This window comes from Podarcis muralis, chromosome 7 (assembly GCF_964188315.1).
Source record: "Podarcis muralis chromosome 7, rPodMur119.hap1.1, whole genome shotgun sequence".
Classification (NCBI taxonomy): Eukaryota; Metazoa; Chordata; class Lepidosauria; order Squamata; family Lacertidae; genus Podarcis; species Podarcis muralis.
The window spans coordinates 16,213,928-16,502,285 of NC_135661.1; the positions used below are offsets into that span (position 1 = coordinate 16,213,928).

At 46.9% G+C, this 288,358-nt stretch overlaps 5 protein-coding genes across 19 annotated transcripts; all 5 read left to right on the forward strand.

Moving 5' to 3' along the window:
- The first annotated feature begins 51,257 nt into the window (after positions 1-51,257).
- C1QA (complement C1q A chain) lies at positions 51,258-58,732 on the forward strand. Its single transcript, XM_028741694.2, has 3 exons — positions 51,258-51,412; positions 53,401-53,570; positions 57,276-58,732. The coding sequence occupies exons 2-3, from the start codon at positions 53,408-53,410 to the stop codon at positions 57,842-57,844; spliced, it is 732 nt and encodes a 243-aa protein (XP_028597527.2). The 5' UTR covers positions 51,258-51,412; positions 53,401-53,407; the 3' UTR covers positions 57,845-58,732.
- A 5,128-nt stretch (positions 58,733-63,860) lies between these two features.
- Positions 63,861-67,629, forward strand: C1QC (complement C1q C chain). The gene is made up of 3 exons (XM_077931292.1): positions 63,861-64,019; positions 65,247-65,431; positions 66,647-67,629. Exons 1-3 carry the CDS (start codon positions 64,015-64,017, stop codon positions 67,201-67,203), a joined length of 747 nt encoding a protein of 248 aa, XP_077787418.1. The 5' UTR covers positions 63,861-64,014; the 3' UTR covers positions 67,204-67,629.
- A 3,703-nt stretch (positions 67,630-71,332) lies between these two features.
- C1QB (complement C1q B chain) lies at positions 71,333-75,576 on the forward strand. Its single transcript, XM_028740992.2, has 3 exons — positions 71,333-71,493; positions 72,888-73,060; positions 74,718-75,576. Exons 2-3 carry the CDS (start codon positions 72,889-72,891, stop codon positions 75,287-75,289), a joined length of 744 nt encoding a protein of 247 aa, XP_028596825.2. The 5' UTR covers positions 71,333-71,493; position 72,888; the 3' UTR covers positions 75,290-75,576.
- A 26,941-nt stretch (positions 75,577-102,517) lies between these two features.
- On the forward strand, positions 102,518-218,901 carry EPHB2 (EPH receptor B2). 15 transcript variants are annotated; one of them, XM_077931297.1, is made up of 16 exons: positions 102,520-102,909; positions 129,511-129,575; positions 140,146-140,830; positions 174,528-174,683; positions 175,386-175,721; positions 191,154-191,278; positions 196,415-196,577; positions 197,689-197,797; positions 198,519-198,583; positions 201,355-201,480; positions 202,284-202,531; positions 204,981-205,196; positions 209,009-209,230; positions 210,587-210,780; positions 211,761-211,916; positions 212,267-218,901. In XM_077931297.1, exons 1-16 carry the CDS (start codon positions 102,819-102,821, stop codon positions 212,373-212,375), a joined length of 3,066 nt encoding a protein of 1,021 aa, XP_077787423.1. In that variant the 5' UTR covers positions 102,520-102,818; the 3' UTR covers positions 212,376-218,901. The 15 variants fall into 15 exon arrangements, 13 of the variants coding, with proteins under 13 accessions (XP_077787431.1, XP_077787423.1, XP_077787427.1 ...); XM_077931301.1 differs by having other exon boundaries at positions 196,508-196,577; positions 198,477-198,583; XM_077931293.1 differs by having other exon boundaries at positions 102,521-102,909; positions 198,477-198,583.
- Positions 218,902-254,092: 35,191 nt separating this feature from the next.
- Positions 254,093-271,017, forward strand: LACTBL1 (lactamase beta like 1). Its single transcript, XM_028742109.2, has 6 exons — positions 254,093-254,232; positions 262,832-262,941; positions 264,175-264,332; positions 265,154-265,401; positions 266,044-266,149; positions 268,054-271,017. Exons 1-6 carry the CDS (start codon positions 254,127-254,129, stop codon positions 269,027-269,029), a joined length of 1,704 nt encoding a protein of 567 aa, XP_028597942.2. The 5' UTR covers positions 254,093-254,126; the 3' UTR covers positions 269,030-271,017.
- The last annotated feature ends 17,341 nt before the right edge of the window (positions 271,018-288,358 follow it).

A 288,358-nucleotide genomic window follows, 5' to 3' on the forward strand; every position in this document is an offset into this window, starting at 1 on the left:
CCAAGATCTTCAAAAAATAATATAAAATTGGAGTTTTTGAGCTATTTTTAAAGAAGTTCACCAGAAAAACACACAATACTTCCAATATGGGCAACCATATCCTGGACATCCCCCCCCCCCCCAGTTTTCAGAAATTCTGCCCAGATGAATCCCAGATATGTCTAGGAAATCCCAGACGTATGGCAGCCCTACATGACTGCATGTCTGGACTGTATCCTATGAAACAAAAGTAAGAGTTGCATCCTTTCTTCAGCTCATGTTTGCCTCTGGCCTCAAACACATTTGCCTCTGGACTGAACCTCTGGAGAGTGGCCTACAAGGTAATGTAGTCCTCTAAGCCAAAAGTGGTGAACCCTAGGCCTGGAGCCAAATGCAGCCCTCCCATAGACACGTCTGTATCTGGCCCTTGGGTCTCTCTCCCCAGTCCCTGGCTGAACTCTGACCATGCTTCTTGCCTGCTGGAATGGAGGATAGAGAGGGGTGTATGAGTGTTGAAATAAGTGCGCACACACATGGACACAAACTTCTCCACTGCCGCTCCTATGCCAGAACATGTAAAGAAATAATCCCTGCCTGTAGCTCAAGCAAAGATAAGCTTCCCTAGTCTGCAGGGCAACATCCAACCACATATTCAGCAAGTCAATGAATATGAGCTCTAATCTTAATAGCAGAAGATGTAAGCCGCAGAACCGAGTGCAAGTCTGAATTTACACCTCAGGGTGTATGACTACCACTTCAGGCTTAGGTCCAAGCTGTCGGAAAGACTAGTCCCTCATACAAGCCTTCCTGGGCTCTGAGAAAGGAGACCCTTCTCTCAGTCCCACCACCCTTACAGATATGCTAGGTGGGGACATAGGAGAGGGTCTTCTTGGTGGCTGTTTCCAGACTTTGGAACTCCCTAGACAAGCCAGACTTGCCCCTTCCTTCTTGTCCTTTTGCCGGAAGGTGAAGACTGTTTTATTCTGGCAGACCTTTTGGAACTGGCTGCTTTTTAAGGAAAGGGGTGATTTCTATGGCTGGAACTCACAGGAACTCAGTTCTGGCACCTCTCAGGTGGGCACCATTGCAACAACAATAGAACAACAACAATAGAAAGCCAGTGATACTTTGGGAGGTAGAAGCATGTAGAACACAAAGAAGAAAACTCCAGATGGCATTTTGCCACTGTGGGAAGTGGAACTGGGAGCACAGGACATGGAAAAGCCATCTGTAGTGCTCAGTCGAGATGTCTTTTTCAAATACCATACAAGTTGCAATGCTCAAAAGTCATTCTCTCTCTCTCTCTCTCTCTCTCTCTCTCTCTCTCTCTCTCTCTCTCTTTCTTTCACCCGCATTTCTCCCTCCTCTGTCTAGCCACTTGACTATTAGTCGACGGTGCTGTGGAGCCCTCTGGGATCTTCCCTCCCCCCCCTGAAGTGTTTCATGCCAGGCCATCCTGCTTTCTGCCTCGCCACCCACTGCTCTGGCATCAGCTGCGGCTGAGTCACGGCCATCCCAGCACGCTATCGCTGCTGCGTGAGCTTCAGCGGAGGTGACAAGGAGGGAATGGAATCCATCCACACACCAGCCAGGCACGAAAACCTTGGCACGGAAACATGCAAACAGATCAATGCCTCCTGCTGTGCAGGGCTTCCTCGCGCCCGCTTCCGTGCGGGCAGAACATTTCTCTTCCCTCCGCCCTGGCGCACAGCTCAGCCCAAGGAGGGGTCACCAGCAAAGCAGGCTGCTCCTCAGGAGCCCAGGCGGCAGGGCCTGCACGCTCTCCACCTGCTTGGACTCAAGGCTAGTCCTACTCAGAGTAGACCCACTGGAGTCAATGGACAAGGCTAGGAAGGAGGGCCCCATTTTGGTCCTCTCGGTGTTCCGGATTTAAATTCCGTTCTCTGTATCTCTGCAGCAATTTGCAATTTGTTCCCAAATGTTCGTGAAAATTCCCCTGTGTTTTATTGCGAATTTCTCCTAATGGATATTTGTGTGCAGATTTAGCTAACATGCATCCATCCCCCCCCCCCAAAAGATTCCTCCTAATATAATGCATGTTTATATGTTGTTCTTATGAATATATGCATTTAGATGCATGTTTCCCTATCATATGTGCAATTTTAAAATAACTTGGGTTGGCTGAAAATTGCATCTCAAGAGTAGGAAAAGTGGAACCCTCCACAAGAGTGGTAGAGACGCTGCACAGAGGAGTTCTAGAGATGGGTGGTGGCGAATAGCTTGGCACTCCAAAGATAAGCTCCATGCAAGGCAACCACAACTGCCACCACCTCCTTAAATTTCCCCATGTTGCCTCCAGGTCCTGTTAAGGTAGCATCAGCTACAACCACCTCATCTGGTGCTTCTCTAAATAGTGCTTAGTCATAAAAAAAGAATGTGAGGTCTTTTTTTTGGAGGGAGGGAGTAGGCCTTCTGGGGCCTGTTAATGTGGGTCCTACATCTGTTGTACTTAATGGAAGTAAAGCCTGCCATTATAAAACTAAAGATGCAGTCCAGTGCACCCAAGACTTGTAAAGAAATCATAGAATATTTGAGCTGGAAGGGACCAGCTCTAAGATCTAAGAGAAGGGAAGGGAAGGGAAGGGAAGGGAAGGGAAGAGAAGAGAAGAGAAGAGAAGAGAAGAGAAGAGAAGAGAAGAGAAGAAATTTGATTCCATTTGCATTAATTCATGCTTCCCAGAAACAATAGGTGAATCAAAATGCGGCTAAGTTTACAAATCCACACTCCTCTGAATTTTGCAATGATTTTTCAACCAATGTGTATAATAATAATAATAATAATAATAATAATAATAATAATAATAATAATAATAAATTTATTAGCGGAAATTGGGAATAAAAACAATGTGCAATAATGCACTGCATCAGGGTAAATTGCTTGTGAAAATGTGTAACTTGGACAAAACTGCATATGAAAAGTGTATGTATTCTGGGGAGAAATGCTCCATAAAATGCTGGCACATTTTCACAAGCTGATGCGGAAAACTGATCTTAAGAATGGGGGACAGGACGAGAAATTGAATGAAAGTGAAATCGAAAGATTCATGCGTACCTGGTTCAGAGACAGTGCTGCATGCTGACCATGAACATGTTCCTGCATGCAAAGTGGACAGACATCAACTCCTCCTGCTGGCCTCTGGGGGAAGAGGTTGCTGTACACAAAGTGTGGAAACTCTTCACTGCGAATTTCCAGTACTGTATGAGCTCATGGGGGACACGGGTGGCGCTGTGGGTTAAAGCCTCAGCACCTAGGACTTGCCGATCGAAAGGTCGGCGGTTCGAATCGAGCGGTGGGGTGCGCTCCTGTCGCTCGGTCCCAGCGCCTGCCAACCTAGCAGTTCGAAAGCACCCTCGGGTGCAAGTAGATAAATAGGGACCACTTACTAGCGGGAAGGTAAACAGCGTTCCGTGTGCTGCACTGGCTCGCCAGATGCAGCTTGTCACGCTGGCCACGTGACCTGGAAGTGTCTGCGGACAGCGCTGGCTCCCGGCCTATAGAGTGAGATGAGCGCACAACCCTAGAGTCTGTCAAGACTGGCCCATACGGGCAGGGGTACCTTTACCTTTACCTTTTATGAGCTCATGGGGTTTTTTTTGGGGGGGGGGAATGGGGTCCTTAGTAGGGTAACACCAGTGGACCCCTTTCACCTGGTTCAGCTGGTGCACACATGCCAACCAAAGCATCTTGCCCCAGGCAAAGGGAGGTTATGGTTGCAGAAGGTCAGTGCACTCCTGGGAAGTGTTGGACAGGAGTGGACTTTGGTAATCTTTTGTAATATAGTGCCCTGCTCAAGGGCAAAATTTGGCACCCCCAAATGGATCTTCTCAGTTATGGATATTCCCAATTTTGTACCCTCTTGGCTCAGTGCCCTGTGCATGGGACCTGCCTGCACCACCCTAAGTCTGACCCTAAGTCCTGAGGCCCCAATACAGTTACCACCTGCTGCCTCAATCCCCAGTTTTTCCACCTCTAGTCAAAGCTCTGGCAGATTGAGCAGACAAGACTAATAGCGGGTCCAAGGCCAAGAAGGCAGTTTCTGCATGTGCTGTAGAGGGAAGTGAGAGGCAGATGGTGCTCATCAACCTGGGAAGATAGCTGATCCTAAACTCTGATTCTCAGCCTCTGCTGCCTTGTGGGATATCTTTTGAAGAAGAAAAGTAAGGAGTAGACCCCACACAAGAGTCCCTAAGATGGTTGGATGGTGCCTTGTATGTCTCCTTCCAGCCAAGCTGGTGCCAAGTGTATTGCTCTGCCTTCCTTTGGGCCACATCAGTGAGGTCGAGAGGAAGGCAGATCTTGTCATCTGGGCAGCCCAGGACCTCCATATGCACCCCCTTGGGGGGAGGACACTTCAGTGCTGCTAACACAGTGATTTGACTTCATTCCCAGAGGTGTACTCCATTGTCTCTCGAGACAAGTGATGAGTGACCCCCACTTCCCAGTTCAGACGAGAGCTAAGAATAGAGGAAGGGCCCTGCTGGATCAGGCCCAAGGGGCCCCATGCAATTCAGCATCTTGTTCCCACACAGCCAACTGAAGGAGGACCCAAGCAGCGCGGCAACTCTCCCCTCCTGCTGTTTCCAACAGCTGGCATTCAGAGGTACTTGCTGCCCCTGATAGTGGATGGAGAGTCTAGTCCTTTCCTCCCTGCCCCCCTCCTCCTATTTTTTTTGACACTTTGGGCCCTCCTTCGCCTGTGAAGGGAGGGGGAAGGGAGTAACAGCCAAGCAGCCAACCCACCCCTCCCCTGGGGAGCACTTGACATGCTATGCCTCCTTACACGGATAGTCCTTAACACGCCAGTGCTGTCACAACACGGCAATTAGCCAGGGATTTCTCTTGACTGACACACACACACACACAGTTTCGAGACAGCCTCTCTCTCTCTCTCTCTGGCAGCAGTGCCTTAAAGACGCAAGACACCATTTCCAGGGGGAAAAGAGATAAATGCTTTCAAAAAGAGCTGCAAAGAGTATTCCGCGGGAGAAGAATCGCTTTCCTTGGCCTCTCCTTTCCCTTCTCCTCCCTTTCTTCTCTCCCTGTGACTTTGCACCCCCTCCTCCTGTCTCTGGCTGTCCCTTTCTTGTGCAGGATTGTCTCTCCTGGGAGTTCTCTTCATTTTACATTTCAGGCTCCGCAAAAAAAAATCATGTGGGGGAGGCCTTGCTGCCATCGAAGGTTAGGGAGGGAGGGAGGGAGAGGAGCAGGACACAGCTCACAGTCAACCTCCAAGTCACAGGGGTGGGGAAGCTTAAGCCAGAGAGCCAAATGCAGACCACCAGGATTCTCTGTCGGCCTCTGGGACAATCCCCAGGCTACACCCCTTTCCCAGGCCACACCCCTCACCAGCCTTGCTCCACACTTTCCTCCAGTTCTTCAGACCCTCCAAGTGTCCCTGTTTTCCAGGAACAGCCCTGGATTTACAGAGGCTATCTCGGTTTCTGATTTGATCCTGGAATGTCCCGCTTTTCCTTAGGACGTCCCTATTTTCATCGGAGAAATGTTGGAGGGTATGGAGTTATGTGACCCTCAAGCCGAGGAGATAAGTAACTATACAATCTTTAGAAGACATCTGAAGGCAGCCTTGTATAGGGAAGTTTTCTAATGTTGAGTGTATTATCATGTTTTTATATACAGTGGTACCTCAGGTTAAGAACTTAATTCGTTCTGGAGGTCTGTTCTTAACCTGAAACTGTTCTTAACCTGAAGCACCACTTTAGCTAATGGGGCCTCCCATTGCCGCTGTGTCACCACCACACGATTTCTGTTCTCATCCTGAAGCAAAGTTCTTAACCCGAGGTAATATTTCTGGGTTAGTGGAGTCTGTGACCTAAAGCGTCTGTAACCTGAAGCGTATGTAACCCGAGGTACCACTGTATGTTGGAAGCTGCCCAGAGTGGCTGGGGCAACCCAGTCAGATGGATGGGGTATGATAACAAGAACAACAACGACAACAGCAACAATGGAATAGCCCCCCCCCCCCATTTTCATTGGAAAACTATTGGAAGGTATGGTTCTTTCACTTGGCTGGAATGCGTCCTATTCAGGATTAGGGCTATATACTAGATCCAGCCAAATCCTGAATCAAATTGGCTGGGGCCACTGGCTCCAGTTAAGTCAGGTGGAAACAGCCCTGCACCGCAAACTAAGGCTGCAATGGGGTGGGGCACTGGGCAGGAAGAAGGAGCTTTGACTGTGTGTTCTCAGCAGGGGGACATATGCATGCAGTCCAAAATGAGCAGGATTGAATCCTCCATTGAATACTCTGGTCACCAGAAGATCCAGTCCTCCTGACTGCCAGGGTTTGCTTCATCAGTGTGTTCCCTGCAGGAACACTGCATTGTGGTTGGCAGAGGGAAGAGACAGGATCTCCTTCCTCTGGCCCTTCCTAACTGTATATTTTGTTCGGGTTAAAAAATCCAAATTAAAGATTATCCTCCTTCCGGCTGGATCCAGGTTGGGCTAGGTGTTGGCCCAGGTATGGTTGACCCAGGTAAGCCTCCCCTCCACCACGATATTAGGCTGAACATGTCAAGAGGTATGACAATGACTATTAGCTATGATAGCAAAATATAGCTTCTGGGTTGAGAGGCAGTATATGCGGGTTGGACTAGATGTCCCTCGGGGTCCCTTCCAACTTTACAATTCTATGATTAGGCTTCATGCCTCAATTTGCAGGATCCCTGGAAACATCTACCTGCCTGCTGTGGGAAGACAGATCCTGCACTAGAAAGGGCTTTGCTATTATCCAGTGGGTCTGTTCTTACGCCCTTAATGAAGTTGCTCTCAGGTGGCCCTTCTGCCATCTCTTAAACTCATTGAACTGAAGGAAGGATTAGGAAAAGGAACAATGGAAGGAGGAGGCAAATGTTGTGCAATGGCACCCAGGTACCTGAAAGGTTGTGCATGTCAGACCAATCTCACATCCGCTTTTGAGAAAGGTTTCCTGTTCCCTGCAAAACACACTTGAACTATTTAAGAGAAGAGCAGCATGTGAAAAAATGGCTTCTTAAATGGAAAATGATGAGTGTTGAAGGCAAAGAGTTATTCACAGCTGCTCCAGAAGAAAGGGCTCGGTCTCATGGGAAAACAACTTCAACAGTAAGAGTCATTAAGCAACATAGCAAATTGCCTAGAAGGTAGAACTTCCTCAACCTTGAGTCCCCCAGATGTCATTGGACTACAATGCCCATCATCCTTAATGGCTGGGGATGATGGGAGTTGTAGTCCAACAACATCCAAGGACCCAACTGGTCCAGAAGGTCATCTGCCACAGATGCTCTAGCTTTGGAGTTGTACTAAATGGCCCATAAGACCCATTCCAACTCTTTGATACAGCTGACTCAAGTGACAACCAGGTCCTGGGTCTACTGATAGCTCTGCCCTGTTTGGGGGTTTCCCAGAGGTATCTGGTTGGCCACTGTGAGAACAGGATGCTGGAGCAGATGAGCCACGGACCTGATCCAGCAGGCTCTTCTGTCTGTTTCTTCTGCTGAAGGGAAGGGCCTGGAACTGCAGCTGCAAGCCTATGCACACTTTACTAGGGAGTAAGTCCCATTGCGCTCAACAGGATACAGTCCGACATCACTAAATACTTAAATAAATTGGTTGTGTGGACTAATGTTTTGGTCAGTTTAACCCCAAGCAGAGTTGGTCATTGCACATCAGGTTAACATCTCCATACTTGCCTCCTTAGACAATGAAAAAAAGGAGAAGCTTTTGGAATCTTCCTCAAAAATCCTGGTCCCCATCTCCTTCACTGTATCTTGGGAAGTGGACACGGACAATGGATTCAAACTACAAGAAAGAAGATTCCACCTAAACATTAGGAAGAACTTCTTGACAGTAAGAGCTGTTCGACAGTGGAATTTGCTGCCAAGGAGTGTGGTGGAGTCTCCTTCTTTGGAGGTCTTTAAGCAGAGGCTTGACAACCATATGTCAGGAGTGCTCTGATGGTGTTTCCTGCTTGGCAGGGGGTTGGACTCGATGGCCCTTGTGGTCTCTTCCAACTCTATGATTCTATGATTCTAAGTAAACACCATGATATTTCTCACTATGCGTCCATAAAAAAAGTTAACCCTAAACTGATACCACCTCACCCCAGCTGGAGTTTTATGACTTTTATTATAAAAGCAAACAATGGCAAGTCTCCACACACAAACAAAACCCTTAAAAAGAGGGAAATGAACATTACTTTCTGCTTGCTTGACTTCTGTGCTTGGGAAATCTACAGTAGATAGGCTACTAGTGTGCAGTGAGCTTGAAAAATATTTAAAAGTGCAGTAAATAACAAAGCATATCAACTTACTGCAGGAGCACCCTAACTGTTTCACGGGGACTGAAGGACTTGGAATTCCTCATTTGGGAGGGTTTGGGGGTATGGCAGGAGATAGGATCTGCCCATGTGATGCCCACCTTGTGGAAACTCTAGCTCACATGGCCCTTAAATGTAAAATGTATGATAATCTCCACCAACAATTTTTAGACCATCTATGTATTCCAACATGGAAACCAGAGATGGAGGTTATACGCTTCTTATTACAGGGGAGAGACCAGGAGCTCACCAAGACAGTAGCTAAGTTCCTCTATTTGATTTTTTTGTCGCCGATGTATGTTACAGGATCCTGCCCTTGCTGGAGACCCACAGAGATGAAATAGATTGCTTGCCTCTTCTTCCCTTTGGCAAATGACTGTACGGTTGAAATGGCGACTAGATCGCACTGGCTTATTTATTCTGAATGTTTGTAAGTGATGCCAATAAAGGTTTGATGATGATGACTTGGAAATCTAAGAGGTTGCCTTGGGCACCACAAAATACCCATTTCACAGAAGTGAAAGTGGTGGTGCTTTAAATCGCTTCCCTTCTCCAAAGAGACATATTACGGAACTCAAAACACAGACAAAAAAAGCAGGACCCCTCACCCACCCCAAACGAAGAACAAAAAGCAACACTTCAGTTAAAGGGAATCATGGGGCAGAGTGTCTCAGTGGGCACTGAGGGGGGATTCTGAGGGTGCTGGGCACCACTTTGAGGACCCATTGCTTATGCCAATGGGGCTGAAAGAGTAGCAAGACAATGTCCTTTCAATAACAAAAAATAAAATAAAACAAAACAAAAATGTGAATTGGAAGCACCAGAATGTCAATAGAACAAATGGCATAAAAATAAAATAAAAGATCCAAATAGCAGGAAGGAGTGGGGAGGTGTTTCTTAACCTTTCAAAATGTCAGTTTTTCACATCAAAAACTGAACATCACACACACAAACAATTCCACCCGGACAAGGTGAAATTGCTGCAACTGTTCACCTCGTCTCCCAGCTGCCTCTGCCCCTCACATCTAGCCACCTCCCAGAAGACAGGTCGTCTTATTTCGAAAGCATCCTTCGTGGACGCCTGCCTAACCTTCCCTTGGAGCTCTCTAGAGAAAGTGAGTCCGCTGCCTTCCTAAGCAACCGGACCTCTCTGTCTGTCAGGCTTCCCTTAACAAACCTGCCCTGTCTCAGTGGCTGAACGATACCAGACTTTGTCACTGGTGCCACCTGGTGTCTAGCAACACATATTATCGCTCAGGAGGAGGCCAGGCACAGATGTTGCTGAAATTTCGCAGGAGATGATTTTCCAAAAACACTCCTGGGATTTTAATTTTACTTGCCAACACTCCAATGGCAGGATACTTAATGAGAACAGTGAACTTAGGTTCATTATTTACAATGGGTCTACTCTGATTAGGGTAAAGGTAAAAAAGGCAAAGGACCCCAGGATGGTTAAGTCCAATCAATGGTGACTATGGAGTTGTGGCGATCATCTTGCTTTCAGGCCGAGAGAGCTGGCGTTTGTCCACACACAACTTTCTGGATCATATGGCCAGCAGGACTAAACCCCTTCTGGTGCATGAAACACTGTGATGGAAACCAGACCGCATGGAAATGCCGTTTACCTTCCTGCCGCAGTGGTACGTATTTATCTACTTGCACTGGTGTGCTTTCGAGCCAATGTGGTATAGTGGTTAAGAGCAGTAGTCTCGTAATCTGGGGAACCGGGTTCGCGTCTCCGCTCCTCCACATGCAGCTGCTGGGTGACCTTGGGCCAGTCACACTTCTTTGAAGTCTCTCAGCCCCACTCACCTCACAGAGTGTTTGTTGTGGGGGAGGAAGGGAAAGGAGAATGTTAGCCGCTTTGAGACTCCTTAAAGGGAGTGAAAGGCGGGATACCAAATCCAAACTCCTCCTCCTCCTCTTCTTCTTCTTCTTCTTCTTCTTCGAACTGCTAGGTTGGCAGGAGCTTGGACAGAGCAACGGGAGCTCACCCCTTTGTGGGGATTAGAACCGCTGACCTTCTGATTGGCAAGCCCAAGAGGCTCAGTGGTTTAGACCACAGTGCCACCCACGTCCCATCGCTCTGATTAGGACTTAGGACATGACACTCACAAGTGAGCAACTTGCACCAGCAAGGTCTAGAGCTGAATGGAAGGGTATTTATCTGAGAAATAAAGCAAACATTATCTGAGAAATAAAGCCTTGTACAGAGTCAGACCATTGGGTCATCTAGCTCAGTGTTGTCTATGCTGAATGATCCCTTGCTTCAGATGGGGGGGGGGCATTTCCAGCTCTACCTGGGATGTACAAAAATTGGTGCCTGGAACAAAGGACAAGATTGCATCCACACCGTTTGCACCAAGACTTGGAGCTGCATTTTACAGCAATACAGTGGTACCTCGGGTTACAGACTCTTCAGGTTACAGACGCTTCAGCTTACAGACTCTGCTAACTCAGAAATAGTACCTCGGGTTAAGAACTTTGCTTCAGGATGAGAACAGAAATCATGCAGCTGCGGCATGGCGGCAGCAGGAGGCCCCATTAGCTAAAGTGGTGCTTCATGTTAGGAACAGTTTCAGGTTAAGAACGGACCTCCGGAATGAATTAAGTTCTTAAACCGAGGTACCACTGTACTGTCAACCAGAGAGTTTCCTCCAACACACACAATGGCAACAGATTAGCTTAGTGAGCTCTGAGCACATGCCTCACACAGTTCTGTCCTCTTAGCATTTTCCAGTCATTCTTCGTCCCCCGGAATCTGTCTCCTGAGGCAGCTACCTCACTCTGGCTAATGGCTGACAGCTCCGGATAAGCATATTGAGAAAAATTGCCGGCTTTCTTCACAGCCCACCTCAAAGGTTGGCAGTTCTCAGCAGCCCCATGACAGAGTCAAGCTGGTCTCTCTGAACAAGCGGGTGGCAAGCCCTCCCTGCCCACCAAAGGGAACAGCTGCAAAGAACGGAAACGTTTTCATCACCGCAAAGTGGTATTGAGATGTCCAGGCCATTTCCCGTTCCTGTCCAGGCTGCGTTCAGTTTTGTGTTGGCAACTCTGTTTGCGAGAAATTTACCCAACAGCCCACCCCTTCCACAAAGCAAATCCCTGCTGGCTGCCTCCAGCTGTCCGTCATTTCACACCAACACACCATCATGGCTGCTTAATCGCCTTCATTGACTAATTATGTACCCCAGCTTTATTGCTGTCCTTACATGTGTTTCCCTGCTGAGGACTGGCAGGAGGGGGGAACAGTATTTGTTGGCTTGACAGTTTCCCTTTGGTGGGGCCTCCGCCGGCTGAGATGGTAATTTGCCGAGGTGCACCCTCAAATTTGCCTCGTGGAGGCCTTCCTTAAGCTTGAGAAATTATTGCCACACCATTTGGGATTTTCTGCTCTATTAATTTCCTTCCAGGATATCATTCCCCTCATTTGGATCCCGGGAACCAACTAGATTAGCTCTTTGTTCCGCCACTGCAGTTCAATAGGCATTCCCTGGCTTCCCCAGTCCCTTGAGGGGTGGGGGCATTAGGTAGCACCCAACTCAAAGTAGACCCTTTGAAATGAATGAGCCCAAGCTAGTTATGCCCATAAACTTCAATGGGTCTATTCTGAGTAGGACTAGCACTGAGGAACCTAGGAATCAGCAAACTCATGTTGGAAGTGTTGATTTTTTGGTGAATTTCCTAAAAAAGTAGTTTGAAAACTTTGGGGGGCAAGGGCGATTTTGCAAAAAAGAAGAAGAAAACAACAACTTTGCCAAAAAAAGGCTCAATAGCTCAACAACTTTTGTGCCTGGACTTTTTGAAATACGGCAGCCCTACCTTATAATGAATCCGGTCCTAGCGCATTATTGTCTGAACTAACTGGCAGCTTCTCTCCAGGGTTCCTGGAAAGGATTTCCCCCCAGACCTTTCTGGAGATGCCATTGGAGACTGAACCTCAGGCCTTCTGCACACAAAGCACACAAAGGGAACACCCTCCCAAATATACCCTCCCCTTGTTACGCCCAGAGATCCCATCGCAGATCAACAACTAGGCTGGAGGGTGTTTCAGGGGTCGAGGAGCTGAGTTATCTGACTGTGGGGTATGTTTTCACCATGGTGCAATTAAACTGGATCCATCAAATATCATGGGCAGGAGCTCTGAAAACCTGGCCACCTCTTTACTAGGCATCCCATTAGGAGTTTGTCAGAGGTTTGGCCTCCTACTTTAGTGAGAAACCTTTATGCTGGAACTTGAGAGGCCCCATACAATGTAAGGTCTCAGATCTCCCAGAAGCTATAATGATTCTATGCTGCCAGAATGGCTCCTTGCAGAGTATACCTGAAGATAAGGCTCAATAGGACATCTTAGGATAAATGTGAAGTGGTTGGAGCTGAACAGCCACATCTGTATTTTGGTTTGAAGCAGAAGTTAGAACCTGCCTGTGGGATTTGGGGTCAGAGAGAGTTTTTATAGTTGCTGGGCTTTTGACATGGAAAGCTCCTGTCACTTAGGACTCGTATTCACTTATGGTTTTGCTGCAATAGTAAAAGAGCAAACAGGTAAAAGAACAAATGGTGGATGGAGGGCTGTAGCTCAGGGGTGCAGCATTTGGTTTGGATGCAGACGGTCACTGGTTCAATTCTCGGCATCTCCAGGTAGGGCTAAGAATGTCCTCATTCTGAAGCTTGGAGAACCGCTGCTGGTCAGTTAGACAATACTGAGTTAGGAGGACCATTGGTCTGACTCTGTATAAGACAGCATTCCTCGTGTTCTGCGTGAAGGACCACAAACTTGTGGTCCAACCTCCTGCAATGCAGCCATCTCAATACATGGTTCCCCATCCAATCTGAAACCATATTTGACCCTGCTTAGCTTTGCAAATGTGCTGGCATTTTTATTGCTGCGCCACCACTAGCAGGGGACACCACAAGTCTTATTTTGATCAGTTATGTTCTGCTGAGGTCAAACGACTTAGGGTAGGAAAGTTTCACACAACCAGGTGATGTGCTGCCCTAGTGTTGCAGATCAAGGCCCACAAATCCTCCTCCTGGGCTGGCTAAGGCAATAAGAGCAACCCACTTTAGCACATAGTAGGATAATTCACTCAGCCCTATAAACTAAGGGCCCAGCCACAATTTCTCATAAAGCCACATCTCTTTGCTCTTTTTTCAATTTGGCTGGGTGTTCCCACTTGTGATTTTGCCTTAGATTTTACCTGCAGAAAGCCCCTTGAAAACCTATGTTTTCATGTTCATTTGATCTAGTCTTCTTCTCTGGTTGTTTCCACCTCCACCCACTTGTAGCAGCCGTATTGAACATGTGCTTTCATCCCCCCCCCCCATTGGCAGAGGGGCATCTTTGTGCTAGACTCAAAGTTCCAGACCTGTGGACAAAGTACCAGCAACCATGATCTGCACCTTGGTTGCCTTTTCCATGCTGGAAACTCTTTCGCTGTCCCGCGGCAGCCAATGGAAGTTAACAGCATGCAAATCACGGAGCTGCACGGTAAAAGGCTAGAAAGGAGAACACTTGTCAATCATGCCTTTTGATTGCAGGGGAGGTGGCCACTTATCATGCAAAGCTTCTGGTGGCTCTGGAACCAGCAAGGAGGAATATGCTACAGATTTGGGGATTCAAAACTCTTTGATCAAGAGACTGAAATCACAGAAAGATGCATCTGCTGGTGGTGTGGCAAACTGACTGATATTTAGTCAATCAATTGATCAACTGAAACAGCCACTGGGGGGGGGGGAGGGGAGCTGGTTTGTTTGTTTTTTTCAGATCCCCTATTGACCCATATATAGGTTGCCCTCAAATGTAGGCCACGCTCAAATTTCCCACAAGCCAATTTGTGGGGGAAAGTGCAGCCCGTATTTAAGTCAATACGGTAATTGTTCCGTCCCACCCTTCTTCCAATAAAGATTCAGAGTGAGTATGCCAGCCAAATGGATCACTGTCACTCAATGGGCATGGGTGAATCTGTCAATTTCAATTTCTGTCAGTTTCTTGTTTTTGCTATCAAATTCAGTTCTCCACACCTACACATCAGCTTGCTGCTGTTTCCCCCCTTCAAAGTCTATGAAAATTCATCAGCATTTTAGTGCTGATTAATGCAAATTTGCCCAATATACACATTTTGACAAAGCAATTTCCCCCTCATCTAACACATTTTTTGGCATGCTGTTTTCAGCTAAGATATGCGTTTTTATGCACAACGTACCCCGGTCTATGTATATTTGTAGCTGGCTGAATAACTGCATTGCAGAATTTGGAGAAGAGCGGATTTTGAAGGGTGGCTGAGTTTCAGTTTGCATATTGTTTCAGGAAGTGCAAATTGGTCCGTAGGTTTGCCTTTAACTGCACCCTGTCTTGAAGTCCTGCCACTCAAAAATTGCCTTTCATTTTCTCAGCACCCAAGACCCTCTTCCTGATTCTTACCATTTTGCCTTGGGCTTGCTCGTGTTGCTTCATTCGCCCCCTCCCTAGCTAAGGGAGGGTTGATGGCCATTTCTTTCCTGCTTGCTCCCCCCCCCCAATTCCAGTTGCTCTGTCCTTTTCCAGCAGCTGCCAATCAAGTGGCTAAAGAATTGTGCATTCCACGAAGCAATGCTTCTTATTAAATCTCAACCGTTTTTTCAGGTTCTGCCATCGCTTGGCGCCTGCTGGACCTCTCGACAGAGAAAACCTAGGAAAGGGAGGAATAATCAAGCAAGGCCATCACGGTGCCTGACAACCAATGTCAGGCATGCCAGCACCCACTTCCATCTGCCACCTTTCCCCTGCCTAAATACACAAATTAATGGATCAGAGAGATCAGTCTCTGGGGCTGCAAAGCTGTTAGGAAGCTGCTTTAGACTTGAGTCAAATTATTGGCCCATCTACCTCAGTATTGTCTGTGCTGACTGGCAGCAGCTCTCAGGGGTTTCAGGCAAGGGTCTTTACCACCCCGACCTGGGTGTTCAACTACTGATCTAAGCCATGGGTCTTCCTGTATTTATGTATATAAAAAGGTAAAGGTACCCCTGCCCGTATGGGCCAGTGCACCCATCTCACTTAAGAGGCCGGGGGCCAGCGCTGTCCGGAGACACTTCCAGGTCACATGGCCAGCGTGACGAAGCTGCTCTGGCGAGCCGGCACCAGCACAGCACACGGAAACGCTGTTTACCTTCCCACTATAAAGTGGTACCTATTTATCTATTTGCACTTAGGGGTGCTTTCAAACTGCTAGGTGGGCAGGAGCTGGGACCGAAAGACAAGAGCTCACCCCACCGCGGGGATTCGAACTGCTGACCATGTGATTGGCAAGCCCTAGGCGCTGAGGTTTTACCCACAGCGCCACCCGTGTCCCTATTTATGTATATACAACCTTGCATTATACTTCATATGTGGATGGGTAAAAGGAAGATCATTAGGGGAATATAGGAAGCTGCCTAAACTGATAAAGAAAATTGGCCCATCTAGCTCCATATTGTCTACACTGACTGGTAGCAGCTCTCCAGGGTTTCAGGCAGGTTCTCTCCCAGTCATAGCTGGAGATGTCAGGGATTGAAAGGGGGCTTTCTGCATGCAAAGTAGGAGCTTGTCTACTGTCCCTCACTGAACCTCGAACCACCTGTATATAACACATGGACTCTTCCACTGAGCAGCAGCTTCTCTGTTAATACAAGAAGCCTCTTTTTGCAGATGGGCCCTTGTCTACTCCACGGATGGAGAACCTGTGGCCTTCCAAATGCTGTTGGACTCCAAGTCCCAGCAACCCCAGCAGGCATGGGCAGTGGCAGTGGCAGCTGGCACCCATTGGGGCTGCTGGGGCAGAAGTTAGGGAGGCCAACAGTAGGTGGAGCCCGAGCAAATAAGAGACAGAGCCAATGAGAGGCAGAATCAAGTAGTTCTGCTTTTGCGGTCATCCTCTTCCTCTTCTCTGCTGAGTTCTACAAGGGCAATACTGAGGCTAAGAAGGACCTGGAAGCTGGCAGTCCATGCCCTGGACTGGTTGTAAGTAGGAAGTCAGGCAAGGGGAGGCTGGATGAGCACAGATTGAGGTTGGTGGGCCACTGGCCTATTTGCCCTGACTGATCAGCCTCCTCTAGCCAGTGATCAGGGATAATGGGAGCTGGAGTCCAGCAACATCTGGAGGGCCAGAGGTTCCCCAGCTCTCATCCACCCTGACTGGGAGTGTTTCTCTGAGGAAACAGGAAGAATTATTTCTCCACTGGTGTGCTTTGAAGGGGCTGGAGACCTTCTGCTGCAGCTGCCCCTGAGTTGTGGCTTTCTCTTCTCAGGACTTGCCGTCTTTGCTGCACTTAAATTCTGAGGCATAACCTGCATGCATGCAACATTCTGTGCCACAGGGCTTGTTCCTCTGCTAAGCTTGTCCCTCATTTAACAGCATACCCAGGGGGACCCTCTCTAGGGAGGATGCCAGCCTGCTCTTCCCTTTGAGGGCTAGCCATTGGAGTTTGTGGGAGCCTTTCTCTCTCTCAACTCTATGACCTGCCAAGAAAAACAGAATCCCTGCTGTTCCTCACAGCCTGCAGCAGAAGCAAAATTGTGCAGTTGCTTTTCAATGTGCAAATGGCTGCTTGCATCAATAGCTGGGTGGGCAGTGGGGTGGTGGTAGTGGTGGTGGAATATAAATAGGAAAGGAGACAGCTTGCATTGTCTCTTCAGTGGAAAGCTACCTTCAGTGATGGGACGTGGGTGGGGTTGTGGGATAAACCACAGAGCCTAGGACTTGCTGATTAGAAGGTCGGCGGTTCAAATCCCCCCGCGACGGGGTGAGCTCCCATTGCTCGGTCCCTGCTCCTGCCAACCTAGCAGTTTGAAAGCACGTCAAAGTGCAAGTAGATAAATAGGTACCGCTCTGGCGGGAAGGTAAACGGTATTTCCATGAGCTGGTCTGGTTCACCAGAAGCGGCTTAGTCATGCTGCCCACATGACCCGGAAGCTGTATGCCGGCTCCCTCGGCCAATAAAGCGAGATGAGTGCTGCAACCCCAAAGTCGGCCACGACTGGACCTAATGGTCAGGGGTCCCTTTACCTTTACCTTTACCTTTACCTTACCTTCAGTTCAATGTCAGGGAACTTCTGGGACATGGAAACCACACCAGCCTGTAGATCTGTGTGATGCTGCCCCATGTGGTGAGCTGTGCGAACTACAGAAGAGAGGTGAAGCACATTATTTGTTGGGTGGGAGCAACTGAAGTCACCCACCCACATCTTGAAAGGTTGTGGAGCAGTGGGGGAGCTGGAGAGAGAAATTTTGTTTGTGGGGGTGGGGAGATCCTCACAACTCATATAAGAATATAAGAAGAGCCTGCTGAGTCAAGCCAATGGCCCATCTAGTCCAGTGTCTGTTCTCACAGTGGCCAACTGTAGATGCCTGTAAAAAACTGGCAAGCAGCACCCAAGTGCAAGAGCAGTCTTCTGACCTGCATTTTCCAACCACTGGTGTTAGAGGCATCAGTGCCTCCAACCATGAAAGCCACAGTACTGGCTCCTATCTGTTGTGCCACGACGGTGCAAGTTTCTCTCTGCAGGCTCCCACCAGCTGCACTTCCCGAACACCTTGGAAGTGATGCAATGTCACATCACATTGCATTGTGTCACTCCCGAGGCATTCCAGGAAGGGCAGCAGACAGGAAGTGGCTTGAGGCTCTCTTCACAGCTTCCTGCTGGCCTCACTTTCCAGAATGACTTAGAAGTGACATGATGCAACATGACAGAGCTTTGTTCTCACAGCATTCCAGGAAGGGGAGCAATTGGGAGAGTGTGACAAGGGATATCCCTGGTGCTATTGCAGGGATTGAACCTGGGACCTTCTGCAAGCAAAGCATGTGGTTTACCCCTGAGCCGTGAACCATCTCCTATTTATTTATGTATATACACACACTGCATCATGCATTACAAATTGATGGGTAAACGGATGTTCACTGGAGTGCGGGGAGAGACAAGAACATAGGGAGCTGCCTTAATGTAGCAAGTCAGACCATTGATCCAATTAGCTCAGTCTTTTCTACACAGACTAGCAGCAGGGTTCAGGCAGTGGTCTTCCTCAGCCCTACCTGGAGATGCCAGGGTTGAACCCGGGCCCCTTCTGCATGCAGAGTGAGTACTCTCCTACAGAGCTATGGCCCTTCCTTTAAGTCACAGGAACATTGGAAGGTGCCTTATACCAAGTCCTTTGGTCCACCAATATCAGCATTGTCTACACTGATTGGCTAGAGGCATTCCCAGCCCTACTTGGAGATACTGGGGGTTGAACCTGGGAGCTTCTGCATGCAGATTGGATACTCTATCACTGAGCTACATTCCTTTCCCCATTTACTGACTCCAGGTTCAGAATACCTGCTACTGAGGAAAGGCTGCAGAATGTGTCTACTGCCCTTATGTCTCACTTACGTTCTCATTGTGGAAAACAGGATTTTGGACAAGGTGGGTTTTTTTGCCCCAATCCAGAAGAGCTCTTCTTAATGTTCCTTAAGATCCCATTGGCCTCTGCTTCCACTCTTTCCTCGCCCGCCTGCATCCAATGCCAGGAGACTGTTATTGTGGTCTGAAGGGAGGGTGCCATTGTATCTGGGGAAGAATACCCAGCAGGCTTGGAGATGAACTCTTCACACTGTGGGTATCTTGTCAGCAGGGAGAACTTCAAAGCTAACATCCATTACCGCTTGCAGCAGCCAGACACTCAATTGGGAGAAATAATTAGCATATCATTGCAAAGGACGAGACAAAAGGCTGCTGGAACTGGCCCCACCTCACTGTGTCTCAGTTCCCAGCATGGGATTGGAGGACTAGAGTAGCTGTTCTTTCAGGGAAAATGTGCTTGTAGGTGGCTGTGAAGTTCAATCCCCAGCTCAGCTTTCTGTTGCAATCTTTAAGTCTGGGTCTGACTCGCCTTCCTTTTCCAAACCCACATGGATGACACAACAGCAGTGGAGTGGGGTGATGACCAGCACTGCAGGAGAACCTCTGGTAGGAATAACATTTTCCATGGCTGCTATCATGCTTTGGATAATGCTTGCTTTGTGACCGCAGTTATTTGTCCTGGTTTTTTTGAGGGGAGTTGTCACACAGAGCCAGTGGACATCCAGGGGGGACAGAAGAGCTAGCCACTAGTTGGAGAGGTTGGGCAGAATGAGGATCAAGAAGCTAAGTTGCTTGGAATGGTGAGCACAAAGCTAGAGGTCAAGACCTGCCATATACGGTATATAGATAACAAACACAGGCCCAGAACCTTGAGAATGATGACCAGAAAATAAGACTTCAGCACCACTGACAGCTCACTAGGAGATGTCCTCCAAGAGGCTCCCTGTTCCAAATGGCACCCATTGCTGAGGAGTAGAAATCCTTAAAGGAGAGACCCTTAGGTCTGAAGTTGGGGCCCCACACTGCATGGTTGACTCCTCTGCTCAGTCCTCCCTGCCTCTCCCACAGAAACATAGGAGACTGCTTTATACTGAGTCAGACCTATTCGTTCATCTTGCTAAGGTCTGTGTGCACTAACTGAGAGTGGTTCTTCAGCATTCCAGGCAAGGGATATTCCCAGCCCTACCTGGAAAAGCTGGGGATTGAATATGGGACCTTCTGCATGCAAAGCAGCTGCTTTCCCCACTAAACTGCAGCTCTCCCCTTATTGAATGGCACATTCAGGAAGTCAACAATGAGAGCCCACCCCCATCTCTTACCCCTAGCCCAGTTCAGCCATCTCTTCCAGGAGAAGCAGAATCCCTTAAGTTTCTCATAGCCTGCAACAGAAGCACATTGCTCTAATGGCCTTTGATGGGGAGGTGGTCACATGAATTATTCCAAGTGGACTTCTTGGGGGTTGGAAGATGGGGGTAGGAGCACACCAGGGGAAATGGTTGCCATCATATGGTGGCCACTGGGAGGAACACTGCCTCCACAGTTTCAAGTGGAAGTGGAAAATGTGGGGAGTGTGTGGCAGTTCCTTCCCCATTGTTGCCCCACAAATTTCAAAAATTCCAGCCCCCCCCCCAAAAAAATGTTTCCACCAGAAAATATTTGACCCAGTTTTACATAAAGCACAGCTTGTAGACACCACATAGTTCCTCTGTATGACTCTTTTCAAATCCCAGCCAACCAGGCATCACTTAGCAGGTGCATCAATTTCACAGCTCCACACAGCTACTCAGGTCTGGCTACCCGGCGATGTTAGTGGGTGTCTGGCTCCTGTTCCAAAACACAATGGCAGTGGCTCTTACTTGCAATTAAGGAAGCCTCACTTATTTGAGCTAATAGCAGTACCAGCTCAGTAGCAAGCACAGGGTCCAGAAGTCAAGACTCCAGGGTACATTAGCAAGGCATGAGGTTCATAACAGAATGGAAGCTTTGAAGATGTCCCAGCAGGTGACATACCCCTCCTGTCAATTTTCTTTTTAACCCTATGAGCCTACTCCATATGCAATGCCTTTCTGCCTCCAGTTCTAACGCCACCTCCTCCTGTTCTACTCCTTCTTCTGGCAGGTCAACCCCCCCCCCCCCATTCTACCCACTGGAGGGGCAGACCTGCTTCTTCCGCTATGACAGGCTTCCTCAATCTCGGCCCTCCATGTGTTTTTGGCCTACAACTCCCATGATCCCTAGCTAGCAGGACCAGTGACCAGGGATGATGGGAATTGTAGTCTCAAAACATCTGGAGGGCTGAGGTTGAGGAAGCCTGCTCTATGACATCTGGAGTCACAAGGGGAGGATCTCTCTTCTCCATCCCAGAGTGCTCTTGTCCCTGCCCCCATCAGCTAATCCTTATTCTGCATCTGGGGCTGCCAAATTATAACAATTCCTGGTGGATTTGAGGGGTTCCATGACAGTGAATGGAAATGAAATAAGTGGTTTTGTCTTAATTTGGAATTTCCCTGGAGCCAAAGGCAAACGGGCTAACAATAGGATTGAATAAGCCTAAGTCTATTCCATGTCAGTTTGTCTGGTACTCAGTCACACACCTGTCCTGTTTTTGGTGGACTTTCTGAAAGAACACACACACACACACACACACACACACACACCTTGCAAATGTTATGCATTTCGCACACACTCTTCCATAAAATACACATTTCTTGGCAATGCTTTGCAATGTGTTCCACACGCACACCATATCATGCATTTTTAACATAAAATATGGATTTACTGTGCACACACTTTGGAAACAAAACTGAACTGTCAAATCACAGGAAGTGTGTCATCTGAATTACAGTTGTATTCTGATCCACAAACACCTTTGGGAACATCAAATCAGGTTGGTCCACTGAAAAAAAGCAGACCAAACAGATTCCTCCCCATCCCCAGCCAAACATCCCTGCTTTGCAGTTCAGCATGGCAACACGAAAAACTTCAGTCCTTGTTGCCTTAGCAACTGGGAGGCTCTGTGCAGAACAGTCTGCTCACCTGGCCAGGTAGCCAGGCAGAAAGTGACTTGAATACCTACAGGAAAGAGCAGGCTGGCGCCCTGAAAGGAATCAGCTAGGGCACAGCCCAAATTTCTCAGAAAAGAAGATTGTGAGGAATTATCGGAGCTCCCTCCCCCTACAAACTGTTTGAGAATTCCAAGCCCCTGTGGAGAATATTTACCAGACTAGCCCTGCCAACTTATTCACTGGGGTTTAGGCTAGGGAATCTTGCTCTGAGATTTGGATACAACCAGAGCAGGCTCAGCCATTAGGCAGGGTGAAGCCTCTGCCTCGGGTGCAAGAAGCCTTTCAGATGACACACCCGTGGGTGCCCTGCTTACCCCACCATTTCCACCAGTGGCGGAGAAGCAGTGCTGATTTGCGGCAAGACCACATCCATTTTGAGCAAGATCTCACCCCAAATCAGCTTGATTTTGCTTGATTGGTGCCGTTGGCAGTGGTGCTTCTCCATCAATAGCAGAAGCAGCAGGTTACATAGGGGCAGTAGAGCAGTGGCAGCAGGAGCAGGAAGGAGCAGCAGCAGTGACATGGCAAGGCAGCACTTCCCTTTTAAATGGGATGGGCTGCCGCTGGATACAACTCAATATAATTTAACCCATTTGGAAGAAGCATAGGTGGTGGTCTCAACTCCTTCCAGTCCTCCTTTTTTAATGACTTCCTTCATCTCTAAGTCTAAACAGGCAATGATGCTTCTTTCAACAGTAAAAGGTAAAGGGACCCCTGACCATTAGGTCCAGTTGTGACCGACTCTGGGGTTGCGGCGCTCATCTCGCTTTATTGGCCGAGGGAGCCGGGTTACAGTTTCCAGGTCATGTGGCCAGCATGACTAAGCCGTTTTCTGGCAAACCATAGCAACGCACGGAAACGCCGTTTACCTTCCCACCAGACTGGTACCTATTTATCTACTTGCACTTTGATGTGCTTTCAAACTGCTAGGTTGGCAGGAGCTGGGACTGAGCAATGGGACCTCACCCCGTCGCGGGGATTCGAACCGCCAACCTTCTGATCGGCAAGCCCTAGGCTCTGTGGTTTAACCCACAGCGCCACCCGTGTCCCCTTCTTTCAACAGTAAGTGAGCTTAATTGCCCCAGGAAAGAGTTTCAAGAACAGGGGTTTTTTGTTTTCTCTTCCACTGCACCCAAACCACTGGAGAATGCCATGTTCTCCTACATATGAAGAGCCCTGATAAATCAGGTCATGCAACCCAGCTTCTCCTTCTCACAGATGCCTCTGGGAAGACGGCAAGCAGGACCTGAGGACAGCAGCATTCTCCCCTCCAATGGTTCCCCAAAACTGGCATTCAGAGACATACTTCCCCCAACGTTGGAGGGAGAACATAGACACCTTAGACACGGCTAGCCTTCTCCTCCAAGAAGTTGCTTGATTCTCTTTTAAAGCCATCCAAGTTGGTTTCCATCTCTAACTTTGGTGGAAGCATATTCCATAGCTTATCAATGTGTTGTGTGGAAAAGGTGCTTCCTTTCATCTGACCTGAATCATCATCATCGTCATCATCATCATCATCATCATTTATATCCCATCCATCTGGCTGGGTTTTCCCAGCCACTCTGGGCGGCTCCGAACAGAATATTAAAAACACCGTAAAACATCAAACATGAAAAACTTCCCTAAACTGCCTTCAGATGTCTTTTAAAGGTAAGATAGTTGCTTATTTCCTTGACATCTGATGGGAGGGTGTTCCAGAGGGCGGGTGCCACTACTGAGAAGGCCCTCTGCCTGGTTCCCTGTAACCTCACTTCTCACAGTGAGGGAACCACCAGAAGGCCCTCAAAACTGGACCTCAGTGTCCGGGCTGAATGATGGGGGAGGAGACACTCCTTCAGGTATACTGTGCCAAGGCCGATGAGGGCTTTAAAAGTCAGCCCCAACACTTTTGAATTGTGCTTGGAAACATACACAGCAAGAGACGTTAGCTATAGCAGAGTTCTGATATTGTGTGTGAGAGAAATGTTTCTCTATCCACTCTCTCCACCTTGTGCATAATCCTATACACCTTTGCAGTGTCCCGCATCAAATTACCCTTCTTCCCAGCTAAAAAGCCCCAAGTGTTGTAACCTAGGAGAAACTAGGGAAAGTTGCTCCAACGCCTTGATCTTTTCAGTTGCCCATTTCTTAATATCTCCCAACTATGCGAATTTCCTTTTTGAGGTGAGGCGACCAGAACAGTAAAGAAAACTGTGCCAGAACTGATGACCCTAGCTAAGTAATTAATAATGGAAAATATGAAATACACCAGTATGTAATGAAATCTTGTTTGACTCCAAGGAAACTGAGACCAGCAGTTCAACTCTCTCAAAGGTTGTCACATGAAACAGGGAACAAGTTTGTTTTCTCCTGCTCCGGAGGGTAGGACTTGAACCAATGGCTTCTAATTACAGCAAAGGAGATTCCAACTAAACATCAGGAAGAACTTGTAAGAGCTGTTTGACAGTAGAACGGTCTCCCTCAGGAGGTTGTGGACTCTCCTTCCTTGGAGGTTTTTTAAGCAGAGGTCAGATGGTCATCTGTCATGGATGCTTTAGCTGAGAAGCCTGCATTGCAGGGGTTGGACTAGATGACCCCATGAGGCCCCTTCCAACTCACAATCCTATGATTCTATGAAACGTAAACCCCTTCAAGTCCTTCTCTACAAAGATGGTCACAATGGTTTTTCAAACAAATCCAAATGATGCACCTTTCACTGCAATGAGCAAACTCCTGGGCACTTTATCCTATGAAGATTGTAATAATTTTACAGAGGGGGTGAAAAAACACAGGGAAGTATATGGATTGCAAGGCTAGAAGCCCCAGAAGAGCAAGACACTGTCTAATAGCTTTTTAAAGTGTGGGGGTTGCAGCCGGGCATTCAGCTTCAGAGCCAGCGCTGGAAAAAGAGAGCTAGGCAGCCAGGGACCATCTCCCTGATGCCGCATAAATAAGAAAGTTACTTCAGGCAGCATGAAAAATCAGAAGCAACTTCAAAGGCATTAGAGCTCCCTATCTGTGTCAAACTGAAGCTCTAAGCATTCAGCATTGCCCTCCTATTAAAGATGAACTTTTGTACTCTGCTCGACATCTTAAAAAGCATAAAACATACGTTCATTTGCTTTTCAAGATTTCCCTCGCTCCCTTTGCAAACGATGAGGCTGCCAGGCTATTTGTGACCAAACGAGAGCGCCGTGTTGCTGTGCAAACGAACCTCGGCTAGTCGTAGAATACAAGGAACGGAGGTGGCAGGTGATAAGGACATCGGGAAAGCCCTGCTGGGCCAGGACAAGGGCCCATTGACTCCAGGGATAGGGAAACTGTGGCCCTCCAGATGTTGATGGGATTCATCCCTGGGCATCTCCAGCCAGTATGGCCAAAAGCCGGGGATGATGAGAGTTGGAATCCAATAGCATCTGTAGATCCACCATTGCTGTAAGAGAAGGGCCACAGCTCTCACAAACTGTGCATACCGGAGGTTCAGAGAGACAGTGTTTCAAAGAGCTAGGACACCAAGTGACTGGTGGCATCACCCACATGACAAATTTGGCCCTCCAGGAGTGAGAAGGCATGGACCTGGCCTGCCAACCAGAAAAGATTTCCCTCTCCATATCTGCAGGGATCAACAACAGTAGATCCTCAGGATTTCAGATAGGAACTTTCCCCAGCCCCAGCTTTAAGGCACCAGGGATTGAACCATGGACCTTCTGCATTCAAAGCAGATGCTCCACCACTGAGCTAGGCTCTCCCCTGCCCCATTTCATCTATTTCCTTATGCCAGAAGAGGGATGACAGCTTTCACATTCCTCAGACTGGAGAGATGACAGCTGGAGGGGGGGGGGGGTTGGATAATAGAGGCATCATTTCCCCCTGGTGTAAAGTCCTACTTTCTTTTGTCCCCTGTCATCTCTGGTCAGACGGCTTGTGCAGATTTTTCAAGCATTACAAACAAAAAAAACTGCCAAACCTCTGAAGAGTGGCAATGCTGAGATGAGTGTGAACACCACGAGGAACTATGCCTTTGTCTTACCCCGTTCAACTCCTACCCTTCAGCGCTTCAGCTGATGGCAGGAGCAGATGGGTAGAAGAAATGGGATTCTTCCATGGCTCAGATAGTATTGCATGTCGGAGATGAACTGTGAATCACAAATTATCTGTGCGTGAAGAGAGTGGTAAATCAGGGGTGGGCCAGGAGGATTTTGCAACAGCCCTGGATATAGGAGGTTTGGATAATTAATAGGGGGAAGAGTGCCAGTGCCATTCATGTACGATTTGGGGCCCCTCCAGACTGGTGGTTTTATTCTGCAACATGTCATTGACACGATAGTGGTGGAATTATCCTGGGCCATCCACACCATTCTGCTTTGTTAGCTGTTCTGCAATTCTCCCCCAATGTTACTGCATTATTGTGCCAGTGAATACAGGACATGTACTTGCACACCTCACCAAGAACATTGATGGTATAAAAAGATTTCAGCAGGAAGCTACCAGACGCTTTGGAAATGGAGCCGTGTGACCACCCTGAAACTTTTGCAGGTACAAACAGCATTGAAAGCAAGGTCACATCTAACTGCCATCACAAGCTGCTCCCCAAATCCTGATTGTACAATAAAAGGGACAACTGGGGGGGGGGGGGTTGGGGTGGCTTGAAAACACCAAACCAATGTCGGTTGACCTGGGAATTTGGACAGTACAGAGTCCTATTAGCTGGATACAACCCAGTGTGTTTGGTCCTTGCCCAGACTCCTTCTGGACCTGCAAATTGAATCAGAATCTTGGAGAACCCACTTGAACCCAAGAGAGGTTGCCTGCTGTAATAATAAAGAAGGAGAGAGAAGGGGTGGGGGTGGGATTTTCTTGTGGGAGCAGATCACAGACTCTTGGAAGCTGGATTTGAAAAGGTGGAGAAAACGCTGGCACTTTTTCCAAGCGAGGCTGCTGAAGTTGCAGAAATGCAGGATGTGCAAGGAATAGCAATGGGGTGCTAGGCAGGTACCTGTCACATCCCTGCAAAGGAGAGAGCTCCATAAATGGACAAGATTTCCCCCCTCTTCCCCAGTACCTGGGACAGCTCTGTGTGAAAGCTTGGCATCCCCAGGATGCCCAGTGACGCCAGCCCTCCAGCCCTACCTCCTATAGGCAAGCCAAAAAGCATATGGGTATCCTCAGGGAAGTGAGAGGCAGCTGCTACCCGAGATCAGACATAATCCCCAGTTTCCATCTTTCATTTTAATTAAAGAGTAAGTTTCTAGCATTAGCAGAACCAGACATACTAGGCAAACTATACAGGCACTATTCTAATTTTATTTTATTTTAATGAAACTAGCCTGCTCCCCCTTATATAGCAGGACAGAGGAATCCCAGGCCCAAGGAACAAATGTGGCCCTCCAAGCTCCCCTATCTGGCCCTCAGGAGTCTTCCCACACAAGACTCCCTTGGCTTATTTGGACCCCTCCTTGAGTGTTTTTGCCTGGCTGGACTTTGCCCTTGAACTCTGACAATGCCACTTGCTTGCTTGCCTGGATGGAAGATATATTTGGCACTCTGCCTACGTTAGCCTCTGACCCCAACCACAACTGGCATGCGGCCCCCAGAACATTGTCTGGAAGGGAATAAGGCCCCCAGGCTGAAAAACATTCCCTCCCTGTAGTGTAAGATAGTGTGACAGGACTGGAGTTATCTGCACAGCATAAGGTGTTTTGAGGCAACTCGCAGCCCAATTTAAAAGTAATAAAACTGCAATGAATTAAAGGTTTTCTGGTTTGCTATGCCCTGTATTTCACTCTTCCTGGATTCTTGGTTTAACTGGAGTAGTAGTAGTAGTAGTAGTAGTAGTAGTAGTAGTAATAATAATAATAATAATAATAATAATAATAATAATAATAATATGGAGTTGGAGGCCATCCACTTTGCTTCTTCATTTTTTTAGTTCACTCGCATCAATTTTTCCTGCTCTGCTCTACCCCGGCTCATGTACACAATGATAAGGACAAAAGCAATCTTGATGTTTACATACATATAATTACTTTAAGATTCTTTTTCTTGCCCCAAGCATTTTTATTATTATTCAGGATGACAAACAAAATAATCCATTGTTTACCAAAAAAGAAAAAAGAGAACCCTTCCAGGCCTTATATTTCTGTAATTTACACTGCCGTAATTAACAAAGCAAGTCTATCTCTCTGCAAAATTAACCTTTCGAAGGCTGCAGCTTCTCTATGAATCAGTTTCAGTCCAATTTATGCATGAATTCCAGCTCTAAATCTTCATTCCCATATAGATGGGACTTGTCGGCATTTCCACCTGTCTGTCCGTGCAATCTTTGTAGCTGTTAACATGGCTGTTCTGTAGGATTACTAGAGATTCTCCTTGATCACATAGATGAACTCTATGCTTGCTATTATCGTGTATTTTATTTGCCTCCAAAAATCACAAGCTACCTGACACTCCCACATCATGTGAAGCAAATGACCATGCGTTAACTGAGCAATACCAATATTTTAAGCAATGGATACATATGAAATGTTTATATTGCTTCACACCAAAATGATGATGAATTTTCATGAGAATACTTTAAAAAAAAATATCACAAATGGATGAGGAAACATGGAGAACCGAATTTAAGACTGGAGAAACTGAGAGAAACCAAAATAGAGTCACCCATCCCTACTCCAAAATCAAGCTTGGTCGGTCTTTCTTTAGTTGCCTTCCAGTCCTACAAATCTATGATTGATGGCTAGCTATAATAGCACTTGTGTTTCTTGCTAGATTCTCAACATGTTACTGCTTTATAAAACATTGGGTGACGGCTGACCAAGGTGCATTTTCCTTCCTTGGGATTATTTGAATGCATCCTGCAGCAAATATTAAAGAGGCAGAAAACGGAAAGACAAATAAGTCATGGGTGGTGGTGAAGGGAGGCAGGGGAAATGGTGAGTGCGAAGCGGGTGGGGCCCCACAATCTTGCCGCTGTTCCTGCTCTCACCTGCTTGCTTCCATCAAGGCCTCATCAGCATGCAGTGCAACGCTCGGTTCCTTCCCTCTGATCAGCTTACAGCGAGCAGTTGTCAAACACTTCCCTAATCGCAGGTATAATAAACCTTTCCCATCTCCCTGATTCCTGTCTCCGCTGGACAAGCCTGCTGTGAGCTGGGGAAGCTTTGTGCATGCAGATGTCATTTACCTGTTCCAAACCAACACAAACCAAGAGGCATTTCCCATGGCTTCATGGATAAGTTGGTTTATTAGGAGGACATCAACATCTTGGGATCCCTGGGTTGTGTTCGACTAAGTTCATGGAATCATAGAGCTGTATAGTTGGAAGGGACCTCAAGAATAATCTAATCCAACCCTCAGCAGTCCAGGAATCACAGCTAAAGAATCCCTGATAGATGCTGTCAGGGGCTCAGGAGCAGAGGCGCAGGGGAGAGAGGAAATGGAGAACGAAGGGGAAGAATCTGAGGGCAGCGGAGGGCAGAATGACAGTGACCCGAGAGATTCCATAAGCCTCTCCAGTGAATCAGAAGATTCCCAGAAGGGGGCGCCGATGGCCAGGGCAAGGGGGGTCCCAGGGGGGACACACCAGAAGCAGGGGGCCAGCAGAGACTCCCAAAGCAGTAGCTGGAAATCAGGACCAGCTTCCCCACCAGAGCGTAGTGGGGGGGAAGAGCCCCATAGGTCAGAGTCAGCGTCTCCTCCGGCAAGCAGGGAGGAGGAGTCAGACCCAGCTAGCACCCCCGAAGAGGGAAGCAGCGACAGGAGCAGTGTAACGGTCAGAAGGAAGGTGGCAGGCTGGGCGCGCGCGCCAAGTTCAAATGTACAGGCGCGCGGGACAGCAGAAAACCCGGATTGGGAACCGGGTCCTAAAGCTCGCCGGAGGGAGGGGGAAGACTCAGGGGACTCAGCGTCAGAAGAGTCTAGGAAGGGCAGGACCTCGGCGGACAAGCGGACCCAGAGGAGGAGGGAGCAGAGGAAGAGGTGGAGCAAGGCTAGGGTCTTAAACTGGTGTCTGGGGGGAGGAGACTCAGACGGAGCTTCGGCGGTCTAGGGTTTAAGACGTAGGGCTGCGCGCCGTGGCTGTAAAAGAAAAACTGAACTTCAATAAAGACTATTTTATATAACAACGGACTGGCGTTGGTCCTCTGTGAGCTGGGACCTGAGGCAGCTCTGACAGATGCCCATCCAACCTCTCTTTAAGAACCTCATGAAGGAGGTCCCACCACCTTCTGAGGTAGTCTGTTCTGCCGTAAAACAGCTCCTACCATCAGAAAGTTCTTCCCAATGTTTAGTTGGAATCTTCTTTCTTGTTATTTGAATCCATTGGTTCAAGTCCTGCCCTCTGTAGCAGCAGGATACAAGCTTGCTCTGTCTTCCCTGGGATGCCCTTTCAAGTACAGTGGTACCTCTGGATGTGGATGGGATCCGTTCCGGAGCCCTGTTCGCATCCAGAAGCAAACGCAACCTGCGCCCGCGTGTCTGCACTTGCGCATGCCATGATTCGTTGCTTCTGCGCATCCACGTGACATCATTTTGACCGTCTGCGCATGTGCGAGCAGTGAAACCCAGAAGTAACGCACTCCGTTACTTCCGGGTTGCCGCAGCGCGCTACCCGAAAATACTTATCCTGAAGCTACTTCAACCCAAGGTATGACTGTATTTGAAGATGGCTGTCATATCACCTCTCAATCTTCTCTTCTCCAGGCTAAACATACCCAAATCTTTCAAGCATTCCTCATAAGTCTTGGCACTTGATCTTCTTGCTCTTCTTCCTCTGCACATGTTCTGTGACTCACTTAAGCCCAATAATTTCAGTGGGACTAAACTCTGCACAGAGTTTAGTTGCATACAACCCAAAGGCATTTCAAGAGGGTAGTCCCCCAACCCAGAAGTCCAGAGGCTAAAACTGCCTAACTTCACTGCTGCAAAAAGCAGCCATGTGACTTCTGTGACCAGTCACATGACAAGCTGGAATGGAATGGCCTGAGGAATTCCACGGCTGCCCTGCCTATACATTTCCACACATGGGGTGCTGAAACCTGGAAAAATTCCAGACAATAGAAAACATGCATGCATGGAAAACAAAGCTATCCACTTACCCATCCCGTATCCTAGATAACAAGTTTTGTTTTTTCCCATCTGCTCCCAATGTGGCTTTGACCTTCCCAGGGCTCCTTCTGTGGAGTTCTGCTCCTGGCCTGTGATCTTTTGTGGGCTGGTGGTCTTCCATTCTGTAGCTGAGCACAGGGCAAGGTCCCAGCTTCTGTCTGTGCCTTTTTCCCTCTGACTCAAGGAGCTGGGCTTTTAGTGGCAAAACCTGCCAATGCATCCTGGTAGGGGGCCTTTCCACTAAATTAGTTGCTGGCACAAACGGTCGGGTGGCTGCATTATCTGTTCATCTGGGCCAGCAGTGAGCACAATCTCACAGCACCCGAATTCTACAACAACACCTGAATGCACTCATGGGCTGGGCGGCGGGCGGGCAAGAAAGATTGCTGTGGCATGCAAGGCAAAGCAGGGGGAGTGAGGTCAACATTGTTCGGCTATGGGGGGAGTGGGCAGATTTTTGCTGGACCGGCCTGAATTGCATTGGCAAATGAAGGCCATTTGCACAGGCCAATGCAATTCTAGGGGGAGTTGTGGGCAGAGGCAAAGAGTTGTTTTGTCCAGAAAGCACATGAGATTGCACAGATCATACACTGCACACTTGTTTTCTTTTTCCATAGGAAGCTGCTTTAGTCTCATTAGACCATTGGTTCCTCTAACTCAGTGCTGCCTACACTGACTGGCAGCAGCTCTCCTGGGTTTCCGACAGGGAGCCTTACCACAACTCTCCCTAGAGATGCTAGGGATTCAACCTGGGACCTTCCACATGTGCATTTTTGTGGGAATATTTCCTTATATTTTGTGGGTGCCATAGGAGGTGCTAGTGGACCATTGTTTCCATCACCCTTGCTAGTTGAGGCTGATGGGAGATCCAACAACATATTGAGAGTCACAGATTCCCCATCCATCCCCTACGGGCTATTCCATTGAGCTCCAAGTTCTGGAACTCGTTTCTGATATCTCAGCTTTCTTTTTGTCCTCCTGGATCATCAGCTACCCTAGAGGAGTCTTGCCAGATATCAAAGCTACTCCTTTAGGTCAGTGGAAGTAGAGACATAGCCACAGCTCAGTGGCAGAGCATCTGCTTGGCATGCAGAAGGCCTCGGGTTCATTCCCTGGCACCTCCAGGTAGGGCTGGGAGAGACATTCCAGGGGGCGTTGTGGGCTCCTCAGTTTAATTACAAGAAATGGAACCATAGATACAGGGGTGGGGGTGACTCAGCAGAAGGTGACTTCATATGTTCCTACGGTGCCTTAGAGCAGGAGAAGAGAGGCCTTCCATCCCATGTTCCCAATGCTTTTTATCGTCCCCGTTACCAGGTGAGCCAGTGTGAACTTTTGAATCCAGCAACTGGGACACGTTGGCACATCAGGGAGTGAACATTTACATTCTCATCATGCATGGGAATTCCACACACAGTGTGTGCAAAGTGCCCGTCAGAAAGATTTCAAACCCCCTTATTAATCTGCGTCTTTGTAATTTGCTATTTTGATACTTAAGCAACTTGATGGGTTGCATATCCCACTGGGTCCGTAATACCGCAGCGGATGGGGTGGGTGGGGAGAGCCGAGGAGGAGGAGGAGGCGAGTGCAAAGGAAACTGCAGAAGAGAGAAGCGGGCATGAAAGGCAAGCGGCTCTCTCCTCTCCACCTCTGTGTGCTGCTTTGGTTCCCATCAGCCTGTCATGAGGCAGGCAAGCTGGCAGCGTGGAGTGTGAATGCTCAATGAGGATCCCCAGACAAGAGTGCCTCAGAAAAGCGATTTGCCCAGGAAGGGTAGCCCTGAGCCTGAAAGTCCTGGCAACTGCATACCCAGCAAGGTGGTCCCTAACCTGATAGAGCTCTTGGTGGCTACTACCCACAATGGCTACACTCTTCCATCACTTTCAAAACCAGTATGCCTCTGAATGTCAGTTTCTGGGCATTACAAATGGTGAGAGTGCTGTTGCACCCTGGCAGGAGTGCCAGCTTGGCCCTGCAACCGTGGGTACTCAGGGCCGTGGGTGTCGTGCAGCATGTATGGCCCTGGTACCAGAATTTGTGGGTGCCCAGCCCCTTAATAGGGAATTTTGTGGGTGCTCAGGCACCCAGGGCCCCAGGGGGTTGGCACCTAGGCACCCTGACTTTGTCTGGGGGCTTCTCATAAGTGTCTCATTGGCCGCTGTGAAAAGTGGATGAATTTTCTGGCAGAAGTGGATGATATTTGCAGGCATGGTAGCTCCTCCATAGTACTATAGCCTACCAAAAATACAGGCAAATAGGTCCTGCAGGTTTTGTGGTGTGTGTGTGTGTGTGTGTGTGTGTGTGTGTGTGTGTGTGTGTGTGTGACATCTAAAGCTGGGGGGGGGGGCATACCACCTCTTCTGATGGTATGAATCTTGGCAAATTTAAGGATAGCTCCTGAAAATTGTGGTTTTATTGCAAGGGCAAGAAAGGGAAAGGGCCGCAGCTCAGTGGTTGAGAGCCCCATCTGCTTTGCATGTAAGTCCCAAGTCCAATTCCTGATGACCTCTCCAAGTAAGGCTGGGAATATCCCCTACCTGAAACCCCAGAGAAATTTCAGCTCCGCTCTAGATGTAAACCAGTGGGTCTAACACCTCTACCAAACTGGGCCATGTCTAGTTTAGGAAATAGTTTTAGAAATCGTCTGATAGCAGAATTTAGAACAGGATTGAAGAAAGACCCAGAGGAACAGCGAAGCAGGCCTTCCCCAAGCTGATGTCGCCCAGATGCTTTGGACTCTGATCCCCATCAGTCCCAGCCAGCACTGCCAATTATCAAGGATGATGGGAGGTGTAGTCAAAAGCAACGGAAGGGCACTGTGTTTAGGCAAGGCATAGTGGAGGTGTGCATAATGATTGGACAGAGTCATGGCAATGGCAGAGGCTGGGGAGAGGCAAGGCAGGAAGTGTTGTCAAGTGTTGCCAGAGCCAGTGTGGTGTAGTGGTTAAGAGCGGTAGACTCGTAATCTGGGGAACCAGGTTCGCGTCTCCGCTCCTCCACATGCAGCTGCTGGGTGACCTTGGGCTAGTCACACTTCTTTGAAGTCTCTCAGCCCCACTCACCTCACAGAGTGTTTGTTGTGGGGGAGGAAGGGAAAGGAGAATGTTAGCCGCTTTGAGACTCCTTAAGGGGAGTGAAAGGCGGGATATCAAATCCAAACTCTTCTTCTTCTTCTTCTTCCCCCTGACTGCATATGCACTGAGAGCACACATCTAAAATAAACATTTATTACAGCACAGGACGCCTCGCCAATCATTACTAAGGGTGCTGGGAATGGTAGCTGTGCGGGAGTAAACTACAACTTCCAGGATCCTTTGGGGGAACAAATGTGTTTTAAAATGTATGGTGCACTGTCTACACAGCCTCAGAGTGATTCTATGCCAGAGGGCTGCTTTTCCTCTGAGCCAAGTTGCAAGCGAACGGCAGGATTTTCTCCCCTCCTTGCTTTTATTTCATTTCATGTTTTGCAACCTCAAGCTCCGGCAGTAACTGGGTCACAGGAGCAGTTGGAAGTCAGCCCTGGCTGGAGATGATAGTGGCCACGTGCTTCCCGACGGGTTTCCTCCTTCCCTCCAAGTGACCTTGGCAGCTTGATCGATACCAAGTTGCATCTCACTCCTCACGTCGGCTCAATTTGGAAGGCATCGCCTTGTCATTTAGGCAGCCCTGATTGACTTGGCGGCCGGCTGCTGGGTCCTTCAAAGGCACTGCTGACGCTCCTTTTTCTCCCCGATCCATTTAAGAGGAGGAACCGCGGGGATATAATTTGATAGGCTTGGATTGACCAGGTGGGATTCCGAGGGTGGGGATGTCTAAGCCATATGGGGAAATTTACTGGTCAGGCATGGGGTGCTGGGTGCTTTTACTAGGGTCTCTGGTGTGGGGGCAGTAACAAAATGCCATGGATACTAGAGGAAAATATATTCATTTCAGCCACAGAAGCCTTTGCCTTCTTGTTCAGGAATTCAAACGATGCCATCTTGTGCAAGTCTGAATCTTGCAAGACGGGATATGTAAACAGCCTGCCTGTCGCTGGAAGTATGCAAAGATGGGGCGGATTTATTCTTGGCTATAAGCTCAATTCAATCTTATGATTCTTCCTCCAACTCCATATATGCCCTTTTCACTTTGTTTTTTAGCTGTCAGTGCCAGAACTTTTTTAGTCTGTATACCCAGTGGAGGCTGCCCCATTGGGGTGAATAATAATAATAATAATAATAATAATAATAATAATAATAATAATAATAATTTATTTATACCCCACCCTCCCTGGCCAGAGACGGGCTCAGGGTGGCTAACACCAGTAAAATTACAATAAAAACATAATTGAGGTGGGGGAGAAAAGAAAAGAAAACCAATTTAAAATACGGGTTAAAATACAATTTAAAATGCAACCTCATTTTAATAGTAGCCCATAGATCAAAACCATAAGGGGAGTCCATACCAAAGGCCAGGTGGAACAGCTCTGTCTTGCAGGCCCTGCAGAAAGATGTCAAGTCCCGGGGAACTTCTGGGTTGGTGCCTCCGGCAATGGCGGAATTCCTCTGATCGGGAGGAATTTGCCCCGTGGGAATTTGGGTCTGTACCGCCACGGCGAAGGCAGAGACCCATAAAAATCACAGGCGGGAGAAACCTGTGAATGTGGGATTCGGCGGGCACCTTTTGCGCCTCCCCTACTCGCAGGGAAACCCGGTTTCGGGGATCCGGAGCGATGTGGGGTGAGTGGCGCGGTGCTTCAAATCGTCTGCTTCTTCCACGGAGCGAAGCCGCATAGCTGTTGTCGGAGAGCACTGACTTTTTCCTGCGGACAATTTGACTCTAAAGTAATTACCCGTGAGTAGAGCTGAACTGGGAAGAATTGGATTTTTAAACGTTTAATCTGGCATCGAAACGGGGAGGTTCAATACAGGAAGTCCGCCTCCCCCTTTTGTAGATAAACTGAAGCAAGAAGGCTGCAAGCTAAAGTCTTGGAAAGCCTTTTGTAAAAGACTAAATTTCCATTGGTAAAGAACTAACCCCCCCCCCCCTTTTTGGAGACAGGAGAAGAGGGAGGGGTGGACTGAATATGCCTGTAGGAGAGAGTTAAGAGAGTTAAAATACCGCCGCTCTGACCCTGGAAACGGGCTGCTAGCAGGATTGATGTTTTTTTGGAACGTCCATTGACAGCGTTTAGAACGTTCATTGACAGGTAGCTAAACAAGAGAATACATTGTTTCTACTGTCTCCAGTTGTTTTCAAAAAAAGGAGGAAAGTAACTGAAAATTGAAACTAACTTTGGATTATTGAAACTGTGTTTAAAAGAGGACATACTGACCGATACAAAAAGAAACTGTTTTCCCCTAGTGGAAGCTTTTGAAATTGGTTACTTTACAGGAGCTGGGCTAGGGGAATTTCCAGCTGCAAGATAGAAAAGTGTGAGACTTTGGAATTGACCTTGAATCTCTTAAGTGTTATCGCAAACGGAAAGGAAAAAACAGACGGGATGTCGACAGAAGAAGCCTTAGTGGCTGCATTATTGAAAATAAATGATTCGCTGGAACAACTTCACAAGAAAACAGACATGATAAATGTGAAAATGGATGCTGCAAATATTGAAATTGACTTAATCGTAGAAAGTTTAAATAACTTGGGACAAAAGGTGAATACCAATTCAGAAACCACCCAGAAACTGACACAGGAATCTACTCTAATACGGCAAACTGCAGATGAAGTCAGGGGAAAAACCCTTGTTGCTGATTCTAAAGCAATACAACTGGAGAGGAGAGTCTCATCCATACAAAGACAACCTGATGAACATAAGCTGACATTCGTTATGATTGAACTTAAAGAAGAACAGATGAATTTGAGGACCAGAGCCCTATATGAACTGGAAAAGGAAAGCTTGACAGAGTTTCAGGAGGCGACAGGACTAACATCGGTTGAGAAAGAGAGGTATTTGGGGGTTAGTATGACCGCCAAAAATGTGAATCTGTTTAAGGATAACTGTGAAGGATGTTGGATTGAAGAGAAGGGGGATTTGGAAATATGGACAAATCAGAAGTTGTTACTGTTGGGCCGAGTTACTGTGGTGGGGATGAGGGCTTCTGTGTTGCTGGGGATGTTGCTTTTGTTTCAAACATTGCAAGCTTTGGATGGGATGGATTGTTTAAGGAGGTAGCAGAGGGATGTTTTTAGAGTTGTTTGGCAGGGCAGGAAGCCTTGAGTAAAACTTAAGATATTGATGGATGCCAAAGGAGGAGGTGCCCTGCCAGACCTTTAAATTTCGTTGTGAACCATCTGCTTTTTGCTGGTTGAGAGAATGGCTGCTTCTTGAAAACACTGAAGTGTTGGATAATGGCAGATGAAGTTGGAATTGGCGGAAATGACTGGCAAGATCCGAGACCAGGGAGAAGAGTCGGTGAAAAAAGATTGGAAAAAGTTTAAAGACTATTTATAGAAATATTGTAAAATTAAGGAATGTTAGAAAAATGTTGGAATGAAGTTATATGGCTTTAGTAGAAATGTCATAAGGAATTAAGTATAAATAGATTAATAGAAAATTAAAGGAAAAATAAGGCAAGAATGTGTTAAGATAATTATAGGATAGAAAACAGAGTAAGATGGAAAGGAATTGCTGAAACAATTAATAGAAGTGGAATACAAAAAGGGAGGTGTGAGGAGGTCGCTGGAAATAAGTGAATGAAATATAAGATATTGAAAATGTTTGAGGTGTTTTTAAATTGTTTTTGTTGGTTTTTGCTTTGTTTTGTTAGTCCATGTAGCGTTTTTGTATTGTATTTGTATTGTTTTTTCTCTTTTCTTTTTTGTTTGTAGTGTTGTGTTGAAAATGTTGAAAAAGTAATAAATATCATTTTTTTTAAAAAAAAGAAAGATGTCAAGTCCCGCAGGACCCTAGTCTCTTGTGACAGAGCATTCCACCAAGTTGGGGACAGTACTGAAAAGGCCCTGGCCCTAGTTGAGACCAATCTAACCACCTTGTGACTTGGGACCTCCAAAATGTTGTCATTTGTGGACCTTAAGGTCCTCCGTGGGGCATACCAGGAGAGGCGGCCCCGTAGGTGTTGGGGTGCTAACCGAACAACTGCTATCTAACCCCGGACAGCCCCCTTCTTCCTGCCTTCTTGCATAAAACCAGTTAGCGGGTGCCTCTGCTGGTCATTTGTTCTGGCTTCACCTACTGTTGGTCTCCCTGCCTTCTTCCCTACCAGTCCCAATGGGCACCAATCACCACAGTGGTGGAGCGAGCTTCTGCACCCCATTGATTTTTTGTTGGGGGCGTGCAACCTCTTCTCCCTGAGAGAGAATTTTCTCTCCATTGACTTGCATAGGGGAAAGGAGTGGATTGGAAGGATAGCATAAATCTATGGGGAAGTCTGGGGTGGGTAAAATATCAGCCCCAAGCAAAGGCTCTGTTACCTCAAGAGTCATTCCACCCAAGGATTTCAGGGATACAGACTCTATTCCCCAGGAGATCTCTCTCCATTGATCTGCATAGGTGGGGATGGTGTTGGGAAAATAGCAGATATTCCCAGGAAAGACTGGAATGGGGAGGGGAGTGAATGTGACCACTCCAACTAAGACCTTGCTACCCCAAGGGGCCTTGGTGGAGGATGGGTTGCTGTCCCCAAGATGGATTTTTGGAATACAATGGAAATCTCTTACCCACAGGGAAAGTGCAGTTTCGAAACACTCCCTCAAATCACTCCGATTGGAGTACCCTGGCTTTTACTGCGGTTAAAAGCCAGGCCTGTCTGTCAAACTGGAAGACACCACCACCTCTAAAATCTCCCCATCCCTTCTTGAGCTCTGCACATTTCCCCAGTCAACTCAGTCTCATTTCCTGCAGGGTATGGGCACAGTTTTTCATAGCAATGGTCACAAAGCTACTTGAAAGTCGAGGAAGCCCCTGCATTGCTTCAAGGCACCTTTTGTAACAGCGCAGTGTAATTCAGGAAGATGAGGACCTCCCTTGAATGACCCAATTCTCCTTTGTAATTTTGGGTGCACACAGAACTGATGCACTTTGCCATTTATAGCCCATTCTTGGGCTCAGGAAAAGACAACACACTACATCACGGGAGGCAGAGATGGTCACCGACTTGGATGGCTTGAAAAGATGTAGCGATGTCTGCTGCCAATGCAACACGGGAAAAGGTACTATGATACATATATGGTGGAATTGTTTAAACATCAAACAATTTTGGGAAATAATATATAATGAAATGAAAAAAATGTTTAGATACTCATTTAGGAAAACACCAGAAGGTTTTCTATTGGGAATAGTACCAGGAAGCCTAAAGGAAGAAGATAAGACCTTATATTTATACGCAACAGTAGCAGCAAGGCTATTGATTGTGAAAAACTGGAAAAGTGGTATAATACTGACAAAAACAGAGTGGCTTGCCAAATTATTGGACTATTACAATATATCCAAAACAATGGAAGAAATTGGAAGGATTTCAAAAGAAAAGATAGATAGGGACTGGAAGGTGTTTAAAAGATACTTGCAAAATCATATCGAAAAATCAGAACTCCTATTAGAATAAACAAGTTCCGTTTCAAATACTGAAATATCAAATAAGATGGATAACAATGTGTAATAGAAAAAGAAGTAAGAAATTAGGCTAAAGGTGTGTGAAAGAAAGTAATAGAAGTGGAAAGAAATTGTAATTGAGTAGATTGGAAGTCAAACACAAAGGTGGGGTGAGGGGTGGTGGACGGTGATGGGGAAAGGAACTATTTGTGGGATTGAGTGTAAGTATGTTTGACTACTTTTAAGGATTGTATGAAATGTATGTTTGTATGCTTGTATATGTGTATTAATGATGAACTATTTTAACAATAAAAACTTTTTTTTTTAAAGGAATGCTGTGATCACCAAAAAAAAAAAAAAAAAAAAAAAAGAAAGAAAGAAAGAAAGAAAGAAAGAAAGAAAGAAAGAAAGAAAGAAAGAAAGAAAGAAAAGAGAGCTGGCCAAATGTATGTAGGACACGGCCATCGATGGCTACTAGCCACAATGGTTATGCTCTGCCTCCAGGGTCAGATTCAGTAATGCTTCTGAATAGCAATTGCTGCAAACCACAGAAAGGGGAGAGTGCTGTTGTGCTCGGATCCTGTTTTCTGGTTTCCCATAGGCTTATGGATGGCCTCTGTGAGAACAGGATGATTGGACTAGATGGGCCACTGCCCAGATGCAGCAAGGCTCCTCTTGTGTTCTTAGATAAGGAGTTTAGAGGAAATCTCTCTGATTAGTTGGTAAAGATAGTACTGTGAATATTTCAAATGGGATTCATTACTCACTGTGTATTCCAAATTATTTCAAAGCAATGTACAAAAGGTTTTCCAGGAAAGAACGATGCAAGGTACACATTTTTAAAAAACCTGAGAATTAGTAAGCAGCGTGTCTGAGATCATCCCTCTGGGAAGATTTATCTAAATAAGGTTTCCAGCAGGTGACAAAAATGAATGGAGATGAGATAGTATTTATAGGAGGAAACAACATTTAAAGTAGTTCATGGTTAGGCTGCACCAAAGACAATGGGGATCAAAGGAAGGGAACACAACTGTAATCTAAACAAGTTCAGTGTTTTGTTTTGGAATATCAAAATAAATCTGTTGCTTGGAAGCAGCTGGGAAATAAATATTATTTCCAGATCACAGCTGAGAATTTGGATAAAAATCAATAGTTTGTTAAGGGATGCTGATTGTATTTCACTGTTAGCCACGATACATAATTCCATCAGAAGTCTCTATAAATTCATTGAGTAAATTAGTTACCTTGACCACCACCTCCCTGGCATTCGGGCTAGGAAAGTTTAGACTTCTGCTCGCCTCTGTTGGGAGAGCTCAGGAAGTTCATTTGAGGGCAAGACCTTTCAGATGCTTAAGAAAGGTTTGGAAGTGTGTTTTTGCTTCCTACAAACATGTTTTTGTCTATGTTCTTTGTTCTCATACCATATCTTGTTAATGTGTAAGTAAAAAAGGTAAAGGTAAAGGTACCACTGCCCGTAGGGGCCAGTCTTGCCTGACTCTAGGGTTGTGCGCTCATCTCACTCTATTGGCCGGGAGCCAGCACTGTCCGCAGACACGTCCGGGTCACGTGGCCAGCGTGACAAGCTGCATCTGGCGAGCCAACGCAGCACATGGAACGCCGTTTACCTTCCCGCCAGTAAGCGGTCCCTATTTATCTACTTGCACCCGGGGGTGCTTTCGAACTGCTAGGTTGGCAGGCACTGGGACCGAACGACGGGAGCGCACCCCGCCGCGGGGATTCGAACCGCCGACCATGCGATCGGCAAGTCCTAGGCGCTGAGGCTTTTACCCACAACGCCACCTGCATCCCCTTTAATGTGTAAGTATTGCACATTAAAAAGATGACATTTCAAAGTAAATTAGGTTTTTATTTTCTGTTTATGAATGCCTTTTCTCAAGCCTTAAAAATTTTTGGTCAGTGTAAATCCTGTCAGAACAAATAGAAGAAGATGCCTTCACCCCGGTATGGTTCCGCTTTATCACATACACAGCCCAACAAGACAACAAGAAGAATCCACTGAAAGCATACAAATCAATTTGGCTAATATGATCCAAACACACAAGCACACACACACACACACACACACACAAAAAAAAAAAAAACTCACATACAAAAACTAATAATAATAATAATAATAATAATAATAATAATAATAATAATAATAATTTATTATTTGTACCCCGCTCATCTGGCTGAGTTTCCCCAGCCACTCTGGGCGGCTTCCAACAAAGATTAAAAAGACAACTAGCCACATCCTAGGCCACCAACCTCTCTCACCACCAAGGAAATCATGCTGACACAAAACCCCACACATACACTAAGTAGAAGAATAGAAGCATTGCCACCCGACCCCACCCCACCCCACCCCACTCACCACTCCCCCTCTTTTCTTCCTAACCTAACACTATATGCAACACTAATGTCTCACAGCAAATGAAACGAATCTGTAGAAAACACAACTTAAAAAAAGTGACAGGGTGCATATTTTTGTAAACTAAGAAATCTTTAATAAAAAAAAATATTTTTAAAAAATCAGCCTATGCATAGTGCATGCAAATCTATTCCTCCACTCCAGTAATGCTCATCCAATTCTTTGTCAATGCATACATTACCATGCTATGTACACTCAGTCCTCAGCATTTTCGGCAGGGCGGAGAGCGGACTGGGGGTGACAGGAAAGGGCCATTCTGACTATGGGATTCTGCTCACCTTTTGACGTAACCAGATCAGATCTCCATCTCTGGTTCTGCCTGCAGTTGTGAAAGCCCCCTCTTGCTCTTCAACCTTTCAAGCACTGCATGTTGAGATTCCTGCATTGCAGGTGGCTGGGCAAGATGACCCTCATTTCCCCTTCCAATTCTACAATTCTATGATTCTTAGAAAGTAGGGGATTACTGCAATCCTTCGGCAAATATGGCTTGGAAAAGGCAACGAGCAAATCGCCTAGAAAGGGAGCAAAGAAAAGGAACCAACTCAGACAAGGAAACCTTGTTTGCCTCTTTCTTTCCATTAAGAAGACTGCAAGTATTTCATCATATCATTAGTGTACTTAAGACACCAGCATAAATATTACATAATGTGGATTTTAAAGATTCCCTGCTTTGTGATTTCCCTGCTCTGGCCTGGAGACTTTGGGACAAGGGGAATTTCAGAAGCATCCATCCCTAGCCGTCACCCCACCATCAATTGTATCTGCTGGGATTGGGTGTCTGTGACTTTAGAAGCTCAGAAACTGGGGAGATTCTTTATCACACTGTGGAGCAAGGGAATGTCTTCTGGAAACAGTGAGGTTTGGGAGAACTCAAAGCTGGTTCTGTTTCTGAAGTGATGGCCTGAGCACCGTCAATTGTGCAGTGGTCAATTCTGAAATTTTGAAATCCAGGAACTGCTGGACCTCAGCCCTGGTGTAACTCATATCAAGTGAACTGGGTCTATGATCTGACTTTGTGTTGGACGCTTGCTATTAGTCTGTGCACAGTTCACCACCCCACTCTGGACCAACCTAGGGAGCAACCAACCTGACTTAGATATGGTCCCAAATTAGGGAGGGGAGGGCCTTAATTAAACATATGTTTGGGAGGGTGATGGGGGAGATGCAGTGTCAGAGAGATGCTCCGAAATCCTCTGTGAGCAGGAGGGTTCAATCCTGTGGGGTGCGTCTTTGCAAGTATCTTCCCTGCAGAAGGAGGCCCTTGTGGAAGAGCACCCTGCAGCCAGCAGGATTGCATCTTCCACTCACCATCTGGAATCACAGAATTGTAGAGTTGGAAGAGACATAAGAGTCATCTAGACCACCCCCCGTTGGGCTTGTCTGCTCCCCAGCATGTTCTCTGCAGAAAATACTCTGCAGCAGGGACTGCTTCTCCTTATTTCAACCTCATGTCCTGCCCCCTCACATCCCTGGATCACTCTAGGCAGCCTGACCCAATTCAGGGTTGTCTCCACTGGACTCACCCAAAGCCCAGATCTCCTCGAAGCCACATTCATGCTGCCGTTCATTACATTTCCCTAAATCTCTGTTATTTTTGAAATTTTGCATGACATAAAAGCCACTTCTGGAAATGTAATGGAATATGGTGCATGTTTAGCACTCATTTTCCATGTTATCTTCTTCCAACCAAAATCTGTTTGCAGCCCCCTTAGTTGCAGGACTAAAGTGACAAAATTTGAGGAGCTTTTCAGGTGCACAGTTATTTCCTAACATTTTCATGGGTGGATTGTGGGGGGTGACACAGAAGCGGGCATGTGCAGAAAGGGTGTGGGAGAAGTGACATTGTCCAATGACATTCATTGTCATGCCACATTGTGCCCACTGGTGTGAATGAAATTTAGCATGACGTGCCAATAGCTCTGACAGATCCATAATTCAACAGGTGCTGCAGTGTGAAAGGAATGTTAGGAAACAGGACGGAAGCCCTAGCATCATAAAAAAAAATCTAATGCAATATTCCTCATCTCTGAATACACCCTGAATGAGTCCAGTTTGGTTCAAGATTATGATTTCAGTTGAATCTCACCCACCGCTTGAGTTCCTATATATCAAGAATATTGCTCTAGCTATCTTAGTACTGACTACACCAGGTTTGGGGAAGTTGTGGCCCTTCAGATGTTGCTGAATGACAAATCCCATCTTCCCTGACCATGGGTCATATTGGCAAGGGCTGATGGTGTCAATTAGTCTAATATCTGGAGATCCACAGAGTAGCCACCTCTGGTCTACATGCATTGACTGGCATCTGCTTCCCAGGGCCTCTGATAATCAAAGCATATGCATGCTTCTGAAAAGACACCCTGCCACTCTCCCCCATATTTCTGAGGTGGCACAGCTCATCCTTTAGTTTGGGGGCAGGTTTTCTCATAATGAGGGGAAATGTCTGTCCTCCCCACCCCAGTTAAAAGCAAAGATGGGCCATGCCAATGCATACTAATGTAGAAAGAAACCTGCAGTTGCCTGAATGGCCAGACATCAATTGAATTTGCAAAGTCTCACCTGGAGAGAAGACCTGGGGGTTTTGCCTAAAGCAAAAGTCTTGCAGTTGTCTTCTCTCACGTTATTTGACATCCCAAGCTACCCGTCCTCCTATTTCTTTCTGTCTTTTCAATATCCTGGAAAGATTAGAAGGCTACTTTTATAACCTCATACTGACACCTTGCCAATGGCATAACTTTCTGCAGGACCACAAAAATTGGCGAAGCTCCTCTCAAAGTCAACCAGGTCTTTGGGAAGCCAAAGTCAGCTACAGGAAGCAATAGAAATAACTGCATACGGCAGGGGTGGGGAACCTGGAGCCCAGGGCCAAATGCATTCACCCCCACCCCCGCCCACCCCAAAAAGCATCTCTAGCTGGTCCTTGGGAATATCAGCCCTTAACCCCAAGCCTCAATGACCTTGCTTTGCACTCTCCTTGGATGCAATTTGCCTGCTTGGAAAATGCATCCTTGAACTCTGACAATGCCTTTTGCTTGCCTGGATGGAGGATAGAGAGTTCTCGAAAGCAGCTTGCAGGGCTCAGCCACTTCTCTTTGTTCCCCAGGGTGCCAGCACCCTCTGCTGTGGAGCAGACGTGTCCTGCCTCCCCGCTACAACCCAGCAAACTTTGCATTTAGCTGGGCAGGAATGCGGCTAATTATGAAAAGAGAACATGCTTTGCAAAGGAGGTCGGAGGCCAGGCTTTCTCTGCCTAATGCCCCTCTTTGAGGATATTTTAATTCTGAATCTAACGATTCCCCATTATGGAATCCTGCAGGGAATCCACAAGGAGAGGGGAGGGGAAACTCCCTAGAAACAGAACATTTTAAAAAATGGTTTGGAACTGTTCAGAATGCTTCAGCGCCAGCTAGATTGGGGAAATGGCTCCCTCTGTTTGTGGGAAAATGTAATGGGCTGAGGATGAGACAGAAGTTGAGACTGGGAATAAGAAGCGGGAGAATAGCAGGGTCAAACTACAGTGGTACTTCGGGTTACATATGCTTCAGGTTACAGACTCTGCTAACCCAGAAATAGTACCTCAGGTTAAGAACTTTGCTTCAGGATGAGAACAGAAATCGTGCTCCGGCAGCCCAGCAACAGCAGGAGGCCCCACTAGCTAAAGTGGTGCTTCAGGTTAAGAACAGTTTCAGGTTAAGAACGGACCTCCAGAACAAATTAAGTACTTAACCCGAGGTACCACTGTATATGTTGCACATTTCATTGGGGGAAGTAGAAATTCTCCAATGACTTCTCAGGGTTAGTAGCACAGTCAAAGTACAGAGCAACTGCCAACCCTTTTGCACCTTCTACAATGCGCTGGGATAGCTTCCTTGCAGAATAACCATAGATCAATGGAAGAAGAGCCATAGTTCATGGGTAGAGCATCAGCTTTGCAAGCAGAGGATCCCAGGTTCAATCCCTGGCATCTCCAGGTAGGGCTGGGAATGTCTCCTGACTGAAACCCTGCAGAGAAGCTGCCAATCAGAGTAAAGAATATTGCACTAGATGGACCAATAGTGCTTAAGGCAAATTCCTAATATTTTGGTGGGTGGGAAATTGCAAGGGTGTGTGTGCATAAAATTTCACAAAGTGCCTTTTTACCAGGGAAAGAGGAAGGAAGGAAGGAAGGAAGGAAGGAAGGAAGGAAGGAAGGAAGGAAGGAAGGAAGGAAGGAAGGAAGGAAGGAAGGAAGGAAGGGATCTCAAGAAACATTAGATTGTATCCAATGCTAGTCCTAATCAGAGTAGACCTCTTTTAAGTAATGGTAATGATTGATTTAAACACATTGATTCAGTGGGTCTATTAAGAGTGGAACTTAGTTGGCTATAAGCCAACATCTTTTGACAAATGTGGGCTCGATTTCAATTTGAATGGACCAGGATGCTCCCCCCTTTCCTTTTGCCCCTTTGTATTGCCATGTTATTTTTGTCTTCCTCCACACAAGCGAAGTGAGGAAGGAATAGGTGGAAGGAACCCCAGAAGAAAGGAAACAGTGTGACAGAGCAGTTTGAGTGTTGGACTAGGACCCCAGAGACCAGGTTTCGAATCTCAATTCAACCATGAAGCTCACTGGGTGTCAGGAGTGCAAGCTTGGCCCTGCTACCATGGGTGCCCAGGGCCATGGGTGTCACGCAGCCCTGGCACCAAAATTTGCCCGGCCCCTTCATGGGGAATTTCGTGGGTGCCTGGGCAAATTCATGGGGAATTTCGTGGGTGGCCTTGACCTCCAGAGGGTGTGGGGGGAGGGAGGAACATGGGATACAAATGCAATAATAAATACTGTAGGTGAGTGAGTTCTGGCTCTGTGACGGTGCAGACACCCAGTAAAGGGAGATGAAGAGACAAGAAGGAATCAAAGGGAGACAAACAGATCAAGAACCGAGAGATGAGGCTATTGTCAGCACAGAAGCTCTGAATGCAAGAAGGAATGCTATGGATGGAGAGAACGTGCTTGAAGGAGAAATGAGAGGCAGAGGAGACTTTATGACTTAAAAACAACAACAACACCTTTAATCTGTTCAGAAACAGGACACAAAACCTAGGAATTCCAAATCAGTCTGCATTTGCCGGCAGGGAAGATAAATTTTTAATAACCTGTATCTTAATGATTTGAACCACATTGTTTACAAGTCTGGAATAGCTAAATGACATGTGTTATCTTGTTGGATCACTACTAAAAAAAAGGGGGGGGGGACAAAAGCAGATGCTTCCCACCTCTAGACAGACAATTTGCACCCTGCAGTTTTCTAAAAGTGAGTTTTGCCGCAGTTGGACTTTGGCTGCTGCAGTTAAGGGCTTCCACTTTGGCTTGTAGGGGAGGAGCTCAAAATGCAAGAGAGAACAAATTAGGAGTGGGCAAGCAGTGGCTCCCCAGGTGATGCTGAACTTCAACTATCGCCATCTCTCATTCATTATCCATGGTGACTGGGGCTTATGGGAGCTGGAGTCTAACTGGAGAGCCAGTGTGGTGTAGTGGTTAAGAGCGGTAGACTTGTAATCTGGGGAACCGGGTTTGCATCTCCGCTCCTCCACATGCAGCTGCTGGGTGACCTTGGGCCAGTCACACTTCTTTGAAGTCTCTCAGCCCCACTCACCTCACAGAGTGTTCGTTGTGGGGGAGGAAGGGAAAGGAGAATGTTAGACTCCTTTGAGTAGTGGTAAAGTGGGATATCAAATCCAAACTCTTCTTCTTCTTCAAACAACTTCTGCAGGGCCACAGTCTCCTTGTTCCCACTCAGACCACAAAAACAGAGGTTCATCACTGAGAATAAGGAAGAGGTTTTTATTGAGGCAGAGTAAAGGGACAACAGGTAGTGAGTCACAGAAGCCTCAGCGCTCAGGTTAGGTGACAAGAAAGGACCGCAAGAGCAACTGGGTTAAAAACAGAACTGCGTGGAAGCAAGAGACCTGTCTCAATGGGTTGGCATGCCCACCCACCAAGCTTTTCAGTGCAGGGCAAAGGAAGCTTACTCAAGAGACTGTTGAGCATGTAAATGCACACTACATCAGGGAGAATGGGTCTTTTCCCAGTGACAGGAGCACCACCAAGTCCTGGGAGACCAGGTTGTGCCTTGCCCTTCTGACTCTGGTGCCTCCACTCCCAGTGATTGGTTGATGCCCTTCCTAGATTCCATGGATGCTCTCCTCTTCCCAGGAGGGAAGAAGGGAAGTGGCAGTCCTTCTTCTACATCCAGAGCAGCCATATCCTGGGAGGCAGAAGAACATGCCTCCTCCAGTCAATGTTCCCCACTCTCAGTTCCATCCTCTCCCTATTTTCTCCTCTTCCCCTCCTTCCCTGTCCATCTCCAGCAGACACTCCATGACTGAGCCTGCAATACTTTGGGACTCAGGACACACATCTCTTTTACATTAGCACCAGCACCAGCACCAGGTGTGTGTGTGTGTGTGTGTGTGTGTGTGTGTGTGTGTGTGTGTGTAACCAGTGGGTTGCATTCAACATTGGTACTACTCAGAGCAGACCCACTAAAACAAATGAACCTTAATTAGTTATGCCCATTCATTTCAATAATTCTGCTCTGAATGGAACTGATGCTGAATGCAGCTCAGAAAAAGTAAATAAAGGGAATGCAATTAATACAAGAACAATGTTAAGCAACACATCAGAGACTATGAAAACAGTCTCATATAATAGTAAAGGTAAAGGTAAAGGTACCCTTGCCCGTACGGGCCAGTCTTGACAGACTCTAGGGTTGTGCGCTCATCTCACTCTAGAGCAGTGTTTCCCAACCTTGTGCCTCCAGCTGTTTTTGGACTACAATTCCCATCATCCCTTGCCACTGGTCTTGCTAGTCAGGGATGATGGGAGTTGTAGTTCAAAAACAGCTGGAGGCACAAGGTTGGGAAACACTGCTCTAGAGGCCGGGAGCCAGCGCTGTCCGCAGACACTTCCGGGTCACGTGGCCAGCGTGACGAAGCTGCTCCGGCGAACCGGCACCAGAGCAGCACACGGAACGCCATTTACCTTCCCGCTAGAAAGCGGTACCTATTTATCTACTTGCACTTAATTGTGTTTTCGAACTGCTAGGTGGGCAGGAGCTGGGACTGAACGACGGGAGCTCGACGGGAGCTCGAACCACCGACCATGCGATCGGCAAGTCCTAGGTGCTGAGGTTTTACCCACAGCGCCACCCGCGTCCCTAGTCTCATATAATATTTCACACTAAAATGGAGCAGCAACCAATTAAGGCCAGTTAAAAGCTCCAAAGGACTTTTAATTGGCCTTTTGTCCAAGGTCCTAAATAAAGAGACCTAAATAAACAGACCTTTTGCCCGTTAACAGAAGGTCATCAATGAACTCAGATGGGTTTCCCTTGGGAGGAAACTCCTCTTCTGATCTGTCTGTAGATGGGACCCAGAAGGGACAGCGGAAAGAGTAGCTGTAGGTTTCAGCACTATGGACAGCTCCTAATGAGCTTCTTGCTCCAGCAATGACTGAAGATGAACTTAGACCTTGTGAGCGTCTGACCATGGCTGTGCAGAAGACTCAGGGGAAGGTACTCAAGAGGGTCCTGAATCCAGTTTTGTAGCTTCCTGTCTGCCAGCTCTGTTGGTTCCTGACACATGAACAGAACCACAGCTATGTTTGGCTGGACCTCAGAGACTACACTGGATCGTGAATCCATGCAACAGGAAACCATTTGTCCATTGTTCAATGTGAAAGGAAGGAGCATCTTTTGTGTGATGGTGCCATCTAGTGGCCAGTCCTTTTCTATGACCAGAGCACAGTCTGTGTGTGAGAGAGAGGGGGGGGGGGGAGATGTTGGAGGAATTACAGATCAATGAAGGAAAGAGAGGGAAGAAGGATGAAGGGAAGGAGAGTAAGATAAGCAATGGCTACTTATCTCTGGTGTCAGAGGCAGAGGGGTGGCAATCAAAAGTGGGGCGAGTTGCTATTGCACTAGACTTGCCTTGTGTCAGGGAAATTCCTGACATGTCTTGGTTCTGGGGTGTAAAAATGGTGTCTGGGGTAATTTTGCCTAATTGGCAAAATGTCATGGAAAACTGGGATGTATGGCAACGCACTGGGAAAAGCATCAAAAACAGCTCAGAAAGCTTAAAATCATTATTTGAGGGTTAGGTCTCCCCAAAAAAGCTTAACAATTTTGGTGAGTTTCTAATAAAGCTCAACAACTTTGTGGGTGTCAGGAATTATACTTTTTTGAAATATGGCACTAAGGTACTGCATACAGACTTCCCTTTGTGGCCACTGTGAGAAGGGGATTCTGATTTAGATGAGTCTGTGGTCTGATCCAGTAGGACCCTGAGAGAGAGGGAGGGCAGAATGAATGTGTGTTTATGTCCATGCTTTTTGGGCCCTATCACTTTTGTTTTTGGATCTGCCCACCATTCTTGCTGTGAAGCTCCTGACCAGTTTCCCACAAGGGAAGGTGGCCCTCGGGAGTGAAAAGGACACCCACCTTTATAGTGCAGGACAAGGAGAGCCAGTGTGGGGACCTCCAGATGTTGCTAGGCTCCAACTCACTTCATTTCAGAAGATTGTCTGGGGCTTCTGGGAACTGGAGGGTACTCCATTGGCTATCCCTGACGTAAGCCAATTGCACATCAGATGCAACTCAGCTGACTCCTGCATTCTGTGCTGCAAGTGAGCTCAGTTGTTGTGTCCGCATTTGCACTGTGTCATATTTATTTTATTTTATATATTTTATTTGTATATCACCCTTCACCTGAAGATCTCAGGGCACTTCATAGCATAACACGTGCAGGCTGCACTGGGCTGCCCTCCACCCACCCAAAGATTCTTCTTCTTTTGACAGCTGAATTGTGCCATAGGGCAGGTTCTCCATGCAGTCTGCATAATCAGAAGAAGAAGAAGAAGAAAAACAAATCATCTCAGCAAATACACAACCAGGCTGTGGTACTCTGACCATTAGGCAGGGCTGCTCAATTTCTCTCTCACTCGCTTTTCCCAAAACACAGAGAACTCTGAATCTACAGCATTCATATGTACCAGCGTGTGGTCAGCCTGGGGGAAATTAACCAATGCAAAACAGAAGGAGAGGGGCAGAAAAGGGGCAGCACCTGGCAGCTTGATCTCAGGCCCTCCAGCAGAAATCAGAGGAAAATGATGTACGGGATTAGTTTGGAGTGAACTTTAGGAATGAGCAACTCCCAGTTTCATTCCCCAAGATGTTTCTGACAGTAATGGCTGTTCGACAGTGGACTGGACAGTGGATATCTCCTTAACTGGAAGTTTTTAACAGGAGGTCAGATGGTCATTAGTCAGGGATTCTTTAGCTGTGATTCCTGCATTGCAGGGGGTTGGACTAGATGACCCTCAGGGTCCCTTCCAACCCTACAATTCTATGAAATAGTGGAAAAGATACTGAAGCTCTTTGGGCATCATGGCTTGTTCTGAGCTCAGAGAGCGGACAGAGCAAGAGGAAGCAATCAAAAGGAGGAAGGGAGGAAGGGAAACTACATTTTCTGTGACTCAGCCAAACCCAACCCCCTCCCCACCATCCCCATTCTTCCTCCTTTCTATGCGAAACCAAAAAGAGACATTCCACTTACCAAAGAAGCTGGTGGAGAGGGATCTCTTTCAAGGAGGTAAGAGACCCTCCCTGGGACATTTGTCTTATGACTAACTGCTTGATAATATTCCAATTTTATTCCTCTAAATTCATGAATTTTATTTATCTTTCATAATGACATAAACAAACAAAACATTAAATTGAACATCGACTTCCTCTCCTCCCTTCCATTTTTGCTTCCTTACTGCTGCATATTCTAGTTACTCCTCCCCCCCCCTTTCTCGTTTCTATCTCAATGTAATTATAACTGCTGAATTTACTCTCATCCTGCTAATGTTTCAACCTGTTTGCAATGTTTCGTCAGGTATTCTACAAGCATTTCCCATCTTCCTTAAATACCCCTTCTTCTTGATCTCTTGTTCTGCTGCTTAGATTTGCCAATTCTACATATCCCGTCATTTTCACCTGCCAATCCTCTTTCGTTGGTACTGCTCCCTCTCTCTGTTCGTCAGATATTCTGCAAACATTTTCCAATCTTCCTTAAGTACCTTTTCTTCTTGATTTTTTTTTATTCTGCCGTCTGCACGGTCCACAATGCAGCTTGATTATTCTGTGCATCATATAAAAACTGCGAGGCCCCTCTTCCTGCTGTTCAAAGCATCTCACAGGATGATGGGTTGGTTGGCTCCTTTCTGATATCAAATCAAGTTGAAGGGGGAAGAAAAAGCCAGTAGCTGGATGAAATGAATGAAATTTATTACGGTCCCAGACCAGATTCACATACTGTACTAAGTGAACATAAAACACAATAGAATTCAATTTGAATTAACAATCAAATATGACAGTAAGCAATACAAATATGACAGCCATTAGAAATGTGGTTTAGGTATTAGTCTCTAAAATATTATCTAGAGTTTGCATCTGAGGCCTTAGTCTTTGTAATAGCACAGCTTGTTCCCTGAGTTTTATGGCAGCGGTGCAAAATTTGGATGATAAAGCCAATTATTCTAGTTGCAATTCTCAATCTCCAGTTGGGAGGGAAATGCATGTAACTTTCAAAAAAACAACAACAAGGTCTTTTATCCACTAACTCCCCTAATGGAGATCAAGATTAGGACAAACCTGGATTCATTCTTTCAAGTGCCCAAGTCTCAGCTGCAAGAATACAGCTCGTTTCCCCCCTCTTAGTTGTGGATAACATTGCTGGGTTGTATCACTAGGCTTCAAGGGACCAAGGTAAAGGAGTTTGCAGGAGTGGGGTTGATGTAACCTGCATTTTGGGAGGAAGGGTTTTCTGATGCCCCCTTCCAGCTCTTCAGAAGATCATGTCATGGGATTCTGGCCTTATTGAGTGTTGTCCCCACCCTGTCGCCTGCCTCACAACTCTGTCCCAGCGTTATTCCTCAGGGGTGGCTACTGTCTACAAAGTTTGACCTGCAATCTGTTTGTACGTTTGGTAGGATTGTTGTTTCCTGCCTTAGAACACCATTCCCAATCTATTGTAGGTATTCTGTACATCAACAGGAACGCCAAGCCAAGCCAAGCCTTTTTGCATTTTAGTTGTTTTACTCTGCCTGAGGTTGGAATACCAGCTAAGCAAACTTGCACTTTTAGCTCTTGCCTGTGGAGTATTGAGTGTCTCTTTTTCAGGCCTGTCACGTGGCATTTAACCTACTCCAGGCTTCAGACAACCTGCCAACCCCCTCCCCCTCTATTCCCTGGCTGCTGGAAAGACTGGAGTTGTTGTGCAGCAACATCTCGAGGGAGACAGGGGTCCCCTAGCCCTGAATTAGATCAGTTCTCCATCTAGTACAGCATTGTCTACTCTGATTGGCGGCAGCTCTTTCAGGACCTTCTGGTCCCATGCTGCCTTATCCTTTAAAGTGGAGGTGCTGAGGAATGCATTTGCTCATCCACTGGGTGATAGTTCTTCCTTCAGAATGTGAGAAAAGCCTCAGAAAAGTCGGGGTTTGAGGGTCAGGTAAGTCCCATTGAGAAGTAAGAAGAGGATGAGGAGTGGGGTGGTAAAAGAATTATCATATGGTCCTGTGCTTATGTCCACAGAGGCAGAATGGCGAGCAGATTGTGGCTGGTGGCTTGTGCACTGGCTGTGATTCTGGATGTTGCGGCTCCTCAGGACACGGTGTGCCAAGCAGCCACTGGCAGAGATGGACACCCAGGGACTCCAGGCAGGGCTGGGCGCCCAGGACAGAAAGGAGATCTTGGCGAACCAGGTAAGATGTCGCTGGAAAGACTGGAGAAGGGAGTGGCTTCATAGGAAGAGAAGAAACGGCCTTCTAAGAAATTTCACTGTCAAATTGTTTCTAGGCTGGTCTTTAGTTTGCTTGTAACAACAACAACAACAACAACAACAACAACAACAACAACAACAACAACAACAACAACAGCAACAATAATACCCCGCCCATCTGGCTGGGCTTCCCCGGCCACTCTGGACAGCTTCCAACAAAATATTAAAATACAGTAATGCCTCAAACATTAAAAGCTTCCCTAAACAGGGCTGCCTTCAGATGTCTTCTAAAAGTCTGGTAGTTGTTCTTCTCTTTGACATCTGGTGGGAGGGTGTTCCACAGGGTGGGTGCCACTACGGAGAAGGCCCTCTGCCTGGTTCCCTGTAACTTGAATTGTTTCACCACAGTTGTGTTTTTCATTTTATTTTGTACTATCATTGTAGGCCATTTTGTTAAGGCAATTGATGAATGGAAATGATTAGTAGTAGTAGTAGTAGTAGTAGTAGATGTAGTAGTAGTAGTAGTAGTAATACCCTGAATGGGAGAGAGCAGAGCAGATATGGCTGCAAGACCTAAGTTTGTCTCTAACTAACTAACTAACTAACTAACTATCTAACTAACTAACTGTCAGGGACTGGGCAGCGGAGGAATGGTGGAGACTGCTTCCGCATCCTGACCCTTCCATTATTATTTTTTTTGAAATGATATTTATTAAAAGTTTAACAATTACAGAAGAAGAAAAAAAGAAAACAACAAAAAATTTAACAAGACATACATTGCAATACATAAAAAGAAAAACATAAAAAACAATACAACAAAAAAATAACACTAAAACACACATCCAATATTCCATATCTTTATCTTTCATTTACTTGTTTCATCGACCTCCTTTTTGTATTCTAGTTCAATTAATTGTTTCAGCAAATTCTTTCCATCTTTCTCAATTTTTGTTCTATAATTTATCTTAACGGTCTAACCTATTTATTAACTCCGCAAATCCTTTCCATCTTTAACTGTATTCTGTCATTAAATTACCTTAATTTATTTTAACCTTATCTTACCATAAAAAGCCTTAAAACTTAAAACTTATTTATACATAACTCCTTATATCATTTCTACTAAAGCCAAGTAGTTTCATTCCAACATTTTCCCTAACACTCATTAATTTTACACTGATTCTCAAAATGAATTTTTAAAAACATTCTTCCAATCTTCATCCATCGTCTCTTCTTCCTGATCTCGGGTTATGTCAGTCCTTTCTATCCATTCCCTCTAGTCCATCAACCTGGTGATCTTCTGTCCGAGGCTGTTAAGTCTTTTTCATGTCCCTTCTGCAGATCTTCTTGTTTATACCTGCACTTTACTTTGTCTTTTGCTGATCTTATTCTTAATTTCCTTCCTTTCTCATTGAGGAGTAGGTCTCGGGGAGACTCCAATCCAACCATGTCTCCACCCCCCCTCGGCAGGTCAGTCCATTCTCCACAGTCAGCACTGTAATCCAAAAAGTATTTGAAGGCATGTTTCAAAGTCCCTCCAAAGTTAAGAACCCCCACAACTCCAGACTCCCCCTGGCCCAAAACCATATCCCAAAAGCCGAGACATCCCTGCATAGGGGGGTCCATCCAACTTCCCATCTCCAAACCAAACAGTACTCCATCTCTCCAAATCTGACTTTCTCCAGATTCAGTCGTCAAAGACAGCAGCTTATGTTCCAGCAAGGCCTCGGGTCTCTCCATTTGTGTTACTTGAGGTTCAACAACAACCTCCTCCATTATCTTCTGCACTTGCCCTGTCAAGGCAGATTCCTGGGTTGGTTCCTGAGTGGTTTCTATATGAGTATTCACTGTTTGTCCAAAATTACTGACTGCAACAGTCATCAAATCCATCTTCTCATGCAGCTGCTCCAACAAAGCACTTGTCTTGCAAAAAGCAAGCACCAAAACTTCTTCTAAGCACATTCTTATCCAAGGTCAAAGTCTGGTCTCACGATCCTTAATCTCCACAGCTGTGGAATTCCCCAGATCAACTCCAGCAACAGTTTAACAAACTCCCTCTAGAGGAGGCAATTTCTATTTGTATCCATTTTTTGAAAGCAGGTCCAGCAAGAAAAAAAAAAAATTAGTTTCATTTTTCAAATATTTTGTTTCTTTTAAACGCAAAAGGCAACACTGGAATCAATATGTTTCTCTTTTTTTAACTATCTGTCAAAAGACGTTTCATTCACAGTCGATGAACTTCCCTAAAACGTCTGTCTCTGACACCCCGTTCCCAGGTTCGAGACGGTGGAAATTTATCTTTCTTTACTCTCTCTCCTGCAGGTTCAAACAATCTAAGATTTCCCCCCTCTTCTCCTGCTTCCAAGAGGGGTTTTGGTAATTTTAACTGAAGGAAATTTAGTCCTTTATATACGACTTTCCAGACTTTAGCTTGCAAAATTTTTGCTTCAATCTATTTACAAAAGCGGAAGGCAGACTTCCTGTTTAGAACCTTCCCGCTTCGGTGCCAAATTAAAATGTTTCGTAGTCCAATTTTCCGTTCTACTCGCGGGTAGCTGTTTAGAGTCCAATTGTCCACAGGAAAAAGTCAGCGCTCTCCGGCAATGGCTGTGCGGCTTCACTCCGTAAAAGTAGCAGTCGATTCAAAACACCGCGCCACTCACCCCACTTTGCTTTGGATCCCCTAAAAAGGGTTTTCCCGCTCTTGGTGTCAGCCAAATCCCACATTCCCAGGCTTCCTCCGCCTGGGATTTTTGAAGGGTCTCCGCCTTCGCTGCGGCGGCAAGACCCGATTTTCACGGCCGGGTTCCTCTCGGTCAGAGGAACTCCGCCATTGCCGATGGCGCTAACCCGGAAGTCTGACCCTTCCAGGGGAAGAGGAAGACAGTATAGATTTAGAACAGAGGTTTGAGGGAGGTGGCAGCTCAGAGGCAGATGAGGGGGAAAGTTGGGAAATCATGAGAAAGCCAGGACAACACCTGGCTGACACGTCATTAGAAAGCATTCCAGACCCTCCATTTCCCAGAACCCGGTGAGCCTTAAAAGTAGGAGAGCAAAGAGCTCAAAGACAGAGGGCGCTTAGTGGCACCTATAGAGCAGACGATGAATGAGGAAGTAGGAGAGATGGTGGTTGGAGATTCACTCAGGCCAACACCACTATCCAAGAGGCTGGATTCTATAGCCTCTCTCTGTAAAGGCTGAAGTTAAAAGGATGGTAAGAAACTTTTCCTTGTCTTTATAAACAGCCAGGAGTTGCTGACAGCATCCTGACACTAACTAACTAACTAAGTAACTAACTAACTAACTAATTAACTATATATCCCCACAATTTCACATAAAATTCCAATACATGATTTTTTTCTTTATTTTTATTGGCTTCCCAATGTTGCTCATAGTTCCAATCCTGCTCACAAATTCATATAATAATATTTATTTAAATGGTCTGAAAAAGGCTTCCATAAAACAGCCATCATCAATGTCTCTTGTTTTAGCTGTTACCTTTGCTCATCCAGCATAGTCCATTCTGTCCAACTAACATTTACCCAGAGTAGACCCATTGAAATTAACGAACCTCAGTTAGTTGTGCGTCTATTCTGAGTAACATTGGAGACAACCCTTGGCAATGCCGGGGCTGGTCTTCTTCCCTGGAGCTGTGACAGGAAACACACATGTTTTTCTGCTTCCCTTTCAGGGAGGGCATCAAGGAGCACAGGCATACAGGGACCCAAAGGTGACCCAGGGCAGCCAGGCCCACCAGGCACGCCAGGTAACCAGGGCTACCGAGGCCCCGATGGCCCCCCAGGCCCTCCTGGTGAAGAAGGAGACAAAGGCCAGAAGGGGCAAGTTGGTGACAGCATGAAGCAGCCCCGAGCTGCTTTCTCAGCCTCTCTGAAGAACCACAAGCCTATTGGCAACGTAGTGGTATTTGATAATGTCATCACCAACCAGGATGATGGTTATGACCTCCAGACGGGCAAATTTACCTGCAAGGATGCTGGGTACTACTACTTCTCCTTCCAGATGATTTCCAATGGCAACCTGTGCCTTCGCCTCATGGACCAAGGCAACCAAGTAGCCACCTTCTGTGACAACAACAAGCAAGGCCTCCTGCAGGTCAACTCAGGAGGGAGCGTCCTGTACCTGGCTAAGGGTGAGAGCGTATGGCTGGAGACTGACCCACAGGATGGGAACAACATCAACGTCAGCAGCGATGCAGACAGCGTGTTCAGTGGCTTCTTGCTTTTCCCGTCGGGCGCCTGAGGGACAGCGAGGAAGACAAAGCCACCCCTTCTTCCCCAAACCCACCTCCCTCTTGCTACAAAGCTACAACCACAAGGATGCTTTTTCATGATCAATGTAACTGCATATGTAGATATCTGCTTCCTGGGGATTGTGGGAGAAAGCCACAGAGTTTGAAATTTGAGGGAAAGCCACCCAATTCACACACACACACACACACACCAATACGGAAGCTCAGTTAGCCTCTGAAATTCGCACTCCAGCAGATTTTGCTTTGCCATTCCCTGAAAAGAAACAGAATAATGGGAACTCTGCACACAAGTGAAAATGATGTAGACAATAGTATTATAATGGGGAGACTTTGCTTGCGAAAAGGGGTATATTTAGCAAAGTTGAATGCAAAAAGGTGTATATTAGGAGAACTGAACACCATTAGTGGAAATTAGTGGAAGTAATGTACACAACTGCATTATATTAGGATACATGTGCTTGCAAAAATGGGCATATCCGAAGGAATGTACACCAAAATGTGTACAAACCTTCATGAGGACTTTTTGATGTTGAGTTTTAAAAGTTTGCAATCTGTGGGGAAAGGGGGTGAATGGAACGTACTTATGGAAAAATGAGAAAGTGAGGGAATTAAAACAGATTTATCCATTGCTAGCCTGCTTCTGCATTCTAGTACATTGAGATTCCCACCTTCCTTCCATCATGGAACCCAAAGTGGTCAAAGAGGTGGCTCCAAACAGGTCTCCCATCCCAACCCAACCTATCCCAGCACTGACCAGACCCAGACCTGCTCAGCTTCAGCAAAGTGATGACCTCATGTGTTCCCAGACCACGCAGCGCAGCCTGGGACATTCAGTCTTGTTCCTACTTGGCAATGAATAAATATTCAGAATTTTGAAACTGGGCTGTTCAGTGAGTTTCTTTGTGCTGAGACACTATTTTTTTTAAAAAAATGTAAGCAAAAATACTTTGCATAAACAACTCGAAAGGGGAAATGTCCTACATCTGGCTCGGATTGTCCCCTGACTGGAAAAACTAGAAAGCCACTACCATCACAGCAAATAATACTGAGCTATATTGATCAGTGGGTCAAGTATAAGACAGATTTCCATGTTCCTATGTCTTAGGGAAAGGGTGGGTTAAACCACAGAGCCTAGAACTTGCTAATCAGAAGGTCGGCGGTTCGAATCCCTGCGACGGGGTGAGCTCCCGTTGCTCAGTCACGGCTCCTGCCAACCTAGCAGTTTGAAAGCACGTCAAAGTGCAAGTAGATAAATAGGTACTGCTCCAGCGGGAAGGTAAACAGTGTTTCCGTGCGCTGCTCTGGGTCGCCAGAAGTGGCTTAGTCATGCTGGCCACATGACCCGGAATCTGTACGCCGGCTCCCTTGGCCAATAAAGTGAGATGAGCGCCGCAACCCCAGAGTCAGCCACGACTGGACCTAATGGTCAGGGGTCCCTTTACCTTTACCTTTATGTCTTAGGGAAGGACATGCAGGAGGTTCCAGGTTCAACTCCCAGCATTTCCAGGTAGGGCTTGGAGAGAGCCCTTACCTAAAAACCTGGAGAGCTGCTGTCAGCCAGTGTAGACACTAGTGAGCTTGCTGGACCAGTGATCAATGGTCTGGTTCAGTATACAGCTTCCTCTGTTTAGGAGAAGGGTCTTTCCCCAGCTATGACTCTTCCTCTTCCCTAGGAGAGAGCATGCACACAGACAAGCCAGGAGGGTCTGCTTTGCCCAGTGTTGCAATCTATATCAGTCGATTTTGTTGAAAGGAGAATTCCAAATAGGATTGGTCCACATGGGTTTTGTTTTTTTGTTACGGGTGGAATTTCCCCCCACGTTTTTCTTTGCTGTGTTCTGTGAATTAAAATTCCCCTCCTTGCATCTTCGCATGTGCCAAGCAGCATAGCAATCACACATTAGATGATCGTTTGCATTTTTAATGTTTTTGCCACTTGCTACCCTTTTACAACTCATGTTGGGTAGCCCCAGGCAGCGAAGAAAGATCAGAAGCCTCCCAGATCACAGTCCCTAGAATGTAGGACACACATTGCCCAGCCAATAAGCTGCTAAGCTACCTCCATGTGACGCACCCCCTTCCCTCCCAAAAATGCAGGTGGCAGAGCTCCTGCTCCAAGAGATTGACATCACTGTGGCAAGCCCGCCTTGCAACTTGGACATCCTTGGTGGTTGCCGAGATAACAGGTGAATTGAACTGGCTCATATCCTAAGCAGGAAGGATGGCCAATGGCCAAGGATGATGGAGGTTGTAGACCTGCATCAGCTGGATGGCTGAGGACATTGGGTTGTCTGCAACAAAGCCCTACCCAGAGTAAACCCACTGGAAATCAACAGCCCAAGTCAGCCATGAGTGTGACCTTCAGTTGGTCTATTCTGAGTAGGGCTAGGGTTGGAGACATCCCCCTGCAAGGAATGGATGGGGAAGCTCGGGACAGGGGTGCCAGATGTGGCCCTCCAGAACTTTCTACCAGGCCCTCAGGACTCTCCCCAGACCATGCTCCTCCCTGGCCCTACTTTGCATTCTCCTTGGGTGTTTTTATGTCTTGAACTCTGATAATGCCTGGATGGAGAATAAAGGTGTGTGTGATTGTATGCAGAAGCAAGTCTAATATACAAAGTGTGTATTCACTGTTCCATCTCCTTTCGATTCTGGCCAATGGCACGATGCTCCTGGGGTGTTGCCCAGAAATGGAAGGTGACCCTCAGGCTGCAAAGAATTTTCCAATCCCTGTTGAAAATATATGAATAGTGGACTGGGCACACCTTGTTCTGGCCTGTTTCAGCCACACATTTCTAGCATCCTTAAGCCAAGCTGCTTTTTCAGGGTCACTTAATATGGATGAGTTTTTTGCTTAATTGGTTGGACCTCTTGAGAATGCGTGTTCGCTTTGTAAATTTCGGAGTGCACTGGTGGACAATGGGACTTCCTAGGAATAATTATGACTTTTTAATTTGAATTGCTTCTGTTCTGCTTTTCAAACTGCTTGCAATAGCTGAACCACAAATAGAAACGACAAAACAACAATGAGTCTACTCTGAGTAGTTTTTTGTGTGTGAACTACAACTGAGTCAAAATTTCTCACAAGGCATTGTCGCTGTTGAAAATTCTGAGTTTGTTTGTTTTTCTTTATCTCATCCCTTAAAAACAGAAGAACACAAGAACATAAAACAAACCCTGCTGGATTCAGCCAGCGGCCCATCTAGTCCTGCATCTTCTTCTCATAGCAGTCCATCAAAAAAAAAGATCCACTTTGCAGAACTTCCTCTGGTTATTTTTGATCAATTTTTGAAGTAGTCACCACTTCCTGTCCCAGGCATACACACACACTGCTCCACTCAGTGCTAGGTTTGGGACATTGTGGAAGGTGCAACTTTGCAGCATCAGCCAAAAAAAGGGGGAGAGGAAAAAAAGGAAAGAGAAGCTGTGCTATTGCCAGTGCTTAATGGCAAGCCCAGGACTGGCCCACCCATGAGGCAAACTGAGGCAACCACCTCAGGCAGTAGGACCCACCGGGCAGCAGATCCTGATTTTAGATCTTCATTCTCCACTTGCTCCTAATGTAGATCTTCATACAGCCCTTGCAGGGAGGGTGGCTCCATTTGTGGTTTGCCTGAGGGACCAAAGCGTATTGGTCTGGCCCTGGGCAAGCCCCACCCCTGCAAAAATGGAGAAATTTAGTGATTGCCTAATTTCTTTGCCAACAGATAGAGTGGGGAATTGCAATGTGCCTCTTGAGCTCTAGGGTGAATGATAGCCCCCAACCCCCATTCCTAAGTTTGGAGGAAACAGAAGTAGATATGGAGAGATGTGGGGAATCTCCACATACCCCAATGTGGCCCTCAGAATTGTGTCCAGGCCACTCATCATCTCCCCACATCATGTCCCTCTGTGGTCCTACTCTGTAATCTATCTGAATATTTTTATCTGGCTGGAATGTGTCCATGAATTCTGATCATGCATCTGACTTGCCTGGGTAGATCACAGAGAGGGGCATATGAGTGCAGCGCAATTTTCATCTGTTGCTTCCACCACTGGAATGTGGCCTCTGGAAGGTTGACCAAAAGAGAATGTGGCCCTCGGGCTGAAAATGGTTCCCCACCTCTCCTGTTAAGGGCTGGAGGCAATTGAAGGTGCAGGATCCTCTCCCTGGTGGATCCGCTGCTTCTGCTTAATGCTTTGCTTGCATATTTGAAAACAAAGCAAAAATTACAAAGGCAGCATCAGTCTCCAACGCTCTCTCATCCAAGAGTAAGGCTGCCCCTGGCAGGGTCAGAAAATCTTCTCATGATTCATTGGGGAAACATCAAACAACCCATTTTACACGTTTGAAGTTAGATGGACCACAAACCTTTGTGCGGGCCTTTGAGAGATGCCCACAGAACTCGTCTTAAGGAGTGACAAGATGATAGAGATATATAGTCCATCAATGAATAATGGCATGTTGTTGGTGCGGGCTACCTGTGGCCCTGCAGATGTTGTAGGATTAAAACTCCCAACACCATCCCTGACTGCTGGCTCTGCTTGCCTGGGTCTAATGAGAGTCTAACATCTGGAGTTCAACATCTGGAGGGTCACAGCTTCCCCACCCACAATTCACTGCAAAGTTTTGTGGGGTGCTTTTAACCAGTTTATTCATGTCATGCACTGCATACCACAATTCCCAGCATTTCCAGGTATGGCCATGGGAGCTGCTTTCTGCTGAAACCTGTCCTTCAATTTCTCAGCAGTTTTCTTCTCCTGCAAAAGAGGCATCCATTTCTCTTCCTCTTTCTATCCTCTGCCCCTAAGAATGTCACTGACACTTCCTCTCTGTTTTCATGATTTCTGAATGCAACTTCTTAATGCAAAAATGGATGGAGAATGATTGCAGGAGAAAAGTGGGAGCAATTTTTGGCGGAGCGGGAGCTCCTGTCTGAAACCCTGGAGGGTTGCTACTAAGCTCAGTTTGTGGAGCATGGAACTCTTAATCTCGGTGTCATCGTTTCAAGCCCCCTGTTGGGCAAAAGATTCTTGCATTGCACAGGGCTGGACTAGATGACTCTTGTAATCCCTTCCAACTTTACAATTCCATGGTTCTGTTATTCAAATTTATATAAAGAGTATCCTTGCTCGTGTGCATGCGCACACACATACATTGTTAAGGCAGCTTCTTGTATTCATAGAAATCACAGAATTGTAGAATTGGATTGGAAGGGACCCTGAGGACATGCAGCTGTCCCTTGAGGGGATCAAACCCGCAGCCCTGGCATTATCAGCACCACAGTCTACCAAGCTGAGCTAGAGAAGACTATGTCTTCATGCACCAGTGGGGAACCCTTTTAAGCCCACGGGCGGGTTCCTTTCTGGGCAACCTTCTGGAGGCCACATGCCATTGGTGGGCAGGGCCAAAGGCAAATGTGAGCAGAACAAATGCACACACACACACACACACACACACGTTACTTTGCACTTTAGGCTAATTTGTTCACACACTCTCACACCCCGGCACTCATGCAAACAAGAGGCATTATCATTTATAGGATGAACCAAAGGACACTCTCAAGCACACCCTGACCACATTGCAAGCAGGGAAAACAATTAGGGTACAAAGCAGGGCAAGTGAGGGCTGAAGCATGGGGAGAGGGCTTGTTGCCTGGGAAGAATTCTGAGGATCAAGTAGAGAGACCTGGAAGGCTACCTTGGGTTCCTAGACCTGAGGTTCTCTCCCATATCTTAATGAAAGGGTTGTGGTAAAGCATGCACTTTGCAAACAGAATGACCCTGCATTATGCAGGGCTGGGGAGCCATCTGAAACTCTGGGAAGGCATTGACTGTCAGTGTAGACAACTCTGGGCTAACTGGACAAAAGGATCAAGTGGGCATAATGAAGATTCTTATGTTCCTCTCTAAAGGAAAATAGGACTCTTAGTAAGAAAAATTGCTGGATCTGTGTTTTGGGTTTTGTTTTTTTAAAAGAATTGTTGACCAGAGAGTTTGCAGATGAATGCCATGAAACCAGGAAAGGGGGTGGTCTACTTCCTAATTCTCCCAGGCCACCAACTTCCCTGTTGCGGGTGGTGATGTTGCAAACAGAGTGCTCTACTCCACACCGAGTTGGCCTGCAGCTCTCTGACACCTCCAAGTTGCCTTCAGGCTGCAAGAGTCCAGCTGGAACCCAATGAGGTAAGAATGGTCATCTCAGGGCTTCTCCACCAACAGCATTGACCCCCCTGGGATGTCCTTGGAGGGCTGGGGGAGTCCCAGAGGAAAGCATTGGGCTCTGGAAGGGCTAGGGAGGTCCAGACAGAGTAAGAGAACTGGATTTAGAATTGGGAAAATGAGAGACTGGGAGAAACAAAAATGGTCAGATCCACCCAGCCCTAACAGCAGGAGATGGGGAAGTTCTTGAATGAAGATCTTGGAGAGCAGCTGAAAAGACTTGAGGGGGAGAAGCAGCAGGCCTGGAAAGGGTTAAACATGCCTCCCCTTCTGCTTCTGCGCTCCAAGGTTAACCCTCCTGAAGCAGTAAGATAAAATAAAAACACAGCTAGCCAGCTAGCTAGCCAGCCAGCCTGCCTGCCTCCTTCCATCTTTTGGGGTGCAGAGGTGCCAGCTTCTGAGTTGGATAAAGTAGCTCTGTCTCCGAAAGCAGTTTGATATACAGGAGCAAACAGGCAAAACTCTTCTGTAGCATGATGGAAATAAACATCACTGTCCAGCACTTTTCTAAAGATCAGGCTGATGCTGAAAACACAAGAGCAGTCCAGGCTGGCTTTTTCCAGTCATTTGGCAACTTTATTTTGGATTCCGTGAGAGGAGGAAAAGGAGGGGGAGAGAGAGAGTGAAGCTCCTTCCACTAGCCTGCTTTGACCCATTTTTCCCCCCTGTAATTGTTTCTGTTGAAAATACAAGGCACAATAGATAATTAATTGGTATGATGAACAAGCTGCTTGCATCTTTTGCTGAGTGGCTGGGTAAGGCAGGAGTGGAGAGACTTTTTCAGTTTCTGGGTCACATTCTCTCAATGACATGTTTCTGGGGGCTGCACACCAGTGGTGGGTGTAGTCACACACACATACCATCCTCCATCCAGGAAAGCAAGAGGCATTATCACACTTCAATGATACATTCAGCCAGGTAGAGCCAACAGCCAGGGAAGGATGTGGCCTGAGAGGGATGCATGCCCTGGGCAGAGTATTAAGGGCCAGATAGAACTGTTTGAATGGCCACATTCCCCCACCTTCCTCCTGCCTAAACCTGATGTTCACTATCCCCTGGGTGAGGTCTGCTGGAGATAACAGGGACAGTGTTGCACTGCCAAGGGACCCCTTCTTTCCTTCTTATCCAGCCTAGTGAGGCATCTCTGACCCTAACCCTTGCTTTCTGCTGCTCCTTTGCTTGCCTCTGCAGAACAAAGATGGATGTGGGGAGGTTCTTCAGCTGGGGGTGCCTCCTCCTTTTCTTGATACTGATGGAATCGTCTACAGGAGCTGATCCTCCACACTTCTGCTATGGAGCACCAGGACTTCCTGGTGTGCCTGGCCCTCCGGGAAAGGATGGCAGAGATGGGCTGAAAGGATCTAAGGGAGAGCCAGGTAAGCATCTTCTTCCTTCTCCTCCCCATCCTCCTCCTCTTCCTCCTCCTCCCATGGCCTATGGGCCTAATTAAGGTAAGTCAGGGGTCTTGATTTGGACCACAAGGTCCTTTTCTCTAGAACACTTTCACTGGCTCCACACCCTGAGTCATATATATTGGCAGGTGTTTGGAAGGCAAAGACTCGGCTGAGAAGAAACAATCAGGTGCTTAATGTGTACTCCTGGTTGTTCCTTGGCAAGCATTGCTTGCTGACAGAGTTGATCAGCTGATTGGTGCTGACAACAAGTCGTGCAGAGTTCTGATTCAAATTGCACCTGCAAAGAAACTTATTTTCCTTTGCAGGCAGCCTTGCCAGTCTGTAGAGGGGAAGAAGCATCCATTTGCAGGGATGATTTGACTCCAAGTCACAACTGCAAAAGGACAAAGCAGGGCTCACTGTCAGCATGCAATCAGCTGATTGGCACTGACAGCAAGGCTCTTTTTTCTCCTCTTGCAAGTGTGACAACCAGAAGTTGTCACTAGACTTCATAACGTTGTCAGGCTGGATCTAGTTCCCCACCCTATTCCATGAGACTGCCATAGAGAGGAGAAATAGCTATTTAAAACAACATTCCATCACCTTAACTTCAAGTCAAGATGGGAGAGGGAGAGGATATTGCCCATAAGAGGGTGACATGGCAAGCTCCTTGGAGTACCAACTTCTGTAACAGTACGCCCAGTGAGCCAGTGAGAGCCAGTGTGGTGTAGTGGTTAGAGTGTTGGATTAGAACCAGGAGACCAGGGTTCAAATCCTCACTTGGCCAAGAAGCTCACTGGGTGTGATTTTGAGCCTCTCAGCCTAACCTACCTCACAGGGTTGTTGTGGGGATTAAATGAGGAACAGGGCCCTTGGAGAAAAAGGTGGGATATGAATGCAATTAAAAATAACAATAGCCCTCCACGAGGAATAGGCAGCCCATGATCAGATCAAACAGCCCATGCGTCCTCCTTTTATCCTCACTAGTTGCAACATCCCTGGGTAGTTCTCCAGCTAGGGAGCTTTGAAAGCACATTTTGCTCCATAAGAAGCTGAGTGTGTATGGCAGCCCCAGATTTGGCACAGACAGGAAGCAGTGTGGTGGAAGGGATAGTTGTGTCCTTCATCCCTATCCTCCTGATTCACCCTTTCTTTCCTTTCTCCAATCATGACCTTCACTCCCTTGGTCCTCTGCAGGCCCACCAGCCATTCCTGGAAGTCGAGGTCCCAAGGGAGAAGAAGGAGAACCTGGAGCTCCTGGTCATGTGGGGAAGAATGGGCCTCGAGGCGCTGCTGGACCTCCAGGGGAGCCCGGCCCCAAGGGGGACAGGGGTGAACCAGGGGAGCCGGGCGGCTACAAGCGGAACCACCAGTCAGCCTTCACGGTGATGCGTCAGACGGCCCAGTACCCTGCCAAGAACGCCCCCGTCGTCTTCAACAGGGCCATCACCAACATTAACCAGGACTACGACCTCAACAACGGCAAGTTCACATGTCGTATCCCTGGCCTCTACTACTTCACCTACCACACATCCCAGACGGCCAACCTCTGCGTCAACATGTACCTGAACCGGGACAAGGTGGCCAGCTTCTGTGACCACATGTCCAACGACAAGCAAGTCAGCTCGGGTGGCATCCTGCTTCAGATGCGACAGGGACACCAGGTGTGGCTGGCAGTCAATGACTACAATGGCATGGTGGGCATTGGGGGATCGGATAGTGTCTTCTCAGGCTTCCTGCTTTTTCCAGACTAGATTCTTGGTGGAGCAGATGAGCATAGTTTTCCTTCCATGCCTTCAAGCTTGGGATGGACATTTTTTTTTTAGTTTCTAGCTGTCTCATTTTTCCAGTCTTAAATTCAGCATGGGGAGGCAATGTGCTTAACCCTTTCTGGGCCAGCAGCTTTCCCCTCACCCAAATCATTTGAGTGCTTAACCCTTTCCAGGTCCTCCGCTTCTCTCCAGAATGTTTATCTGATAGCTTCCCCATCAGAAGCTACAACACATTGTAGAGGGACTAGGTGGGATATTTTCCAACTCTGCAATGCTATGAGTCTTCCCCCAAGCTTTGAGGTGCAGTGACTTTTATCATTCTTATTCTTCATCCTTGTTCCACCATGTCTTAGCTGTTGTGAAAGAAAGAAAAACATGCTCAATAAAACAATTCTTTTTTTGGCTTCATATTTATGAATGTGTGAATTTTTAAAACACTCTAAAACAGTCAGCAGGATTCAAAATGGATCTAAAAGGTTTGTGTCTGCTTTGGAAACAAAGGCTTATTAATTCAAAACGGGTCTCTATTACCTTCTGGCTGCTTTCCCCAAAGACTCAAAGCATGCCACTGAAACAAAAAAGAAATGAAAATAAAAATGAGAAATCAGCCACAACCAAATCACAGCTTTGCCTTTTCAGTTTGGGAGTTTCCAGAGGGAGTTAACACTGAACACAATGGGACTTGCTTCTAAATTGATAGGATTGTACTACTGGAAAAGTACCTTTCTAGTGCCCCCTAGGTCAAATATTGGTTTGTTTATTTATTGCATTTGCATCCCACCGTTTTCTCCAAGGAGCTCAGGGTAGTGCACAAAGCTCTCCCACACTCCTAAGTTAATCCCCACAACAACCCTGTGAGGTAGGTTAAGCTGAGAGGTAGCAACTGGCCCAATTTCTCTCCATGAGCTTCATGGCCAAGCGGGGGATTTGAACTCTGTCCTCCCAGCTCCTAGTCTGACACTCTAAACCTGACACCACACTAGAATTTGGAGAGGTGGGTTGAAACACCTCTCCAAAAAAATGTTGTTAAGAGAAAAGGTTTGAACCAGCCTTCCCCAACCTGACAGCCTGCAGATGCTTTTGGACTGTGACTCCCATCATCCCTGAGCACTGAGCCATGCCGGCTGGGGCTGATGGGAGTTTGGACCTGAAAGCAGCTGGAGGGCCACCGGTTGACTGTCACTGGTTTGAACCTGCTGCAAGTGTGATGCAGCTCTGATCTAGTTTGTGCTGCTAAGTGTCCTGGCATTCCAAAGGAGAGGGAAGCATGCTTTGGACTCTGCCAACAGCTAAAGGTGCAAGAGTCACTATAAGGTTGCATCTCCTGCCTCTTAGTAAGAGCACCATGGCAAGGAGAAGACCAGTCTGGCCCCATCTATCAACCAGAGAAGGAGCAGCTGCAGGGATCTTCCTTCCACCACCACCCTGTCCAGAAGGAGAACTTTGCTCTAAGTGCCAATTGCACTAGAACTTCAGAGCTGAAGCAAAGCCCACTGTGATCCCATCCACTAGCTAAGAGGGAAAGGGGCTACTGAGCTGTGTAGGTTTGGGAGTTGGGTATATTTAGAATGGAGAAGAGAAGATTGAGATGTGGCACAATGGAGATCTTCAAATATCTGAAGGAATGTCCCATGGAAGGTGGAGCCAGCTTGTTTTCTGCTGCTCCGGAGGGTAGGACCCGGACCAATGGATTCAAGTTACAAGAAAGGAGATTCCAACTAAACATTAAGGAGAACTTTCTGACAAAGCTATTTGTCATTAGAATAATGGTGGATGGTGGGCTCTCCTTCTCTGGAGGTTTTTAAACAGACATTGGATGGCTATCTGTCAGGGGTTCTTTAGCTGTGATTCCTTCATTGCAGGCAGTTGGACTTGGTGGTCCTTGAACTAGATGGTTCCAACTCTACAATACAAGGATTCTAGGATTTTACCCCTTCAAACCATACCGCCTCATTTTTCGTCATCAGAACAGTTAGCACATAGGAAGAGAGGAAGTTGCTTTATACAGAATCAGACCCTTAGTCCATCAAGCTTAGGTCGGATTCATGCTAAACATTAGGAAGAACTTTCAGATGGCAAGAGCTGTTTGACAGTGGAAGGTGGTAGACTCTCCTTCTGTTTTTTTAAACAGAGGTTGGGTTACCATCTGTTTGGGATCCTTTAGCTGTGACTTCTGCAGAAGCCCATCTAGGTCATAACAGAACAACAATATACACATAGCTTTATTTTATTTTATTTATTGCTCTATACCCGGGGATTTCAGGGTGGTTCGTAGAATAAAATCAAGATATAAAACCACAAAATACATAATAAAAATAAAAACAACAACCCAATAGCTCCACTCCACACACACACACAAAAACACATTTTAAAAGGGCATAGGATGTAAATCAGATCAACCAAAGGCCTGGTTAAAAAGGAACAAGGTGTATAATGAAGGTTCCAGGAAAACTTCCCTGGGGAGAGCATTCCACAGGTGGGGAGCCACTGCAAAGAAGGCCCCGTTCTCGTGTTGCCACCCTCCAGACCTCTCGAGGAGGAAGCACACAAACAAGGGCCTCAGAAAGTGATCTCAGGGTCCGGGTAGGTTCATATGGAAAGAGGTAGTCCTTGAGGTATTTATAGGTCAAAGCCAGCACTTTGAATTGGGCCCAGAAACTAAATAAATAGCTTTAGGGTGGTTTTCAATAAACAAACAAAATACAAAAGCAATTTCCCAGGCCTTTACAATACATTTGGCAACCTAACAATACTATGTTTATGGTACAACCCTATACACGTCTACTTAGAAGCAGGGAGAGGTGAGTCTATTTTGGTTTTGTTCCTCTCTTCCCCAATAAATCCTGTTCTCCACATTTACACATCACCTTTCAATCCTTTTTTCTTTTCTTTTCTTTAAAAAAAGTCCTCATAAGAATTCAACAGCATTTTAGAGTGAATTTCTCCTGGTATCTGATGGGTTCCAACATGGAAGGTGGAGCAAGCATGTTTTCTGCTGCTCCAGAGGGTACGACCCAAACCGTTGGAGGTTTTTAAGCAGAAGTTGGATGGTCACCTGTCAGGGATTATTCAGCTGTGGTTCCTGTATTGGGTTAGATGATCCTGGGTCCCCTTCCCATTCTACAATTCAATAATTCTACCTTGGGACTTGAGAACACCCAGTGAAGCCAAATGTTGGTTGATTCAGGTAAGACAAAATAATGTTCACACAGGGAGGGTGTGGTCTCCCACAAGAGGCAGTGATGGTTTCTAACTTGGATTAGTGGATAAAAACTCAGTTAAGAGGTATATAAAGTATTGGAGCTGAGGCTCCAATACTTTGGCCATCTCATGAAGAGAAGAGAAGAGAAGAGAAGAGAAGAGAAGAGAAGAGAAGAGAAGAGAAGAGAAAGAAGAGAAGACTCCCTGGAAAAGACCCTGATGTTGGGAAAGATGGAGGGCACAAGGAGAAGGGGACGACAGAGGACAAGATAGTTGGATAGTGTTCTTGAAGCTACCAGCATGAGTTTGACCAAACTGTGGGAGGCAGTGGAAGACAGGAGTGCCTGGCGTGCTCTGGTCCATGGGGTCACAAAGAGTCGGACACGACTAAACGACTAAACAACAACAAAGTGACTATGTTACCTCTCCACTGTCAGAAGCAGTAGGCCTCTGAGTACCCGTTGTTGGGAATCCCTGGTGGGGAGAGTTGCTGTTACACTCAGATCCTATTTGGTGTCTTCCCATTGAGGCATCTGGTTGGCCACTCTGAGCAGGTTAGTGTACAAGTTGGGGCTTTGGCCAAATCCAGCATGACTCTCCTTACGTTCTCATGGCTCAAAAGAGTGCTGACACCCAGGAGACCAGCACAGAGCATCCTCAAGCCCAGAAGCACCAGCTGTGCCCTTGTGGGTTTCTGCCAAACCGCAAGCCATTGGGAAAATGCCTTTGCTCGGAAAACGCCTGACCAGGCAAGGGAAGGTTCCCTATATTTCTTGCACAGCTTGCACAAAAGGCCCCCAGAAATAGCACCGCACTTCCCCGTGCTGTGTGGATGTGAAAGTACTGGTGTGTTTGTGGAAGGAGGAAGAAGGGGGGTAGCCAAATGGAAAAAAGGGAAGCAAACTCCAATTTCCCTTTTGTTGCAAACCCTGGGAGATAGGAGGAAGGCAGACACCACATAACTCATTGGGGGGGGGGTGTTTCTTCCTGTCTCTGCTGTGTGAGCGTCCTCAGTGTGGGCCTGGAGTGTGGCGAGTCTTGCTGTCCAGAGATTCTTTGAGACGCTGCAAGGTAAGAGAAAGGCATTCATTGAATTATTTCCCCTTGCATTCCAGACCAGCCTTTGGAAGGGTGAGGAATGGATGGCTGCTGGCCAGAACATCTCCAGAGGGAGATCCAAAGAGGGCACTGGTAGATAGGAAGCTGCCTCACCCCAAGTCAGACCACTAGTCCATCTAGCTCAGTATTGCCTACACTGATTGGCAGTGTCTCTCCAGGATTTCAGACCAGGAGTCTCTCCCAGCATGACCCAGCAATGCAGGAGATTGAACCCTGGACCTTCTGCATACAAAGCAGATTCTCTACCACCGATGACTACAACACTAATGCACACAGAGCAGCACCATGCTAGAATCTGTCTCGCTGTGTTATTCATACAGGAAAGGGGTTTTTATAAGGCATGGCTTTCTAAAATGGAAATGTCAGCACTCTGAATTTAGAAATTGGCAACCAGAAGGGTTCTCTTGGTGATGGATTGAGATGGTCCAAAAGGGTAGCACCAGTTTAGAAAGGAGAAAGCTAGTTCAGCAGAGGACAGATAGCTTGTGTGCAGATCCATGCTTCATTTCATCCAGCAGCGTCAATAACCCTTGGGATGTCACTGCTGTGGTCAAGGAAAGAGGATGAGACTCTGAAGAGGCTTATTTTGCAAAGCTGGGTTGACACCAGGGAATTGATGTGCCTGGGAAGAGATTTCCTCTACAGACCATGCCGGCTCCTAAATAATAGGAACACAGGAAGCTGCCTTAGACTGAGTCAGAGAGCATTAGTCCATCAAACCCATTAGTGTTCACACCAACTGGAAGCCACTCTCTAGGGTTTCAGGCACATGTCATTCCCAGCCCTTCCCAAAAATGCCAAGGATTGAACCTGGGACCTTCTGCATGCAAGGCAGATGCTCTGCCACCAAGCTGCAGCCTTTCCCAGTACTGAGCTAGTTGGAGGAAGCACATCTGTAGACCCTCCAAGCATCCCTATTTTCCAAGAACAGCCCCGGATTTACAGAAGCTGTCCCCATTTCTGATTTGATCCCAGAATGTCCCACTTTTTCTTATAACGTCCCTGTTTTAATCTGAGAAATGTTGGGCGGTATGTGAGGGTATTCTTCTTGATGTTAAGTTGGAATCTCCTTCCTTGTCGTTCAAAACCATTGGTTCAGCTCCTACCCCCTGGAGCCACAGAAAACAAGCTTGCTCCATCTTCCGTGTGAGAGATAGATATTTGAAGGTGACTATCTCCTCTCAGTCTCCTCTTTTCCAGGCTAACCCCAAGACCCCTAAGATTCCTTTTCATCACCATCAAGGCAGGTGTCCCCCATCCTCTATTTGTGCCTCTAGTTATTCTTGCCTTTGTGCGTTGCTGGTCTCCCAGCTGGGTGCTCCTGCTTTCTCCCTTTGCCTTTCCAGCATGCTGAGTCCCAAGAGGTTGGCATGGGCACTGCTGATGTGCCTGAATGCAGCCTGGCTGGTTGGTGCTGACACTTGCCGGGGGCCCCAGCTCATCCCAGGAACTCCAGGCATGCCAGGCGCGCCAGGTCCTGATGGCAGCGATGGAGTGCCAGGGAGTAAGGGTGAACGAGGTAAGGGGGCATTCATTTGGTGGAGGGCATGTTTTCTTTCTCACTATGGTTCTCGTCCACAGTGCAACGTGAGCATCTGAGCCGGAAATCTGTCCCAACCTATCAGGGAGCCAATCTATTGCGTGATGGAGAGGCAGGGAAGCAGCGAGGGAGGGAGGGAGTTTTGAGGAGGGGTCCTTACCAATAACCCTCTGTTGTGAAGGGCATGCTGATGGTGATTTCCCAGGACATGAGCCACATTCTCTCAACATCACATGAGCAGCTGGAGATAGAAAGAGAGAGTTATATCCAACCAAGTCCTTCTCAGAGACAGAGCAGACCCCATTGCAATTAAGAAACCTATGTGAGCCATACACATTAATTTCAGTGGGTTTAAAAGGTACCCCTGCCCGTACGGGCCAGTCTTGACAGACTCTAGGGTTGTGCGCCCATCTCACTCAAGAGGCCAGGGGCCAGCGCTGTCCGGAGACACTTCCGGGTCACGTGGCCAGCGTGACATCGCTGCTCTGGCGAGCCAGAGCCGCACACGGAAACGCCGTTTACCTTCCCGCTAGTAAGCGGTCCCTATTTATCTACTTGCACCCGGAGGTGCTTTCGAACTGCTAGGTTGGCAGGCGCTGGGACCGAGCAACGGGAGCGCACCCCGCCACGGGGATTCGAACCGCCGACCTTTCGATCGGCAAGCCCTAGGCGCTGAGGCTTTTACCCACAGCGCCACCCGCGTCCCACAGTGGGTTTACCCACTGGCTAAAATTACTTTTTGAGAGCTCTCGGCTCAGCTCTAATTTATCAATTAGTGGGGTTGGGAGTTCCACATACAAACAGTTCCCTTATTTATGACATTGATACCCCACCTTTCCCGCAAGGAGGCCAAGGCAGTGTGTACAATTTTCTCCTTTCCCATCTTATCCTCACAAAAAAAACCCATGAGACCGGTCAGGCTGAGGGTGCCCAGTAACAGGCCCAAGGTCACCCAGTGAGCTTCGTGGCTGAGTGGGGATTCAAATGCTGGGCCAGGCCTGACCAAGTTTATAACACAGGTTTCTCCACACACACCACACCTCTTATTGGGATGGTGAATATTGTGCACCTGGAAGCCGTTGGATGAATGAAAACACATTTCTTGTGTTGAAATAAAAAAAAAAATCCAGTCCAAAAATATGGTTCAAAAGCTTTTCTTTTCCAAACAATTTAAAATGATAAAAGTTACATTCATAATTTATTATACTGATCCCAGCAAAGGGCATAATGCCGTAGATTACAAATATCTTGAATTTTGAGCTTAAAATCAAAGCTCCATCTCTTCTCCATTGCAGCCTCCATTAGCCTCAGGCTGTTTGTGGGAGACAGAGATTCACATGTCCATTCTCTTCACTAGCTTGGAACAAACAGAGCACTCCACCCGAGACTGATGCCTACAGATTAGCATACGCATAGACCTGTAATTCTCTTTCCTGTGACTTTAACCACAAAAATACAGTTCCATGTTACAACTCCATTAATGATTAACCTGTCAGGCTCTTCTTCAGCTTCAATGTAAATTTCCAGCCAAGCTTCACAGTGCTATAGAGGCACATTATAGATTTGTTTTCCATTTCAACGTGCATTAAGCGATTCTACTTAACACCTCTGCCTTCTTCTTTCCTACTTCTCATAGGTCCTCCTGGGGGAGTTGAAGCAAACAGGGATTCTGGGGAACCAGGGGAACCAGGAGAGCCTGGTTACCCTGGCAAAGTCGGGCCCAGAGGACCAGCAGGGTTCAAAGGCCCCCCAGGATCTCCTGGCCCACAAGGAGCCAAAGGAGAATCTGGTGACTACAAGACCTCACTCAAATCTGCCTTCTCGGCCTCCCGGGGAATCTCCATGCTGCCACGGCGTGCACAGCCCATCCGCTTCGACCGCGTCCACACCAACGTCAATGGCCACTACGAGAGCCGCTATGGGCGTTTTGTCTCCAACATCACCGGGATTTACTACTTCACCTACCACGTAACCTCCCGGGGCAACCTGTGTGTCCAGATCAAGAAAGGGCAAGGCAGCCGGGGCGAGAGGGTCGTAGCCTTCTGTGACTACGTCTACAATGCCTTCCAGGTCACAACGGGTGGTGTGGTTCTCCGCGTGCAAAGGGGCGAGTCGGTCTGGTTAGAGCCTACAGAGAAGAACTCGCTCATCGGGGGCACGGAAGGGGCAGACAGCATCTTCTCCGGGTTCTTACTCTTCCCCATTTAGCTAGAGGAACCCGGGAACCTGCTTTCCTGCTTGCTCTCTCCACCAGACTCCACCCTCTGCTGCAGGTCTGGTCTTCAGAAACTGCCGGCCAGGGATGGAGCACAAGGTATGGGAACTGCAATGCCCTTGCCTCTCTGAAATGGTGCAGCCTTGATGGGTGATCATTGATAGGTTCTTTCAATAACCACTCAACCTTTTTCAAACCCCCTCCCCCCCAAAAAAAAACCTCCATCACAAGAGATCTCTGTGGTAACTTTGTAAACAAATAAACAATCACTTGTGCTTTGGTTTGGAGAGTTATTGTCGATTGCATCAGGAAGGATGAGAGACATTGCTTTTTTAGTCACCACGAGGTGGCAGCAGATACCTAGGGATAGCTGACCCCACTTGCTATCCAGCAAGCTTTGGCCAGGAAGATAGTTTCCAAGAAAAGGAATTTATATACTCTAGATCCTGACATAAACAGTACTATGGCTGGTGTGGGGGAAGCCTTTATTTCTTTTAGAGCTGTCACAAAACCCACTCCTCCCCCCTCCCCCCAAAACCCTGACCCCCCCCCCCCAATCTAGATTCACTGCCTCATTTTCAGTCAGTGAATTTCGTGGGAAGCACATTTTTGCAGTTCCTTTCTCTGAAGGGTCTAAATGCGATATTATTCTGGATAAGGACGTCCACAAAGTTCAATCAAGCGGGGCTTGGAAACCAACTTTCAGAAGGTTCGTTAAAATTGACCTCAGAACCAAGGTAAAGCTTAGACAAGTAACTAAGATCACCTCTGGCTTTGGTATTGATGGGCACCAGAGCAATTACCACCGCCAGCCCAACACACAAACCCCGTCTCCAAAGCTCCTGACCCAAACACACTCCCCTTCAGGGAAGAACTGTACCTCAGTGGTAGAACATCTACTTTGCATGCAGAAGGTTTGAACTTCGATCCCCAGCATCTCCAGGTAGAGAGAGAACTGTGCCTAAAAGCCCAGAGAACTGCTGCCAGTCAGTGTAGACAGTACTGAACTAGATGAATCAAAGGTGTCACTCCATATAATGCAGCTTCACATTTTCCTATTCTCCCTTTCCTTATAGTTCGGGGGTGGGCAATGTCTGGTTTGTTGGACAAACCTCCACACACACACACCCAGGTTTTTCAATTTGGCTTACTAGGCCATTTCTCTCAAACCACACCCACCGGCCCCATACCTGATGTCATATTATCTATTTATTTGTTTATTGCATTGCTATGCCAACTTTTTTCTCCAAGGAGCTCAAAGCAGTGTGCATGGTTTTTAAAATGCAAGCCCCATTGAATTCAGTAGAACTTCCTTCCTAGTAAAAATGTACAGGGTATATCAGCCTTCATTGAGAAGTTCAGCATGGTTCTCCTCATTCAACTTGGCCTAGAAATCCCATCACAGAGCCACAATTCCCAGAGTTCCCTGGGAAGAGGGATTGATAAACCACTCTGGGAATGGTAGCTCTCAGAGGGGAACAGAAATGCCCTAACAACTCTCAGAACCTTTAACAAACTACAGTTCCCAGGATGCTTTGGGGTAAGCATCCATGACTGTTAAAAGTGATCCAATACAGCTTTAAATGTATGGTGCAGATGGGACCATTGTCACCCTTGGGGTGTTGCTGGGGGTGGCATTTTCCTGGCTTAGGTCTCGCTTCATCTCCCTTCCTCTTTCTGCGCTACTGCCTGCAATGAATCCCTTTTCTCACATCATTGTTCTTCTGGCCACCAGGGCTAAAGAGCTGCTCCACTCTGGACCAGCAGGGAAGGGGGGGGAGAGAGAGAGGAATTGGGTTTGGTTCACATTTCCATGCAGCCCTGCCTGCTTTCCACTTCCTGATGCAGCATGCAAACCGAAACTCACCTCTCCTTCGAAATCCAAAGCTCTCCGAATTTTGTAATTTAGTTCATCGACCAAAGCATGGGGTGTGTGTATGTGGAAGTGTGCATAGGAAGGCATTCATTAATAAGAATAACATGCAAAAATGCATACAGTGGTACCTCGGGTTACAGACGCTTCAGGTTACAGACTCCACTAACCCAGAAATAGTACCTTGGGTTAAGAACTTTGCTTCAGGATGAGAACAGAAACCGTGCTCCGGCGGCGCGGCGGCAGCGGGAGGCCCCATTAGCTAAAGTGGTGTTTCAGGTTAAGAACAATTTCAGGTTAAGAACGGACCTCCAGAACGAATTAAGTTCTTAACCCGAGGTACCACTGTATATTAGTGGAAGTGCTAAAATTGTGCTAAAATCTGTTTATTGAAACTACCCACTAAGATTCATAAAGATTTTTAAAGAAAAAAATACGAAGTGTTGCAGAAATGTGGAAAATGTAAGTTGAGATGGGGGGGGGGGGGACAGAAGCAGAGAAACAGAAATTGACAGGTTTATCAACCCCTCACTGGGAGTGTCTTTCCAAATTTCACTTCTTGGGATGTAAGGCTGTTTGTTCCTGGGGGAGCCTTCCTTTCAAAAGGGCTGAATGAAAGAGGCTCTCTTGCAATGGGGTTCAGGGGGGTGTATTTCGGCCCAGTCTCATCCCTTGGTTCCAGGACGAGACAACAGGGTGGGAGGTTGCAGAGAGAGGGGCCACAGCCACTATCATCTCCCATTTTCCTGTGCATGCCGATTGCGAAGACGGATGTGGAGGGGTTAATCCAGGGACGACACACTCCCTTGCACACACACACACGCACACACACACACTCACCCGCCAAGCCGCTTCCTTATGAAAAGCAGGCTTTGTGGGTCTTAAGGAGCGTTGTCTCTCTGGGAATGAGCACGCCTGTGTGTTCCAGATATTAAATTACTCATAAAATATTTGTCCTGTCCCTGAGGCGGTTCGCCAGCCCTCGCCGGCCACCGCCGCTGACGTGCTGCTGCCTGTCACCTCCTGCCCCGAGGTCAATCCTGCCAAATTGAAAGCAACATCTTCGAAAAGGAAAGCCGGTCCTGGCCAAAAACAGCTTCCAGTGGGGGTATTTGGAGAAGGGGAGGGGAGGAATGCCAGACATCCTTCACGACTACGCCATCGGTTGCATGGATAGGCCTGCCCTGCCAGGCCACCGAACCTTTGCTTCTCTGTGTGTGGAGGAACAAGGGAAGGACCACCAGGAGAACTTCAGCATCAGGTTGCCCTTCAAGAGACACACAAACCGCCTGACGCTGCCCAGTTGCATCACTAACTGGCCAGAGCTTTGACCGCCAACTGGGAGGCTCTGAGGCCCATTGCTCCAGCAGAGGCCATCTGTGACCTAGAATCTGCCATGGCTGCCAAGGCAGGATAAAGGGTGGCTGCTCTCCCTAGGCCGAGGTTACCATGGGGACGGCCAGAGAGCAGCGTGCCTGGCCTGCGTTCAGCTCCAGGCATCCCTACCCAGCATGCCTTGCTGTCAGCCCCAACTCCTTCCGCTCTGTTTCCTTTGAGGCCTTCACATCACCACGCTGGATTTCCCTCTCTGTACAAATGGCCTCCTTTGTCCTTGCAGGAGGGGCTGGATGGGGCAGGATCCGTGTGGCCCCCCAAATGTGCCCTCCCCTCGGCCGGACTGGCTGCAGTGACGGGGATGGGTTTGCCAACAGTGAGAGTGAGAACAGGTGGGGAGTGAGGTTCGAAGCTTGTGACGCTGTTGAAATCTGAGCCTTGGTGCTGCGTTGACCAGACCACAGCTGCTGAGACTCCATCTGCACTATGAAGCAGCATTGTACCACTTTAAACAATCAAGGCAATCCCATGTAGGGTGCTGAGAGTTGTTGGGGGACATGGCTACATTTCCCAGTTCCATTTAACAACCAGTCACTCTTCCCAGCACCCTTAAACTATGAGGCTTCTGTCAGGAGTGAGTGCAGGAGCCAGGCCCTGTGACCAGTAGGGCTTCACAGGACTGGGCCTTCCTAAGTTTGTCCTGGAGAGGAAAGGTGCTGCCACACAGGTGAGGCCGCTTGGTTACTCACTGCACATGGTGGCAAGAGCCTAGAAGGGATATAAGGTCAACATTTCCCTTTGGCTCTTTGCCACAGCAACTCGTTTCCTGCCTTGCTGCATTTGGCTTCATGCTTCCTGATCCTCGGACCTTGGCTTCTTGACTCCTTGCTTCTCGATCCTCAGACCCTTGACTTCATGACTCCCTGCTTCCTGACCCTTGGACCCCTGGCTTCTGGTCTCTTGTTCCTGCTCCCAACCTGCCATCTTGCCTCCAGTCCTGATGTCCTCAGCCGGGACTTTGATCGCACATAGACTGGACTGTGACAGGTTCTTAGAGATGCAAGATGGAGCAAGCTTGTTTTCTACTGCTTCAGAGGGTAGGATCCGAATCGATAGATTCACAGCAGCCTACCCAATGCCTTGTAGGAAGACCAAAAGCAGGACCCCCCCCCCAGCCCACAAAAGTAATTCAGCCCAGCAGGGGTCTTAATCTGGCCTGCTCGGCTACTTTCACTGAACCCCACCCACCTGCCTCACTGACATCAGGTGTGAGGCAGGTGGAGGCGTGGCTGCCATTGCTTTGAAGCCTGTTCGCAAGTTGCTTGTCTTGAAACTGCTTGCAAACCGAAGAAACAGAGAATTGCAGCTGTAAATCATAAGTTTAAGGAAATTATAATGAAGATGAGTTAATTAATTAAATGGAGGGTTGCTGAGAAAAGGTAAAAATAAGGATGCAGAAAAAGGGAGGTATGGGGAAGTCCGGGAACTAAGGTGAAGGAAAATAAGTTTATGAAATTATACATGTTTATTTGTTTGTATGTTTTGTTTTGTTTTATTGTTTGATTTTAATACATGTTTGGAAAATTAATAAAAATTATTAAAAAAAAAAAAGAAACTGCTTGCAAACCAAATTTGGAAGCCAGCCCCCTCCAAGTTATCAGCTGACTGACCACTCTCACCCAGATGATGTTGAACTACAACTCCCATCACCCCTAGCTAGCAAGGCCAGAGTTCAGGGATGATGGGAGTTGTAGTCCAACAACATCTGGGGACCCACAGGTTGAGAACTTCTGGTGTACATGCTTACAAAGGAGCTGAGCCATGCAAACAAGTAAGTGTGCACACATTCGCACAATCACTTGCACATGTTTAGAGGTAGCTTGTACCTGTGTACAATGTGAATAGAATTAGAAGCTTTATCGGAGATACTGTAGCAGCAGATTTCCTGTATTTAAAGGGGGTCAGGTTAGATTATTTTTGATGTACCTTCCAATGTTATGATTCTGTTTTAATAGAAGGCCCCCAGAAATGCTGGTGGAGGCTTTTTTTTCTAGACAAAGACATTCATTTCCATTTATGGAAGCAATTTATAAGCTCCACTGACCTAGAGTGACGTATAACCACAACACTAAAACAAAGTGTTGTTTGTTTGTTTGTTTGTTTGTTTGTTTGTTTTTAAAAGCCCTGAATATCAATTATTCAATTTCAAAACAACTAACAGGAGGAAACAGTCAAGAAGAAGATGAATTGCCTGATCCCTGAATAATAAGCCTCAGAAGCATTGCTTAAAAACCTAAGTAAATATAAAAGTTTCTATCTGGCACCTACATATTGTTAATGAAGGAACTTCCTGAATCTGTAGCAGAGCTACCACTTCCTCTTCCTGGTCACTAGGGATGGGGCAGGAACTTGATTCACACTCGAAGGCAAACCTGGCAGCTAATTCACGCTTTTCAAAACAATACGCAAAACGAAACACAGCCATCCTTTGAAATTCACACTTCTCTGCATTTTTCAGTGCCTTTCTCCAGCCAAGTGTTGCGTGTACTAGGGAGAAGTTTGCATAAAAATGCATATATTTGTGAAAATTGCATTCTGTGGGGGGTGCGCGGAAGTGCTTTGCAAAGAAGTGCTCATTAGGCAAAACTGCATACAACAATACTGTATGCATGTCAGGAGAAATCTGCACTAAGATGCTGTTGATTGTTCACACCCACATTGTCCTTCTGACTGATTGGGGACCTGAGCGTCGTCCCCTTCACCTCTGAAGTTCCAGGTATCTGATACTTGGAGCAGGAAGGAAGGAGGAAGCAAACTCCCTGCAGAAACGCCAGTGGAGGAATGGTAGAGCATCTGCTTTGCATGGAAAGGGTTCCAGGTTCAATCCCTGGCATCTCCAGTTAGGACTGAAAATGTGCCCTGCCTGAAATCCTGCAGAGTTTCTGCTGGTTAGCGTTGATAATACTGAGCTAGATTGTCTGACTCAGTATAATGTAGTTTCCTTTGCTCCTATGTTGCAACTGTTCCTCTTGTAGCCCAAGGCCACCAGTCTGGTGCCTTCTAGATGTTGTTGAGCTCCAACTATCGTTTTTATAATATATAAAAATTCATTTATTTGGTTTTTCAGATTAAAAGTTTACAGTCACATATCGGACTTCCAGGTTAGCGCCTCCGTCAATGGCGGATTTCCTCTGATCGGGAGGAATCCGCTTCATGGGAATTAGGGTCTGGACCGCCACGGCGAGGCGGAGACCCACCAAAAACCACAGGCGGGAGAAGCCTGTGGACGTGGGATTCGGCTGGCACCTTTTGTGCCTCCCCTACTCGCGGGGAAACCCGGTTTCGGGGATCCGGAGCGACGTGGGGTGAGCGTGCGGTGCTTCGAATCGACCGCTCTTTTCACGGAGTGAAGCCGCATTGCTGTTGCCGGAGAGTGCTGACTTTTTCCTGTGGACAACTGGACTTTAAACAACTACCCGTGAGTAGAACGGAAAATTGGACTATGAAACATCTTAATTTGGTACCGAAGTGGGAAGGTCTAAACAGGATGTCCGCCTTCCGCTTTTGTAAATAGATTGAAGCAAAGACATTGCAAGCTAAAGTCTGGAAAGTCGTTTGTAAAAGACTAAATTTCCATCAGCTAAAACTACCAAACCCCCCTTGGAAGCAGGAGAAGAGGGGGGGAATCTAGACTGTTTAAACCTGCAGGAGAGAGAGTAAAGAAAGATAAATTTCCACCGTCTTGAACCTGGGAATGGGGTGTCAGAGACAGACGCTTTGGGGAAGTTCATTGACTGTGAATAAAACGTTTTTTGACAGATAGTTAAAAAAGAGAAACATATTGACTCCAATGTTTCCTTTTGCATTTAAAAGGAACAAAATATATGAAAAACGAAAGGAATTTTGTTGCTGGATCCGCTTTTAAAAAGACGGATACAAACAGAAATTGTTTCTTCTAGTGGGAGCTTGTGAAACTGTTGCTGGAGTCGATCTGGGGAATTTTACAGCTGTAGAGATTAAAGATCGTGAGAACCAGACATTGACCTTGAACAAGAATGTGCCCAGAAGAAGCTTTAGTGCTTGCTTTTTGCAAGACAAGCGCTTTTCTGGAACAGCTACATGAGAAGATGGATTTGATGACTGTTGCAGTTAGCAATTTTGGACAAACAGTGAATACCTATATAGAAACCACTCAGGAACCAACCCAGGAATCTGCCTTGACAGGGCAAGTTGTGCAGAAGACAAAGGAGGAGGTTGTTGCTGAACCTCAAGTAATAGAAATGGAGAGAGCCGCGGCCTTGCAGGAACATAAGTTGTTGTTTCTGACGACTGAACCTGGAGAAAGTCAGATTTGGAGAGATGGAGTACTGTTTGGTTTGGAGATGGGAAGTTGGATAGATTCCCCCTATGCAGGGATGTTTTGACTTTTGGGATCTGTTTTGGGCCAAGGGGAGTTTGGAGTTGTGGGGGCCCTTAACCTTGGAGGGACTTTGAAACATGCCTTCAAATACCTTTTGGATTTTAGTGCTGACTATGGAGAATGGGCTGACCTGTCGAGAAGGGATAAAGATACTGTCAAGTTGGAGTCTCCCCGAGATCTACCCCTCAGTGAGAAAGGAAGGAAATTAAGAATAAGATCAGCAGAAGACAAAGTAAAGTGCAGGTATAAACACGAAGAAGACCTGCAGAAGGGACATGGAAAAGACTTAAGAGCGTTGGATAGAAGGTCACCAGGTTGATGGACTAGATGGAAGGGATAGAAAGGACTGACAAAACCCGAGACCAGGAAGAAGAGACGATGGATGAAGATTGGAAGAAAGTTTAAAAATTCATTTAGAGAATTATTGTAAAATTAATGAGTGTTAGAAAAAATGTTGGAATGAAACTATTTGGCTTTAGTAGAAATGCTTTAAGGAATTATGTATAAATAAGTTTTACGTTTTAAGCTTTAGGGCTTTTTATGGTAAGATGAGGTTAAAATAAATTAAGGTAATTTAAGGACAGAATATAGTGAAAGATGGAAAGGATTTGCTGAGATAATTAATAACTAGAATACAAAAAAGGGAGGTGAGAGGAGGTCGATGAAACAAGTTAACGAAAGATAAAGATTTGGGAATATTGGATTTGTTTTTAAAATTTTTGTTTGCTTTTGTTTTTGGTTTTGATGTATTGTGTGTTTTGTTCTCTTTTTTCTTTTTATTGACTTGTATTGTTTAATTCCTTTTTTTGTCTATCTTTTTTCCTTGTCCTTTTTTTCCTCTGTAATTTTAAATTCTCAATAAATATCATTTTTTTTAAAAAAAAAAAGTTTACAGTCACATATCGAACATACAACATAAAAACAAGATTCCAAGGAATCTCCTGGACTTCCCTCCTCCCCTTTGTGAGTCCTATTGTTAATCATTTCCTCCTGCATCTTTCATGATCATCCAAATCTTTTCCATCTCCATTGTGTCCAAATTCACCATTAAGCTACAAGTGATATTCCAATCCTACTAATGATTTTAACTGTTTACAATGGTTTTTAAGATAGGTTATAATTTCCCCCCATTCCTTATTAAAATATTGGTCTCCCTGATTTCTGATTCTTCCGGTCATTTTAGCCATTTCAGCATAATCCATCAATTTGATCTGCCATTCTTGTCTGGTGGGGACTTTATCTTTTTTCCATCTCTGGGCCAATAACATCCGTGCAGCCGTAGTCACATGCATAAATAGTCTTTTCTGCTTCCTTGGGATTTTGAGTAAGGTTACCAGACGTCCCTGTTTCCTGGGGACAGTCCCCGGACTTACCAATCAGTCCCCATACAAAAGCCATTGAAGTGTCCCCAGATTCATTGAAAAAAAATCTGGTAACCTTAATTTTGAGCTCCAACTATCAACAGCCCTGTCCATTGTGGCCAATGCTCTGGAATAATAGGAGTCGAAGTTCAGCGAAATGTAGAGGGCTACCCCTGCTTTAGCCGATGGATGATCTCCTCCTTCCCATGATTTTCTCCCTAGGAGGTATGTAATGTATCATCCCACTGACTGTTGCTCTCCTCATTGATGAGAACACATAGGAGCCAACTCCTAGGGGCCATGGGGGCTAAGGCCCTGACAATAAAATATTTGAGGGGCTGAGTCCCACCCAAATAAAGTTGATGGGCACACACATTGAAATGGTGCGTGCACACTGTGTCATATGATCAATTATGTGAGGCGGAGCTTACCTGGGCCCCCACAATATGTGGCACACCCGTAAGAACATAATGAAAGCCTGCCTACAAGATCATGTAAAGGAGAACCATCGAGTCCAGCATCCTGTTCTCACAGTGGTTGAATAGAAGCAGCACCTGAGTGTAACATGTTCACCCAAACTGGGATTCAGTATTCAGATGCATCCTGCCTTTAATAGCAGAGGGAGAACATGGCTATCATTGTAAAGGTAAAAGTAAAGGGACCCCTGACCATTAGGTCCAGTCGTGACTGACTCTGGGGTTGCAGCGCTCATCTTGCTTTATTGGCCGAGGGAGCCGGCGTACAGCTTCTGGGTCATGTGGCCAGCATGACTAAGCCGCTTCTGGCAAACCAGAGCAGTGCACAGAAATGCCGTTTACCTTCCCGCCGGAGCGGTACCTATTTATCTACTTGCACTTTGACATGCTTTTGAATGTGCTAGGTTGGCAGGAGCAGGGACCGAGCAACGGGAGCTCACTCCGTTATGGGGATTCGAACTGCCACCCTTCTGATCAGCAAGTCCTAGGCTCTGTGGTTTAGACCACAGTGCCACTATCATTGTAAGTAGCTGCTAATAGCCTAATCTTCCTTGAATTTGTCAAATCCACTTTTGAAGTCAACCAAGTTGGTGGTCATCATTGTCTCCTGTGGGAGAGTATTCCACTGTGTGGAAAACCACTTTCTTTTATCTGTCTCGAATCTCCCAGCATCCATCTTCAATGGATGAGTTCCAGTATTGGTAAGAGCAAGGCCCAAGTGTGCTTCCCTTCAATTCTGGGCTAGAGAGAGGCAATTTTTGGTCTCTCTCAGTCTCTTGTTTTTCCAATTAAAAGTTCATGTCTCCACATTTCCACATCAGTTTGTACATTCTGTTCTTAAAAAGTCCATCCGAAGATACACCAGCGGTTTTGTGCAAACTTCTCTCAACATGTACATTTGTACGCCATTTCTTCTAATACCTTTTCCTGAAAAATCACCCCACCCGTCCCATAGAATTCATTTTTTGCACGCCATTTTCATGAGCATGTGCAACCTTCTTCACCCTTGCACATTTCTGTATGTGTTCCTTTGGCCTGAGACCTGAATTGCAAAATTCAGATAATTGCGAACACAGAAGGATGGCTGCGTTTCGGTGGAGTGTGGGAGGTTGGGGAATTTTTTGCAACTCCAACTGAATTGAACTTCTCGTCTACCATTGCACTGGGCTCCCAGCACATCACCCCTTAAGGGCCAGAGCTCACGAGTGTGTGTGTTTACTCAGAAGTAAGCCGAAGTGTCAATGTTTACCTGGCCTTACACACTTGGCAACCTCTGCTTACTGCGGCCCCTTCTCCCCTCTCCCAGGAGACCTCGAGCCCCCAGCCCACACTGCGAGGTTAGCATGCCGGGACAGTAGCTGGGATTCAGGGATCAGTGAGCATTGTAATGGCAACTGAAACCCTTTTCTTATTTCCCACAAGCTAGCTAAGCTGCTCGGCTCAGCCACAGACTCTCTCTCTCTCCCCCTCTCTCCCGGGAGGGCCCTCTCCATCTCCTTTCTCAAAAGGGGGCGATCCTGTCAAGCCTGGTCCCTCAGCCCAGCCATACAGCTCCCCTTAAACAAGCTGAACAAACACGGCCTTTATGGGAGCGTTCTTTTCTTCTCGGAGTGGAAGATGGGAGAGTGAAAAGCCCGCGGCTCCGGCGGCATCCCACGGCCGCCGAGAGCCTCACAAAAGGCCCCGTTTGGGCTCAAAAGGGGCCTGAAGCAAATCCTCTTAGGGGTCTGACTGTATGCGTATTCTTGTTGCGGCCCATCTGCTGGGAGAGGGAGAGGGAGAGTCCCGGGCGAGGGGGAAGCAGCGCAATGGAGCTCGCCGCCCCAGCCCACGGGAAACAAAAAAACAAGCCCAGGGCATTCAAAGAACTGAAGCGGGCTGGAAGGAGAAGAATGGGCACCCCACGTCACCCTGCTGATCCCAGGGGTAAATAATAAATACAGTTCTCCCAGGGGGTGGGGAAGGTGGGGGGAAGGAGGAGGGGTGTGTGGGGCATAATAGTCCCAGTTCCTTTGAGGGAAGCAGGGGGAGGGGGAAGAGATAGGTCCTGGGGTGTAAATTGCTTTTCACTGTTCTCTGCTCAGGGTATGGTGGGGGTCTCTTTGCACCTTTTGCTCACAAAGATGGCCAGGAACCCAGTAAATCTCTCATGCACAGAAATGCTCCTTCCAACAGACGCAGAAACTATATTTTATTTTATTTTATTTTTTACTTTACAGTGGTACCTCAGGTTACAGACGCTTCAGGTTACAGACTCCTCTAATTCAGAAATAGTATCTCGGGTTAAGAACTTTGCTTCAGAATGTGAACAGAAATCGTTCTCCGGCGGCATGGCAGCAGCTGGAGGCTCCATTAGCTAAAGTGGTGCTTCAGGTTAAGAGCAGTTTCAGGTTAAGAACGGACTTCCGGAATGAATTAAGTACTTAACCCGAGGTACCACCGTATTATTATTTTTATTTTTATTTTTATTTTATTATTTCTCAAAGCCCAAGCGGTGGACACTGCCAGACTGGGTTGGTCCTAGAGGACAGCTGAGGTGCTGCCTCAAAACACGTACCCCACAACTCGAGATCAAGTTAGCTAGTGCTTTTTTCTGAGGGTACTCAAGTGTAAGCAGTACCTGAACCTTCCCCCCCCCCCCTAGAACAGCCTTTCTCAACCTGTGGGTCCCCAGATGTTGTTGAACTACAACTCCCATCACTCCTAGCTAGCAAGGCCAGAGCTCAGGGATGATGGGAGTTCTAGTCCAACAATATTTGGGGACCCACAGGTTGAGAAACACTGCCCTAGAAGAAAAGCCCTGGTTAAAAAGGTGGCATTTAATAATGGAAAATGATTGCAATATAAGGTTAATTATAGGGAGCAGAATGTGAATTAGAAATAATTGGGAAAACCATGCAGCAACAAGATGAAATTATGGGCATGCCGAAAACAGAGGGTGGGAATAATAATAATAATAATAATAATAATAATAATAATAATAATAATTTATTATTTGTACCCCGCCCATCTGGCTGGGTTTCCCCAGCCACTCTGGGCGGCTTCCAACAAAGATAAAAAATACACTAAAATGTCACATATTAAAAACTTCCCTGAACAGGGCTGCCTTCAGATGTCTTCTGAAAGTCAGGTAGTTGTTTATCGCTTTGACATCTGATGGGAGGGCGTTCCACAGGACAGGCGCCACTACCGAGAAGGCCCTCTGCCTGGTTCCCTGTAACTTGGCCTCTCGCAGTGAGGGAACTGCCAGAAGGCCCTCGGAGCTGGACCTCAGTGTCCGGGCAGAACGATGGGGGTGGAGACGCTCCTTCAGATATACTGGACCAAGGCCGTTTAGGGCTTTAAAGGTCAGCACCAACACTTTGAATTGTGCTCGGAAACTTACTGGGAGCCAATGTAGGTCTTTCAAGACCGGTGTTATATGGTCTCGGCGGCCGCTCCCAGTCACCAGTCTAGCTGCCGCATTCTGGATTAGTTGTAGTTTCCGGGTCACCTTCAAAGGTAGCCCCACGTAGAGCGCATTGCAGTAGTCCAAGCGGGAGATAACCAGAGCATGCACCACTCTGGCGAGACAGTCTGCAGGCAGATAGGGTCTCAGCCTACGTACCAGATGGAGCTGGTAAACAGCTGCCCTGGATACAGATTTGACCTGTGCCTCCATGAACAGAAGTCATATTTATTAATTTTTTGGGGGAAATTGTATTAAATTTGTTTTAATTAGTGGCGGATTTGATAGAATTGGGGGGGGTAGGATTTGGCAAAAAAGTGTTTCATTTACTGTAGCAACTTCATGGTGAGTACTGGCACCTTTAGTTTTTTCTAGAAGAAAAGCACTGAAGGTAGCTAACAACCAGCTTAATACTCTGGTGGGCTACAGAAACAACAAGCGCTCCCAGAAACACGTCCCCAGCATTTCCACTCCTTCAAAGAAAACTAGTGAAATGCTTACACACACACCTCACCCCCAGCTCACAAACAAACAAATCAGGAAAGCAGCTACAAATTTGGAAGGCTCCAACACAAGTTTTTGAAATATTGCCAAGGATCCTGACTTGGCTGTTGCTTGGGTAGTTATCCTGCGACCCTCCGGAGGCTGTTTTGGACTGCGACTCCAGCCTACCTTAGATAGCGTTCCCTTGGAAGAGGGATGAAGCCACTCTGGAAGTGTAGCTCTGTGAGAGGGATTAGACAAATTTGTTCTTGTTGTTTAGTCGTTTAGTCGTGTCCGACTCTTTGTGACCCCATGGACCAGAGCACACCAGGCACGCCTGTCTTCCACTGCCTCCTGGTCAAACTCATGCTAGTAGCTTCGAGAACACTGTCCAACCATCTCGTCCTCTGTCGTCCCCTTCTCCTTGTGCCCTCCATCTTTCCCAACATCAGGGTCTTTTCCAGGGAGTCTTCTCTTCTCATGAGGTGGCCAAAGTATTGGAGCCTCAGCTTCATGATCTGTCCTTCCAGGGAGCACTCAGGGCTGATTTCCTTCAGAATGGATAGGTTTGATCTTCTTGCAGTCCATGGGACTCTCAAGAGTCTCCTCCAGCACCATAATTCAAAAGCATCAATTCTTCGGCGATCAGCCTTCTTGATGGTCCAGCTCTCACTTCCATACATCACTACTGGGAAAACCATAGCTTTAACTATATGGACCTTAGACAAATTAGTGGATGATAATTAATGGACCTTCTGCATGAAGTGCCATTTCACTGAGCCATGACCATTACCCTCCTTCATGGAGAATCAGGCTATCAGTGGCTACTTGCCATGCTTTCCTTCCAATGTCAGAGGCAGTATAGCCCTGAGGGAAAGCATGGCAAGTAACCACTGGTAGCCTGAAGGGGTATAATGGGGATAATGGCCATGGCTCAGTGAAATGGCACTTCATGCAGAAGGATTTACAAGTGGGCTGTTGGCCTCAGGTGCTGCTTGCAGGCTCCCCATGGGCATCTGCTTGGCCACTGAGATAACAAGATTCTGGACAAAATGGTCTGATCCATCAGCCAGGCTCTTCTGGTGTTCTTATCCTAAGGATGCTCAGTCCACCCCCTGCTTGGCAAGACTGGGCTGGGGAACACACCTTCTTGGTGACTCTGTAGCTTGTGGAGGATGTCCTGGATTGCTTGCCAGGAAGCAATCGAGTAATTTCAAGGCGACTCCGCAAGTGTGTGAGTTCCTGTGTCTCTGTTCAGTCGTGGCATTAGATAAGCAAACATTGCAGTAATGAAAGCCAGGCTGGGAGGAGGCCGAGCCATGGAGGGAAGTGGTTGTTTTAACAGGCAGAGAGAGCAGAGAGTTGGAGGAGAAGGAGGGGAAGCAGTGAAAGGCAGACTGGAAGCTGGCAGCCCATTGCAGTCCAGGGTAGATCATAAGAAGAGCCCTGTTGGGACCAGGAGTTGTTGGAGCTGTGGTTCAACAGCACCTGGAAGACCACGAGCTCCGCACTCCTGAGTTAGAATGGCGCACAGCTGTCAGAACTTGAGAGGACCCTAGTGTGGCTCATAGCTCCATGGCTCAGTTCCTGGTCTTTCTACTTTACAAGATCTCAACTCTTAACAGACCATGGAGCACGTTTTGGCCATAGATCTTGGAAAGTTGGGCATGACGTCTAACATGCCTCACCTTCAGGATGCTCATCTCTCTGGTCTTGGCCACATTCTCCCCCAGTTTGGCTGCTTGGTAGGCCAGGTTCTAATTCATTACTCCATTGTTAGGGGGGGGAAAATAACAACTCAGTTTTGGCACAGATGAAGAGTCATGCAGGATCCGGCCAGTGGCCCATCTAGTCCAGCATCCGGATCTCACAGGGACCAAGCAGATGCTCAACGGGAGGCAGCAAACAGGAGCTGAGTGAAACAGCAACTCTCCCCACCTGTGATTCCCAGAAACCAGTATTCAGAGGCATCCTTCCTCTAAAGACACAGCCACACTTCTGCTTGCCCTGCTGCATCTCCTTGGCCTGGGAAAACCTGCTACTTACTGCTGAATTGGAGCAAACATCAATTGGGTTTTCTCTGGATCGGTGTTTGCTCTGATTTAGCGCCAAAGAGTTGGTGTGGCAAAATCCACTCAGTTTCTCATTTTTCCCAGCCTTCACATTTTAACATCAATTAGCAAATTCTTCTTATTTAAAAAGGTCATTTTAGTGCTAAGTTCTCCTAATATACAAATTATTTTATGCAAAACAGTTTTCATTTATCTAATGAATTTCCATATGCCATTCCCAATAATGTATGCATTTTAGCTAGTGAATGCATTTTTGCATGGGTTACTTGCCTGGAGAACATCATTGCAAAATTGGGAGAGGTCTGAATTTTGAAGGACAACTACAATTCAGTTCACATACTGCTTCCGAAAGTGTGATTTGGGTAGATGCTCCATTAAGTGTGAACTGAATTGAATTTCTTCCCTCATCCCTCATCACAAATGGAGAAAGCATTCTTGGGAATCTCATAAAGAAGAGGTGGGTTTTTCAATATTGAGGGGTAGGGGAATCTCATCTTCCAAGGATTGCCCAGGAGATATTTAGATAAGGTAATGGCAGCAGGTGGAGTTATACCATAGATCAATGGAGATAGATAGATAGATGAGAGAGGGAGAGGGAGAGGGAGAGGGAGAGGGAGAGGGAGAGGGAGAGGGAGGAGAGAGAGAGAGAGAGAGAGAGAGAGAGAGAGAGAGAGAGAGACTGTATTGCCCTTTCCGTTCTCTTCCCCACCTCCCCCAGGAATAGGTTTTGGGCTAAAAGTCTGGAAAGGATTGCTGACAGGAATTATTTTGATGAGATCTGTTTTCCTTTAGCAGATCAAGATGAAACAAAACGTATAAAACGGCTTTTGAAAATGCAACATCAGCAAACACACACACACACACACACACACACACAAATACACAAACCCAGGCATAAATTTGCACAGCCCGGGGGTTGTATCTCCTTCTGGAGATCTTTTCATTTTGGAGATCTTTGTGCTGTTTATGTATGTTCAGGGAGCAAGGGACTTAAAAGAAGGATGTGCTCTGCTTTCATGACAGTGGTGATGATGACCAGTGGTTTTAAGCAGAGAAACTTCAATGAGAATAATTCTAATTCCACCCAACAGGTTCTGGAAGTACTAAGCCTGGCATGTCAAAGGAGGTGGGTCCAACACACCTGGATTTTCAAAAAAGATGCTGGAGGTGAGGGAGGCGGCGGCAGCTTTGATGTGGATTTTTCTTCCTTCCCTTCTTCCCAGACCACTGCAGGATCTGACATGTCGCCCCTCACCTTTCGGCCTGGCCACCTCTCCCTCCCGATTCAGCTTTGCAAATTGCTCCATGTCCACAGCCCTGCTGCTCTGCAGGTGAGCATAGGGATGGAGAGCTGGCATGCCATCCATCAGGCTGAATGGATGAGCAGCTCACCTGTCAGGCTGCATTCAGTCACCGTCCATCTGAAGTGAGGCAAGAGGGCAGAAGTGACAAACTGATGACCCGCAGAAGAGAGGGGCCTCCATCCCACATGAAACACTGCCAGCATTACCTGGACATGTGAAGATCCCAAGGTCCAGCACTCCTACTCCCATGGTCTAGAGGGAAACGTCACAGCAACCTTGGCAAAGCCAGGGGCAGAGACTGGATGGGACACAAATATAGGCCAGTTGAGGATGCATGATGGAAGAAAGACTGGATATTAAAAGGTTTCTCTGAGAACCAGCAGGGTGAGTGGAGTGTTTAGTGATCCAGGGCTCAAGATGGAGGATCTGGTTCACAATTTAAGGTGAACCAACCCAGCTTTGACTTCCCGAAACAATGCGAGAACAAGAATCTTAATAGCTCAAAACTGGAAGACCAGAGAAGTACCATCGAAAGCACAATGGCAAGAAAAGTGGATGAACTATGCAGAGTTAGCAAAGTTAATGCACAAACTGCATAAAAAAGGACAATAGCGACTTTGAAAAAAGAATGGGAACCCTTTACGATATATTTGCAGAAACAACAGAAAGAAGTGTTCTCGCTGGCAGGATTTCAATAAACATTTGCAATTTTATTTACAGAGAACAAGAAGTACAACAATGTGATAACATAATATTGTATATAAACAGCAGAATGTATCATCTGACGTAATAAACCAGAAATGGTAGTTGAGGGAAGTCAACGGGGGCGGGGGGGGGGATTGGAAAATATTTGTTTAGCAATGATGTTGGATATTTGTTTTGAGAAAATTAAAAGAAGTTATTTAAAAGATAAAGAAAAGAAACAGTGCAAGAACCGAAATACAGCTATTTTTTTAAATCCACGGTCCTCTGATTTTTGCAGTGCATTGCTCCAGCCAGATAAGGTGACCAAATTGCATATAATTAGGGGGAAGTGTGCACCCCAAAACATGCACCTAGCAGACAAAATAACTTGTCTGTTAACAGAAAAGCGCACTGAAATGCTGATGAATTTTTAAATTGCAAACATTTGCAGGCATGTGGTGAAGGGAACTTAAGACTGGGATGATGAGGAATTGGGAGAAACTGACAATGACAGTGTGGTGTTTGCCCACCTAGGTATGTGACATCATACTTTCAAAAGGAAAGGGTTAACTAATTGTAAAATGACTAACCAATGGGAACCCAAGGGGCAGAGTTAGGGTGGTTGAGAAGACAGTCTGGAGTTAGAAGAGACGGGGAAGATAAGTCTGTGGGTTGGGCTAGTCTGGAGTGAGAGAAATTGTTAAGAGGAGTCAGTCAAACTGTTGAGATAATCAGTCAGAAGGTATTAGGAAGGTATAGGCCAGTAAAGAAACTAAAGTTAAGATACTGAAAGGAATATTATCTGAGAAACCATAAAGTTGTTAATGTTTGTAAAATAAACTTGGGGGTTTTTTGGTTCACTTTTAACAACTGTCTGGACTCAGTGTTTTACCAGAGAGTAATGGGTTGGTGGCAGCGGGGAAGCGAGCACAGTGGTGGCACAGGGATCAACAGATCGTTAAACGTCCTGGGACCCTGTGTGATCGCCACCGACAGTTTCATCGGTCCTTACTCCAGGCACCAAGATAATTGATATCGAGAAGGTTAGGAATAAAATAAATATGGTGGTGTTGGTGTGTTGGATTGAGGCAACTTGGGTTCAAATCCCTGCTCTAGCTTAAAGTTCATAGGGTAAACTTGGTCCAGTCACTATTACCTCCCAGCCTAATCTCCCCTACAAGGTAGTTGTGAGGATACAGAGGGAGAGCCAGGTAGGTCATCCTGAAATCATTTGAGACCCAGGTATCCCAGCATTCCAGGGGATAAATAACCGTGACCACTAATGGAGCCAGGTGGGCTTCCCTGGGGCAGGCATTCCTTACAAAGGATGCCAATTACAAAAAGTCGTTGTCTCTCAAACTTCCCATGTTGAATATCAGAAGGGTGCAGGTTCTCTGATCTAAGTGAATTAAGTGTGTATTAGGTGGCGGCGGGGGAAGTAACAGAGCTCCCCCTTAACAAAGGAGGGTTGGAAGTTGCCTTTGTGAATCAAACCACTGGTCCCTCTACCTCAGTAATGTCTATGCCATGGGTAGGCAAACTACTCATGGATCCGGCCCAATCGCCTTTTAAATCTGGCCCACAGACAGACCAGGAATCAGTGTGTTTTTACATGAGTAGAATGTGTCCTTTTATTTAAAATGCATCTCTGGGTTATTTGTGAGGCGTAGGAATTCATTCATTTTATTTTATTTTTCAAAATACCGTCTGGCCCCCCCACAAGGTCTGAAGGAAAGTGGACCGACCCCCCGCTGAAAAAGTTTGCTGACCCCTGGTCTATGCTGACCTACTCCAGTGTTTTGGGCATTCCTAGCCCTACCAGTGAGCAAGTAACTCAGTAGTAGAGCATCTGCTTTGCGTGCAGAAGGTCCCCGGTTCAATCCCTGGCCATCTCCATTGGGGGCTGGGGATTTTCCTTGCCTGAATTGCTAATTTGGACGGATCAATGGATTTGCAGACTTGTAGGGTTGGAAAGAACTCCAAGGGCCATCTAGTCCAACCCCCTGCAATACAGGAATCTCAGCTACAGCATCCATGACAGATGGCCCAACAACCTCTGCTGAAAAACCTCCAAAGAAGGAGAGTCCACAACCTCCCATGGGAGGTTGTTCAATTCCCAACATCTTCATGCAGGACAGTGAATGTTGGAATGGTCTGACTCGGTGTCAGGCAGATTCCTCGTTTCCACACATTCTTAACAGCAGCTGAGAAGCAGCAGCTGCCGGTCACTGCCAAGTTGAGATCTGTCACCAAACACCGTTCCGCCACCCCCTTCCCTTTTCTCTCTCTCGGTGTGTATGTGTGCATGTCTCTGTGTAAGTTTCCTCTGGGCAGTTGAATGCAGGGAGGGGGGTGAGGCAGGAGGAATTCCTTAAGACAGTTCCCTCTGGCTGAAAAGATTTGCTGTGTGCACTCACTCAGAACTGGATCCAAGCTCCAGGCAAGTTTGCACCGTTCACAAGGGGGGGGGGTGAATGCAGGTGCCTAAAAGTTGTCAGCGCAGTAATTATTGATGGCCTCTGCGTGAAGAGGTGATTCTGTTCACTCCTTGAGGTTGCAGGGGGGAATGGGAGAAATGGCCCATGAAATCCTGTAGGATGGAGATACGGTACAAGCTGAATATATAGGATATTGCCTTAGATCAGGTCGGAATACTCCCGCCCAGGAGTAGGGAACCCCTTTCAGCCTGAGGGCTGGATTCCCTTCTGGGAAACCTCTCAAGAGCCACATGCCAATGATGGGCAGGATCAGAGGCAAAGGTGGGCGGGGCAATGAAAACAAATGTCACCTTTCCAGCCAAGCAAGAGTCTATCAGGGTTCAAGGACACATTCCAGCTAGGCAAAAATGCTCAGGGGTCATTGCAGAGCAGGGCAGGTGAGGAGTGTGGTCTGGGAAGAGTTCATTTTAAAAAGTGGGCTGGGGGGGGGGGGAAATTGGTAGGAAATTTTTAGTCTAAACTAAGCCAATCATAGGGACGCGGGTGGCGCTGTGGGTTAAACCACAGAGCCTAGGACTTGCCGATCAGAAGGTCGGCGGTTCAAATCCCCGCGACAGGGTGAGCTCCCATTGCCCGGTCCCTGCTCCTGCCCACCTAGCAGTTCAAAAGCATGCCAAGTGCAAGTAGATAAATAGGTACCGCTCCAGCGGGAAGGTAAACGGTGTTTCCGTGCGCTGCTCTGGTTTGCCAGAAGCAACTTAGTCATGCTGGTCACATGACCCGGAAGCTGTACGCCGGCTCCCTCAGCCCATAAAGCGAGATGAGCGCCGCAACCCCAGAGTCGGTCACGACTGGACCTAATGGTCAGGGGTCCCTTTACCTTTACCATTAAGCCAATTATAATTTTGGGAACCAAGTTTCTTCATATAGTCCTTATAAATTATATGAAGAAACTTAGTTCCCAAAATTATAAATGGCTTAGTTTAGACTAGAAACTCCACAGGTAAACAAATTGTCTCTCCATTAAGTGCAAAATGATTACAGGCAACTAAAGATATGAGATCATATAAACTGTATAGTGGTCGAAGGAAGTCAACTTTTTCTATTTTTCTTTGGACTTTTTTTTTCTAATTCTCTCCCCCCTTTCTTTTTCAATATGTATTTTTTCTTATTATTACTTGTTTTTTTTTTGGTATTCAGTAATTTGTATTATCTGTATAACTGTATTCTTTTTGGCATGTATGTAATAATAATAATAATAATAATAATAATAATGAAATGCAATGGAAAACGTGGGTTCAGAGAATGATTAACAAGAAGTAACCCCCCACAATCAAATTAGGATGGATGCTGATTGAAAACTGGACTTAGTATCTAACTGAACGAAGATTTAGTTGTATCTATGTTTTACTCACAGGTAGGGATGAAATCCAATTCAGGACTCAGTTAAAGCCTAATCTATCAAAGTCACACTTTTCAAAAGAATACGTAAACTGAAACACAGCTATAACGCAAAATTCGCACAGCAAAAATTCAAATTCTGCTATGCAGTTCACCAACCAAACAAATATTAAAGGCATAAATTCGGGAGAAATGTGCATAAAATTGAGTGTGTTGGTAAAAATAATAATGCACAAAAATGCATCACACATCAAAAGTGCATACAAATATGTGTTTAATAGGAGAAATTCACACAAAAACGCTAATGGGTTTTCATTGGGGGGGGTTATGCTGCAAAATGTGGATAACTGGATTTTATATCTATTGCTTTTTGTATTTTTACTGTTGCTACGATAACTGCTTTTGTTTCTGATGTTTTTGATCTGTTTTATGGTTCTCTTTTGTAGGCTACCTTGGAAATCTAGATTGATAAAATTATGTTTATTTATTTTATTTTTCAAAAAAGATAACTGAATTTAATATGGGGGTGTGTGAGAAATTGTGAGAGGGCCAAAATGGACAGATTCTTTCATTACTAAACAAGTTCATTTATTTCGTTGGATCTATTCTGAGTAAACCTTTGTTGAATACAATCCTATGCCCGGTCTTTAATGAGCATTCATTCTAATTTGCTTACTCAAAGCTTTCTTGGTTATTTGACCACAGGTCACAGAATCACTGAATTTTAGAGGTGAAAGCTGCAACAAGGGTTATCTAGTTCAACTCCCACAATGCACAAATCTGAGCCAAAAAATCCCTGATAGATGGCCTTCCAGCTTCTCTTTAGACACCTCCAGTGATGGAGAGTTTATCACCTTCTAAAGGAGCCCATTCCACTGCCCAACAGCCCTTGCCATCAGAAAGCTCTTCCCAGTATTAGGTCTGAATCTCCTTACTTGTAATTTGGATCCATTCATCTGGTTTCTACCCTCTGAACCTGCCGAAAACAAGCTTGAGCGTTCATCCCGATTTGCTTGCACAAAGCTTATGCGGTGCTTAGACCATGGGGGTTGTGGCCAATTTTAGCCTTACTCAGGGTAGACCCACTGAAACTTAATGACCATGACAAACTTAGGTTCATTCATTTCACAGCTCAGTTTGCTAAGAGCAAACTGTGTTTATGGAAGACAACCTTACTTGGCTATGAGTGATTGCCAAATGGGTGCTGATAACGCCAAGGTTGCAGATTCGATCTCCATATGGGTTGGCTGCCTATTCCTGTACTGACCACTGGTCTTGCTAGCTAGGGAGGATGGGAGTTGTAATCTAAAAGCAGCTGGAGACCCAAGTTTAGGAAATACTGAACTAGATGATCCTCAGGGTCATCTTTCCATCTCAACAGTTCTATAATCCTATGGTTCCATGATTTCAGTGGGTCTATCAAACTAGTCATAGTCATTAATTTCAGTGGGGCTTCCTTGAGTAGGACTGGTACTGGCTAGAACCCCATGGTCTAACCACCACGTACCGTATTTTCCTGTGTATAACATGCCCCCGTGTATAAGACACCTCTTATTTTTGAGGACTCCAAATCGAGGAAATGGGGGGATATTGTATCCGTGTATAAAAAAAATTCTAGTCTTTTTTTTTAAATCATTTTTATTGATTTTCCAATAAAAAACATCCAATTAAATATCCAATCATAATACTTCAATTAAAAACCAAAAACCAAAATAAAAAAGATCAAATTATAGTCCAATTTTATTTATTAATTTCTTGGGGCTCCCCATGGTCTGGATTTCTTATACATTCTAGTTTTATAAATGGAAAAGTATGGTAAGCAAATCAGGCTTAAGAACAGATAATCTGAAGGAGCATCCTCTCTCTCTCTCTGAAACACATCTTGTCTTTACCAAGATGCGCATAGAAATGCACAAGAATGAACACCCCCAGAGCTGGTGCGTTTCATTCTGAACTGTGAGAAACATATGCTGAGGCATATTATGTTTGTTTGTTTGGAATCAGACATGTTGTGCCTGTCTGCCTGTCTGTCTGCTTGTAGTATGTCTTTAACCCAGAGAAACAATTAGACTCTCTTGGCTCTCGATTTGCCAGAGGAGAGGAGATTGCAGAGCAAGTGGATAAAAGCAGGCAGAGCGGAGCCTTCAGCAGTGCGTAAGGATGCCATGGGGGAGCCTTGGGCACTCTTCCCTGACTGTGCAAGAAGGGGGCTACCCCTGCAAAGTCTTGGAGGGCGTGTGGCAGCAAAAGAGGTGAAACTCTGCCTTTGCAATGGACAAATGTCAACTGCTGTCGTCAGACGCTTAGCAGTTTGTTCACACTATCAGAGAATTATGCTTCTTTCAGTGGCCCAGCCAAAGATTGGTTTTGTGAACTAAGGTTGATTGAGCATGCTTAGACAACATAGGCCCATGAGAGAGCTCACACTACAATACTAATACTAATATTTTTATGCTGTCCATCTGACTGGGTTACCCCAGCCAGTCTGGGTGGCTTCCAACAAATCAAGAACATAAAGCACAGTAAAACTTCAAACATGTAAAACTTCCCTATACAGGGATGCCCTCAGATGTCTTTTAAAAGTTATATTAAATTTATTTCCTTGACATCTGACGGGAGGGTGTTCCACAGGGCAGGTGCCACTACCGAGAAGGCCCTCTGCCTCGTTCCTTGTAACTTCGCTTCTTGAAGTGAGGGAAACAGCAGGAGACCATCAGAGGAGGACCTCAGTGTTCAGGCTGAGAGATAGGGATGGAGACGCTCCTTCAGGTATACTGGGCTGAGGCCGTTTAGGGCTTGAAAGGTCAGCACCAACACTTTGAATTGTGCTCGGAAGCACACCCTGCTTGGTGTGCATAAGGTCCCAGCTTCAGCCCCCTGCATTTCCAGGCAAAGCTGGGACAAACTCCCTGCCAGAAATCTTGGAGAGCCCCTGCCAGTCGGTGCATACAGTACTGAGCTAAATGGCACTGGCAGAGGAAGGGCAGTGTGGTGGGTGCAGTCTGCCCCGGGTGTCATCCCTGAGGGGGGTGACATTGCCACCCCACCACCCTGGGATGCTCACCGCAGGTGGCACACCCCCCCCTGGGATGCTTGCCCCGCCCCTGTGGGTGGCTAGCCCTGCCCCTGGGTGCTGGACCAATGGCCTGACTCAGTACAAGGCAGCTTCCTGCTGATATATATATATATATATATATATATATATATATATACACACATATATACACACACACACACACACACACACACACACATACATGAGAAATTGTTTTAATTGTGTTTTTATACATTACACACACACACACGTCTGTTTATTATTAAATTGCTTTGATAAACTGAATCAAATTCATGGACAGTGTCAATATAACACTGGAAGACACCCACAATGAACCATTCATTTAATGCACACCAAAGATTTAACTGAGCAGAAAGCTCAGGTAAAAATACCACCCAATAACTTCTCAGCAAATGAAGCCCCAAAGTGGGTGTCATTAGCACCTAGTAACACCCCGCCCCTTTCAATATTTTATTCTCAACCCTCATAAGCCAGAAAACCCACTTTGGAATATATTTTGGAAGCAGTTCCCTTGTGAAGGGTTTTCAGGGCTGGAAGAAGGAAACTGCTGGCAAACACAGAGGGGGTGTACCCAGTGCTGCTCCTACTCAGAGTATACCCATTGAAATGAATGGCCATGGCTCACTTCTGTCTATTAACTGCAGTGGGTCTGCTCTGGGCAAAACGCTGTTGGGGGTAACCCAGACTCTTTTGCCTACTCACAGTTCTTCTGGAAACAACGCTCTAAACAAATGTTTGGAGGGTGCAAGAGGATGACAAGCAGTGAAGGGAGAGCCAATGGGGTGAATGGGGCAATGCCCCACTCATCTCCTACTGTCTTCTGTCAGATACAAACTATCTTCTTACTTATAACCAATCAGGGGGTGGTAATGCCTTTGTCCACTGTTGGGCTTCCTGCCTCCTTCTGCCTATTAGTCCCAAGGGGAACCAACCACCAAAGGTGTCCTTTCCTTTTCCAATACAAGTGGTACAACCAATTTCTATAAGAAGTTATCTTGTGAACTGCCCTGAGAGATTGTGATGAAGGGGAGCTATATTATTAACAACAACAACAATTCAGATCAAAACCCCGAGGAGCGACAAATCTCAAGGCAGCGAGTAATGAACCCCACCTCCTGTTCATGCCACAAGCCAACCAGACTGGGATGAAGATGCTACTACCCGGGCTATCAGAAGAGCCTGTTCTGGATCACATCAAAGGCACACCTAGACTCTCATCCTGGTAGCTGATTAGGTGCCTCTGAGAAGCCCACACAAAAGGGGCATGAAGGTGACAGCAGACTCACATCCTTGCTCTCCAGCAACTGGTATTCAGAGGTAGACTTTCCTTAATCTTGGAGGCTCTGTCAAAGCCATTGACAGACCTCTCCAACTCCAGGGAAGTGTCTGATGTCTTTGTAAAGCCATCTAACGCAGAGGCAACCATTTCCACCTCTTGCTGCAATGAGCAGTTATGCACTGCATGAAGAATAATACTTTCCGGTTACTCCTGGTCAACTGATTTCAATGGGCAGCCCTACATACTCAGTTTGGCTTGATTCGACAAAGTTAATCTAGCTTCCCAAAGAAAATGTTATTGCACGTTGTTTTCCTTTTATGTAAAAACCATTTAGTCTTTACATTAAGTGGTGGTAGTGGAGAATCTACAAATAAACACATACATGATTTTTGCATGTTGCTAGGTGTCTTTCCCTGGGACAAGTGTTGCTGGACTTCAACTCCCATCAGCCTCAGCCAGCATGGCCAATGGGCAGAGAGGATGGCAGTTGTAGTCCACAATGTCTGGAGGGACTTCCCTCCCCTAGAGTGAACCTTGGTGGCTGAAACTTATGTGTGGTCCAGCCTCCTCTTTCCACCTGACAGTGGTGCAGAGTAGCAACTAATATACTCTAGACTTAACAGCCCACTTCCCTTTAAGGTGGTCAGTTTCACTTATTTCACAATGCCTGAGTCAGCCCAGGATTTCATAGAATCATAGAATCGTTGAGTTGAAAGGGACCCAGTGGTCAGCTGGTCTAACCCCCTGCAATGCAGGAATCTCAGCTAAAGCATCAATGACAGGTGGCCATCCAACCTCTGGTTAAAAACATCCAAGAAGGAAAGTCAACAACCTCCAGAGGGAGACTTTTCCACGGTCGAACAGTCTGAAAGTTCTTCCTGGTGTTTAGTCGGAGTCTCCTTTCTTGGAACTTGAAACCATTGGTCCCAGTCCTACCCACCCAGAGTAGGAGATAACAAGCTTGCTTCCTCTTCCATGTGACAACCCTTGAGATATCACATATATATAACCGCAGCCCACCTTGGCCAGCCATAAAGCTTCTGAAAAAGCCGTACTCCCCATCATCTGGTAGACTGCTCCTGAACACGGAGGCTCCATTCTGCAACGGGGACTAGCAGCAGCCACTGAGGGCCAGAGAGCTAGCATATCCCCCTGGGGGATGCGGTGAGTGAGATGGCCGCAGGACGGATGCATCTCACACCCCTCGCAGCGGATCTCCATGTGCACAGAGGCTTCTGAGGCCACACGTCCAATTCTCCGCCCCGTCCCCCAAATATGCCGGATTAACCCTCTCTATCCTGGAAAGCTCTAGGGAAGCGCTGGGCAAGCCCTTTCCCCGGCGACAGCGGAATCCACAAGAGCGCGCAGGCAGGGCGCAAAGGCCGGCGACGTGCCCAAGTCCTCGCGCTCGCTGGTCTCCTGGCGCGGCCCTGGCGAGGCAAGCGGGCGGAGCGGCGGCGGCGGCAGCAGCAGCAGCCCCTCGCTCGCCGCCCCCTCCCCCCGCCAGTCTCCTCCCCGCGCCCCCTCCCCTCTGCTCCCCTCCCCTCGCCGCGCCTGCCTTTGCAGCATCCCGAGCCTTCCAGGCAGGCAGGCAGGCAGGCAGGCAGGCAGGCGGCCAGCCCAGCGCGCCTCCGTCCAGAAGCCGCGGCTCTAGCTCCCTCTCCCAGAGCGCCAGGCGGACACGGTCGCGGACGGAGCGAGCGAGCGAGCGTCCAAGCGGGGCGCGAGCGAGCCAGGCAGCGCCCCCTCCCCGATCCTCCTCCCTACCCCACTCCAGCCCCCGATCCTCCTCCTTCCCCCCCCCCCCCCCGCCGGCCTTGCCGCTCTCCTCGGAGCTCCATGGCCGCCTAGAGCCCCTGAGAGCGCCGCGCCATGGAGCCGCCGCCGGGCCCGGGTGCGCTCCTGCTTCGGCTCGGGCTCCTGCTATTGCCGCCGCTGCTGCGCCTGGCCGCCGCCGTGGAAGGTGAGTGCGAGCGGGCGACGACGAGGATGCTGAGCCGGGAAGGGCGCCCCGCGACGGCCAGCGCTCGGGGTTTTTTTGTGGGGAGGTGGTGGGTGGCGAGAGGAAGGGGGAGGGTCGAGGGTAGGGGAGCCGAGGCCGCTCAGCAAGAGCCCTTCCTCGGACCGAGAGAGCCAGCACCGCGTCGCTCTTTCTCCGGCGCCGGCTGCGGCTCCCAGCCCCCCTCGACGGGCGGCGCTCTCTGGGAAGCGGCCGCTGCCTTGGCAAACGCGTGCCGGAGCCCGGAGTCCGGGGCGCGCTGAAAGGCCGCTCCCTGGCCCGGTCTGGCCTGGCTGGCAGCGGCCGGGAGGAAGAAGGAGGCCCGGCCAGCGAGTTGCCTACGAGGATTTCGTGAGGGCGGCCCGGACTGGGCTGGGCTGGGCAGCAGTAGCTTCTCCTACGGTGGCTCCTCCAACGTGGCTTTGCCATTCGGATTTTGAAAGCTGCCTCGCTTCCTGGCGTTGGCGCGGCTCTGCTTCCAGAGCGTGGTTGGGCTTTTGTGCTGGTGGGGGAATGGAAAGGGAACGGGCACGATGCTTCGGAGGTGGCCGCAGCCCAGGCTGGAACTTGCTCTCTCTTTTTGGGTTGCAGGAGGAGAATAGGGGAGCCCTCAGGAACCAGCGGGAATGGTGCCTGGGCGGTCGCCTCATCCTTTGACATCCTTTGACAGGTGGCCGTCACCTGGGGTGCTTAGGGACACAGGAAGCAGAGGCAGGCCGTCTAGCTCAATATTGCCCACACTCTGTGGCAGCTCTGTAGCAGTTCAGCAGGAAGCCTTTTCTAGAGATGCCAAGGGTTGAATCTGGGACCTTTTGCCTGTGAAGGCCTATCCCAAACAGGAACACCGAAAGCTGTGAATCATCGAGCATCAATTCATACAGCTCTTTATTGTCTATCCTGACTGGCAGCAGCTCTCCGGCGTTCCAGGTAATGGCTCTTCCCAGGTCTATGAGAAGGTGCCATGAATAGAACTTGGGACCTTCTGTATGTCAAACCTTTCATCTTCCATGAGGACAGGATGGTCCTCATTAACTAGCAGGAATGATGTCCCCACACGAACGGCCTCATCCTGTGACAGTTGGCCAGAAATTTGGGGAGGGGCGGGGAGCAGAAGAAAGGTGGGCTACTCTTAGTGGCCAGCAGGAGCCGACATGTTCTGCAAGGTGGAGTAACAATGGGCTGCCTTCACTGACCCTCTAGGAGAAATGTGGTGGATGTTCTCATCTCACAGGTTTTGCCCTACTTGGTGCTTGTGCGTATGTGTTTATGAATGGGTTGCGCTCACGGCAGCAAGGCTGATGCATGAATGGACCTCATCCTGCAGTCACACAGCTAGGAAGTGGTCTGGAGGGGGTGATGGACCGCCTTCACTGACCACCGCGAATGAATGTTGCTTGTGCAACGCCATTTTAAGACACAAGTCGCAGGGCTGGTTCTGCCTCCCCCCATTCTGTCTCTGCAGAGATAGAGCACCCATCTTCCCTCTCCATTTCCTGCTAGATGTGGGCCCAGATGGACCTGGAAGTTACCACCTGGTGCTCTAGTACGACATGCTAAGTGAAAAGCCCAACTCTTGGCCATGTGCAATGTGCTGTGGCCTTCCTTCCTGGGGATACACCAAGCACAAATTCAAGACATGACATGCAACAGTCACTTTTAGGGGCGTGTCATTCCCCACCCCCACCCACGTCCAGGACTGAGGCAGGCACACATTTCGCTTCATGATTTGGGAGCCACCTACTGCCCTGTTGGAACTTCGGCTTTTTTCTCCCCCAACTTCCTGGTGGTGAACCGGTGGCAACCACAGATGCCAGATATTTTCGTTGCAGTGCTGACCGCGTGACACTAGATTTGTGAGCAGGATTATTGTTGCAATATTTGGGGTTCTGCAGGCTTTTATGTATTTGCAGAAGTTCAGGGGATTGGGCAAGAGGGTTAAGAAATGGAGAAACACCTGCTTGGGGGGCAGCCCCCCTCCATGCAGCTTCCATCTGCTCTAGTTGTTTTGTAGCTACAGATTCATCAGTCATGACTTCCTTGGGTTTCTAAGGGTACTCTCAGATCCTGTCCTGTTGATTTGATTTTTGGGAGCGGGTGGATGGGTTCCAGATGATGTGACTTCTCATGAGAATTCCCTTACCCCAGTTAAAACCATTTAAACCACTGTTCTCTGCAACAAACTACTCAACGTGTGTGTGTGTGTGTGTGTGTGTGTGCGCGCGCGCGCGCAGGGAATCCACCACAATGTAAATATTGAGTTGTGTGTGGATGGATCACATGCCTCAAGCAGAATGCTGTAGATCCATGAATGCAGCCACCAATATTATTATTTTTTAGCTTTAGAGAGGGGTGTGGTGTTTGGATTTCAGTTGAAGCAGCTTTTGGAGTGGCTGTTTAAATCTATTCTCATTTGTTTTCCAAACCCAAGACTCCTTCCTCCACCCCCCCCCAATGGGTTTAGGAACATAGGAAGCTGCCTTCTACCAAATCCAACCATTGGTCCATCCACCTCATTACTACATGCTTTCCAGCATTTCAGGCAAGGGAGCATTCCCATCCTTACCTGGAGATGCCAGGGACTGAACTTGGGACCTCCTACATGCAAAGCTGATTCTCTGCTCCTTAGCTAAGGCTCATGATGCTCGGTCAGAAGCAGCTGAGAGAGAGAGATTGTGTGATTTAGAGCCAGCATGCAGCATGGAGGAAAGTGTGAACAACCCCTTTCCCCAGCTCTATTGGTGTAATCAAAATTGGAATCCCAGTGGCTATATATATTTATATAAAGCACTAAAGCAAAGAACGGGGGAAAAAAGCTTGGGAGATCTGATAACAGCTCCCCTGTGTCAATTTTGGCATTAAGATTCTGCCAAAGCCAGACTTCTGTTGCTTCCCGCCCCCTCCCCCGCCCCATGTGAACTTGGTTACCTAAAATACTGTCATTGCAGGAAGTGCCCAAGTACAGGAAATACTCCTGTCTGAAATCCTGCAGAGCTGCTGTTAGTCAGAGTTGACAACACTGAGCTAAACGGATCGATTGTCTAGCAGCTTTCTATGTCTTAAGGGAAGGGCCTCAGCTCAGCAGTACATAAATCATCAGGTTTGCATGCAGAATGCCCCAGGTTCAATCCTTTGGTAAATCTAGCCAAGGGTTAGGTGCACCCCTTATGTAACTGATTGATCACCACATTCCTGCAGATAGCACCTTCTAAGGAGGTCTGTTCCTCACAATGTAGAAAAAGGGCCTTTGGTGTGATGGCACCGACCCTTTGGAACACCTTGTCCTTGAATATTAGGCAGGTGCTGTTTCTGGTGCCTTTTCCGAGCAGTTTCCTCTTCCAGCTATCCTTTTAAGCCCGAAAACCTTCCGAGTGTTTCTCTGAACTGGAATTGTGTTAAAGGTTGCTGTTGTTGTTGTTGTTTTAATTATGGTTTTGTTGCTTGCTGCTTGTGGCCCTTGGCTTATTTGGGAATAATAAGAAATAAACATATGGGGATCACTGGGACAGGACCCGTCTGAAACTCTGGTGAGTTGTCACCGATCAGTTTCAACAGTACGAAGCTAGGAGAACCAATGACCAATGGCAGCTTCCTTTGTACTTCATATGCACAAAACATTTCACCCTCATTTACAGTGGTGAATCATAGAATCATAGAGTGCAACCCCCTGCAAGGCAGGAATGTGCAGCTGCCCCGTATGGGGATTGAACTTGCAATTTCGGCATTATCAGCACCATGCTGCAACCAACAGAGCTGTCCAGAATCGAATACTGACTGATCATGGTGGGAGTTCTGTTGTGATGTAAAACTTGGGTGATGACTCCCAGGGGTCTTAGACACCAATTCCCATCAGCCCCAACTGGTAGGGCCAAAAGGCAAGAGAATGATGGGAGTTGAAGTCAAGTGACATCCGGAGGACATCACATTACTGGCTATCTCCCCCAACCACTGACATTTGGCTGAGCCTAGGTGTCTTGGTTGAGCCTAGATAATTCCTCAGTGCCTATAAAGGTGAAGAGAGTATATTTGAGATCTTTGGGAAAGCATAGGGGTCTTGACTTATTTCTTATTTGCATACTTTTTTGTGTTCTGCTTTCCTGACAATTATTGCCTCCTAGTTAAAATTAATGAGAGGCAGATCCTGCCATCGGAGGCAGATTCTGCTGTGGGAGAGAGTATGCCTCTGAATGCTAGTTACTCAGAGCCACAAGCAGGAAGTGTTGATGTTGTGCTTAGGACCTGCTTGTGTGCTTCAATTAGGGCATCTGTTTGGCCATGGTGAGCAGTATTAGAAACTTAGATATATAATCCAATCACCAAATGGCACCTTTAACCTGGGTTACAGTCACCACAATGGAATATCTAGGCCCTGTTTCTGCCCCCTAAGAGGAATAATGATAAATTATTATTAGTGGTAGTATTATTTTCATTTCTATATCACTTTATATTTTAAAGAACAAATCACAAAGTGGTTTAGGTAAAGGGTTAAGGGACCCCTGACCAGTGGTTTACGACACATTAAAACATCAAATGAAACAACCCAGAATGAAACAAATTGAAGCTTCAAGGAAAATATTTCAGATCCTTCCCTAAGCAACATTTTGCTTTCCTCAGTCTGGCACCCAGAGATCTCCACGTGGTCGCAATTGGACCCACTCCAGTTGCAAAATGCGCTTGGCGCCTGGCTATTTTCTAACACTGATAATGAGAATAGGATGGTGGACATTTAGAAGGGCCCCCTGTGTCTTGATCCATCAGAGCTCTTGTACTTGACATTCTGAATTCACCTTTGCAGGTGTTGATGCCCAAACATTCATCGAGTGTTTTGTATTGGTTAGCAAGTCCTGCTCAGACCCGTTGTCAAACTAATAGACCTAAGTTAGTTGTGTTCATTAACTTGATGGGTCCATGGTACATCCATTGGATACAGCGCTTAGCTCTTGCCCATGATATTTGACTATCTGTGACAAGCCGGCATGCAATATAACTGATGATGTTTGGTAGCTGACATGATGCACACTTTCCTCTTTTTTTTTTTGACAGCGTTTAAGAGTTAACATGCAATGGCTTTCTGTCTTGGACATGGTATGAAAAGGGTATAGGAACAAGAGAATTGCTTTCCTGGATCACAAGACCTTGAGGTCATAGTGGATTATGTTAACCATGATTTGGAAAGCCTGCGGTGTTTTGGAGCTTTTTTAGCTTACAGAAAAGGCGAGTATGGGGTGAGGTGACATGACCAAAATTTATAAAATGGTGCCTGTCGTGGAGTAAGGAGACAGAGGAAAGTTTCTTTCTCTCAAACACAACAGCAGAACCTGTGGACACCCATGAATGTTGGAAAATTCAGGACAGAGGAAAGAGAAAGGACTTCTTCATGCGGTACATGACTGAACTATGGAACTCATTCCTGCAGGAGGTGTGATTCAGCAGGGCTCTTTCCCCCCTTTTCCTTTTCAGCAAAGCTTTTCTTGGGACTGGCAGCAATGACTCTCTCAAGTTTCAGACCAGGAGGCTCTTGCAGCCTACTTGGAGGAATGAACCTGGAACTTTCTGCATGTAAAGCAGACGCCCAAATCTAAGCTGCAGCACTTAACGCTATTCTGTTCTAGAGATGCATTCCATTGATGTCTTTGGCAATATTTGAGGGGTCCCAGCTTAAGATTTGTCATGTTCAGCACCTTATAAAAAATCAAAACAAGGGTTGCCAACAAGGCTAAAGCACCTGGATTTTGACCATGGTGGTGGGGTGCAGGGTTCAAATTCAGAATTTACATGAAACACTGCATGCACTAGTTTTTGGATCTGTGGACTAAGGTGGTTAAAGGTTTCATAACACCTGAAGCTTTTTATTTTCACCAAAGTCAGCATGAAAAGTAGTGTGTGTGGGGGGGGGGGGGGGGGAGAGAGAGAGAGAGAGAGAGAGGGAAGCTGTTACACAAAAGCAAAATGCTTCCTTCCCTTTCAATGCCTCTAAGAGGGCAGAGATGTAGATACTGTATTGGAGTGCACAATCCCCATTAGCAACGGCAAGCATGGCCAGTGACCAGGGATGATGGGAGTTGTAATAATAATAATAATAATAATAATAATAATAATAATAATAATAATAATAATAATTTATTATTTATACCCCGCCCATCTGGCTGAGTTTCCCCAGCCACTCTGGGTGGCTCCCAATCAAGTATTAAAAACAATACAGCATTAAATATTAAAAACTTCCCTGAACAGGGCTGCCTTCAGATGTCTTTTAAAAATAGGGTAGCTACTTATTTCCTTCACATCTGAAGGGAGGGTGTTCCACAGGGTGGGTGCCACTACCGAGAAGGCCCTCTGTCTGGTTCCCTGTAACCTCACTTCTTGCAATGAGGGAACCGCCAGAAGGCCCTCGGCGCTGGACCTCAGTGTCCAGGCTGAATGATGGGGGAGGAAACGCTCCTTCGGGTATACAGGACCGAGGCCGTTTAGGGCTTTAAAGGTCAGCACCAACACTTTGAATTGTGCTCGGAAACGTACTGGGAGCCAATGCAGATCTCTCAGAACTGGTGTTATGTGGTTCCGGCGGCCACTCCCAGTCACCAGTAGTTCAAAATATCTGGAGGGCCAGGTGTAGACCAGATGTAGAGCTTGAACGGGAAACATGTGGCCCTCTAAATGGTGTTGGACTGCAACTCCCATCATTTGGAGGGCTGGAAGTTCCTCATTCCCACCTTAGAGAAGGAATTAAGCTGCCTCAAAAGCACCAACCAATAATACCTTTTAGGCTTAAGCTTGTCTCCCCTGGGACCTTTCCAGCTGAGTCCTTTGGATATTTTCACTGGTGTTCTTGAATGAAGGGTTGTGGGTTCTAATCCAATGCCGTCTGTCTGGAGAAGGCATCCCATGACACAGATCTCTTCCCTGGATAGAAGCAAGGCAGGCTGCTTTGAGAAACAGAAAATGAAACAGAAACACTTGACTGGCCTGCGGTGTGTGCATTGCTGATGCTTTCAAAGATAATGCTTTGCAGAGCCAAGCAGAATCACAAAAGAAACAGATGGGCAGGGAAAGAGTGGCCCTGGCTGCAGTCGTGGGAGATCTCCCACTGCTCGACATAAACAGGGAAATGTTAATGTCAAAGAAAGACAAGAGCGTGATCGGATGTGCACATTTAAATCCCACATTTGAATCTCGAACCATCTGAGGCTGGTGACAGCTACCCCATCTTCAGTGGCATCTGCGATGGCACTAAAGGTCTCCATCTGAAATGCAACAACCTGCAGCTAAAATATTTACGCTAAATATTTGTAGATCAGCACATCCAGGTTTGGAATAGAGAGAGACAGAGTCCTCTTTATTCATGGAAGGTGAACAAGGGAGAGTTCCTTTTGCATCTGGTGACAGGATCTACTTTTTTAAAAATAGGAAGTGGAGGGAGAATTTTCTCCTGCTCTTTATCTCCCCTTTTCATATCCACCAAGAATTGTGTGTGTGTGGGGGGGGGGGGGGGAGAATACCTCTTGTCATTGGTGGCAACAGGAGGGTGTTTCTCTTTTGGGTCACGGGGCGAGGGGAAGAGTCCTGATAGGCCGGCAGCACTGATGATGCCGGTGATTTAGACAGCACCATCCACGTAAGTTGCTCTGGAGAAAGAATGAGATGACAGGTCCAGGCCTCTGAGCAGTTTACAGTCTAAAAATAGGCAGGAGGGAGACAACAGACGATGGGAAGCCGGGAAAGGGTATGTCATTCTTGCACTGCAACATCAGTGAGTGCCTTGTGTTGAGTCAGGTCGCTGGTTTGTCTGACTCGGGGTTGTCTACATTTGGGACAATGGAGATGCAAATGGAGTGGCCTCCAGTTCCCATCAGCCTGTATCTCCAATGGTCGATGGGAACTGTAGTCCAATGTCCATCCTTACTGGGGGATGTCAGGGATTGAACTCAAAAGCTTTTGCATGCAGCTGAGCTTCGGATGCTGCTAATCTGCACAGAAATCTGCCTTACACTGTGTCACAGCATTGGTCTACCTAGTGGCTCTGCTGGATCTCAGACAGGGGTCTTTTCCAGCCCTAACTACTAATGGCCACATACCTTTCTGGGTAACCTTCCGGGGGCTGCATATCAACAGTAGAAGAAGGAGTTTGGATTTGATATCCTGCTTTATCACTACCGAAGGAGTCTCAAAGTGGCTAACATTCTCCTTTCCCTTCCTCCCCCACAATAAACACTCTGTGAGGTGAGTGGGGCTGAGAGACTTCAGAGAAGTGTGAGTAGCCCAAGGTCACCCAGCAGCTGCATGTGGAGGAGCAGGGAATCGAACCCGGTTCACCAGATTACGAGTCCACTGCTCTTAACCACTACACCACACTGGCTCTCAGACAGGACAGAGGCAGAAGTGGGCGGAGAAACACATATAAGGTTTATCTTTCTATAGTACCCTAGCTATTCTCAGCCCTCCCTCTCTGTCCTCCAAGAAGCATCATTAGAGTTCGAGGACAAAGTCCAGCCAGGCAAAAACACTCTGGAGGGTGTAGAGCAGGGCCAGATGTGGACTGGGAAGAGGAGGGGTGGTTTGGGAAAGTGCAGAGAGCTAGAGGAAGAGGGCCAGAGGGCTGCATTTAGTCGCCAGACCTGACGCTCCTCATCCCTGAATTAAAATGTCACAAAATTGTGAACAAAATGTCGAGTTCTCCAGAACTTTTCCATCAGCTGGATGTTAATCAAATTGGATTTGGGGTTCAGAGGGAAGAGAGAAGGGGAAACTGGGCTTTATGTTGAAACTTAAAGGTTGGCTGTGCGTAACAGCTTGGAGATGGAGTACTGTATAAGGAAATATATGAGAACATAAGAGCACAAAAAGAGCTTGTTGGGGGATCAGACCAGTGGTCCATCTAGTCCAGCATGCTGTCTCACAGTGGCTGACCAGATGTCCTAGTGGGAAACCCATAAGAAGAATTCCAGCGCAAGAGCCCTCTCCCTTCTTGTGGTTTCCAGCAACTGGCATTCAGAAGCATTGCTGCCTCTAACCGTGCAGGCAGAGAATAGCCATCACCACTAGGAGCCCTTGATTGCTCTCTCCTCCATGAATTTGTCCCATCCTCTTTTACAGCCATCCAAATCGGTGGCCATCACTGGTTCCTGGGGGAGCGAGTTCCACAGATTAACGGCATGAAGTTCTTTTCTCTGTCCGAACTCTTCCAACATTCTGCATAGAGTTCTAGCATAGAGGGAAAAACTTTTATCTATCCACATTTGGCTTCATGCCTGTTTAGCTTCAACTTCAGACCCAGGAGCGACAGGCGATTCACTAAGTTGGTGTGTGATTGTTTTTTCAGGCTGGGGGCCAGTTTACAAATTGACCCCCGAGACATGAGAAGTCAGAGGGGATGAAGTCGTGATAGGAGGGATCACAGAAAAATGTCAGCAGAGCACATTCTAAACTGGGGTGTTTTTTTTTGGGGGGGGGGAATGTTTCAGATAGTTTTTGCATTTTGTTTTTAAGTTGTGTATCTGTTTACTGACCTGGAGTCCTTGGGGAGAGAGGACAGGCTACAAATTCAATAAAAGAATAAATAGCAAGGATTTGCTTGCATGCAACATCCAAGCTCCAGAGCTGTCCAAGGTCCATTGCTCAGGCTCAAGAAGGAGCAAAGCTGTCACTGACATGGCAGGAGGCTTCTCAGCTTGTGATGGGATTTGTCAATGTTGGTGTTTCTCGGTTTTCTCCCCCCCCCCCCGCAATCTTATGTCCAGTTCTCCATCACTCTGCATCAGTTTGCATTTAAAAAAAGCAAAAAATAACCAGCATTTTACTGTGCATTCCTCCCAATATAGGAGACTGCCTTAAAAGTGAATTAGATCATTGCCCCATCTAGTCCAGTATGGTCTACACTGACTGGCAGCACCTTTTCAGAGTTCCCAACAGGGGGACATTCCTAGCTATATCTGGAGATGCCAAGGACTGAGCTTGGGATCTACCACAGAGCACTGACCCTTCCCACCATAGGAAACTGCCTCATGCTGATTCAGACTGCTCGTTCAATTAAGTCAGTATTGTCTACTCTGACTGGCAGCAACTCTCCAGGGTTTATTTTAACTTTTAATTCCTTACATGCACCAAGGGGCCCACGGTGGTGTGAAATGGTTCTCTTCCCCAAATTTTAGTCTCTCAACAACCCTGTGATATAATACATATAGGATAGTGTTAGGCTTCGGGGAATCAGCTTCCTCCCCTGTAAATAAGCAGATCAAACAAAAGGAAATTCTTACAAGTTAGTTCCTTTAATAAATAAGGGACAAAGGAAAGCATCTACCTAGGAACGGCGGTGCTCCCAATTAAGGCTCACACCCCTTCCATCCCTATTAATCTACGTCACTGTGTCATCTGAGCTTGTAGCCTCTGCGCTTTCTGTTCTGAGACTTTCTGAGCTCTTCTTGACCTTGGGGAGGGTGGAGGAATGCTGTCCAATGACTGTGAATCTGTTAACCCTCTCTCTTCCAGTGTTTCCTCTCTTAGGAGTTCCCTATCCAGTATCTCCCAGCTTCTGCCTTCTGAACTATGCCCCTCTTTAAGCCACTGTTTCAAATCTATACTGTCCTCCTGCTCCTGAGAAGATTCAGGAGATTCAGAAGAGCAGGAGCAGAGGGATAGGGAGGCTCCCACCATTCCTCCTCAGTGCTGTTCTCCTCAGTACAGTCCCTGACAGATAGCTAAATTAGTAGAGCATGAGACTCTTAATGTCAGGCTTATAGGCTTGAGCCCCATGTTGGGCAAAAGATTTCTGCATTGCAGGGGGTTGGACTAGATGACCCTCGCGGTCCCTTCTGGCTCTACAGTTCTTTGATTCTATGATCCTTTTAATGTGTTTATGGGAGGGGCGGTTTTTGTTTTGTATTTTTATCTTTTATTTTTATGCTGTGAGCTGCCCAGGGATCTATGGATGAAGAGTGGTATATACCAGTGTTGTTGTTAATAATAATAATAATAATAATAATAATAATAATAATAATACAGTGGAAAAACAGTGAGCTTTATAGCTGAGTGGGGACTGAAATCTTGGTCTTCAACGCACTGACCACTAAAGCACACTGCCTTCAGGCTGCAACTCCCCCAGCCTGGTGAAACCAAGGCTTTAACCTAGGACCTTCTGAATCCAAGCCAGCTGCTCTACCGCTGAACTACATCACAATCGTACTGCATGCTTACTCAGACGTAAGTCCTATCGTGTTCAGGATTGCAACCTTGTAGTAGTTGTTGTTGTTTAGTCGTATAGTCGTGTCCAACACTTCGTGACCCCATGGACCAGAGCACGCCAGACACTCCTGTCTTCCACTGCCTCCCGCAATTTGGTCAAATTTATGCTGGTAGCTTTGAGAACACTGTCCAACCATCTCGACCTCTGTCGTCCCCTTCTCCTTGTGCCCTCCATCTTTCCCAACATCAGGGTCTTTTCCAGGGAGTCTTCTCTTCTCATGAGGTGGCCAAAGTATTGTAGCCTCAGCTTCAGGATCTGTCCTTCCAGTGAGCACTCAGGGCTGATTTCCATAAGAATGGATAGGTTTGATCTTCTTGCAGTCCATGGGACTCTCAAGAGTCTCCTCCAGCACCATAATTCAAAAGCATCAATTCTTCGGCAATCAGCCTTCTTTATGGTTCAATTGCAAGCTTAGAAGAGCCCTTATTGTTCAGCCCCTGTTGAAAGTCCATTCTGCAGCCAAGGTCCTCAGTGGCATCTGCCAGCATCCCATCAAATAGTGGCGGAAGATCCCAGGTGAGTTTTGTGAGGGAAAGCAGACAGGTCTGGGGCTGCCAAATCGAGAATACAAAGCACATTGACTTCTTTCCCCCTCCTCGCTCCCCTTTCAAATATTTAAAAGCATGTCAGAAAGGAGAGGAGGAATCGTTGTTGTTTTTTATCCACCAAAGGTAGGACAAGGAAGACAGATCTGGGCTAAGCTGTGTCAGAATGTTCGAAGTGATAAGATCAGCCAAGCAGCCTGGGCGATTCACTTTCCTGAAGAGACTTTCCAAGAAGAGACTGAATGGGCACTGCGAGAGGTGGCCTTTTGGTACAGGGTGGGGAGAGCTTATTTAGTCTGACGGCCAGATTCTCATCTGGGCAGCCTTCCAGGGGCCACCTGCCAGGGGTTGGCAGGACTAGAAGGAAAAGTGGGTGTGAATTTTAACAACTGTATAGTAGGCGAGGCTCTGCAAACCCTGACAGCCGCCTCTCTATCCTCCCTCCAGGCAAGCAAGAAGAATTGTCAGAGTTCAAGGACCCACTCCAGCCAGGGAAAAGCAAGAAAGGAGGACTGGTGAGGGGTGTGGCCTTGGGAGAAGGGTGTGTGGCTGGCAAGGCCTGAGGGCCACATAGAGAGGCCTGGAGGGCCGCATTTGGCTGCTGGAGCTGAGGTTCCCCATCCCTGTTTCAGTACGTTAGATACCCTGGTAGATGGTGGTGGCTGTGATTAGGGTGATGATCAACATTATTAATAACAATTTCTATTTGTGCATTAAATGTGTGATTGATATTGACCTTGAAGTGCTCTGGCAAATGAGGACACCAGCAAGCCTGAATCCAGGGCAAAAACACTTTGGATGCTTCGAGCAATAATTACAGGAAAGATTTGCTTAAACTTTAAATTGGATTTTTAATTAAAAAAAATCAATTATAGCCAGCCTCTCTCTCTCTCTCTCCTTCACCCTCCCCTCTCACACGCCTTTAAAAAGAATTAAATAACCTGATTTAAAAATGAAAACTGCACTTACTACAAACAGACATGCCTAAATACCATAGTTATCAGAATGGCTTAAAAAGACTTTTGCAGTGGTGAAGTACCTGTAGAATTTGCTCTCTAAATACAGCACAGCAGGTCATGTATTTATGATAATGGCAGGCAGGCAGGGGGCACTCTTGGCCTTACCTGGAGATGCCCAGGTATTAGGAAAGGCTAAGGGGGACGCGGGTGGTGCTGTGGGTTAAACCACAGAGCCTAGGACTTGCTGATCAGAAGGTTGGCGGTTTGAATCCCCGCAACAGGGTGAGTTCCCGTTGCTCGGTCCCTGCTCCTGCCAACCTAGCAGTTCGAAAGCATGTCAAAGTGCAAGTAAATAAATAGGTACTGCTCCGGTGGGAAGGTAAACGGCATTTCCGTGCGCTGCTCTGGTTCGCCAGAAGCGGCTTTGTCATGCTGGCCACATGACCCGGAAGCTGTACGCCGGCTCCCTCAGCCAGTAAAGCGAGATGAGCACCGCAACCCCAGAGTCGGCCATGACTGGACCTAACGGTCAGGGGTCCCTTTACCTTTACCTTTAGGGGGGAAAGAATCTACTTTTCATGCAGAAGGTCCCAGGGTCAATCTCCATGTAGGGCTGGGAAGCGTTTCTGCTGGAAGCATCTTCATGAGCTGCTGCCAGTCAGTGTAGACAATACTGAGGTAGATGGACCAGTAATTTGACTCCACAAAAAACAGCTTCCTATGTTGGGGGTTGCACTTGAGCTGTTCTGCATGCAGTGCTCCAGCTCTCTTGCTGATCTGCAGATGTTCCTAATGAACACATGTTAGAAAAGGAGTCCATCCGACTGGCAGAACAGGGTGCCAGACTAGGTGGGCCATTGGCCTGATCCAGCAGGCTCTTCTGGTGTTCTTCTGTCCCTGCCCCCATTGGAAGTGCCCTGCATCCTATTAAAATAGTGTCTCCCCTTCAGAGATGTCAGCTCTCTCCGATAGTGAGAGCAGCAATGTGGCCATCAGTTTTCTTCTGGGCAGAACAGCATGGGCTGTGGGGAACCTTGGAGTGGGGCATCTCTCCACTCCCCACCCCTCGTCATCCAAGCAGTGTGGATCTGCAGCTGAGCCCCCCTGCCATCCCCCAGATCAGCCTGGTTACGTGGCCTTTGACTGAGTTCATTGCTATACCCTGGGGCTTCTTCTGCAGTGCTGGGCTCTCTCTGTGTGTGTTTTATGAGTCGTGGGACTTTGCCAACAGTTGAATCACAGCTGAAACCTCGCAGAACAGTCAAAAGAAATGTTGAGGCTGGGATTATGTTACCCGCCCTCCCTGTAAAAGACTCTATAAAGGACTCTATTAAGCAGCCGAAGGACCTTTCTTTTTGGCTGAGGGCTTCTGCTGGAGGATGGAGATTACTCTGTTGGCCTTTGTTGGGATAAGAGTATGGGAGAAGGACTCTCCACAATGACAGACTCCTGGAACGTGACCTCAGAACTCATCTCTAGAACTCATCACTTTGTCTTGTCCCTTGCAGGGGGGCAGAGTGTTTGTGTGTACTGAGCCCCCTGTTGGCTTGAAGACCCCAAGTGCTTGTTTTTTCAGGTGCCCCAAAGTATCAATTCTGGGGGGTTTGCAACGTCGATGGGGACAAGACTGCCGGATGGAGGACAACCCTTTCATCACTTTGTAGATTACAGAGGTCAAAAAATCCAGATTTTGTGGACAATTGAGGACCCTTGCCTTCATTCCAGGCTTGTGTGATACCAAGATGCATCTGAGGAGGCTTCTTGGTAGTTCCGCTGCCCTTGGAAGTTTGGAGGAAGTTGTGGGCTGGGAGAGGTCAGTCTCTCTGGCAGCCCTTAAACTGTGGGATACCCTCCTCAGAGAGGTGAGTCCAGTACCTTATCATATAGTGTTTGTCTTATGCTGAAGATACCTCTTTACTCTGACCTTTAACACACACACACACACACACACACACACACACACACGTCTGAAAGATGGAGCAAAATTTTTTCTCTCTTCTGCTCTAGAGGGTAGGACCCAAGCCAATGGATTCAAATTACAAGAAGAGTGATCCCAACTAAACATCAGAAGAGCTTTCTTTGGAGGTTTCTAAAGATAAGTTGGATGTTCCTCTGTCAGGGATTTTTTAGCTGTGATTCCTAAATTGCAGGGGTTTGGACCAGATGATCCTTGGGGTCCATCCAAACTACACAATGGTACCTCAGATTACATACGCTTCAGGTTACAGACTCTGCTAACCCAGAAATAGTACCTCAGGTTAAGAACTTTGTTTCAGGATGAGAACAGAAATCGTGCTATGGCGGCGTGGCGGCAGCAGGAGGCCCCATTAGCTAAAGTGGTGCTTCAGGTTAAGAACAGTTTCAGGTTAAGAACGGACCTCTGGAACGAATTAAGTACTTAACCCGAGGTACCACTGTACAGGTCTATGATTCACTGATTCTATATGTACATCTTTAGGACCCATCTTCTGATTGCAAATTGCTTTAACAGATGTTAATCATGGGTTGTAGCCAACTTGGACTTACTCAGAGTAGACCCGTTGAAATGAACTGACCTGTATGCCATGCCCATCAACTTCAAGCAGAGCTAACATCGGAAGCAACCTGTTGCATTTTTATATGGTCCTCCTCCCTGGGACCTTATGGCAAATGATAAGTAAGATATCAACATCATCATTGCCTGATGCAGTGGGAAATGGGAGTCTGAGCTGGATTGCCCTTTGCCCTGAACCAGGCAGGCTCTTCTTATATAAACTGTCGCAGTCTGCTGCATGCCCATTGTTTTGTCGTGTTCTGTTTGATCTGGAAGGTTTGCTGCCATGGTCGGAGGGATGCAAAGACTGGATATTCCTAGTTGCAGTTGCCTTATAAGAATAAATGAAAATACTGGAGGAGACTGTGCTGAGTGAAAATCCTGGGATTTGGACACCCTTCTCGAATCTAGCCGGCTTGCCAGTGCTGTCTGTTTCAGGGTCCTTTGTTTTTGGACAGAGCTGGAGATCAAGCACGTCACACCATATTTGGGCATATTTGGGGGGGAGAGAGATGTGCAACTTTGGAAGCGGGAATCTCCTTGCCGAAGATCATGTGCAAAGCCAAGACTCACTGTGCTCGCCCTCAGCGGGGTTGGGAACATTTGCCTCTGCGCTCCAGCCTCCCCACCTAATGCTTTTGTTCAGCACTGAATATGCTCCCGGCGCTGCATTCTGTCTCCTTACGCTGCACATTTCTTTTAGCGCAGGGATTCGGAAATGTGGATGATTCATGCCGTTGCGTGTTTGGAAACAGCCTCTCGTTCACCCCTCTATTGGTGAAAGTTTTGGACTGGGCTTCCTTGACACAAGGCAGATCTGGCTCTTCCTGATGGCAGTGGGGAATTCAGTGGGCGGAATCTGCTTTTCTGCAATGGTTCTCCTTCCTCCAGCCTCATCTACAAGAGCACTTCTTTCGCAGAAGCGAGCTCGTTCCTTAGGGCACTAGAGAGAGGTGGATCTGCCTAGCTCTAGCCTGTGACAATCTTGCACACATCACCCACCGTAGTTTATTCCTAGGAATGTTGGAAAATTCTGACACCCCCAAAATGGAAATGGAAGCAGCAATTGCTAATGTCCATGCATTCATCTCATGTTTGGGATGGAAATCAGAGCCTTCCTCAGTTCTAACCAACCCCGTGTTGAGCGGAGAAGGTCTGCAGGGGAGATCTATTTAATGTTCATCTGAATGCAAGTAGAACACCTCGCATGACTGGAGATCCATCTTTATTCGGATGTTTGACCGCATAGATAATTCTACTGGCATTCACGCAAAACAAGTAGAAGCTGCCTTTGGATATTCTCTGCTCAACATCAAGATGGTTGTAGATTGAGCATATGTAGCAATGCTCACAGACATTGGGAGTGAGGCTTGCAATCATTTCCCTGCCTCCTGTCCATGGATATAGAGGCCACATGGTTCAGGCAAATTCGTTAACATGCTTCCTTTCCAGCGTTCAAAATTCACCGGGGGCCAGGTGCAACCAAGTGAAGATACCTGGGTGCCAGGATAGTGCCTGATGTCTCCACCATCTGGAGGTGCATACCTGGAGATCCAGTGTGGTGTAGTGGTTAAGAGGGTAGACTTGTAATCTAGTGAACTGGGTTCGTGTCTCCACTCCTCCACATCCAGCTGCTGGGTGACCTTGGGCCAGTCACACTTCTTTGAAGTCTCTCAGCCCCTCACAGAGTGTTTGTTGTGGGGGAGGAAGGGAAAGGAGAATGTTAGCCACTTTGAGACTCCTTCGGGTAGTGATAAAGCGGGATACCGAATCCAAACTCTTCTTCTCTTCTTTTTCTTTTGTCTTTCCTGTTTTCACACACTAACAATACACACTGTAGAATTCTATTCGTGATATTTTATCTGCACAATCAGAATGAATTCCAGGAACCAAAAAGTCGTATTGAAAAAACGTGACTTTCCTGCCATCTGGCCCTAAAAAGGGGCAACTAGGCATTCCGTTTTGGCAGCTGTGGTTTGAGGAGCCAGTTGGCGCCTAGCTTATATATCTGGGTTTCTAACACTGTTTCTAACACTTTCTAACATTTCTTTGATCTACATCCAGATCACAGACGCACCCTTAAGCTCCTTGGAATCCTTGCTTCACTTTGGGTTGCTTCGGAGAGATCTTGCTTCAGTTCCCAATTCTGGATGCCTTCAAATCTTTTGCCCATCCCTACTCTCTACCCAGCTTCCAAGCCTGCATTAAATGCAGCTCATGCATTGCTAAGCATTTTCTCTCAAGTGGGTTAAAGTTGCAGAGAGTGTGTGTGTGTGTGTGTGCGCGCGCGTGTGTGTGTGTGTGTGTGTGTGTCGCAGGGTCAGATTCTGCTCATGTTACCTGACCCTCTGCTTGTCAGGTATTCCTAACCCCTTGCATGATGCACAGGTGTTTCAATCAAGCCATGTTATACTAAAAAAAGGGGGGGTGAGGTTTCACCTTGAGGTATGTAGAAGAGACCCAGTTTTGTTATTTAAGATTTCTACATAGCCCTGTTTCAAGTTCAAGAGGCAGGCGATGCTTTTAATTTGCAATACATCAAAAGGCTTTCAGAGATGGCAAGGGTGCCTGTGTCACTGAAATATATATACTTCTGCATGGTGTGGAGAAAGTAGAAGGTTTTTTCCCCTCCCTTGACGTACTATAACTCAGGCATTCAGTGAAATGAATGAGCAGTAGATTTAGGACAGATGAAAGGAAATCCTTTCCTATACGACAAATAATTAATTTAGACCGAGGGTTGCCAGGGTTGCACATTGTGATTTTGGAGTGAGTACAATCAGCGGCACCTTTCTCATAATTTGAATCCACTGGCTTGGGTCCTACCCTCTGAAGCAGCAGAAAAGAATCTTGCTCCATCTCCCATTCATATATTGGAAGATGGTTATCATATCACCTCTCAGCCTTCTCTTCTAAAAGGCTAAGCATGCCTAACTCCCTCAACCATTCCTCATAAGGCTTGGTTTGCAGACCCTTGATCATCTCGGTCGTTCTCTTTTGCACACATTCCAGCTTGAGGCTACCAATGCCTGGGAGATGAGCGACCCAGGAAGAGCTATTAAAAGGCATCAAAGGCCCTTGAGTCTCCAGCAACAATGCTGGATTAAGGGAGTATCACTAAGATACACACCTTCTGAATGAAACATATGGGCATGGGAACCAAGCTGCGGTGAGTGCCTTTAGACAAGATGCTGCGCTAGATGGATCCAGCAGAATTCTCCTTGCGTTCTTATGAATGGCAAACTCATATGAACTAATATGCATGGCATGCATGTGATCTTCCACTAAGGAATGTATGCAAAGCATGTGCATCTCTACGGTGTCTTGCAACAAGGCTGCTTGATGCAAATCAATGTGTTGCAGTTGTTCTTTTACCGTTTCCCCTGTATTCTTATGTCCCAGCCACCGAAATCAATGAATTTGGCTTGCTTATGCTATCACCCCTCCTGATCACCTTGCTTGGAAAAGGACTTTTGCAAAGGAAGCTGCCTTAAACCGAGTCAGACCACTGGGAGACAGAGAAAGGAGAGGGGAAAGCAGGGTAAGAATGCACACTCTGTGGGGTTGGAGCCAGGGACATAGGGAGCTGAAAAGTCAGATCCCCAGTTATCTCAGTTGATTAGAGTGTAGCGTTGATAACGCCAGAGTCATGGGTTCAGTCCCCATACAGACATATTCCTGCATTTCAGGGACTTGGACTAGATGACCCTTGGGGTCCCTTCCAACTCTGTTGTTGTTGTTTAGTCGTTTAGTCGTGTCTGACTCTTCGTGACCCCATGGACCAGAGCACGCAAGGCACTCCTGTCTTCCACCGCCTCCTGCAGTTTGGCCAGGCTCATGTTTGTAGCTTCGAGAACACTATCCAACCATCTTGTCCTCTGTTGTCCCCTTCTCCTTGTGCCCTCCATCTTTCCCAACATCAGGGTCTTTTCCAGGGAGTCTTCTCTTCTCATGAGGTGGCCAAAGTATTGGAGCCTCAACTTCACAATCTGTCCTTCCAGTGAGCACTCAGGGCTAATTTCCTTAAGAATGGATAGGTTTGATCTCCTTGCAGTCCATGGGACTCTCAAGAGTCTCCTCCAGCACCATAATTCAAAAGCATCAATTCTTCGGCGATCAGCCTTCTTGATGGTCCAGCTCTCACTTCCATACATCACTACTGGGAAAACCATGGCTTTAACTATACGTACCTTAAACTACATGGATAAAGGCAACAGGCTTCCAACTCTACAACTCTGCAAATTCATTGGTCCATCCAGCTCATTCATGCTTGTCTATAGCAGCCTCTTTTATCCAGCTGGCTTCAATCTAGAACAATCTAGGGGTGTCTCCACCCTCATTGTTCTGCCCGGACGCTGAGGTCCAGCGCCGAGGGCCTTGTGGTGGTTCCCTCCCTGCAAGAAGTGATGTTACAGGGAACCAGGCAAAGGGCCTTCTCGGTAGTGGATCCCGCCCTGTGGAACACCCTCCCATCAGATGTCAAAGAGATAAACAGCTACCTAACATTTAGAAGACATCTGTTCAGGGAAGTTTTTAATGTGTGACATTTAATGTATTTTTGATCTTTGTTGGAAGCTGCCCAGAGTGGCTGGGGAAGCCCAGCCAGATGGGTGGGGTACAAATAATAAATAATAAATAATAAATAATAAATAATAAATAATAAATAATAAATAATAAATAATAAATAATAAATAATAAATAATAAATAATAAATAATAAATAATAAATAATAAATAATAAATAATAAATAATAAATAATAAATAATAAATAATAAATAATAAATTATTATTATTATTATTATTATTATTATTATTATTATTATTATACTGATGGGGTGGGGGTTGTCATCCAGAACATTGGGAGGGCGCCAGGTTGGGGAAGACTGGTCCACAGTAATCAGCAGCATCACTCTAGGATAATGGTAGGCAACCTTAGCCCTGGGTGCCAAACGTGGCCTTCCAGGCCTCGCCACTTGGCCCTTGGGACTCTCTCAGGTCACACACCCCTCCCCAGCCACACCCTCTCTCCCCAGGTAACACTCCTCATTGACCTTGCTAGAAGACACCCACCTTGGGTCTCTCTGGCTGGCTGGAACATATTCCCAAACTCTTGATAATTACTAGATGGGCCACTGGCCTGATCTAACAGGGCTCTCTTTGTGTTCTTCAAATCCTCCTTGGATGCTCGGGGTTTTGGAAGGACTTCTTTGCTTTCCCTGCTCTGATACTAGGCCAGTCTGGGCTCATTCAGTGGAGATTTAGGTCAGTTTGCCTGCTTTAGCTGCTAGCACAGCTGTTCTCCGTTCTGCGGCTGGCTCTGAGGAATCAGAGCAGAGCAGGCTAGACCGCAAAAATCTGTACCTCTGGCAGGAGTTGGGATGCAAACCTTCCTGTAGGGCAGCCTTTCTCAACCTGTGGGTCCCCAGATGTTGTTGAACTACAACTCTCATCACCCCTAGCTAGCAAGGCCAGAGCTCAGGGATGATGGGAGTTGTAGTCCAACAACATCTGGGAACCCACAGGTTGAGAACCGCTGCTGTAGGGTTTTTCTCCTACTCATACAGAGCCCGCCCCCGCCCCGCCTCATTTTAGGGTTGATGCAGTGGGATTAAATGTCAATCACCCTGTACTGCATGTTCTGGGGAAACATACAAGCCTACAAGCCCTCAATCTTTCCCAACATCAGGGTCTTTTCCAGGGAGTCTTCTCTTCTCATGAGGTGGCTAAAGTATTGGAGTCTCAGCTTCAGGATCTGTCCTTCCAGTGAGCACTCAGGGCTGATTTCCTTAAGAATGGATAGGTTTGATCTTCTTGCAGTCCATGGGACTCTCAAGAGTCTCCTCCAGCACCATAATTCAAAAGCATCAATTCTTCGGCAATCAGCCTTCTTGATGGTCCAGCTCTCACTTCCATACATCACTACTGGGAAAACCATAGCTTTGACTATACGGACCTTTGTTGGCAAGGTGATGTCTCTGCTTTTGAAGATGCTGTTTAGGTTTGTCATTGCTTTTCTCCCAAGAAGCAGGCATCTTTTAATTTCGTGACTGCTGTCACCATAAAAAGCCCCAAATATAGCCTTTCCTCCTAAGTGTGTGCATTTTTGTAAACCTTTCTTGGCTGGAGAACTGCATGGCAAAATTCGGACTTCGAAGGGTGGCTGTGTTTTAGAGAATGCGAATGAGGTAGATTTGCTGTTAAATACAAACTTAATCAAAAAGTTACCTTGGAATATCCTACTGTCATGTGTATTCTCCTTGCGATGCAGAGATGCTAGCATGCATTTGACTGCCCACTGTTGTTTTTCTGCTGCACATGACTGGGATTGCACATGTGATTGAGCACAACCTGCGTGCGCATGCAAGGATACATGCATGCCTTTTAAAAATACAGTGGTATCTCGGGTTACATACACTTCAGGTTACATACGCTTCAGGTTACAGACTTCGCTAATCCAGAAATAGTACCTTGGGTTAAGAACTTTGCTTCAGGATGAGAACAGAAATCGTGCTCCGGCGGTGCGGCGGCAGCGGGAGGCCCCATTAGCTAAAGTGGTGCTTCAGGTTAAGAACAGTTTCAGGTTAAGAAAGGACCTCCGGAACGAATTAAGTACTTAACCCGAGGTACCACTGTAGGGGAAAGTAAGCACCCGTGAAGAGCCCCACTGGATGAGACAAAAGCACCACCAAGCTTGGCATCCTGTTTACTTGCATGCTTGTACACCCGCTGCTGTGCTGCTAGCGCTCCCCTGTGCCGTTGATACGCACACTCTTGCCACCAGAACATCCCAAAACGGAGTTCCTTTTCCTTCTCGCTTGTCCTCCTCGACAGCCATTTCTTGGGTAGAAGCCCATGCGGAGCTGGCAACAGTTGCCTGCTTTGCAGCCTGTCAGTTAAAACACCGAAATCTGGTGCTCTTGGCTGTTGGGGAAATGCAGAAGGCCAAGAGCAAATAATTGCGGAGAGGGTATGGCAGGATGTCTCCCAGCCCTGGCTCATCTTCATGAGGTTTTGACCCCCTGAGCAGCTTCCTAGCAGGAAGCAGGATCTGTCTGGAGCTGAGCAGTCAAGGTCGGTGCTTGTACACCCTGCAGAACTTCCTGCAGGACTCAAAGACCCTGGGCGGAGTCCTCATTTACTGAGCAGAGCTTTTGGCTGCTGTAGCTCCACATCAGCATATTACCCTTGGTGCTGAAAGCACCTCACTGCTTGCCAGAGCATCACCAAGCCAATATGACTGCTAGTGAGAACCAGTGTGGCATAGTGGTTAGAGCATCAGACTAAGACCTGGGAGACCAGGGTTCGAATCCCTGATCGGCCATAAAGCTCATTGGGTGTGACCATAGGCCAGTCACTGACTCTCTGCCCAATCTGCCTCACAGGGTTGTTGTGGGGATTAAATGTGACCACTTTGAGCTCCTCGGAGGAAAAAGTGGGCTGTTGTTGTTTAGTTGTTTAGTCGTGTCCGACTCTTCGTGACCCCATGGACCAGAGCACGCCAGGCACTCCTGTCTTCCACTGCCTCCCGCAGTTTGGTCAGACTCATGTTTGTAGCTTTGAGAACACTGTCCAACCATCTCGTCCTCTGTTGTCCCCTTCTCCTTGTGCCCTCCATCTTTCCCAGCATCAGGGTCTTTTCCAGGGAGTCTTCTCTTCTCATGAGGTGGCCAAAGTATTGGAGCCTCAGCTTCACGATCTGTCCTTCCAGTGAGCACTCAGGCCTGATTTCCTTAAGAATGGATAGGTTTGATCTTCTTGCAGTCCATGGGACTCTCAAGAGTCTCCTCCAGCACCATAATTCAAAAGCATCCATTCTTCGGCGATCAGCCTTCTTGGTGGTCCAGCTCTCACTTCCATACATCAGTACTGGGAAAACCATGGCTTTAACTATACGGTCCTTTGTTGGGCTATATATGCCATTAATAGCAATAATTAATGAAATTAGGGCATAAAGCCCTCAATGGTCTAGGACCATGGCTCTTAAACACAGGCCACATTATTGTAATCATCTGAGGAAGCAGACCTGACTTTCCCACAGTTATTCACATATTCCTCTACTTTGTATGCAAACCAAAGCTTTATAGCTTAGTGGCACCAGTAATTTGGAATGCTGTTTCTATTGAATTGTAGACAGGCACCTACAATTATTCTATTTTGAAACGTACTCAAAACATTTTCATTTCACCAAGCTTTTCAGAGAATTTGGTCACACACAGATACTCATGAGTAGCACCTGCAGATACGTGGTAGTTCCACGAGGGAAAGGGCCTTCTCACAACTCTCGGCACTGTTTGTTAACTAAAGCTGCCAGGATCCTTTCGTGGAAACCACGACTGTTTAAAGTGGCATCACCATCGTCATAATTTTATTATTTATACCCGCCCACTCTAGGCGGCTTACAGTACACAGTGTACATAGTGCTTCAAATTTTTTTGCAAGTACAGTGGTACCTCAGGTTAAGAACTTAATTCGTTCTGGAGGTCTGTTTTTAACCTGAAACTGTTCTTAACTTGAAGTACCACTTTAGCTAATGGGGCCTCCCACTGCCGCTGCACGGCCGCTGTGCGATTTCTGTTCTCATCCTGAAGCAAAGTTCTTAACCTGAGGTACTATTTCTGGGTTAGCAGAGTCTGTAACCTGAATCGTATGTAACCTGAAGCGTCCGTAACTTGAGGTACCATTGTAAAGAAGGGTGTCAGTCATATATATGATTTTAAGTTCTGAGCTGCGATTTCGCTATTCTGACTTCAACAGATCCTGCATGCGTGTATGATGTTCTTATGAACATCACCTTCTAAGAATTGTCCATGAGGTTTCCTCGACTGGATCATGGGAGTGTGGGACTAGGCAAGCCTAGCTCTAACCACTGTACTTTACTCTCCTCTCTGCCGTTTTGGCAGAACAGATCCCCATGGATCTGCACCTGCAGCGCCAGGGCCCAGCCCCGAAGCCACCCTTCTGCCGTGTGTGGCCTTGCCTCGCACCCGGTGCCTTGGCGTGGCGAGATGTGGCAGGTCGTGTGCCGTGGAGACTTTGGTGTCTGCACGGCTGCCATTTGCACTTGAAAGATTTGAGGCCTGCGAAAAGGAAAAAGGGGGAGGGGAAAAAAAGAAGCATTTAATTATCTGGGCAATTAATTCCACTCAGTATAGCTCGTGGGGAGGGGGTAGACCTGATGTCAATGGGGACGCTTATTTAATGAGGTAATGATGCTGCGGGGGAGGGGGGGACCCGAAAACCCCTGGTGAATTCCTCAGCCAGAGAAGGAGGGAGGAAGAATCCACCTGAATAAAGGGAGGGGGGGGGGATGGACGGTTGGAGAAGAGGTTGCCTTTATGGAGGCACAAAAGATTTCCGAATTCCCCCAGCCTCCGCAGCTGCCCCCACCTCAGCCCCACGTCTGGGAATGCTGCCCACAACAACTTGGGCCTTGGGAGACGCCTCACAGTTTCTCCCCACGCTGGGCAGGCTAATGCCTTGCCAATGTCCCCCTCCCCCCCCCCCGCCGCAGCCAATCCACTACTCCTGCTTGGAAAGCTGGACTTTTTACTATCGAAGATACGCCTGCCCTGGTCCCTCGGGGGCCAGAGTGGCATTCAGCCCTGGCGTCTCCTTCGGCCTGGAGGGAGGCCAGCCATGGCGGCACGGACATTTTAATGAAAAGCCCATCGACGTGGGCAGGCCGGGTCGGGCTGGCTTGGCTAAGTGGGCCGGGGGGGGGGAGTGGCACAGACTCCTGCCGGGATGGCAGCCAGGCCTGCGCCTGCCCATTCCCATCGGGCGAGGAGGATTTGCTTTAAATGCCAGGCACAGCGTGCCGGCCTGCAAAGACAGACGTGGGCTGGAACGGCACAAAAGGAGCCCCCCTCCCCAGCATCCCTGGCTCTCTCGTCCTGCCGTAGGAGGGCAGGCGGTCGAGTGCCTTCTCCTGGCTCACACCCTGACGTCCCCTCCAGCCACCCTCTCTGTCTTTGCTGAGGTGAGAGGAAACAGCAGAGCCTGAGAGTCCCAGCTCTATGATTCTCACGGTTGCAAAGGACGAGTGCTTCTGGCACCACACGGTCATCCCTGACTGCAGGGGTAAAGGTAAAGGTAAAGGGACCCCTGACCATTAGGTCCAGTCGTGACCGACTCTGGGGTTGCGGTGCTCATCTCGCTTTATTGGCCGAGGGAGCCGGAGTACAGCTGCCAGGTCATGTGGCCAGCATGACTAAGCGAACCAGAGCAGCACACGGAAATGCCGTTTACCTTCCCCGCCGGAGCGGTACCTATTTATCTACTTTCACTTTGACATGCTTTCGAACTGCTAGGTTGGCAGGAGCAGGGACCGAGCAACGGGAGCTCACCCTGTTGCGGGGATTCGAACCGCCGACCTTCTGATCAGCAAGTCCTAGGCTCTGTGGTTTAACCCACAGCGCCACCACATCTCCCTCTGTTGGGGGCTGCTTGCCTGTGGTGGACGGGCCAGAGGCTAAACTGGCCAAAGCAAGATATGTAACTTTTACCATTTGTACAGTAGGCTGGTGTCTACACACAGACACCGATACTGATAATGTTTCTGTTTCCTGTTAATTTTGTTGCTTTGAATATATACTTTATATCTGACTTTCTTCAATGATGCTTTATTCTGGATTGATTGATTTGAAGTTCGATTGTGTTGTCAACCACTTTGAGATTGTTCCTTCGACCTGTAAAGCAGTATAGGAATGAAATGAAAAATAATAATAATTATATCAAATGTAGTTCCAGATTTGCCAGGCTTGGAAAAGAAGCTTCTATTGGTTACATAATGAAGGAATGCCAAGTTATGTAAAAAGTATTTATTTGGAGGTTCTAGTCCTTGTCAAAATCTCAAATTATGCCTAATTTCCCCCATGATAAATATATTCCAGAGTGAGTGATACCTAGCATCTGGAATAAGATCTTCCACTGAACTTCAATCACTATTCATTCTGATATATATTTCAAGCGAAGAACTTGACAAGTTGGGAATGGCAAAACTCCGTGGGAAACTTAGCAGTGCGATCCTAACCAATGTTTGCCCAGGAGTGAGTCCTATCCAATTCAGTGGGATTTAACTGCCAGGCAAGCAGAGTTAGGATTGTAACCTGGAATCCCATTGCTGTCGTTTGGGTAAGATTGGCATGCATTTTCCTGCAACATCAGCCCGGTGGGGGAAGCACCACCTGCTAAAGTTCTTAGCTCTAGGGTCAGAAACCAAATGGGGTCAACTCTAAGCTTGGGCTGGTTGAGAAGGTGACCTCTGACTTCTGTTTCTTTTCTGTTCACCTGCAGAAACACTGATGGACTCCACGACAGCAACGGCAGAGCTAGGCTGGACCGTGCATCCACCATCAGGGGTGAGTTTGTGGGGAAGAGGGGCTTCGTCAGTCTGACATGAGCAGGGATGTGTGAACCTATCAGTTTTGGCGTTTCTCATTTCTCCAATCTTAAACTCAGTTCTCCCCATTTCCACACCAATTTGCTTTAAAAAAAAAAAGTCCTTGTGAAAACTAATCAGCACTTTGTGCAGGTTTCTCCTAATATACACATTTTGGCAAAACTATTTCCCCAGATTGAGTGCATCTCTGGAAGTCGTTTTCACAGATATATGTATTTTCATCCCAGTGTTTTGCATTTTTGTACGCATTCCTCAGCCGGATAGGTGAACTGCAGAATTAGGAGAAGTGTGAATTTCGAAAGGTGGCTGTTTTTCAGTTTGCGTGCGGGAAGTGTGAACAAGGCAAGTTTGCCTATAAATGTGAATCGAATGTATGCCCATCTTTAGACGTGAGAAAGGTCTCCTTGGTCAGGGACAACTTTCTATATTGGTCTCCAAGAAAGAGGGAAACGGGCTAGCTTCAAGTGGCTCTTCAGGGTTGCAAGTTGTGCTGTGATGACTTGGTGGTGGGAGATGGTGGATACAATTTGAATTATCTGGCAGGGTTGCAAACATGCAAAGCATGCAGTGCACGACGGACAGCAACACTGGTAGCTGCCTAATGCCAGCTCCAACTGTTTGACTCACAGGCTGTCTGGCTGAAAAGAGTCCTGCTTCCCTGATCTGGGGATTGAACCTCAAACCTTTGACATGCCCTCCTGACAAGCTGCCCTATATTGAGTCAGACCATTAGCTCATCCAACCCAATATTGCTTACTCTGACTGGCAGCTGCTCTTCAGGATCTCAGACAGAGGCTTTCCCCACTCCTTGCAACCCAATCCTTTAAACAAGAGGTGTCTGGGATTGAACCTAGAGCCTTCTGCATTCAAAGCATGCAATCTACCGCTGAGCCTCTTCAATATTGACAAGGGAGAGGGAGGGAGAAGATTTGCAGGTTTCTGATGAAAAGCTCCCCCCTCCCCAAGCCAATTTCAGAACCCTCCATGTAATATGTATAAGGAGAAGGCTCCAAATGCTCGCTGCTCATTTGCGAATTGCACCGAGGAAAATGCCTAGGTAATTTTCCGTTGGAATGCCGCAAACTCTCACACAATAATCCTGATAAGGCTGACAGCGCTAATGAACGCAATTAGTTGATTAATTAAATTCATGGCAATTTTTTTTTTAAAAAAAGGTGTTTAATTGAGGGTGGGGACATTTTGGATGCCATTGCGGGAAGCAAGTTGCTGTTTAGGCATCACACTTTGAATAGGGTTTTTTTTCGGGGGGGGGGGGACATGCAAATAAAGCATTTTGTGGTGTTGAATCCAAGGAAATGCTTATTTTCCCCAGGTAGTCTCAACACACACACACACACACACACACACACACACACACACACACACACAATCTGCTTGCAGATGTAACCTAGCAAGCAGCTACAGTAAGCCAGACCGGATTCTGACAAGCAAATCAGAAGCAGGGAGTTTTCTAGAGGCTGCATTTCATTTGTTAAAAATATATATATGCATATATACGACCCGTCATTTTGAACTGAAGGCATCTGCGCTGGAAGAATCAAATGCAAATTAAAAATAAGCATATTATGCGTAACCCAAATCAACCGGCAACTGGTCAATCAAGTAAGCTGCAAGGATGGAAAGCAAAAGCCGGTAGTGATACTGGGAGTTAGAAAAGAAGCTAGTTAAGGAAACTCAAGGCAAATGCCTCCAGGGAATCCTGGGAATTGTAGTTCCCACATACATAGAGCTACAATTCCCAGCACCTTTAGCAAGCAACAGTTCCGAGGATTATTTAGGGGAAGCCATGTGTACTAACTGAGCCTTCGATGTGTTTTCACGTGGATCTGCTTTTACTGAAACTCACAAAGTCCCTCTTCAACAGCATGGGCTATGTACACACTGTAGATTTGAAGCACATTTAAGACACATCACTAAAGAACCCTGGGAACTAGTTTGGTAAGCATGCTGGGAATTATAGTTCTGTCAGGGGCAAACCACCTGGGGGCCTCTGGGGTTGCTTTCTAAGCCAACCAACAAGGAGAAAGCAGAGCGGTATGATTGCAGTTTACTTCCTCCACCCAGCTAGGCCAGGGGTGCAGAGTCTTTTTCAGCCTGAGGGCCAAATAGCCTCTTTGGCAGCCTTCTAGGGGCCACATAGGGACGTGGGTGGTGCTGTGGTCTAAACCACTGAGCCTCTTGGGCTTGCCGATCAGAAGGTCGGCGGTTCGAATCCCCTTGAATCAACCTAGCAGTTCAAAAGCACGCCAGTGCAAGTAGATAAATAGGTACTGCTGTGGCAGGAAGGTAAACAGCATTTCTGTGCACTCTGGTTTCCACCACGGTGTTCCATTGCACCAGAAGCAGTTTAGTCATGCTGGCCACATGACCCGGAAAGCTGTCTGCGGACAAACGCCGGCTCCCTCAGCCTGAAAGCGAGATGAGCGCCGCAACCCCATAGTCGCCTGGACTTAACTGTCCAGGATTCCTTTACTTTTACCTTACCTTTTAGGGGCCACATGTATCAGGCAAGCAAGGGGTGCACGAATGTGTCACTGCCCTGGTGCTGGCGCTTGGGACATAAAGGAGAGGGTGCTGCTTCTGCTCTCTGGGCTTGGAATAACAGAACCATAGAATTGTAGAGTTGGAAGAGATCATAAGGGGCCATCTAGTCTAACCCTCTGGAACTCTGGGACGCTTTTGCAGCCTCGGGCTTCCCCATCTGTAACATGGGGGCAAATCATAGCACTTCACTTCCTTGCAGATTAGTTGCAGGATCCGTAGAGCTAATGTGTGTGCTGAACGCTTTGACTGCTTCATGTTATGTGAACGCTAAGTGTTTTTCTTGCTATTAACATCGGGAGTCCAGCCAGTAGCCAGTAAACCTGAACCGCTTGGGTCATGGTGATGGAATTCACCTGGCAGGAACTGCCACAGCGATCCTGTAGGGTGTGAGCTGGGATCAATTAGCCCGAGAGGAAGTCTGGAGCAGAGAGCAGCTGCCAGGAAGGGAGGGGAGGAGGACAGAGGCAGGATGGGGAGCAGGTCTAAGCAGGGACTGAAGGGAGCCAGGCTGAACCAACAATTTCTGGGTTCTGCTCAGACTCGGGAAGTGCAGACACAGCAGGTTTCAGGAGCTACTCAGAACCTAAGCAGACTTTCCATGAAAGGGTGAATGTCAACAGAGTCCATCTTACTCCTGTGGCTGGTCCCCGAGGCTTCTTGGAAACATGTGAGCAAGGTACCAATGACATTTCCTGTTATTTTGTCCCTGGTATTCATGGGTACGCCTGTTTTCCAGGGGGTGGGGGCAACCAGAAGTTCCTCTAAGATTCTGTAATTCTAGGCTTCTAAGCAGAGGTTGGATGGCCACCTGTCAGGGATTATTTCGATGTGATTCCTGCATTGCAGAAGGTTGGACTAGAATCTAGATGATCCTCATGGTCCCTTGCAGCTCTACAGTTCTATGATTCTACAAGTTCCATCAGACCTGACTATAGGCCAAACTAGCAGGGGCTGATGGGAGTTGTGGTTCAGAAGCAATTTAGAGGGCTGCAGGTGAGTCACTCCTGTTCTGATGAGTTATCACAGGAGGTTGCTGTGGCCAGGCTTCTCCAGAACTCTACCTTTTAATTTTTGATGAAGAGTTCTGATGGACCAGCAGAAATGTCCATCTCTGGGGTGGGGCACGGGGGTTAAATAGAAGGCATGATTCATTGAGTTTTGGCTGGTGCCTTCATTATACACTCCTCCTCCTCCTCCTCCTCCTCCTCCTCCTCCTCCTCTTCTTCTTCTTCTTCTTCTTCTTCTTCTTCTTCTTCTTCTTCTTCTTCTTCCTCCTCCTCCTCCTCCTCCTCCTCCTCCTCCTCCTCCCCTTCTTCTTCTTCTTCTTCTTCTTCTTCTTCTTCTTCTTCCTCCTCCTCCTCCTCCTCCTCCTCCTCCTCTTCTTCTTCTTCTTCTTCGATCCCTCATAGCTGAGTAAAATTGTCTTCCATGAACCCAGTTTTAACAGTGAGTCCGTAAGTCTTAACAGTGAGTCTGTAAGTCCGTAAGTGTGGAGACCAATTCTGGATCCACGTATCCTTCCACAATGGGGACATAGGTTTCCAGATGGGAGTTGATCACAGTGAGGGTTTGCCAAACGTGCCTTCCTCTTCCTCCCTTTCGTCCTGAGTTTGAGCATCTTCAAAGTCCATGACACCTTTGGTCAAGGTTGTTCTCCAGTTGGAGTGCTTGCAGGTCAGTGTTCCCCAGTTGTTGCTGTTTATACTACATTTTTTTTTAGATTTACATTGAGAGCATCTTCAAACCTCTTTTGTTGACCACCAGCATTACACTTTCCATTTTTAAGTTCGGAATAGAGTAGTTAAAATACACTGTTAGGCTCTAGGTGAAAACTTTAACCAGACCATTGGCTGATGAACAGCCTATACCCTTTTAAATGTTTTTGTTTGGGGGGGTGGGGTATTGGATTGTTTGTTCTTGTTTTTATTATGTATTTTGTGTTTTTTATCATGTTGCAAACTACCCTGAGATCTATGGATGAAGGGCGGTATACTAATTTAATAAATAAATAACAATAGTAGAGTTGGAAGAGGCTTCAGAGGTCATCCAATCTAGTCCACCACTGACCCGCTGATGCAGGAAATCCCCTGCCACAACAGCCCTGAAAGGTGGGCCACCCAGCCTTTGCTTGCAGCGAAGGATAATTCACCACCTTGTGAGACCATCTGCTCCACTGTCAAACAGTGTGTGCCATCTGGGCGTCTTTCCTAATATTGTGTCTAAATCTTATTTTCTTGTAATTGGGCAGAGTTGTGCGCACCAACTACTAGATTTGGCTCAGACACCGATTCAGCGCTTTGAAAGTTTCCCAGTTCGGTTCGGACCCAAATCCCAATTTAGAAAAATGAAAGGAAAGCTTGTGCCTCCCTCTTTTTTTAATTATCACATGAAAAATTGCTGGGTGGGAGAGGCTATAACCTATTTCCCTTTTGACGGAACTTGATGACACTTGCGGATAGAGTTGCTCGGCACGAGTGGATGAAGCCTGCCAAATTGCAGGCAGATAGGTCCAGGGAGTTTGTGATGGGAACCTTTTCTATTTTATTATTATTTTTAAAGGAAGCCATCTGTAGCCTCTTTCATTTTTGGCAGAAATGAATGGTATCTGCATGCTTGTTAGCCTCCCGTGAGAGGACGGATCCTGCCAAATTTCAGACGGAGTGCTGCAGGGGTACTTGGGCAAGGACAGCCTTTACAGTTTGGGGATGCTTAAAGAGGAATCACTTAATGCTTCAGATGCGCTTAGTGGGAAATTTGTACAAAAGTAGCAAACTGGAGACAGGTGTCTGTGGATCAGGAAACTGAGCAACACATAGATAAATCAGCCTAGGAGTGCTTTTATATTTAGGCATCTTTAAAGGAGCGGTGTGCACCAGATTTGGCTGAGTCCTGAGCCAAATTGGGCGCATTCCGAGGGACTCTAGCATCAAATAAGTCAGGTACAGACAGTCACAGATTCCTGCGAGTCTTGTTAGGTGGTGCAGACCAATCCGTGGCTGGCAAGGGGCGGGTGAAGGGGTGTGTGGTGGGGGCAGGCTGCCCCAGGTGTCACCACTGAGTGGGGTGACAAAATGCCATGCGGCATTCACCGCGGGGCCTGCAGCGCACCCGAGCCACGTTTCTCTGCGCTGCCCAAACAGTCCACCCGCTGCCTCCCCCCCCCAGCTGTAGGGCAGCTGAGTGGGAGGAGGCAGGCAAACTCCAGAGGCCCCACCCCTATGGGTGGCTCGCCCCGCCCCTTTGGCAAGGGTTACTTCTGGGTTTCGGCGGTTGCGCATGCGCAGGAGCACTTAATTGTGCTTTGCGCATGTGCAGAAGTGCCAAATTGCAACCCACGCATGCGCAGACGCATGCATGTTGCAAACACTGCGGGTTGCAAATGTGCATCCCGTGTGGATCACGTTCACAACCCGAGTGTCCACTGTATTTCAGGTGCCAGGAAGAAGAAGAAGAAGAAGAGTTTGGATTTGATATCCCGCCTTTCACTCCTCTTCAGGAGTCTCAAAGCGGCTAACAATCTCCTTTCCCTTCCTCCCCCACAACAAACACTCTGTGAGGTGAGTGGGGCTGAGAGACTTCAAAGAAGTGTGACTAGCCCAAGGTCACCCAGCAGCTGCATGTGGAGGAGCGGAGACGCGAACCCGGTTCCCCAGATTACGTGACTACCGCTCTTAACCACTACACCACACTGGCTCTCGAGTTGTGATCCCTCTCACTCCTGGCTTGTGCTCTTCTCAGTTGGAACCAAATGTCACTAGGGCAGGCTATCGGGGGTCGGGGGCGAAAATGCAAAGCTGAGTTGACAGGAGTGGATGTGCAGGCATGTGGCATAGAGGCAGAAGGGCTTTGATGCCCTGCGTTTCCCAAGCAAGCAGAACTAGCAAACAACACAGAACAGAATGGACAGGAGCAAATGGATACATCGCTTCAGCATCCCTCCCCCAAAGCACTGTGGTCGGAAATCCCTGGTAGAGGGGTTTTCTCTGATCAGAGGCGAGGCCTGTCAGTCGCAGAAAGGCCTCTCTCCTCCTCTCCCCCCCCCCCCATATTTGCATTTTTCTTTTATGACGAGCTTCGAGACAAACGTTTCCGTTTCTGAGAAACTGAGAGAAACCAGAACAGACAGGTTTGTGGCTGCTGCCAGAGATTCTTTAGCCGTGGGGTTGGACCAGATGACCCCTGGAGGTCCCTTCCAGCTGGACAATTGTATGATTCTTTCCACTCCTATGTGTTCTTCCCAAAGAGCTGGTTCCCTAAGGATTCTTCAAGGTCTGGCAGCTGCCATCCAAAAATATACACCCCCACTTTCAGCCAGAAAGTGCATTTTCACACCAAGTTGTTATCAGTTCAGTGCACAGCATCTCATTCCCCGAGAACTATAATTTTCAAAATTCAATACCGGCCAAGAAAATTGCAGAAATCCATGTCCCGTAAGAAGGCGGCATCAACTGGCAGGTAAGCATCGGCCATACAGGTACATGTTTTGAGCAGAAATGAGAGGGGAAATAATAATGCCATTGTTTCTCAGGATGGAGACAGACAGTTTGTCTCAGGCAGGGGTGGAGAGGCAGAGCCCAATCCTGTTTTCTTCTAGCCCTGCGTGTGCAAGGAGATTCCCTGCATGAAACTCCCTCACGAGCCCCATGTCTGATCCACCTTGGGGACTGAAAAGTGCCCCATCGCCTGACATCATTGTGACATCAGGGGATTGGCAGGCGGGAAGCCCCACCCACCTGTCAAATTTGGCCCACAAAGCAGGAGAAGGTTCCCTACAACTGGTCTAAGGGAGCTGAAAGCGATATGGCAGGACTTCTGCCTATCATGTCTTCCTCTCACCCCATCATCTGCGCTACAAAAAAGATTTTGCAGGGATCTTAGGCACTCCAGACCATGGGTGATAGCAGTGCCACCCATGGACAGCAGCCTCCCACAATCTCAGGCTGATATCTGAGCTTTGCCACAATGTGAAAACCACTCACAGAAACAGAGAGCCACTCATAGGAGTGTTTGTTGCAAATATATTTCTTTTGTGGAAGCAAATCACATGGAAGTTGTGCTGGATAGAGAGTTCTATTTCCAGAAATGGCTGTTGCATCGTATGAAAGCTCAGACATAACGTGGAAATGAACAGCTGGGGGAAAGCCAGGAGAATGTCAGAAACTGCCGTGTGGATGCAGCCTGGTCGAGAGGCAAAGTAAGGTGGATTGCACACATTTGCAGAGCCGGCTCTACCCTTGGGCAAAGGGAAGTGACTGCCTCAGGTGGTAGGTGTTTGGTGGGTGACAGCAGCAAGTTCCCCAGCTGTTCTTCCTAAATTCTCCTCACCGACAATTTCCTTCCAAGGGAGGACAGAGCTGGATATCCTCCACAGCATATCCTGCCCCACACACCCCAAACGAGCCTTGTGGGGTGGAAGATACTATCCCACTGCCAGTGTCGAAATAAGTTGCAACTACATGTCCAGTTAGCTTCCATACATCTCATCCTTGGCTTCAGGTGGCAAAATGTCTAGCGCTGGCTCTGCACCTTTGGTTGCAGCAGAACTAGAGGATGGAGTGTCTTTAACTGTGGCTCCTGCATTTGCAGGCGGTTGGACTAGATGATTCTCTGGGTCCCTTCCAACTCTGCAATTCCAGGATTCTTGAGGCTACACGGTAGAGATAGGGGACCTCTTTCAGCCCAACGGCCATGTTCCCTTCTGGACCACTTACCATGTGTGTGTGTGAGAGAGAGATGAGGAAAGCAGCAATAGCAAGCAGAGCAATGGCTGTAAATTTCACCCTTGAACAGTAGGCTATCTCAGTGGTTAGAGCACGAGACTCCTAACCTCAGGGTCGTGGGTTGGAGCCCCACGTTCGCCAAACATTCCTGCATTCCAGGGGGTTGGACTAGATGACCCCAGAGTCCCTTCCAGCTCTACAGTTCTATGATTCTACAGAGGCCCACATGCCTTTCTCCGTCCTCTATCCAGGCAAGCAAGGACTCTTAAGAATGGTTCAAAGGAAGAGAAAGGCATGTCCTTCTGGGGGAGTCCTGAGGACCAGCTAGAGATGCCTGGGCAGCCCCTTGCCTCTGCTATACAGACTTGAGTAGCAGCCCCACTGCATGTAGAAATAGCTCTTTGGGGTGCAATTTTACCCTAGGAACACAGAGAGCTGCCTTATAATGAGTCAGACGGATGATCCATGTTGCTCATTTGTGTTTGACCACCAGCATCTCTTGAGGGATTCAACTTCTCCCTGTCTCTCCCAGTCTGACCTTGAGATGCTGGGGATTGAACTCAGGATCTTTGGGATTCAAGGCAGATCCGCTGCCGGTGAGTTACATCCCTTCCCTACATCCCTATATCCCTACAGCCTCGGCTACAGCCAGGCACTATTCATCTTTTACGAGACAAGAACAGCTTATGCGTCTGAGCAGGAGCTGCTCCCTCTGGGATATCCCTGCTTTCATTCTACATTATTCTCCGAAGATGTTTTCTGCATCTTTTTTTTTTTTTTAGACCCTGTTAAGATGCCCAGAGGCAGCATTAGACTGTGGGCTATATCTAACCCACAGAGAATTCCCACTCGGCTTCCATGCGGTAACTCACCTGAGTGTCAGTAGCTCTGGGCTGCAGAGGAATGAAAGCATTTCCAGAGGGGAAGCTGAGGCAAGCCAGATATGTCCCACATTGCCTCTCCCTGCCTCAAATTGTATGAATCAGGAGCATGGCAGGGGAGGAGGGTTGAAAGGGAAATATTGTTTGTTTCTACCTCCAGCCGCAGGATTTTTAAGGAACGGAATGTGCAGGAGGTTGTCCTTAATTAGCTAACAAATGTATTATTTCATGATGACGTGTTTTACCCCACTCATACAGTGGCATGCAGAGATCAGTGAGAAGACAACCCCTGCCTTTGGGCTCACTACCTAAGAGACACGGCACAAAAGGAAAAGCGAAGGGAGGGAGGAGGAAAAAGCAAGCTCAGGCACTAACTCTTAGTAACAGAGGTTATAGCTCGAGTGAACAAACTTGAGGAGGAGCCCATAGCTGCTTGTCTTTCAGCTGAGCAGATGGAGTAGCCATGCAAAGTATTATTTGCTCCAAACTTTGCATTGGCTGCCAGTATACTACAGCTAAGTTCAAGGTGTTGCTGCTATTGTATAAATTCCTAGAACCAGGTGACTTGAAGGACCACTTTGTCCTTTATACAGTGGAAAGGTTGCCACAGTCATCTTCAGAAGCCCTTCCGACTCTCCCAGCATAATATCAAATTCATTCTATTTCTATGTGAACCAAGGCTTTCAGCATGGCGGCAACCAGCACTTTTGGAATCAGACAGGCACCTGCAATCCTGATATTCCATTTCCCGCGGAAATCATTTTCGCTTCGCTGAGCTGTGTTGGGAGAATTCCTTTGTTCTGTGTATTTTAAAATGTTCTATAATGAGTTTTATCACACATGACCCATATATTATATATATATTGGTGATTTTCAATATTTTTTGCAAAATAAGTAAATTAAATAAAACTTTGGAGTCCTGAAACTGTATTTGCCTGGCACCTGCTTCAAATAAAATAGGCAGGTGGGGTTTGTTTTTTTTAAACTACTTTATTTTCTCAGGTTTTAATCAACACATCGTGGCTGGGTTTTTTGAGCTGCTTTGGAACTGCTGTTGTCGCACGATGAATTGCTTTGTGCTGTATTCTCAGTTGTATCAAAATGTGTATTGTAGCTGTTTTACAGCATTTTTAGTTAAAACAAAAATATCGTGCTCTCTCTCTCTTTCTATCATCCCTTCACCATCTGGTGCTCTAGCTACTCAGGCAGCTGGGGGGGTTGAGCAATAGAGTTAGTGGCACCCCTGAGAAGGCACGCAACCTGCTCAGCTAAAACCCCGGGGCGCTGCTGCCTTGTCCATTTGCCCCACGCCTTCGGGGCTGTGCGTGCCGAGCTCTGACTTTCCGCTTTTCCTTTTCTGCAGTGGGAAGAAGTGAGCGGCTACGACGAGAACATGAACACGATTCGGACTTACCAGGTGTGCAACGTCTTTGAATCCAGCCAGAACAACTGGCTGAGGACCAAGTTCATCCGCAGGAGGGGCGCCCACCGCATCCACGTGGAGATGAAGTTTTCGGTCCGGGACTGTAGCAGCATCCCCAACGTCCCCGGGTCCTGCAAGGAGACCTTCAACCTCTACTATTACGAGTCCGACTACGACGCCGCAACCAAGACGTTCCCCGCCTGGATGGAGAACCCCTGGGTGAAGGTGGACACCATTGCAGCAGACGAGAGCTTCTCCCAGGTGGACCTGGGGGGCCGCGTGATGAAGATAAACACCGAGGTGCGCAGCTTTGGGCCCGTCTCCAAGAATGGCTTTTACCTGGCCTTCCAGGACTACGGGGGCTGCATGTCCTTGATCGCCGTCCGCGTCTTCTACCGCAAGTGCCCTCGCATTATCCAGAACGGAGCTGTTTTCCAGGAGACGCTCTCGGGGGCCGAGAGCACGTCACTGGTAGCAGCTCGGGGTACTTGCATCCCCAACGCCGAAGAAGTGGATGTACCGATCAAGTTGTACTGTAACGGGGATGGGGAGTGGCTGGTCCCCATCGGGCGCTGCATGTGCAAGGCGGGCTACGAATCGGTGGAGAACGGGACAGTCTGCAGAGGTAAGATGACCTTCAATCAAGGGTCCATGTGGCTCCTCTATGGTGGGTGCATGGGGCAAGGAAAGGGAGCGGGAACGGGATTCTCTGCCTCGTCTCATGTCAGGGAATGGTCTGAAGATGGAGAACTGGAGGGGGAAGAGTCACGCCTCTTAGCCACAGCGTATTCAGAAGCAGAGAGAGAGACAGGAGCTGAACAGCTTAGCGGGGAGTTATCTAGTTATGAGATTATGACAACAGAACCAGACAGGAGGGAGCAGCTAGTTGAAATGTCACTGGAGACCACCACCACCACGGACTCAGAGGTCTGAATGTATCAGAGAGCAAAGGAGTCAGAGGGAGGGAGGAATGTCCCATTGGCGGCCAAAATGCTGCGGAAATCAGAAGGAGTAGAGTTGAGTAGCCAACTGCTCTCCTTGCGGAGAGCTGTGTATTTGTGCTCTCAACATGACGCTGTAATAAAAGGACTATAAATCTATCAACTGCTCGTTAATTCTTATCGGTAAAGTTACTGAAGGGAGGGGAGGGCTCTCCACGCCTGACACCTCACGATGGATGGTCGATTCGGAATTGGCTCACTAAAAAGCTGTTGGGTCAAAGGGAGATGGTAGGAAGGACTCACAAAAAATGTAGCAAGTATATGCTGAAAATGCCAGGGTCATTTTATCACATGGGATGGTCCTGTGAAATGATGAAGGGCTTTGGGGAAATAATTGATATGGAAAATAATGAATTGAAAAGGATGTTTAAATTGATAAATCCCGAAAGCCTTTTTACTTGGAATAATGGGGACAGAGCTCCCAAGAAAGATGACAAGCTTATTTATATACAGTGGTACCTCGGGTTACGAACAGTCCTGCTTATGAATGCTTTGGGTTACGAACTCCACAAACCCGGAAGTAGGTGTCCCGGGTGATGAACTTTGCCCCGGGATATGAACGCAATCTGCTTCTGGGACCATGAAAGGCCTATGTAGGGAATGCATACCTCGGGTTAAGAACGCTTCGGGTTAAGAGCAGACTTCCAGAACGTATTAAGTTTGTAACCCAAGGTACCACTGTACATGACAACAGCTGCTAGAACTTTTGTATGCACAGAACTGGAAAGGGAAAGGATGACCAAGTAAGAAGGAATGGCTTATGAAACTGATGAACTATGGTGAAATAGCAAAATTAACTGCCAGATTAAGAGGACATAATGACAGTGTTTAAGGAAGAATGGAGGTCACTGATGAATTATGTATCAAATTACCACCCCTATATGAAGTTGCCCCTTCATGGATCACTGCCTTGCCGTGGCGAAGGGGCTTGAAGAACTCAGAGAAGCTATGAACTACGCCGAGCAGGGCACACAAGATGAACAGGTCATAGTGGAGAGTTTTGACCAAACGTGATCCACCTGGAGCAGGAACCGGCAAGCCACTCCAGTATCCCTGCCAAGAAAACTCCATGGACAAAGACAACAGGCATCTGGGAAAGATGGAGGGCACAAGGAGAAGGGGGCGACAGAAGACGAGATGGTTGGATAGTGTTTTCGAGGTTACCAGCATGAGTTTGACCAAACTGCGAGAGGTAGTGGAGGACAGAGGTGCCTGGCGTGCTCTGGTCCATGGGGTCACGAAGAGTCGGACACGACTAAATGACTAAACAACAACAACAACAACAAATATGAAGTTGCAGGCAGGATTTGAAATATAAGCAGTGGATTATTGAAAGATTAAATGGTTGTAGGTTTAGATAATAAAAATATGTGTGTTTAATAAAGCACACTTTATTAAAAAGGAGTAAAAACAAACAAACATCAGGAAAGGAGGGGTAGGAAGTCAAGGAGAAACTTTGTATGTTAAAAAAATGTATATGCTGATAAATGCTTTGAAATATTTTTAGAGACTTCATAAAAATGATATAAAAAGGGGGGGATAAGGGATAAGAAGTGGTGGTCATCAGAACTTGATACAGAACTTGATTCAGTGGCTACCCATGTCCTCATAGAAGATGAAACAGTGTTGTTGTTGCATTTATATCATACCTCTTTCTCCAAGGAGTTCAAAGTGGCCCACATGGTTCTCTCCCTTGTCATTTAATCTCCACAACAACCCTGCAAGGTAGGTTAGGCTGAGAGACAGCGACTGGCTCAAGGTCACCTAGTGAGTTTCATGGCTGAGTGGGGATTTCAACCCTGTGCACTCTGGTTTCCGCCATAGTGTTCCGTTGCACCAGAAGCGGTTTAGTCATGCTGGCCACATGACCCGGAAAGCTGTCTGTGGACAAACGCCGGCTCCCTCGGCCTGAAAGCGAGATGAGCACCGCAACCCCGTAGTTGCCTTTGCCTGGACTTAACCATCCAGGGGCCCTTTACTGTACCTTTACCTTGTCTCTTGAGAGGCAGTTCTGTGTTGTTGCCACTAAGTTCATGTGTCAAACAGCCATCCCATAATTTTTGGTGCTGCCTGTCAGTCTGGATGCTGGTGGTCAAGTCTAGGGTAGGGAGCCTCCTTTGGCTTAAGGGTGGCATTCATGAGTGGGCAACCTTGCAGTGACCATATGCAGCCGATGGGATTCTTACCTTTATACTATAGGGTGCATTCTAGACATGAAAGAATTCAGAGGTTTACACACAAACACACACAGAGAGACATACAATACAGGAAGGCAGACACACCTCTGTGTAGGTAAGCCAGAGTCATTAAGGACATCTTCTAGCCAGGCACTTGAGGAGGTCATAGATCAAGGCCAACAAGAGGCATGGCCTGGGCAGAGTCCCAAGGGCCGGATGGAAAGTCTTGGAGGACCACATTCAGCTGGGTCTGCAGTCCCCCACCACTGACAGAAGAGGCAGGTCCCTGGACTCTGATCATGGCCAGCTCAGGTTTTGGCTGCAGCCCTCATTCAGGGTGCTTCTCCCTGTTCAGGAATGCCCAAAAGGCCCCCCAGGGAATGGCTTGGCAGACGTCAGACCTGAGTTGCCAAGCGCTGGGGTGGTCTGCCTTCTGGGAGACTCGGCCAGCCTTGAAGGAAGGGGGTTTCTTCCCTCTGGGCCCCTTTGGTGTGTGTGTATGTGTGTTTGTAGGGGGTGGGCGGCCCACCTCTGCTCCCCGACTTGCTGCGGACACCCATCCGCAGCAGCGCCGAGCGGCAGAGTTGCTTCGCAGCCTTTTGTCGCCGCCTGAGATAGCTCCCAGCTCCTTTAATTAAAGACAATTACTGCTTTCAGGCCCTCTCCCGGCTCAGCCGCCTTGTTTGCAAACACACAGCTGCGGGTGCTTTTGTGTCCCTCGCGCACACGCACACAGAAGGCTTCCTCCTCCCCCCTCCCCACCACAGCCACACAGAGCCGCCTCTATTATCGGCATCACAGTCCAGGCACCAATGAGACAGTAGCAGGTGGAGACCAAAGCTTTGCAGCAGCACAGGAGAAGAAAAAGACCCAGAAGGGTTGGATGCACTGTGTGTGTGAGTGTGTGTGTATGTGTTTGTGAATGCAGAATGGGGCTCCTGTACCTTTAACGGTGGTGTCGAAGGAAGAGGTTTCTGCAAGCATCAAGCGCTTTCATTTCTGCAGCCCTGCAACAGAATGAGCACTTCACATCTCTCTTCCTTCTGTGCAATGTTTAATGGGAGAGCACATAGGAACATGGGTAGCTGCCTTTTACGGAGCATTGCTCCACCAAGCTCAGTATCATCTGCCTTGACTGGCAATGGGCAATGGAATTCTGGGCTGCATCAATGGAATTGTAGTGTCCAGCTCAAGGGAAGTCATAGTCCTACTCTATTCCGCCGTGGTCAGACCACACCTGGAGTCCTGTGTCCATTTTGGGGTACCACAAGCTATGAAGGGCATTGACAAGCTGGAACGTGTGCAGAGGAGGGTGACCAAGGCGATCAAGGGTCTGGAAGCTGAGCCTTCTGAGGAAGCCAACTTGAAGAAGTTGGGTATGCTCAGCCTGGAGAAGTGAAGACTGAGAGATTAAATGATAGCAGTCTTCAAATATCCAAAGGGCTGTCACATGGCGAATGGAGCATGCTTGCTTTCTGCTGCTCCAGAGGGCAGGACCCAGACCAATGGATTCAAATTCCAAGAAAGGAGATTCTGACTAAATAGGAGGGAGAACTTTCTGACAGTCAGAATTGTTTCACAGTGGAATGGACTCCCTCAGAAGGTGGTGGACTCGCCTTCATTGGATCGTCCTATCCAATGCCCTTTTAAAATGTGGCTCTTTTTTGGAGCGGTGTTATTGGGTTGTTGTTTTTATTTTGATTATATATATTGTGGTTTTTATGTTGATCTTTTCAGTGAACCGCCCTGAGGCCTCTGGGTATAGGGTGGTACATAAATTATAATATAATAAGAATAAGAATAGTCCTCTGGCAGGGATTCTTTAGATGTGATTCCAGCACTACAGGAGATTGGACTAGATGACCCTCGTGGCTCCCTTCCAATAACAAATCTATGATTCTATTGCTGCTGAACTACAGCCTCTCTCTGTGTGTGATCTATCAACCCTGAGCTACCATCCCTGGCCATTGGATTTTCTGGCAGGGGGCTGATGGGAGTCTAACAACATCTTATGGGACTTTAACACCATTTTATGGACACTGTGTTGGCTTCCCTTGAGCTATCCACTTCCCTTTGCTTGTTGACCCCAGTCTCCATTCAAGGAGCTACTGCCCACTGCCCATTCAACCCCCCACCCCCAGATTGCATCACTAGAGGAGTACATAGAAAGCTCAATATTGTCTGCAGCAGTGGCGGTCCACCAACGCTTTGAGCATCACTGTGGTAGGAAATAAGGTCATGCTGCAAGATGGTCTTGCAGAACCCACTTGTGGAGAAGATTAAAACTCACCCTTGCTGCATAAGGCTGAGGTCTGGGCTGATTACCCTAAAAGACACACACACACACACACACACACACACACACACACACACACAACATTTTAAAAATATGTGAACCACTTTTCACTTCCCAAAGCAGAAATCTCTGCCCCCGTGTTCAGCCCTCTGTTTGTGACAGAGGGTGTCTTTCATGTGGACCTGCCACTTTTGCGGGGCGGAAGGAAAACCCTCAGTTACTGAGCAGCAAAAGGAGAAGAAAGAAGCAGGCTCCGTTAAATACATTTGGAAACAATGATAGACTACTAAATGGTTTTTTTTAAACACATGCACAGCCCCCCCCCCCCGACTCCTGGAAGTCTTATTTATTAGTTGTGAGTCATTCTTTGGTTTTTCTTATTGCTTCTTACAAGATTGCTGATGCTTGGTTCCCCGCAGGCCTCCCTTGCTGGCTCTTAAACTTTCCGTTCTGTTTTCAGCTGGTTTGGATGATGGGGAGAGTCGGGAACAAAATGCGTCTTTAATATTATGCATAATGTTTGTCACCATAATGTGTGTGGAGAGAGAGAATGTCCTCAAACCGGCTGCTTTTATGTGGATCCCAAAACAGCCACAGGGTCCTGATCCAGGACTTGTGATTGTGTCCAATGTGACTCCTACTCTGAGTACATCCACTGAAGTTAATGGACATGGCTCACTCAGGTTCAGTGGGTCTGTGCTGAGTAGGGCTTAGCCGGAGACAACCCATGTTCCCTGTCTCAGATGCGAGCCCCCAAGCCAACTTCCTGCTTAGGAAAAAAAATGCTTGTCTTTATTTGGTCTGGGCCCTGGATTGGGAGCACACTCTAGTTCAGGCCTCTATGGCTTCTTTTTTTATTTAAAATATTTTCTCTCCATTTTCCTGAATGCACCCCTTTCCTAATCAATCGATGGAGAATGCTCGCCAAGCTGGGAGGGTGCAATTTTTGGCACAGCATTGCCTGAGACCTTCCTTAAACTCTGTAAGTCAGGGATCACCAACATGGCATTCTCCAGAAGTTTTGGACTACAACTCCCATCATCCCTGGCTATCGGTTGTGGAAGTAAGGGCTGCAGGAAGTCGAAATCCAAAGCAACTGGGTGCTACCATGTTGGCAACCCTGGGTGTAAATAGAAATCTCAGGAAAAGAAGGCCAACCATCGTATTTATCCATAAACGTGATGGATGGGCAGAAGTAGATGCTTACCTTAGCTAGGCTGTGTGTGCCTGTGCTTTAAAAACTAACAAAACTTGAGTTTAAATGATGCAGTGGAAATTTACCGAGCAGCAAACTGCAAGACTGCAGAACAACCCACAAGGCGGAGGGAGAAACCACAAGGTTCGCCTTGGAATAAAACCAAAGGCTTGGGGTTGAGTTTTATATTTCCTCCCTCTTAGATCAGGAGAGAATGTAGGCTGGGGTTGTAGAAGGGGGAGCTCCTGGCTTTTGCTGAAGCCGGTGCAGCACCTTCCCTCCCCTTGTAACCTTGTCTGAAATATTTACACATTTAATGTGTGAGAAACCGGGGGCACCTGCACAATTGTGTCTGTATTTGCATGGCTATTCTGGGTTTGTGTGTTTGTAAAAGAGAGAGACTTTCTTGCCTATGTGGCTGTCTCCCACCCAACCTCAAATTGCACGCACCCTAGAATGCTCAGGATTTGTATCAGGCACCAGGGCAGAGCCCTGGGAATAAAAGCGAGAAAGAAGTTTAGCTGTAATGTTGTAATGTGGAAACCTTTCTTTACACCAAGACGGATACAATTTGTCCATCTATTTATTGTGTTGTAGCCAGAGCTAGTCCTACTTGAAGCAGACACACTTAAATCAATGCACATGCCAAACTTGGGTTCAATGGATTCCAGGAGGACTGCTTTGACTAAATCCTAGTTGTATGCAACTCTGCTGTCACTATTGCTCACACTTATCCATTGCTTACCGCACAAGATGTCTCAAAGCTACTTAGGTAAAGGTAAAGGTACCCCTGCCCGTACGGGCCAGTCGTGTCCGACTCTAGGGTTGCGCGCTCATCTCGCTCTAGAGGCCGTGAGCCGGCGCCGTCTGAAGACACTTCTGGGTCACGTGGCCAGCGTGACGAAGCTGCAGCTGCGAGCCAGCACCAGCTCAGCACACGGAAACGCCGTTTACCTTCCCGCTATAAAGCTGTCCCTATTTATCTACTTATGGGACGCGGGTGGCACTGTGGGTAAAAGCCTCAGCGCCTAGGGCTTGCCGATCAAAAGGTCGGCGGTTCAAATCCCCGCGGCGGGGTGCGCTCCCGTTGCTCGGTCCCAGTGCCTGCCAACCTAGCAGTTCGAAAGCACTCCCGGGTGCAAGTAGATAAATAGGGACCGCTTACTAGCAGGAAGGTAAACGGCGTTTCCGTGTGCAGCTCTGGCTCGCCAGAGCAGCGATGTCACGCTGGCCACGTGACCCGGAAGTGTCTCCGGACAGCGCTGGCCCCCGGCCTCTTGAGTGAGATGGGCGCACAACCCTAGAGTCTGTCAAGACTGGCCCGTACGGGCAGGGGTACCTTTACCTTTTTATTTATCTACTTGCACTTAAGAGTGCTTTCGAACTGCTAGGTGGGCAGGAGCTGGGACCGAACGACGGGAGCTCACCCTGCCACGGGGATTCGAACCGCCGACCATATGATTGGCAAGTCCTAGGCACTGAGGTTTTACCCACAGCGCCACCCGCGTCCCTTTCAAAGCTACTTACACGATACAATATTCAAGATTCTCCAGGAAAGTGAAAGAACATTAACTGGCAAAAGTGCTCCTCCTGAAATTGTATTAGCAGCAGTGGCTGTGATCCCTGCATCACAAGGGGCTGGACTAGATGAACATTGGGGTCCCTTCCAACTCTTAAGATTTTCTGATTCTATCATTGTCGTCTATCCCAGTATTGATTAAGATGGTTAGGAGCAGCTCTCCAAAGTCTCGGACACTTTTTAACTCAGGGTTGCGATATGTGCTGCTCTCCGGGCGCTGTTGGACTTCAGTTTTCATCATCCCTAACCATTGGCTGTGCTGACTTGGGGTTGGTGGGAACAGGGGCCCTACAATGGACAGAGGGGCCCTGTTTTAGCTGGAGCCACCAGGGAGCAAACCTGAGGCAGATGAAGCAGGTGAACTAAAGTCCCTCAGCCCAGTGGAAGCCTAGAACCACAGCCCGTAGCTGCACATATCCAATTTTGGCAGAAGGTGATTTAGGGCTTTGTGAATTAACCTGAGAATCATTGCTTGTTATAACCTAGATTTCAGCAGCCTCATTTTAGCAGTGTGCTATTGACCGACTGCCAGAATAGAATGGCAGAGTAGACTGCCAGGCATCTTTATTTATGATGATAATGATAGAGGTGTGTGTCCCCCCCTTTTTTCTAAACTGAAACTGCTTTTCTCACCTGCTTTCTTTCTGAGGGCATCTCAATTTATGAATCTCCGTAAAAGAAGGCCATAGGGCCGTGGGAGGGGGGATGAATTGCCATGAATGCATGCACCCGTGCATTATTTTGTTGTGTGTGGCTATTGGCAAATTTACCGGTAAGTCAGAATATTCAGAATTTCTGAAGGGGGGGCATGGCCCAAATTGAGCAAGTAATAGTAAATAAAAGTTGCACAAGTTGTTTTTTTTTTAAATAGCAACACACAATAACCTTTCAAACAACTTGGGGCCAAAGGACCTTAAATTTCACCTGATTCCTTGAACACTGAAGTCTCCCCTTTTTGTGCTTCCCCCACTGGCCTTGAGTCTCAGTTGGTCTTTACCAGGGACTGAGCCTTTAGTGCCCTGTGGAACTCCTTGCCAGTAGAGGTCTGGCAGGAGTCCTCTATGCCTTCTGCTGGGCTTTTAACAGGTCGTGGGCCTTCCTTCATTGGAGGTCAATGCCTCCGTAGACCAGCCGGGCCTTTCGCTCTTCTCCTGCCTCGTTTTTTTGCAAATGCCCCTCCAACCGGCTTTCAGCAGCTCTCTGTTTTGTGTATGTGTGTGTCTCTGTCTGACTGCATTTCCTAAGCCCCGCTGTGAGCACTGAGCCCGTTGCCATAGAAACCACTTTAGGCAGCTGGAATCTGTGCCCCACTGGCATGGCTGGCACGATTGGCTGGTTGTGTTGGCTGCTGGCCTCCTGCACCTTGCAGGATGCCAGGCTGTGGCAGAAAGGCACTTCACATCCACCCCCCCTTTCCCACACAGGAAGATCTGGGATAGGTTTTTCCCCTCCCCACCCCCACTTCTGTTCCTCTCTCCCAGTTCTCTGCATGTAGGGAAAACTTGCCAGTTCCGTCTTTAACAACTCTGCTTAAAACATCTTGGTAGGGTATCTGAAAAGGCCTGTCTCCAGCTCACATCTTGGAGAGATGCCGTTAGTTTGGCGGGGATGCTAGCGGCTGGATGGGTCAGGCTAAGACAGCTTCCTGTGTCTGAACCACACTGAGCTCTAATGTTGCTTCAGCAGCAGCTAGCCTTGAACCAGGCCTCACTGAGGAGGAGCAGGTCCTGTCCCTATTGCCAGCTTTGCCATCCCTGAAAGGTGCTTAAGTTAAGATGCTTGAGCATCACAGCTTCTGTGATGGAGCCCTTTGAGTCAGAGGATGGCTCTATGTCCAGTTCTGGTCAGCACAATTTAAGGAGGATATTGAGAAGCTGAAATGTGTGCAGAAGCATAGCTGTCAACGTTTCCCGTTTTTTAAGGGAAATTCCCTTATTCCGAATAGGATTCCTCGCAAGAAAAGGGAAAAGTTGACAGCTATGTGAAGAAGAGGGTGGGCAAGATTATCAAGGGTCTGTAAACCAAGCCTTATGGAGAATGGTGGAAGGAGTTGAGTATATTCAGCCTGGAGAAGGGAAGGCTGAGAAGTGATAGAGCAGCCATCTTCAAATAGCCCAATTGCTGCCCCATGGAAGATGCAGCAAGCTTGTTTTCTGCTGCTCCAGTGAGCAGGACCCGAACCAATGGATTCAAACAGCAAGGAAGGAGCTTCCGACTAAACCATAGGAAGAACTTCCTGACCGTAAGAGCTGTTTGACAGTGGAACAGGCTCCAAACAGGCTACAAGCTGGCTGGTGTGTGCACAGCCTTTGAAAAGATGGTGCCTTTTTGCCTATAAAATGAGGATTTTAGGGTAGTCTGTATGCAAAAAAAAGTGCAGAATCCAGATGGGGCAGACGGGAAATAAGACTGACTCCAGGTCTTTCAGGGACAAACTAGATGCGAGAGACTGGACCTCAGGGGCATCCAATGACTCTGAATGCTGGAAGATTCAGGGCAAAGAAAATAAAGTATTTCTTCACACAGCACATAAGATAAACTATGGAACAAGAGACAGTGATAGCCACCAACCTGACTGGCTTTAAAAGAGGCCTGGACAGAATTGCGGAGGATAAAGACCATCAGTGGCTACTAGCTAGGACAACTTTGATCTGCCTTCTTGGACAGAGCCAGTAATGTTTCCAGTAATGTCAGTTGCTGGAAGACACAGGAGCCAGAGCCAGTAATGTCAATTGCTGGAAGACACAGGAGGGGAGAGGACTTTTGCTTGTGGGTTTCCTATTGAGGCATCTGGCTGGCCACTGTGAGAACAGGAGGCTGGACTAGATGGGCCATTGGTCTGATCCAGAAGGGCTGTTCTTAAGATATCCGTCACATTCGGCATGCTAGTTTGCAGACTCTGATTGTTTGCATGTATCAGAAATTTCAAATCCTTTCAGCAAAACATTTCGGCTTCCGCCTTCGACAATTGCTCAGGTGCAAATAATGTTGTTTCTAAGGTGGCAGTTTGAGGGTGGGAATGCTAAGTGATGCTGTAGGTTGTGGTCATGTGCTGTTAAAGTGTCAGGCATGTTCATCCACAAGATCTCCCTTTTGGCACGACTGTAGCATTTATTGATGAGTCCAACAGGCTGTGACTCTCAGAATTGAAGTGTTCAGCAACTGGTTGCCCCACTTTTTTTGGTCAAAAAATTGTCAACTTATGGTTTACGATATGTGTATGACACCCCAGATTTCCATTACTATCTACCTATGTGTGTGGGGGGGGTTTTGGGTGATGGTGGTTAACCCTTTGTCCTCTGTTGTGGTCCCTATCTGGAGTTGCTCCATTACGCCTGCTATTTTGACCGGGGGAGCCCATTCCTTCCAAAGGAAACTTCTATCCCCATGCAAGTAGCAAGCATGGTGGGGGTGGCCAGCAGATCTAGACTGGGATCATAGTGGAGGGGGGCACTGGACCCCAGTCCAAATATCCCTTGCTTCTTATTTATTTCTCAAAAAACTTTGTGTGTCCTCCTCCTAACCTGCCTCGCAGGACCGTTGCGAGGACAAAAACAGAAGGGACAGAACCGCGTAGGCTGCCTTGAACTCCTCAACGTTGAAGCAGGATATGAATGCAGTGAAACAGATGTATAAATAATAGTAGCTGTGTAATTGGCAACAGCTGCCCTGACAGCTGCTGGTGGACACCCATCCCGCGCTAAGCCAGAGCATCTTCCAGGAGGTGTCTCTGGGAAATATATCTTTTTGTGTGTGTGTTTTTATCAGGGCGCCTGTGGTTAGGTAGCGAGCTTTAAATGAGCAAGACTGGCCTCTGAAAGGGACTTCTTAGCTTTCTGGAAATGGTTCCTTCGAGCTGTGATAAGCAGTGGATATTTCAAATGGCACAGCTGGTCATCTGCCCCTTCTCTGCACACTGAGAGTGATGGGGGAATTTGGGTTTGGAAAGACTGTAGCTCAGTGGAAGAGAATCTGCTTTGCATGCAGAAGGGCGCAGTAAATGGCTCACGTCCAAAATATCTGAAAGACTGCCTCCTTTCCTACAGACCCTCTTAAGGGTTGAGATTAACAGAGAGGGCCCTCTTGGTAGTCCCTTCAGCCTCAGAGGCTCTGGGTAGTGGCAGCCCAGGAGAGGGCAGTCCCCTTTTTTTGAAACGAGGTGATCTTGTGCAAAGATAATGCCTTTTCAGCTCTCCCATCATTCCATCCCACCTCAGTTGTTTCTTAGTGGTGTGGCAAAGCCACACATGCACAGACAAAGCAGTTAGCACAATCAGAATCCATTTTTACATACATCTAAATACAGAGAAAGACCCTCAGTTAGAGAAGAATTTACTATCTTTATCACCCAACCACAGGTGATGCTTCCTAACATCCCAGACATCTTGGAACTGCCACACATTATCAGGATATTAAATATAACGCCCTGTACTCATCAATTAAATTATGGGACGTTTCCTGTCTCCGATACAGTGAGACACCTGGACAACACGTGCCATTTTTCCAGCAAAAGAGAACTCCAGATCGGATGTTTTGCTTGCTTGTTGTCAGAGGGGAGGAAGCTGGGCGAGACGGCTTGTGTTGCAATATTGGCACTTAGCGATATCCTCGCAAATGCTTAATCAGTAACTTAAAAAGATGCTTTAATCAGCAAAAATCACTGAGGGACCAACAAATTAGAAGAGAAACTGCACAATTATGGTAAACATTGGACCAGAGCCAGGACACTGCCAGTTCAGAAGACACACTAAATATGCAAGATTCTTAACCGTGTCCATTACTGAACTCAGCATCCCAAAGACGGATAATTTTAAAGAAGAAACCAACATTGTTTTATTAATGCTGTTAGAAACTTGCTAGCCAATAAAATGTATTCTTATCAACTCATCATATGCATTTTTTTGCCATCCCTATTGCATCCCCAAGTCTCCTTTCCCCTCAACATAAAGTATCTTCCAGCTGCCATTCATAGCTCCATCCCACTCAACCAAGAGAATCCTAATCAGAAAATAAGCAGAAGTGAGAAATTGTTGGGCCAGAGACCTTTTTTCACTTCAAGGGCCACATTATGTCTTGAACATGTTTCTCAGGGCCACATGCGAAGGGCTGTGTGTCACCTGAGGCAAAAGCGGGTGAGACCAGAGGCCAATATGGGTGGAGCAATGGAGGAGACTCTCACAGTGGATTGCATTCAAGCCATGCTACTCATGGCGACATAACATCTTGATCCAGGCAAGTGAGAGCCATTAGCATGGATAAAGGACACGTTCTAGCCATCCAGAAAACACTTGAGGGCGTTCTGGAGCAGCAGCAGTGAGGGGTACAGCCCGGAGAGAGGGATGTGTGGGAAGAGTCCCAAGAATGAGGGCCAGTGCCAGAAGCAGGTCAGCAATAAATCACACGGCGTCAGTGAAGTTAACTCTTTATTCAAGGAAACAAGGTTGACTCAGGAGGTTGCCTAGTGAGCACAGCAACGCGTCCTGATAGATTCTGCCCCTATGAGGCAGTTGTGGGGACTGAAGGTCCCCGCCTTCCCACAGTTCCCTCAGTCCTCTCCCAAGCAATCTGAGTCATTGCCACTGTGGCTCACTTTGCTCCACCCTCCTCTTCTTCTTTTTTTTCTGCCTCTGTGTAAAAGTTTTATTAATTTTCAATACAATATACATTTAATACCATATCAAAGGTTTATCACAAATTATATATTATGGAGGTCCTTCAGCTTTTCTGCCAATCGTCCGTAATTAAATCTTAGTTACGCATTTCCTAAATTTAATACTGCCTTTTTATATGCCTTCCTAATCTTATTTTCTTTTTTACAATACTCCTCAACCTTTCACAGAGGTTCTTGAAATCCCACGAACGTTGTTTGTTCATCACATATATTTTTCAGATATTCTACAAATTTTCCCCAGTCCTCAATCAACTTATGGTCTCGTTGATATCTGATCTTCCCAGTTAATTTGTCCAGTTCTGCATAGTCCATCATTTTCATTCTCCATTTTTCCAGGGTCGGTAATTCCTCCTGTTTCCATCTTTGGGCCGTTATTTGCTCCACCCTCTTCATACCTCTTCTGGTTCTGGGGGACCAGGGGGAGGGGAGCTTTTCACAGCAGGAGAGGAAGACGCTCTGGCTCCTTCACCAGCCTGATTCATCTCTGCCTCTTGGCCCCCCTCCTCTCCAGCCTCTGCTTCTGGATGGCTCTTTTCCACAGACTCCTCCTGCTCACTAAACCCCGTTGCCTCCTCAGCTTCTGACACCACCTCCTCCCAGTCTGTTCGTTCTCCCTCGGATCACTCATTGCCATCCCATCACCAGTCCCCTGGATCTGGGCCTTCGTCCCCTGGGAGTTCCCCAACTGGTTCCCCCCCCCCCCTGCATTCAGCCAGTCCGTGATTGAGAACTTTATAAATGCTCTGGTATGTTATTACAGTAGTACCTCGGGTTAAGTACTTAAATCGTTCCGGAGGTCCGTTCTTAACCTGAAACTGTTCTTAACCTGAAGCACCACTCTAGCTAATGGGGCCTCCTGCTGCTGCTGCGCCGCCAGAGCACGATTTCTGTTCTCATCCTGAAGCAAAGTTCTTAACCCGAGGTACTATTTCTGGGTTAGCTGAGTCTGTAACCTAAAGCGTCTGTAACCTGAAGCGTCTGTAACCCAAGGTACCACTTGGGTACTGCATTTGGGAAACTGCATTTGGGAAACTGATGAATTGAAGCTGCAACCCTAACTCCACTTCCCTGGGAGTAAGATTCATTGGATTTTAATAGGACTTGCTTCTGAGTAGATATGTTTGCTGATAAAACTCCCACTGGCTGTTCACCAAAATCGAATGGAGGTGTGGTGTCTGAGCTCTGTATTAGTATGATGGAAGGGAATATCGAGAAAGCAGCAAGAAACAGCTCCAGCTCCAGACCTCTCTGGCTTTAACCCTCAATGTCCTGGGCCGACACGGACCTTCTCCCTAGAACAGCTTTCCCTCGGCTACGGGGCCGATTTGATGCATGTGGTGGTGGGGAGAACCACAGACCTTTCCCCATCTGTTCCCTTGGCACTCCCGATGGGGCAAGGTGAGAGGCCAAGAGAAAGCTGTGCGGTTGCCATAGCGATGGAGACTTAACCCCACAGGGGAGAGAGCAAGGCACCTGATCTCAGCAGAGGGCTTGACACACGCAGGCACCCTTCCCCTTGTCCTGCGTGACCCACTTCCCCAGTTTGGGCAGAAGCGTCTTGCGGAGGGCAATGCACTTTCATTAACAGGATTAGCACCTTCAGTGTGTTGGGAAAGGTGGGGGCGGGGAGGGGAGGAAGAGCAATATATATATATATATATATATATATATATATATATAGCCATGCAATTTCTGTATGCATTCTGTATGCTATTTAATTTATGCACATTACCCCAGCATATGTATTTCTGTACACATCACTTGGCTGGAGAATTGCAATGCAAAATTGGGAGAAACAAATATTTCCAAGAGTTGCTATCTGGAGGCGGTTGGAGGATGGATGGCGGCTAACGGATTGAGGTTGAATCCTGACAAAACAGAAATATTGTTTCTGGGGGCAGGGGCAGGCAGGTGTGGGGGACTCCCTGGTTCTGAATGGGGTAGCTGTGCCCCTGAAGGACCAGGTGCGCAGTCTGGGAGTCATTTTGGACTCACAGCTGCCCATGGAGTCTCAGGTTAATTCTGTGTCCAGAGCAGCTGTCTACCAGCTCCATCTGGTATGCCAGCTGAGGCCTTACCTGCCTGCTCACTGTATCGCTTGAGTAGTACATGTGCTGGTTATCTTCCTCTTGGACTACTGCAATGCGCTCTACGTGGGGCTACCTTTGAAGGTGACCCAGAAACTACAACTAATCCAGAATGCGGCAGCTAGACTGGTGACTGGGAGCTGCCGCTGGGACCATATAACATCAGTTCTGAAAGACCTACATTGGCTCCCGGTATGTTTCTGAGCACAATTCAAAGTATTGGTATTGACCTTTAAAGCCCTAAATGATCTTGGCCCAGTATACCGGAAGAAGTGTCCCCACCCCCATCATTCAGCCTGGACACTGAGGTCCAGCTCCGAGGGCCTTCTGGTGGCTCCTTCACTGTGAGAAGTAAAGCTACAGGGAACCAGGCAGAGGGCCTTCTCGGTAGTGGCGCCCGCCCTGTGAAACACCCTCCCATCAGATGTTAAGGAAATGTGTAATTATATAACATTTAAGAAACATCTAAAGGCATCCCTGTATAGGGAAGCTTTTTAAGGTTTGATGTTTTACTGTGTTTTTATATGTGCTGGGTGGCTGGGGCAACCCAGTCAGATGGTCAGGGTGCAAATAAATGATGATGATGATGATGATGATGATGATGATGATGATGATGTCTCAGGGCTCATCTACAGTTACCTTTGCTCCACACTTCTAGGCATAGGTCAGGTCCACATCTGACAGGTGCCCCCCCCCCCCTTTCTGCTTCCTCCACACAAACCCTGAATCAGAGCAAACAGCAATTCATGGAAACCCCAAATCACCTTTTGCTCCGATTCTGCATTAAAGAGTGGGTTTTCCTGGAGAAAGCTGGTGGGGGGAGGGAAAGCTCAGACACAGACCAGGAAAGTGTGGTGCAAAAGTTAAATTTGAATGATCTGTTGGTTGTCATACTGTGTTGGAAAGTGCGAATTAGGTTTGCCCGTAAATGTGAGTGGAATCAAATTTCTCCCACGCCAGTACTGTGTTGCTCTTCGGAAAACGTCCGATGGGCTTCTGTGACCTGCATTTGTATGCAAGGCATGAGTGGACTTTTATGCAAGGTTCCTCAATTGCCCTTTTTCTGAGCTAAAAGCCCCTGTAGGAATTCCCCCTTCACCCTCTCACCCGGGACGGTTTTTCCTACAGAAAGTGACTAAATATTCCCATATAGTACAGGGAGCTGACATTAACGAGCAGCTAATTAACAGCACTGATCTTGACAATTCCAGTGTCAGAACCCCTAATTAGTCTCACATTCTGCTTTAATCAACTGTCCCTGTCATGGTTTTAATTTAATTTCGGGATCAGGGGCTGAAGCGCAACAACTGGAATGTTGTTGCTGAAGAAGGAAGTGGGGAGGCAGGCTTAACCCCCCTACCCCCCGCTAATCCTTCCATTCTACCACATTTATTTATTTAAAAATGTATACCCCGCTTTTTCTTTGTAAAATCAGCTCAAAGCAGCTTCCAAGCACTTTAATAAGCCACAGTAAAGATGTCCTGATTTTCTCAAATCAATGTTGTCTAATGGCCATGGAGCCCCAGGGCCACATTGCCTTAGAGAGCAACATTCCAGTGGCTACAGGCTGGGCATGCGTGGGAGCCAGAGGCAAAAAGGTGGGCAGGGCAAGGGATGTGCCTTTACCTGCGTACAGCTGGTCTTGCAAAAGTCAAAGGCATCTGCACAAAACCCCAATACATGGACCTCCCCAGGCATCATCCAGGTCCAAGTCCAGCGCTCTAGCCACTATGCATTGGATTTCTATTTAAAACACAGCTATCATTTCCAGGCTTAGAGCTTGTACATGGGCCAATTTTATGCAGATCCCTGTCCTCTTTTGCCCCCTATTTTGATGATGCATTTCCTTGGTTTTGGCAATGCATCACTGACCACTCTATAAGTCCTCTTTCCCCACAAGCTGCTTCCTCAAACCAGGGTTCCAGATGTGTACATTCTGTCCTGGGACACTCAGTTAATGAAGTGCAGTTTGAGGAAGGACCACATACCCTGATGGAAATAGGGGTGTCAATAATAATAATACTCACATCTGACTAAGTTACCCCAGCCAGTCTCGGCAGCATACAACATACAGTGGTACCTCAGGTTAAGTACTTAATTTGTTCCGTACTTAACCTGAAACTGTTCTTAACCTGAAGCACCACTCTAGCTAATGGGGCCTCCTGCTGCTGCCACGCTGCCGGAGCACGATTTCTGTTCTCATCCTGAAGCAAAGTTCTTAACCTGAAGCACTATTTCTGGGTTAGCGGAGTCTGTAACCTGAAGCGTATGTAACCTGAAGCGTATGTAACCCGAGGTACCACTGTATATAAAAAAGGTAAAGGACCCCTGACAGTTAAGTCCAGTTGCGAACGACTCTGGGGTTGCGGCGCTCATCTTGCTTTACTGGCCGAGGGAGCCGGTGTTTGTCCAGACAGACTTTCCAGGTCATGTGGCCAGCTTGACTAAGCTGCTTCTGGTGAAACCAGAGCAGTACACGGAAACGTCGTTTACTTTCCTGCCAGAGTTTACTTTCCCTATTTATCTACTTGCACTTTGACGTGCTTTCAAACTTCCAGGTTGGCAGGAGCTGGGACTGAGCAACGGGAGCTCACCCAGTCACAGGGATTCGAACCGCCGACCTTCCGATCGGCAAGCCCTAGGCTCAGTGGTTTAGACCACAAAAAAACATAATAAAAATTAAACTTCCCTATACGAGACTTCCTTCAGATGGCTTGGGGTTGGATGACTCCTTACTCTTGGATGAAAATAGGGACATCCTAGGAAAAGCAGAACATTCCAGGATCAAATCAGAAACTCGGACAGCTTCTGTAAATCCAGGACTGTCCCTGGAAAACAGGGACACTTGGAGGGTCTGGGATCACAGCTCAGTGGTAGAGCATCTGCTTTGAGTGCAGAAGGTCCCAGAAGGTCCTTATGTTCCTTTCCCCTTCCCTTTAAAGCAAGTTTCTTGTGCCATAGAGATAAGCCATGTGGATCGCTTTGAGGTGAGTCAGTCCTGAAGGGCTCATGGAACAGTTTGATCTAGTGCACTTATCCCTGAAAGCAGCAGAGTGGCTCAGAGCGAAAGCCAGAAAGGCTGCAAAGTTAGTGATCACGGGAACATAGGGTTGTATCCAGCTAAATTATGCTTGGGGGTCGTCTACTGAGATAGCTCGGTTGGTAGAGCATGAGACTCTTAATCTTAGGGTCATGGGTTTGAGCCCCACATGAGGCAAAATATTCCTGCATTGCAGGGGGTTGGACTAGATGATCCTTGTGGTCCCCTCCAACTGTACACTTCTATGATTCTATGACTGTTAGACCGCTCTAGGAATTGTGGATCTTGGAGGGGCCTCCTAACAACACGCAACACCAGTCATGAACTACAACTTCCGGAAATTGCTGGGGGAGCCCATACCCTCCAACATTTCTCTGATGAAAATAGGGACATCCCATTCCATAATGATAATTTTACTATTTATACCCTACACATCTTACAGGGTTGCCCCAGGCACGCTGGGCAGCTTCCAACATATATAAAAACATAACAGAACATTAAACATGATATAATTTTTCCTTCAGTATACAGCAGAGATGTCCAGCAGGTCGATCACAATCTACTGATAGATCCCCAGGAGGTTTTGGTAGACTGCAGTCGATTGCTGGGTCGATTTCCTTAGTGTTGGTAAAAGAGAATCCAGCCCTGCCCTCCATTGTTGCACGACCTGCAGAATGGAAGACGGAGTTAACACAGTGAGGCTGTATGTTTCCCCAGAGATCTGTTGGCGTGGCTGTTCCCCTTTCTTCCCAAAAAGCCAACAGCTTAGCCTTGAACTCCCTCAAAATGGGGGTAGATCACTGCCAGTACAGTGGTACCTCGAGTTACATATGCTTCAGGTTACAGACACTTCGGGTTACAGACTCTGCTAACCCAGAAATAGTACCTCGGGTTAAGAACTTTGCTTCAGGATGAGAACAGAAATCGCATAGCAGTGGCATGGCGGCAGCAGGAGGCCCCATTAGCTAAAGTGGTGCTTCAGGTTAAGAACAGTTTCAGGTTAAGAACGGACCTCCGGAATGAATTAAGTTCTTAAGCCGAGGTACCACTATATTTAATTCTGTGAGTAGATTGCAGTCTCTTGGGAGTTGGCCACCCCTGGTATACAGAATTGCCATCAGAGTGCTCAGGGGTCGGATAACTTCATATCCTCCAGCATTTCTCCAATGAAAATAGGGACATCCTAAGTTAAAGTGGGATCAAATCAGAAACTAGGATTCTCTAAATCAGGGACATCCCTGGAAAATAGGGACACTTGGAGGGTCTGAAAGACCATGACTGTTTAAAGTGACATCTGTGCACTTCACATATGTGGTTTGAATGTGGCCTGAGCTGGCGCCTACTGTTGACCTCCCCTGCCTTCTGCCCCACCAGCCCCAGTGGGCATCAGCCCCCAATGCCAAAAGACAAAGCAAAGGGGCAAAACAAGAAGAGGTGCCAGGAAGAAGATGGGTTAAATTAAATTGTTTTTGATTCCTGACACCATGTTGCTCCATTGCAGACTCTCTTTCTCTCCATCTTCATCCTCTTAACTCGGCCTTGTCTCAGGGCAGACTCCTAGCAAGGGCCCTTTCCTCTGTGAAATTACTTGTTTTTCCTTTTAGATCCAAACCGCTCTTGGTCTCCGGGGGTGGCATGCTGTCAGGTTTACAATCCTTTTAAAGGCCATGCTTCTCTCTTTTAGAAAGCCCCCCCCCCCCGAGATAAGATTATCTTTGTTTTAACACTAGTTAAATCAAGAAGGGTTTATGATATAGTCTGGCGAGTGCGGGGAGGAGACCCAGCTTTTCATCAGCTCCACTTTGATGTCTCCCACTCCCTTCTCTGACTTTGGTCTCTGCTGCCTCCTTAATAGTGGCCAGGCCCAGGAAATGGATGCAAGCTTTTAAGAAACAGTTCATACAAAGCCCCACAAACTCACAAGACGTGGGGATTCCTTCTGGAGAGCAGCTGGCCAGGAATTATCCCCTGTCTCCGGGCCAGGAAGAAGGGCAAAAGCTCCACTTATAAAGACTTTTAAGAGAAGGGAATGGGGCCCCCTAGATTTTGCACTGTCCCCAATTGAGACACAATATTTAAGTACTGCAGGGAAGAAATTCTATTGAGTTTGCATTGAAAGGCGAGCTTGCCTAAGTTGTGCTTTCCGGAGCAAGGTGCAAACTGAAACACACTGCTGTGCGCTTCTCCAAGTTTTTCGGTGCAGCTCTCTCGCCAAGTGGTATGTAGAGAGAGAGAAAACACACCCATTCTAGGGGGAAGGTTTGTCGTCAAAACACATGCATTTCCAGCATTGCACGGGGTTGGGCTAGATGACCCCTAGAGTCCTTTCCGACTCAACACTTTGATTCCATGATGAGTGAAAATAACATACAGAAATGTGTTATATTAGGGGAAATATAAGCATTAGAGGAAATATGCTTTGCCAAAATGTGTCTATTGGAAAAGATGCATTAAAAAATGTGTCAGGAGAAATTCACACTAAAATGCCGAGGGGTTTTCACAGGAAAACTTACAGGGTTTTTTTTTTTTTTAAAAAAAAATGATGCAGAAACGTGGAGGGTTGAATTTAAGATTGGGAAAAGAAAGAAACAGCGAGAAACTGAAATTCTTTTAAGATAGAATAGGGGGAAATATGTCATTTATTTGAAAAACCATTGCTAACAATGAAACCCATTAGCAGGATTAATCTAAAATTCACAGTCAAGATTATTGATTGAGGAAATGTAAAGGAGTAAATTAAAAAATGGAGTTAGAAAGGAGATGGTTCTCAACAGAAGGAACCACGAAAGGGATGAGGGGAGTTGAAGGGAATATTTTATTTGATGCTTGTATGGTGTAAGACTGATAAACTGAAAATAAAATTTACATGCACACATACATAATGAAATTGATTGATTCACCCATAGATATACAGTGGTACCTCGGGTTACATACGCTTCAGGTTACATACACTTCAGGTTACAGACTCTGCTAACCCAGAAATAGTACCTCAGGTTAAGAATTTTGCTTCAAGATGAGAACAGAAATCGTGCTCTGGCAGCGCGGCAGCAGCAGGAGGCCCCATTAGCTAAAGTGGTGCTTCAGGTTAAGAACAGTTTCAGGTTAAGAACAGACCTCTGGAACGAATTAAGTACTTAACCTGAGGTACCACTGTATTCTAAAGAGCAGAGTAGCCCCCCTTGGGGGATGAGAAGGAACCTGCCTAATCTCTCAGGCGGCTTTGGGAAAGAATCCCTTGCTTTGCACTCTTCTCCTTGAAACCCTGACTTCTCGGACCTGGAACATATAATGACGAGTAGCTTCTTCTCTCTCCTGCCCCTTCCCCCACCGCGCCTGTTCCAGGCTCCATTGGATAAAAATGGAAGATTTGGAGCCACAGCGCAGCTGCACAGATGTGGGGAGCGCACAGCGAAGCATGAGCCACATGGCAGGGACCCAACCGCAGCCCATGTGGTCCACGGAGCCAGTGTGATGCTCTGCTTCTGGAATTCATAACTGCAAATGTGGAAAGCTCTTCAGAAATGATGGGAGAGGGCCCGACTTGAAAGCTATTGCTTAAAATCTGGGAATATGGAAGAAAGGTTTCTCGCTGCTGTTTTCTGGCTCATGAGCCAGACCTTGACCTCAGGTCTTCATCGAGCTTCAAGTTTCTCTTCTCCGTGCAAAGGGAGTGGGGGAGCAGCTAGAAGGATCATTCAGTTTATAATGTAAGGGTCAGCTCTGCTATCAATAGGTCAACTCACCCTAAGTGGGTGGTGGAGGAGGTGTTGCTTAGCAACCAGATGGAGTGGCATGATGTTTGCTGACATAGCATGTGCCCTGATTGGCTGCGTAGTTCTGAGGGAGTTTTCCCATTTTTTGTTCGGTTGAATGTCTTCCTGCTATGTACAATGCCTGACATAAGAAAGACAAAACCTCTCTGTTCTGTTCTCCTCTGTTTTGGTTCAGTTTTCCTTGTTAAAGTGTGCTCAGGATTTAATTTCTTTCTGGACTCCATCTGTATTATTTAAGTGACTTTACTAACAGTTGCAACAACAACCATGACCTTATATGTGTCCAGAATTTTTTTTATTAAAAAAAACCAGTCATGCATATATCTTACATAATTTGCTCTTCTGCCAAAATTCTGCTTTCAAAGGATACTACAAATCATGTGTGCAGGGTGTGTGTGTGTGTGTGTGTGTGTGTGTGTGAGAGAGAGAGAGAGAGAGAGAGAGAGAGAGAGAGAGAGAGAGAGAAACAGACAGACAAAGAATCAGCCACATGGAAAAGGACGTTAGCACAGTGGTTGAGCCAAAGGTTTGCAATAGAGAACATGATCTATAGTAACGGCTATAGTAACGGCCGTGAAAGTGATTCTCAGTAAGTTGCTTCTATGCCAGACATTAACTTTGGGATTTGGCTGAAAATTCATCACTGGGTACTTAGAAAAATGTAGGCCACCATCCCATAAGCACAAATAGGCACACTGTTTTGCAGGTGCTGGTTTATATGTATAGATGCAAATTTAGGTCTGAGCCTATTGTGAGTGGGCAGGAGATCCTTGGCACTGCATTTTGAAGCATGTCCAGCAACATTATAAGGAAAGTTGTTTTTTAAAAAATGAAGAAGGGCAGGTGGGGGATGCCGCAGGAAATCTGGGAACAGCACCCAATTTTTCTGTTTGATTTGTGTTTTGATTTAATGCCAGGGTGGGGAACCTTGGGCATGGAGGCCAAAGGAGGCCCTCCAAACCTTTCCACCTGGCCCTTAAGACTCTCCTCAGGCCATGCAGCCTCCTAAGCCATGCAGCTTTGAGCTTATGCCTTTTCCCTGTCCTGGCTGCCAGACAGAGAGAGGGGTAGGAATGTCTGTAGAAACAAGCCTACTGTACAAAGGTAAAAAAAATTACCTCATCTGCCTACTTCTGCCCCTGCCCATCACTGCCATGTGGCCCTCAGAAGGCTTTCCAGATGTTGAATGCAACACTTAGGCTGGAAAAGGTTTGCCACCTCTGATTCAGCATATGGGTTTGCTGTCGGCAATAATAATCATGAGAGCTAGGAGATTCATTTCTCATTTGAACAGGCAGCTGGGATTCTTAGGTTTCTAACCAAATGCTAAAGAGAGGCCGGGAGTTGCTTCTTCCTCACTCCCCACTCCTGCTGGCACAGACCTTCATCACCATCAAACTTTATTACGGTCACAGCCCAGCATAAGATAAAAACATGTGAATGAAATAAAGCACGTGAGACTTAAAGAGGAAAGAGATAAAAGCTAATAGTTAAAAGTGATTATAACTCACATAAATTTAAAGCAGAAACAAAAGGCAAGCAGCTAAAAGCGGCTATAAGGGAGGGAGCGTGAAGCAGCACTTGTCCCTCTGTCAAACCATCCTTTGACAGATGTCCATCATGGCAGCGCAAAATCTAGGAGCTGAGTATGTGACATTTGAGTTTTCATCTTAGAATAGTAGGGAGATAGAGAGTTTTTATGTACATCCTGGGAATTTGTATAGTATAGGCAGGGCGAACCTAGCTCCTATGTCTGTATGGAACTGGCAGTGAAAAAATGCATGTTTCTAGTTGCCCAGAGCCACATGGACATTACCATAGCCACCAAGATTTCTCTGAGGAAAACAGGGACATCCTATTCCATAATTATAAGAAGAACTTTGCTATTTGTACCCCACCCATCTGACTGGGTTGCCACTCTGGGTGGCTTCCAACATATATACAACATAATAAAACATTTTTTTAAAAAAAACTTCTGTATACAGGGCTGCGTTCAGATGGCTTGGGAGTCAGATAGCTAGATCCCTCCAACATTTCTCCGTTGAAAATAGGGACATCCTAAGGAAAAGCGGGACGTTCTGGGATCAAATCAGAAATCGGGTCAGCTTCTGTAAATCAGGGACATCTCTGGAAAATAGTGACACTTGGAAGGTCTGCATTTCCTCTCCTCATACTGTGTCTTCCTAAAATGGCCTTCCTGAAGGAAAAGCCTTTGGTTTGATAGTTCCATAGTCTGACTATGCACTGCACCAAGGAATCCTTCCTTTCACCTGTCCTGAACCTCCCAACATTCAGCTTCACTGGATGTTAATAAGTTCTGGTGTTATCAGAGGGGGAGAAAAGCTTTTCTCTGTCCACTCTTCCCATGCCATGCATGGCAGGACACTTGCTGCCAGTTTCTTCAGTTTGACACTGTGGCTGCGCTGGCAGGACCAGCAGAGAGGGAGTTCCAAAAATATTTGGCTGAAGAGCAGGCCAGATCAGTTTCATTCCTGCCCCAGCACCCCGGTCAGTTGGCAACCTAGATCCACAAGGCAGCACTTGAAATAGAAGCTGCCCTGGGAAAATTCTTTGATGGGACATAAATCGTTCATATAAATTAGCAAAGCATCAATGTTTAAAACAGCCAAAGCCACCAATAAAACCTAATAATAATGTTAAAATCTTGAAGCAATTATTTTTTAAATGTGCTTATGCTTAATGCAGCTCCCTTCATGTCTGTAGATGTCCCACCCTCCACAGTAGAGATGGGGAAGAAATTAAATTCCGTTTGAGTTTAAAGACAAACCTACCTCCTCTGCACTTTCCAAAATAATGTGTGAACTGAGGTTCAGTCAACGTTCAGAATTTGCACTTGTCTTAGTTTTGCAATGCAGTTCTATAGCCAAGTAGTTCCCACAAAAAACCCCAAACATATAGGCTAGCTGAATTTGCTATGACTATGTTGAAGCTCACCTCCAAAGGCATGTTGACCCTGCCCAGGAGAGATTCATTCCCTCTCATGCCTTCTCTCAAGAACGCATATATGAAAACCAGCTCTCCTTCCCATTCCTCACTCTTCTCACCAATGGCACATAACCAGGGACTTGAATTTGGCCCAGAAGCAGGAGCTGGTGCAAAGTTCTCAGTGCCAAACTGCTGGCAGCATGTGACACCTCTGGTGGAAGCACTGGAAATGAGACCCTCGCCCAGAGTACACAATGTATTAGGGGTGAGACAATCCTGTATAGGATTTTGCACACTAGTATCAGCAGCTTGAACTGGGACCAGTAGCTTTTGGGCTGTCAGCCCAAAATGCAACATTCTCTGGGCTCTGCAAACCTGTTTGGCAGTTTTATGACCTGCACAGCAGTGCCTCATCTGATCACAGGAGAAAAACAATCCAAAGAAATTGCCACAGGCAACTGTAAAAACAGGATCTGGACTGGGTGGGCCATTGGTCAGATACAGCAGGCTTGCCCTTATGTAGGTGGTTCCAGGGTTACAAGTTAAGCTAACGTAATAACCAGGTGATGTATGGAAGTGAGAGCTGGACCATAAAGAAGGCTGATCGCTGAAGAATTGATGCTTTTGAATTATGGTGCTGGAGGAGACTCTTGAGAGTCCCATGGACTGCAAGAAGATCAAACCTATCCATTCTGAAGGAAATCAGCCCCGAGTGCTCACTGGAAGGACAGATCCTGAAGCTGAGGCTCCAATACTTTGGCCACCTCATGAGAAGAGAACACTCCCTGGGAAAGATTGAGGGCACAAGAAGAAGGGGACGACAGAGGACGAGATGGTTGGACAGCGTTCTCGAAGCTACAAACATGAGTCTGACCAAACTGCGGGAGGCAGTGGAAGACAGGAGTGCCTGGCGTGCTCTGGTCCATGGGGTCACAAAGAGTCGGACACGACTAAATGACTAAACAACAACAAAAATAACCAGGGGTGCCAATATTGGGGAGGGGGTGTGTCCCTGTCCGTGTTTGAAAAAAAGCAAAGGTCCTGACTTCCTTTGTCTCCTCAGCCTGGTCCTCAGACCCTTGTCAGCATAAAAGAGTCTACGAGAAGAGTGTCTTTGCAGAGTATTTTCTGCTTTTATTCTTAAAAGTCTTTATCTGCAAAACGACCGACCAACTGTACGCACATCAACACTACCAGCTTTCTCTAACTAACCAACCAACCAACCAACCCACAACCAACACTAACATTGACCACTCTATATATACAGGTACAATTAGGTGAAAGGTTGCATGAGTCATTATAGGCCGCTGACTTATGCTGACTTAGTTCTTTTAGCATTAAAGAAACAGCAGCCAATTTTTAGCCATGACAAGCACTGCCCCACATAATTGATCGCAAGACTAACCATTTGAATGGCAGTGCCCATCAACTTTGGAGATACCCCAGCCTCCTCAAATATTTTATTGGAGTGGGGAGCAAAGGGACCTTGGTCCCTAGGAGTTCCCTGTACCTGGCAAACCAGGTGGGTAGATGGATAAGCTCAGTATTAGAAAATCCACCCTAATCCTTGCCCCTCGATTCTCCACAATGGGAGCCTTAAGATTTATGTTGAGATCAAAGGATGGAACACCAATTCCCATCAGGGTCTTTTTCGTTGTTGGTGGTTCTGGTTGATTTGGATCCAGAATGTGGCTTCCACCATTACCTTCCTCCTCCTCAGTAATTAGACATTCTTGGGCAATGTCTATTGGAATGAGTCAAGGAGATGTCATCTGGAATAGATGGGCTGTAGGGAAGGAGGGGGAGTCTTGCAGGGCCATATGATCTCCCACTCAATCACCCGCTGGATTCTGAGATTTCACAGGACCCCACTTAGCCCACGTGGCTTCAGAGGCGGGATCCACCATAGCCACAAATACTGGAAACTGGAAGGATCCCTTGGCCTCACTGTATGTTGTTGTTGTTTATACAAATCTGTGGTGCCACCGCAATTGGAACACAGTGTACAACTCTGGTCGCCTCACATCAAAAAAGGATATTGTGGGGATGGGAAAGGGTAAAAAAAAAAAAAAAAAAGACGACTAAAATGATCAAGGGGTGGAGCAGCCGCCTCAGGAGGAAATGTGTTTTAGTTTAGGGAAAAGGCAACCAAGTGTGGGACAATAAAATCATGCATGGAATAGAGAAAGAAAACTTTTCCTCCTTACCTTAGAGAAGAAGAACTTGGGGTCATCCAGTTTCTTTCTTTCTTTCTTTCTTTCTTTCTTTCTTTCTTTCTTTCTTTCTTTCAATTTTTATTTGGTTTTACAACTATTAAATTATAACAATACAACCATACACATCCACATTTAAAGATTCCTCCGAATCTCTGAACTTCCCACCTTCCCTTTCCTGGGTGCTATTATTAAACCTTTTCTACTGCATCCTTTTCAATAGTCCATATTTTACATAACTCCATTATCTCCACAATTCTTGCTACATTACAAGTGTTGTTGCAATTCTGCTAACGTTCTCATCTGCTTACAGCGGTCTCCAAGATAAATTATTAATTTCCCCCATTCTTTGTTGAAGTTTTGGTCTTCTTGGTTCCTGAGCTTTCCAGTCAGATTTGCCATTTCGGCCTAGTCCAACAGTTTAATTTGCCATTCTTCTCTGGTAGGGACTTTATCTTCCTTCCATCTCTGGGCAAATAGCATCTGTGCGGCTGTCATCATATACATAAAAAGTCTTTTCGTCTCTCTTGGAATATCAGCACCTACAATTCCTAATAAAAAAGCCTCTGGGTTTTTTTGTTTTTTGTTTTTTTTTTAGACTACTGAATGTTTCAAGACAGACGAAAGAAAATACTTCCTCACATGGTGCATAGTTATACAGTGGTACCTCGGGTTAAGAACTGAATTCGTTTTGGAGGTCCGTTCTTAACCTGAAACTGTTCTTAACCTGAAGTACCACTTTAGCTAATGGGGCCTGCCGCTGCACTGCCACTGCACGATTTCTGTTCTCATCCTGAAGCAAAGTTCTTAACCTGAGGTACTATTTCTGGGTTAGCGGAGTCTGTAACCTGAAGCATCTGTAATGTGAAGCGTCTGTAACCTGAGGTACCACTGTACAGTGGAATTTGCTCCTGCAAGACATCACAGCCTGCCCTCTTCTTCAGTGCCTCCAGACTGACACCACCACCACTGGAGCAAAGTGGGGCTGCATCGAGCCACCTACCCGCCCACACGAGGGGGGGGAGGAACCCCACCAGCCAATGCAGCTCATGGCGGGTGGAGAGGAGCACCAGGCTGGACCTGGTTCACGCCCCCTCAAAAATGGTGCACCTAGAGCCACAGCCCCCCTGGCACTCCCCACACTACACCTCTGGATGTAGCTATGTAAACTGGCAGGATCCACAGTGAGCTAAAAGAGCCCCCCCCCCCCCCCCAAGCATACTTGGGCTGGGCAATATCTGGTTTTCAACTTAGTGATATACCACCATCTAAGCATCGTGATATACCATGTCTGCAATAACAATGGAGCTATGTAGAGGCATTGTCTGGCTTCATGGTTCCCCCCATATTGTGATTTTTGCATAGCGCGCACACACACACACACTAATAATAATAATAATAATAATAATAATAATAATAATAATAATAATAATAATTTATTATTTATACCCCGCCCATCTGGCTGGGTTTCCCCAGTGACTCTGGGTGGCTTCCAACCGAACATTAAAAACAATACAGCACCATATATTAAAAACTTCCCTAAAGAGGGCCGCCTTCAGTTGTCTTTTAAAAGTAAATTAGTTGTTTATTGCCTTGACATCTGCTGGGAGGGCATTCCACAGGGCAGGCACCACTACCGAGAAGGCCCTCTGCCTGGTTCCCAGTAACCTCACTTCTTGCAGCGAGGGAACCACCGTCATGATTCTCAATATATTGCCAGGTCAACCAATATCATGATATGGACTTGAAACCGGTTTTGGGTGATATATCGCCCAGCCCTAAAACATACACAAACACACAGGAACATCAGAATCCGTTTTATACCAAGTCAGACCATTGGTCCATCTAACTCAATATTGTCTTCACTGAATGGCAGCAGCTGTCTGAATTTTTAGGCAGGTGTCTCCCCCAGCCTTTACCTGGAGATGCGGGGGGTGGGGTGGTGGAATTTAACTGGGGACCTTCTTCTGGCAAAGCAAATGCTTTTCCACTGAGCTATGTCCCTCCAACACATCAAACTCGAGGGAGACTAGAGCAAAAGGAGAGGGGCTGGATTTGCAGCTGTTTCAGGAAGGACAAAGCCCACAGCTCCCATGCCTTAGGATGGGTCCTTTGCTCTGGAACAGCCTGGAGTTTGTGGAGGGAGGGGGCTGGTGACTTAAGAATCTCAACTTTACCTCCCAGCTGCTGCTGCTGCCACAAGAATTAGAGGAGGGGTTGCAGTGAGCTCCATCCTAAATCTTGAATATTTGAAGGATGGGATTGTGATAGAAGGTCTTTCTGCGAACAGGGTGGGGGGACTGAGAGAGATACCAAAGAGGTAAGGTGATAGCTTTTACTAGAGCTGCCTCTATTGTCAAGGGAATGAGCGATGCTTCGGATTACACAGAAGGAACTCTTTCCCCAGACAAAATAGCAGGGGGGGGGGGCAGTTGAGACAGAGAGATACAGAGAGAAGAACGGGCAGTTCTAGGATCTGTCAGGGCACTCCAGTTCAGAAATATGGGGGTCTGAAGCATGCAGACTGAAAACACACATAAATCCGGGATTTGAAACCAAAGAGGCTTGCAGCTTGAGAAAGTGATGCATTCAGCTTAGGATCAGTTTCCTTAGCAGATTGCTTTGTCCTACCCATGCCTATTTGCAGGGCTGGATTTAGGACGAGGAAGGCAACTCCCCCGCACAGGGCACTGCGCCAGGAGGGCGCCAAATTGAGAAGATCCATAATTGAGAAGATCCATTTGGGGGCACCAAATTGTGGCCTCTCTCAGGGCGCCATATTCCCGAAGATTACCCAATTCCGCCCTTGCTATTTGACCACTTTGCACCCCAGAACTGGTGCTTTTCTAAGCCTCGCATTGTGTTCATTTCACATTTGCAATGACTCCATCTTTTAGTATGCCACTACCTGTACTTTAAGGGGTGGCGCTGTGGTCTAAACCACTGAGCCTCTTGGGCTTGCTGGTCAGAAGGTCGTGGTTTGAATCCCCGTGACGGGGTGAGCTCCCGTTGCTCTGTCCCAGATCCTGCAAACCTAGCGGTTCGAAAACACACCACTGCAAGGAGATAAATAGGTACTGCTGTGGTGAAAAGGTAAACATCGTTTCTGTGCACTCTGGTTTCTGTCACGGTGTTCCATTGCACCAGAAGCAGTTTAGTCATGCTGGCCACATGACCCAGAAAGCTGTCCGTGGACAAATGCCAGCTCCCTTGGCCTGAAAGTGTGCTGGTCCCGGGGGGAAGGTTACCGTTGACGTAGTCGAAGTCCGGTCCTGGGTCACTGGCCTCACAAGGAGCGGGGCGAGGTCCGAAGCAGGAAGCCGAGCGGGGACAGGAACACTGGAGGGTCAGGTCTGGGTCCGGACAGGAGCAGGTACTCAACAACGACGTTGCTCCCGCAACCTGGGACCGGGCTGACTGGCCTTTATCTTCTCTGAGGCCAGGGGCGGTCCCAGCCCCCAGGAGACCCGCCTCTCCTGGCCTTAAGGCGAGCACTCCTCCTGGGAGAAACCAGTTCCCTTCACCTCTCTGCCCTGAGCCTCTGCAGCTCAGGAGAGGCTGAAGGGTTACTGGGCCCAGGGGGAGACTCACCTGTAGGCACTGAGTCCTCAACTACCTCTGGAGCCAGAATGGATTCACCTGGTGCCTGCTCCTGAGGATCCGGCACAGGTGCAGGCGCCCCAGAATCAAGGCCCTGCCCCAGTTCAGCCGGCCCTGGAGGCGGGGACTCCTGTGCAGGCTGGGATTCCTCCGGTTCATCCTCTGAATCGGATTCCCAGGCCATCACAGAAAGTGAGATGAGCGCTGCAGCCCCATAGTCGCCTTTGACTGGACTTAACCATCCAGGGGTCCTTTACTTTTACCTTTACCTGTACTTTAGAACTCCTTGCCTCTGGACATGAAACAGGCACCTGCACTTCCGGGTTGGCGCCATATTTGTGGTATGATAAGGTCAAAGCACGTAAAGCATTTAAAAACCATATTGTCAGGAAAGCATTGTTTAATGTCTGGATAAGATATAAGGACCTACTTGAAAATAAAACCCCAAGTTGGTTGTCACCGATGGAAGCAAAGGCTCAGAAAAAGCTCAATATGGAGGCCAAATGGCCGAAATATTGGGAAATTTTGGAACAAGAGGGAGATAAATTGAAATTGCAGAGCTTTGAAAAACTAAAAAACAAAGTGCGAGATTGGCTTCATTATTATCAGATAATGGAGGCATACAATTTGGACAAGAAAATTGGCTTCCAGGTGGAAAAATCAAAATGGGAAACAGAACTGTTAGATCCCAAAACCAAGATTCTGTCAAAGATGTATAACTTGCTGTTGAAATGGAATACTCAGGATGAAACGGTGAAATCTGCTATGATTAAATGGGCACAGGATGTTGGACATAACATTATGATGGCTGACTGGGAACAGTTATGGACCACTGGTATGAAATTTACGGCATGTAATGCCTTAGGAGAGAATATTATTAAAATGATATACAGGTGGTACATGACACCAGTCAAGCTTGCAAAAATCTATCATTTGCCCGATAATAAATGTTGGAAATGTAAAGAAACTGAAGGTACATTCTTTCACCTTTGGTGGACGTGCCCAAGGATTAAGGCTTTCTGGGAGATGATCTATAATGAAATAAAAAAGGTATTTAAATATACCTTCCTGAAGAAACCAGAGGCTTTTCTCCTGGGCATGGTTGGGCAATTGGTGCCAAAGAAGGATAGAACTTTCTTTATGTATGCTACAACAGCAGCAAAATACTTATTGCAAAGTATTGGAAGACACAAGATCTACCCACCCTGGAAGAATGGCAGATGAAGGTGATGGACTATATGGAACTGGCGGAAATGACTGGCAGAATCCGAGACCAGGGAGAAGAGTCGGTGGAAGAAGATTGGAAGAAATTTAAAGACTATTTACAGAAATACTGCAAAATTAATGAATGTTAGAATGATGTCGGAATGAAGTTAAGTGGTTTTTAGCAGCAATGTTATAAAGGAATATGTAAAAGTGGATTGTTAACAGGTGATAATCTAAAGCTATAATATATTAAGATAAAGGATTAAGATAAAAACAAAGAGGGAAAGGATTTGCTGAATTAACTAATTGAACTGGAATACAAAAAAGGGAGGTGTGAGAAGGTCAGGGAAGCAAGCAAACGAAAGATAAGATATGGAAAGATTGATTTGTTTTTAACTGTTTTTATTTTTCTGTATTTTGTATTTTCTTTTTTCTTTTTCTTATTTTTGTAACATTTTGAAACTTTAATAATTTTTTTTAAAAAAAACACAGATGCATGCTGAATTTATTAATTGTTATTTCAGCAATTTAGTTGCTGAAATTTATTATTCTTATTTCAGCAATTTAGTTGCGTATATTTGTTTTAAAAGTTGTGCAGATTATTATTTCAATACTAACCAGTTTACATATATATATATCTTGGCTGTTTAATAGTTTTTAGCTGTGCTTTATCTATAATTTTATAGGGTGTGCCCCTTAGATTAAGCAGTTTATAAATCTTTCGGACTATATCAGCAAGCAATGTTGCCATTTCATAGAAGTGGGTTTCCTGAGCATGCACATGCCCCACCCCCAAGGCCCATGATGGGAGGGGAGAGAATTTCAATTCCATTTGCATTTTAACGTAAAACTAAATCACTGGCATGGGACATGGGTGGCGCTGTGGGTTAAAGCCTCAGCGCCTAGGACTTGCCGGTCGGGTGCAAGTAGATAAATAGGGACCGCTTACCAGCGGGAAGGTAAACGGCGTTCCGTGTGCTGCGCTGGCTCGCCAGATGCAGCTTGTCACGCTGGCCACGTGACCCGGAAGTGTCTGCGGACAGCGCTGGCTCCCGGCCTATAGAGTGAGATGAGCGCACAACCCTAGAGTCTGTCAAGACTGGCCCGTACGGGTAGGGCTACCTTTACCTTTACCTAAATCACTGGCAGCTTTCAAACCAAAACGTGAACGAAATCGTGAATATCCTTCAAGATTCTGTCTCCGAATTTTGCGGTGCAGCTCTCCCACTAAAGAGTGTGTTCAAAAATTAATATATTTTGGGGAAATGTCATACAAAAAGCCTTGCAAAATTGTGCATATTAGGCAGAACTGTTTATTAGGAGAAATTTCCACTAGAATGCTGATGTGTTTTCATGGCTTTTTTTTTGTCTAAATGCAAATTTCTGCCCAAATGTGGTAAACCAAACGGAAGATTCGCAGGAAGAGACTCTGAGAGAAATCAAACCTGGCAGATTCATCCATCCCTCACCGATTTCCAAACCTCCCTGTATTTTCATTGCTTTTAATAGGATTCTCTCCCCTTCCTTTCCTTTTCCAGGTTGCCCCTCAGGGACGTTCAAAGCCAGCCAGGGGGATGAGGGCTGCGTCCACTGCCCCATCAACAGCCGGACCACGTCAGAAGGAGCCACGAATTGTGTCTGCCGCAACAACTACTACCGCTCAGACTCTGATCCACTGGACATGCCTTGCACCAGTAAGTTGCTCACAAAGGGGAGGGGGGCAAGTCTAGAAGGGCGGTATACCTCATCCTTCAGGGTCCTGTGGCCATAGACCACAGGTAGGCAAACTAAGGCCCGGGGGCCAAATCTGGCCCAATAGCCTTCTAAATCCGGCCCGCAGACGGTCCAGGAATCAGTGTGTTTTTACATGAGTAGAATGTGTCCTTTTATTTAAAACGCACCTCTGGGTTATTTGTGGGGCATAGGAATTCGTTCATCCCCCCCCCCCCCAAATATAGTCTTGCCACCAACAAGGTCTGAGGAACAGTGAACTGGCCCCCTTGCTGAAAAAGTTTGCTGACCCCTGGCATAGACTATTGGTCCATCTATCTCAGTATCGGTGGCAGCTTCCAGGGCTTTGGTCATGAGGCTTTCACCGGCCTACCCAGAGATGCCAGGAAGCAATGAGTGTAAATGCTACTTTTATCCAATAAGCTGCTTTCTACACACACACACACACACACACACACACACACACACACACAAACACACACCTGCCTCTGTATCCTCCATCCAGGCAAACAGTATCAGAGTGGAAGAAATACTCCAGCCAGAGCGAAACATTTGGGATGCAAAACAGAGCCTGTAATGGCTGTAGCCTTAGGAAAGTTCTGGCAGCCCTGAAAGTCCCTGCTGTCCTGCACCATCTTACCTCCCCATTTCCTCCCTTCCCGCAGCAATCCCATCAGCCCCACAGGCCGTCATCTCCAGCGTGAACGAGACCTCCCTTATGCTGGAGTGGAGTCCGCCCCGGGACTCAGGGGGCCGCGAGGACCTGGTCTACAACATCATTTGCAAGAGCTGCGGTTCGGGCCGGGGAGCATGCACCCGGTGCGGGGACAACGTCCAGTTCGCGCCACGCCAGCTTGGCCTGGCCGAGCAACGCGTCTACATCAGCGACCTGCTGGCCCACACCCAGTATACTTTTGAGATACAGGCGGTGAACGGCGTCACTGACCAGAGCCCCTTCTCGCCCCAGTTCGCGTCTGTCAACATCACCACCAACCAAGCTGGTAAGGATCTGTTCCACTCCATTGCCAGGTTCCTTCTTCTTCTTTTTCTTATTATTATTTTGTCAGCTATATATAGAAAAATAATCAAAACATCCAGTCCAAGGTAATACCCAACTATTCTACTTTCTATACTTTTCTATACTTTCAACACTCAAAGGAGGAAACAGTTTTCAATGGCTTTATCTGACTCAACCGAGCTTTGACTGCCTTGAAGCACTTCTTGCGAGTGAGCACTCAGATTGCTGAGTTTTTAATCCTACTTTGTTTTTTAAAGGTCTGACTAACTATACGCAAAATTATACCCCAAAATAGACCCATTAAGATTAACAAACCCAAGATAGGAATGTTCATTAACCTCAATAGGTCTTACTGGGTGCAGGATTAGCACTGGGTACAAGCCAACGCTAGTCCTACGCAGGGTAGACCCATTGATTTCAATGCATCTAAGTAATCAAATCAAATCTTTACTACGGTCATAGATCAGCATAATTAGGGTGAGGTACAATCATTTAATATCTGTAAAACCTTTTTGGAAAGCTAAAAATTATTAAAACAGAAGGTGTGTGCGCATATATATATATATATATATATATATATATATATACTAACACTTTTTAAGATTATTTTTAGATTATTTTTAGATTATTTTTTTAGATTATCCTAACACTTTTTTAGATTATTTCAGCTTCTTTTAGATTCTTATAGTCTCATATATATATATATTTATATATATATAAAAGAGACTATAAGAATCTAAAAGAAGCTGAAATAATCTAAAAAAAGTGTTAGGAGCATTAAACAGATGTGGAAGAGCATAAAGGGTTAGTACCGGATTTTTCGCTCTATAAGACGCACCCAACCATAAGACGCACCTAGTTTTAGAGGAGAATAAGGGAAAAAATGTTCTCTCCCTCTCTGCGCATCACCACTTCAGCGAAGCGGCAGGAGAAATGGAACCCCTTCCATTTCTCCTCCCGCTTCGCTGAAGGGGCACCGCGCAGAGAGGGAAAGCTGTGCAGCGCCTCTCCAGTGAAGCGAAGCCAGGAGAGCAAGAGGGATTGGTGCGCACAGACCCCTCTCGCTCTCCTGGCTTCAGCGAAAGCAACGCAAAGCCTTTGGAGTGCAGCGGGAGCTCCGCTGCGCTCCGGAGGCTTGGTATCGCTTTGGCTGAAGCCATGGAGCCTGCATTTGCTCCATAAGATGCACACACATTTCCCCTTACTTTTTAGGAGGGGAAAAGTGAGTCTTATAGAGTGAAAAATACGGTATATAAAAGACTATAGCTATCAATTTACAGAACATTCTGATATGTGTATGCATCTAGTTTGTGGCACAGATCATCAACCAATTTTGAGCACTGCTATGCAGAATCTGGCAACATTGTAAATTGTAGCAGGGTTGGTATCTGAAAGCAGCAGGGAGGTATAGAATTTTCCTGTGTGCCCTGGGTACTTATGGAGCAGTGGGGAGATGAGGCTAATTCGAATGTCTCTGTAATATAGGCACTGGAGAAGCACTCGCTCTATTGTTTCTATTTGTCCAGAATCACAGGGGCATTGTCTCTCCGAGTAAGCTACAACCCAACACATTTAAAATAACCACGTCCACTGTATTACTGCAGCGTAATTCTATAAACATTAATACATATGTGTTTGATTATAAAGTTATACGCCTCATTGAGTGTATCTGTTTATGTGCTGGTTCGTTTAAGAAACCTTGAATGTATACATACATAATAAGGGTGTAATATTATGGGTATGTGTGTGCGTGGAAATGGGGCTTTTTTTTGTCAAGATCAAGGAGCGAGATGGAAATTAGTGTGTGTGTGTGAGGGGGGAATCTGTGCATATAAATTAGGCACTGGGATTTACAGAAAACGCCACCTCTACTTTCCTTCTTTCTGCTGGCTCCCCGTGGAGGTGGGCATTTTGAAAACTCTGCCACTGAGAAATTAGCATCTTCTGGGGTCTTCTTCATCTCCCTTACCGAGACACAAAGTCAGCTCCTTCGGACTGGCTGGTAGAGGCCCACACCCAGGGCTGGATTTAGGTTTGATGAGGCCCTAAGCTACTGAAGGTAATGGGGCCCTTTATATGTCCAGCTGTCCTTTGTCAACAACAAATTATCACTGTTTATTGTGTTGAATATATGCTATATGGTAATTTATGGCCCTAATAGGTATCTAAAGCCATATGCACATAACAAAATATGTATTTTATCAAAGTAATTGTTGAACTGAAATACAATTAAGAAGAAGTATATTAATAGCAAAATACGATTAAGAAGTATATTAATAGTGATATTTTAGGGAGCAGGCTAGCATTACTTACATCATAGGAGCCTATACAACACAAAACACTGTTGCTGTATGTAGGTTTTATTTTATTTGTTTTTTTATCTTATATTTTGGAAATGTACATCCAGGTTTTTTTCCCTTTACATTTTTTTTGGGGCCTCCAAGAGAGTGGGGCCCTCAGCTATAGCTTATTTAGCTTGTATGTAAATCCGGCACTGCCCACACCTCTGTTTACATAGCATGGCTTGGTATGTGTGCAGAATCCTAATTGTAACATCTGCATCGACCGTGCATTTACAAATACTGACAGGCTCACAACAGTTATTCAGGTGATAGATTCCCACGCTTCAAGAAAACACACACTTTGGTGTAGCGTAGAGGCTGGCCAAGCCAAGGAGGCATTCCCCTCCCCCCACAATCTTGAGGACTAACATCTTGTCCGTTTGAGGCTTATTTCCCCCCAGGAAAGATGGGATTCTCAGGATACCAAACACCGGGGAGAAATGACACTATGCTGGTTTGTGGAAATGTTTACGAATGGTTACAAAGTTCTCCTCACTTGAATTTCTCCCGGGATGTTTGGATTGTCCACAACTCTTGCCAAGCCCTGCCAGCATCCAGCTAACTTCCACAAAGTGTAGACCCATTGAAATTAATTGACCTAAATCAATCACAGCCATTAATTTCAGTAGATCTACTTGGAGCAGGAATAGCATCTCATACAGCCCCACGTTCACATAGGTTTTAGCAGTAGTCATTCTGACTCACTTCTACATTAATCTGGTGTGTGTGTGTGTGTGAAAAATTGCAATTGAATAAGTATTCAAATACGTTCTTTAAAACTTATTTCCTCTCAAAACACACTTATTTATTTGTTCTATTTATATCCTAACTTAACCCCTAAGGAGCTCAAGGCAGCATATATGATTCACTTCCTCCCCATTTTATCCTCACAAAAACCCTGTGGGGTAGGTTTGGCTGAAAGACTGTGCCTCATTCAAGATCGCCCAGTGAGTTTCATGGCTCAGTGGGGATTTGAACCCCGGTCTCCCAGAACCTAACCCAACACCTTAACCACTACACTACACTTTCTCTCAAAAACACCATGCTGACAAAGGTGGGATTTGAACTGACACATGCAGAGCAGTCTATCACCATTACCACTCACCCACATTTTCGTCCTTTAAAAAAGAATAAAAATAATAATTGGAGAACTCCACGGGAACATTTGGGAAGTGTGTAATCTCGGGGATACCTTAAATTCTGATCCTGACATTCTGATACTTACATCATAGGAGCCTACACAAAACACTGTTGCTTTATGTAGGTTTTATTTTTATTTTTATTTTTTATTTTATATTTTGGAAATGGACATCCAGTTGTTGTGTTTTCCTTTAATTTTTTGGGGGGCCCCCAAGAGAGTAGAGCCCTAAGCTGTAGCTTGTTTAGCTTGTATGTAAATCCGGCACTGCCCACACCTCTTTGCAGCAGAATCCTAACCCCTTGTCTGCTCTGAAGTAAGCCCTATTGAATCCAGTGGGGCTTACTCCCAGGTAAGTGGCGTTAGGATCGAAGCCTTGAGATTATATACAAAATCGGACCTAACTAGGCCCATTAAAATTAATAGATATGAGTCAGGTCTGTTTTCCCTCAGTGGGTCTACTCTGAGTAGGACTTAGTTGAAAGCAATATGTGGGGGGTGTCTGGTCAGTGCATGTTGGGATTTGCAAAAGGCCGAACTTCTGACGTGCTCCTGAATTCCCCTCGCTTGTTTGGGCTGCCTCTGTGAGCTGCCAGAGCAGGCGAGCTGTCAGGCCTGGCTCTTGCATGCTCAGATCTCACCCCTTGTAATTAAGCAACGTGGTTGCGACTTTATTGCAGCAACTGTGAACATTCGCACCTTGGCGGGAGGGAAGGGGTGGCAGGGAGGGTAGCGATGGAGGGATGGAGGCGGCAGGGGGAGAGAGAGAGAGGAAGACGGGGAAACCTCCCGCTCTGCCTTTGCTCCCCCTGCGTGTTTCTGCTCGGTTCGGCCTTATTATGCGTCGAGCTGAGGCTCCCAGCCCGGGCACGACGCCTTCCTTAATGTATCTGTTCATTAGCGCTAAACAGTAACTGTCTGCTCGCTAATTCTCCCGTAATTAGAGGCAGGATTCTTTCGCAAGCTTTCTGCACAGCCTGGCAGCCTTGATGTTCATCATTAGCAGCTGGAAACAGAAGCTGTGGGGAGACACACACACACACATACATCCAGCATGGAGCTCAAACAACAACAAGAGGGTCTGGCAGCAGCGATCATGAATGATGGTGCTGAGGGAGGTTGAGGCAGGCCGAGACTTTTGTCTTCTCTGAGTGCAGAGGCATGCTGCTCTGCCCACGCTGCCTTCTTCCAGCAGGTCCCCTGCCCTGGAGGAGAATCCCCCCTGGAAAAATCTAACTTCTGCTCAGAATAAGTTCCTCTGAGTTCCAGAATAAGCTCCTGGGTAGATAAAAGAATGCACTTCTTCATGCAGCTCGTAGTTAAACTATGGAACTCATTCCTGCAGGAGACAGGGGTGGTCACCAACTTGGGCAACTTGAAAAGTGGATTGGGCAAATTCATGGTGGAGTGCTCTTTTGTTTTGTTTTTTTAAATGCTTTTTATTAAGTTTTCATTTTAAATACACCAACACCAACAAACAAAAACATCAAGTCTTTTTACATGTATCCTACTTTATGCTCCGTAGAGCCGTTGACTTCCCTCCTTCCCTTCCACAGGTTTTCTGATTCCAATCTTTAATTCACAGTTTCATTAGAATCATAGAATCATAGAGTTGGAAGAGACCACAAGGGCCATCGAGTCCAACCCCCTGCCAAGCAGGAAACACCATCAGAGCACTCCTGACATATGGTTGTCAAGCCTCTGCTTAAAGACCTCCAAAGACGGAGACTCCACCACACTCCTTGGCAGCAAATTCCACTGTCGAACAGCTCTTACTGTCAGGAAGTTCTTCCTAATGTTTAGGTGGAATCTTCTTTCTTGTAGTTTGGATCCATTGCTCCGTGTCCACTTCTCTGGAGCAGCAGAAAACAACCTTTCTCCCTCCTCTATGTGACATCCTTTTATTAATAAAAGGACTAAACCATGACATAAGATTTATTTCAGTCCTGCTAACGTCTTCAGATTTCTACAGTTCTCACTTATATAAACCATAAATTTACGCCATTCTTTTTGGTACTTTTGTCTCCTCCTGACTGCGAATTCTATGTGTCAGTTTTGCTAGTTCTGCGTACTCAACCAACTTTGTCTGCCACTCCTTTACAGTCGGTATCTCCTGTGTTTTCCACTTTGGGGCTATCAAGACTCTAGCTGCTGTCTTAGCATACAAATACAGTCTTTGGTCCATCTTCTTAATATCCTCTACCATCAAACCTAGCAATAGTTCTTCAGGCTTTTTTGGGAAAGTATATTTAAGCATCTTTTTAAATTCATTATAGATCAATTCCCAAAACTCTTTCATTTTGTCACATGACCACCACATGTGGTAAAAATCGCCGTCCTTTTCTTTACTTTTCCAGGTGGAGAGGGCTTTTGATTGCTATGAGCCATAATGGCTATGTCCTGCCTCCACAGCTGGAGGGAATAATGCTTCTGGATCGCAGTTGCGGGAAACAAACAGGGAGAGGAGAGTGGTCTTGTGCTCAGATCCTGCTCACAGGTTTCCCACAGGGATCTGGTTGGCCACTGTGAGAACAGGAGGCTGGAATGGATCGGCCATTGCCCTGATCAAACAGGATCTTCTTAGGTTCTCATCTCTGACCATTGGCTATGCTGTCTGGGGATGGAGTCCAACAACATCTGCCAGCCATGGCTGCTGGGCTGCATCGGGTAGGAAGCATCAGCATTGAAATTTCGAGGTCCACATAATGCGTAATGTGGTCAAAGTGAACACACGAAGAAGGCAGCAGGGTGTGAGCCCTGTCCCAAATTGTCCCTGGGCCCAGAGGAGACCTTGGCATGCTAAACAGGAATGGGGCTTCCAACACAGGGCTTGCCAATATGATGTCCTCCAGATGTTGTGGACTGCAAGTTCCATCAGCCACTGCCAATAACCAGGAATGATGGGAGTTGTCGTCCAAAACACCTGGCAGGCAATAGCCTGGGTACCTCAGTTCTAACAGCAGTCAGCTGATTGTGATTTGAAGCCTCTCAACACCTGGTCGCGCCGAAGGTTTTAAGTGCATTTGTAGGGTTGCCATATTTCCAGATGAACAAAGTCATTGAGCTTTTTTCAGGCTACCTCTGAACCCTAAACAGAGCCTAAGCTGGACATTTGCTTACAATTGTAAAAATCCCCATCCCCACTCCTGGATGGGCATGTAGGCCCCCCAAAACGGGACATGTTAGGGATTTCCCAGACGTATAGCAATGCTATCGTTCATCCCAAAGCGCTCAGAAACCACCTTCAGACCTTCCTATTTAAGAAGGAGGAATGGGCTGACACAAAAAGTGGGGTCATAAGGGGCACCCTCATACCCTCCCCACACTTCTACTGGTGGTGTTTGAATGCCCGGATAAGGCTCGAGCTGTGGGTTGCATAAGATCGCAGTCTGTGGGGTTGTGCGTGTGCACAGATTCCTCTATGTATGGCTTGTGGAAAGGATGTCTAGAAATTTGCCTGCTCCCTCAAGAACACTTCTCACCACTGAGATCAGACTCTGTCCCTGCTCCATCTCTCTCTCTCTCTCTCCCCCCGCAATTCCACATCTGGAAGAAGGTGGGTGGCGATGGGCAACAGGACCTTTTCAGTTTGGGCCCCTCATCTCTGAAACTCCCTTTCAAGGAACAGGGGCTCTCCGAGTATTTCATAGAATCGTAGAATTGTAGAATTGGAAGGGACCCCGAGAGAGATCTAGCCCAACTCGTTGCATTGCAGGACTCTTTGGCCCAACGTGAGGCTTGAACCCACAGCCGTGACATTTCTGTGCCCCAAAGACAGAATAACATTTGATGTGGACAAGTCAAGTGATGAGGAAGATTTTCCTCTTCTTATACTATTTCCACTTCTGGCTTTGAAATGAGGATGGAGGGAAAATTGGCTTAGTTTGCATTTTCACTCACACTTCCAGAACCAACAGGGGAATCTAAACAACAGCTGTCCTTGGAAGTTTGGACTTTTGCTTTTCTCCAACCCCAAACTCGGTATGCAACAGCATCTATTTGGGAATAGGAAAGCACTTAAATGTGCCTAATGGTGAATGCATTTTAATTAGGAGAAACGGATTGCAAAAATATGTATGCCTTGCCCCCCCCCCCCCAAATGTGCATATTAGGAAAATGCAATTGTAAGTGTGCTTGAATTTTTATGCAGTCTTAAAAAAAAAAAAAGCAATGCAAAATTGGGAGGAACTGGAGTTAAGCCTGGAAAATTTGAAAAACGAGAGAAAGAGAAGTGAGCAGGTCCATCCGTCCTGACCTTGGAATTTTCCCCAAAAGCTCCGACTCCAGTGATAAGGGAAGCCTTCATATCTGAATCTGCTTAGTCCAGCTTTGTGTGTCCTCCCTTTCCCCCCACAACCACCCCCCAGCCACACGCAGCCGCCCTCCCATGAGACATTTCTGACCCTGACCTCAGAGCACAGCCGTGTCTGCCGGACGTTAATTGAAAATACCAGAATTCCCCCGTTGGCTTGATGGTGGCCAACGGTAACCTGATGCTGGGGGAAGAACGCTTGAGTGAAGGTTTGGAGCTGGGGGTGGGGGGAGTCCGGAAGACCCCCAGCTGCTCTGTCCTTCCTCCTTGCCCCGTCTCATTCCTCAGAGCTCTTGGGGGGGGGGGACAGAGAGGGGGTTTCGGTGGGCTCAGCCGCCCCTGCGATTCAACACAAGTTACGGGGATTACTGTGATCAGAGACTGATTCTGCTGCACGTAACCCAAGCCGGGTGGCTGAGCCCCGTCAGCCCAAGGAGACCCTTTGATTGCGGGCAGGGGGTGGGTGGGCAGGAGGGAGACCCCTTCGCAAGGATCAGTTTTGCTCCGCAGACCTGGCAGCTGACATAGAGCGAGGGAGAGACGGAGAGAGAGGAACAGTGAAAATGGATTGGCGCTGGCTGGGTTTCAGGCCATGAAAGGGGAAACTGGAGACGGGTCGTGGTTTCATGGCCAGCATGTGGTCCAGGGTCGTCCCAGACAACATGTCAGTTGACCCCCACCGCCAACTCCCTTCCCCAACCACCCACAATGAGAGGAGCGGCTTGAGAGAGGCAGCTTGTCTGCTTCGTGTCTTGCAGCTGGGGGGGTTGGGATGGAAAGCAACGGGGGGGAGGGGCGGGCCTTGCATCCCCATGCCTCAATTTCCCCCAACTTCTTCCCCATACAGTGGTACCTCGGGTTAAGAACTTAATTTGTTCCGGAGGTCCGTTCTTAACCTGAAACTTTTCTTAACCTGAGGCACCACTTTAGCTAATGGGGCCTCCCGCTGCCGCCACACGATTTCTGTTCTTATCCTGAAGCAAAGTTCTTAACTTGAAGCACTATTTCTGGGTTAGCAGAGTCTGTAACCTGAAGCATCTGTAACCTGAAACGTCTGCAACCCGAGGTACCACTGTATTAGCTGATCTGTTCAGTTCAGAGCAACTTTTTCTAACCCTTGGGATGCCCACATTGGAAAACTCAGGACAGATAAAAGAATACACTTCTTCACACTAGTTAAACTATGGAACTCACTCCATCAGGAAGCAATGGTTGTTGAATGGTCTCTTTAAATTTGAAGGTTCATTATTGTTCCACAAGATGGGTATTTCTTTAAGGGCCAGAGCAAATAACGTGACCTAGTTTTACAGCTGTGAAGCAGTATAGCAGGCGCTGTTAAGGTATGGTAATTAAGCTGTTGGGTATAGTATATAAAGAGCAGCACCTAGCTCTCTCAGTACCCTGGGGGATGGGTCATGCTTATTGATATATTTAGTGTAAAAGGAGTCTTTGTTTTTGTTATTAAAGGTAAAGGGACCCCTGACCATTAGGTCCAGTCATGACCGACTCTTGGGTTGCGGCTCTCATCTCGCTTTATTGGCTAAGGAAGCCGGCGTACAGCCTCCGGGTCATGTGGCCAGTATGACTAAGCCACTTCTGGCGAACCAGAGCAGTGCACGGAAACGCCGTTTACCTTCCCGCCAGAGCGGTACCTATTTATCTACTTGCACTTTGACGTGCTTTCGAACTGCTAGGTTGGCAGGAGCTGGGATTGAGCAACAGGAGCTCACCCCGTCGCGGGGATTTGAACCGCTGACCTTCTGATCAGCAAGCCCTAGGCTCTGTGGTTTAACCCACAGCGCCACCTGTGTCCCTCATATTAAAACCTAGCAAAAGTTATTTTTGCGTTCCTTGTAATGTGTGGTCTTCCCAGCACGCCTTCTGCAGCGCAACTAATCTGCAAATAGCCAACAATGGTGTCCACCAACTTGGGAAGCTTCCAAAGAGGATTGGGCAAATTCATAGAGGAGAGGGGCTATCCAAGGTTACTAGCCATGACGGCTATTCTCTGGAGGCAGCAATGCTTCTCAATACTGGAAACCCCAGGAAGGGAGAGTGCTCTTGTGTTCAAATCCAGCTTGCAGGCTCCCCCGGGCACCGAGTTGGCCAATGTGGGAACAGGATGCTGGACTAAATAGGACTGCTATTATGATGGCCGTTTTATTATTAGGCTGTCTGTCAGTATGCTTTTTATTATGTTTTTATAACTGATGTTCTGTAATGTGTTTTTAATGTTGTACACTGCCCTGGAATCTTTTGATAAAGGACAGTACAGTGGTACCTCGGGTTACATATGCTTCAGCTTACATATGCTTCAGGTTACACACTCCGCTAACCCAGAAATAGTACCCTGGGTTAAGAACTTTGCTTCAGGATGAGAACAGAAATCGTGCTCTGGCAGCGCAGCAGCAGCAGGAGGCCCCATTAGCCAAAGTGGTCTTCAGGTTAAGAACAGTTTCAGGTTAAGAACAGACCTGCAGAATGAATTAAGTTCTTAACCCGAGGTACCACTATATATAAATTTAAATACTAATACTAATAATAATAATTTGCCATTGGCCTGATCCAGCAAGATCTTATGGTCTAATGGCTTCACCCTGAAGCATCACAGTTCAGTAGTTTCTTTCTCACTAACTGCAGAGTATCAAGAGTCTGACTCCCGTCTTCTGTGGTCATTGGCCATGGTGCCTGGGGCTGAGGTGGGTTCAGCCACTTCTGGAGGGCCATGCCAGCTCTTTGTCCTGGATGCAGAAGGTCCCACATTCTCCAGAATCAACAGATTGGGCTTGAAATGTGTCCCTTTTAGAAACCCTGGAGAGCTGCTTCCAGTCAGTGTAGACAGTGCTGAGTTGGATACATCAGTGGTCTGACTCAATAGAGGTCAGCTTCATCTGGAGAGATGAATAGTCAGCTTCCCATGTCTTGAGGGAAGGGTGTGCTTTGCATGCAGAAGGTCCTAGGATCATCCCCCAGAATCTCCAGGTAGGGTTAGGAATCCCCTCTGCCTGAAACCCTGGAGAGCCACTGCCAGTCAGTGTAGACAGTGCTGAGTTGGATACATCAGTGGTCCGACTCAATAGAGGTCAGCTTCCTATGTCCATATGAACTGTGTTAAAGTGGGGAGGGGGGAACCAATTAGATTTTAGAGAAATGGCCTGTTGTGGTGGTCCCTTGCCTGGAATTGGACAGACCAGCATTTTCTCTCCTAAACAAGCTTGTTTTTTTTGAAAAAAAGTAAATAAATAAATCAGCATTTAAATGTCAGTGTGGGGCAGTTTTCAGGAAAACAAAGGATCAGATAACAATCAGGTTCAAATCCCTGTTCTAAGGCCATTCACACATCGTCCAGCCACTCTCACCCCTGCTAATCCAGGTCACGGGGTACTCAGAGCAGAAGACAGGAGCAAGCATAGTGTGTCACTGCAAATGTGCTGGGAAAGACACACACACACACACACACACACACACACACACACACCATGACTCCAGCAAACCAAGCCAGGATACTGCTCTCCAACCCCTAACCTTGCTGACCCCCAGGGAAAAGCTGTTTCAGCTCCAAAGATGTGTGATTCAGCTCACGTCGCTCTCTGAGATACTCAAAAACACTTCATTGTGTGCGCATGTCCAGAATTCTTCCTTCCAACACTCTCAATGGAGAAACGTTTTTCTCCCTCTTTCATAATGCTGGAACCCAGGGACATCCAAGTAAGCTGAATGTTCAGAGATCCTGGAGAGACAAAAGAAAGCTCTTCTTCACACACAGAATTTGCTCCCACAAGATGTAGTGATGGACACCAAGTCGGATGGCTTAAAAAGAGGGTTGGACAAATATCAGTGACTACTAGCCATGATAGGTATCTTCACCGCTGGATGCAGGATGCTTCTTAATATCAGTTCACAAGTGGGGATATGTGCTGTTGTATTCAAGTCCTACTTGCAGGCTTCCCATACACAGCTGGTGGGCCATTGTGAAATCGGGCAGCTGGATTATATGGGCCTTTGGCCTGACCCAGCTGAGCTCTTCTTATGTTCTTCCTGATGTCTTCATGAAATTTTGAGTTGTCACCAAGACTCTTACCTCCGGGCTGAGAAATATTTGCATCGGGGACTGTGGGCTTATGAAAACCCACATATCATCTTGATAAGACATCTCCTGTTTCAAAGAACTCTCAGAATTTAACTGCCTCCCAAATTATTATTATTATTATTATTATTATTATTATTATTATTATTATCATCATCATCATCATCATCATCATCATCATCATCATCATACCACTCTTCATCAAAAGATCTCAGGGCAGTTCACAGAATAAAACACAAGAGAAGACACAAGTAAATAATTAAAGCAAAGCAATAACTCACCCTTCCCATAAAGGTAAAGGTAAAGGTACCCCTGCCCGTACGGGCCAGTCTTGACAGACTCTAGGGTTGTGCGCCCATCTCACTCAAGAGGCCGGGGGCCAGCGCTGTCCGGAGACACTTCCGGGTCACGTGGCAAGCGTGACATCGCTGCTCTGGCGAGCCAGAGCCGCACATGGAAACGCCGTTTACCTTCCCGCTAGTAAGCGGTCCCTATTTATCTACTTGCACCCAGAGGTGCTTTCGAACTGCTAGGTTGGCAGACGCTGGGACCGAGCAACGGGAGCGCACCCCGCCGCAGGGATTCGAACAGCCGACCTTTCGATCGGCAAGCCCTAGGCGCTGAGGCTTTTACCCACAGCGCCACCCGCGTCCCTCACCCTTCCCATAGACCCATTTAAAAGGCTGTAGGATATTAATCAGCCCAAAACCTGTGGAAGAGGAACATTTTCGCATAGCAGCAGAAGTGCGGTTGTCTTCACCTAACCTCCCTGGGCAGAGGTGGATCAATTGTGGCCATCCAGCCTCTCTATCTGATCCTTGGAACTCTTCCTAGGCTACATGCCAACCCTAGCCACCCTCCTCCCTGGCCCTAATTTCCACCCTCCTCAAGTGTTTGGGCCTGGCTGGGATATGTTCTTGAACACTGGTAATACCTCTTGCTTGTCTGGATGGACGTGTGTGAGAATGTGTAGAACCTAGCCTACTCTACGAAGGTAAAAGTGGGCTCTACCCACTTCCCCACCAGGCCCCACCCAGCATCAGCAGCCCACAAAAGGTTTCCCCAAAAGGAATGTGGCTGCTAAGAAGGTTCTCCATGCTTGGAGAACTTGGACTAATTAAGAGAACTGGTGCAGGATCAAGGAATGACATCAACTCCTGATAGCTGGAACACGGGAAGTCATCCAAAAATGTTTAATTCGGAACTGTTTAATTGGCTCTTTTGATTGTATTGTGATTTGGCATTGTGTTAATGTGGCCTCCATTGGATTGTTTTTAATGAAAAATTAATAAAAAATATTTTATTTTATTTTTTAATCAAAGAACGTTCTCCATGCTTGTCCTAGGACAAACATGGTCATGAATGCTCCACTACCTAGAAATTTGAATCAGGAAAACCCAGGCTTTCAAATTTCCAAATGTCCTTACTCATCATGTTCAGAAGATCAGAGAGGCAGACTCTCACTCACCTCAGTGTCCCCACGGTGGCAGCTTCCTGGTAGCCACCATGTTGCTGTTTTTTAACTAAGAGGCAACTTTTGTGGAGTGGTAGCTGTAAGTGGTCTAGGTTTGTGCTGGGGTTTTTGGACTTCCTCCAACATTCCTGACTCAGACACATCGCACATGTGAGACGCAGCCTAGTTAACAACGGGACTAGGTAATCTTCCCCTCCCCATCTAGCCCTGTCACCCGGTGGGGGCCACAAAGCTGCTACAAAAGGGGCCTTTTGTTCTCTCATTTGCCTGACACAATTCTCAGTTGGCTGGCAGTTCCCAACTGAGACATGTCAGTTTCATTGTAATGAATTGCCCTGAGCATAGCACAGCCCATTTCCACAAATTAGTGTTCATTTCCAAGACACCAGAACTCCACCCCCCCCCCCCCGACCTGGATCACATCATGCTGTACGAAGTTGTCCTGTGTTAGCGAAGGATGGGAAGTAAAGGGAGATGCTGAGGAGGAGAATCAGTAGCCCATCCTGATCAGACAGGAGTTCTGAACAAAACTGGAAGGAAATGACTGAGACACCTTTGTGGCAACAACACAATCAATGAGCTCTGACCATAGGGCTCTTGAAGGAGGTACAAGTGCAAAAACTATTCAGGAGCTGGGCTTTTAGTTGCTGTGGGGCTAAATTATCCACAACCATACACCCTACTCAGGTATTTTGTACCTGTCGCTTACGGAACGCATGAAGGAGTCAATAGGAATGTGCTCAGCTAGCCCAACCCCACCACAAGGGTATTTTTCATTATTGTTTGACAAGTTTTACAGACCCTCCAAGTGTCTGTATTTTCCAGGGACAGTCCCGGATTTACAGCAGCCGTCCCAGTTTCTGGTTTGATCCTGGGATGTCTTGCTTTTCCTTAGGACACCCCTATTTTCATCGTAGAAATGTTGGAGGGTATGGAGTCATGCAACCCCCCCCCCAAAAAAAAGAACAACAACAACAACCAAGGAGATAAGTTAATTACAACCTTTAGAAGACATCTGAAGACAGCCCTGTATAGGGAAGGTTTTTTTTTTTTTAATGTTTAATGTTTCATTGTGTTTTTATATATGTTGGTAGCCACCCAGAGTGGCTGGGACAACCCTGTCAGATGGGCAGGGTATAAATAATAAAATCATTACTATTATTATTATGGAATAGGATGTCCCTATTTTCACTTGGAAAAATGTTGGAGGGTATGGTTTCAGATAATGCTTTATTGTAACGAAACCTCAAAGTAATAATAATAATTTATTATTTATACCCTGCCCATCTGGTTACAAAAGTGGTTACAAAAAGAATAAGGCAATAAAATTGTCAGTTAAAAACAGCTATTTAAAACATTCAAAAATAATTAAAAACAACAGTAGGCAAAAAACTAGATTAAAACACCCAGCAAAGTTCCATCTCTAGGTAGTCTTGCATGAACGGAAATGAATTTAGTTAGTGCCAAAAATAGTACAGTGAAGGTTTCTGCCTAGTGTCAATAGGCAGGGAGTTCCAAAGTTGCTGCCATGGTAGAATATATGTTTCCTGCAAATGCAGAACGCTGGTTACAGTGCCAGTTCCACAGTGGTCCAGTAGGTATGTATGGGTAAGGCAATCTGGGAAGTAAAATGGTCCCAAGCTGTTAAGGGCTTTATATTATTAATAGTGACACCTTGAACTTGGCCCAAGAAGTTCAGGCAACGAGGCAAGAGTCCAGGCTGGACAGCTCCTTGCAGAGTTGGAATAAGCTGTGACTATTGCTTAATCAGCAGGTAACCTCAGAATAAGCCTGAAATAGTGTTGCAGCTCAACAGCCACAGGAAAGTTGTTGAGAGAGGGGAAGGAGCTCACGGGACATGACAGTTCACTGACATGGGATTGATACCGGCAATACCTTTATGGTGACTTATGGTGACAGTTGCAGATGCTGAGCCATTGTTTGTAGGTCACGAAGTGTTTGATGTGGAATCAGCATATAGAGGAGCTTTCTTGGAACATCTCCCTTCCTGCAGGGCAGTGATCACACATTGGCTAAGGCAATGGACCTCTTTCTCTTACAGCCCCTTCAGCCGTGTCCATCATGCACCAGGTGAGTCGGACGGTGGACAGCATCACCCTCTCGTGGTCACAGCCTGACCAGCCCAATGGAGTCATTCTGGATTATGAGCTGCAATACTACGAGAAGGTACCAGGGGACAGAGGGGCATGGGTTGGGGCATACATCCAACTCTCCTCAGGGAGAGTCATCAGGGACCAAACTGCGGGCACTCTCTGGCAGACCACTTGCCGTGGCTGTTCCAGTCGAGAGACAAGCCAGCTTGTTATATATTGCAATGTTGAGAACCAGTTATCGCCCAACTCTTAGGCAGAACATCTGCTTTGCATGCAGAAGGTCACAGGTTCAGTCCTCAACAGCCTCTCCAGGTAGGACTGAGGATGTTCCCCCTGCCTGAAACCCCCCAAGAACTGCTGCCAGTCAGGGTTGACAATATTGAGCTAGGTCAGCGGTTCTCAAACTGTGGGTCCCCAGATGTTGTTGGACTACAACTCCCATCACCCCTAGCTAGCAAGGCCAGAGCTCAGGGATGATGGGAGTTGTAGTCCAACAATATCTGGGGACCCACAGGTTGAGAATCACTGAGCTAAATGGACCAGTAGGTCTGATGGAATATGAGGCAGCTGAGGAGGAGGAAGAGCTGGAGGAAGCGTCTATGAACTCTGGGTCAAATGCATTGGTCCAATAAGAAACCTAATTGGCCTAGTTGGTTATAAGTGGGAAGACATACCTTCAAAGTGTCTCCCATACCTTACTTTGATGTTGCAGCTGAGCACCAGACACAGAGCTGGATTTCAAATTCCAGTAAGATCTCTGCATTAGTGAATCTGCCGACAGGGTTTCTTTGAAGTGAGCCTCTCGAGTTCCTCTAGAGCTCTAGCATTAGAAGAGGCTTTGAATCGTCTCCCGCTGGGAAAACTCCTCTCTCTCTCTCTCTCCTTTTTCTTTTTTGAAATGGAAAACTGACAATTACTGTCAATGTGTGTGTTGCGTTTTTCTGGAAAAGAACAACATTGGTTTTATTCTGGAGAGCCACTTCTGAGCCTCATACTGGGAGCTGAGGAGGGGGAAAGGAAATGGACCCATTCTGGGCCTTCTCCTCAAACTTCACTTGACATGCAATTGCATCTCATTCTCTCCTCCACCCTGATTAGTGCTGAGCTGAAATCCTCTCCGCCAACCTCCCCATTCTGCTGGCCAGCTATGAAATTTGGAGGGGGGGCATTTCTAACAAAATTTGGGATGTGCAAACAAGGAGGAACCTGAGGACCATATGTGGCCCTCAACGGCTCTCTATTTGGCCCCCCAGGACTCTCCCCAAAATATCCCTCACCAGTCTTGCTTCATACCTCATGAGTCTTTTTTCTGGCTGGAATGTGTCCTTGAATGTTGAGCATGCCTCTTGCTTGTCTGGATACAGGATAGAGAGCGGTGTGCTTAGAAACTATCCTGTTGTACAAAGGTATATACAGTATTATATTTATTGCTTTTCTCCACTTTTGCCTCTGGCCTCACTCACCACCGTCATGTGACCCCTACACAGCACCGAGGGCCTTCTGGCGGTTCCCTCGCCGTGAGAAGCCAAGTTACAGGGAACCAGGCAGAGGGCCTTCTCGGTAGTGGCACCCGCCCTGTGGAACGCCCTCCCACCAGATGTCAAAGAGAAAAATAACTACCAAACTTTTAGAAGACACCTGAAGGCAGCCCTGTTTAGGGAAGCTTTTAATGTTTAATAGGTTAATTTAGTGTATTTTAGTGTTTTATTGGAAGCCGCCCAGAGTGGCTCAGATGGGCGGGGTATAAATAATAAATTATTATTATTATTATTATTATTATTATTATTATTATTATTATTATTATTATTATTATTTATTGTTATTATTATTATTACAAGGTTGCCCAGAATGGAAAGTGGCTCTCAGGCTGAGAAAGGTTCCCCCAACACAGCTCAACAGTGAGGGCAGAAATTAGTGCCCTTGCTCTGATCTGGCTGGATGATGATTCCAAAGCCAACTGAGAGTGAGGGCAATGATTCATGCATTCACTGTGGAGCCTTATGAGAGAATAAATGAATGAATGGTGTTCCCAGCAACGGGAAGTGTGATTGTCACTGTTTTCAGAATCTTGAAAAACAGGCAGCAAAAAAGATAAACAGAAGGGTACAGCGTCTGCCTCTGCTGCCAACTCACTAATTTCAAGTCCTAAAAATAGCTTTTATCTGACTATATAAATAGCTTATGCATATAAAATTAAAATATAAATTTTATTCAAAAGTTACAATACAGCTTGGCCCGCTGCCATAGTATCCTAGAATGCTCACTCCAATCTTCAATGCCTCTTCACTGTCATGTTGGCTCGTCAAATACCCTCAGTAGGAACCCGACTACTAGATATTTTCCATTAATATATCCCCTCCATGGACACCTGCGATGATTATAAATACCCTGTTCTTCTTCAATGAATTCCTAAACTTCTTTCCTCTACAAAAATCATGCAGTTTTAAACCAGATCGAGTTAGGCACTCTTCAGTTGGAATGAGTCAGGTGCAAGAATCGTTTGCAGACAGAAAAGCTTATGATGGGGATCCACAATCTCTTTCATTCCCCAGTTGCGAGGAATTGCATGTGTATCAAAGAGGGGGTGTATGTATCAGGGAAAAAAGCTAATTAAAACTCCATGATTGCATGAAGTCACAAATGTCCTTCCCGCACCCCACACTTCAATTCGCAGTGGAAAGGGCTAAACCTCTGTTCCCTCCAGATGACCTATATTTTGGTTCCCTTCAGGCCAGCAGGAGCTGGGGGAGGGGGGGAGAGCCCACCATTCTGAGCCGATAAATAGGTCCTGACCTATATTGCATAAACGGGTGCCCTGGCTCTGCCTTGCTCTGTCCTTGTTCCACAGCAAAGCCAGGAGAGAGCGGCAGAATCAGGGCTGGTTCAGTATGTCGGGAGGGGGGTGTCTCTTCTGAACCACCACCTCCTTCACCAGATGTTTGTTCCCATGTAAATATTAGGGGGAGACTTTCAGGAGGGTGGCGTGGAAGTCGAAGGACTTTCAGGTGAGGGGATGTTCGGATAGATGGATGGATAGACAGATAGATGATAGATAGAGATAGATAGATAGATGAGAGAGAGAGAGAGAGAGAGAGAGAGAGAGCGTTTTTCTGGGGGTACTCAGAGGTACGCATACCCTTAAACATTTTGTGAATCTTTGTACTTTTGTCCATTTACTGTATTTATTTTTCCTGATTTGAACTATAAAGTGGTGGTTTTCTTGAGTCAAAATGAAAGCACTCCTAAACATGTTTTTTAGAAAGAGAGCACTGGGTAGATAGATAGATAGATAGATAGATAGATAGACAGACAGAGATATGGAAATAGATATAGATATAGAAATAGATATAGATATAGATGATATAGATATAGATATAGATATAGATAGACATAGACATAGACATAGACATAGACATAGTCATAGATATAGATATAGATATAGATATAGATATAGATAGGTGACAGGGCAACCCAACTAGATGGATGGGATATTATATTATTATTATTATTATTATTATTATTATTATTATTATTATTATTATTATTATATAAATAGATAATTTGCATATTGTTACAAACTTTAATACATGCAAAACCACAGACAGTATTGCACCAGTTATATAAATGGCACAGAATAACTATGTGTTAGTATAATTACGGTATCATTCATTAATAATAATAATAATAATAATAATAATAATAATAATAATAATTTATTTATACCCCGCCCTCCCCAGCCAAGGCCGGGCTCAGAGCGGCTCAGAGCGGCTTACAAGCAATAATAAAAACAAGATGAATGATTACAACTTAAAAACAAAAATAAAATACAACATTAAAATAATGGAACATTAAAATATTAAAATGTAGCCTCATCACAGGAGGAGAAGGAAAAGAAAAAAGAAAGAGAGGGAGGGAGGGAATCAAACTGGCTCCAAGCCAAAGTCCAGGCGGAACAACTCTGTCTTACAGGCCCTGCGGAAAGAAATCAGATCCTGCAGGGCCCTGGTCTCATGAGGCAGAGTGTTCCACCAGGCTGGAGCCAGAGTTGAAAAGGCCCTGGCTCTGGTTGAAGCCAATCTAACTTCCTTAGGGCCTGGGACCACTAGGGTGTTGCTATTTATGGACCTTGAGGCTCTCCGTGGGGCATACCAGGAGAGGCGGTCCCGTAGGTACGAGGGTCCTAGGCCGTGAAGGGTTTTAAAGGTCAAAAGCAGCACCTTAAATCTGACCCTGTACTCCACCGGGAGCCAGTGCAGCTGGAAAAGCACTGGGTGAATATGCTCCCATGGCAGAGACCCCGTGAGGAGCCTTGCTGCAGCATTCTGTACCCGCTGGAGTTTCTGGGACAGCTTCAAGGGCAGCCCCGCGTAGAGCGAATTACAGTAGTCAAGCCTGGAGATGACCGTCGCATGGATCACTGTGGCCAGGTCGGGGTGGGAAAGGTAAGGGACCAACTGCTTGATGTGGCGAAGGTGGAAAAATATCGCCTTGGCTGTTGCTGTAACTTGCGCCTCCATGGAAAGGGAGGTGTCAAGGATTACACCCAAACTCTTAACGGAAGGCAATGGCACTAATTGGGCCCCCGCAAGAGAAGGGAGTTGGTCCCTCATCCCCATGCCATTCCGACCCAGCCATAGGACCTCTGTCTTCAAAGGATTTAGTTTCAATCGGCTCCCACAAAACCATCCAGCCACAGCTTCCAAGCATCTGGTCAGTGTGTTCGGGGCCAAGTCGGTGTGGCCATCCATCAGCAGATAGAGCTGAGTGTCATCAGCATATTGGTGACAGCCCAGCCCAAAGCTCCTGATAATCTGGGCAAGGGGGCACATAAAGATGTTAAAAAGCATCGGGGAGAGAATTGCGCCCTGCGGCACTCCACACACCAAGGAGTATATATATTTATTCTTAGTATAGTTCAGCCAATGGGCATAAATATTTGTATACAAATTTTTGTAATCTTTTTTTAAAAAAGTACTGTGGTGCAGAATAAATACATATAAAACAGCGACTTAACAAAAATAAAAGCATGTGTTAATTATATAAAATGACACAGAATCACTATGAGTATGGTAAATATAATAATGTAAAACACAGCTGCAAACCCAAGTTGTGAAAGGCTGACCTAGAAGAGGCCCAGGGTGATATATCTTGGGGGCGGGGGGTGCCCAGAAGGTTTCGTTTTATCAGCTGGCGTCTGTTTGCCTGGCAGGATTTGAGCGAGTTCAACGCCACGGCAGTTAAGAGCCCCACCAACACTGTGACGGTGCAGAACCTCAAAGCTGGCACCATTTACGTCTTCCAGGTGCGGGCACGCACTGTGGCAGGCTATGGGCGTTACAGCGGCAAGATGTACTTCCAGACCATGACCGAAGGTGAGATATGGTGCAGAAGACTCCCTGCGCCAGTTAGGGAATCTTAAGCTCAGTTCTCCATGATTCCATATCCGTTTCAGAGCATGTATCTATACATATATATCATCCACTGCCTTGCAAGATACAGTATCTTCAGGAGAAGAAAAGGCGATGGAGTAAACCCTACACAAATCTGGAGTAGAGTCCTTAAGATGGCTGGATGGCGCCTTCTGGCATCTCCTGCAGCCAACCTGGTGTCAAACGTATTGCTCTGCTTTCCTTTGGACCACATCAGAGAGGGGGGTCTTGTCATTTGGACAGCCCAGGACCTCTACAGCACTGCCCAGGCTTGCACCAAGGGGATGTCGCTTCAGTGCTGCTGACACAGCGATTTGGCTTCACCCTCAGAGGTGCACTCCATTGTCTCTCAAAACAGATGGATGCCAATAGCAAATATATTTCAAAAGAATCTTTGTTGTTGTTGTTGTTTAGTCGTTTAGTCGTGTCTGACTCTTCGTGACCCCATGGACCAGAGCACGCCAGGCACTCCTGTCTTCCACTGCCTCCCGCAGTTTGGTCAGACTCATGTTTGTGGCTTCAAGAACACTGTCCAACCAAGAATCTTTAAGTCTGAACAAAATGCTTGTTTAACCTGGAGGTAGACTGTCTGAATTGTGCATTGCTTTGTAACGATTTGTTGGGTCTCTGGACTGTAATAAAGATTGATTGATATTTCAAAAGACCTCTTGAAAATTCATCAATACTTAAGTGGTTCCAAGGAGGTAGTTTGAGTATCCATGGTTTCGCATATAAGTGCCATCACCAGAACATAACCCTTGCCTAAGATGTGAATTACCTTTACACATTTTTTGGTCACCAATATGTGCAATTTAATATACGTGATCTTACATGTGTTACTTTGCACTGCAAAATTTGGAAAAGTGCAAAATTTCAAAGGATGGCTGTGTTTCTCTTCACCTATTGTTTCAGGATGTGCAAATTAGAGAGGTTCGCTTTTCACATGCACAGTGACTCAGCTCTCCCTCTCAGTGCCAACCATGGTTGGGATTGGGCCCCCTTCATCCAACCGAGGAGTAAGCCCCGCCTTGTTCTTCTTTCTTGTTCCTCACAGCTGAGTACCAAACCAGCATCCAGGAGAAGCTGCCGCTCATCATTGGCTCCTCGGCTGCGGGACTCGTCTTCCTCATTGCACTGGTAGTCATCGTCCTTGTTTGCAACAGGTAGGGAGCTTTTGCTACTGGGAGAGGCAGGAGGGGATCATTGGGAGGAGGGAGGGAAGCTGGGAGAGATCCAGCAGGCATTATAAGAGATGCTGCACTGCTCCTGTTTCACAGCTCTTGCATCAAACAATGCACAACGGAGAAACCAGTGCTGCAGAGGAAAGTGGTGCCAGTCTGAAAGGAACCACTTCTATGCTAGCTCAGGTTTAACGCATTCTGCTTTGCATATAGAAGGTCCCAGTTTTGAATCTCAGCATCTCCAGGCAGGACCCTGGAGAGCCTCTGCTGGTCAGAGCAGGTGATACTGAGCCAGACCGACAGAGGCAGCATATTATATTCCCAAAAGAAGCAGCAGTAGAAGATGCTCTGAGATAGTTGGCTCTTGCTGGTCCAAGGGTGGGTGGGATAACCTTGTGGGAGAGAGGTGGCTGGTGCAGATTGGTGCCCTGTGAATGCTTAACACAGGCCCCAGAGACAGTGCAGATTGTATGTACAGCCTCTGTGGAAATTGAACGGCCGCCCCATATGCACCCTAGTGCAGATGCAGCCTCCCAGGAGAGGGAGGGAGGGACTTGGAAGGGGGGAAGGGGCGGGCTCCAAGCTGGGAGGGGCGCGGGAAAGATGCTCTGTGCCTCTGGGCTGAGAGCTGAAGCCCAGCCTTGCCCCCCTGCTCTGCTAGTCCATCTGCCTCCCGCTCAGCCCGGTGCTCTCCTTCCAGAAGACGAGGATTTGAGCGTGCAGACTCCGAGTACACCGACAAGCTGCAGCATTATACCAGCGGCCACAGTATGTACTCTCCAATGGGCATGAAGCCCCAAGGGTGAGGTGAGGGGTGGGGTGGGGTGGGGAGGTTGTTTCCTGGTCTGCCTCAGTGCCTTCGGACCTCTGCCCCCCATTGTTTGAAGGCATCTGGACAAACTTACTTTTTTAGAGCCACCTCCTTCAACCCTGGCTCCCCAGATGTCGTCAGACTACAAGGCCCATCATCCCTGAACTTTGGCTATGCTGGCTGTGGGTGGTGGTCCCTGTAGTCTAGCAACATCTAGGAGAGCCAAGGCTGAAGAGTTCCTTCATAGCATATTCCAAATAATGTTCCACCCTCTAGGCCCACACTTTGCTGTTCTTTGCACATGAAAAAGTCCCCAGCTGTCAGTCAGGTCTCCATAAGAGCCAGGCTTCTGGTGGTAGAGCAGAGGACAGAGATATAGGGTGGAGTGGAGGACGGAGCTGGGCACCAGAAATGGATGTGCGTCTTGGAACTGTCTGGGGACAGAAAACACAGACCAGAGAGGGCCACAGAGAGGCCCACTTACTACTGACTTGCTTGATACCAGAAGCTTGCCCAAAAGCGACCATTGCTCTTGGGCTGAGGAAGGTCCCCCACCCCTGACTGAAATCATTGTCCTCACACCATATATGATTTTCTGACCCACTGAGGCCAGGGTATTGCATGGCAGTGATGTCTGGGATGGGGGAGGGGAGGGATGAATTCAACAAAGCACTAAGCAAATTGTTCCATCAATATAAGGATTTATGGGGTCACAAAGAGTCGGACACGACTAAACGACTAAACAACAACAACAATGGAATGATCTCTGCTTCCCCTCTCCCTGAAGGCTCCTGAAATGGGAGCCAGTGTGGTGTAGTGGTTAAGAGTGGTAGACTCGTAATCTGGTGAACTGGGTTCGATTCCCCGCTCCTCCACATGCAGCTGCTGGGTGACCTTGGGCTAGTCACACTTCTCTGAAGTCTCTCAGCCCCACTCACCTCACAGAGTGTTTGTTGTGGGGGAGGAAGGGTAAGGAGAATGTTAGCCGCTTTGAGACTCCTTCGGGTAGTGATAAAGCGGGATATCAAATCCAAACTCCTCCTCCTCTTCTTCTTCTTCTTCTTCTTCTTCTTCTTCTTCTTCTTCTTCTTCTTCTTCTTCTTCTGAAATCTCAGCAGATTTGGGGACAGCATCATGCATGCAGAGAGGGGGCAGGGACAGAACGTAGCTAAATGCCACCCAGGGATTGGCCTTTGCTGATCAGCTGACAAAGCTCAGGGTGGCTGGTAGTACCCCTGAAGTATAGGGCACAGTCGGCCAGACCTGCAGTTGAAAGGGCATTAGTGGTGCAGAGATCAAGTGTTGGGCCCTGGTCACTTGGAGCCCCAGTCTGAGGCATCGCTCCCTCCTCCCTAGACCTCACTACATCTGCTAGCCTGACCCAACAGTGTCTCTCTCTTCTTTTACACACATGCACTGGATACTAGCTTCAGGTAGTTAGCGCCCTTACTCCACATTCAATCGCCAAGTACCCCACTTTCAATAAGGAGGGAAATGGAATAGCCAAATAGCAACGCAAGTCTAAAAGCAGTTTATTTTTAAAATATATTTTGAAACTGTTTTTATATAACTAACAGACTATTTCAACAATTCAACAACAACAAAGGGGGGGGGGATTGAGCATGGTCAGGTATAAGGTAAGGAGACGAAAGATAAAAAGGAAATCGGGCAAAAAGAGGCAGTACAGCAGTAATAATCCAAGATCAGACATAAACAGCAGATCAAAAACTCACAAAATCAAAAACAGTGCAAGGTGAAATCATGTTTTGATAGGATTTGCTGTGTGTGTGACTGTCATTAAATAAGCTGCAAGAAGCCACAAAATCCATCAGGTCTGTTTCTCGTCTAAGAACCCAGAGTTGTGGGTCAATTTCTCTGATGGCCCTGTAAAGAAGGCTCTTTGAAACCAGTTGGTAATGGAGTATGTAGAAAGGTCCTTCCTGCCTTGAGCCACGACTGAACAAGCAGCTGTTAGCAAACGAGTTATTAATACATCTTGCTTTGTTAAATTGAAGGAAATCGCCCATAAATATTGAAAGTAAGCACAACCTGGGGGTCCAGATAGATCTTTGGTGCGGTGATGATGCTGAGTTCAAAAGCCACTGGATCCCAATATGTATTGACATAAACACAATCCCAGCATGTACGGTAGCAAGAACTTCCCATGTTCCAACCCTGCCCACAAAACAAGGATCACCCTTTTAGAATAAGAGCAGTTTCTACCCTGTGCTTGTTTCCTGACACTGAAACGACCCCACCCTGATAGATGCCATATCAGATGATCCACCAGAGGCACACAGCTGAGTTGCGCATAAGCATTTCCTCATACAGGCTGACCACATACTCGTGCAGACACTTCCGGGTATCGCTGCACATTTGCAATAAAGGCAGTGTGCTGTGGTGGTCAGAACGGGAAGGGAGAGAACTGGTTGGCAACCGGGGAGAATTGGCTCATCTTGCTGCTTTGGCCTCATTTTCACTACACGTTTAAAGTGCTGTGGTTAAACCACGTTAAATACTCATGGTTTTCCCCAAAGAAACCTGGGAAGAGTTGTTTGTTAAGGGTGCTGGAAGGGTGCCAAAGGTTGTAAAGTGGGAGAAACAGCGACAGTTGGCCTGAGTTCTTTGGGGACGGGCTGGGTATTTAAGTGTGCTGAATGAATACATACACAGAGAGAGACAGAGAGACAGAGAGACAGAGACATCTCTACCCTTTTCCACTCCTGAGCAGTGACTCCCGGCATGAAGATCTACATCGACCCTTTCACCTACGAAGACCCCAATGAGGCTGTCAGAGAGTTTGCAAAGGAGATTGACATCTCATGTGTCAAAATTGAGCAGGTGATTGGTGCAGGTAAGTCCCCGCCCTTGGATGCCTGTGCTGCAACCCCAAACTGTCACAGGGAGGGTGTGTCAATGGGAGGGTGTGGCCGAGTTGCACACCCAGCTGGGGCCATGCTGAAAATCTGCATTTTTGAACTTCCGTCTTGAAAATCAAGAGTGGGACAGGGGCCATTTCAGGCGGAGCAGAGGTGGGATTTTCTCTCTCTCTCCCTAGATGGTAGTGGAGCTCTCTTCAGCAGAGCAGCAGCCATTCCCCACCCCACACATTCAGAATATCTCAGATATAGAACAAGCATTTTGGAGGAAAATGGCATCTACTTCATAAACTGGTGGCCTCTTTTGCGGACCACCATTTCTCCAAAAACGACTCAGAACATTGCTATCTTTAGGACATTCCCTTTTTTGGACGGGAGAATAACAATCAACAACCAGGAAAAGCGCCAAAGAGTTTCTCAACAATCCCCCACAAAGTGTCCTCCCCACCTCTGTCAAAACTGCATAAATGGCCCCATTTTACTGGGATGTGATTGGGTTGGCCTACATGCTTCTTTGGGTCCTTTCCAACTCTGCAATCCAAGGATGCTAAGAAATGAGGGAAGGCGCTTGGCGCAGCCTTAGGCCCAGTCTGTGTGGGTGCCTCACTTTCCCATGGGTGGCTCTGACCAAGGGAGGGATCGTGCCTTGCTTTTGAACTGGGGGTGGGTGCGAGGAAATGGGGAACAGTGGGAGGTAACCGCTATCTCTCCCCCACCCACTCCCAAAGCTCAGAAACCTAGGGCGCTCTTTCTTCCTACACCCTGTTTTCCACTCCAGGGGAGTTTGGCGAGGTGTGCAGTGGCCACCTCAAGCTTCCAGGCAAGAGGGAGAGCTTTGTGGCCATCAAGACACTGAAATCTGGCTATACCGAGAAGCAGCGGCGGGACTTCCTGAGCGAGGCCAGCATCATGGGCCAGTTTGACCACCCCAACGTCATCCACCTGGAGGGGGTGGTCACCAAGAGCCCCCCTGTCATGATCGTTACAGAATTCATGGAGAACGGCTCGTTGGATTCCTTCCTACGGGTACGCTGTTAATGGGGGAGGCTGGGAGTGGGTTCAATGACTGGGAGAGGTTCCTCATGGAAGCAGCTGTCCTCTTTGTGAGCCTCTCTGAAGACCTGGAAGAGAGATGCACAAAAGCAGGTGACAAACACACAGAGACAAACACGCACAATTGGAATTGGGTATCTGCCGAAAAGGGGCTAAATATGTCATCACGTTGACTCCCTTTATTTCTATCCATTTAAATCGTTTCTATCCCACCTGCAACCTTTCTTCGCTGATCAAATTGAACTTTACAAAATATCAAAATGAAACACTACATATGAGAATCGGATACAAAAAGAGAGCGGAGAAGCACATTTAAAGCAGCATAATTAGTGAGAATGCAAAGCAGGTGCTTAAACATTGAAGAAAAGCATTACAAATGTAAATCGAATACCAAAATACAATTAAAATTCCACATGTAAACATCATTAACAGCTAAACAAAATAAATGGAATCGATGTTGCATCCGCACACACACAGTCTCTGAGTTGCTCCTAATGCTAGTAGTACTCAGAGTAGATCTGTTGTACTTAAGGGACATGACTAACTTAGGTCCACTTGCTTCAATGGGTCTACTCTGAGTAGGGCTTAGTTGGAGACAGCCCCCTGTTCTCATTAAGCATCATTTACAAACAGATCGCTCACCCACCTCCATGTAGGGCCGTACAAGATCATACAAATAGCAATCTAACCCCTCTCCTCCCTACCTCCCGCCCATGTGGATCCTTAATCTATACCAGTCTTTCTCAGCCTTGGGTCCCCAGATAGTGTTAGACTGAAACTCCCATCATCCTTGGCCACAGGTCCTGTTAGCTTGGAATGATGGGAGTTGTAGTCCAACAACATCTGGGGACTCAAGGTTGAGAGCAGCTGCTCTAGTCTCTCACTCCACCAAGTGTATTAAGAGCTGAGTGGTAGGAAGCAGGCCGTACAGTCAAAGAGAGCATAGAAACAGAGGAAGCTGTCACTTCCTATGGCCCATCAGGTTCAGTCTACACTTGAGTGACAGCAACTCTTCAGGATCTCAAGCCAAGGTCTCTCCTGGCCCTACTTTAGGTGTCATTTGGGCTTGAACCTTGGACCTTATGCATGCAAAACAGATGCTCTACCACTAAGTTAGCCTCCTTCCCCCAAGGAGCAGCTGTTGCACATGTTGTTTCCTGCATATTGGACGATAACGTTGTCAGGCAGGATTTCCACCCCACCGCACCCTCTGGATAGGGAACTAACTGACTGAGCCTGATTGGTGCAAAACCCTCAAAGAGCAGCAACCTGCTCAGGTCTCTGGGGCAATCGTCAAATATCTCAAGGGCTGCCACATGGAAGACAGAGCAAGCTTGTTTTCTGCAGCTCTTGACGGGAGGACCCAAACCAGGGGATTCAAATTACAAGAAAGGAGATTACGACTAAACATTAGGAAGAACTTTCTGGTGGCAAGAGCTATTTGACAATGGAACAGACTACCTTGGAAGGTGGTAGACTCTCCTTCACTGGAAGTTTTTAAACAGAGGCTGGGTGCCCATCCATCAGGGATTCTTTAGTTGTGATTCCTGCACTTTAGGAAGTTAGACTTGATTACACTTGGGTTCCCTTGCAACCCCACGATTCTATGAAATGCATTACAGTGGTACCGTACCTTGGGTTAAGTACTTAATTCGTTCTGGATGTCCGTACTTAACCTGAAACTGTTCTTAACCTGAAGCACCACTTTAGCTAATGGGGCCTCCCGCTGCCGACGCACTGCTGGAGCACGATTTCTGTTCTCATCCTGAAGCAAAGTTCTTAACCTGAAGCACTATTTCTCGGTAACTTGAAGCGTATGTAACCTGAAGCATATGTAACGTGAGGTACCACTGTAAATTGAGGAAAGTGGCTTGCAGAAATGTGTACATCAGTCAAAACCGCTGACATAAATGTGTATAATAGGAAAAATCCACACGAAAAATCTGATAAATTATCATAAGGATTTCTTTTTAAATTTTTGATTGTCTTTGTTATTGCTACAGTTCTGCTTGTTTTTTATATATATTGTTCAATTGACTTATATAGCGTATTTTTTGCTCCATAAGACGCACCTGACCATAAGATGCACCTAGTTTTTAGAGGAGGAAAGGGGGAAAGCCCCGTTTTGGGGAGGATCAGCTCACAGTTGTGCAGCTTCTTTTGCAAATAATATATTTACAAGAGCATGAGACTCTTAATATCAAGGTCCTGGGTTCGAGCCCCACGTTGGGCAAAAGATTCCTGCATTGCAGGGGGTTGGACTAGATGACTCTTGGGGTCCCTTGCAGCTCTACAATTCTGATTCTATGAGCCAAGGTGATTAGCCTGGTGGTTTGGTGGCCTGAATTCTCCTTGAAACCCCCTCTTGTCCAACCCTGATCCCTGCTTGACCCTGCCGGCCCTTTTCTCTTCTACCCTGCAGCAAAACGATGGTCAGTTCACTGTGATCCAGCTGGTGGGGATGCTACGGGGCATTGCTGCTGGCATGAAGTACTTGGCCGACATGAACTACGTCCACCGTGACCTGGCGGCTCGCAACATCCTCGTCAACAGCAACCTCGTCTGCAAGGTCTCAGACTTCGGCCTCTCCCGCTTCCTGGAAGATGACACCTCGGATCCCACCTACACCAGCGCCCTGGTAAGACACAGGAAGGAAACCTTCCGGGGTGAAGGCAGGATGGAGGGAAAACTCAGTGGTTTCCAAGGTGGTATCAGAGGAAGCAACTCCCACGGCAGGTTGCCAGGAACGGATAAGACAAGGGAAGGTGCTTACCACCTGCTTTTTATTCCGTATTTACAGAGAGAGGCTTGGAACGCAGCCTCTTGAAATAATGGCATTGTCCCAAGTGACTCTCTACCCCCTTTTTCTCCCACTTCCTCATTTGTCATCACTGCCCTACAAGTGGCGCTGAGGACCCTTTGCTTTTGAGCCCTTTGCTCTCCTACTTTCAAGTCTTGTCGGGTTCTGGGAGGGGGGGTCTGGAATGCTTTCTAAAGACACTGTGTCCATCAGCTGTCACCTCCCCCCGATGTGTCCTCTTCCTCCTCCTCCTCTCCTATTATTTCCCAGCTTTCCCCCTCATCTACCTCCAAGCTGTGACCTCCCTCAAACCCCTGTTGTAATTCTGAACTGTCTTCTTCTTCTTCTCTGGAAGGGTCAGGCTGGGGAGGCGGTCTCCACCATTCCTCCTCTGTCCAGTCCCTGATAGGTGGTCAGGTGGGTGGTCAATCTCTGGGAGAAAAAACATGCAGCACACTTAAATGGATAGAGAAAACCTCCCCCAGCCCCTTTCTCTCATAAACACTCGACCTCATGGGCATGCAATGAAGCTGAAAATCGGAAGATTTGGGACAGATAAAAGAAAGGGCTTATTCATGCGGTGCATAGTTAATCTATGGAACTCACTTTCACAAGAGGTAGTGATGGCCAACTTGGATGGCTTTAAAAGAGGATTAAATTCACAGAGAAGAAGGCTATCAATGGCTGCTAGCCATGATGGTTTTGCTTTGCCTTCACAGTTGGAGGCAGAAATTCTTCTGAATACCGGTTGCTGGAAACCGCAGGAGAAGGGAGAGCACTCTTGTGCTCAAATAATGTTTGCTGGCTTCCCACAGACAGCTGGTTGGCTGCCATAACAACAGGATGCTGGGTGAGATGGACCATTGGCCTGATCCAGCAAACTCGAGAGAGCCAGTGTGGTGTAGTGGTTAAGAGCGGTAGTCTCGTAATCTGGTGAACCGGGTTCGATTCCCTGCTCCTCCACATGCAGCTGCTGGGTGACCTTGGGCTAGTCACATTTCTTTGAAGTCTCTCAGCCCCACTCACTTCACAGAGTGTTTGTTGTGGGGAAGGAAGGGAAAAGAGAATGTTAGCTGCTTTGAGACTCCTTCGGGTAGTGATAAAGCGGGATATCAAATCCAAACTCTTCTTCTTCTTCTTCTCTTCTATGTTCCCCTCCTGCGAACTTGCCTTGCCACCGCTTCATCACGGGCCTTCTATTCTGATGCTATTCAACTGAGTTCTACTCAGAGTAATGGACCTAAGTGAGATTGCCCACAAAGAGCTGGGAACAGGTGTGCCTCAGAATCTCCAGCTCATCACTTTAGCGGGAGACCCCCATGGAAGTCTGCTAAAACGATGTGGGGGGTGGGAAACACTTCTCATTTAGCTGCACCTCACACATGGCGCAGTTGTAAGGTCAGCAGGTGGGCGGCTCTCCCCCACCTGTCGAAATTGGCCTGCAAGGCCGATCCTAGTGAGTATCTGACCCGTGTGGCCAAAAAGGTTCCCTGCTCTGGGGCAAATGATTCAAGAAGTGTTTCCCATAAACACACAAAGAAAACTGGTTCTAGAGTTTGCACAGTGGATCAGAGGACTCTGGGAAGGCCAGGGATGTCTCCCCGTGACGTGAGTTACTCAGCCCAATCATGTACAGGGGAGAAGACACACACACACACAAGAAGTTTCTTCTGTAGAGATGAGTCGGAAGGGTCACGGGGCACCTTATCTGGGTCAACCTTCCACAGGAATCTGGCTTTTCTCTGCAGCAGACAGAAATGGCCTTCGCCAAAGGCCTCTTAACGCAAACCCAGCACGGCAGTGTTAAGAATTTATGGCTCTTCCTCCTTGATGATCAGCGAGGCTGTTGAAGCATCACTGATGCTGGCAATGAAGCCTCTCCCGTTGCATTTTTTATTTGGTCGGTACGAACAGCGCTGGTTGGGGGTCTGGCACTGTGCTGTCACAGAACTGGATCGGTACAGTGAAAACAGGCAACCTAATTTTTCCTGACCTTCCTTGAAAATAAGGAAATATATGGGGGTGGGGGGAGGAAAACCCTTCTGGATGGAGAGCAAAGATCTGCCTCGTTCAGCATGTTTGTATCTAGCGGTACCCAACTTGTTGCCACTGGGGAGCACTACCAACAGGGCAGAAACACAAGCATTTGGTATTCAAAGGCAGACTGCACCTCAACATGGGAGTTCTATCTTGCTCTCGTGCCTCGAAAGCTCCCTTCTCATTGTATTTATTCACTTTTCTTTCATAAACTTTATGCACCACTTGGTTGTAAAAAGAAAAACAGCACCACAAAGCAGTTCGCAAAGAGAATAAAATGAAATTATCGGTGAAAAGTGCAAAAGCAACCCTTTAAGACATTCAAAAGCTAAAATCAGCAACAGATCAAAATACACATCCATGTTCTACATGTCTGTGTAGGCATGCCTCTTTTTTTAAGGTTTCTAGCAGGCACTGAAAAGAGTACAGGGTCAGTCCAAGACATTTTGGCACCAGAGGCAAACCACTTCCTCATTTGTCACTTCTATGGGTGCCGTTACGTGCCCTCTGTCTTTGAGCTCTTTACTCTCCTACATTTAAGACTCGCCAGGTTCTGGGAGTTGGAGGGTCTGAGATGCTTTCTAATGACACTGTGTCAGTCAGCTGTTACTCCGCTTCTACTTCCTCCTTCTTCTCTCACATTATTTCCCCCTCATCTGCCTCTGAGCTGTGACCTCCCTCAGTCCACTGTTGTAAATCTATACTGTCTTCCTCTTCCTCCTCCCAGGAAGGGTCAGGATGGGGAGGCGGTCTCCACCATTCCTAGTCTGCCCAGTCCCTGACACTTACCTTGCCTCATGGGTGGTCCGGCCCTGGTGAAGGCAGCTGCCTGAGTTCCAGCGTGTAGGTTTTTCCACATTAAAATAATGATTTCTTACCAATGTGGAACAGGTATTATGTTTCACCTGTGCTGGTGCCAGTTCTGCCAATCGAAGTGATCAAGTGGGCATATATGGAGTGACTCCCATAGTTTTAAAACCAGTACAGTGGTGCCCCGCAAGACGAATGCCTCGCAAGACGGAAAACCCACTAGACGAAAGGGTTTTCCGTTTTGGAGGCGCTTCGCAAAACGAATTTCCCTATGGGGTTGCTTCGCAAGACGAAAAAATCTTGCGCGTCCCCGCGGGTTTTTTTTCGCTCCCCCCCCCTTTTCCTAAGCCGCTAAGCCGCCTATCAGCTGTTCCGCTGATAACCCGCTTAACAGCTGATCGCAAAAAGCCGCTAGACCGCTGTAGCGCTAATCCACTAAGCTGTCAATGGGCTTGCTTCGCAAGACGAAAAAACCGCTAGACGAAGAGAATCGCGGAACGGATTCTTTTCGTCTTGCGAGGCACCACTGTATTTTATGGAGAGGATTCTTAGGTTTGTGGTAGCCTTGCTTGCTTGAAGTAACCTGGACTCAGCAGCCCACATTGAATGCTATCACTTCACCAACCGGTGAAATATTCAACTGAGGAGTCAGGGGATGAGAGACTTGCACTTGCATTAATGGTGCTGCGGTGCTGCCAGGTATGAGTACAGGTGCAACTGGACCTATGCCAACATACTAGCCTCCTTACAAGAAGTTGGTTAGGGCTAACTCTTATTTACTTGTTCCCCACTGACTCCATTAGCAGTCATTCCACTTGGCTGGGGCTGATGCAAGCAACCCAAGCGAGAAACCCTGTGCTCCACCCCCACTACAGGGCGGAAAGATCCCGATCCGTTGGACAGCACCAGAAGCCATCCAGTACCGAAAGTTCACTTCTGCAAGTGACGTGTGGAGCTACGGAATAGTCATGTGGGAGGTGATGTCCTATGGAGAGCGGCCGTACTGGGACATGACCAACCAAGATGTAAGTATGAGGGACTGCTGGTGGAATAGGGTATGTTTAGCCTGGAGAAGGGAAGACTGAGAGATGACAGGGCTGTCACATGGAAGATGGAACAAGATGGTTTTCTGCTGCTGCAGAGGCTAGGATCTGAACAAATGGACTCAAATGACAAGAAAGGAAATTCTGATTACCGGAAAATATTAAGAAGAACTTCTTGATGGTAAGAGCTGTTTGACAGTGGAACAGACTTTCTCCAGAAGGTGGTCAGCTCTCCTTTTTGGAGGTTTTTTTTAGCAGAGGTTGGATGGAGGTCTGGCAGGGATTTGCTGAAAATCCACTTGGCTGCCAGTCTGTTTCTGGGGACAATTCAAAGTGCTGGTTAAGACTTATACTGTATAGTTAGGTGGGGGTTATTTTGTTTTTGTTTTGTTTTGCTTTTTAGGAAAGGACACTTAATAGTGCTGTGCTGTTTTTAATATCTGCATTTTGATAGATTCCCCCCTTACATTGTTTTAATTCTATCAAGGTTTAATTGTTATTTAATGGTGGCCTTTTATACGTTTTTGTATTTTATCTGTGGTTTGTATTTTTGTCTGTAAGCCACTTTGAGTCCCAATCTAGGGAATAGGTGAGATATTAATAATAATCTTAAGCCAAGGGTGGCATTCTGTCTCAGCCTGTGGACTGCTGTCATTCTCAGTCTGATGTCAAATCCCTGCCCATGTAGGAACATGATCGTCTCAGGGAGCTGCCTCAGTTCATAGCAGCTCCCAGCCTATCTCCTTGGCGGGCTCCTTCTGCTCTGCACTCCTGCCCTTCCTCCAGCCCTGGAGCGCTCCACCCCAGAAGCCATTGCTGGCTAATTGACAGTGATCTTTCCAGCAAGGGCAGAGCATTCAGTAACTTCACCCCCTATTAGCCTCCTCGACCCGGGCTGCAAACACCAGCAGAGGGGAGAACCGCTCATGTCTCCAGCAGGGCATTTGTGCCGGTAGCGTAGCAGGTGGGGGAGGGGAGGGGAGAGGAGCTCCCGGAGGGGGGGGGAGCAATTTCATGTGTGTGTATTTGCATGTGCATAATGTGCATTGTCACATCCCCAATTACGGATCGGGAGCGGCAGCCTTGGCCGTCAGACGTCAAGGCCGATGGATGCTTAGGCAATATTTCCCTTTGGACGTGGATTAAGTCTGTTGACGTGGCCAATTAATGAGGCGCTTCAGACAATGAAGGAGGGGAAAGCTGTGGCTGAACCTGTGAATGAACTCTCAAGTCGCATTTGTTTCCATGAGAACGGTGTCATTTAGCCATCACCGGTTGGCTAGCAATCAGCATCTACAGGACAAAAAGATGTATGTGGGCTTTTTTCCCCCCTTGCAGGTAATAAACGCCATTGAGCAAGATTATCGGCTGCCACCGCCCATGGATTGCCCCAGTGCCTTGCACCAGCTCATGTTGGACTGCTGGCAGAAGGACCGTAACCACAGGCCCAAATTTGGACAGATTGTCAACACCTTAGACAAGATGATCCGGAACCCAAACAGCCTGAAAGCCATGGCACCCCTTTCCTCTGGGTAGGAAGCAGAACAAACAATGGGGTTAGGGCTGATGGGAAATGGAGTTCAGCATCTTCTGGGTGGCAGCAGGTTGGGGAAGGCTGCTCCAGAATTTTACCCAAGCTAAAATGGATTTCTGGTTTCCCAGAGCTGGCACTTTGGGTCAGGGATGTCTACATGCAGTGCTTTACTGTTGAGTGCTGAAGATGCTTGAGGTTCACAAGGGAGGCAGGTGGTGTCTAGTTGTCAGGAGTCCATGTCAAGCAGGGAGCCTACAGGACCTTGGACAGCTCCAAGGGGTCCTGCAAAGGCAGCTGCCAGAGAAGACCTCTGGATAGAGAGCCAGAGCCAACTGAAGCCTTATGTAGGCTGATCCTTCCTGGAGTGTGTCAGGCTCCAGCTCCCGGGTGCTGCCAGAGAAGACCTCTGGATAGAGAGCTGCCAGAGAAGACCTCTGGATAGGGAGCCAGAGCCAACTGAAGCCTTATGCAGGCTGATCCTTCCTGGAGTGTGTCAGGCTCCAGCTCCCGGGTGGGGAGGAGGAAACTACCTGGCAAGCTAAAGGGCCATTGCCTTCTTTTGCCATTGCTGCCTTTTGCAAGAAAGAGCCACTGCAGGAGACTCGTCTTTTGAATCACAGGGTGGTGGCCGTGCTGCATTCCCTGACCACAAGGTTCCCAAATGAAGCACCGGAGGTTCTCCCCCGAGAAAGTAGTCTGGGACCTGTCCTCATTGAAGTCCTCCACCATGCACGTCATGGCCCCTGAATCATAAGAGTTTCCAAGAATGTGGGTCAGGTCTTATAATCCCCCTGAACCATGAGGGTCTTCCAGCCCTACCTGGTGATGCCAGGGATTACACCTGGGACCTTCTGCATGCAAAGCAGGTGCTGCAGCGCTTCCCTTGTGAAAATGATCAGTGGGGGTTTCTTCCATGCCAAACAAATCCAGATATTTTCTTCTGCTCATCTGTTGCAATCTCCCTCCCCCCCCTTCCAGGATTAACCTCCCCTTACTGGACCGCACCATTCCAGACTATTCCAGTTTCAACACCGTGGACGAGTGGCTTGAAGCCATCAAGATGGGGCAGTACAAGGAGAGCTTTGCCAGTGCTGGCTTCACCAACTTCGACGTGGTGTCCCAAATGAACATGGAGTAAGTTCCAGGGGAGAAGAGGTGGATGAGTACTAGCCATGAGGACTATGTTCTCAGCAATGCCTCTGAATATACCACTTGTTGGGAATTACAAGTGGGGAGAGTTGCTGTCGCACTCAGGTCCTGCTTGCAGGCTTCCCATGAAGGCATTTGGTTGGCCACTTAGCAAAGCTAAGCAGGGTCCAGTATGGTTTCAAACTGGATGGGGGACCACATGTTGAGATTCGTGGTCCCTTCCAACTCTATGATCCTATGACTGAGTCTATAATTAATAGTGTGCAGTGCCCCCAATTTTTGCCACCACTAATGCTTCTCTCTTGTTGTTGCTGTGGGTTTTTTCCCTCCCCTAGGGACATCCTGCGAGTAGGGGTCACATTAGCCGGGCACCAGAAGAAAATCCTGAACAGTATCCAGGTGATGCGAGCACAGATGAATCAAATCCAGTCCGTGGAGGTTTGAGAAGCTGGGTACTTGCACACACCTCTTCCTCAAGGTCCTGTTCCCCTTTTGTCCCTGTGTGTCTGAGCTCTTGGGCGGGTCTTAATGCTCCCCCATGGAGACGGCAGCTACAGGGAAGGGGCAGCCGCAGGGCAAAGATGCTGCAGACTTCAAGAATCCAGAAAAAAAAAGGGAAGAGGAAGGACTCTTATTTAGAAGGATGTTTTAAAATGAAACAGAACCGCAGTGGATTTCTCTTTAAGGGCTCTGAGACAAGCAAGCTAGGGAGGGATCCAGAGGGACGCTTTCGCCCTCCTCCTTTGCACGAGTTGGACCTCCTGGGGCACAGAGTGGACCAGAAAGTCTTCAGGGAGGTGGGAGGTTACAAAACTGCATGTCCCTACAAGTGTTGCTGGGCATGCCCTCCCCTTCCCACAACAGCCAGCAGATCTGCAGACCGAAGAGGGGACAAGCGCCAGCAAACTTTCCACCCATGTAATGGGGTCACCTCTAGAGTCACAGACTTCAGAGATGGACACGTCTTTTTAACTTCCTTTCCTCTGAAGGACTGGATCCGGGCGAAGCTCACCTACCCACCCATCCACCCACCCATACCTCCTCCTCTGTATGAAAGAGAATTTTTGCCCCACACTGGGGAAAGCAAGGTCATGGGGCTTTCGGAGGTCTTGGTCTCTGTTGCGCTGGGACTGTTTTTGCAAGCGGCGCCTCCTAGAGGCTCTGTGTGCTGCACTTCCCGGTGGCAGTTCCTACATATCAATATGCACAAGACATTTGAGAAGGCTTCATGGTTTGCCAATGACCTGCTTCCGGCGGGAAACTCCCTGCCCCTCTCGTCCTGTTCCATGCAGTATGCTGTAGATTTGATGTGCATTTCCATCTGGTTGTCGTTGTTCCATCTTTTTCTACTTTGTTTACAGTGGGATGTGGGGGGAGGGGGGAATTATTATTTTGGGGGGAGCCGAGTTGTTTTGTTTTTAACAAAAAGAAAAAAAGAAAACAGGATGGCAAATCCACTGTTCTCTCCCAGGGACACTCTGTTGTCTCCTCCTGGGCAGCTTCCTGGCTGAGCACTCCCAGGGGGCCATGAGCATTGCGGACACACTCTAACCCCCTCCCCCTGTTCTGCCAGGCTGCTCCTAAGTCCTTTGTCATCCCTTAGCAGTTGTCTCAAAGTTAGTTGGCTTGTCTGCTGTTTCATATTGGGGACCACTTGCTGAACCTTGTGCTGATGTTGTGATAGTTTTCAAAAATGATACCAACCTGGGAATTGCTCCGAGGGGGCCTTAAAATGAGAAGTTCAGCTGGGAGTGAAGAAACATCTAAGAGGGCTGGAGGAGCATGGGGCAATGGTTCTTCGTCCTCTGACACACCCTCAACTGTCCTTCAGCATCCTGAGGAGACTGGAAACAAAAGTGGAGGAAGGTCAACAACAGGGGAGCCTGTAGCCTTGTCAGGAAAGGCTCAAGGCAGGAACTTTAACCTCCAGCCCAAGGCCCCATATCTCAGTCTCGTCAGACACAAGCTGGAGCCCAGCTGGTGCTCAGCACATGGGTGGTATTGTGGGTCTCAGACTTGCCATGGCCAAGCTCTGGCAGGTTGTGAGGACTGTTGGTTGGAGCTTAACCTTGCAGAAGGTCTCTCCTCATTGACTCAGTCTGTCCTTCTGAAGGTTCAAAGAACAGGGAAAGTTGTGAATAGTTTGGAAACCCACCATGTCACTGTCAGGGGGGTCACAGGTTGGAAAGGGTCACTCTGCTTAGCTCAGGGTCTCTTATTTCTGTAGGGGAAGGTAATGATAACCAGCAGTGCCAATAGATCCACAGAATTTTCATCTCTCCGGGTTCGAGAGACAAAGGCCTGGTTCAGGGATAATGGAAAATTGCAGACATCTGCTACATGAATGAGCAGTGCTTCCTCTTTCAAGCAAATCAGAAGGAGTTTGTAAACTTTGGCTTCTAATTTTAAAGTAGTAACGATTCCCCATGACATCCAAACTTTAGAGAACTGTGGTTTGTTTCACCTTAGAGAGAACTATCTGGGATCCAGACTAAAGACAAGTCCAGAATAAAACGTATCCCCAAATAAAAGCTTAGATTTATTTTTTATCAATTAAATATTGCACAGATGGTCATGAAAGTACACAGAAGGAGAGGAAAACTCTGGGAGAATGGAAAAAAACAAACAGAAAGAAGGGAACTCTGATGGGGCAGAAGAATGGGGCAGCTTCTGGAGATGTCAGAGGCTGCATAAACTAAGGTTAGAGTCCTAGGTGGCTCCTGGTTTCCAGCTTTGAACAAATCATGGTTTCCAGTATTCAGATGTCATGAAGAATTAAAGTAGAGCTAATGAGATCAACCAGCACTAAAACATTTTTTCAGATCCTGGTTTGTTCTTAAATCCTAGTTTAAACAAACCTTCAGTCCTTGAGTTTGGACATTGTGGGGAACTGTGCCTTGGTTAAAAATAGATCAAAAACATCTGATCTCTTCCTTGTGACCAGAAAAGAGGAAAGGAGGAAAGGAATGATACAACCCTTAGCTTGTTCGCATGGCAGAAAGCCACAATTTTCTGTTACTCCTGAACTGGGCTGCTGTAGGTAGGTTACCTGGGCTGATTAAAAAATAAATAAATACAAATGCTGGCAGAAGTACATATACTATCTTGTAGACTTGCCAGAGGTGTGTGCGCATGGCAGGGAGAAACAGATTTCAATGTCCTGAAATCTGTCATAATCCCATACAGCTATCACAGAATCAGGTGTAGCTTGGTTGTACAGAGCAAAGAGCTCTTACAATGCCATGGGTAGCTTTCATCCCTTTGGTTGGTGGGCAGGGTGTCCCATTCCAAGCCATCCCCATTTAGGGCCACACCAAGCTATCCCCTGGAACCTGAGTCAGCCTTGGCCTTTGTGCTCCGCTGCCTTCCTTCTGCTTTTCTGTGCAAGCTCCTTTGCACAGGGGGAAGGACCTGACGTATCTTTGCACTAAAGCTGCCCTGACCCTTCCCTCCTGACGAAGGCCCGGTCTTGTTCCACTGGGTGCTGCTGGCATCACGGGAGGGAGGGCAGGGGAGCTGTCTTCACCAGCAGACGGGCAACACAACACAACACACACACATCTACCTGAGCCATTTCACTGTGTGTGTGAGAGAGTCCACCCGCAGCACACCTAATGCAGACTACGATTTCAAGAGAAGGGGGCTGATGGAGACTCGTCTCATTTCTTCCATTGTTCTAATGAGATGGGACTCACCCATCTATGCTAGATATTTCATTGTGACCTCACCAGGATCCTGGAAATCTCCCCTCTTTCTCCTCGACTGTGCTTCCCTCCCGCAAGCATGCACACTCGTCTTTTATCTGTCCTTAAGCCAGCAGAGAGACTTATTTTGCAGGTATTTCAAGTGCGGTGTCAGAATTCAGAATCAGGACTGTTCCGTGCACAGCGCTTGCCTTTAATGCACCAGAGCTGTCCTGTCGCTCCGCATCACCCCATTGCAACTGCTTGAGTCACCCTTCTGATTTCTTCCAACACGCTGAGCCAGCACCCACCCTCTCCTCATCCCATGCCCGCCACCTTCCTCTGCCGTCGCCATGTTTTTTTTAGCGATCTTGGAGCTGAAACTGGATTGGCAGCGTTCTGTTGAAGATAGCAATAAATTGTCAGGCCCCGGGCCCTGACACTTCTGGACACTGTGATAGGGCTAGGAGTGGAGAGGGGTGGCGTGTTGTGTCGGAAAGAGCAACTTTCTCAGTAGGGCCCCAGGATTTGCATATCAAAGCAAGCACTTTGGAGCTGCTGGGAGAGAGGAGCAGAGAAAAGCAATTCCTAAATGTGAAAGTCTGATAGAACGCTCAAATATTTCACTGTGATTTTCTTTTTTTTAAAGCAGAACAGTAACTGAACTGGAATGGAACTTCCTTGGTTTAGGACACGGGTGGAGAAGCTTCTGCTAGCTAGCTTCAGTAGGTCCACCAGTCTCTGGTTTTGAAACCCTAGGATGTTTTGATCAAGCTATGCTCACATGTCCTACATCCGATGATATACTTTATGTCAGGTGTGGGGCAAGTAAGGATGGGGCTGGGCTGGAAGCAAGGGGTGTTGCTGTTACCACCAATCAGCCGATCATCAAGGCAGGTGAAGTGCAGTGCCTATACCCACACAGTTTGATTTCAAGCCACATGGGCAAAAATGGGTTGCCTGGCATTGATGTCAGGTGATTGACAGGTGGGCAGGCTGCCTGCAACCTGCCAAACCTGACCCATAGTGGGATGGGGAGGTAAGGATCCAGCCCATTAGCCAGATCCAGTTCACCACCCCTGCTTTAAAACTACCCGTGAACAAACCCAGCTTGCAGGGCAATCCTATACACGCCAACTCAAGAAGTCAGTCCCACTGAATTCAGTGGAACAAATGAGTTGTGTGTTGGGTTTCAGAACCAGGTGCTTCTTCTCATCTGGTCTTCTTTTATGCATTAAAGCTTTGAGTCCTCCAGGTGCTGTTGGTTTCGCAATATACAGCAGCCCTTGCCAGCCTGATCAATGGTTGTGGGATATAGAAATTGGCTCCCAGCAACATTGGGAGGGCTGCAGGTTCCCCAGCCCTGTGTTAGATCTTGGTATCTGCTGCCCAACCCCACCCTTCACACATGCCCAGTAGCACGGGAGCCGTTTCCCAATGGTGCCATCTCACACTGCTGGGGATAATGATGGATTAATTACCCAAAGGGTGGAAGAAAATATTAGATGCTGAAAGAATAGACATAGGTCAGATTGGGTTCATCCTCAGTTTATATTCCTTCTACTGGGGAATCATACCTATAAGTTGGGGTTACAGCCTGTCCCTCTTGTGACTTCCAGGAAGACTCAATGGCCTCAGCATCTTCTTTGCCTTTCTTTCATGAGAACAGGCTTTCCAGAGGCCTTGGGCTGCCTAAAGATACAGGCTAGAAGGCTCTGGTCTGGCTCTTGCAGGCTGCCTTGTCCGTGCCCCCTTTCAGTTTTGTGTACACTTCCATGCTCTACAGATCAGCAAAGAGGAGCCAGATATTGGTGAATACCTATCAGCCCCTACAGCCAGCAGGTCAGGGATTATGGGAGTCCAGCAACATCTAGAAGGCCATAACTGTAGATGGCTATTGTTTTAAATTCTGGGCGGGCCCTGCAGCAACTGATGCAGTCTGCCTTGTTCTCAGATACTTGCTGTCCTCTTCCAGCTGGACGTCTTTTGATTCATGCCCCATCACCAGTTCCAGGGGTAGACTTTGGTTTTTAAGTTCCATGCCCAATCCAATAAAGATGAAACCGGCCGATGGGCTGTAGCTCAGGGGTAGAGCACCTGCTTTGCATGCAGAAGGTCCCAGGTTCAGTCCCCAGCATCTCCAGGCAGGGCTAGGAAAGACCCCTGCCTGCTGCTTCCAGTGCCCCTGTGTTCTAATGCTGCTAGAAGGACAACTGGAAACACCACTGTTGTTGCCACCAAGTTGGGAGATCTCTTACTGCAAGGGTTAGAACAGCAGGTGAGAGTTTCACCTACAACAGTATCAGGATTGAAAGAGAGTACATTGGGGGTGGTTTCTGAGAGATCTTTCCCTTCTTGCAGTGCTGCTTGATAGGTTAGATGTGTCCCTGTGAACAGTACAGGAAGCACTTCCCTGGCTCTGAAAGGTTTCATTTAACCACAATCGACATTAGCCCACCACTCATTCCAACTGGCTACCATAGTTCACATCCAGTCTGTGATTCCTGATTGGCTAGTATCATTGCATCCAGTGCATGATTTCTGATTGGCTGGAACCAACCAAGAGGTTGAAATGAACACCACTGAAAAAACAGCAGATGTAGGAGGGAAGAGCGGCGGCCAACTGCAACAAACAGCCCTGAAAAAAGTCATAGCATCATAGAATGATTCCTTCAGCAGCATCTGGAGTCATCTGGCCCAACTTCCTGCAATGCAGGAATGACAGCTAAAGGATCTTCCCCCCCCCCCCAGAAGATCCCCATGCACCAACCATCACAAATCTCAAGATGAAAACCAAACTGGCCGGGCGTTTGTTGCCACTTTGGGTTCTCTCCTACCCCACCCCTGCCCTGCAGCCCTGCACCTCAGCTCTGGCTCAGAGCAACGTCTTCAGTTTCCAAGCCTCTTCTCCCTGCTCAATGGTGACCCATTTACTGCACAGGTCTCTACTTCAGAATGCCTGCGCAGTCTCCACCTGCCCATGGGCAGTAGCCTTGGGTGTGCGACATTTGCTGTTCCCCTGACCATGTTTGTATTTTTTAGGAAATGTGAATAGGTAAGTGGCGTTCCAGCCCTGCTCACATGGGGGTGTCTTCCATTCCGACCAGGGCCTTCTCCTGGCTCCATGATGCATCTTTTGATGTTGCTGGGGAGGAAAGAATAATAATGAATAATAAAAATAAACCAGATGTATTTATAAAGGAAACAAAATCTGCTGCTCCGATGCCTTTGTAGGAGTATTTTTAAGAAGACTTTTTTTTTCAAAATAAATGTGAAGTGTAAAAGTTTGAAGCACTCACTGGCGGGCTCTTATTCTTGGTTCGCCGTCTGTCGACTGGCTCGTTGGATAACCATGCAGAATGGAAGTCAAGCTTGGGGATGGCTCTGGCTTTTAGGCAGTCCTGCCTGATGGAGCCTGCAGGCCTCACTCCCCATAAGCCTACCAAGGTTGGGGGAGGGGGGGCTAGAATTCAGCCTGAAGGTCACATTCCATTCTGGGCAAGCTTCCACATGCCAGAGGCAGGTAAGGGCACAGGTAAAAGTAGGCAGAGCTAGAAATGGCAAGACTGGAGCCCTGGTTTTATATGATTTGAATTCCATAGATCCTCCCTTTATGGAAGGCAATGAGCCCCTTAGTACTCATCACTGCATGGTGGGGTGGGGGTGGGATTGGGGCACTGGTGAAGGGTCTCAAAGTGGCCTTTCACTGCCTTGACCCAGGCATGCTGCCACTCAAGGCCTTCCTTACTGGGCACCTAGTGGTGTCCCCTTTAAGAGAGAAGCTTAGTGCCCACCTATGGGGGCTATCTTGCCATCATTGTTTACTCAAAATGCAATGCCCAATTTCTTTCCTTTTTTTTGTTGTTAAATCATTTTTATTAATTTTCCAATAAAAAACATCCAATTAACATATCAAATCATAATCCAATTAAAATAAAAAACTAAAATAAAAAAGACCAAATTATCATCCAAATTATAATTATTAATTTTTCGGGACTTCCCATAGTCTGGACCTTGAAGCATATCTCCAAATCTCAGTCCTGCCTCTCCTCACAATGCCCAGTTTCTAGATAGTCTATACGGGGTTTCCCAAACTTGGGCCTCCAGCTGTTTTGGGACTACAATTCCCATCATCCCTGGCCACCGGTCCTGCTAGCTAGGGATGATGGGAGTTGTAGCCCAAAAAAACAACAACACCAAAACAGTTGGAGACCCAAGTTTAGGAAACCCTGGTCTATAAAACCCAGCCTGTGAAAGCCACAGAGCTCACAAATCTATAGCAGCTTTTCACCAACACACATTTGTTGGGGCTGATAAGGGTTGGTTGCCCCCAACAACTGAAGGGAGCCGCAGTAGATGGGAACTGGGAGTAGCTTCCATTCAAAAGTGGCACTGCCCCCCTTTCATTGCTAAAATGCTGTCAGGGGTTGTCAGGGAGGGTGGTGAGTGGCGTTGTTTGTGTCACTGGGCAGCACTCAAGGTTGGGTTCTGCTGGGTCTCTGGCAGCCATCCGAGAAACTCAGCTGCCGTAGCCTGAGGTGCACTCCATTTCCTGGTTCTTTAGCCTGAAAGTTTCTCCCTCGCCAGTCAGAACTTTGCTGCCTCCCTTCAACACGGTTCTGATTTGTGAGTTAGAAACTGCCCTCTCCCCTCTGCAGCTGTACCGCTTGTGTGAAAATTCACAGGATCATGAAGCAGCGACTCGCAGCAAGTCACCTTCAATCCCTGTGTTGCAGGAAGGTGACTGAGGAAAGTTTCACCGAAACATTGAGTTGTGTAAGCGCAAGCTCCCCAAGAGGAGGCTCTCACTCCCACAAGTGTAGGGGAGGACCCTCCAATTGCAATTATTCAATAAACCAAACTGGAAATAGATTAAATCTGAAATTCCATGCCAGCCCTGGGCACGCTCAGGGCTGTTTTGAGAAAATGGCTATAAGAGCACAGTGAGAATGGAGAAAATTAACAAATTAAAGTCCGGTTGTTGCATCATTCATGGCTCTGGGTGTTAACTAGGCTAGCTCTGTTGTGTTAAGTGGGATGAGACTGTTTGATCACTCGTGAGGCAGAGAAACATCAGGATCATCTGCCCTCTAAGGAAGGCGCCCTGCATCTCTGTGTGAGTTAACAATCTAGGCTTGCTGGCTTGCTTCCAAACAATGGCCACCATGCAGGACACGGACTCACAGTGGAGCACAGCGACATATGGCAAAATCACTCATCAAGGTAAATCTTATTTTGCATACTTACATTGGAATGTGCCATCCCACTTTAATTCAAGTGGAAGAGGGGAAGTGTGACCTATCAGCAGTTTCTGGCAAAAGCGGGTGACAAATGTGTGCTTTGGGAACGAGGTGTGGAGAAGAAAGCCCTGGCCTTTGCTTCTAAGGAGGCACCTTTCAAAGGCCTCAACTCCCAACAGCTGATGCACATGGTCTGAATCAGCTTCTCCCATGGCTGACCATGAGCACAGATGTCAGAGATGGGATTGGGAAAGGAATGCTGGGAAAAGAAGTCCTGCTCATGGGCTGGCGGGGGGGGGGGGGAGCTGTGGTTCTCATGATGTTGCTGGACTCCATCTCTCACTATTCTTGGCTATTAGCCACACTGGCTGGGGCTGATGGAAACTAGTGTCCCAACAACATGATTAGGACCCACAGCTTCCCCATAGCAGATGTTTCTCAAGATCAGCAATTAGCACCCTGATGGCCCCAAAGGACACCTCATGCGCTGGCTCCTCACTGCCATTGATACTTTCTCAGCAACCCACTGCTGACTTGGGTCATTCCATTAGCAACTGTTTCCCCTTCACCCCTTGCTCTCTTACTCACCTGCCCAAAAGCTGTTCCACCCCCTGTTCTCCTAAGAACCTAAGGGACCGAGCGAGGGACCGAGCAATGGGAGCTCACCCCGTTGCAGGGATTCGAACTGCCAACCTTCTGATCGGCAATCCCTAGGCTCTGTGGTTTAACCCGCAGCGCCACCCGCGTCCCTACATCACACATAAGGTGGGGTTATTGTGGCTCAGGCAGGCCAAGATGTGATATTCCTGAGGATTTAGCAAGTTTTACATAGTTCCAGACACGGTTTGCACAAAACATTAGCATTTGATAAGACAAGCAGGAGGTCAGTCAGACATCCCTCAATGCAGAGCATCTGGGCAAACAATGACCATTAATGCAAAGGAAGTTCATCAATCTAGGAGAGGAATCCCTTCAGGAGCTTCCCCTGGTTGCTATCTGTTCTCAGGCAGAGGGGATTAAGGAGGCAGAGGAAATATTTAGTCTTTAGGAGAGCCAAGATCGCTTTTGGGTTGCTCTCCTGTACTATTTTAGACATGTGGTTTATATACTTATGTATGTGTGTTTACCTTATGCAATTATCAACATTTATTCTATATTTAAAACCTTAGAATTCCTATAACATGAGCAAGCAAGAGAGTGCCAGCAACAGAGTAGAGATGGAGACATTATTGTGCATGGAGGGGGCAGTTCTTCCAAATCTAGAGCTTGCACAGCACTGAGGGTCTGCCTGGGTATCCAATTCAGCCCAGCCGGAAAACATAACATTTAGAATACCAAGATCAGAAGCGACTGAGATGGCCATTTTAGTGCGCCTTGTGAGTGGAGCCGCTGATACCAAAATGGCCGTGCAGCTCATCCCCGACCAAAGCTTTGTGGGGCAGGGGCGGGGGAGAGAAAGAGAAAACGCCCCACGAAGCTCTTATCTATAGAACATGCCCAATTCGCTCTGGAAGAATTCGCTTGCCCACGATCTCTCTGAAGCTTCAATCGGCTCCAATTAACTTTGAGAAGGGATTTCACACCCCTTGTGTGCTCAGCAAATTGGTGTTTGGATCCTTATGAGCTCTGGCAGGAAGGAAAGAGCACTGAACCAGCGAAAATTGGGTACATTTGGGTGTCGGTCTTGCGGACCCCTCCGACTCACAGCGAGGCAGCTTCCTAATTGGTGCAGATGAAGAAAGGTCCCCATGTTCTGCACAAAGAGATATTGTTGCATGTGCCTATGCTGCACGTTGCGCCTCCCACAGCTACTGGTGTTTCACTGGGGTTGCTAATACAATGATGGATCCTGAATGCATCCTCAGGTTGACGGATATTGCTTTTGATGTGCTCCCTTGCGTCCCCTTGGTGGTGCAAATGTGCAAAAGGGCAATGAACTTTACATGACTCCTGAAAAACTAAAAAAAAAAAATTAAAATAGGTCGTCGCGGGTTCAAAAGTTCAGCGCACATCAGGAGAGATCAACATCCCCCCTCCCATTCCTAAACGTGACGGGTGGGGGAGGGGAGGAAGCTTTTCGCACCAAATAAGGATAATTGGGAAATTCTCGCATTTCCTGTTTTCTTGGCTAATTGTGATTGAAGGAGCATTCTGGTAGAAGCCCAATACCATTGGACAATGAAAGCCCAGCATTTTATCAGTACAGTCTGTAGACCCGCTACAGTCCGTAGACCCACGAAAAAAAAGGGGGCCGCCATGTTTGTTGCTAGCATAAAGAGGGAACGATCTCACACAACTGCAGAAAATGCTGCAAAAAAAATGAGCAAAATTTCAGGTCAGGGATGCTCTCCAGGACTTGTGCCACTCTTAATCTGCACTTCTGCCAGACACCGCAAAGTCAACCTATGAATGACAGGCCCCGTAGCCATGTGGAGCACTGAATCCCTGAAGACGTGGAACTATATTGTTCCTCTGTCCTATTGCTTGACTTAAGGGGAGAAAACAAAACAGAACTCCCTTTAAAAAAAAAAAAATCTCATTTCCCACAGCAGTCCTTTGCCAAACTCATTTTCAACAGCTTGGAGAGAACAATGTGAGAATTTAAGAAGAGACCTGCTGCAGGATCAGGCCAAAGGCCCATCTAATTCCACAACCTGTGCTCACAGTGGCCAACCAGATGCCCCCAGGACAAGTCCACAAGCCAGACCTGAGCCTGCTCCCTAATTCTAATTCTCAGAAACTTGTATTCAGAGACATATTGCCTCCAACAGTGAAGGAAGAACATAGACATTGTGGCTGGTAGCCACGGATAGCCTTACCCTCCTTGCATTTGCCTAATCCTCCTTTAAAGTCATCCAGGTTGATGGGCATCTCATGAGAGCAGATCCCACACTTTAACTATGCACTGCATAAATACATTTCTTTCTTCTCTCTGTTCTCAATCTTCCAACATTCAGCGTCATTGAGTGTCCTCAAGTTCTGGTATTATGAGTGGGAGAGTGAAGATTTTCGCTATCCATTTTCTCCGCACTAATTTTATAAGCCTCTATCATGCCCCTATTGACTTGCCTCTTCCCTAAACTAACCTATTACCATTATTATATACAATAATGTTGTATATTGGAACCTTTCTTCACGGTGGTGTTGCTCCACCCCCTTGGTCATTTTGCTTACCCAAATCTCAACTTTCCCTCCAGCTCTACAATGTCCCTTCTTCAGTGAGGCAAACACTGAACGCTCTGTTTGCTGAAAAGGCCCAACTTCTGCAATGTAATCCTAGGGGGATCTTCTGAAACCATCTGAATCCCACTTACAATCTGCAGTTCCAAATTCTCCACCCTCGTTTCTAATGTGGAGTTCACGTAACAGTGTTAATCATGGTGCACATATTCGCTGGTATCATAAAAGGTGAAAAGTAATGGACAGATTTGTGGCAAACAAAAAGAATATTTGGGAAATAACTTTGGAAGTTATTCCAGTTTAATCAAAGTTCAAAAGCAGTAGTGGATATCAGATAGGTTTGCTACCCCTTCTGTATAATACAAGGTTGTCCTGTATTTCAGGGTAAAATGCTACATCCTGTATTGATACAGTTTTGTCCTGTATTTCAGGCACTGCTGGATTTACATATAAGCTAAACAAGCTACAGCTTAGGGACCCACTCTCTTGGGTTCCTCCCCAAAAAACAAAAGGAAAAAAAACTGGATATACATTTCCAAAATTTTAAGTTAGAGCTTAATAATTATTTCACGATTAATATACTTCTTCTTAATTGTATTTCACTATTAATATACTTCTTCTTAATTGTATTTCACTATTAATATACTTCTTCTTAATTGTATTTCAGTTCAACAATTACTTGGATAAAATACGTATTTTGTTATGTGCAAATGGCTTTAGATACCTATTAGGTCCATACATTACCATATAGCATACATTCAACACAAAAAACAGTGACAATACAGTGGTACCTCGGGTTAAGTACTTAATTCGTTCTTGAGGTCCAATCTTAACCTGAAACTGTTCTTAACCTGAAGCACCACTTTAGCTAATGGGGCCTCCTGCTGCTGCCGCGCCGCCGGAGCATGATTTCTGTTCTCATCCTGAAGCAAAGTTCTTAACCCGAGGTACTATTTCTGGGTTAGCAGAGTCTGTAACCTGAAGCGTATGTAACCTGAAGCGTATGCAACCCGAGGTACCACTGTATGTTGTTGACAAAGGACAGCTGAACATATAAAGGGCCCCATCACCCTCAGTAGCTTAGGGCCTCATCAAACCTAAATCAGGTCCCCCCCCCCTCTCTCTTTCTCTCTCTGCCAAGTTAGGGATCCTCTCCAATGCATGTCTTTGAAAGGGTGTGTGAAAGGTCATGTATTTAAGTTCTGTGTAGCCAAGGACAGACAGATTAACAAATTTGTGGGTGGGTGGGGCAAATTCCAGAGGGGCCATCCTGTTAGGCTGCAATAGATTGCAATGGATTGCTTTGAAGGCACTTCAGCAACAGATGGGGAGGGGGAAAGCCCCTCAACCACCCCGCCCTGTCCTGTATTTTGCCAGAACAAAGGTAGCAACCTTAGTATCAGAGAAATAAGAAACATAAGGGAAATCCTTTCATTCCAAGATGAGGCTTCGATGAGACCTATCCCATGGTTGGAGAATCTCAGCCCGCCCCCGCCCCCCGCCCCCGTTGCTCCTCGTACCCTCCTTGAGTGCTTTTGCCTGGCTGGGATGTGGCCTTGAACCCAAATAATGCTCCTTCCTTCCCTGAATGGAAGATAGGGAAAAGGGTGTGCTAGAGTGTGTGGAAATTAGTCTAATATACAAAGGTAAAAATTGCTCTTACTTCCCTGCAGAAAGAATCTTATTTATTTCACAAGATTTAGATACATCTTGATTATATCAATCAATCTTTATTACGGTCCAGAGACCCAACAAATTGTTACAAAGCAATGCACAATTCAGACAGCCTACCTCCAGGTTAAACAAGCATTTTGTTCAGACTTAAAGTTAGGGATTATTGGTTCTTGCAAGCACCGATAAAAACTTCACCACTGCTAATGTTCTAGTGTTTGTCCGGTCTTCCAATAGGAACCTGACATAGTGAGGCTCTGATTTTCCAGGGAAAGGTCCCAGCAAGGGTAATATCAGTTCAAATCATCAAAGCGGTTCCACATGTGGTGGACATGCGAGGAAATGAAGAAATATTGGGAATCTATCTATAATGAGATGAAAAAAATATTTAAATACACATTCCCTAAACGACCGGAAGCATTCCTACTAGGAATCGTGGGGGATGAGATTAAAAGAGAGGACAAAGTGTTATTCCAATATGCTACGACTGCAGCCAGATTGCTAATAGCCCAAAATTGGAAGAGTCAAAACACCCCATCAATTGAAGAGTGGCAAACAAAACTATTTGAATTTGTTAACCTAGCAAAACTAACACAAAAAAATAGGAACCAAAAGAATGCAAAGTTTGTGAACGACTGGAACAAATTCTTGACTTATATTGAAGGGAAACATAGAAATTTAAAGACTATAGTGGGTTCGATATAAATCTCATGATGTGTAAACAGACTAACTAAACGACTGCGAAGAGACAAACAGTAGATATAATGAAGCCTAAAAGCAGGAGGGAAGGAAGTCAGTAGGGGGGTGAAGAGTGAGGTAGACTATTAAAGTTTTATAGAAACAAAGAAGAAGAATAGGAATTGAATTGAAGAATAACAACTATGCTTTATTTGTTAACTTTTTAATAGCCATTATCTTTTTTATGTAATGATGGTTTTGATATTCGATGTTTTGGTTTTCTTTTTTCTTTTTTGTTTGCATCTTTTTTGGAAGTGTGTGTGAAATAAATAAAGAGAATTTGAAAAAAAAAATCATCAAAGCGGTTTGCAAAAAAAAAAAAAATAAAATAAAATCTGGTACCAGCAGGAGGACTCTTTGTCACACAAGTCTTTGCCACACAAGTGCATCAGTGTTAATTGCTTTTAAAGTGTGGTAACTTGACCTGCGACCTGCTGGTGGAGGGCAAGTATTATTATTATTGTTGTTGTTGTTGTTGTTATTATTATTATTATTATTATTATTAATGTGGCAGGGGAAAACAGGAATGAATTGAACATGCACCACACAACATTCAGATTTTATTCTAAGGAATTCCTTAAAAGCTCTACCTTGAAAACAAGCCCAGATCATTTTATACTCTGAGATGCAAAGGCAGAACCAAAAGTATTCTCTTTCCTATCTCCTGCCTCTCTTTGTTCCTTCTTCTCTCCACTACACTCTGCTCCCTCTCCTTATCATCTCTTTCCCCAAGTTGGGGGCCAACCTACACCCCCCCAGCCCCCACGCCCAGGTGGCAGAAACCTTCATTGAGCTACTCCATTAAGAAATGTTTGACATGTGCGTATCGGCTGCCTTGTGCAATTTGCCTTGATTTATTCTCCCTGGAATGGAGGGGGAGGATGGGTGGAGGAGCAGAGGTGAAGGTGTGGGGAGTGGGGAGAGGAGAGGAGGAACTGAGAAGTGTTGGGAATCAGCCACACAAACAGCACCATTGACGCCTCTCAGCCACTTCAGCCTAGTTGGCTGGAAACGCGAGCAGACATTGCTTTCAATGCCCTGCCTCCCCCTGCTCCACACACCATTCCTTTTAGCTACTTACTGATTGCATGTTAATTTTCACCAGGTGTAAAACAAAGAAACAAAACTCAAAACACTCTGACGTCCATGAAAATGGTGTGTTGGTTTGGGGGTGCTTTGGGACCATTTATCACAAACTCCTATTTATGTTCATTTGAAGGTGATGCCTGGAAATAATTGGGAAGTGGGATCAGCTGAACCCCACTCATGCATTGGAAAAATTCACGATGGAGGAATGGCCTTCTCCCAGGTAAGTGGGTCTAGGAACTCAGCTGAGATAAGCCTGTTTTAGCAGCCTTGTCACTGGTGTTCCTTGAGAATTCTAAGAAGCCCCCCAAATCTGTACAGTTCTGAAGCCAGTGGTTAAAAGCACTGCAGTTTTTAAAGGTCCCATCTTCAATCCTGTATCAAAAGGGTGTCCAGCTGTATACAAACTGTTCCTGGATCTCCTGGATCTCTGGAACCATCGGGGGGGGGGGATTGGTTAGAAACAGGCACTTTCCAAAATATATAGTAGAAATTAGGGTTACCATATTCAGAAGAGCAAGAAAGAGAACACATCTGCCGACTTCTAAGTATGGATCATTGTGACGACTCTACCCATGAAAAAGAGGACGTGTCCTGGAAAAATAGGACATATGGCAACCCTTTTAGAAAAAGTTTATTTGTTAGGATACCTACATGCAGTCTTTCAATTAAAGAAGAAACCTCTGCTGCCTTCTGGAATATCTTCGGGAGAAGAAAAGGCCAACAAAACAACAACAAATAAAGTATAAAACCAAATTTACTAGAATAATAGCTAGAATAGAGATAGACTTGTAACCATTCAAACAACAAACATCCTAAGGTGCCATGTGCAAGACAAAGCCTGGAGATGCTGTAAACAGGGAGTGGATAAATGTAGAACTCTATCTTAACAAGTTACATGTGCAGTAAGTGTTATAAAAGGTAAAGGTACTCCTGCCCGTACGAGCCAGTCTTGACAGACTCTAGGGTTGTGCGCCCATCTCACTCAAGAGGCCGGGGGCCAGCGCTGTCCGGAGACACTTCCGGGTCACGTGGCCAGCGTGACAAAGCTGCATCTGGCGAGCCAGCGCAGCACATGGAAACACCGTTTACCTTCCCGCTAGTAAGCGGTCCCTATTTATCTACTTGTACCCGGAGGTGCTTTCGAACTGCTAGGTTGGCAGGCAGTAAGTGTTATACAGACTGGATAAACGAACCGTTCAACAAGTAGTGTAAGTCCAGCCACAGAACGGCAACCACGTGCCGCCACAACAGCAAGGGTAGCACACTGGAGAATATGAAAAGGTTTTTCAAAGCTGTTTTTCAAAGCTTGAACTGGATGAGATGTTCTTCAGTGGGTCTTGGGTTTGAAACACAAAGCCGTGTGCATGGATCAATCACGGGAAGGCAAATCAAAGCCACCACCCTGGTGAGTCCCTAAGAAGGTTGGATGTCCCTAAAATGGTTGAGTGCCTTCCGGCAACTCCTGCAGCCACGCTGGTGGCTTATTGCTCTGCTTTCCTTTGGTCCACATAAGAAAGGCTGAGAGGGGGGTCTTGTCGTCTAGGCAGCCCAGGACCTCCATAAACATGCCCCAGGGAGGTCGCTTCAGTGCTACTAGCAGAGAGGTTTGGCTTCACCCCCAGGGGTGCACTCCATTGTCTCTCGAGACACATGGATGCCAGCAACTCTGAGTAATGCTTAAAACCCTCAAGAACACCAAGTGGTTTTCTGCTCAGTCCAGAGGAAGATAACCATATAGAGTATGCTACAACAGCAGCAAGAATACTCATCGCAAAGCACTGGAAGACACAAGATTTACCCACCCGGGAAGAATGGCAGATGAAGCTGATGGACTACATGGAATTGGCGGAAATGACTGGCAGAATCCGAGACCAGGGAGAAGAGTCGGTGGAAGAAGATTGAAAAAAAATTCAAAGTATATTTACAGAAATATTGTAAAATTAATGAATGTTAGAAGGATGCTGGAATGAAGTTACATGGTTTCAGCAGAAATGTTATAAAGAACTAAGTAAAAATAGATTGTTAATGCGTCAAAAGTGTAAAATTTAAGGTCAGATTGTGTTAAGATAAATTATAGAACAAAAATTGAGAAAGATGGAAAGGATTTGCTGAAACAGCTAATTGAACAAGAATACAAAAAAGGAAGGCGTGAGGAGGTCGATGATACAAGTAAATGAAAGGTAGAGATATAGAAATATTAGATGTGTTTTTTAAAAATGTTTTTGCTTTTCTTGATGTTTTGTTGTTTTCTTTTTTTTCTTTTTAGTTTTGATGTATTGTGAACTTTTTACTGTTTCTTTCTCCCCCCCCCCCCCGTAACTATTAAACTCTCAATAAATATATATATATATTTTAAAAAAAGATAACCATATAGGAACATAGGAAGCTGACATACCAAGTCCATCTAGCTCTGTATTGTCTACACTGGGATTTCAGGCAGGAGTCCCTTCCAACCCTACTAGGAGATGCTGGGGATTGAACCTGGGACCTTCTGCTTGCAAGGCAGATGCTCTACCACTGAGCTATGTGGGGAGGAAGGATTGTGGGGAGCCTCCAGCAGCTATTCCCATCCTGCTCAAGATAAGCTCCACCACCGCCACCACTGCAGACCAAATCTCTGCAAGCCCACTCCTGCTTACCCAGTTCATTCTGCAGGCTCAGCAAATGGCGTGCACCTCCGCCATCAATTCAGCCATTGCCTCTGCATGGCACTCGGTGCGCTAGCTGTGCTGATGGGCTGCCCCACGGCTGCCCCCCTCCCCTCTGCATTTGTTCTCAGTGCCTATTATCTCACGTGTTTGGGTAGCCTGATTCCAGCCTTGCCTTGCTGACCTTGACAATCCAGTGTTGCCTGCTGCTTTTGTCAATACAAGGCCAATTAATTCTCTGCCTGTTCCCCACTGCGGAGTCTTTTGTACCCATTTCTGATGGGGCTCTGACAGCCCCAGCATCTGCTGATAGCTTGCTATCTCCTTTTTTTAAAAAAAAATCTTTGGCCTCATCTCCACCCAAGGGAAGGCACTGACTTCTAACAACTACAAGGCGAGGGCTGAAGGTGACCTTGTAAAAGGGGCTCGTTTCATTTTGTGTCAAAGGGATCCCACCTAGCAAGCAGGGTCACAGGTGGAGCTCCGAACATCAATGCACCTCTGAACGTGAGCGCCACTCTTCCAGAAGCTACACCTTTGTGGGAGGAGGTGACAATTATGGCTGGTTGTAGCTTTGAATTGCCAGTTAGGCAAGGCTCAGCCAGGGCTTCCCTGCATTAGGGATGGGGAGGGAATTCGACTCAAGTTGCATTAAAGGCACACCAACTGAATCCATCCTTTCCAAAACAATGTGAAAACCGCAAAAGAGCCATCCTTTGAAATTCACACTTCTCTGAATTTTGCAATACAGTGGTACCTCGGGTTAAGAACTTAATTCGTTCTGGAGGTCCAATCTTAACCTGAAACTGTGCTTAACCTGAGGTACCACTTTAGCTAATGGGGCCTCCTGCCGCCGCCGCCGCACAATTTCTGTTCTCATCCCGAAGCAAAGTTCTTAACCCGAGGTACTATTTCTGGGTTAGCGGAGTCTGTAACCTGAAGCCTATGTAACCTGAAGCGTATGTAACCTGAGGTATGACTGTATAGACAAAGAAGGGACCCTGCCCAAGCAAGCAATTTTTAGAGGGAACATATAAAAGTCCAATGTTGTCCTTACAGGGCACATACATACACACACACTTCCCAAGAACATAGAAAGCTGTCTTATACTGAGTCAGGTCATTGGTCCATATAGGCCAGTACTGAGGTACTATTTCTGGGTTAGCGGAGTCTGTAACCTGAAGCATCTGTAACCCAAGGTATCACTGTACAGCTCTTCAGTCAAGTTATCTGTAGTCCCTCTCTCTCTCTGTGTGTGTGTGTGTGTGTAAGTGTGCACAGAAATGCATATGGTTAATGGTCTGGAAGGATCAATTGGTAACTGGTCAATGGGAGTTAATTGTTCAGAGAAGATTCCAAATAATGTAGAAAAGTTATTGGCCAGAAACAGGGCATTTTCCAGACCTCCAGATGCTTTGGGACCCTCTAAAAGCTCCCTTCAGCCTTGTCCCAGCAATCATGGTCATTGGGCACAAGGGGAATGGCTGTTCAGTAACATCTGGAGGTCTACAGGATCCCTGTTCCTGGTATAAAATCAGCATTCTCTATAGCCCTTCTCAGAAAGCTGTCCACCTCTACCCAAATGCCCAAAGCAACTTACATCAATGGCAGATTCCAACACACACACACACACACACACTCCCGGCCTTCCCCTCTTCCCTTCCTATTAAAAGGAACAACAGTTCCAATAGTAATAACAAGAGCAATCTAGGCTTGGTCAACTCTTGAGAAGGTAGTTTGATGGCTGGAGCCCAGAATCCACCACATAGATCATCTTCTTACCCAGGCTGCAATGACTCGGGTTAGAATGGGGAATTCTCACTCCCAACTGTTATTTGTTGGGAGGTAGGGAGATTTGCACATGTGCCTCAGCTGAGTCAAACCACAGGGAGTCTCAATGAGTTTGCCCACTGAGTTTGTTCCAACCCCATCCTGATCCAGGAATTGCTATCTGCATTGAGATATCACTTGCAGCCAGAAACAATGTTCCCCTTTGGGGAACAAGGGCTTCTGAGCCCAGAAATGCAAAACTTGGTAGCAACTCTAAATCTCAGGAAGAACATAAGAAGAGTCCTTCTCAACCTAGTCCAGTATCATACTCTCATAGTGGCCAACCCAATGTTTCTGGGAAGCCCACAACAGCAATGCTCCCCACCTGCAATTCCAGGCAACTCGATTACTGGCCCTGGCAACGGAATCAGAATGTAGCCATCATTGCTAGGAATCATCAATAGTCTTATCCTCCACGAAGTGAAAGTGCACTGATAGACATCGACTTTGCTTGCAGAAGCCTTGATCTGGACTCTCAGCATCTTCAAGTAGGGTTGTGAGAATCTCCTGCTTGAAATCCCAAACTTCAGTGTGGACAACGCTGAGCTAGATGAACCAACGGCATGGTATCAGTCAGCTTGCTTTGTCCCTCTGAATTGTTCCAATCTTCTTTTAAAGCCACACGAGTTGGTGGCGATGATTACATTTTGCAGGAGTGAATTCCCTCTATTTAACTATGTCCTGTGTGAGGGGGTACCGTATCAGGGGACGGGCAATGTGGCAAAAGGTAAGGAGGGGATGGAGGAGGAGCTGGAGGCAAACAGATCTCAGGAGAAAGCAGGAGCCCTCGATCACGCTGCACATCCCCCAGGCGGACGGAAGAGGCACGGAAGGGGTTAAGCCACATTGCCAGCTCCCGTTCTCAAACCTCCTTTGTCAACCCTGCTGTTTAGCTACAGGGGAGTGCTGGGTCTGCAGCTCCTCGGAATAAAATGAGGGGTAATTTCCTCCTGTTACCTACTGGTGACCCATTTAATGAGCACATAAAAGGGGCTCAGCATGGCCTGCTCAGCCGGCAGTGGGGGGAAGGACAGCTGCAAGGAAGATTTGGGGAAATTTTCTTTTCCATGGGGATAAACCTTGCAAGGCTTGCTCTTTGATGCCTAGGCACTCACCTTCTCTAGCACTAGTGCACACACCTCCTAGCATTTTAAATGGTGCACCCAGACTCCCTCCTTCCCCATCCCTCTACGTTTTGCAGGTGAAAACATCTGCCCAACTTTCCTTTCTCTTGGTTTCTCATTTGTCCAGTGTTGCTACCTTTCTGTATTGGTTGGTGATCTTTTTTCTTTTCTTTTTTAAGTCATCAGGAAAATCAGTCAGCGTTTGAGTGTGCCCTTCTTATATGCACAGTTTTTGTACCACAATTTGCCTGAAATACGCCCAGGGCATTTCCTTGCAGGGCATGTGTGCCGTGGCTAAGCCACACCTCAAAGCAGTGAGTGGGGGAATCAAGGGGGGGGGGAACGTGATGAAATAATAGTTTGCAGCTATCTGCTTTGATGGTGTTGCAAAGTGTTTGATGCAGTATTCAGCAGGGCTGTTCAGGGACCCGGATTAGCCCCAGCCAGACCCAACCCAGGGGACACATGAGCCGGATTCAGCCTGAAATTAATTTGGTGGGAGAAATGATTCATTAGGGTTTTTTCAACCAGTGGTTATCAATTATATTCATATACCGCCCTATACCTACCTTTCCACAGCTGCCTGAATCTCCTCTTCCCCCAGCCCCTTCCCAAGCAATCAGAGAATGTGCCATCCCTGCTCCTCCCTCTTCATACATCTTCTGGTTCTGGGAGACCAGGCTAGAGGGGAGCTGGTCACAGCAGGAGGGGGAGACAGCCTGGCTTCTTCACTAGTCTAACTCATCTCTGCCTTTTGGTCTCCCTCACTTGCTTCAGTTTCTGACTCTGATTCTAGACTTCCCTCTGCCACAGATTCTCCCTGCTCACAAACCCCTGTTACCTCTTCTTCAGCTTCCACCACCCTCTTCTCCCAGGCTTCTCCCTCTGACCATTCATCATTGTCCCACCACCAATCCCTGGGCTCTGAGCTTCCTTTTGTTGGGGGTTCCCTAGCTGGTGCCTCCCACCATTCTTCTGTGCACAGCCGGTCCATGACAGTTCACTCCCCAAGGTCCTGAACCTGTAGGGTGCCTGGTTCATCCTTTGAGGGCTCCATGTCTGGTACCAATTGAGGGATAAGCAAAACATCTAGATGCATAAGTGGAGGAACTCATTGCAGTGTGGGTGGGCTTACTCCAGGGCTATGGGACCTCTTAGCAATGCACCTTCTCATGGTCCCCTGCCCATAATGCAATCTATGGGGAGGGGATCCACCATTCCATGCCCCAACGTGACACTACTTCAGGGGCATTATGGGAAATTAAAATATCAGCTCGCATACTCGGTGTTGTTCATTGGACTGGAGCACTGGTTAAAGAGGACTTAGGGCAGCATCTGTCCTGGAGTTCTATACAACAAGCACCTGACTAACTGAGGTCTGTTAATTTCAGCAGGTCTACCCTGAGTATCCACAGCATCCAAACTTGCAGGTATTACTGGTTCCTTCACCTGGGGATGGACAGATCTATCTACTTTGGTTTCTTGTTTTTCCCACTCTTCAGCTCTTCATAATTGTGAGTCTGTTATGCAATGTCAAAAAGAAAAGTGTGCATGAACATTCTGTATCACAATGGCACACAATTCTCCTAACCATGTAGGGTTGCCATATGTCCTCTTTTTCCAGGACATGTCCTCTTTTCCATGGGCATATAAAATGAGAGTTGTCATAGCGATCCATAGTCAAAAGTAGAAGTTGGCAAATGTGCGCTCTTTTTTTTGTTCTTCAAAATATGGCAACCCTACACATTTTACATGCAGTTTTGCATGCCTTTGTGCAAGCAATTTTCCCCAATTTAATGCATTTCTGCTTGCTATTTTCACTAATATTCCCCCCCCCCCATTCTTATGCACACTTTCTCTGAATATACACTTTTTTTGTTTGGAACGCTAAATTGCACTATTTGAAAAAGTGCAGAATCGGGAGGATAACTGTGTTTCGGTTCATACATTGATTCGGGAGGTGTGATTTAAGTAAATCTGTATTAAAATGTGAACCACTCACTGAATCCCCAAAACACCCCGCTCATATTTACTTTCTGTTCTCTGAGATGCCCAGAGTTAAGCAGCAGCCTGCAGGTGGCAGCAGATGCCCACTACTGGTCACCCTGGGGCTCCCAAAGAATGACTGGGAATGCGAAGGGACAGGTGGAGATGGGAACAGAAAGAGTGAATGGCTGGGCCAGGCTGAGCTGGGCCTGGTAAGTGCAGCAAGCTCCTGTCATCAGCAAATGGCTATTCCTGATATACCTGCTCAGGCAGAGATGTGTCCTGGCTCCCCTCTTGAGACTGAGAACACAAACTCTCGCCACAATCTGATTGTTTAAAAACTTTTGTTTCGGAATTCAGTGCAGCATGCAAATATGGTTGCAACATCACAGAGCAGAGCTGTAAGGTACATGTCTCGGTTTTTGCTAAGGCACCGATCCAACTCTGCAATGTCAACAAAGCTGTTTTTTAAAAAAATTTAAGCCATTTATATTCTGCTTAATGGGACATGGGTGGTGCTGTGGGTTAAACCACAGAGCCTAGGACTTGCCGATCAGAAGGTTGGCAGTTCAAATCCCTGTGACAGGGTGAGCTCCCATTGCTCGGTCCCTGCTCCTGCCAACCTAGCAGTTCGAAAGCACATCAAAGTGCAAGTAGATAAATAGGTACCGCTCCGGCAGGAAGGTAAACAGCGTTTCCATGCGCAGCTCTAGTTCGCCAGAAGCAGCTTAGTCATTCTGACCACATGACCCGGAAGCTGTACGCTGGCTCCCTCAGCCAATAAAGCGAGATGAGCGCCGCAACCCCAGAGTCGGTCATGACTGGACCTAATGGTCAGGGGTCCCTTTACCTTTACCTTTATGATATGCAAAATAAACCATGGAAAGAGAAGGTCATTGAGATTTTAAGGATGCTTAAATGAGTATTCTAAATTGCAGAACAGAATTTAACGAAAAAAAATTACACATAAAAATAAAAATATAATAAAAACCCTAAAGTCTTCATTTGGCAGTGGAAGCCCAACAGGGAGGGGGCCTGCCTGACCTCACCTGGAAGGGAGTTCCACAAAATTGGACCCACAATACTGACATAGAAAGGCTCCCAGTGAATGTGAGCTGTGCATTCAAGCCATGGGGAATCACTGGCAGCAACTCCTCCCCCTCCCCCCCCAGACCTCAGAGATATAAGGAATTAGTCACTAACCTGCTGGAGACAGCCTATCCCCCAGTCAAATCAAGGCATACCCTCCAACATTTCAGAAGGGCAAATTAGGGTGCCCCACCCTCCAAATCATCTGCCATCCCTGTTGCTCAATTCAAACCACCGACCTTCCAATGGCAGGTCCAAGAGGCTCAGTGGTGACCCAGAAACTGTATCGGGTGCAGAATGCCGCGGCGAGGCTCCTTACAGGGTCCTTGCCGCGGGATGACATTCATCCAGTGCTTAACCAGCTGCACTGGCTCCCGGTGGAGTACAGGGTCAGGTTTAAGGTGCTGGTTTTGACCTTTAAAGCCCTATGCGGCCTAGGACCCTCGTACCTATGGGACCGCCTCTCCTGGTATGCCCCACGGAGGACCTTAAGGTCCATAAATAACAACACTTTGGAGGTCCCAAGCCTGAAGGAGATTAGATTGGTTTCAACTAGGGCCAGGGCCTTTTCAGCACTGGCCCCGATGTGGTGGAACACTCTGTCACAAGACACCAGGGTCCTGCAGGATTTGACATCTTTCTGCAGGGCCTGCAAGACGGAGCTGTTCCACCTGGCCTTCGGATTAGACTCACGCTGACCCCCTATATGGAATTTGGTATATAAATTTTCCCTTGGCTTTTTTGCTGGCTCATATAGGACCAGCATGGATAACAGGCTCAGGTGAATATGTTTCCTCCCTTTATGGATGTTTCCTCCCTTTATGGTCTTGATTTATGGGCTACTACTAAAACGAGGCTGCATTTTAAGCTGTATTTTAAACCATAATTTAATTAACTTTGTTTGTTTGTTTGTTTTTGTTGTTGTTGTTTTTCCCTATTGCGTTTTATTGTAATTTATATTTGATATTAGCCGCCCTGAGCCCGGCCCTGGCTGGGGAGGGTGGGGTATAAATAAAAATGTAATTTTTTAAAAAAATATTATTACAGTATTATTATTATTATTATTATTATTATTATACATTGCATATATGGGGTGCAGGGGGCGCTGTGGGTTAAACCACAGAGCCTAGGACTTGCCGATCAGAAGGTCGGTGGTTCAAATCCCCGCGATGGGGTGAGCTCCCGTTGCTGGGTCCCTGCTCCTGCCAACCTAGCAGTTTGAAAGCACGTCAAAGTGCAAGTAGATAAATACGTAGGTACTGCTCCGGCGGGAAGGTAAACGGTGTTTCCGTGCACTGCTCTGGTTCGCCAGAAGCGGCTTAGTCATGCTGACCACATGACCCGGAAGCTGTACGCCAGCTCCCTCAGCCAATAAAGCGAGATGAGCGCCGCAACCCCAGAGTCGGCCATGACTGGACCTAACGGTCAGGGTCCCTTTACCTTTTACATAGCGTATATATCACACCTGGGATAATGCTTATGCCCTTTCTTTCAACATTTAAGGTCTGGGCATAATATCTATTTCAGACTTCTTACACATATCAGTGAAGCCAAAATGACATCTGAGAAAGTGGCGGTCTGGGTTCCCCGGGGTTGGAATTAATATATGAATGAAAAGGCTACCAATCACCTGGGGAAAAAAGTATCTTGCTTCATCTTGCCCCTACCAAGCCTACATGACTGTGTTAGCTTATCAGCATGTACCAGTGGCCATCCATATTCCATTGGCCCTCTTCCTCATTGCAGACCTTTCCTCTCATTCCGAGAAATGTGCTATTTCTGTGTGAGCTGCTATAAAAAGAGCAATAATTCCTTGTAGGTGCCTGACTTTGTCCTTGGAAAATAGAGAGTTTTAGGGTCCATTATAATTGAAGTGGCCAGTTTTAAGTATTCTTTTGGGAGTGGCAGGAGATTGAATAATGTAGCATGCAGTTTGGCCCAGAACCAGCCCAGAACTGTAGAGCTCAGCCGAGCCAGAATGGAAGTTATGAACTGGAATAGGGTTGTCATACGTCTGGAATTTGCTGGATGTAGCCGGAATACTGCAGTCTGAAGCAGTGTCCGGGCAGAAATTGCTGAAATGTCTGGGAAAATCTGAATGTATGGCAACCCATACATGTGGGGAGTGTAGGTTTTGGTGAATTTCCTTAAAAAATAGCTCAATGGATTTTTTTTTTTTTTTTAGATTTTGCAAAAAAAAAAAAAAGAGCTCAATAACTTTGGGGGAAAGGATGCAAGAGTGAAGATGGAGAACAACGTGGAGCAAAAGAGCATGAAAACTCAGCTCACCCTGAAGTACTCTGATTTCAGTGGCCCAAGAAGCAGTCAGAATGAATCTGCACATAAGTGTTTGCACACACCATAGAAACAGGGCCAAGCCTTGCCTCTGCTCCAAACCCTGCTGTGTCCACAGGAAACACTGGTTTTTGTTTTGCCAAAGGTGGGAAGCAAACACAGACTGGGGCCAAAAAGAAGGATAAGAACATGGGAAGACCCCTGTTGGATCAGGCCCAAAACCCATCTTGTCTGGCATTCCCCCGTAGCCTGTGGCTATGGGAGAAACAAGGCCCTTTTGAGGTGTCGATGCTGTGAGCCCCTCCATCGCAGACTCAGGTTGCATATACGTATAAATAAACCTGATATCATGAGGACACCACAGTCTACTCTGTGCCTCATTCTCAGAGGAAGCACAAACTCTGGGCATATGCCTGGAACCCCTGGTATCTCGCACCCAGCGCTGTCTTTAGCATATGTGCCACCGGGGTGCAAAGATCCACCCAGCACCCCCAAATTTAGTTTAGCCCCCATGTTAACTTTTATTATTCTTATATCAGACACCACACTTACACCTTATCTCTTGTTTACGAAAGAAGGGAGGAAAAAGAAACTAACTTTTTTATTTGCTCATGCATTTACAGTACGCTTATACTTAAGTATACAACACCACCACATTTAACTTATAAGTATTGTTTAGGCACCTACTTAGGAGAAACATCAGTCGTGTCAAAGGCGACGCTGCTGCATAGAAGCTCAGTGCAATACATACCATAATATTTTGATGTAAGAGTTAATTTCGCGTGCACGGCGCTGTTGTGAATGACATGCACCGCATTTGGCATGGCGCATCTTTGGTAAACGAGTGCACAAAGTCGAAAGTCCTTCAGTGAAACAGTAGGTAATACCTAGATATATATGTATTTTGTTTTTCTAGCTTGATACAAAATATTTATTATTTCATAACTGGTAGATAGTTAAGAGTTTAGGCGGCTTCAGCAGCGGGCACCTGGCACCCCCCAGAATTCAGAACCTGGGTGCCCCACTCCCCTTGCACCCCTGGGTAAAGACGGCCCTGCTGGCACCGCTTGGATATTGCGGTGGGGCACAACACTCCTGGATCTTTCAACATTTAGCGGCACTGGATGAGTTTTAGAATTGAGAGAAGGAGAAAAACTTATCTTTCTCTATACCATACACAATGTCATACACTTCTGCCATGCCCTCCTTTGCTCTCTGTGTGCCTGCCTGCCTGCCTGCCTGCTCTCTTCAGCATCTCCCCCAAGCCCTGGGAGTTCCTGCATCTATTTTAGGCATGTCTCAGAAAATCTGCAGGGGCTCAGCTCCTTTGTTAACTGCCCGTCGGCAGCCCGTTTACAGATAATGGATATCGCCTCTGGATATTTCAGCCCCATGGCAACAAGATCTTTAATGGCTATTAGCACTCAATGAAGAATCAGGGTGCTTTAGCCTTAGGGACCCACAGGAGCCAGCTTTCCTCAGCAGGCTGGGTTATCGGGCGCACGTAGACCCAGCCAAGGTTTATGCGAGCTTACATGTGCGCTCTCTGCCTCTCTCTGGCGTACACTCTCTCATGGGCAAATATTAATGACACTGAAAATCTGTGTAGTCCTTTTGAAGCATCTCACATTCATCATCACATTAATCCTTACAAGAAAACCACACAGGTCATGACAAGGGCATTGTTTTCCATTCATCTCAGGCGGCGCTGTTGCTGCTCCACTGCGGTTCATCCTCCACCATAAACAACATCGTTCATTTCATTGTGTGCTATGACGTTACCTAACTTATGTAATTGAGGTAATTAATTAGGCACATTGTGTGATTCCACTTCATTCATTTCTGTGCAAACGAAACACAGTGCAAATTAGGGGAGGGCAGGAGGACTCTGCTCCAGCATCCTCTTCTCATAGTGGCCAACCAGATGCCTGTGGGGAACCAGCAGTCAGACAAGAGATATTCCCCCCCCCCACTTGTGAATACTAGTGGTATTCAGAGGGTACACAGTCTGTGACAGCGGAGGCAGAACATAGGCGTCATGACTAGTAGCCACCGATAGCTGTATCTGCCATGAAATGGCCTAATCCTCTTCTAAAGCCATCCAGGTTGGTGGCTTGGTCCCCATCTTCCAGAGGTAATATGAAAAGGTCAGAGGAGCCCAGCTGAACCAGGTCAAAGGTCCATCATTTGATTCTCACAGTGGCCAACCAGAAGTCCTAATAGGAAGCCTACAAGAAGGATATATGAAGAGCCCTGCCGGATTGGAACAAAGGTCCGCCTAGTCCTACATCTTTTGGCCAATCAGAAGCCCTCAAGGAGAACCCGTTAAAGCAAGGAGGACATGCAGGAGGCTTCAGAGGTCAGCTGTAGATGCTCTGCAGGTTCCCAGAGTGTTCTACTGCCAACTCTTTCCATACCCTTTGTTATCTTTACACAGTGGTACTTCGGGTTACATACGCTTCAGGTTACATACGCTTCAGGTTACAGACTCCGCTAACCCAGAAATAGTACCTCGGGTTAAGAACTTTGCTTCAGGATGAGAACAGAAATTGCGCTCCGGTGGCGTGGCAGCAGCAGGAGGCCCCATTAGCTAAAGTGGTGCATCAGGTTAAGAAGAGTTTCAGGTTAAGAACGGACCTCCAGAATGAATTAAGCACTTAACCCGAGGTACCACTGTACTTGTCTATTATACCTGTAGCCCACCAATACCCCAAACGAGGCAAGCAGCAGCATTATGGAGATGTCTTCTCCTCTCCCAGTGCCTCTTGGGAAGGCCCTTTGAGCTCCTAGATCTGGTTTCTTGCTTAGCAGGCTGGTGGGCAGACTTGAGCAAAGGTGACAGGTCCACAGCAGAGCACTTGACAGGAGACAGTGCCCTGCCAGGCAGCCTGTTGGGATGCGCCTTGCCTTTCCCATCCCTTCTGCAGCTTGCAAAGGTCAACTGCTCTCCTCATTGCATCAAAAGAGATATGAGATTGGATGGGACGGGACGGGAGCAGTCCTGAGAGCTGGAGTTCACTGCTTTGCAACTGGCATGGCAGGAGCTGCCAGGCATGTCTCGGTATTGGCTTAGATTGGAGCCAGGCTCTGTATTGGCTTGGTTTAGAGCCCAGAAGCATGTTCCGTCATCGGCCTCATCTGCCCCATCCTAGTAGCGGCAGCTGCTCAGCATCTAGGAAAACCCGCTCTTGACGTTAATTGTATGTGACATAGTTGCTTTTTGTATTTATAGATGTCATCACAAGTAGAAGGGAGGAAGTGAACCTTTCATATATATATTTATTGAAGAAGCTATAAACAATGGATTCCAGGAACTGCTGGTTTATATTCTAACAGCCAATGATCTTCTGAGCTCCGTGGTGAATGCTGAGGGAGGCACCTGGAACAGAAGCATGGGAAAATAAATACTACAGTGACACCATTAAAACATCACCATAGTAAATAAAAATGTGATGAATTTAATGAAGATTGGGAACCTTTTGTTTCTTCAGCACACTCCTTCACAGATGACCATGCATTTCAGTCATGGGTGTATATATTTCAATGCAGTAAATCAGCCTGCATGTATATCAATATATTGTATTTTAAAAGCAAGGAAAATGTTTATATGCAGGCATGACCCATTCTCACTGTGTCTGAACTAGTGACTGGTGGTGAGGAGGTGTGGTTGCTGAGTGTAGCATGGGCTTTAAACTAAGCTGATTGCGCTTGTTCTTTCTGCCTCCTAGTCCAGCCTCTGTGGGCTATTTGGATCTGGTTAAACAAATAAATATATGCAAATGAAGGGGGGAGCCAAAAAGCATGCGCTGCTGCTCTGATCCTAAGCCCGGCACCAGCTGGAGAAGCCGCTTCGTTCTGCTCAGTACCCCATGCTGAGTTCTGGATCCGAAAGCTCCTTACATAATTTAACGTAACAGGGATCTAAGCTGGTGCTTCTGTATAAGATTGTGTGCTGGCTGTGGTTCACCCAGGTCAACTGGGGAGGGAGGTGCCAGCCTCCTGGCAGGTAGTGGGGAGGGGGGGTCATTGGGAGGGATCCCAGCATGTCTTCACAGTGATTCCAGGAATGTGAATTTCCACAGCTTAATTCACTTTAACATGCAAACGTTGGAAGATGTGTCAAACCATTGGTGCATCTATCTCAGAACTGGCTACACCAAGGCTGGAGGACTTTTTCATGCTGCAGGTGTTGCTGAACTACAACTCCCAGCATTCCCAGCAAGCATGGGCAAAAGCCAGGGGTGATGGGAATTGTAGTTCAGCATCATCCAGAGGGCCAAAGGTTTCCCACACCTACTCTGTGCTGAGTGAAGGTGGCTTTTCCGGGTTTCAGGCAGTGTGTAGTAGTGTATCTTTTACCAAAAGAACAATATTTTTTTACATCAGTCAAAAACTGCAAACAAACCCAGGAAAGATAGAAACTTCAGCAGTGCACAACCATGGGACATCCTTGCTATGAAAATAAGTGTGCCCCTATTTTGATCTGTCACTGGGGAACAATTTTTTTTTTCATTTTCTGTTGCATGAGATTTTTCAACTGTTCTTATATGTTCTTTCAATGCTGATTTCAAATCTGAAATCGATTTTCGTGTATGTGCTACACTTATCTTTCAATTTCCGACTTTTGCCAATATGTCATATTTACACTGGGGATAAATGGACACTGACATGTTGATCTACCCTAACCACATGGTAATTATTGTTTTACAAACTTAATTTTTCTTAATTTTTATAGTTGTGTAAATATGACATGGGACGGGGGTGGCGCTGTGGGTAAAAGCCTCAGCGCCTAGGGCTTGCCGATCGAAAGGTCGGCAGTTCGAATCCCCGCGGCGGGGTGCGCTCCCGTTGTTCAGTCCCAGCGCCTGCCAACCTAGCAGTTCGAAAGCACTCCCGGGTGCAAGTAGATAAATAGGGACCGCTTACTAGCGGGAAGGTAAACGGCGTTTCCGTGTGCGGCTCTGGCTCACCAGAGCAGCGATGTCACGCTGGCCACGTGACCCGGAAGTGTCTCCGGACAGCGCTGGCCCCCGGCCTCTTGAGTGAGATGGGCGCACAACCCTAGAGTCTGTCAAGACTGGCCCGTACGGGCAGGGGTACCTTTACCTTTACCTTTAAATATGACATATCGGCAAAAGTCGGAAATTGAAAGATAACTATAGCACGTACACGTTGAAAAATCTCATGTAACAGAAAATGGGGGGGGGAATTGTTCCCCAGTGTACTGTGTATCCCAAGGGAATACAATTTTTTGCATACCTCCAACAGTACATAGATATACATGTCGTTTTCAATGCTATACCTGTCATGTTCAATGCTATATGTCACTTACATTTATACTCATATTGTACTACTTTGGCAATCCGTTTAATAAAATATTGAATTCTTGCATTGTGAAAAACAAAGATGATGGTGAAAAGTGAAAAACATGAATTGCAAAAAAAAAAAAAAGCTAGAACTTACAGAACAAAACCAACTTCAGATATGAAATCAGCATGTCGAAATTAGGTTAGAACAACTGCAGGTGTCAATGCAACAAAAATTTTGTTTCCCAGTGCATCTCCATGTTGGGCAAAAGATTCCTGTGCTGCAGGGGGGTGGACTAGATGACCCTTGTGGTCCCTTCCAACTCCATGATTCTGTGTTTCAACACATACAGCCCTTGCAAGGAAGGCTGCCCTGCTGCCCCAAGGCCCAGCACCCTTCCACCTCCCTTCCACCTCCTTCCCTTAACACATTTCCCTTCTGAAATCTGGAGTGGTCAGCTGCCTGCACAGCTCAGCCAGCAAATGTTTGTGCCAGGGCTTAAAGCACTCCTCCCCGTCTGCCCCCTGAAGCCCCAGGCTGCATTTGGGCTTGCTCCGGACCAGATGTTCCACAGCCTGCACATTGCTTTGGCGAGGGGAGTAATCTGCGCCCGACGGGATTACTGTTCCGTCCGGTCTTAACATCTGCAGCAGGACGCAAGCCCCCAAACTCTCAGGCAGCACCGCTTGGACACACAGAGCAGAAGCAGAGAGCCTGGTAAGAACTTTTTTTTAATGGCATCTCTGCAGTACGGGAGTTGGTGGCCCTTGCGAGGCTCCTTTTTGGGGAGGTAAGGGTGGTTTTGCTTGTTGGATTATTCCAGGCCATTCTCAAATTAAGAAGTCTACCGGAACAGAATTGGGGAGCTGGGCAGTGCCCCTGTTGCCCCAAGTGGCTGGCCACAACCAAAGCACCCATTTAAGTTTTCTTGGGCTTTCAGAGACATGAAAGTCCAGAGGAAGACATCCTACCTGCAAATATAGGAGGAGGGAAAGGTGATGAAGAAGGAACTTTCAGAGCATCTGCTTCCCAGGTCTCCCAATCAACTAAGGAGCCCTATTCTAACTGATCCTACCTCTCTTGCAGGGGCCATCTCCCTGGATTTTTAGAGATATCGGTGGATGCCATGAAGGAAAAACTGTAGCGAGCTATGGAAGGCCTGCAGCTTCGGGTAAGCCTCAATAAGGAGGGGAGGGGAGGGGAGAGGGAGTCTGTAGCTGCCCTCTGGGTGCAGCAACCTGGGCTCTCCGATAAGAAGGCCAGGTCTGCCATCCTCCTCGTTATTTCTCATTTGCATAGGTTAATTTATGTATCTGCAAGTTAACTGCTGCCTGGGGGCAAGTCTGAACAACTGAGGGGGAAAATGATGGAGGAAAACAAAACAACCCCAACAGTCAGGAGGGGAACACAGCCAAGGTGGTTTTTAAAACAAATCATCCCAAGTGCAGTTCTGCAAATTTGGCACATTGGGGAAGGGCTGTAGCTCAGCGGTAGAACTCCTGCTTCGCGGACAGCAGCCCTGTTCAGTCCCCAGCATCTCCAGATTGGGCAGGCAGTGTCCCTGCTTTGAAACCCTGGAGAGATGCTGCCAGTCCGAGTTGACAATAGTGAGCTAGGATGGACCAGTGATCTGCATTTTAGGCAGCTTCATGTGTTCCATAGATATCATTGGTCGTCTCCTTCTGGGCATGATAAACAGCACAAATATTTAACTCTTTATTGCGCCATGCCATAGGATGTGTAGTGCAATGTAGGGCAGAAAGCAGAATGAGGGTTTCTTTTCTTTTCTAATAAAAAAACCCCTTATGTATTAATATTTTTTAAATAAAAAAATCATTTATAAAAAAGAAGAAAGAAAAAGTGAGAATGGAAAAAAGAAACAATACTGTTACATTACCATACATTAATATACAAATATGTATAGTCTTATTATCCTAATACACATATACTTTTCAATAACCTAATATATTCTGTATAAATTCCAAATTTCATTGTATTTATCCAAAGACAGTCTGTGTCTATAAGCTGTCCGTTCATATGTTGCCAATGTTGTCATGTTGTCACGCCATTGATTGAGCAGAATCGTACCTCTATTCTTCCAATTGTTTAGTATCAGTCTCTTGGCCACCGTTAGGGCACGTAGAATCCAGTTTCACTGCCCTGTTGTCAATTTCCATACAATGGGTATATAGCTCAAGAGCATATTGACCTCTGAAAAACCTTACTTTTTCCCATAGTGTCTTATTAATATAGTTCAGCACTGTCTCCCAAAACTTAGTAAGTGTGGGACACAAAATGAGGGTTTAGGCTGCCATTGCATACCCACCTAGAGTAGTTCCCACTAAATGCAATAGGAGTACCTTGAGAAGAGGATCCTGCAAGAAGAATTACCGATGAAAGAGGAATGGCAGACAAAATTAATGACTATGCAGAATTAGACAAGATGACAGGAAGGATTTGAAACCTGCGGGATCAGAGATTCTCAGAGGACTGTGTGAATTATCTGAGAAGCAATTGTAATCAACAGATTATGCTAGTAGGATTGCAAGAAGTCTTGTAAGGAGGACTATGTGAAATATTGCAGAGAAAAGTATGAAGAGAACTATTAGTGAAAGACTATTAAAAGTAACAGTGAAATTAATGAAATGCAGATTAAGTGATAAAGATTCAGATATGGTTGATGGAAGTCCAAAACACTGAATAAGATGAGAAAATATGTTATACGTGTGTGTGTTTTTGAAATTTCATGTAAAAATTAATAAAAATATATTTTTTAAAAAGAGAGAACAGGATCCTGCTGTTAGCTGGGGCTTCCTCCTTAACCAGATGGAGAGCCAGATGCAAAAGAGGGTAGGATCCTGCACCTTTAGGAACTGTGTAGAGAGGGGGGCTGCCGGTTTGCCTGTTTCTATGTTATGCATTTTTGTGGTTTTTATATTGCAAACCGCCCTGTGATCCTCGGATGAAGGGTGGTTTGGAAATTTAATAAATAAAATAAAGCTGACACGGATGAGAAACTCATAGACTGGCCCATACCTATGCACATACTAAATAACATGATTAAAAAAAAAAAAATCAGTGAAGAAGCCTACAGTCTTGCTTTCACCCTGCCTATTATTGGGAATGGTGACGCAGAGGGTCAGCTGCCCATCAATAGGTAGAATCACCTCCTGAGATACTTCGTCTCTTGAGAGGCAGTGTGGTGCAACGGTTAGAGTGGTTAGGATCTGGGAGAGACTGGGGTTCAAATCACCAAGCAGCCATGAAGCTCACTGGGTGACCTTGGCAAGGTCACTGCCTCTCAGCCTGACCTACCTCACTGGGTTATTGTGGGGATTAAACGGGGGAGGGGGAAGAACCAAGCGCACTCTGAAGAAAAGGTGGAATGTTAATGTAATAAATAGATATTATCAGAGCCAGTGACAGACAGAGAGTTTTGCACACACAGCCTTCTACAAGGGGCAACACTGAGACTTAAGGAGGCCCTGCTAACAGGCAGAGCCAATCCCTGGATTGGTTGCAAATAAGGAGGCAGGCAGGTAGGGCTTAAAGGAGTCGCCTCTGCTGGTCTTCTGGCATTCGGTATTTGTGTTACGGAAATATACGGCGGAGGGGATGTGGGGATGAGCACACCGGTTCCCACTGTGTGTTGCTGCTCTGATCGCCTTCCATCAGTTGTGAAGCGGGGTGCTTGCTGTTCTGGCAGAGGCTCCCCCTCCTGCTGTGTTTTAGAACCCCAGGCTCAGCCCAAGACATTTGACTGCCTGTGGTGCAAAGGACAAGCTTGAAGGGCTGTATCTCATGTGCTTCCCATGCCAAAGGTCCCAGGTTCCATCCCCAACACGCTCAGGTAGGTCTGAGAAAGATTCTGGCTTGAAACCCCAGAGAGCTGCCAGTAGTCACTGTACAAAATGCAAAACTTAGATGGACCTGGCTCAGTATAAAGCAGCTTCTTGTGTTCCTGTGATGCTGCCCAGATTTCACATGCAGAATCTGACCACATGGGCAGTTGGATCTTACTTCAACACTGGCAATAGGACAGCATCCTCCACTGTATTCCAAGGCATCAGGCTATTGTGTGCAGAGCAGGACTTGGGAAGTGTGGTAGGAAGACTGTTGCTACCACCATAACCTCCAACATTTATCCAGTGAAAATAGGGATGTCCTATTCATTCATTCATTCATTCATTCATTCATTCATTCATCATTCATTCATTTATACCCAGCCCCATCTGACTGGGTTGCCCCAGCCACTCTGGGTGGTTTGCAACATGTATATAAAAACATAAAAAAACATTAAACATTTAGAAACCTTCCCTATGCAGAGCTGCCTTCGGATGGCTTGGGGGTTGGATAACTTCATACCCTCCAACATTTCTCCGATGAAAATAGGGTCGTCTTAAGGAAAAATGGGACATTCCAGGATCAAATCAGAAACTGGGACAGCTTTTGTAAATCCGGGACTGTCCCTGGAAAATAGCAACACTTGGAAGGTCTGCAAGCCAGGTTCTGCCGCCTAAGGCAGCTGCCTCACTCTGCCTCATGGTAGGGCCGGTCCTGTAGAACTCAGATATTTTCACTTGTGCACCTAAATGGATGTTTTCATTGTTTCCACCGCTGCTTGCAAACAGTGCAGGAAGAGGAAGATTGAGGTTGTCTGATGGACCACTGGCCTAGATGTGCAGGATGACCTAGTACTGTCTGGCTCCTTGCAAAAAATATATATGCTGGACTATGCAGGCCTCATTCTAACCTTCATGTTCTTCAGCAGACTGAGCATCTCTTGGTCAGTACAGATAGGCTCTGACTTAAGAGATCCTGACTGTGCCTCTTGCTTTGTAATTTAAAGCGTGTTGATGGGCAGCGAGGATTCAAACGGAAGGAGAAAACAGACCACACAGGAGTGTAATCAGCCCCACAGGGATCTTGTTATAGGAGAGAAGGATGGGGCTGCCCATTGGCTGGGGTAATCCCCCGCCCCAGCAGATGCTGAGAGGAGATTGAAGGGTTTTTTTTTATAAATAGCTGAGGTCAGCCCCCCCGCATTTTGCCTACATGGCTGAGAAGCATTAGAGAGAATTAATATGCAATCTCTCTGTGAGAGGGAAGCGCAAACTCCCCCTCCCCATTCTCGTAGGATTAATCCCTGCTCCTCGATGAAAGCAGCGGTGCTTCTGGGAAGCCAGAATGGCTGAAAGGGAACCAACAGGAGAATCCAAACTCCAGGCAGGCAGCAGGAGGACATGATGGAGAGGCAGGTCTCATGCTGCCATTACAGGAGGTCACTCAGAAGGTCGACGGTTCGAATCCCCACAACGGAGCAAGCTCCCGTTGCTCTGTCCCAGCTCCTGCCAACCTAGCAGTTCAAAAGAACACCAGTGCAAGTAGATAAATAGTTACCACTGTGGTGAGAAAGTAAATGGCACTTCCATGCACTCTGACTTCTGTCACCGTGTCCCGTTGCACCAGAAGCGGTTTAGTCCTGCTGGACACATGACCCGGAAAGCTGTCTGCGGACAAATGCCGGCTCCCTTGGCCCAAAAGCGAGATGAGCGCCACAACCCCATAGTCGCTTTTGAATAGAATTAACTGTCCAGTGGTCCTTTACCTTTTTTACCTTTACAGGCCCACCACTCACACCAGACTAGGTGAAAGGCAGGCAGGGAGCCAGGCAAATCACTGCAGCAGCCATGATAGCAGTGGGACCCCACTCCTCCCCATTCCATGCCTGGAATCCCCCAGTTTTGAACTTCCTGCGGGCTCCTGCCAGCAGCAATCCTGCACTAATGGAGTAATACTGGCTCACTTCTCAGGGAGAAGCTGGCAGAAACTGACAGTGCAGGGTGCAGACAGACACACCTGCCCCAATCCTCAGCCCAGCACAAATGTTTTCATTATTATTATTGCAGCTTAGGGGGATCAAAGGGGACAGCTCCATGGTAGAACATCTGCTTGCATGCAGAAGGTTCCAAGTTCATTCCCCAGCAGCATCCCCAGGTGGGCCTGGAAAACGCTCCCTTCTCGAAACCCCAAAGAGCTGCTGCCAGTCAGTGTAGGCAATGCTGAGCTAGATGGACCAATGATTTCCTATGTTCCCAAAGAAGACCAAGTAGGGTAGCAACCAGTGGAGCACCAGCCTTGGTAGGGATGTTTCCATGGCTATGGAACTGCAGCCAGAAGGACTAGCTCTCCTTTCATGATGCCCCAGCCTTGGTCATCGAATCATAGTATTGTAGAGCTGGAAGGGACCGCAAGGGTCATCCAGTCCAACCCCTGCAATACAGGAATCTTTTGCTCAATGTGGGACTCAAACCCACGACCCTGAGATTAAGAGTCTCATGCTCGACCAACTGAGCTATCCCAGCTTCCGTAGTTGCCCTTGCTCTTACACATTCAGGTTACTGTATATTGGTGAAAATGACTTTTTTGAGGGGGAGGGAATGCATGCCATGAAAGAAAACAGCTCTCAGAAATGTTTGTGGTCAGATTAATGTAAGGGATGTCACCAACTAAATTGGACTCAGAGCAGACCCATTAAAATCGATGAACCAAATTTAGCCATGTCTGTTCAGTTCGGTGGGACTAATCGGACTAGCGTTGGATATAATCCTGTGTTTCTGACTAATGCCCGTGAAGCCTTTTAAAATGCAATGAAGCATCTGCAAATTGATGCAGAAATGTGGGAAAACTGGATTTAAGATTGGAAAAATGGTAGAAATCGAAACTGACCGGTGGGATGTCCAGCATCAAATGCGGAGCTAAGCAGACATAACCCTGATCTCCCCTCTATCCATTTAGCAAATGTGTGGAGGCAAACGTCTCTGCGGCTGCGGGGTTAATCAAGAATGTGGACAGGTTTGGCAGAGTGCAAAGCAGGGCAAACCCAAAGGAATCCTAAAGGGACATAATGGCAGAAACATTTTCAACCCTGCTGCCATGTTCTGAGACAAAGAAAAAAGAGTCATTTATGGGGGAGAATCAGTGGATGTCAGAGGAAAGAAACACTCCATTCTCACCCTCTAATTCATCCTTAACAAATCCCCATGTTTGTGTTACAGCAGCAAAGTCTATATTTTTCCAAGATAGCATGTTGTTTCACCTTGAGTTGCACAACTATGCTATTCACAACAACCCTTTTCTTAAAAAAAATAAAGCAACTCTAAGTATTCCCCCATTCCCCCGAGTTTGCTCAGATTGCACCCTGGCTGGTTTTAAAATTGATATCGCTGGTTGTTTCAGTGGCTCTCTTGGTTTCCTTTAACATGCCGGAGTGAAATTACATTGCGGTGAACTCTCAAGAGCGAATCTGTTAGGGGTTGGGCTTGTTTTTGCTTTCTTGCCTGCAGGAGATTTGAGGGAACTCCCTGTTTTGCATTTATGTAGCCCAGTGGTGGGTCATCTCCCTTGCCTGCAGAAGGTCCCAAATCCAAACCCCAGCATCTCCCTTGAGGGCTGGGAGAAACCCTTGCCTGAAAACCCTGGAAAACCTCTGCCAGTCAGTGTAGACAGCACTGAACTAGCTGGACTAATGGTTTGACTCAGTATATTGCACTTTCCAATGTTCCTGTATGGGAATGTCTGGGGCCCAGACACTGCTGTGGGATCCACAGGGTGAGATACTGCTGTACAAAGAGACAGGGAGGTGTGTGTGTGTGTGTGTGTGTGTACTGGAATGAGGCAGCTTGACAGGAGAATCCAGTTCTTTGGGGTCAGTATCTGCCAGGCTGCAGGGATCCCAGAGCACACAAACAGAGCACACAGCAGCTTACGCCCCCTCCCCCAGGGGGTTTAGCCAAGGAAATCTCTGGCTTTCACCCTGTTGGCAGGGCCATGGAGTCCCTGAGGACAGTGGTGAGAGGGGGAGGCCTGCAGCTGGTGTGGTGTGGGGGGAAATGCCAAAAGGGGACTGGAGCAAACCCACAACAGCCAGAATCAGCCACGGTGTCCACAGCACACAGTGGAGAGTCGTCCTCTTATGGGTTGCGGCTCCCATTATGGCATTGCCCGGAAGACCTCGAGACTGCAGAAGGAGGGAGTGCCTTCTGTTGGGCTTGCAGTAGCCCCAGCTCCTGCTGGTAAGGCTGGGCAAGGGCTGGGGAGGCTGGCACCCAGGGATGGGCAAAGCGGTCGCTTTCAGTTTTTCTCTGCTTCTTGCTATTTTTCCAAACTTAAGTTTAGTTCTCTGCATTTCCACATCAATTTTCGATTTTTCTAAAATGTCCCTATTGAAAATTTGCAGCATATGAGTGAGAATTCTATACATATGTAAACAATTTTGCCCCAAATACCTTTTTTTTGCTTTGTTTTGCAAAGCTGTTTTCCTGTATGCTATTCAGCAAGTAAGGCGCATTATACCCCAGCAGATACATTTTCATGCTCATTACTTAGCTGCAGAACTGCATTGCAAAATTCAGAGAAATGTGGATGTCAAGGTATGGCTTCATATTTTTTCCATAACATTTGAATTAGGTAGGTACCCAGGTTGTCCACATTTAGTCAGAGTTGAGAAGGCTACTGTGGAAGTTTCCATCGCAAGGGATACTTTTTATTATTACAAAGGCTTCTTTGGGATTTGCTGTGTGTGTGTGTGTGTGTGTGTGTGTGTGTGTGTGTGTGTGTGTTTTATGGGAGGGAAGGAGGGAGAGATCCAACAGAAAATAATTGACACCTACCCTAAACTAAAATTTCCAAGTTCCTTGAGGGAATCCTATGCCACTTAAAATTCTATAGAGCTGGTATAAATATGTATCCTAGATATACCCTCTCTTTCTCACTTTCCCCCATGCTTGTTAACTGCTATTTAGTTGGGGGAGGGATGTGATGATGTTGAAGTGGTCCGCCGTAGGGCTTGCAGCAATTCCCTTATGGGTCTCAACCCAATAGATGAAGAAAATGGTCACGATCTAGGGGTGTCCATTACGTTCTCTGAAGCTGTGATGTTTTGGAAAGGGGGCTGCTGCTTGAAACAGTTTTGGACCAGGATATCTACAAGACCACCTCCCCTAACACAGAATAAGCTGATGTTTGAGATCTTCTGAAGAGACCCTGCTGGCTGTTCCGCAACCACTGGGTTGTCCCTTGAAGACAATCAGTGAGGCAGACAGGAATGACATTTAAATACCTCTTTAAAACTTAGTTTCCCCAAAGCTTCCTCAATTCTGACTCCTGCACCTCTGCTTTCTACGCTGCTTGATTTTAATTTTGATATGCATACATTTGCTTTGTTTTTATCTTACTTTCTTTAACTAGGAAATGTTACTGAAAGCTATTGCTTTTTACAAAACTGTTTTTGTATCAAAGGCTTGGAGATTTTTTATTATGTTAGCTTGCCCACATTGCCTCTCATCCTGCTGCTTCCCCCCAGGGAGCAAGCAGCAATTTGTGTTTTCTCTGGATTGCTGTTTGCTCCAATTTGGCACTAAAGAATGGGATTTCCCTTGAAAAGGAAGGGAGCAAGGGGGAAACCACTCAGCCCCGTGCTTTCTACACATGAGATGAGCAGAAGTGTGGATGAGCCCTTAATTTAAAGAATGGATGAGAACATAAGAAGCACCCTGCTGGATCACACCCATGGCCCATCTAGCCTAGCATCCAGTTCTCGCAGTGACCAACCAGATGTCTCCATGGGAAGCCCATAAACAGGACCTTAGTGCATCCACCAGGGATTCCCAGATTCCCAGTTATTCAGAAGCATCACTGCCTCCAATGTAGGAGATCAAACAGAATCAGAGAAGTGTAGGAAACAGTTGGCCATTTCACCATTGGCAAAAAAGGTATCCTTTCATAAGGCCAGTGTTGGCTGATGCTCACTGAGATTGGTAGGGTGAAAAGCAGGGAGGCCAACAGTAGGGGGTGCCAGAGCCAAGGACAGGCAGAGTAAATGAATTCTAGTTTCGTCCCCCTCCTTGTATAGACGAAGAAGGGACCCTGCCCAAGCAAGCAATTTTTAGAGGGGACATATAAAAGGTCCAATGTTGTCCTTACAGGGCACACACATACACACACACTTTCCAAGAACATAGAAAGCTGTCTTATACAGAGTCAGGTCATTGGTCCATATAGACCAGTATTGTCTACACTGGCTGGCAGTGGCTCTCCAGCATCTGAGGCCAGGGCCAGGAAATGTGGCAGGCGCCTTCTGCTCCGTCACTGAGCTACGGCCCTTTTCCCGCTGTCCTTCTTAAAATTTAATTCTCTGTGCTGCATGTAGCGCTCCATGGTTTCAGCTGTGATTCTAATAAAACCTTGCTAAACATCTCCTGAACATTGCTCCCAGCAGGCCTCTGGCGGCCACAGCCTCTTCCGGCTCTCTGCTATGGAAGTGAAGTTGATCCATGTGGCTCTCCTCGTCTTCTTCCTTCTCTCGGTTGCCATGACCAGCTGCTTCCTCTGGCAGTATAGCCTTCCCAAAGTGGAGCCCAGTAAGTATTGAACCAGGTGCCCATCTGAGCGAGCCCATTCTGGCCAAAGAGTTTCATGGCACTTCTCACCAGAAGAGTGTGTAGGGAGCCAGAGTAGCAGGGGGAACTGTTTACAGGTTTTCTTTAAAACACACACACACACACACACACACACACACACACACACACACACCATGTTCACACTTCTACCAGGCAACTAGGGATTTTCAAAGGAATTTAGTCTTTGCAAATTCTCATATCAGCTGACCTGATCTGCAGACTCTCCAAGTGTCCCTGTTTTCCAGGGACAGTCCCAGATTTATGGAAGCCATCCCAGTTTCTAATTTGATCTCGGGATGGCCTGCTTATCCTATTTTCATTGGAGAAATGTTGGAGGGCATGGTGGGACATCCCTATTCGAGAAATGTTGGGGGGTTTGGAGTGATGCTGCACCCTGAGCTGAGGAGATAAGTAACTATGCAACCTTTAGAAGACACCTGAAAGCAGCCCAGTGTAGGGAAGTATTTTAATGCTGAATGTTTTATTATGTTTTTCTATGTATGCCAGAAGCCGCCCAGAGTGGCTGGGGCAACTCTGCAAGATGGATGTGGTTTAAATAATAAAGTTGTTGTTGAATAGGATGTCCCTATTTTCATCAGAGAAATGTTGGAGGATGTGGATCTGCATTTCCTGGACTAGTGTGCAGATCAGATTCCATGCTTCTCTAGTGTCCTGATGCAATCCTTGGCTCAAAATGCACACAATATACAGTCATACCTTGGGTTACAGATGCTTCAGGTTGCGTTTTTTTGGGTTACGGACCCGCCGAAACCTGGAAGTACCGCAACGGGTTACTTCCAGGTTTCAGCAGTTGTGCATGCACAGAAGCGCTAAATCGTGCTTTGCACATGTGCAGAAGCGCCGGATCGCAACCCGCGCATGCACAGACGCGCCGCTGCAGGTTGCAAACATGCATCCCGCACGGATCACGTTCACAACCTGAGTGTCCACTGTATATATATATATATATATATATGCTTTCGTAGATTTTCACGGGTACAGGAATGCAGGTTTTGGTGTCCTCGGGTGTCTTCCCGTGTAAAAGATGGGGTGTCTAGGCGACGTTTCGACGAGGTCTCACTCGTCATCTTCAGGCTGGTGCTTTCGGCTTCTTGTTACTGGAACAGAGCAGGATCTCAGTGTTTGAGTTCCTATAAATACTGTTGAGGAGGTGTGGTGTATAGCCTCCAATGTTCTGGGCAGAGAGGAAGTTCCCAGGCTAGTGTGCCTTTTCTTCTTTTGTTCCTTAATTACTTGAGGGATATCTTGAGTGATTTCTTGAGTGATATCCTGAGTACCACTTAGGTGGGTCATTAGGTGTGGATTAGTTGCTAAGGCCTTTGTGTCTTGACCTCTTGAACTTTGTGAAGAGTTTTTCTGAGAAGATGGCTGTACTGCACTTAGTTGTGCTCTGGCTTGGCTTCGTGTATAGGGGCGAGCTGTGGTTTTGTGGCCTGTGCCAGCCAGATCTGTGTAGGGATTGCAGGGGGGTGCAGCATCCGGAGGTGCCACCATGGTTTGGCTACTGGATGGTGTCTGTAATTTATCTGTGGAGAGGGTCTGGGTTTGGGTCTGGTGTGGTTGATTGGTGATGGCGTTCTGTGTGCCTCTGGCTCTGGTGTCAGTTTTTGTGGGGAGGGCTAATTTCCAGATGTCTGGCAAGCGGGATGTGTCGTCACGCTTGTTCATGTTGTGAGGGTGTTTCTCTATCTCGATGGCTTCCATGATTATTCTCTTGTGGTGATGTTCCATGTTAAAGAGCAATTTGGAATCTGCAAAATTAATTTCGTGTCCTGTTTCTTTCATGTGTTGGAAAAGAGAGGAAGTTTTTTCTTCTTTTTTGACGGCATTCTTGTGTTCTGCAATACGTGCATTTATTCGTCTGTTTGTTTGTCCAATGTACGTGGCTGGGCAGACTTTGCAGGGTATTTCATAGACCCCTTGGTTTTCCAACTGGATTTTATCCTTGGGGTTTCTGAGGATATTGGCTATTTTTTGGTTGGTGCAAAAGGCTGTTTTGATATTGTGTTTATGGAGGATTTTGCTAATTTTATCTGTAGTGCCCTTGATATAAGGAAGGAGGGCCATGCCATTGTTTTCTTCTGTGTCTTGGTTTTTGGGGGGTGTTTCTTTTTGGATTAGCTTCATAACCCTGTTTTGCTGGTATCCATTGGCAATTAACACATTTGAGAGATTCTGTAACTCAGTTGTCAGGTGGTCTTTGTCAGCCAGGCGTTTGGTTCTGGAGATGAGAGTCTTGGCTACGGAGTTTATTTGTGCAGGGTGGTGGTGTGATTGTGCATGTAAGTAGCGGTTGGTGTGTGTTTTTTTCCGGTAGATAGTGTGTCCTAGGGAGCCATCAGGTTTTTTGTAGATTAGGACGTCAAGGAAGGGAAGTTGGTTGTTGGCTTCTATTTCCATAGTGAATTGTATTTTGGGGTGTAGGCTGTTGAGATGTGTGAGGAAGCTATCCAGTTTTTCTTTCCCGTGTGGCCAAATTACAAAGGTGTCGTCAACATATCTGAGCCAAAGTTTGGGTTTGTGTTCTGACTTGTCTAAAGCATTGGTTTCAAAGTGTTCCATGTACAGGTTTGCGATGACCGGTGAGAGGGGTGATCCCATAGGTGCTCCTTCTATCTGTTTGTATCTTTGTCCATTGTGGATGAAGTACGTGTTGGTTAGGCAGTGGTTGGTCAGGTCCAAGATGTATTCGGGGGGATTGTATTTGTTTTGAATGGCTGTCAAGGCTTCATTAATGGGCACTTGTGTGAAGAGAGATACAACATCGAAGCTCACAAGTAGGTCATTGGGATGTAGGTTTTGCTTCTTTATTGTTTCTATGAACTGGAAGGAGTTTGGAACGTGTGAAGAGATGGATCCTGCATAGGGCTGAAGTTGCTTGGCGAGAAATTTAGCGAGATTTTGTAGAGGTGAGCCTATGGAGCTGACTATTGGTCTGAGTGGTGTTCCTTCTTTGTGTATCTTGGGGAGGCCGTAGAGTTTGGGGCATCTGGATGATTTTTCTCTGGGGATGATTCTTAGCTGGATTTCTTCACTGATAGGAGAGGCTTTTATTTTGGATTTGGTGGTTTTTTTCCAGATAGGTGGTGGGATCTGTTTTTATAGGTTGATAGGTAGGGTCTTGGAGTAGATTTGATAGTTTTGCTTGGTAGTCCGATGTGTTCATCACAACAGTGGCATTACCTTTGTCTGCTGGGAGAATGATTATGTTGTTGTCTTTCCTCAGGTTGGTGAGTGCTTTCTGTTCTTCTTTGTGTAAATTGCTTCTGGGTGGTTTGCTGGAGCAGAGGATGTTGGTGACTTCAAGTCTGATTTTATTGGCTTCATCTGGGTTGATTTTGGTTAGGCTAGCTTCGACTCCGCATATGATGTTTTCCGTGGGGATGTGTCTCGGGGCGACTGCAAAGTTGAAACCTTTGGAGAGTACTTTGGTTTCAGTTGAGGTGAGGATCCTGTCTGATATGTTATGTACTGTTTGTTTCATGGGTTGTTGTGGAGGGTGGCTGGGCTTCTGGCGTTTCTCTAGTTTGTGGAGTTTGTTGGTGTGTGTGTCTGTCTTATGTGAGGTCTCCGTTTCAGCTCTCCAGACGGCTAGTTGTTTGCATTTGTCCCAGAGTGCAGGGTGGATTTTGTTACAGAGTTTGAGGTGAAGAGTGAGCATATCTTTGTTGGTTTGGTTTAGTAGGTATCTTTTCTTGTGTAGTTCGTTTCTGATTAGGGATAGTTCAGTTCGTTTCAGTTCAGTTACAGAATCTCTCAAATGTGTTAATTGCCAATGGATACCAGCAAAACAGGGTTATGAAGCTAATCCAAAAAGAAACACCCCCCAAAAACCAAGACACAGAAGAAAACAATGGCATGGCCCTCCTTCCTTATATCAAGGGCACTACAGATAAAATTAGCAAAATCCTCCATAAACACAATATCAAAACAGCCTTTTGCACCAACCAAAAAATAGCCAATATCCTCAGAAACCCCAAGGATAAAATCCAGTTGGAAAACCAAGGGGTCTATGAAATACCCTGCAAAGTCTGCCCAGCCACGTACATTGGACAAACAAACAGACGAATAAATGCACGTATTGCAGAACACAAGAATGCCGTCAAAAAAGAAGAAAAAACTTCCTCTCTTTTCCAACACATGAAAGAAACAGGACACGAAATTAATTTTGCAGATTCCAAATTGCTCTTTAACATGGAACATCACCACAAGAGAATAATCATGGAAGCCATCGAGATAGAGAAACACCCTCACAACATGAACAAGCGTGACGACACATCCCGCTTGCCAGACATCTGGAAATTAGCCCTCCCCACAAAAACTGACACCAGAGCCAGAGGCACACAGAACGCCATCACCAATCAACCACACCAGACCCAAACCCAGACCCTCTCCACAGATAAATTACAGACACCATCCAGTAGCCAAACCATGGTGGCACCTCCGGATGCTGCACCCCCCTGCAATCCCTACACAGATCTGGCTGGCACAGGCCACAAAACCACAGCTCGCCCCTATACACGAAGCCAAGCCAGAGCACAACTAAGTGCAGTACAGCCATCTTCTCAGAAAAACTCTTCACAAAGTTCAAGAGGTCAAGACACAAAGGCCTTAGCAACTAATCCACACCTAATGACCCACCTAAGTGGTACTCAGGATATCACTCAAGAAATCACTCAAGATATCCCTCAAGTAATTAAGGAACAAAAGAAGAAAAGGCACACTAGCCTGGGAACTTCCTCTCTGCCCAGAACATTGGAGGCTATACACCACACCTCCTCAACAGTATTTATAGGAACTCAAACACTGAGATCCTGCTCTGTTCCAGTAACAAGAAGCCGAAAGCACCAGCCTGAAGATGACGAGTGAGACCTCGTCGAAACGTCGCCTAGACACCCCATCTTTTACACGGGAAGACACCCGAGGACACCAAAACCTGCATATATATATGCAGAAGAAAACAATGGCATGGCCCTCCTTCCTTATATCAAGGGCACTACAGATAAAATTAGCAAAATCCTCCATAAACACAATATCAAAACAGCCTTTTGCACCAACCAAAAAATAGCCAATATCCTCAGAAACCCCAAGGATAAAATCCAGTTGGAAAACCAAGGGGTCTATGAAATACCCTGCAAAGTCTGCCCAGCCACGTACATTGGACAAACAAACAGACGAATAAATGCACGTATCGCAGAACACAAGAATGCCGTCAAAAAAGAAGAAAAAACTTCCTCTCTTTTCCAACACATGAAAGAAACAGGACACGAAATTAATTTTGCAGATTCCAAATTGCTCTCTAACATGGAACATCACCACAAGAGAATAATCATGGAAGCCATCGAGATAGAGAAACACCCTCACAACATGAACAAGCGTGACGACACATCCCGCTTGCCAGACATCTGGAAATTAGCCCTCCCCACAAAAACTGACACCAGATCCAGAGGCACACAGAACGCCATCACCAATCAACCACACCAGACCCAAACCCAGACCCTCTCCACAGATAAATTACAGACACCATCCAGTAGCCAAACCATGGTGGCACCTCCGGATGCTGCACCCCCCTGCAATCCCTACACAGATCTGGCTGGCACAGGCCACAAAACCACAGCTCGCCCCTATACACGAAGCCAAGCCAGAGCACAACTAAATGCAGTACAGCCATCTTCTCAGAAAAACTCTTCACAAAGTTCAAGAGGTCAAGACACAAAGGCTTTAGCAACTAATCCATACCTAATGACCCACCTAAGTGGTACTCAGGATATCACTCAAGAAACCACTCAAGATATCCCTCAAGCAATTAAGGAACAAAAGAAGAAAAGGCACACTAGCCTGGGAACTGCCTCTCTGACCACACCTCCTCGACAGTATTTATAGGAACTCAAACACTGAGATCCTGCTCTGTTCCAGTAACAAGAAGCCGAAAGCACCAGCCTGAAGATGACGAGTGAGACCTCGTCGAAACGTCGCCTAGACACCCCATCTTTTACACGGGAAGACACCCGAGGACACCAAAACCTGCATATATATATGCAGAAGAAAACAATGGCATGGCCCTCCTTCCTTATATCAAGGGCACTACAGATAAAATTAGCAAAATCCTCCATAAACACAATATCAAAACAGCCTTTTGCACCAACCAAAAAATAGCCAATATCCTCAGAAACCCCAAGGATAAAATCCAGTTGGAAAACCAAGGGGTCTATGAAATACCCTGCAAAGTCTGCCCAGCCACGTACATTGGACAAACAAACAGACGAATAAATGCACGTATCGCAGAACACAAGAATGCCGTCAAAAAAGAAGAAAAAACTTCCTCTCTTTTCCAACACATGAAAGAAACAGGACACGAAATTAATTTTGCAGATTCCAAATTGCTCTCTAACATGGAACATCACCACAAGAGAATAATCATGGAAGCCATCGAGATAGAGAAACACCCTCACAACATGAACAAGCGTGACGACACATCCCGCTTGCCAGACATCTGGAAATTAGCCCTCCCCACAAAAACTGACACCAGATCCAGAGGCACACAGAACGCCATCACCAATCAACCACACCAGACCCAAACCCAGACCCTCTCCACAGATAAATTACAGACACCATCCAGTAGCCAAACCATGGTGGCACCTCCGGATGCTGCACCCCCCTGCAATCCCTACACAGATCTGGCTGGCACAGGCCACAAAACCACAGCTCGCCCCTATACACGAAGCCAAGCCAGAGCACAACTAAATGCAGTACAGCCATCTTCTCAGAAAAACTCTTCACAAAGTTCAAGAGGTCAAGACACAAAGGCTTTAGCAACTAATCCATACCTAATGACCCACCTAAGTGGTACTCAGGATATCACTCAAGAAACCACTCAAGATATCCCTCAAGCAATTAAGGAACAAAAGAAGAAAAGGCACACTAGCCTGGGAACTGCCTCTCTGACCACACCTCCTCGACAGTATTTATAGGAACTCAAACACTGAGATCCTGCTCTGTTCCAGTAACAAGAAGCCGAAAGCACCAGCCTGAAGATGACGAGTGAGACCTCGTCGAAACGTCGCCTAGACACCCCAACTTTTACACGGGAAGACACCCGAGGACACCAAAACCTGCATTCCTATACCCGTGAAAATCTACGAAAGCAAATATATATATATATATATATATATATATATATATATATATATATATGATAAAACGAGAAAGAAGTGCCTAGAGAGAAACTATTTTTTTAACGCATATTTTTATGCAAAACCCATTTGACCACTTCTGATCTGCGGAACTGCAAGAGGCACAGTTGGTAAACTGAAAATGGAAGGAATGCTTTTTCAATCAGGTTCTGCTGCTGCTCCCATCCTGGTGTCTGTGTGTGTGTGTGTGTGTGTGTGTGCGCGCGCGCATCTGCTTGGCCACTGTGAGAACTGAATGTTGAATGAGATGAGCCTTTGGCCTGATCTAGCATCTGGGCTTTTCTCATACATTTATAGAAATGCATTGCAAATGTTTTCTTGTTGCTTTATTTGAACTGCTCGGCTGCTGATCAACCATTGAGGAACTTGTTTATTATGTCTCTGCCTATTGTCTCAAACCTTGCCATGAAACACTATCTTAGCTGTAATACCAATGCCCCAGATTCCGTTAATTGGGGAAGTGATCTTTCCCCAATACAATGAAGCAGACAGCCTTGCCGCTGTCAATAGATTAGTAATTCTACATCTGCTTTCTCAACGTGCCCCTTTCCATTCCAGTTATATTAGCTGCTGGTAAAAGAGGTTTTCAGAACGCAGCTGGTGTTCTGAGCTCAATGGAGAGGCTGTGAAGGAGGCAGAGGGAAGGGAGACAAAAGCGGGGCGGAGGGGATAGTGTCCTTGTTTGGCTTTTAAGCTGCCTTCCCTGGCTTTGCAGCACCCCTAACAATTCAGCATCATTACGCTTGTGAATAAACAGGTTTTTATTTTTATTCTATTATTATACACAGGCAGCTTAAGCTCCCAACAATCTCTCACTCAGTAACAGCCAAGATAGAAGAGAGTGGTGTCCATTTAAAAGGGTGGGGGAATAATAGAATCATAGAGTTTGAAGGGATTCCCCCAAAGCTCATCTAATCCAACCCCCTTCGATGCAGGAATAATCGTCGAAGATCCAAAAGCTGGAGCCTATATGCATCAGCTTCCAGGTTTTCCATGGGTGTGTTTGTTTTCCCCTTGGAAGCTCCATTGGCCAGTTTGATAGGAAGACGGTAGAAAGGAGGACGGCCAATCCAGATATTATTGATTTGGAACATTAGTTCCTTTATTACTGCATATATGTCACACCTTTCAAGGTGTCTCCATTTAATCCTGTGAGGTCAGTCAGGCTGAGAGACAGTGCCTGGCTCGAGGCAGTGAGCCTCATGGCTGAGTGGAAATTTGAACCCTGGTCTCCCAGGTCCTAGTTTGATACTCTAACCACCACACCACACTGCCTCTCAAGTTCCTCAAGCACCCCTACCTGAACCATGGCATTCCTAACACTCTGTCTCTGTTTCTGTTCATAGCCCCATCAGTGATGGAGGTCAGGCCAGAAGCGGTACAGATGTGTCCCCGTTACCCAGACCCCGTGCCTTTGGACCACCCAATCCCAATACTGAAGGATGCCCTCGAAAAGGTATGTTGTGGTGAGACTTATGGAGGGTGGAGGCTTAGCTTTTGTTCATTTCAGCAAAGTCTATCCAGGCATGTGATTTTTATCATGCAACTTTGCGATTTTATGAAGTGTAATGGTTTTAAGAGAGCTGGTTTTATTTGTATTTGCTGCGTTAACTTCCTCTTGTTTTTATTGGGCTTTCTTAATGGATTTTCCTTTTTTAGGTTGCCCTTTGTAAACTGCTTAGGGGGGGATCTTTCATTGAGTTAAGGGGTATACACATTGGGTTAAAGAAAGAAAGTTCAGAGCGAGTGGGGGAAGCCCTGCCATCCTCTGAGATGGCTTTGTGATATCAACCAGTATCACAACTCCATCGCTGGCCATTCAGAGTTTGAGTAGAAAGCCTTGCTTTCGATTTAGCATTGTGGTTTTGTCTGATTGGCTACATTTTGGGGCTGTTCAGAGTGTAGGCAGGAAGTACTGACCGGCCCAGGCTTAGCTCTCTGGCATCATCACCCAAACAGAACAGGCTGACGTTATCACAATCTTTGTGTGATCTCTTATCATGCAGAGAGTTGGGCAGAGGGAATGGCGCCCAGCAGAAAGCAGAAGCAATAAAGGAACAGCAGTGGAAAAGGAACAGTTCAGGTTTTCTCAGGGAGCGTTTCTCATGGAGGTGAAAATTCATTGCAGCCTAGCATTTATCTAGCATTTATAGATGGGTAATCCAAAGATAGGGGACACGGGTGGCGCTGTGGGTAAAACCTCAGCACCTAGGACTTGCCGATCATATGGTTGGCGGTTCGAATCCCCGCGGCGGGGTGAGCTCCCGTCTTTCGGTCCCAGCTCCTGCCCACCTAGCAGTTCAAAAACACTCTTAAGTGCAAGTAGATAAATAGGTACCGCTTTATAGCGGGAAGGTAAACGGCGTTTCCGTGTGCTGCGCTGGTGCAGGCTCGCCAGAGCAGCTTTGTCACACTGGCCACGTGACCCAGAAGTGTCTCCGGACAGCGCTGGCCCCCGGCCTCTTAAGCGAGATGGGCACACAACCCCAGAGTCGGTCACGACTGGCCCGTACGGGCAGGGGTACCTTTACCTTTAATCCAAAGATATCCCACCATAAGAAGCAAAGAAATATATGAGAGAGAGAAAGAGAGAGAGACAGAGAAATGATGATGGTGATGGTGATGGTGATGGTGATGGTGATGAAGGCCTCTGATTCTCCATTCTTTACCCTTCCCAAATCTCCTGCAGGTAGACACGCTTCTCCGTCACAAAATCCGGAGTCCTGGCCTGCCAGCTCTGTCAGCCATCGTCATCTACAACGACACAGTACTATGGACAGGAAACTTTGGGAAACGCAACGGCTCCGACCCTTTCTCTGGCATCCCCAACGAATACACCATTTACAGGTGAGCCTGCTGCTCACTCCAGCTGGACAGGTGAGGCGAATGGCCTGAGTCTCTTGTCACAACGGCCTGCACATTTCTGTGTGCAGTGTCTTCTCTGAGAAAGACCCCTGCCTGCAACCCAAGAAACCCATGACTGTTCAGTGTAGTCATTTCTGAACTACACAGATGTTCCTGTCTACGTTCTTGGACTACGTGCTTCAATGACACTTGTGAAGAAGAGGTTCCATTTCCAGCAAATGGCGTCCATGGGGAGGAGGTGTGAGGGAAATCCTTTGTTGTGGAATGTTTGCAAGAAAAGGAAGCTTTCCATGGGAAGTCCTTTGGTAGCCAACACAGCCTAGGGTAGCCTACATATCTATTATTGGGCTACAATTCCCATCATACCTGACTATTGCCTGTGGTTTAGCATGTGCTTTGCCTGCAGAAGGTCTCAGATTCAATTCCTATCATCTCCAAGTAGGCCTTGGAAATATTCCCTGTCTGAAACCCTGAAGAGCCTTTGCCAGTTGGTATAGACCAATGTTTCCCAAACTTGGGCCTCCAGCGGTTTTTGGACTAGAATTCCCATCATCCCAGACCACTGGTCTTGCTAGCCAGGAATGATGGGAGTTGTAGTTCAAAAACAGCTAGAGACCCAAGTTTGGGAAACACTGGTACAGGCAATGTTGAACTAAGTGGACCAAAGATCTGACTTGGTATAAGCTAGCTTCCTATATTCTGGCCTGGGTCAGATAAGATCTGAAATCCAACCATGTCTGGAGGGTGTCCTGTTTGCTTCCCCTGCTCCAGCTGATTATGTATGGTTTGTTTGTGCCTGGTAGGATTGCCAGTGTCTCCAAGATCTTCCCCACCATCATGCTGTACAAGCTGTGGGAGGAAGGGAAGGTGACATCACTTGACGACCCTTTAGAACGTTATGCCCAGAGCTTCACCATTAAGAACCCCCTAGGGCGGCTCAAAGAGTCGGAGCAGAGATACTCAGCAGATGGATTGATCTTCCTGGAGAAGGGATCACTGCCCCTCAAGCCGTCCCCGGTGACTTTGCGCAGAATGGCCAGCCAGCTCTCAGGTGAGGGATTGCATGCATGGAGAGAACCTGTCAGACATTGTTTGATCAGCAATCCCAGCATGGCACTGAGGCCTTTGAGATGGAGCCACACTATGACCTCATTAGATGCCTATAAGCTTGTCTTTCTCCAGAAGTCTCTTTGGGAGAAGGATCCTACTTTTGAGAAGACTTGATTCCTGAGGAGTTCTTCTCTGCAGCCAGACACCTCTCTGGATGGAATGGGTTTTCTGTCAGTCTCATAAAAGGCCCCATCTCTCCCATGTGCTCAAGACTTGTTCAGCATCACTTGCAGCCAATCTCTCCTGTGGTGCAGATGCCCAACCCCAAATAGTCTCATGCAAGGATCCTGGCTTCTCATCCTCAAACTGAGCCTGATCCAAAGCTTGGTGCTATTCCAGGGCCTCCGAGTCATCCTCTGATGAGGAATCCTCAGGCTGAGACATGAGAGCTGTTGGACTAAAACTCCCATCACCCCTCCCTATAGTTTGTATCTACTGGCTCTGGTTTTCCAAGCCTGAAATCCACTCCCCCTTGCTCTAAAACCACCCAGATCGGGCAAGTGAGAGCCTATTGCACACCTCTTTCCCAACTGACATCAGTAGATAGTATGAGTGACTTCTCTTTCATTATCGGGTACTGCAGGTTTGCCCCGACGGCTGCGCTCAACAACTTTGTTGTGGAAAGGGACAACCCAAGAAGCATTGGCACTGTTGAAAGATGATGTCCTGGTGGCTGACCCAGGAACCAGGTGAGAATGCCTAGGACTTTGCACCATGTTTGGCCAAACTGAAGCAAATTGGGCTGATTTGTGCTCTGTCTGGATCTGGTTGAAGCAGATACAAACCAATACAGAGCTGAATGGGTTGTTACAATTGGTGCTGATTTGTAGCTCAAGCCAGATAGACTGTTTCCAAACTGTTGCAGTTACTAATTGCAACACCATATAAGGAGAACACAGGGGGAAGGGAAGAAGGGGAGCTACAGGAAAGCTGGAATGATCATACCCTACCCAGCACTCTCCAATCACATTTCCGGCAAGGGTATGCAGTCCTCCAAGCCTATTTATCTGGTCCCTGAGGGTCTCCATGTTCCATGCCCCCTCCTTGGGTCACACCCCTCTCCAGCCCTCCTTGAGTGCATTTGGCTGACTGGAATGTGTCCTTGAACTGTGACAACATCTCTTGTTCACCTGGATGGCGGAAGGAGAGATGTGTGTAGGTGTAGAAATTGCTGACCTTTGTTTGGTTGCAATGTATAATGGTAAGTGTCACATCAATTGCCCTACCCACTTTTGCCTCTGGCCCTGCTCACCACTGGCCTGAGGATCCCGGATGGTTGCACACAAAGGAATGCAGCCATTGGAAAATCTCCCCACACCTGTTTTAAGGCTTCAAACAGTGAGACAACGATCTTACTTTACCTGGATCCGTACAGGTGTAAAACAAAACCTGGTTTCTCACTGTGACAGCTTTCTAGTTTACTAGTCCGGTTGAAGGGCTGAAATGGATTAGCCTGCAACCAAGGTTTTGTGTATTGCTGGGGAGGCTCAAGGAGCTGATCCACGATAAACACCACAGTTCTGGCTTTGACACCAAACGGTGATGTACGTGCTTCAGCTGTGAGAAATCGTCAAAGCAGCTTAGCTGATCCCTTTCGTCTCCTGTCCTCTCCTAAGATATTTTTTTGTAAGTGTTTAATCTCACAATGGATCTGGCTGCAATTCAGACCCCTTCAGCAGTATCCATTCGGTAGGCAGTTATGAGAGTGTGGGGAGGATGGAATGAAAAGCATATCCCTACCATGTTGTCCTTCTGATGTGTATCTATCTACATCCTTTGGGGAAGTGGTGTAGCTTAGTAGAACTCCCATTTTTCACACAGAAGGTTCTATCCATGTCAATCTCCAAGCAGACTCCTGGTCTGAAATCCTGGAGAGCTTCTGCCAGTCAGTGTAGGCATACTGAGTGAGATGAACCAGGCGTCTGACAGCTTCCTATGTGACTGTGCATACCATTGCATTGATATTCTTTTGAGTGAGATTTTTGGAAGCATACAGAGATCGTGGAGTGTTGATCGTTTTGGCAACTTTTCATTCATCCTCAAATTCCAGTTCATTCAATGATAGAATTGTAGAGTTGGGAAGAATCTGAGGGTCATCTAGTCCAACCCCCTGCAATGCAGGAATCTCAACGCAAACTTCATTATGTGCAAAACACAAAAATCATATAATTTATAGCATAAAATGAGTAAACATGCGTAGAGTTATATGTAGTGATAGTCCTACTCAGAAAAGACCCATAGAAATTAAATGGCATGACTGACCCAAACGGAAAGAGAAACCTTTTATGAATCTTTGCAACAGTGCAGATCCCATTATTTATTTTGTCCCTTCCAGCCAATATGTAAGCCAAATATGACTTAGAAAGGTCTTCCTTGGTCTTTTAGTAAGACAGCACCAAATAATCCATTTTGCCCATCTCTGTAAAATTTGCATGAATAGAATAAGAAGATGCATTAGCACCATGCTAAGCTCCAGTTGACGTTCTTTATCCATGTCTCTGTGATGCAGGTGGAATGACTGCATCAAGTATTTCAGGTCAAACTCAGTGGGCACCCTGGAAAAAAGTTTGCTCCTTTCTTTCTCTCTTCTCAGATGTCATTATAGCAACTTGGCTTTCTCGTTAATGGCCCACGTCCTAGCTGAACATGCTGCAGAAGGCGAGTACCAGCGCTGGGTTTCTGAGAACATCCTTGACCGCTTGGGCATGGAGGACACGGGCTTTGACATCACGCCTCCCATCCGCTCTCAGATGGCCGTGGGTTTCTACAGCAGCGGGCAGACAGCACCCCTCTATGACCTGGGCTGGTACAGACCTTCTGGGCAGATGTACTCCACAGCTGCTGACCTGGCCAAACTGGCCATGGTCTTCTTGGGCACGTACCACCGGCGTCTCCTGGAGCCTGACACCGTGAAGACCATGCTGACGCCCCTCTTCAAGTGCTCCAGCGAATACTTTGCCAACAAGACCGGCACGCCCTGGGAGATCAATGAGCAACTGGGCTATGACATCATCAGGAAGGACGGTGACCTGGACGGCTATTCAGCCACCTTCTCCCTGGTCCCCAAGCTCCGCCTGAGTTTCATTGTGCTGATGGCTGGTCCCCGCCCTCGAGGAGATGTGGTAGCTCAGACCTACGAGTACCTGATCCCCGCCATGGAGTCCGCCTTCCGCGAGGCAGAGAAGAGCCTCAACCCGCCTCCGAGCCCTACTCCTTATGTTGGCTACTACACCTATTCCAACCTGACTTTCTATGAGATCAAGGTTGGGGGCGGCGGAGTGCTGGTCATGCAGCAGTTTGGGCCGCACATCGAGGAGCTGATCCCAGAAAATTATCGGACCATCAAGCTGCATCACCTTGAGGACCGCGTCTTCCAGGTGGTGTTTGATAAGGAATTCCCATGCACCCTGCACTTAGGCTCCGCCTCCGTGTCCCTGGAGACCCAGGATGGGCAGCTCTTCAATTTCTACCCTTTCGATCGCAAGGGCTTGTCTCCTGGCTTCGATGCTCCGGGTCTGAACACGTACAATGTTGTGCGCATCCAGCGCAAGCCAGTATTTTACAGTTAACTGCTAGCAGAAGGGGTGAGGGAGATATTTTCTACTCTGAGCTCCCTGTATCAACTCCCCCCAGGTCTGCTGTCCAACAACCAGGTTGCAGAAAAGAAAGGGCAAGGTGGCAAGGAACTGAGAACATCCACCTCTGCCAATGGCTTAGCTTTCCTCTTCCCTCTCCGATACCCAACACAAACTCCACAGCTGTCCACTTGGACATGCCCCAGTCACCTTATAGGTCACTGAGACACGAAAAGTTTGGGTTCCAAACCGCCTCCTGCAAAAGCAACACAGCTTCTGGGATCGCGTTCTTGGGACACCTTCAAGTTCTCACCATGCCTAGGTTCTGATCTAGGCGCAATCTCAAATCTTGGAGGAATAGAGGGAGAAAGAGAGGGGGGAAATGCCTGGGCCCTTCAAAAAGACCAGGCATAGGGAAATCCTGTTCAGCCTGGGGTCTGCATTCCCTTCGTGAACTCCTTCCTGGGGTCATGTGCCTGGGTGGGCGGGGCCAGAGGCAAAAGCAGGTGGATCAATGAATGTGAGTGTTACATTTGTACAATAGACTAGCTGATAGACACATTCACATCCCCTTTCCATCCTCCATCCAGGCCAGCAAGAGCCATTTGAGTTCAAGGACACAGTAAGGTAAAGGTAAAGGTACCCCTGCCCGTACGGGCCAGTCTTGACAGACTCTAGGGTTGTGTGCCCATCTCACTTAAGAGGCCAGGGGCCAGCGCTGTCTGGAGACACTTTCTGGGTCACATGGCCAGCGTGACAAAGCTGCTCTGGCGAGCTGGCACCAGCGCAGCACACGGAAACGCCGTTTACCTTCCCGCCAGTAAGCGGTCCCTATTTATCTACTTGCACCCGGGGGTGCTTTCGAACTGCTAGGTTGGCAGGTGCTGGGACCGAGCAACGGGAGCGCACCCCGCCGTGGGGATTTGAACCGCCGACCTTTCGATCGGCAAGCCCTAGGCGCTGAGGCTTTTACCCACAGCGCCACCCGCGTCCCCTCAAGGACACAGTACAGCCAGGCAAAAACACTAAAGGAATGCAAGGAAGCATTGGTGTGGGTGTGGCCTGGGAAGATGGGGGTGTGGCTGGGGAGGGTCAGTGGAGCCAGGCAGAGAAACCTGGGAGTTTGCACTGAGCTCTTGGACCTGAGTTTCCAACCCCTAATTGAAGCCCAGCCAGCAGTACATTGAACCCATTGGCATCTCCATGGACTAGGGAAGTTTCATGTGGACTTAATAATAATAACAGCACAGGGTCAGCTGAGAGATGGAACAGAAGGTAATGGAGTTGCTTCATAGCTTTGTACAAAACCTTGTAAACGGAACACAGTAGAACCACCATCATCCCGGACAGTCTCTGGATGCAGGATCTACCCCTAGTGTGTGGTGTTTCTGTAGATGAATGGTTGTGTGCTTTTTTTAATACGGTGTGAGTTTTGTTTCGGATGTATTCACACCAGGGCGGTATGAAGAGATGGGTATTCATGGGATGGGAGAAATTGGGTGTGATCTGGGTCACCTAATGCACACCTTCCAAAATAGTGTGTTAACTGAAACACAGCCGTCCTTCGAAATCTGCGCTTCTTCAGATTTTGTGATGCCAAATAATGTGTGCAAAAAAATCCATCTCTTAGGGGCAAGCGGGCCCCCAAAATGCATATATTCGTGAAAATAGAACATAGAAATAATTGCATCAGGCAATGTTTCATACAGAAAGGGGGAAATTTGCACTGAAATGCTGGTGGATTTACATGAGGACTTTTAAAAAAATAAAAGCAGCAAACTGATTTGGAAGTCCAACAGGAAAAATGGAGAGAAACCAAAATCAACAGATTCATTCACCCCGGCTTACAAATGCATGTTTCAGTTTGAAGAAGGATGTTTGCAGGCAGAGTGAGGGAATGGGGCTGTTCATGGCTTTGGTCCCGTAAATGTATTGCGCAGGAATATAAAACCCCTTGTATAATATACCCTTCCAATAAAACACTTTGGTCTGAATGGATTGCTAAGTGTTGGGTCAACAATCTTTTTGCACTCATTAAAAAAAAAAGAATTCTTATCTTGTGGCTGGCTGATGGCAATAGCGTGCGGGTGTTGTATCTTCTAAGACGTCTATAGCCCCACCAGGTTGCTCAAGGAAACAAGGGTCAAGGATAGTGACATTTCTGGATTGCATAATTCATGGTTTCAAAATGCAAATCTCAGCAATTCACTGCACTCAAACGCAAAGCAAGCCCATGGCACCCAAGAATTCAGGCCTGATAGAAGCCAGAGGAGAATTCAAGCTGGCTTCTGTGCTTTGCTTGCTGTTACTCCACCAGTGAAGGTGGAACAAAGGGAATATTCTTTCCCTGCTGTCTTCCTCTCTCCACCCTCCTCCATCTAGGGGCTAACACACTGCTATGGCTGCCATCCAGGCCCCAGTGGCTATGGGAAATGCAGTTTCCCCAGTGCTACTGGCATCTGCTTGCTGGTCCAGGAACCTGCCTCTCAGTCAGAATGCAGAATGCAGAAATTGTGATGCAGTTTGGATTCAAGGAAATGTGATAAAAAATGCACGTTTTATGGAAATTATGGGTTGCATACAATGCTATAACCCTATGAGGCACCAGTGTCAGATTTACGTACAGACTGAGCAGGTTACAGTCAAGGTTCTCATAATCTAGAGGACCTCGGCATCTTGCAAATAAAATAAAATAAAAATAAACACAGGCAGATTTTACCATCTAAGCCCAGTTGGTTAGTAACACACGTCTATGACTGTATAACAGTTGCACAAGTGCGTACTTCCTGTTTAAGTAAGAAAGTTATCAGCTTTCAACATAATAACTACCCAAACACTGCACAGACAGAGCCTTTGGATACAATTTGTATTGTCGGGAGGATAAGTACTGCTGAGTCATTGTTGACTCTGTAATTCAATGGACAATGTTTTCAAGCAATTTCCACAGGGACGTATTGGCTAGTGCCTGTGTGGTCATTTGAGAAAGAAACAAAATTAACTTGAAGGCTTTTATAACTTTCTGCCCTGCTGAGTTAGCCATGTTAGCTGCATGAATTTTGACTATTTCACTTCATCCAGTGATTGCCATTGTTTGGATTTGGCTGCTTTGAGCGTATCCTCCAGTCTGACTAGACAATCAACCAATAGTCTGAGTAAAGATGTCAGATAATTCTGCTGAAAATGGGGAGCAAAGCAGAAATCGCTTCAGTTCGTGTGTTTGTGACCACAAATGGAAATCAGTCAAGTGAATAGGATCGGTATTTGTTCAGATTTTTGCGGGTTTTTTAAGTCTGCAAATGATGCTTAATTCATTATTTTCCCTTACTATTGTTTTGACAGTTCCTTTACATTGAATGGAATGTAAGTTATGTACGGTAAATCACACGAGAAACTTAAGCTAAATAGCACCCTGTGAGCCAAATCACATAGTACAGTGGTACCTCTGGTTAAGAACTTAATATGTTCTGGAGGTCCGTTCTTAACCTGAAACTGTTCTTAACCTGAGGTACCACTTTAGCTAATGGGGCCTCCCACTGCCGCCGCACCGCAGCGCGATTTCTGTTCTCATCCTGAAGCAAAGTTCTTAACCTGAGTTACTATTTCTGGGTTAGCGGAGTCTGTAACCTGAAGCGTATGTAACCTGAAGCGTCTGTAGGCCGAGGTACCACTGTATTTGGCAGAATCTGGACTGCAGCAGAACAGAAACAGCACGGAATATGACAAATACAGGTTACAAATGAAACAGCTGCCTTCTCACATCTCCATATAAGACAGCTTCCTTTGTTTATTAGGAGACCCTTAGCTTAGGGAGAGAGCATCTGCCTTGCATGAAAAAGGTCCCCAGTCCAATCCCGGGCATCTCCAATAGGGCTGCCTAGAACCCTGGATTCTCGCTGCCAATCTGTGTAGGCAATACTGAGAAAGCAACTTCTTGGGTTCTGTGGCTGGAGCGAAACATTGCTTCTGCCTGCTGCTTCCTGCAGGGAGTGGGGGTCGAGCTTTGCCTTGGCTGACCCAGCAGGCTCCCAGCTTGCTCCCCGCATGCACTGCCTCGAAACAGGAGCAAGGCTACGGATCATTTGGCTCAAGCTGCTGCAGTGACCTGAATCTCAGCATTTCATCTCTTTTGGATCTAGCAAATGAAAATCGTAGTTGGAGGCCAAATCCTGCGGTCTGGGCATGTCAGCTGCGGAGCTTTGGGGGAGATTATGTGCTGAGTGATAATATGATGGGAATGCAATTTCCAATTGCAGGATTTAAAAAGAGAGAGAGAGAGAGAGGGTGGGAGGTGGGGGCGCCCTGGTTATGAATTTGCACCCAGCAAGGATTACATACTGATCTGTGCAATAACGCCTGCAAAAGAAAAAAAAAGGAAAGCTTTGCGATGGAATCACCCAAAATTTGTAATGCTAAAAACCTGTAATTTCAATCAAATCCGCGCACGGTAAGAGCCACATCTTTGGAGACGTTTCTAGAAAAAAGAAAATTGTTACAGTTAATGTCAGACTTTTAACCAATGCTTTTCTTCTGGGGGTACCCAAGTACCACCGAGTACCCCAGGGGGAAAAGCACTGATTAGAAGAAGCATGCTGAAACCAGCAGTGGAGGAAGAACATAACCATCATGAATAGTAGCCATTGAGAGCCCTTTCCATGAATTCATCTAATCCTCTTTTAAAGCCATTCAGGTTGGCAGCCATCACTGCCTCCTACTGGAGCCTGTTTGATAGTTTAACTATGCACTATGTTACAATATGACCTAGTATCATTTCCAGTGTCAATCTTGGGGTCCAATGATACCCATAAGATCAGGGGTCAGCAAACTTTTTCAGCAGGGGGCCGGTCTACTGTCCCTCAGACCTTGGGGGGGGGGGCAGACTATATTTTGAAAAAATAAATGAATGAAAAACAAACTGACAAACTGGAACGTGTCCAGAGGAGGGCAACCAAAATGGTCAAAGGCCTGGAAACGATGCCTTATGAGGAACGGCTAAGGGAGCTGGGCATGTTTAGCCTGGAGAAGAGGAGGTTAAGGGGTGATGTGATAGCCATGTTCAAATATATAAAAGGATGTCATATAGAGGAGGGAGAAAGGTTGTTTTCTGCTGCTCCAGAGAAGCGGACACGGAGCAATGGATCCAAACTACAAGAAAGAAGATTCCACCTAAACATTAGGAAGAACTTCCTGACAGTTAGAGCTGTTCGACAGTGGAATTTGCTGCCAAGGAGAGTGGTGGAGTCTCCTTCTTTGGAGGTCTTTAAGCAGAGGCTTGACAACCATATGTCAGGAGTGCTCTGATGGTGTTTCCTGCTTGGCAGGGGGTTGGACTCGATGGCCCTTGTGGTCTATTCCAACTCTATGATTCTATGATTCTATGATTCTATGAATGAATTCCTATGCCCCACAAATAACCCAGAGATGCATTTTAAATAAAAGGACACATTCTACTCATGTAAAAACACGCTGATTCCCAGACCGTCCACGGGCTGGATTTAGAAAGTGATTGGGCCTGATCCAGCCCCCAGGCCTTAGTTTGCCTACCTGTGCATAAGATCCAACCTATGCACTTAGATAAACATTTGAGGTCTTCCTCTGTGCCCGCCTGCCCTGCCAATTCATTGGAGGCTCATGTGTGATAACTAGCCTCATATAACCAACATGCTTAAGTCTAATTAATGCACAAAAGGTGTTAAAATCGTAGAGTAAGCTGTCCTGCTAGGCTTAGCTATGTCACTTCCCCTTACCTTGGGAGGAAATCAAGCTCAATGTCCTCTCCCCCAGCCTACATGAAAAACTCAGGGCGTGCAGAGGTTTGAGCTGGTTGCTCCATCTCAAACCGCATGGCTCTCACTAGCCACTCTTGAGTTCCTATACCAATAATCTAGGAATGTTCACCACTTTGTAACTAAGCTAAGTTCTACCACCTGTGCAAGTTTTCTGAAGCACATGAATTTGACCTTTGGACAATTTGTAAGTAAACCATTTTTAACTTATCAAAAGTGTGGTCTTTTCCTATGCTGAGGGAAGAGGGAAATTTTGGAAGTCACTGAGAAGGGCAAATTTTAAAGATCTAACAGCCTATATTTCCATGCTTTACATTGCTGCATATTTTGTGAACCACTAGGGTTCTCTCATCGAAAAGTGCTTGACCCAAACTTGGATCTTGGCATCCAGGAATTCTCCTTTCTAAGCTGCATTTTTCTGAACCAACAGCTCAAGGGTCAAAGTCCCTTTTGCACCCATGGCCTAAATAGGGGGATAGCAAAATGCTCTCTCAAGGATGCTGTCCAACTGCCATCAAGCTAGTTTGCCAAGGGAAGAAATGTGTGGCAGACCCTACCCTGCCCATCTGGCCTGGAGACTGCAACCAGTTCTGCTCCTGGATATTTGGGGGTATGAAAGAGTCCTTCAGAAGAGGAACTAGGTAAAGGTAAAGGGTCCAGTCGTGACCGACTCTGGGGTTGTGGCGCTCATCTCGCTTTATTGGCCGAGGGAGCCAGCGTTTGTCCGCAGACAGCTTCTGGGTCATGTGGCCAGCATGATTAAGCCGCTTCTGGCAAACCAGAGCAGCGCACGGAAATGCTGTTTAACTTCCCACCGGAGCGGTACCTATTTATCTACTTGCACTTTGACGTGCTTTCGAACTGCTAGGTTGGCAGGAGCAGGGACCGAGCAACGGGAGCTCACCCCGTCGCAGGGATTTGAACTGCCGACCTTCTGATCGGCAAGCCCTAGGCTCTGTGGTTTAACCCACAGTGCCACCTGCAGCAGAAGAGGAACTACTCTTTATCAAAGGCAAGGCAGACAGAACCAGCACTGGTGTCAGCTGTAACTTTAATAACTGTAACTTAAAGAACTTGTAATTGAGCTTTCTTTCCCCTCTCTTTTCTCCTGTTCTTTTCTCCTCCTGAGTCATTGCGTTTTATATTGTTACCCCGAGGGCAGAGAATTGTCTCAGAGCTAATTTTTGCAAGCTGCTCTGAGAGCCTTTTTGGCTAAAGGAAGGGCATAAATGCTGCAAGCAAGTGAATGAATGAATGGATGAGGTATTTTGGCAAACAATTAAAAAAAAACACATTTGTTTCACTGGACATTGGGCTCGGCAGAAGCTGGAATTGTTCTTTATTATCAAAGCTTTTCAATGTCTGTTTTGATTTTCTCTGTATTTTTACTTTTGGCGCCTTTGTGCTGAAAGGCAGAAGAAAGCATTTTCTAGAAACAAACTAAGTGCCTGCTCTTCTGCTCCTGGAAACCCACCCAAACCCCCTGAGAGTTCTCACTAACCCCATTCTGAGTAGCTTCCCCAAATTTTCATTTTAAGCACCTTCAAGCCTAGCTCCTGCTATCAAGCTCATGGAATAATGAGATTTACCGTATATGGGGCAGAAATAGCTGGTAAAGAAAACCAGAAAACCCTGGCAGGGAGCAGGGAGGAGCACTTTGTTTCTACCGTTCTTTACTCGCCGCTAAATGGTGCTCAAGTTGTGCCATGTCAACACTGTGTTATATTCAACAATGCAGCAAAACTCTTTTTAAGCCCTTGCTTTGTTTGGGTCCTCTGAGAGTCTCTTGAAGCACTGGTAAAAAAACAAACAAACCAAAACAAGCCCTGCTTTTTGTATTGTCAGGAAGGTGCCGAGCAACACGGAATGAGCTTAGATCAAACGGCATGAGACACTTTCACTAAGCTCTAGGTGGATTATCCCTAATCAGGCTTACTCTGTTCTCTCTTCAGCCAAAAGCCTGGGGCAAATGGGACTGGGTTGGCAGGTTCTGATTCAGCACAAGATAAACGTAAAGGGGAAATAACAATTCTTGCCTTGCCCCTTCAAATATATAGCCGGATCTCAAAGCGACAGTTACCAATAGTACATTTGATGAGTACCTTGGTGTCCAATACAAAGTGCCCCCTTTCAGCCACTTTTTAAAAGTTGAGATGAGAACAGTGGTGACACATCTTGTGTGTTCAGAGTGAGCACGCCTACTCCTGAATTGGATTTGTGTTATCACTAAGCAGCTAAAACCTGATTGACTATATAGTGTTGTGAGGACAAGCTATTCTCTTTGTGGGTACGGCCCTGATTTTGAATTGGCTTCTTTGACATAGTACATGGTGCAATGATGGCTCAGAGTGAGAGCACTCCCTTCACTCTGAATTGGCTTTGTGACAATATTGCATGACTAATTCTCATTGGTTTTTGGGGGGTGTCTATGAGCCCATTTGCAAACTAGGGAAGCTGTCGTGGGCACCACACACACCCTGCAAGAAAAAGTCCACAGCCTTTTCTGTCGGTTGCAACCGAATGTTTCTTTCAAGCTAAACTTCAGCAGAGCAGAAGGAGGAAACCCTGTTCATGCCAGAGAAGTAGTAGTAGTAGTAGTAGTAGTAGTAGTAGTAGTAGTTTGGATTTGATATCCCGCTTTATCACTACCTGAAGGAGTCTCAAAGCAGCTAACATTCTCCTTTCCCTTCCTCCCCCACAACAAACACTCTGTGAGGTGAGTGAGGCTGAGAGACTTCAAAGAAGTGTGACTAGCCCAAGGTCACCCAGCAGTTGCATGTGGAGGAGCAGAGAGGCGAACCCAGTTCCCCAGATTACAAGTCCACCGCTCTTAACCACCACACCACACTGGCTTTTTTGTGGGTACATGGTACAAATAGAAGGCATTTGTGGGTACATGATCCTTCACAGGTACCACAATGATGACTTCTGAAGCTGGGAAGATATAGCTTGGAAGAAGACCCTTTTTTAAATGATGCTGAACAAGCTGTCAATCAGGCACTAATCAGTTCCCAAATAAAGGTTGAGCAAATGAAGCAATAATCTAACCTGGCATAAAGCAATCTACCATATTTGTCATGCATGTGTCTCCATCCTAGGAAGAAAGTGGCACCTCTACCATCTTTCAACTGGTAGATGCAGCTAAATTTTTGTTCTGCTACAGAATGGACCGCCTTGGAGCAGCCGCTTGCTCCCATTCCAGCAACTGAAATGGAGCCAGCGGGATTTTCTCTCTCTGATGCATTAAGAGATTTCACATTGGAAATACAGTTCAAGAACAGCTGTTGCTTGCTCCCTCGTGGCAGGCATGGAGGAAAATTAATTCCCCATGATCCGTAAGGGGCGGAGCAGTCCTTCATGATGGAGGAAGCGAGTCCACGATTCATTCAGCTGCTCAGTCAAGCCCGGTTGCCTTACCTCCCTGCTCCAAGCTTTCTTCTTGAGCAGCAGACCCCAAGAAGAGAATTCTGGGAATTGCTTGCAAGTCTCCGTGGTAGGCTTGAGACACAACAACAAGGAGTTGTTGTGACAATGGGGTTGACAATAAGGCGAGAGGCAGCAATAAGCTCCTCCTGGGTGGGAGGACCAGGAGGAAGTGACCAGTGGTCACTGGACCAGGAGGAAGTGACCAGTGGCCTGGGATGGACAGAGAAGCAGAGACAGCAGTTCAAAACAGGAGGGGGAGAACCTTCCCCCCCTTTTCTCTCTGCATCTTCCTCCATACACTCTTTCTTCTCCTTTCTGCTTTCTGACTCTCTCTCTCTCTCTCCAACTGCCCAACAGGCTTCCAGCAGAGGGGCAGATTGGTCTTGTCAGAGATCCAACCTGTCCACTTCTAGAGGAGCCCCCCACCCACCTTTCTCCGTTGACTCCATCTGCTTCAGTTGTCCCACTGTTTCCCACCTCCAACACTCTGCCTTGTACTGAAATTTAGGTCTATTCCAGCATAGCTAGTTCTGGCTGTTCATGGCTACTTCTGTTAAATAACCTAACTATGTTGTCCATGCTCTGTTAACCTCTAGGCTAGATTAGTGCAATGTAGGGCTACTTCTGAAGATGGTTTGGAAACCTCTGCTAGTGCAGAATTTGGTGGCCAGGTTGCTCACCAGGGCAAGACAGTTTGCACCAATCCTGGCCCGACAGCACTTGCTGCCAATTAGTTTCTGGGCCCAATTCAAAGTGCTGGTTTTGACCAATAAAGCCTTAAATGGCTGAAGGACCGCCTTCCTCCATATGAACTTATCTGGACCCTGAGATAATAATCTGAGGCTCTTCTTCCTCCTCCAAAAGAGGTCTGGAGGGTGGCAACACGAGAACGGGCCTCTTCCACAGTGGCTCCCCATTTGTGGAATCCTTCCCCCCACTGGGAGTCTCACCTGGTGCCTTCATTATATGCCTTTAGGTGCCAGGTGAAAACCTTTCTCTTCAACCAGGCCCTGGGCTGACTGACACCCGATCACCTTTGACATGTGTTGTGGGAAGGGTGGGTGAGTCGGGTGGTTATTGGTTTGTCTTTGTTCTTATTTTTATTATGTATATTGCTTTTTATTATATTATAATTTTATGTTGTGAAGTGCCCTGAGATCTATGGATGAAGGGCAGTATACAAATCAAAAGGAAGGAAGGAAGGAAGGAAGGAAGGAAGGAAGGAAGGAAGGAAGGAAGGAAGGAAGGAAGGGAGGGAGGGAGGGAGAGAGAGAGGTGGGGAAATCTATGGCTCTTCACATGTGATTGAACTTTAACTCTTATCAACCCGAACCAGCATGGCCAATGATCAGGGATGGTGAGATTTCTTGGAGGTCACAGTCTCCCCATCATTGTGCCAAGGCAACCAGCAGCCTCCTTTTGCTTTAAGGTTTAGAAGAGCACTTGCTGGAAAGAGAAGTCATTCCTTTGCATTATTCTGCCATCTGCTGGGGTTTGGCTGTCAAGACAGCCACTCTAGTCCTTGGTGGTGCTGGCCAGATCTATAGCCCCTTGTCCATAATGGTAATCCTATATCAGGTCATCTTACTGTGAGGATGGCCCTCCAGATGTTCTTGGACTCCAGCTCCCATCTGCCCCAGTAAGCATGGTAAATGGCCAGGGATGATAGGAGTGGTAGTCCAGCAGCATTTGCAGGACCATAAGTCCTCCAACTCTGAGCTATAGATTTTATGCTTCATCGGAGCATAAGGAAGACACCTGTCGGATCAGGCCAAAGGTCCATCTGGTCCAGCATCTGTTTTGTACAATGGCTGACCAAACACTTCTGAGAAGACCACAGGTAGAATAATAGAATCATAGAGTTGGAAGGGACCCCCATGGATGCTTTAGTTGAGATTCATAACAGGTGGCCAGCCAACCTCTGCTTACAAACCTCCAAGAAAGAAGAGTCCACCACCTCCCGAGTCGAACGTTCCACTGTCGAATGGCTCTTACTACCAGAAAGTTTTTCCGTATGTTTCTTGTAACTCAAAGCCATTGGTTCGAATCCTACCTACCAGAGGAGGAGAAAACAAGCTTGTCCCCTCTTCCATGTGGCAGCCCATTGGATACCTGAAGATGGCTATCCCTCTCAGTCTTCTCAGTCTCCTCAGTCTCAGCCAGCATGGTGTAGTGGTTAAGAGCGGTAGTCTCCTAATCTGGGGAACCAGGTTCGCGTCTCCGCTCCTCCACATGCAGCTGCTGCGTGACCTTGGGCTAGTCACACTTCTCTGAAGTCTCTCACCCTCACTCGCCCCACAGAGTGTTTGTTGTGGAGGAGGAAGGGAAAGGAGAATGTTAGCCGCTTTGAGATTCCTTCGCGTAGTGATAAAGCGGGATATCAAATCCAAACTCCTCCTCCTCCTCCTCTTCTTCTTCTCCTTCCTCTTTTCCATGAAAGGTAGGTCTTGAAAGTTATAGTCTTCCCCTCTTGTCCCTTGTTGTTCACCCCACCCTTAAAAAAAAATGCATTCAGAGTTATACCACATCTGAAGGTGGGGTTTCCATATAACAGGGGTCTGCAACCTTTAACACAAAAAGAGCCACTTGGACCCGTTTCCGAAGGAGGGGAAAAAAAGGGAGCCGCAAAACCGGGAAGGTGACGTCGGGACGGTGCGTGACTAACCCCATGCGACGTCACAGCCAGTACAGCGCCCGCCACAGTGGGGAGTGTCAGGGCGCACAGTGCGCCTCCTCCCCTCGCTAGTATCCGCCCCGGAGCTGCAGCAAAGGTGTAAAAGAGCCACATGCGGCTCCGGAGCCGTGGGTTGCAGACCCCTGCCATATAAGCATCAAAGCTAATTGCCAGGCTTCAATTTGTCCATGAATTTGCCTGATCAAAGTATAAGCATCCATTGGCTTCACACAAATGAAACATTTGCACACCAGCCATCATCTACACTGCACTGTGGCTCATTTATTGCTTATGTTGCCATTCAGAACTGCAATTTTTTTTTTCTTGCAGTGTGGAGTGCTCCTGCCCAGTATTCCAGCCAATCAGTCATGCTTTCTTTGCACGGAAAAAGTCCCCAGGTATTGCTAGCAAAACTAATCAAGGGTGGGGAGGCAGTGTTCTCTCATCCAGGGCTGGCCCACCCATGAGGCAAAGTGAGGAGTTGGCCTCAGGCAGCAGATCTGGGCCCAAGGAGCGTACTGCCTCCTCCACCACAGGGGACCATACCACGTCCCTCCCACCTCCTCCAAAGGCATCATGACAATAATAACAACAATAATAATGATAAATGTCCTTCCATCAAAAAGAAGAGGAAGGACCGATCCTACCCTGATCCCACCCCCCGCTAGCTCGGTACATGGGGGTGAATGGGGCACAGACTTGCCAATCTCAGCCTGCTCCTACCTGGCTACCTTCACACTTACAACCAGTCCAGGAGGTGACACTGTCCACCTGCTTCCTCCTCCTCAGTCTCAGTGCTGCTCCTTGTAAAACTCAGTAGGAGAAGATGGGGACATAACTAGAATGAGTTGGTTCTGGCTGCCTTCGACTCTCTGGTGCCACCTACTGTTGGGCTCCCTGCCTTCTGCCCTACCAGTCCTAAAGGGCATCAGCCACCACTGCGTACCGCACCCCACCCCACCCCATTCCAACATCAAAAGAATCACACCGCACGGAATTGTAGAGCTGGAAGGGACCCCAAAGTTCATTCGGTCCAACCCCCTGTGATGCAGGAATCTTATGCCCGTCGTGGAGCTCGAACCCACGACCTTGAGGTTAAGAGTTTCACGCTCTACCAACTGAGCTATCCACAGGGAATCAAAAGCCTGCATAAGCAGGACTCTTTTTTGCTTGGCTTCCCAGCAAAGGTGAGACCAGCACTCTAAGGCAGGTATTATGATGCCCTCAACCCCATCCAGTTCCCTTCCCTGGGGAAAGGAGTGGGAGGCCGATGTTTACAAGCTATATATCTGTTACCTGGGCTGATAAAAGGCAACACCCAGGCAAGCTTTCTCACTCCCGCACAGGCTGGTAAAGAGCAGTTGGTTTCCATGGGAACAAAGGCCGGGCAGCGGGATGAGGAAGCTTCAACATTGTTTGCTGATAAGGACAGGAGGGTGCTGCAAAAGGTTCCCCTCCACCCTAGATTATGCACATCACCCACCCCACTACATATGGGGAAAGTACCTTTTTGGACATGCAAGTGCGCCCCACAATTATGAGGGGCAATGATATCCCCACCCTCATTTCCTCTCCTTTGTCATTTAGCTGCTTTGTCCTGCACCGCAAGACGTCACTCCTGAATTCTGCAGAACTAGGGTGCATGTGAGCATCCCAGGGCCACATCTGGCCCTCTCGGAGACCTTCAGCGTGGCCTGCATCAGTGGCTAAGCTTCCTTAAGCTGCTGCTGAATTTTGCTGTCTCCCCCTCAGCCTGCACACTGTGCTTCCCAAGCAAATTGTGCTTCCCGCCCCACTGAAGGCTTCCAAACAGCAGGATGGTGAAGGGGAGGCTGTGTTTGAGATACCTGAAGAGAGAGAGAATGGTCCCACCACCAGACCCCTCTTACAACCAAATATCCTCACAACCAGAGCTTATTTCAGCTGGAACTCACCAGATCTCAGTTCTGGCACCTCTCAGATGGACGCCATTGCCATCATAAGAGAACAAAGGAGGCGTTCATGGTGAGTTCCGGCATCTCTTTTTCTAGAAAAACAGCACTGCTCACAACCAAATATCTGAAAGGTATGCAGCAAGAAAGATGGAGCGAGTTTGCTTTCTGCTGCTCCTAAGGGCAGGGCCCAAACCAATGGATTCAAATTGCAAGAAATGAGATTCTGAATAAACATTAGGAAGAATTTTCTGATGGTAAGAGCTCTTCGACAGTGGAAGAGACTACCTTGGAAGGTGGTAGACTCTCCTCCACTGGAGGTTTTCAAACACAGGTTGGATGAGCATCTATCTGGGATTCCTGTATTGCTGGGAGCTGAACTAGATGAGCCTTGGAGTCACTTGCAGCTCTACAATTCTGTGATTCTACAAACACAGCTCAACTGTTCCAGAAGCGATGCATCTACCGCAGAAAGTAGGTTTGTTGTTGCTGCTGTTTTTGCTCCGAGTCTGAAAGGCTTTTCCGTGCCAGATTGTGGAAGCTGACAGATGATGAAGCCGCTAGCCTAACATTTACAAACCACGATTGCAGGAACCAAACGTGTGGCTTTCCCCAGCTGTTTCAACCCATATTGAAGCCACAAGGATTCTTTATTCCTAGATTGGTGTTGTTGCTTTTCTGCAATGTGCCAAATAATGTCTGTGATCATAACAGCAGCAGAAACTGATGACAACATTTTAGCTCATTTACAAATCACCAACAATGACAAGAGCAACAAAATAACTCTAACAGGATAGGAAGAGAGGACTTCTGTACAGAGCCATCTTTCCTATTGGGCTTACTGGCACGTTGCACCAGGGCACTGGCCTCTCAGGGGCGCCCCAACGAGTGGGGGAGCTGCGCAGCTTTGCGGGAGGCCTCCCCTTTCCCTGCACACCCACCAGCTGTGCCCCATCAACCATGTGGCTGGTGGGCATGCAGCTTGCCTCCCAAGCCTCTGCGAGAGGAGAGCCATCCCCACAGAGGCTTGGGAAAGGGTCGACAACTCTGGGAACCAGGGTGGGGGGGCACCATGGTTCCGGATATGCTTAAGACAGCCCTGCTTCTGTAACATTCTAAGTGAACAGAAATTAAATAATAGAACAGGTCTTTCAAACAGGTACCTTTGAAGACAAGGCCAACCCATCTATGAGACAAGGTAAGGTGATCACCTCAGGTGGCAGGTTCCACAGGGCAGCAGATCCCAATGTTACTCTTTCTTCCTCCCTTGTTCATGATCTTCCCTCACTCCTTCCTCCTTGGCAGCGAGGAGCACCATTTTGAGGTCCACCTCACGTGCCAAAATGTCTTGGGCTGGCCTGATTAAAGAGGATGCTTCCAACCCACATATCATAGCTATCCAAAGAAATTTCTGCTCCACCCAGAACATATCTAAACTATGGGATTTGCATCCACAAGGTGATTTTCATTTCAATCCTGGTGACAAGTCAGTGTCCTTGGTTTGACCTGTGGGCTGCAAGTTTGTTTAAAGAGTAGGGATGGGAGGGAAATTCAATTCAGTTTTCATTGAAAGGTGAAACTACCTAACTTTCTTCTCTTTCTCTTTCTCTTTCTCTTTCTCTTTCTCTTTCTCTTTCTCTTTCTCTTTCTCTTTCTCTTTCCCTTTCTCTTTCTCTTTCTCTTTCTCTTTCCCCTTCTCCTTCTCCTTCTCCTTCTCCTTCTCCTTCTCCTTCTGGAATGTTTCAGGAATGCTTCCCCCATCATTTATTTTATTTTTGCCACCCTTTGCCATTGGTTATTTGGTCCTGCTTGAGTCGACAACTGCCGCCAGGTGATCATTTTATTTTATTTTTTACACACAAGACTTCAGAGGGAGGGAGGGATGGAAGCATTGTTCTCACTCTGTACTGGCTTCACGGTGGCACCATATGATAGCATCTGAAGCCTACTCACAATGAGGGCGATCTTCCCTGGCCCTCGCTCTGGAATCTTGGGAGGGGAAAATCTTGCTCAGCAACACCAAGGAACGTGATTTCTGCCACTGCTCATTTCACCCTGTAATTCAGCTGTGCACCCTCCCCAATCCCCCCTTGCAACCTGCAAACAGGGTGGCAAAATTGGAAGAGGGGAATTTCACTCAGTATCAGTTGCTTCACTTGCATTCCACCCCCACCTGCAGTCATGTTTTAGTCGCAGGGCTGGGAATGGCTTGGTTCGCTGTTGTAAAACAGGGTTCTCTCTGCTTCACTTCCAAAGAGCTCAGAGAACCCTCCTACTTTGAAATATAGAGCAAGGTTTCAGTTTGAGGGCATCTGTTCTGGTGCCTTGACTGCACTGGAACCTGATCGGATTATGCTTACAGAGGAGCTGACCCGTGATAGTCCCAGTGAAAATTCACCAGCTTTTTAGTGTGACTTTCTCCGAATGCACCCATTCTTGTATGCATTTAGAAGTTGGCTAACTGGCCTTAGGGGACTTAAGAAGTTGGGAATTAAGTGGGGACTTAAGATGGCTAAGAGGGCTAAGAAGACTTAAGTGGGCCAAAGTGGGCTGAAGTGAACTGAAGTAGGTCTGTTAGGGCCTATGTGGGTTGAAGAGGGCCAAAGTGGGCTAAAGGGGCTTAAGTTGGCTAAGTGGCCTTGGCACTGATGCACATTACTGTCTGCTCTCCAGCTAGGATTGCAGGAAAGTGCCTGCTAGACCTGACCGAGTCTTCATAGAATTGGGTATTCATAGAATTGTTGAATGGTAGAGTCAGAAGAGGACCCAAGAGTGGTCTAGTCCAACCTCTTGCAATACAAAGAAAAAATCATTGACAGATCACCACCCCTATGGATTGCATGATGCAAGTCACCAGCATTTCAGATACAGGTCTTTTCCATGATCTAAGGCTACCACGGTCATTGTACAGGTGAAGAAAAGATGGTGGCCCCATGCAGACATCTTCTTCTGCGTGCAATTCCCCAGGAAGGGGCTGCATGTTATGATGCAAAGCTATTTCTTGAAAGCATCTTACAAGGTTTCTTTTCTTTTCTTTTTTTTTAACTGCGTGGCCACAGAACACCTCTGAGCAGCTTAAAATATTAAAGGAAGAAACAGTCAGCTCTCGGATAATCTCATAAGCACTTTTCTTTGTGAAAGTAGGTGGGATCTTTTTTTTTTTAAGGGACAAACAGAGCAGTTTGTAAAACAACAGCAACAAAAACTAACATCTGAAAATGGCAGTGGGGTCCAGAAACACACCCAACCTTCCCATCCCTAAGCATCACTCATGTGGGTTGAAGGTAAACCCTTACGACGATGTTTTTGGGAAAGATGCTTTCTTTAGTTGTAAATTAGTATGTACATAATGCAACGAGGCTCTTATTTGGGTCCAAAAGTACAGACTCGTCAGTTTATGGGTGGAAGAGAAATAGGCCTCATGACAAGGACCTCCAGAATAGCCTGGTGTAAATGGAAATGGCTGGGATGGTCCCATGATGAATGACATCAGCTGCCACTTAGAGAGGTGCCATTTGGGTAACATTTTAACTCCTGGAAAGGGCAGCAAAGGCACATGAGAGCCCTGACTCCTAGGTAATAACAGTACCATAAATATGATGAGGTAGCGAAAGGAAGGAAGAAGGTCAAAAGCTGTTTTTACACCGACCACCCAAGCTGGGTTGCAATCTATCCAGAATGCTGTAGTTTTCAGAAGATAATCCTAGTAGGACCAACCAAAATGAGAGAGGTGGATTTCATAATATATTTTTTCACCTCACGGTACTCATCCCCTGTGTCGGTGATTGGTAGGAAGGGTCCTGTGGCATGGGACGAAAAGGATAATCAATTCAGAATGAACGGAGGAACAATTGCCCTTACTCGGGACGGTCTTCACAGCAGCACCAAATCCAATTGCCTACATCGGGGATGGGGAACCTGTGGCCCCTTCAAATGCCACTGGATTCCAGCTCCTATCAGCCCTAGCCAGCATGGCCAATGGTCAGGGATAACAAGGTTGTAGTTCAGAAACATCTGAGGGCCACAGGTTCCCCACTCTTGGCCTGCATTAAATAGCCTATTCTGAGTGAGGGTAATGCTTGCAGCAGTAGCAACTAGTGGGCAACTAGGTGGGGCAGAAGGCAGGGAGCCCAACAGCAGGTGAAGCCCAACAGCCGGAGGCAATGACCAGCCAAGCCAACTAATTCTAGGTTTCTTTCCCATTCTTCCATCTGTTTCCATTCTCGTAAGATTAAGCACAAAGAAAATGGCAAGCAGGGATGCAAGTAAGACAAAAGCTATCCTTAGAATGACACCAGTTTCCCAAAGATAACAAACATATTCATTTGACATAGAACCGTTATCCAATTATAGTGTGGCTTTCTCACCCTCCCTAAAAGAATTTCAACAACTTTGACCTGAACCCCCCAAAACAGGGCGTTCATTCCTAAAAAAGGCCTGAACCCCCAAAAAGGGGGTAGATCACTTCCAGTTTTTAACTCCGTGAGTAGATCGCAGTCTCTTGGGCGTTGGCCACCCCTGAATTATAGAAGCAAAAACTGACAGCCTTTTCCTTAGCTCAGAAGCCACCTGGCTTGAGAGCAGTACATGTGAAAAGGATCTAGGAGTCTTGGTTGACCACAAACTTGACATGAGCCAACAGTGTGACGCGGCAGCTAAAAAAGCCAATGCAATTCTGGGCTGCATCAATAGGAGTATAGCATCTAGATCAAGGGAAGTAATAGTGCCACTGTATTCTGCTCTGGTCAGACCTCACCTGGAGTACTGTGTCCAGTTCTGGGCACCACAGTTCAAGAAGGACACTGACAAACTGGAACATGTCCAGAGGAGGGCAACCAAAATGGTCAAAGGCCTGGAAACGATGCCTTATGAGGAACGGCTAAGGGAGCTGGGCATGTTTAGCCTGGAGAAGAGGAGGTTAAGGGGTGACATGATAGCCATGTTCAAATATATAAAAGGATGTCATATAGAGGAGGGAGAAAGGTTGTTTTCTGCTGCTCCAGAGAAGCAGACACGGAGCAATGGATCCAAACTACAAGAAAGAAGATTCCACCTAAACATTAGGAAGAACTTCCTGACAGTAAGAGCTGTTCAACAGTGGAATTTGCTGCCAAGGAGTGTGGTGGAGTCTCCTTCTTTGGAGGTCTTTAAGCAGAGGCTTGACAACCATATGTCAGGAGTGCTCTGATGGTGTTTCCTGCTTGGCAGGGGGTTGGACTCAATGGCCCTTGTGGTCTATTCCAACTCTATGATTCTATGATTCTATGATTCTATATGTAACGTTTTCTTGTAGTTTGTTCAGCTAATGACTATACAGCTTGGAAGCTTGCATGCCTTTATAGTAAGAATGGGGAACCTCAGAACCCTGGGGCAAATGTTGCTCCCCCAGGCCTGTCTACCTGGTATTTGAGGCTCTTCTCAGGCATTACTCCCTCCCTAGACCCGACCCTTTACAACCCGAGGGTGTGACTCAACAAAATCTGGGCCTGTCTCCAGCTGACTTGGGCGA

Bases quoted from the DNA above. Each gene is read 5' to 3' on its own strand.
- C1QA (XM_028741694.2), top strand. From the start codon at position 53,408: ATGGCGAGCAGATTGTGGCTGGTGGCTTGTGCACTGGCTGTGATTCTG. The intron at 53,571-57,275 runs GTAAGATGTCGC...CTTCCCTTTCAG, and splicing joins AGGAGATCTTGGCGAACCAG to GGAGGGCATCAAGGAGCACA.
- C1QC (XM_077931292.1), top strand. The intron at 65,432-66,646 runs GTAAGCATCTTC...GGTCCTCTGCAG, and splicing joins AGGATCTAAGGGAGAGCCAG to GCCCACCAGCCATTCCTGGA.
- C1QB (XM_028740992.2), top strand. From the start codon at position 72,889: ATGCTGAGTCCCAAGAGGTTGGCATGGGCACTGCTGATGTGCCTGAAT. The intron at 73,061-74,717 runs GTAAGGGGGCAT...TACTTCTCATAG, and splicing joins AGGGAGTAAGGGTGAACGAG to GTCCTCCTGGGGGAGTTGAA.
- EPHB2 (XM_077931293.1), top strand. From the start codon at position 102,819: ATGGAGCCGCCGCCGGGCCCGGGTGCGCTCCTGCTTCGGCTCGGGCTC. The intron at 191,279-196,414 runs GTACCAGGGGAC...TTTGCCTGGCAG, and splicing joins AGCTGCAATACTACGAGAAG to GATTTGAGCGAGTTCAACGC. The intron at 202,532-204,980 runs GTACGCTGTTAA...TCTACCCTGCAG, and splicing joins CGTTGGATTCCTTCCTACGG to CAAAACGATGGTCAGTTCAC.
- LACTBL1 (XM_028742109.2), top strand. From the start codon at position 254,127: ATGGAAGTGAAGTTGATCCATGTGGCTCTCCTCGTCTTCTTCCTTCTC. The intron at 254,233-262,831 runs GTAAGTATTGAA...TTCTGTTCATAG, and splicing joins CCTTCCCAAAGTGGAGCCCA to CCCCATCAGTGATGGAGGTC. The intron at 265,402-266,043 runs GTGAGGGATTGC...CGGGTACTGCAG, and splicing joins AATGGCCAGCCAGCTCTCAG to GTTTGCCCCGACGGCTGCGC.